At 41.8% G+C, this 202,714-nt stretch overlaps 1 protein-coding gene and 1 long non-coding RNA gene across 4 annotated transcripts in view; one reads left to right on the top strand and one right to left on the bottom strand.

Annotated features, from left to right (window-relative positions):
* LOC307226912 overlaps nt 1-18,809 on the bottom strand; it is a 22,203-nt gene extending 3,394 nt beyond the window's left edge. For both annotated transcript variants that reach the window (XR_013843688.1, XR_013843689.1), the window contains exon 1: nt 18,534-18,809. This is a non-coding gene — a long non-coding RNA (uncharacterized lncRNA). The remainder of the gene's footprint in view (nt 1-18,533) is intronic.
* A 43,067-nt stretch (nt 18,810-61,876) lies between these two features.
* On the top strand, nt 61,877-180,825 carry MEGF10 (multiple EGF like domains 10). 2 transcript variants are annotated; one of them, XM_079995344.1, is made up of 25 exons: nt 61,877-62,383; nt 92,223-92,356; nt 95,075-95,176; nt 96,429-96,529; nt 103,103-103,195; nt 127,429-127,675; nt 129,693-129,813; nt 131,244-131,380; nt 137,183-137,395; nt 143,289-143,463; nt 145,407-145,527; nt 147,220-147,383; nt 149,081-149,183; nt 157,929-158,075; nt 162,673-162,807; nt 163,543-163,671; nt 166,562-166,690; nt 170,372-170,500; nt 172,508-172,636; nt 175,114-175,350; nt 176,214-176,341; nt 176,898-177,021; nt 177,399-177,443; nt 177,819-178,025; nt 178,489-180,825. In XM_079995344.1, the coding sequence occupies exons 2-25, from the start codon at nt 92,241-92,243 to the stop codon at nt 178,647-178,649; spliced, it is 3,393 nt and encodes a 1,130-aa protein (XP_079851470.1). In that variant the 5' UTR covers nt 61,877-62,383; nt 92,223-92,240; the 3' UTR covers nt 178,650-180,825. The 2 variants fall into 2 exon arrangements, with proteins under 2 accessions (XP_079851470.1, XP_079851469.1); XM_079995343.1 differs by lacking the exon at nt 61,877-62,383 and adding an exon at nt 85,796-85,834.
* The last annotated feature ends 21,889 nt before the right edge of the window (nt 180,826-202,714 follow it).

Below are 202,714 nucleotides of genomic sequence, written 5' to 3'. Positions count from 1 at the left end.
TTTAAATTCATTATAACTAATTGTCTGTTATCCAGAGTATAATCAGTGCTCCCCCCCCAAAAAAAAGAATGTTTAGGGGTACTCTCATTTCGACTTAAGAAAATCACCATTTTATTATTATTTTTTCAAAATAATATTTATTACTTTTAAAAAGAAAAAAGACAGAAGAGAAAAAACAAAAGAGAAAAAGAAAAAAAAGACAATACAATACAATATATAAACAATACTAAACACAACCTAAACCCATTAAACTAAACACATTAAACTAAACTAAACCAAACCCACTCCCTAACCCTAACCCTAAATAAAACAAAACAAAAACTATTAAAAATAAAATAAAATAATAATACATCCCCCCCTTTTCGATACTCTTTCTTTCATTCCCTTGTTTCCTCGACCTCCTCTCACCTCCCTTTTTGTATTCCACTTCTACTAGTTATTTCAGCAAATCCTTTCCATCTTTCTCTATTCTCTATCATATTATAAATAACATATTTTTTTAAACCTTAAAAAGGTAAAGGTACCCCTGCCCGTACGGGCCAGTCTTGACAGACTCTGGGGTTGTGCGCCCATCTCACTTAAGAGGCCAGGGGCCAGCGCTGTCCGGAGACACTTCCGGGTCACGTGGCCAGCGTGACATCGCTGCTCTGGCGAGCAAGAGCCGCACACGGAAACGCCGTTTACCTTCCCGCTGGTAAGCGGTCCCTATTTATCTACTTGCACCCGGAGGTGCTTTCGAACTGCTAGGTTGGCAGGCGCTGGGACCGAGCAATGGGAGCGCACCCCGCCGCAGGGATTCGAACCGCCGACCTTTCGACCTTTTAACCTTATTTTAACATTAAAACTAAAATACCTATATATGCTTAGCTCCTTATAACATTTCTGCTAAATCCATAAAATATTAATCCACCATTTTTCTATCACTCATTAATTTTGTGATATTTCTATATATAAACTTTAAATTTTCCAATCTTCTTCCATCAACTCCTCTCCCTGGTTTCGGATTCTGCCAGTCCTTTCCGTCAATTCCATATTGTCCATCAACCTAGAGATCTTATGTCCGAGGCTCTTAACTCTTTTCCAGGTCCCTTCTGCAGATCTTCTTCATATTCTTTAATGCTAGAGAGCAAATCTCGAGAGAACTCCATCCTAACAATACTTTTATTCCTTCTGGACAGTTCAGCCAAATTTCCATAGTTGACTCTAGGGTCTATACAGTGTTTCAGGACGTATTTCGAGATTCCTCCAAATCCAAAGGCCCCCAAAACTTCAATCTCCTCCAAATCCAAGTCCATGTCCCAAAAGTCAATTAATCCCTGGATAGAGGGATCTTTCCAACTTTCCTTCTTCAGTCCAAGCCGGGATCCAATCCTCAAAATCTGGCTTTTTCTAGATTCAATCATAAAAGGCCTCAGTTTATAGTCCTCAATTTGCTTCTGTAAAACTAAGGATCCCGCTTGTGTTATTTTAGGTTCAAAAACAATGACTTTCTCCTTTTCTTCCACCATTTGTTCTGCCATAGTAGGTTCCTGTGCCAGGAGCTGAATTATTTCTGTGTTGGTGCTCGCTTTTTGTCTCAAATTAGTCACTTTCTGTTCCAAATTATCAATTTTAAAAGTAATGTCATCCGTCTTTTTATGAAGCTCTTCCAGCAAATAGTTTATCTTACATAATGCAGTCACAATAACTTCTCCTATCAACATTTTGAATGGTCCAAGGTCAATCTCTGGTTCTCAGAATCCTTATCTTGCAGCTGGAGACCTCCCAGTTACACTCCTATAACAATTTCAAAGGCTTCCTCTAGAGGGAAACAGTCTCCACTTGTATCAGTTCTTTCAAGCACAACTCAAGCAATAAACATAGTTTCGATTTTCAGTTACTTTTTGCTCCATTTTAAATGCAGAAGAGGACAATGGAAACAGTATCTTACTCTTATTTTAGCTAGCTGTCAAATCCGTTCTGTCAATAAACTTTCCCCAAACGTCATCTGGCAGCCCATTCCCAGGTTCGGAGCTGTGGTAATTTGATTTTCCCCTCACTCCTGCAGGCTTACTAAGTTCAAAATTTCCCCCCTCTTCACCTGCTTCCAAGGGGGGTTTTGTATTTTTAACCGATGGAGATTTAATCCTTTGTCAAAAGCTTTCAAAGACTTTAGCTTGTAACGTCTTTGCTTCAGTCTATTTACAAAAGCAGAAGGCGGACTTCCTGTTTATGACCTTCCCGCTTCAGCGCCAAATTAAGGTATTTAAAGATCCAATTTTCCGTTCTACTCACAGGTAGTTGTTTAAAATCCAATTATGCACAGGAAAAAGTCAGCGCTCTCCAGCAACAGCAAAGTGGCTTCACTCCGTGAAAGAAGCAGTCAATTCAAAGCACCGCGCCACTCACCCCACGTCGCTCCGGATCCCCAAAACAGGGTTTCCCCGCGAGTAGGGGAGGCACAAAAGGTGCCAGCCGAATCCCAGGTTCACAAACTTCTCCCACTTGTGATTTCAATGGGTCTCCGCCTTCGCCGTGGCGGTCAGACCCTGTTTTTCACAGAATAAGTTCCTCCCGATCGGAGGAGCTCAGCCATTGCCGGAGGCGCCAACCCGGAAGTCTCGAAAATCACCATCTTATAGTTCATATCAGGAAAAATAAATGCAATAAATGGACAAAAGTACAAAAATTCACAAAATGTTTAGGGGCGTGAGTACCCCTGCATCCCCCCCCCAGAAAAAAGCACTGAGTATAATTAAGTTTGATACAACTCCATAGATACAGTGCAACAGGTAGGCACACTTATAGTATAATCCTATGCATATTTTCTCAAAAGTAAGTAATGTTTATGAAAGCACACCAAAAAGTGCAAGTAGATTAATAGGTACTGCTCCAGCGGGAAGGTAAACGGCGTTTCTGTGCGCTGCTCTGGTTTCGGTGTTCTGTGGCGCCAGAAACGGCTTAGTCATACTGGCCACATTACCCAGGAAAACTGTCTGCGGATAAACGCCGGCTCCCTCAGCCTGTAAAGCGAGATGAGCGCCGCAACCTCTGAGTCATTCGCAACTGGACTTGATGGTCAGGGGTCCTTTACCTTTATAGGACCCCTGTATGGTGAAGTCCAATCAAATTCAACTATGAGGTGTGGTGCTCATCTCGCTTTCAGGCTGAGGGAGCCGGCGTTTGTCCACAGACAGCTTTCCGGGTCATGAGGCCAGCAGGACTAAACTGCTTCTGGCACAACGGAACACCGTGACAGAAACCAGAATGCCTGGAAACGCTGTTTACCCTCCCGCCACAGTGGTACCTCTTTTATCTACTTGCACTGGTGTGCTTTCGACTGCTAGATTAGCAGCAGCTGGGACAGTGCAACAGGAATTCACCTTGTTGTGCAGATTTGAACCACCAACCTTCCGATCGGCAAGCTCAAGAGACTCAGTGGTTTAGACCACAGCGCCACCTGTGTCCCATGTCTCCTTATATAACTAACACTCAGGAGTTGTAGTCTTATTATCGTGATTGGTACAGTCACACGCTGCTCCTTCCCTTTGCACCATATCTTGATTTGGTGTTGTTATTTAATTTATATGCCGCTTTAAAGGAAAAAGCAGAGTACAGTCGGATAAACCCAAAAGAGTCAAAACAGGTTAAAAGTATATCATCAATCTCAATTAGAACATATACTGATACAGTGGTACGTCGGGTTAAGTACTTAATTCGTTCCGGAGGTCCATTCTTAACCTGAAACTGTTCTTAACCTGAAGCACCACTTTAGCTAATGGGGCCTCCTGCTGCTGCCGGGCCGCCGAAGCAAGATTTCTGTTCTTATCCTGAAGCAAAGTTCTTAACATGAAGCACTATTTCTGGGTTAGTGGAGTATGTAACCTGAAGCATATGTAACCCGAGGTACCACTCTATATAACACCAGAATCAGAGTGTTGCTACCCTCATCTTTCTATGAAGAAAGGTTCGAAAACAACAGCAAAATCACAACTTTTCTTTCTAAAAAACTGGGCTATGTGAACAGCCTGTATTTTTCATTATTATGATATTATTTGGATCAGGAAAATTGCATGGTAAAACATTGCTCTCTGGATCACATTTGGCCCAATGCACTTTGTCCCAGTGATTGAGGAGCTATAGTGGACTGGTTATGTGACATTATTAAAAATGGCATTAAGAGCAAATTAATTTTCGCTTATTTAACACGATGCATGGAAGTAAAATTATAATGAGACATCATTACGGGCTAGAAGGAAATAAAAATATACTGCAGCATAATTCTTGTTCGTGTTGTCGGCACACTAAATGTGACACTTTGACTGCCAGTTATTTAGCCAGAGAACTTTCAACAAAGTTGAATGCTCCACTGCTCAAACACTTTGAGAGATATTTAGAAGTGGAGAAGAGAGCAGACGCCATAGTGGTTGTGTTTTCACATAATGCTAAGCTTTGTTTTAAACCATGGTTGGTGGAACAAACCAAGCAACAGTTTTATACACAAGGAAAGTGACCATACCTTGTTTTGCCTAATGTGGATCTTGTCTTTTAAGCATTCCCATGTTCTATACCCAGGTGAGACAGGGCACAAAAATAAGATTAGCTCCTTCAGTAGCCCATAAGACTTTTAATCTCAGGCTCATGGAATCGAGCCCCACCTTGGGTGAAAAATTTCTGCACTACGTGGTCCTTTTCAACTCTACAATTCTATGAAACTAAGATTAAGCCAGGATAGCGTGTTGGCATGTGACATGACATTGCGGTTAACACAAGTCAAGATTCATAAGCTGCCTTCAAACCATGGTTTCATAGTCTAGTTTGTTGGTCACAAGCAAACCACAGACCATTTCCAGAGGCGGATTTGGAAAGACAAACCAATCAAAGTGGAGCCAGTCAATGACTAGCAGGGTTCAAGATTAAATATCAGTAATCATCTTTACAAACCTGTATCCCACAAATATACTACATTAGGCCTCATTCAAGTGCCATGAACTATACAACCACTAGGCCATTCTGTGACCATTGGAGATTTTTGCAAGATGGGCATGTGACATTGGCAGAACTATATTCAATTGTGGCCTCAGTGGCCCAGAGTACCTTCCATCAGCTTCGACTGGTGGCCCAGCTACGTCCCTATTTGAACAGGGATAGCCTAACTACTGTTGTCTATGCTCTGGTAACTTCAAGGTTAGATTGCTGCAATGTGTTATACGCCTCTGAAGACAGTTGGAAACTTCAGCTAGTGCAGAATTCAGTGGCCATGTTGCTCACCGGAGCAAGACGGTTTGAGCATATTACACTGATCCTGATCCGACAGCACTGGCTACCAATTAATTTCCAGGCCCAATTGAAAGTGCTGGTTTTGACCTATAAAGCCTTAAATGGCTCAGGACCACAATACCTCAAGGACCGCCTCTTTCCATATGAATGTACCCGGACCCTGAGATCATCATCTTAGGCCCTCCTTCGTGTGCCTCCTCCTTGAGAGGTCCACAGGGTGGCAACATGAGAAGAGGCCTTCTCTGCATTGGCCCCCCGTCTGTCGAATGCTTTCCCCAGGGAAGTTTGCCTGGCGCCTTCACTATACACCTTTAGGCACCAGGCAAAAATGTTCCTTTTTAACCAATCCTTTGATTGATCTGATTGACATCCTATACCCTTTTAAAATGTGGCTCTTTTTGTGTGGGGGGGTTGTTATTGGGTTATTATTCTTATTTTGATTTTATATATTGTGATCTTTTCTGTGAACAGCCCTGAGACCTCCTGGTATAGGGCGGTATCTAATTAAAATAAAATAAAACAAAAAAACCAGTGTGGAAGTAGAGTAGAGGAAGCCAATGTGATGTTCTCCAGAAGTCTCAGCCAGCATGGTCAATGGCCAGGATGATGGGAGTTGTACTCCAAAGCACATGGAGGGCACCATGTTGGCTACTCAAGGAGCAGAGGAATACTGCAGTTGTGTGCTGGGATGCAATATAAACTCAATGAAAGATGTGTGGTCCACATTTATTGTACGAATAATCCAACTGTGTGAAATAGACCTTACTGGCTGAGGACAAGTAAGCATTATTTAGTGGGATTTTTTTTTTTAATATTTTTATTAAGTTTTGCATAACTATATTTCACAGACATACAACAGACAAAAGTAAATGAAATAAACATAAAAAGAAAAGAAAAAAAAGAAAAGAAAAAGAACATAAAATACGTACAACATAAACAACACAACTTTAACAACACAACATTAATTTTACAACAACATTGATCGACTTCCCTTTATCTCGATTTCGGATAATGTTATCTTAATTATCTTTCTGCTGTATCTATTCCAAAATAAAATTTATAACGTAGTAAGCGTTATCTCATGCCTACTGTGATTTTTTTTAAAAAAAATACATCTATATTTCTGATTAACATTTTGATTTTCCCCTTGTCTCTATTTCCATATATATTCTAATCCATATATATTCTTAGTGGGATTTAAATAAACAATAGCTTTACTTTTCTTTATAAGGTTGTTGGCCACTCTTAGCCTAGGTGGTTAAAACATGTTATAAATCTAAAATGTAATGACATAAAACCTCCTAGAGCTCCGGACACTCCTCTCTCCTTCACCATTTTGCAAAATAACTATAATAATCACACAGAATGCCCAAACTTGGCCAGTGATATGTTCCAGGAAGCAGAGCAGAGCAATAAATCCTCAGCTACACTATAAATAAGCCCCAGCATTAGAACCAAGTATAATTTAGACCAATTAATTGCTTGTGCGTAAAACTAAGAGATAAATATGTCTCACTTTTCAGTTGCCCGTTTTTAATAACGGCAATTTCTTAAATAATCCCAGAGTGTCAAGCTAATGGCTGCTATAACCATGGGATATCAAATGATAGGTTATTAAACACACTTATGAGTATCTGGAATCAGCTGTTAAGATCTATTTTCTGCCTCATGATCTCTTTATCTGCCTAATCACATGTGCGTTGTTAAAAGCCAAAGGCTTGCCTGACAGAGCAACTATGAACCGATAGAAAAACAGAAATGTATTTTGTATTTTATACTAGCTGGCCAGGAAACCAGAAATAATATATTCCCTGTGGTACAACCATAATTTCTGTTATGATATTTTAGCTTCTTAAATCACCCGATATATTTACTACCCAGGGCTTTCTTCCAAATTGCCCATTCCATAGTCATCCAGTGGCATCACAAAAGGCACCAATAAACTCATGAGAATTACATTCCCCCGTCAGAATGGAAAGGCAAAAAGTCAAAGGGTTTCCGTTGACTGAAAGTTGCCACATTGGCTTTGGCCAACAGAACAAGGCTCAACTCTGGTAGTCCAAAGATGCACACCAAAGAATCCAAAATGGAGAAACTTGCAATGATCCCTTTAGTAACGTGGTAGGCGAACTTATGCCAGTGTACTGGAAGAAGAAAAGATCACCAATGTCGAAGCAGTGATTCTTCAACATCAACTTCGTTGGACTGGTCATGTTGTGTGGATGCCTGATTATCGTCATCCAGAGCAACTACTCTATTCCGAACTTAAAAATGGAAAGCGTAATGCTGGTGGTCAACGAAAGAGGTTTAAAGACTCTCTCAAGGCAAATCTTAAAAAACAATTGTGGGATAAACACCAACAATTGTGAAACACTGGCCTGTGAGAGCCAGTGTGGTGTAGTGGTTAAGAGCAGTAGTCTCGTAATCTTGGGAACCGGGTTCGCTTCCCCGCTCCTCCACATGCAGCTGCTGGGTGACCTTGGGCCAGTCACACTTCTCTGTAGTCTCTCAGCCCCACTCAACTCACAGAGTGTTTGTTGTGGGGGAGGAAGGAAAAGGAGAATGTTAGCCGCTTTGAGACTCCTTCGGGTAGTGATAAAGCAGGATATCAAATCCAAACTCTTCTTCTTCTTCTTTTTCTCCAATTGGAGAACGGCCTAGACCAAAGGTATCATGGGCTTTGAAGACACTCGAACTCAGGACAAGAAACGTGCTAAGAGGAAGGCACACTTGACAAACCCTCACCACGATCAACACCCACCCGGAAACCTATGTCCCCACTGTGGAAGGACGTGTGGATCCAGAATTGGCCTCCACAGTCACTTATGAACTCACTGTTAAGACCATGTTCATGGAAGACAATCTTACTCGGCTACGAGTGATTGAAGAAGAAGAAGAAGAAGAAGGCTTTAGACATAGTTTTAAAATACACATTCATTTTTTAAAAAACTGAATTAAAATTTGGAAACATTTCCATGCTTAGATTGCAGGTTTGGTGCATACACTATGACTGTAATATGACGGTCCTGGTTTTTTAAAAAGGCCTCCGGTGAAGAACATTGCACAAACCACTGCATGCACTTGGCTCCTCCATGCATTAAGCTACTGCATGAAACGGCCACCTGTGTTTTGAAAGCTGTCATAAATTAAAGTAGCATCCAAATGATTGCTCTGACACATGCCTCAATATTGGCTGCAAATCCTGGAAGACTTGTTACCTTCCTTGTGGGCCTTTTCCTACCTGGCCTGGCGATGTGGGGCCTTGACTGACTCCAGCTACAAAAGCTGAGGCTGCTGAACAGACTCTTGAGTGGGAATATTGGGATTGGGGGGGGGGGGGCGTGAGAGATGTTGGTTTTTTGTATCTTTATTTTACATTTTGTTGTGATTTATGTGGGAATTGTTCAGTTTGGCTTTGTATTTGTTAATGTCTGATTTATGGTTTATGACTGCTTTTGTTATGCTGTAGGTATGTGTTTTTCCCCCAATAATGTTTATTAGGTTTCTTACAAATATAACACATACTAAAAAACCAATAAAGAAAGAATAGGAAAAAAATAAAACAAATAAAGCAAATAACAACAAAAGATATAACAAGTACACAAACACAATACAAATTAATAATTGATTAAACTTCCAGCCTCATAAACCTATTACTTGACTTACTCCAGTCCCTCCCATCTGAATTTCCTTGTAACTAAATGTAGCAGTTTTCCAATATCATTATTCAAAAACAATATTCCAATTATAGTCAAGTTTCTTAACTTTTCTTAACCTTCTAAATCTCATTTAATAATTAAATCCTAATTTAATCCTAGTCCTAATTGATACTTTCAGGTAACTTCTAATTTTCAATGTTGCAATCTCTATTCAAATAGTCTTTAAATTTCTTCCAGTCTTCTTGATATTCCTCTTCTTTCTGGTCGCGGATGTTATGCTGTAGTTATGTATTCGTTTCATGTCATAAGATGCCTTGAGCATGGTTTGACCTGCGCAAAGGTGGCATACCAATAAAATTATGTTTTTTATATACGTATATATTAGATTCCCTCCAAGTGTAAGCCACAAATGAGGTTGTGGGCAAAGGTGTTACTGAGAAGCTTGATTCCATTGGAACTCTGCACATGGCCCAAAACCATGTGCGTAACTTGGATTCCCTTTGAGCTCTGGAAACAGAAGTGGATCCTTCCATTCTCCAATTTGTGGTCATGCCAAAGGGGAGGGGAATGAGAAACGCAATGCTAAACTGTGGTTTAGTGTCATGTCTGAACCAGGTCTAGAAAAAGTTGGCTTGAAAGTAGTGCTTTGGTTCGGGTGGCATTTTCTAAAAGAACAGTTATTTTGATCCTCCCCTCTCTTGCACTGAAGTGGAAGCATTTGAACCATCTCAGTACTGTCTATTTGTTTTCTACAAATTGTGACATAGGTGATCCCAGAAAATAAGGCATCACACACAGCTAATCAGAATCGGCTATGTGACAAAATGAGAACTGCCCTCACTCTACCTGGCGGGAAAAACACTTTCCCACGCTTTTTTAATTTTAAAAATTCAATTTTACAACATACATTTGTATTCAAACAATAAGCATAATCATCAACATTTAGGATTGCCTGAATCCTTAGACTTCTCTGTCCCCCCCCCCATGGTTTCCATTATCACACTTTTTCTGCTGCTTCATATAGTTTCTCCATTTTTCTTAAAATAGTCTATTTTCACCCTTTTAGAATCATAGAATCATAGAATCATAGAGTTGGAAGAGACCACAAGGGCCATTGAGTCCAACCCCCTGCCAAGCAGGAAACACCATCAGAGCACTCCTGACATATGGTTGTCAAGCCTCCAAAGAAGGAGACTCCACCACACTCCTTAGCAGCAAATTCCACTGTCGAACAGCTCTTACTGTCAGGAAGTTCTTCCTAATGTTTAGGTGGAATCTTCTTTCTTGTAGTTTGGAACCATTGCTCAGTGTCCGCTTCTCTGGAGCAGCAGAAAACAACCTTTCTCCCTCCTCTATGTGACATCCTTTTATATATTTGAACATGGCTATCATATCACCCCTTAACCTCCTCTTCTCCAGGCTAAACATGCCCAGCTCCCTTAGCCGTTCTTCATAAGGCATTGTTTCCAGGCCTTTGACCATTTTGGTTGCCCTCCTCTGGACACGTTCCAGTTTGTCAGTGTCCTTCTTGAACTGTGGTGCCCAGAACTGGACACAGTACTCCAGGTGAGGTCTGACCAGAGCAGAATACAGTGGCACTATTACTTCCCTTGATCTAGATGCTATACTCCTATTGATGCAGCCCAGAATTGCATTGGCTTTTTTAGCTGCCGCGTCACACTGTTGGCTCATGTCAAACTTGTAGTCAACCAAGACTCCTAGATCCTTTTCACATGTACTGCTCTCAAGCCAGGTGTCACCCATCTTGTATTTGTGCCTCTCATTTTTTTTGCCCAAGTGCAATACTTTACATTTCTCCCTGTTAAAATTCATCTTGTTTGTTTTGGCCCAGTTCTCTAATCTGTCAAGGTCATTTTGAAGTGTGATCCTGTCCTCTGGGGTGTTAGCCACCCCTCCCAGTTTGGTCTCATCTGCAAATTTGATCAGGATGCCCTTGAGTCCATCATCCAAGTCATTGATAAAGATGTTGAATAAGACCGGGCCCAAGACAGAACCCTGTGGCACCCCACTAGTCACTCTTCTCCAGGATGAAGAGGAACCATTGATGAGCACCCTTTGGGTTCGGTCAGTCAGCCAGTTACAAATCCACTGAGTGGTAGCATAGTCAAGACCGCATTTTACCAGCTTCTTTACAAGAATATCATGGGGCACCTTGTCAAATGCCTTGCTGAAATCAAGGTAGGCTACATCCACTGCGTTCCCTTCATCTACCAGGGTTGTAATTCTGTCAAAAAACGAGATCAGGTTAGTCTGACATGACTTATTTTTCAGAAATCCATGCTGACTATTGGTGATCACAGCATTCCTTTCTAGGTGCTCACAGACTGTTTGCTTAATGATCTGCTCCAGAATCTTCCCTGGTATTGATGTCAGACTGACTGGGCGGTAATTATTTGGGTCCTCTCTTTTCCCCTTTTTGAAAATGGGGACAACATTTGCCCTCCTCCAGTCTGCCGGGACTTCGCCTGTTCTCCAGGAATTCTCAAAGATGACTGCCAGTGGTTCTGAGATCACATCTGCCAGTTCTTTTAATACTCTTGGATGCAGTTCATCTGGCCTTGGAGACTTGAATACATCTAAACTAGCCAAGTATTCTTGTACTATCTCCTTAGTTATTCTGGGCTGTGTTTCCTCTGCTGAATCATTTGCTCCAAATTCTTCAGGTCGGGCATTGTTTTTTGTTTTTTTTTCCGGAGAAGACTGAGACAAAGAAGGCATTGAGGAGTTCAGCCCTTTTTGTGTCCCCTGTTTGCATTTCACCATCTTCTCCTCTGAGTGACCCCACTGTTTCTTTGTTCTTCCTTTTGCTACAAACATACCCATAAAAGCCTTTTTTGTTGCTTTTAACCTCTCTAGCAAGCCTGAGTTCATTCTGTGCTTTAGCATTTCTGACTTTGTGTCTACACGTGCTGGCTATTTGTTTGAATTCCTCTTTGGTGGTTTCCCCCCTTTTCCATTTTTTGTACACATCCTTTTTTAATCTTAACTCAGTTAAAAGTTCTTTAGATAGCCAGCCTGGCTTCTTTAGGTGCCTTCCATGTTTCCGTCTCATTGGTATTGCCTGAAGTTGTGCTTTTACTATCTCTCTCTTAACAAACTCCCAGCCATCATGAACTCCCTTTCCTTTTAGTATTACTGTCCATGGGATCTCACCCAGCACTTCCCTAAGTTTTATGAAGTTGGCTTTCTTAAAGTCAAGAAACTGAGTCCTAGTATGCTTGGCTGCTCCTTTCCGCTGTATAGTAAACTTCAGAAGAGCATGATCACTCGCGCCTAATGATCCTTCCACTTCTACCCCACTAACCAGGTCATCAACATTGGTTAGGGCCAGATCTAAAATGGCTGTTCCTCTTGTTGCTTCTCCCACTTTCTGGACAATGAAGTTGTCTGCAAGGCCAGTGAGGAATCTGTTTGACCTTATGCTCTTGGCTGAGTTTGACATCCAACAAATATCCAGGTAATTGAAGTCCCCCATTACAGGTGGCGCTGTGGGTTAAAGCCTCAGCGCCTAGGACTTGCCGATCGAAAGGTCGGCGGTTCGAATCCCTGCGGCGGGGTGCGCTCCCGCTGCTCGGTCCCAGCGCCTGCCAACCTAGCAGTTCGAAAGCACCTCCGGGTGCAAGTAGATAAATAGGGACCGCTTACCAGCGGGAAGGTAAACGGCGTTTCCGTGTGCGACTCTGGCTCGCCAGAGCAGCGATGTCACGCTGGCCACGTGACCCGGAAGTGTCTCCGGACAGCGCTGGCCCCTGGCCTCTTAAGTGAGATGGGCGCACAACCCCAGAGTCTGTCAAGACTGGCCCGTATGGGCAGGGGTACCTTTACCTTTACCTTTATTACTACTATCTCCCTTCCTTTTGCATGCTTGGCCATCTGTTCCAGGAAGGCATCATCTATGCCCTCCGTTTGGCTTGGGGATCTATAGTAAACTCCCACAATGAGGTCACTGTTATTCTTCTCTCCCTTAATTTTGACCCAAATGCTCTCACTTTGGCTTTGAGGTTCTAAATCTTGGATCTCTTCACAGGTATACACATCCCTGACATATAACACCACTCCTCCTCCTTTCTTGTCTGGTCTGTTTCTCTGAAATAGATTGTATCCCTCCATTATTACATTCCAGTCGTGGGACTTATCCCACCAGGTTTCAGTGATGCCTATGATGTCATATTTAGTTTGCTGTACCAAGACCTCAAGCTCATCTTGTTTATTTCCCATGCTTTGCGCATTAGTGTACAGACATTGAAGTCCATTAATCATTCCCCCGTGTCTCTTATTTAAGGATTTTTTCCTCCCACCACTAGGTCTGCGTGCTGTTTGCTCCACTTGATCTATGACATTTGGATGATCATCTTCATCAATTGATAGACTCCTACCTTCAGGAGCACTGTCTCCCTCCCCCATATTAGTCAGTTTAAAGCCCTCCTGATGAGGTTTCTGAGATTTTTGGCAAAAACATTCCTCCCAACCGTTGTGAGGCGCAGCTCATCGCTTGCCAGAAGTCCATCTTCAAGAAACTGCAGTCCGTGATCTAAGAATCCAAACCGTTCCTGTTTACACCATTTGCGAAGCCAGCTGTTCACTTCCACTATTTTTCCCTCTCTCCCTGGGCCACGTCGTTCAACTGGGAGGACAGATGAGATGACAATTTGTGCATTTAATTGCTTCAATTTCCTGCCCAGAGCCTCGTAGTCTCTTTTGATCTTCTGGAGGCTATTGCTTGCAGTGTCATCGGTTCCCACATGAACCAAGAGGAAGGGGTATTTGTCAGTGGGTTTTATGATTCCTTGCAGTCGTTCAGTTACATCTTGGATCTTAGCCCCGGGGAGACAGCACACTTCCCGAGACATCTTGTCAGGCCCACAGATCACTGCTTCTGTTCCCCTCAGTAGGGAATCCCCTATCACCACTACACACCTCCTCTTAGGTTTGGTCGGGGTTCTTCCATGAGCTGTCCGTTCCAAGGTCGCCTGCACATTCCCTGAGGACTGACTTTGCTGCTCATCTTCATATACCTGATCGACTGTAATGAGGGAGAGATCCTCAAATGGAGTCTGCTCTTCGTCTTCCATGCTAGGGGAGAGGGCCTCAAAGCGATTGTGTATTTCTAAACAATCAGAGCGAACCCTGGGCCTCCTACATCATTGAGTCACGTTTCTCCATATATCTGGCTCCTGTGTTGGTGAACTAGCCTCCTTCTCAGGGGAGTCCCCTGTCTCCTCCTTGGTGGAGATGGTGTGCTCTGTTGCTTCCAAGAAGAGCTCCAGCTCTCTAATTCTTTGGAGCGTAGCTACACGTTCCTCCAGTTGCTGGACTTTGTCTTCTAAGAGGTCAATCAACATGCAATTGCTGCAGGTAAAGCTGCCTGCAACCTTTGGCAAGATGGCAAACATTGCGCAGGAACCGCAGGTGACTGCAGCTGTTCCCTCACCCTCCATCTTGAGAACGTGTCGTTGGGGGTGGCTACAGCGGTCCTCCATCATAAAAAGCGTGAAGACAGGACAAATAACTCCCCCCCCAAAAAAACCTAGGTCTCCCCCAACAAACGTTTGAGACTAGCTCCCCTAAATCTAAAAGATGGATCAAACGTTGCTGCCCTGCAAGCTCTGATAAGCTCCTCCCACAGCTAATCACCTGCCTCAACAGAAACCCTGCCCCCTCTGACCTTTGCACAGGGAGAGCAGCTAATCAGCCACAAAGAAACACACACACAAGAAAACCCTTTTTGCTCCTTCTTCAGCTGCTGCCCTGCAAGCTCTGAAAAGCTCCTCTCACAGCTAATCACCTGCCTCAACAGTTTTAATACATTACAAGTGTTACTCAAATCCTGGCAAAGTTTTTAGTTGTTTACAGTGTTCTTTTAGATAACATGAATTTTTCCGATTCCTTATTAAAGTTTCCATCTTCTTGGTTTCTGATTTTCCCAGACATTTTCACCATTTCGGCGTAGTCCATCAACTTTAACAACCATTCATCTCTGGTCGGGACTTTATCTTCTTTCCATCTCTGGGCCGGTAATATCTGTGCTGCCGTCATCCCATAAATAAACAATCTTTTCTGCTCCTTTGGTATTTCTGCATCTAAATTTCCTAGTAAAAAGCTTCTGGTTTTTTCATAAATGTTATTTTAAACTCCCCCCCCCCCAACTTATTATATATCATTTCCCAGAATGCCTTTGTTATTTTGCATGTTCACCACATATAGCAGAACGTGCCTTCCTTTTCCTTACACTTCCAACATACATTTGAAGCAGTGCTATACATTTTTGCTAATTTTATAGGTGTTAAATACCAAAGATACATTATTTTCATATAGCTTTTCTTCAACGCACAGCATGCTGTAAATTTTAAATCCTCCCTCCATAACTTTTCCCAAGATGAAAACTGAATATTATTGCCCAGTATATTTTGCCCATTGTCTCATCACTGATTTAACTTCTTCATCTTTAGTATGCCGTCCTAGCAACAACTTATACATTTTGGAAAGTATGCTTCACATTGTTTCCCAACTGGGGAAAAAGAAAAACACTTTCACCCTCTTTTCAATCAATACATTTGTACCAATAAATAAATGAATTGTGGAGGGCGCTCCTGTTTGCATTGCTAAGCATCACCAGGAAAAGTGACCCCAACCTTATGACTTCCACTTGCAATGCAATGCAATTATACGAGACAGTCAGTCTCCCGGCTTCACGTTTCGGACATCAGCAGAAGACAGGTGTGCCAATGAACAGGCTGCACCCGCAACATTTCTTTATATTTTTAAAAAAAGATTATTGCAGGCTGTCAGAAGCAATTGTAATAAAATCAAATATAATAAGCTATTTTAAAAGGATTGAAACATCTTCATTAGGGCAACCAAAGGAAGCAGTTACGGTGCAGTAGCTAATCAATCACTCTTTATTTCACAGAGCATGAAAACTGCTTTATCATACAGGGGACAGTGATTTACTCCAGTTCAAAGGGCAAAATCATCATCATCATCATCATCAAACCTTTATTGGCATCACATGGCAAAGTCTCAAGTGCTCAAGGAATTCAAGAATTTACCCAATTTGAGGGTTAGCTACATACCCCTATTTCTGCCTGCCGTTTCCTCTTTCCTGGGTAATAATAATAATAATTTTATTATTTATATGGTGCTCATCTGACTGGGTGGCCACAGCCACCCTGGGCAGCTCCCAACAAAATATAAGGTGTGACTGGAAAGTAGGGTGAATCACCGCTGTATGTGATAATGGGAACTGCCGGATTCGCAGAGACACGAGGGAGGCGTTCGTCCATATCTTAGCTAATATATGTGCATGTGTCTTGGCATTTGTTGACAGGCCTACGTTCATGCGATAGCATTTAGTAGCTGTTAATAGTGCTGTGTGTTGTGATTGAAAATGGAGCAGAGAGTCAATATGAAATTCTGTTTCAAACTGGGTAAATCGGCATCGGAAACCCACAAAATGCTGACAGTTGTGTACAGAGATGAAGCTGTAACTTGAAAGACAGCGCATGAGCGGTTTGAGTGTTTCTATGACGGGCGGCAAACCATTGAAGATGACCCTCAGTCTGGCAGACCATCAATGAGCAGAACAGCGGCAAATGTCAACAGAGATCATGAGTTATTGATGTGGGATTGGCGTTTGTCCATCTGAACGGTGGTGGAAGAATTGCACATTCCACGTGAAATCATTACTGAGGTTACTGAGTTGTCCCACTGTGCTGGTCCCGGGGGGTTACCGTGCGGCGTGGTCTGAGTCCAGTCCGAGGTCAAGGGTGTGGTATGGAGGCGAGCACTCATCCTGCAAGAACTTACTTCCCTCCACCTCTCTGCCCTGAGCCTCTGAAGCTCAGAAGAGGCTGGAGGGTTACCGGACCCAGAAGCAACCTCCTCTTCCCCTGACGGGGCTGAGAGTGGAGCACCTGCAGGCAATGGGTCCTCCATCACCTTCCGAGCCAGAGCAGACTCAGCTGATGTCTGCTCTTGAGGATCCGGCACAGGTGAGGACCCTTCAGGTTCAAGCCCCAGGTCCGGCTCAGCTGGTCCTGGAGGCGGGGACTCCTGGGCAGGCTGGGATTCCTCAGGTTCAGCCTCTGAATCCGATTCCCAAGCCATCACACCCACCCTCCATATTCTCCCGATCCAGACCCACCGGATTTCTCCCCCCCAAAACTGAAATCTGCAGTGAAAGGGCACAGATTTTCCAACATTTCACACATCCAAGCTGCTGTGATGAGGGAACTGAAAGCAGTATGCGAAGACGACTTATCCAGAAGTTTCCAACAGTTCTACAAACGTTGTCAACGGTGCATTGTATCCAAGGGGGCCTACTTTGAAGGCCTGTAAGGTATGTATGTTCAAATATTTCTCACTGTCCGATTTCTGTGACCATTCATCGAGCTTTCCGGTCATACCTTGTATTAAAAGCACAATGAAAAACAAAACTGCCATTAAAAACTTCCCTGAACAGGACTGCCTTCCAATACAATATTCAACAGCAGTGAAGATCTTGATTGCTCATTGCTGGCAAGATTAGCTGCCTTGGATGTTTTATGCTCACAGGCAGGATTTAAAAATGTTCCACATCAATAAATAAAGATATGGAAGAAAATGATAATTCCTTAACAGAAATATTTCAGCAAATTTCCAAACAAGAGCTTTTCATAGCTGAATAACGATTCCTGCTGATTCCAGTGTCTTAACTTCACCCCATCAAAACAACAGAATCATAGAAGCAATCCTTTTTTTCTGGGGGAACGCATGGGTATGCACACCCCTAAACATTTTGTGAATCTTTGTACTTTGGTCCATTTACTGTATTTATTTCCCCTGTTTTGAACTATAAAATTGTGATTTTCTTGAGTCAAAAGGAGAGTACCCCTATTTTATTTTATTTTATTTTATTTTATTTTATTTTATTTTATTTTATTTTATTTTTAGAAGGGAAAAAAATGTCCCTACCTAGAGATGATAGGGAATAAACCTGGGACCTCCTGCTTGTAAAGCAAATTGCCTAATGCTGTGTTATCAAAATGCATTTCATACTGTATTTAAAAGGAGGGGTGGTTCTCTTAAAAATCAGGATAATCTGAAATGGAGATATGAATATGAACCAAGTGTAGGGGCAATTTATCCAGAAGAAAATTGTATTTCAAGGAGATAAGTGATCTGACATGGTCTTCTCTTGCTGCTTCTGTTTACTTCCCCACTATCTGTTGTTCTACTCTTTGATAGCTGAGAGCAACCTTTAATGTATAATCTGGTGGAAGGAAGAAGCGATAATGCAGGGTACCTTCTGACCTTCTTTGATGTTAGACATTGTTTGGAGGAACGTGCGGTATTGGAAGACGGGGCTAGCTAATGAATAATCTGCATATAGGCAGTTGGGCAAGCCATACAGGCTAGATATCAATAATCTATAAATTAGATGATTTTGAGGCATACCTCAGATGCGCGTGTACAAACTCATGGTCAGGGGGTCATACAACCTGGGGGGTCACTTCACCACTTCTTGAGGGCTTCCCAGTGGCAGATCGAAGTGCTTGCTTGGTAATGTATATAATGCTTGCTGTTTAGAATAAAATCTTTAATTTTTTCAGTCACTTGTGTTTGTATTGCTTCTGAATCTCATAAAAAGAACCACCTCGCATTTGGCAAGACATAGAGGTGTTTCAACAAGATGTTTCAGACAGACTATCAGGTGCCTCAAAGTTCTGAAGAACTTTGAAGGCTGAGGAGCAATGCCCAGGTAGGTGGGTTGTCAAGGTAACAGTGACCTGCCCTCCTTTGTGACATCTTTTTGAATTCTGGCTTAAAAGTCACAAACCAGAGGTGTCCAAGTCCAGGAGTCAGGAGTGGTAGGAGCAGTGTAAGAGTGTGTTCGTGCGTGTGTGAGAAAGGAGAAGAGGATTTATATTTTGTTTTTGCTATTTACACATTTTCATTCATCTTTTTATTTGATGCTTCCCGTAGCCTTGTATATTTTTAGATTGATATTTAGGGGTAGGGGTTGGAGTAGCTGAAGTGGGCTTTAGGGAGGTAGAAAAGATAGGTTTTGGTTGTGTGTGTTAAATTACCTTTCTACAGAGAAACTTCATAATGTTAAAAATGTAAGTAGGATTTCTTCTGCAGCTAACTCAAAACTTGGCGTGAGAGGACTGGGATCACCCACATTGCCTCGGCTCTCTTGAAGGTCACCAGTTTCTCCCCTGTGATGCTGAGTCCAGACTTCATTTAATGCAGAGTTTTCCAAACTGTGTGTTGAGACACCTGTATAGGTGTGTCGTGCAAACACTCACTTGCTCCTTCCAGGGCTGGAAATGGGTTAGTTGAACCTCCAGTTTGCTAGTAAATCTGAATTACTGTGGCACTAAATAATGTATATCTCGAAAGAAATGAAACATCAAAAGTTTGGAAAGTTCTGATTTAATGATTCACACAAGGCCTGTCTTCACCCCATACTGAGCTACAGAGACCAGTAGAATTACAATGATACCATGGTTCTCAAATGCCTTCATACTCAAACAACGTGGAACACAAACACTGCAAGCCCAGAAGTAAGTGTTCTGGTTTAAGAACATTTTTCGGAAGCCGAACATGCTCCGTTTTGAGTGTTACACTTCCAATTTGAGTGCCACACTTCCGTTTTGAGTGTTTGGCTGAGGTCTGTCTGTTTTTGCTATTTTGCCTTTTTGCTTTTGCGGTTCTGTGTGTGTGTGTGTGTGTGTGTGTGTTTGTGTGTGTGTGACTGTGTGGAACCCAGTTCAGCCACTGATGGACTGATTGTGTGACTGCAGTACGTTGTTTATTGCTTTCATTTTATGGATCAGTGGTCTCATTAGATAGTAAAATTCATGTTAAATTGCTGTTTTAGGGGTTATTTTTAAAAGTCAGGAACGGAATAATCCATTTTGCATTACTTTCTATGGGAAAGCGCACCTTGGTTTTGGAACGCTTTGGTTTTGGAACGGACTTCCCGAACTGGCAGGCTGCTGGCTTAGGTAATCAGCTCTCAGTAGTTGTATTTACAAGAAGATTTATAATACACATTAATTAACCTCAGACTCGCTTATACTAGCGGTTGTATTATCACGATGAAGTTGAGGCATCTGAGCTCAAATTACGCCACCAACAGGAAACACAAAATCCCCCCTTCTTCTTTGATTGACACCTTTTCTTAACCTTTGTTTGTCTGCATGCCCTCGGACTCATGGGGTCAACTCCGACCTCTTCCTCTGACAAAGCGTTTTCCCTCCCCATAAGGTGACTAACAGTTGCTCCTCAGAGAATTGACCTCTGTCCAGTCCGCTCTTGCTGTACTGATAAAGTACAGTCTCTCCTCCTCCTGAAAGGGTTGGGTTTTTTTTAGCCCACTGCCTTCAGCTCACTGAAAAAGAGGCAAGTCTATTTCTTCCTCTTCTGACTGCCTGCCCCCTCACTCATCCTGTTCATCTTGAATGTGGGAAGTGTTGGGGTTCAGAACTTACTGGGTTAATTTTGTTCTGAGTGTGCCTCCCATTCTGACGTGATTGGAAGGAGGGAGGAGCTCTACTTGTTGTTCTCTCTGTGTCTCTGAGAGAGAAGGACGCCATGAATGCTAGCAGTCCAGGAGAATCTGAGAAATGCTGAGCTGTAAATATTTGCTGCAATAAAGAACTGATGAATTTGTGACACACAGTGCTTGGTGTGTTTGGATCTGAAGCAGACTGCAACGGTTTTGATCCGCTGTGTTTTTACTCTGCAAGGCGAAACCGAAGAAGAAGGTCTGCGCAGCTTGGCTGGGAAGCGTGCCGGACCACTGGGGCTAATTGGGGCCATAAAGCAATTAGCTGGCCAGTGCAATTAAGATCTTATCAGATTTCGTCACAGGTTATGGGGGACCTAATTACCGCTAATAAAACTGTTGCTGAGAGTCTGCCGGTGAGCTTTGAAGTTTGAAGTCAGCTTGGCAATAGCTGGAAGACGCTACTGAAGCGGAGCAGAGGTCTGCGTTCTGTGTTTTGCCTGCTTCTAAGAGGCAAGAGCTGCTGAGAGGCAGAGAGCTGGGAAAGCAGCTGAGAAATCGGGTGCCGGAGAGCTGGTGAAACGTGAGTAGCAGCTTGGGCCCCGGGAAAGAGGAGAAAATGGCAGACAGCCAGGTCCTTGAGGACGTTCCGCTTGAGAAGCTCACTTTAAGAAGTTGGGCAACCTGGTCCAGAAGAGTAAGGGGTTGGTTTCTGGTTACTGGGCTTTGGGATGTAAGCCAGAAAGAGCCACTTCCCCTGAATCCAGGTCCTGAAGGGACTGACGTTACAGGCTTTGAGGCTGCGTTGCCTGAAGAAAGCCAGCAGAGAATGCAAAGAGAGCTTGCTATGCTAAAAGCATGCGTACATGCATCACTTTTGCCCAGTTTGGAGGGCGTAAAGTCAGCAAGGGCTGCCTGGGAGGTGCTGAGAAGTTTGTGTGAAACTTCAGCAGGAGGCCAGGGCCCTGTCATGGAGAGCCTGGAAATGGCTGAAGCCCTAGTCCCTGAGGTGCAAGTCGGGGGGGCTGAGAATTCCAAAGGCAAGTTTCAAAAGTTTTCCACTGTGAGTGCTGAAGTGAAACGCAGTTTCAGCGAGGGCAGGGCTGGCACAGAGTGCTCTTCCGGAAGAAGGGGGGCCAGGCCAGCTGAAAGGAGCCCTGGGCAGTATTTTTCCACTGGGGATCATCGTATTCAGCCTAAGGCTGGAAAGCGGCGGAGAGCTAGACGTTTCAAGGTCGGCCACCTGGACAAAGTGAAGATAAGGCCTAAAGAGTCGCGTGGGAACGCAGAGGCCAGGCCGGTCTCCAAGGCAACGGAGGAGGCTACTTCTACGGAAGCTGCCAAGGTCCTGAGCAAGGGGGAGTTGGTTGCCAAGACAACCAGACAGAACTGCTGCAGAAGCCCAAAGAGAGGGGGCAGCGGGACATTTGTTGCCAGTATGGCTTTGTTTGAGGACAGCTCTGAGAGACACACTAATTTTCGTTTTTTAATCGACTCAGGAGCTAACTGCAACCTGATCTCAGAGACCCCTGCAGTCGAGATGTGGAATTGCAAGGCAATTCCGGCTGGGAAAACTTCAGTTTGCAAGTGGGGAAAAGAAAAATGTGAATAACATTGCAAATGTCTTTTTTTCTGTTTTGCAGGAGCAGATGGAAGTTTGCATTGTGCCAGGAGTGCAACACTGTATTTTATCTGTGCCTTATTTGTTGAAAAAGGGGTTTAAGGTTTGCTTTGAACACGATGTTTGTACAATCTCCAAAGGAGGGAAGCAACTGGTCAGAGTTGCAAAGGGGCAGAATGATCTCTTCATTCTTAAAACGTCTCTGGAGGGTGAGGGGAAGGTTGAGAAAGCACAAGCCCTGCGTGCTACAGTTCCCACTCATGTTTCATGTTCTTGTGCGTGGCATAAGAAGACAGCTCATGCTTGTCTTGAAGAACTACAGGTGCTACCTGAGGTTTCCAAAGGCTGTAGAATTGAGGAATGTGCAAGAGTCCTAGATTGTCAGGCTTGCAGACAGGCAAAGGTAAGAGGGTGCAGTTACCCCAGGGTGGAGAGGGTAACCACAAAACCTTTTGATCTTGTGCACATAGATCTGTTGGGTCCCATGAAGGAACCAAGTTTGGGAGGGGCCAGGTTTCTGCTGACACTGCAGGATGATTTTTCGCAGAACACCTGGACACATGGTCTCAAATCCAAGGAAGATGCAGCACAGCTGATTAGACGTTGGATTGAGGAGGTGGAACTAAGGTTCTCCACCAGAGTCAGGGAAATTGCTAGTGACAGATACGCACAGTTTACTGGGTCTGCTTTGCAGAAGTTCTTTCACAAGAAAGGGATAAGTCACACAGTGACTTCTCCTCAACAGAGGGGGGTGGCAGAGCTAAGAAGTGAGGCTCTGGTTAAGGCTGCACAGGTGATGCTGTCAGATTCTGGGTTACCTCCAAAGTTTTGGATGGAGGCAGTTAAATATGTGAGCTTCACCTGGAATCGGTCCTACAATTCAGTGGTAGGAGACACACCGTTTTTCATGCTTCACGGGAGGAAACCGCAGGTACACTTCCTCCGTGAGTTCGGATCAACGGCCTTGCTGCCGGTGCCTGAAGCTTTGCGAGGGCCAGGTGAACCCAAGTTCCAGAAAATGATCTTCTGTGGGTATGAGCCAACGGCTCGTGCATGGAGGTTCGCGTACCCGTCAGGTGATCAGAGTAAGCTGCTGATCAGTAAACACGCTGAGTTCTGTAAGCAGGAGGAAAGGTCAAAGACCCCTGCCAGACGCGATATTCTTTCAGAATGTCTTTCTGATTCAGAGCAGGAAGGTTCTGATGAGGAGGAAGGAGAGCCAGGGGCTGAGTCTGCTGATGACGATCAGCTCACTGACCAAAGTCAGGAGCAGGATGGGGCATCTCCGCAAGTTGTAAAAAGGGAGCCCAAGAGTGAGCCTAGTTCTCCTGTGAGGGTAATTCCAAGGGTTCGAAGACGCGTTAAGTCAGAGGGGGAATCCCAGGATGCAGAGGACACACCTGCTGACCACAGTGAGTCAGAGGCAGTGCCTGAGTTTGTGCCCAGGAGGTCCAGTCGCACAACGAAGGGAATTCCACCTGAAAGGTATCAGGCCACAGGTGCGTGGGTAAGTTTCGCACAGTGCGAATCTGAGAGTTGTGAGGATGTTCCACAGATGCCTGACAGGAACGCCAGGAGAGGGCGCAAGGCATTGGGGAAGGAATTGATCTCACAGAGGTTTGCTAAGGTACATCCACAGGTCTTGTCAGAATGCTCGACAAGAGGGGGTGTTGGGGTTCAGAACTTACTGGGTTAATTTTGTTCTGAGTGTGCCTCCCATTCTGACGTGATTGGAAGGAGGGAGGAGCTCTACTTGTTGTTCTCTCTGTGTCTCTGAGAGAGAAGGACGCCATGAATGCTAGCAGTCCAGGAGAATCTGAGAAATGCTGAGCTGTAAATATTTGCTGCAATAAAGAACTGATGAATTTGTGACACACAGTGCTTGGTGTGTTTGGATCTGAAGCAGACTGCAACGGTTTTGATCCGCTGTGTTTTTACTCTGCAAGGCGAAACCGAAGAAGAAGGTCTGCGCAGCTTGGCTGGGAAGCGTGCCGGACCACTGGGGCTAATTGGGGCCATAAAGCAATTAGCTGGCCAGTGCAATTAAGATCTTATCAGATTTCGTCACAGGAAGCCATGTCCATGACAGGAACGGATTAAGTTTGAGAACCAAGGTACCGCTATATCTCACTATCTTTTTATTTGAGGTGTAGACAAGACATGTGGTGCCGAAATCCCAATGGAGCAGAAAATATTATGTATGTGACCACAGCTGTGCAGATGTTATTGGCCCAGAGATGGAAAGAAGATGAAGTCCCTACCAGAGAAGAATGGCAGATCACGTGGATGGATTATGCCAAAATGGCAAAACTGACTGGAAGAATCAGAAACCAGGAAGACCAAAACTTAAATAAGGAATGGGGAAAATTTATAATTTATCTTAAAAATAATTGTAAGCAGTTAGAATCATTAGCAGGATTGGAGTAACACTTATAGTTTAATGGTGAATTTTGGATATAATGGAGATGTAAAAGATTTGGATTATTATAAAAGATGCAGGAGGAAATGAGCAACAATAGGACCCACAAAGGGGAGGAGGGAAGTCCAAGAGATTCTTTGGAGTCTTGTTTTTATGATGTATGTTGGGTATGTGATTGTAAAACTTTAATTTGAAAAACCAAATAATTTTCTTAAAAAAATTGATGATGGTCAGGGAAGAAAAAATTTAATTGCAGCTGTTTCAAGAAGACCCCTGTCAGAACCTCATAGTCTGAGATTAGCTTCACCACTGGTGTCAGCACTTTCCCAAAAATTAGTGGACCCCCCCCCCAGCAACAAGCACAGGGCATGAGCCTCTTAATCTGAGTTGTGGGTTCGATCCCCACATTGGGCAAAATATCTCTGTATTGCAAGGGGTGAGACCGGATGGCCTTCAGGGTCCCTTTCAACTCTACAGTTCTCTGATTCTGTGAAAACTTCATTGGGACTTGATGGGCCATTGGCTTGACCCAACAGGTGCTTCTTAACCTGTTTATGTTCTGTGTATCCCTAAGGACTATAGCAATACACCTGCTGTTACTTTTAGCTGAAATGGACAGTGTATATTTTCCCATGAAGCATAGTGCCAAAAGAACTAAGATTCTTCCTGTTTCAGGCAACTCCTTTGTCTTGCTTGAACAAATTTTGCTTGGATTGTTCCAGCTTTTCCCGTGATAAATCTTGATGTGATATCCATGATATCCAAATAACATAACTAACAGGAGCCGAGGGAATGGAAACGATGATTGCTTCCTTCCTGCTGCAAGAGAGGAAAGTACTAATTGCTGCTCATGGGATACAAATGGTTCCCTGCTCAAAGATGTTATTTAGGATATTGTACAGTTGTTGCACTTCTTCAGTGGCGAAATCGCAGCCAACCTCCCCACCCAGAACCCACTCCCAGCATTGTTTAGTATCTAGCCTGGTGAAGAATTCTGGAGCACCTGAAAGTTTGCATGCTATTTTGTGACATTTTTCTTGCCTGAAAAACATGTTGCCTCACCATGGATTGATGGATAAACATGGCTACCTTCTGAATTTGAAAGGAAAGACTTGATAGTGAGACAGCTATGAGCACAAAGCTTTCTACCAGAATGTCAGAGGACTTCTGGTGGCACTAATGAGCAGAAGTTTTCAGATACCTGACTGCAAAAAGAAGATGCAGCAGAATTTTTCATAGATGCTCCAGAGGGCAGGACTAAAGCCAAGGTGTGGATATGGTGGGAAAGCAGATAATAGTAGAAAAAAGACAGTCACGGAACCGAAAATTACACAAAACAAATGAAATATTGTGAAAATCCCTGAAACGATAAGTAATCAACTAAAAATTATCTTATAGAATTAAACTAAATAACAAAAATCGCAAAGTTTAAGGAAAAAATTAGAAAAACCTAGAATTACTTCTTGTTTCAGGGATTTTCACAGTATTTCATTTGTTTTAGAAAGCAGATAATGGCTAAGGATTAGGAGGCACTTCATAACAGCAAGAGTGTTTGGAGTGGAAGTGATGAGTTCTCCTCGATGGGATCAGAGGCTTGTCAACCATCTATCCTGAATTTTTCAGGAATATCTGGATGACCTTCCAGGTCTCTTCTATCATTAGTGTTATCCTGGCCACAAAGCTCTAGCTCCATCTGCAAAGCAACACCTATGCTACTCACAGGGGATATTAAGTAATTGCTACCAAGGACACTTCTTGGGCTTGCTGATTGGGAAGTCGGTGGTTCGAATCCCCGTGACAGAGTGAGCTCCCGTTGCTCTGTCTCAGCTCCTGCCAACCTAGCAGTTCGAAAGCATGCCAGTGCAAGTAGATAAATAAGTACCACTGTGGTGGGGAAGGTAAACGGTGTTTCCATGTGCTCTGGTTTCTGTCACAGTGTCCTGTTGTGTCAGAAGCAGTTTAGTCCTGCTGGCCACATGATCCGGAAAGCTGTTTGCAGACAAATGCCAGCTCCCTCGGCCTGAAAGCGAGATTAGCGCCGCAACCCCATAGTCGCCTTGACTGAACTGTCTAGGGGACCTTTACCTTTACCTAAGTAATTGCTCCTTTAATCTCCCCTTTTTGGGGTAACATGTTTTGAGTGAACATCCAGGATTCAAATCTTTCCCCTTTCCAAACAAAACTTGTGACCGTTCCATGTCGCGTGAAGAATTGCCTCATGGACTTGAGCACAACAGAATTTAATTAAAATGCCTCTACGTAAATTCAGCCTTTTTTTGCCCTCGCTCATTTCTGCCTGCTCAGTCTCTGCGGCACAACCGTCACGAAGGCCCATGAAGATTTTAATTTTTCTTCTAAGAATATATTCACGCCATCATTATGATCTCCCTCTGGCAAGTTCCTTAGCTTACCATGGTTTCTTCTAATTTTCCAACCTCTTTCTTTTGCATCTCTTCCTTCCTTTCTTGTTTGCTTACTCACTTGAATTTATTGTATTGCTACAGAATGTGTTTTCTTTCTTTAAATCTAGGATGCTTTAGATAAAGGTCAACCCTCCCTTAATTTGCCACTCTATCTAGAGACCCATTTCATGAATTGTATTCCCTTTCCTTGCTAGAGTTCTTTCTCATAGTTGAACTTGAGGCTCAACCTTTTACTGATCTTTAAGGCTTCTTCCATTTTTCTCCCTTAAACAGAATTGTAGAATTGGAAGGGACCCCAAGGGTCATTGAGTCCAACCCTCTGCTATGCAAAAATCTCAGCTAAAGCATCCCTGACAGATGACCACACAACCTTTGCTTAAAAACCTCCAAGGAAGGAAAGTCTACCACCTCAAGAAGGCATCTGTTCCACTGTTGAACAGCTCTTACTGTCAGAAAGTATTTCCTGATGTTTAGTTGGAATCTCCTTTCTTGTAATTTGAATCAATCGGTTCAGATCTGAGCCGCCATGCCCATCCTTCATGTGACAGCTCCTTAGATATTTGAAGATGGCTATCATATCTCCTCTCAGTCTCCTCTCCTCCAGGCAAAACATACCCAGCTCCTTCAGCCGTTCCTCATAAGGCTTAGTTTCCAGACCCTTGATCATCTTGGTTGCCCTCCTCTGCACACATTCCAGGTTGTCAACATACTTCTTAAATGGTGGTGCCCAGAATTGGACACAATATTCCCAGTGTGGTCTGACCAAGGCAGAATAGAGTGGTACTAATACTTCCCTTGATCTGGACCCTAGACTTCTGTTGATGAAGCCTAGAACAGCATTAGCTTTTTTGGTTCAGCATCAGACTGTTGAGGCATGTCAAGCTCATGGTCTACTAAGACCCCTAGATCCTTTTCACAAGTACTACTGGCAATTCAGATACCCCCCATCTTATATCTGTGCAACTGGTTCTTCCTGCCTAAGTGTAGACTCTTACATTTGTCCCTATTACAAATTCATTTTGTAAGTTTTTGACTAATGTTGGATAGCACCCACTATGTGCTTTTTCACAATCTGATCATTATTTCCCCCAAAAAGGGTCTTCTGAAACTTGCTTGCTGCAAATTTTAAAATATTTGTTCCCATCAACTGCCTCCCCGAGGCATCCCAAATACCATGTCTGGTCTTGCAGTGAAAGCAGTATTTTCTGCCTAAGATAATGAATGAAAAACCACTAGGAATATAAATGACCTACGATTCATGAAACATGAGCTCTTTGCATGGTTTGGGGTTGACATCAGCATAGAGCAGAATTCTGGTGCCCTTAATGGCTATTAGTTTTTGTAGAATGTTTTTATATATAAAAAGAAATGAATTTACTTTAACCCCTATAGATTATCTGCTTCTCTGGTATAGCATTTCCTTGATTAATCACTCTTTCCTCCTGATCTCTTTCTTTGCATATTTCCTGTCTAGAATTCTGCCTTCCTCTGTGTTTAGCATTCCTTATCTGGAAGCATGAGGAGTACAGGCTCCGAATCAGCTCTCGCTACTCATCTCCACCAAGAAGCAACGCAGTAAGACAGACCCCGAAGGAACAAGTTCTGATCCTGCCTCCATAGCAAGCAAAATTAATCACCGAGCAAAGCACCACGTCTACAATCGAGTCTGAAACCTGCTGGCTCCCTTGGACTCATTTGTAACTGCTCTGTTAAACTGGGCTTTTTGAACATAGGATCTAATGCAGGCGTTTGAACAGCGCTGTCTGGCCAGGTGACAAACCAAGCTCCCGAGACCCTAATTTCATCAGCTGGGATGTTTCAAATTATGAAGGGTTTGCAATACATATTCAGTAAACAGAGCACTCGTCTTGTCACGATGATGCAGTGCTCTGCATTGTTTGTCTAAGTGGCTTGGCTATGGCTTCCATATAAGAGGGCTGCTGTCAGTTGTGTTCGGCTGAAAAATGAGAATGCAAGGGTCAAATATGACATGATGGAACAGCAGCTAGGAGTATTCATTCCCATGACTGCTCTATTCACACAAGGGGGGGGGTAGTATTCTTTATGTGACAGAGAGCAAAATCTCTCCCTTCCCAACATTACCTCACCCTACTTGGAGCAGTTTCCTCACAGTATTTAATGGCTGGTGTTTTACTGTGTTTTTAATATTTTGTTGGGAGCCTCCTAGAGTGGCTGGGGCAACCCAGTCAGATGTACATATTAAAATTGTTACTACTACTACTACTGCTATTACATACCCGCCAACATTTCTCCAATGAAAAAAGGGACATCCTATTACAGTGGTACCTTACTTCTCAAATGCCTTGGTTCCCAAACACCGAAAACCCGGAGCTAAGTGTTCTAGTTTTCGAACTTTTTTCAGAAGCTGAACGTCCGATGAGGCAATTGAATATTGTTTCTGGGGCGCCTGCACCAATCAGAAGCCATGCCTTGATTTTCAAACATTTCAGAAGTCAAACAGACTTCCGGAATGGATTAAGCTTGGCACTTTTGTTTTTGCTATTTATTTTGCATTTTTGTTTTTGAGGCTTTTTCAGTTAATTTGTTTTTGTGACTGTGTGGAACTCAGTTCAGCTACTGATTGATTGATTGATTGTGTGACTGTGGAAATGGATAAAAGCCCCCCATCCAAACAATAACTATCATCAGTGCAGGTAAGAAAAAATAAATAAATTTTAATTTTTCTCATCTACAATACTGTCTTATTTATTTTATAGTACAAGTACATTTATGACTGCTTTCATTTTATGGATCAATGGTCTTGTTAGATAGTAAAATTCATGTTAAATTGCTGTTTTAGGGGTTGTTTTTAAAAGTCTGGAACGGATTCATCCATTTTGCATTACTTTCTGTGGGAAAACGTATCTTGGTTTCGGAATGCTTTGGTTTTGCAACGGACTTCCGGAACGGATTAAGTTTGAGAACCAAGGTACCACTGTATTTGACCTGCAGCCTTAGGAATTCATATATACTCCCCCTCAAAATAATGAGTAACCCACTAGGGAAGCAAGTATCGTATCCATTTCAACAACTTGTGTCTAGCAACTAATCAACAACAAACCCTGCCTCATTTTTGAAACACCATCTGGTCTTCCCTGCACCACTGAGATTTGGTTGGATGCCAAATGCTACTTTGTTCTAGTGTAAGTGTATGTGATTTTCAGTGGCGTAGCGTGGGGGGTGCATGGAGGGCCGGCCGCACCGGGCGCAACATCTGGGGGTTAGGGTTAGGGGGCGCAAATCCACGGGTTAGGGGGCGCAAATTACTTGCCTTGCCCCGGGTGCTGACAACCCACGCTACACCACTGGTGATTTTCCTCCAGCAGGGATTCTCATAGTGAAGAGCAATATGGTGGCAGCAGCCTCCTCACAGCCTTATCAATATCTTCTGTTTATGTCATTGCATAGGACTGTTTTGTTCCATCTGCCTGCTCTCATATTTATGGCTTCGAAAGCAAAGTCAGAACGCTGTGGAGATATGGAGGCATGACTTGAGTAGGCAGGAAGAATGTGGTCAATGTTGTGGGACTGGAACTCAATCCCAGCCTAACCTCCTCACTTGCTCTTGTCACCGTCTTTGTTCTTCAAGATAAGATAGCTGGTATGTCCAATTATTGCTGATCTGGAGCTCTTGTGCAATGCATCCAGTCTATCCAAAGACTGGTGTTTTTGCGAAGAGAAAAGTGATGACGGAAAGCATGGAATGACGTCTGCTTTGATGTAACATTGTCTAGCATCCCTGCAAACAAATCAGAGTGAAGGCTCATAGTCTGCAGAGGGTCCACCCTCCCCCCGCCCCGGACGAATCAGGATGAATACTCAATAAACAGGTTATCTGGAAGTTGCCATAAGTGCCATAGTGTGGTGGTGGAGGCCATAGGGGTGGTTGCCCCAGACGCAAAATTGTTAGGGAGAACAAAATTACCTCAATAGGTAAAGGTAAAGGGACCCCTGACTATTAAGGTCCAGTCGTGGCTGACTCTGGGGTTGCGGCACTCATCTCGTTTTATTGGCTGAGGGAGCCAGCGTACAGCTTCCGGGTCATGTGGCCAGCATGACTAAGCCGCTTCTGGCAAACCAGAGCAGCGCACGGAAACGCCGTTTACCTTCCCGCTAGAGTGGTACCTATTTATCTACTTGCACTTTGACGTGCTTTCAAATGGCTAAGTGGGCAGGAGCAGGGACCGAGCAACGGGAGCTCACCCTGTCGCGGGGATTCGAACCGCCGACCTTCTGATCAGCAAGTCCTAGGCTCTGTAGTTTAACCCACAGCGCCACCAGCATCCCTCAATACAGCTGTGCAATTCTGTTGCTGGGCTCCATTGAAACAGCCTTTCCATGCAAACCAGGAAGTGACCTCTCCAGACAACGGAACAACTCTCCTTTCTCATCTCTCCGTCGGTGATTTGGGTGATGTGGATGCCATTAGGCAGTTGCATTTGTGCTCCATCCATTTCCCTCCCACCCACCCCTATCTGAGCAGCCCCGGGCAAAGGCAACCCATGCTACGCCACTGGTTCCCAGTGTCAGACGTGATTTACTGTCCTGACTAAAGAGTCAGGGGCTAGATGAGAGGGCAAGTGGAGCCACTTCCGATATTAAGACTCTTTACTAGTTATACAAAGACTGAATGAAAAGGAGAGACGTAGCGCTTGACTTCTGGCACACAAAATAGAGGAAGCTGCCTTTATGCAGAGTCAGAGCATAGATCTCTCTAACTCATCTTGTCTACACTGATAGGCAAGAGTTTCAGAATCTTTCCCACCCCTCCTTAGAGCTGCTGGAGATTGAAAATGGGACCTTATTCATGCAATGCAGTTTCTCCATCACTAGTAACAGGTGCTTGGCTCTTGATGTCAACAGATTTCTTTGTGATGTCCTGGGTGTATCTGTGCTGCAATGGAGCGAACGGCAGTCACAGAAGAGCACATAACACGCCAGGCCAATCCGTAGACTGGAAAGGAAATGTTGGCAAACACCAGGCTCTTCGGAATAATGTGAAGCACAGCTGGAATGTGACTACAAATTGCGAAGCCTTCTGAATAATACAGCAGGGACTTGGCAACCAATTCTTTAGGACACATGCAGACATTCCTTACTGCATATTACAACTGTAAAGCACAATCTCGGCTGGGTGATTTTTATATTTCGGAGAGAGACATTTATGGACAAATAATGACTAAATAAATAAAGGGCACATTTAATTAAACAAAAAGTATAAGAGCACGACTGCAAATGAAGTTTCATCTGCATCAAACCTGCCCGCTCCCGTCAGTAATTACATCTGACTCTATAGAGTGGCATTCACGTCTACACTGGCTTATTACAACCTGCCTGCCTCTGCATGGATTGGTGAAGGTTCCTTCTTTCCTTGCAATGTTTGTCAGGAAGAAACAGCTTGCCTAGTGCCCACCTAATCTTCTGCAAGCACACAGTTGAAGGATGCTTCTCGACGACCTGTTCACTGAGTGTTCATCTCAATCTGTTTGCAGGAAGACTAGATGACATTAAATGCACTACTCTCAGAGACCAGGCTGAGGAGTACTGCTCTGATGAGGAATGGTGGGAGCCTCCCCCTCCCCCTGCTCCTGACCAGGATCCTGAAGCTGCCCAGGAGCAGTGGAGCAGTATAGATCTGGAACAGTGGTTTGCAGAGGGACATCGTACAGAAGGCAGAAGCTGGGAAGAACTGGAAAAGAGAGAGCTAAGAGACTCTGTCTCGCTGGAGATAACTGAAAAGAGACAGCCCAGCTGGGGCTAGCCACGTGGCCTTACGGCCCTCTGCATGTTGACATGCTGAACACAGAATAGATGCCTAGATTAGGGTGTGTAGGTCTTCAGAGCTGCAGAAGCGACTGCGTTATCTTTGACAATAGAGAGTTAACTCTCTGCTGTGTGCATTCCTTGGCTGGGAAGCATCCTTGATGGAAGGTCTTCCAATGATAATAAGACTGCATAAATATTATAAACTATTTCAAATATTAATAATTGTAATGTCTGAACTTAAGAACCTAATGTGGTTTTTCTTCAACTAGATGCAACATGGCCACGGACTTCAAGGTGATGTGAAATGTTATCTCAAGGCAATTTTGCTATCTTTGCATGGCTGTCAGAAAGGATAAATATTGCCCTTTGGAGACCTCTTCTATTTGAAAGTTTGGCATGCCGCCGGACTGTATGTCTGTTTACTCAGAAGTAAGCTCCACTTCCTTCAGCGGGATTTCTTCCCAGCTAAACATGCATGGGATTGAAACTTTGACATACTGTGACCAACGAAAGATGCAAAGATGTGGCAATCACATTTTTTCCGGCTTAATATTTCATTTTAATTAAGGGAGGATGGGTCTTAATGAGCCATGGAATACGTGCCAACATTTGCATGCTCTTCTCAGAGATGTATAACTTTTAAAGTGCACTGACTATTAATAGTGGGCTTAATTAAAGCTTGCTTACATAGATAAGAAATTGCATCAGCTTCGCATGAATTGTGTCTTGTTTTAAGTTATTGCAGACGGAATATAAAGGTTTGGGTGATGGAGCAATATTTTATTTCTTTTTTAATTAGGATTTTCAGGTTTCAGTATTTTTTTTAAAAAAATAAGTTCCTTTTTTTAAAAAAAAAATCATTGACATCCCAAGGCTAAGACAAGCATGAAGAAAAGCTGTAGAACACCCCACCCTGGACTATAAAGTATAATATAGAGTGTCAAACTAGGACCTGCGAGACTTAAGCCAGGAAAGGTGTGATATAAATGTAATACTTTATAAAGGAAGGGAGAGATTTATGGCCAGTATATTATGTCAACAATAATAAAAACAATAACAAATTATTATTTTTTTCCTCAGCCCCTCTGGGCTGCTTCCAACAGCATATTAAAAACACGATAAAACATCAAACATTAAAAACTTCCCTAAACAAGGCTGCCTTCTGGTGTCTTCTAAAAGTCAGATAGTTGTTTATTTCCTTGAAATCTGATGGGAGGGCGTTCCACAGGGTGGGTGCCACTACCAAAAGGCCCCCTGCCTGGTTCCCTGTAACCTTACTTCTCACAGGGAGGGAACCACCAGAAGGCCCTCAGAGCTGGACCTCAGTGTCTGGGCTGAATTATGGGGGTGGAGATGCTCCCTCAAGGGTACTCAGAAATGACTAAAAGTTGTATATACCCCTCCACCACTCCCACCAGGTGTAAGGAAACCCTATTCAGATATATCGTTTCTGAACAGCCATTTCACAACTTTTCTCCATAATAACTGCTTTTTTAATGCTGTACTTTAAGCCGAAGGCAACAGATTTTGTGCTTGATAGTGAGCATGCAAATATATGCAGTCCTGCTCCTCCGGGAAATGGCTTCCTGTTGCAGCTCACACTTTGCACTACCTCCAGATAGGTTGGGCATACAGCAATAGGTTAGACTCTATAGAGTTAGCTTGGTATTTCCCACAGCGGAATCCAGCATGGGCTCCCCGAAACTAGGTTTTACAGTGACAGAGCAGGATCCGCTCGATCCTAGGCCAGGCCAGTTCCCATAGAGGGATTCCAACCTGGAGCTCATGTAGTCAAAAATGACAATGCACACCAACTTCCTCCGTTGCCAGTGCCAGCTTGCAGGTCTTTAGATGTCAGAATTGATCCTCTGCTCTGCTCTGCCCCACTGCTCCCAGCCAGGGTTTAAGATTGTTCTATAAAGTTGCAAGCCTATATAGGTAAAAAGATAAAGGACCCCTAGACAGTTAAGTCCAGTCAAAGGCGACTATGGAGTTGTGGCACTCATCTCGCTTTCAGGCCGAGGGAGCCGGCGTTTGTCCGCAGACAGGTTTCCGGGTCAGGTGGCCAGCAGGACTAAACCGCTTCTGGCGCAATGGGACACCATGATGGAAGCAAGAGTGCATGGAAACGCCAGTTACCTTCCTGCCGCAGCAGTACCTATTTATCTACTTGCACTGGTGTGCTTTCGAACTGCTAGGCTGGCAGGAACTGGGACAGAGCAACAGGAGCTCACCCTGTTGCGGGGATTCGAACCGCTGACCTTCTGATTGGCAAGTCCAAGAGGCTCAGGTGTTTAGACAACAGCACCACCCGCATCCCTATATATCAGGCATAGGCAAACTCGGCCCTCCAGATGTTTTGGGACTACAGCTCCCATCATCCCTAGCTAACACGACCAGTGGTCAGGGATGATGGGAGTTGTAGCCCCAAAACATCTGGAGGGCCAAGTTTGCCTATGCCTGCTACATACCTTACCCACCGGGTATATACATTACCTGTAAATAAGTCTCACCAAACTCCATGGGGCTTACTTATGAGTAGACACGAACAAGGTTGATTTTTAAAGGAAGTTTTTGATTTTGCCAAATTTTCATTGACACACGCCCCTTACAATGGTGATTGGTTAATCAGTGGATCTTCAGGTGTTGTTGGACTACAACTCCCATCATCCCTGACTGTTCACCCTGTGGGCTGGAACTGATGGGAGCTTGAGTCCGCATTTGGAAGGCCACAACAGGATAGTCACCCTTGCCTTGCAACCTGCCTGATTTCAGAAGTCATGGTTATAAAGAAGGCAGAATTCAGCATGAGGTTAAGTTATATATTTTTAAACCCATGCTTTCTAAAATGTCAGAGGTAGAGCATGTGGCCTATAAAGATTTGCCCTTATAAATCCAAGCAATAAAATCAGTTTACTGAATGTTGTGGCACATGATCCAAGCTCTAGCATTCAAATCCTAAGAACAAATTGACCAAGGGTTGTACCCAATGATGTGGGAGCAGAGTTCCGCTAACGTAATTTCCCCTACCTCTTCCCACATGCTCCGAGAAGTTGCCTCTACAGCAGATTTTGAGGGTGCTCAGACGGCTGCAGGTAAGAGGAGGGGAAATCTCCTTTGCACAAGTTGAAGTCTGCTGTGCTAGTGGAACTGCAGTATTTGGTACAATCAGGCTTGACCCAAGCATGAGACATGAGAATCCACAAGGACAGCAGATTCAGACTCCAGGGAATGCACAGCAATAGCTGTGGCATGCTCCTTGGAAGTCAGATCTGCCTCTTCCTTGGCAGTCCCCTGTTAAATAATGCAGTGAATGGGTTAGTTTTCAATGTGCAGAAATTGCACATGCCCTACAAGGCACCTACAGGCATTTGTTATCTATGTTATTGGACAGATTTGGCAAGTAACTGCATAAAAGGGCTCAGGTTACAGCATACCTTGTGGGTCCTGGTAGGGGATTGCAGGAACTGTGGAAGGCTACATGTTGGAATGGAACTGTGGATTCGAGTGAAGACTTTTTGAAGAGATACCGTCTGAGGAAGAAGTTGGAAAACAGCCGAACTTCAGAACTCAGAGAATTCTGTCAGTTGCAGGACTTTGCAAGCAACTGAATTAAGGACTTGGCTGCGGACTTCAGCACAGCAAGGAATTTGATGCAAATAACCCTCTCTGGGCTCAGAGAGAGAAGACTACTTGTAACATCTGTAAAAAGTGTGTATATGTTGGTGTTGACCTAACAGAGGCAGCACTGCTAAATGGCTGTTTGCTGTGGTGAGCTTAACCTCTTCACTGAGCACATACATCTGTCACGGGCCAGGAGTCAGCTTCACCAGCTGAGCAGCAGCCTGAAGGAGCAGAAGGCAAAGTGACTCCACTTGCTGCTGATCAGCCTTCTTGCTCGTGATGTGAACCAGCTGGCTCCAGGTTTCTCAAGCAGGGTTTCCAGCCTCAGTCGGTCGCTGGAAACAACATTTGTTGTTCCTGGCCAGACCTTGCTGCTTCTTGCTTCTCGTGACCTTGGACCCTTGGCTTACTTGACCCCCGGATTGTCTATGTGAACTGAGATACTCCTAACCTTAGGACTGGACTGAACCTTGCATGTGGACTCTGCTTCCAGGCAAGTACTCCTCTGAGACTCGGCTGGTTGGCTGACTTCTCCCTCCACTGAGCTCTGCCATAGCTGGCAGGATGGGACTACTGTTGGATCAATCTTTCAACCTCTGATGGATGATTTAGAAGGATTGGGTAACTTTCGCTGAGCTTGTATGCCAGTATCCATACTCAGCAGAGTTGCATCTCAACGCAGCTCCTTCCTTGGAAGCATCTTCGGGGTTGAAGGTACACACATTCAGCAATAAACAGTCATGGATGCTATAAAGATTCAGTCAAGTGTAGAGGCGTAAAAGCATATTGGTAGCAAATATATACAGACATTCACCATGGCCGTGGTCAAGAAGAAGAAGAAGAAGAAGAAGAAGAAGAAGAAGAAGAAGAGATTGGATTTGATATCCTGCTTTATCACTACCCTAAGGAGTCTCAAAGCGACTAACAATCTCCTTTCCCTTCTTCCCCCACAACAAACACTCTGTGAGGTGAGTGGGGCTGAGAGACTTCAAAGAAGTGTGACTGGCCCAAGGTCACCCAGAAGCTGCATCTGGAGGAGCGCAGACGCAAACCCAGTTCACCAGATTACGAGTCCACTGCTCTTAACCACCACACCATGCTGGTCACGGCATGCTTAGAGTTCAACAAGGCTCCAAGGCTCTCGCTCACCACAAGACGCAAGCAAGAGACTCACAACAAGTTACAACAAGTTACACAGAACCCTTGTTACCAGTACTTCCTGTCACACTGCACATGTCCAAAGAACAGTTCCCACAGAAAACGTCCTTGCATAGACAAAACAACCTCAGCCTTCTGCTGCTTCTTGAAACTTCTCTGTTCTTCTTTGTTTCTGGAACAAATGATTCTAACGCACACAGAGAGAATATCCAACAACTACAACAACATCCAAATCACAGGATGTGTGCATGGGGCAACGGCCCCTGCTGCCCCCCTCTGCACAGGTAATATATATCTATCCCCGCCCCAATGCCATACACAGTCTGTTTAAGGTAAAGACATCTCAAACCTGCTGTGTACACAAACAGAAATGAATCTGCCACTAATGAAACTGTGCTGATGTGAACAGCTAGAGGGGAACGAAGCCAAAAAAAACCCACAACTTTGCCATGCTCTAGGTTGGTAATGTGAACACACTTAATGCTGCAAAAGGGTCATTTGTACAGTGGTACCTTGGGTTACAGGGACACAGGTGGCGCTGAAGGTTAAACCACAGAGCCTAGGACTTGCCAATCAGAAGGTCGGCAGTTCGAATCCCCGCGACGGGGTGAGCTCCCGTTGCTCGGCCCCTGCTCCTGCCAACCTAGCCGTTCAAAAGCACATCAAAGTGCAAGTAGATAAATAGGTACCACTCTGGCGGGAAGGTAAACAGCGTTTCCGTGCGCTGCTCTGGTTCGCCAGAAGCGGCTTCGTCATGCTGGCCACATGACCCAGAAGCTGTACGCCGGCTCCCTCGGCCAATAAAGCGAGATGAGCGCCACAACCCCAGAGTCGGTCATGACTGGACCTAATGGTCAGGGGTCCCTTTACCTTTTACTTTACCTTGGGTTACAGACGCTTCAGGTTACAGACTCCGCTAACCCAGAAATAGTACCTCGGGTTAAGAACTTTGCTTCAGGATGAGAACAGAAATCGTGTGGCAGTGGCGTGGCAGCAGCGGGAGGCCCCATTAGCTAAAGTGGTACCTCAGGTTAAGAACAGTTTCAGGTTAAGAACAGACCCCCAGAACGAATTAAGTTCTTAACCCGAGGTACCACTGTATATCACAACCAGGTTGTTGGCAACAGTGGGGCTTTTTAAATAAACGTATTGAACTTCCCCACATACTGTAAAGGGTAAATTTGGATTAAGGGGGGGGGGGATATGGACTGAAATTTTGATGACGTTGTTTGGACTCTGAAAAACTTGCACATGTAAGCAGAACACATCCCACAATAAACACCAGTCTGGAAGCATCCAGGAAAAGCACAGAATCTCCCAACAAAGAATCTCTCTATTTGAACTAGAGAGGCAATATTAAGGAGTAATTGGGAGCATTGGTGTCAAACATCAGTCATAAACCTTGCCCACAAAGCAACAGTTCTATTTCACCTGCTCAATTGCAGAAGACTATGAATGAACTAGGGATGCAGGTGGCGCTGTAGAGACGCGGGTTGTGCTGTGGCTCCTTCAGCCAATAAAGCGAGATGAGTGCTGCAACCCAAGAGTCGGCCACTTTACCTTTACCTTTATGAATGAACTACCGCAGGTATTGAGGCATCTAATCATAGCCTGCATTTTTATTAAGGCTTGATCAGGGCCTGTATTTTAAAATGAGCTTAAAGATTTTCAAATGTTCATGCCAGGCAGAAGACCAGCTGCCTAAGAACCTTGGCAAGATGTTTATTCTCCTGGACAAGCGGGCCCCCTGATTTATAGCAGAAAACAATTCTCAAAGTCAAAGGGAATTACAGGCTGACAGCCAAGGTTACACTGACCCTACATATTACAGAAGATAAAAAAAGAGATAAACATAATTAAGAGTTGATAAATAGTAAAATAAAACCATGTGCCTCCCATTAAATTTGAGCCATATTTTCCTAAGGTTGAAAGGTCAAGAGCAGTGAAAAAGGCAACTGGCTTGGCTGGAGAAGAGAAGTTTTCTTTCTATCTTATTTTGAGGCTGGAAACTGTTCCTTCCTTTTTTACTTTGAAAAGGTTTATTCTTCTAAAAAGCTATCTATGTTATGTATTAAATATATTGGCTTAAATGTAATTATGCAAAGGAATTAGAAGCTAAGAAATGTTAAATCCTTATGCTAGATTCTTATTTCATATAGTTGGAAGAGATCACAGGGGCCATCAGCCACCAGCCCAGCCCCCCTGCCAAGCAGGAAACATCATTAGAGCACACATATGGTTATCTGTTTAAAGACCTTCAAGAGAAGGAGATCTTTCAATGATGATGTGAATGCAAGATCCCTGACATCTGTTTAAGATAAAAATTTAAGATTAAACCATTTGTTTTGGAGGGCAATAGGGCGAGGTGAGCTGGTAATTAAGGTTCCTTGTTGAGACACATGTAAGATATATTACTACTTATTTGTCATTTATAGATAGAAGAATATATATCTTTTTGTTTCCCATAAAAGGACAAGAGGAAATGGGTGTATCTTTTGTGATTGGTTCTAGCAAACAGCCAATAGGAATTTCAACCAGGCTGATTGGACAGAGGCAGCCACAGGAGGAGCAAGGGGGCTGGATTAAGGAAATATAAGTGCTGGCCAGAATGGCAAGAGGCCAGGCCAGAGCTTGGTAACCATATACCACTGTGCCTCATATTTATTTGTCTGACAAATAAATTATTATTTTAATTTCTCTATTGCTGCGTTGAATATTTCATTCCAGCTAAGCGTTAACCACAAGCAGGGTGCTACAGTATATTTTCACAGGTACACTACACGGTGCCTTAACTGTTCAGAAACAATATGTGAGCCTGGATGATAAAAATGGAAAGCAAATATGCGCCAATCTCTCAAAAGACAATTGTGCAGACGTGCCAGGATGTCGACAAGGAAGCTTTATGTAAATACAGAAGCCAACAGCTACAGAAGCATCTGTCTTGAGTTTGTTTTGCAGAAGAAATTTTTAACACAAGATTTAAATAACATCTTCAGTGACCATAATGAGCCATCTGGCTTTGAGTGTAAATAGCCTGGTGGTAATAAATAATTTCACATAATTAGAGAATCCCTACAAGCTCACACAGAGAGGAATGTAGCAGCAATTTACACATTATTTTTCTTACCCAAGCTGGACACAAATCTCTGACCACTCCAGATCTCTAATATTACAAGAGTATGAAGCAGTGGCGTAGCGTGGGTTGTCAGCACCCGGGGCAAGGCAAGTAATTCGCACCCCCTAACCCTGGATTTGCGCCCCCTAACCCTATTCCTAACCCTAACCCCCAGATGTTGCGCCTGGTGCGGCCGGCCCCCCCTGCACCCCCCACGCTACGCCACTGGTATGAAGTAGCATATCTAATGTGCCTTTGTTTTAAATAATTTTCTTCTTCTTCTGAGAAGGAGGATTAATTGCATGGATGGTTGAAGTTTACAGTTCAAATAGAACAATCCTAAACCACACTTTCCTTTAAAAATAAGTACGTAATGAAAAAGGTACCAGATCTTTAAACTGGATTAATTAAATCCTCTAGACTGTTTAAATAGTGGAGTACCTGTTTCTATTTAATCTCAGGGCTGTACATTTGAGAATTTATTGCTAACTCCTTAATACAAGTAGGTCAGCTTTCTTGCCAATTCCTCTTTAGTATCTCAGCTGGGTTCAGCAGAGCTAGAGTAGTGATAAGACATCAATTTTTTGCTTGTGCATCGTGTTACAAAAGTTGTGTGTCTCTGTTTCTCTCTGCTAAGCGGTGGCCCAGGTGTTTTGCAGCACTAAAACTGTATATTCTGTTTTGTTTTGTTTTTATAATATTTATTAAATTTTAATTTAACAATAAAATACATAGATAATAACACAATCCTTTCCAATATCCACATTTCATACTCATCTTTGGACTTCCTCACAACCCTTGTTCCTGCTTTCTAAACTCATAAATTTTACCAGCAAATTATTAACTTGGTTTAGTTCATATAATATAATTTTCCAATATTAATATCTCAAATTTTGGAATTTAACATACTCTTATTGAAACTAAATCATAAAATGTTACTTATCCAAAATTTATCTTTTCGTCTTCCAATTAAATTTAAATTTATATTCTTTATTACTAGTTTGTTGAGGCCATGTTTTTACTAATCTTACATCTTTCTTAACATTCATACAATTTACAATATTTTTGTAGATAGTCCTTAAATTTCTTCCAGTCTTCCTCCACCAGTTCTTCTCCCAGGTCTCGGATTCTGCCAGTCATCTCCGCCAGTTCCATATAGTCTGTCAGTTGCATCTGCCATTCTTCCAGTGTGGGTAATTCTTGAGTTTTCCAGCTTTTAGCGATGAGTATCCTTGCTGCTGTTGTAGCATAGCATACATAAAAAAAATTCGATCCTTCTTTTGCACGCTCTGACCAACAATGCCCAAAAGGAAGGCCTCTGGTTTCTTAGGAAAGGTATACTTAAATACCTTTTTCAACTCATTATATATCATTTCCCAGAAAACCTTCACTCTAGGGCAAGCCCACCAGAGGTGAAAGAATGTTCCTTCAGCTTCTTTACATTTCCAACACTTATTGTCTGACAGGTGATATATTTTTGCTAGCTTGCCTGGGGTCATGTACCACCTGTATATCATTTTCATAATGTTTTCTTTCAAGGCATTACATGCCGTAAACTTCATACCGGTGGTCCATAACTTTTCCCAGTCAGCAAACATGATGTTATAGCCAATGTCCTGTGCCCACTTTATCATAGCTGATTTAACCGTTTCATCCTGTGTATTCCATTTTAACAGCAAGTTATACATTCTTGAAAGTATCTTAGAGCTGGGTTCTAACAGTTCTGTTTCTAACTTTGATTTTTCCACCTGGAATCCTATCTTTTTGTCTAACTTAAAAACTTCTTTAATCTGAGCATAATGCAGCCAATCTCGCACTTTATCTTTTATTTTCTCCATACTCTGCAACCTCCAGTTATCTCCATCTTTTTCTATTATTTCCCAATATTTCAGCCATTTGGCCTCCATATTGAGTTTTTTCAGGGCCTTAGCCTCCATTGGTGATAACCACCTTGGGGTCTTGTTTTCCAATAAGTCTTTATATTTCAACCAGACATTAAATACTGCTTTTCTGACAACATGGTTCTTGAAAGTCTTATGTATTTTAGCCTTGTCATACCACAGATATGCATGCCAACCAAACGCATTGTTGAATCCTTCCAAATCTAAAACATCAGTGTTCTCAAGAAGTAGCCAGTCTTTCAACCAGCAGAAAGCTGCTGATTCATAATACAATAATACATAATACATAATACAACTTTAGGTCTGGCAGGGCAAAGCCCCCTCTTTCTTTAGCATCAGTTAATATCTTAAACTTAATTCTGGGCTTTTTGCCCTGCCAGACAAATTTTGAAATATCTCTCTGCCACCTCCCAAAACACTCCATTTTGTCCACAATCTGCAAAGTTTGAAACAAAAACAACATTTTTGGCAATAAAACTGTATATTCTGATCTCTTTTCTAAACACAGTATAAAGAATGTATGTGTTTCCTATTTGCCGATGAGGTTCAGGGCCAGAGCATGACAAGATGTTTTTGTTAGGCTGGTGGGGCGTTGGAGAAGAGAGCACTGTAGACTTTATGGTGCTTTTAAATATTTCCTGCTTTTTTCAGATAAACTAACAAAACCAATCTTGACCAGAAGAAAAGCAAAAAAGCACACCAATAGTTTTGGAGGTATTTGTAGTGTCTCAATGAGATTTCCAATGAGTGTTGGGGGAGATTTCAGGTGCTGGGGGAGAGGTGGTACCAGAGGAAATGGGCTTGACGAAACCAAAATACCTAGAGCCATAATATAATTAATCTAGAATATAATACTGCCTCTGCATACTGAGTGAATGGCACATCTACGCATGCATGGTGGCTGTCTCAAATGTACAAAGGGATGAACTGAGTATGGCTTATGTTTTCAAGTTTTTTTAAAATGTTTTTTATTAGGTTTACATTGCAGATTTAGATTCAAACATTAAACATCAGTATCATCATTTAGGATCCTCTGAATCCTTTGACTCCCCTCCGCCCTTCCATGGTTAGCATTATCAATCTTTTTTCAATTGCTTCACTTATTCTATTTTTAAAAATAATAATCCATTTTTACCAGTTTTTCGTACATTATAAGTATTACTCAAATCCTTCCAAAATTTTTAGTTGTTTACAGTGTTCTCTTGAATACATTGTAATTTCCCCCCATTCCTTCTTAAAGTTCTTCTCTTCCTGGTTTCTGATTTCCCCGGCCAATTTAGCCATTTCAACGAAGTTCATCATCTTCATCAGCCATTTGTCTCTGGTCGGGACTTTATCTTCTTTCCATCTCTGGGCCAGTAGTATCCACGCTGCTGTCGTTGCATACATAAATAATAATTTCTGCTCCTTTGGTATCTCTTACATTTTCTAGTTGGATTGAATCTGATTTGATGGAGGGAAACGTATTTATCCATGAACTACAAGATCAATATGGATTGTGACTAATGTTGTGTGAGTTTGGCTTCTAAAACCAGCAGTGGGAGCGCACTGGATAGGCAATAAGCAGTGATGTGAGCAATCCCTTAGTTCAGCCATATGAAAGAGGACTTTTAGTTAAAGGTTGACTTGGGAAAAAATTGACAAAATTCTCTTAAGAAATGGTGCCACTCTTTTCAAATGTGAGAAGACGGCGATATAGTAAGTGCGGGTTGACATTTCAATAAAGCAACACATTTATCTTCATCAGCCATAGCAAACAGTTTTTTTCTATTTTTGTTCTTGAAGAAATGTTCAGATGATTTTTAAATATCACAGATAGTCTGTTATCTCTGGCGCCGAGACTTACACCTTCTTTCAGATTAATTTTATTTTGATGGGATGCTCTCCTACAACAGGTAGCTCTTGCTGTGCATGAGAATACCAAGCAGTTTTACCTTAGCAACTGCAGGTATTGTTTTTTTGCCCAGTGATGTTGCTTAATATTACTCGAAAGCATCCCCGTTAATTCGCTGAATGTCATTTTCAAAGCAAAACACAGCACGTCTTTTGTGGAAACAAGCAAGCAAGCAAAAGCTAGAATACTAGCAGAGGTGGTTCAACCCAATTCATTGCTGCTGTGCCACCTCTGCCAGCACTGCCGCGATGCCACCTTGCTCCTCTGCCACTGCTGGCCGCCCTGCCTCTTCTGCCACTGGGAAAAAAGCTGGGAGACACACACAGCTAAAACAGGCTACAGAGACAGAGTGATTTTTGCAACTACGTAATGTTAAAATAATTTTGAATTATGGTGCTGGAGGAGACTCTTGAGAGTCCCATGGACTGCAAGAAGATCAAACCTATCCATTCTGAAGGAAATCAGCCCTGAGTGCTCAATGGAAGGACAGATCGTGAAGCTGAGGCTCCAATACCTTGGCCACCTCATGAGAAGAGAAGACTCCCTGGGAAAGACCCTGATGTTGGGAAAGATGGAGGGCACAAGAAGAAGGGGACGACAGAGGACAAGATGGTTGGATAGTGTTCTCGAAGCTACCAGCATGAGTCTGACCAAACTGCGGGAGGAGTGGAAGACAGGAGTGCCTGGCGTGCTCTGGTCCATGGGGTCACAAAGAGTCGGACACGACTAAACAACAACAATGTTAAAATCGTATTGTTGGAATAACGTCGGGATATTCGCTCTGCTCAAGGCATGACGACTTTCAGCAAAATCCAGGGGGGGAAAGAGACTGATAAGGACAAGAAGAGATCTCAAGAACAGAATAAATCTCCACACAGGAAGAATAACGATACAGTATATCTTCACTTGTAGTGTTTATAAATTACTTAATGTGCTAACAGAAATAGAAGTCAAAAATATTGCAGCTGGTGTACAGTGGTACCTTGGTTTACAACCATAATCCGTTCCAGAGGTCCAGTTGTAAACCAAAACAGGTTGTAACCCAAGGCGTGCTTTCGCCAATGGGGCCTCCAAAAAAAGGGGTTGCAATCCAATAAAAAAAGGGTTGTAATCCAAAAAAAGGGACACGCACTTCCTGGTTTGATGTGGATGTAATCCAGAACGGTTGTAATCCAAAATGGTTGCAAACCAAGGTACCACTATGTAAGGGATTAATATTATGACGGGAAGGTGCAGTGGTACCTTGGGTTAAGAACTTAATTCGTTCTGGAGGCCCATTCTTAACCTGAAACTGTTCTTAACCTGAGGTACCAGTTTAGCTAAAGGGCCCTCCCGCCGCTGCCACACGATTTGTTCTCATCCTGAAGCAAAGTTCTTAACCCGAGGTACTGTTTCTGGGTTAGTGGAGTCTGTAACCTGAAGCGTCTGTAACCTGAGGTACTACTGTAATTGAAATTACTAAGATTTTGGAACACATCGTCAAACCAGCAGTCCCAGCATGCGGAGGGCCATCTAAATTATATACTGTAATTTGGTATTGGAATGATTTGTATTTGTATTTTAATTGGCATTGTTATAAGGAGGCTTTTACTGGATATTGTAACTGAAAACTAATAAAAAATATTATCCAAAGAGAGAGAGAAAAAAACGATACTGATTTTGGGTGAGATTTTGCGAGATTTTTCCAAAACCTATTGAGCCCTCTTCAATTCCCTGAGATCTTGCGAGACTTTGGTGAGACTTTGTGAGATCTCACAGGAAATTGGTGTCAATCTGTCACCCTCAGAGGCGAAGGGGTGTGTGGACCCCCCAGGAGTTTCTGCCGCCTGAGGCTTCACCCTGCGTCCTGGGTGGGCCAGCCCTGAATGTGTTGTGTGTTGGCATCCATTTGTCTCAGGAGACAATGGAATAATTCGCATTCTGGGGTAAAGTGCAATTCAAGAGGAGGTTGCACTCATACCACCTTCGTTCTGATAAACAGATTTTTTCAAGCTTTCTATTGCTTCAAAAACTTTAGGTCTTGTTTTGCACTGCTGTTGTTCATATTTTATTTGATGATTGCAACTATTGTTTTATTGTATGGGACGCAGGTGGCGCTGTGGGTTAAAGCCTCAGCGCCTAGGACTTGCCTATCGAAAGGTCGGCAGTTCAAATCCCTGCGGCGGGGTGCGCTCCCGCTGCTCGGTCCCAGCGCCTGCCAACCTAGCAGTTCGAAAGCACCTCCGGGTGCAAGTAGATAAATAGGGACCGCTTACCAGCGGGAAGGTAAACGGCGTTTCCGTGTGCGGCTCTGGCTCTGGCTCTGGCTCTGGCCAGAGCAGCGATGTCACGCTGGCCACGTGACCCGGAAGTGTCTCTGGACAGCGCTGGCCCCTGGCCTCTTAAGTGAGATGGGCGCACAACCCCAGAGTCTGTCAAGACTGGCCCGTACGGGCAGGGGTACCTTTACCTTTACCTTTTTATTGTTTTATTGTACTTTTATATGTTGCTATTTGTTGCTTTGAAGACTTTGGGGGATTATAAGCAGCAAAAAGAAACCGGAAAGTCAAACCCTTTAAAAAAGAGATATGTTTAAGAAGAAACAGCAGTTGGCTTGGGACCCTAAATCCAGAAGTGCATCTCCCAAAACTGTCCTGCAAGTGCTTTGAGATTTACCAAGGAGGTCCTGTTAGAAGTCCAGTTGATTGGCACCTGAAGTAGCAGCTTCTTAGTAAAAAAAAAGGGGGGAGGTAAAGGTAAAGGACCCTTGGATGGTTAAATCCAGTCAAAGGCGACTACAGGGTTGCGGTGCTCATCTTTCAGGCCAAGGGAGCTGGCATTTGTCCACAGACAGCTTTCCAGGTCATGTGGCTGGCAGGACTAAACCACTTCTGGCACAATGGAACACTGTGACAGAAACCAGAGCATGCAGAAATGCCATTTACCTTCCTGCCGGAGAGTACCTATTTATCTACTTGCCCTGGTGTGCTTTCGAACTGCTAGGTTGGCAGGAGCTGGGACAGACCAATGGGAGCTCACTCCATCACAGGAATTTGAACCGCCAACCTTTCGATTGGCAAGCCCAAGAGGCTCAGTGGTTTAGATCACAGCACCACCCACATCCCTAGCTTCTTAGTAGTGACACCTTGGCTTCTGAATGCTCTCCCTCCTGAAATTATATAGGCACAATATAGTTACAATGGCAGATATAGATGTGTCTTTTTCAATGGGCCTTGGATCAGCAGAAATGATTTATGAATATCTAAATAAAATGAGTTGTTTTCCTTGATTTTAAACTGTGGTTTATTCTTACCAGTATTTTCTGTAGTTTTGTATTTTTTGCTTTGAACTTCAACTCATTCTATGATCATTGGGTTGAGCGTTGAATATGAATAAAAGAAACAAAAGAAATATATGCGGGGATCCTAGGAAATGAAGGATCTTTTATATCACTTTCAATGGGCTTGCATGCAAGAAATTCAGTTGATTTGGTTGTTCCGTTTGTTTTCATCTTTAAAACATTGGTCATTTTGTTATTCATTTGTTGATATCCCATTATTTTCTATAATTTCATTCATTTCTGCTATTCCCATTTCTTTCCTTTTCTAGGGTTGCCATATTCCCCAAAGTAAAAATCTGAAGTTGCACAAAGTTGTTGAGCTTTAGGGGGAAACATCTCCCCCCCCCCAAAATGAAGTTTGGGGGGCTTTGGGGGAATGTTTTTAAGCGCTTTGCTTGCTGGGTTCTCCTCAACATTTTGCCAATTCAGCAAAATTCCACCCAGACATCATTTAGTAGCCTGATTCCCGGATGTGTCTGGGACAACCCAGACGTACGGCAGCCCTAGCTTTTCTGCTGCTTTCAGCAGGATTCCCAAATGCTCTTCTGCTGCTTATAATATTTGTGTTTTCCATCCAACTTCCATGAGACTTCCAGGCATTTTCCTACTGCTCCAAGGCATCATCCGAATCTACTCTCCCTTTTTTCTCAGCTTCCAGAAGTACTATTAAAAGGCTAATAGCGTCCCTCTTTTTCCATTATTGTAGGGAATAATGTAAGGAAAATACAATGAAGTCATCGCTTTAAAAGATTATTGTTGGTTCATAGGCAGTGTTCGAAACTCCCATTGTTCTAGGCGCATTTTGCGACAGGGGATTTCATCAGTGCGAGCCGTTTCTGAGCTCTGGGCGCAGTACTGCGCCTAAGATTTCAGATCAAAACTGCAAAGCGGAAGGAAAGGAGGACCTTTTTCTGCCTCCCCACTTCCAGCTACTCTCTGAAGACTGGAGAAGAGACTCTCTTAAAAATATTAAAGGGTGGACAGGGGAAGGACCAGACCATGTGAAAAACGAACATAATATTTTAGCTGCAGTCATTTTCAGCTTTGTATTCTTGTTATTATATTTTTTAAGGCACCTAGACGGTCCATTGTTGTGCCCATAACCTTGGTTTAAGGTGCCATTTAGCTCCTAGCTTTCATATCTCTGTTTCTAACACTGTTCATAGTTATTCACTGCAAGGGTCAAAGTGACTTAGAAATTCATAACCATACAGCTACATCAGAAAAGAGTATGACATCTGCCTTCATAAAAGGCTCTGGGCAGTTGAAAAAGCTTCTGCATCGGCAGCGTTCTCAGTTATGATAGGAAATGCCTGGAGCTCCCCAGGAAGCTATGGAGATTATACTGTTAATACTTGTAGGGTGTGTGACTGCTTATAAGGGGATTACAGATGTCCTAAAGACTTTTAGGAATGTGAAAAGGAAATGGTCAATGAAAGCATTGTGCACTCTGTGAAGCACAGGAAGTGGTCAGTGAAGGCATTGTACACTATACAAAACAGAAGAAGTGGTCAGCAAAGGGGGGTTATTAGGTTGTTGTTTATATTTTGATTATATATATTGTGGTTTTATACAGCGGTACCTCAATTTTCAAACGTCTCCAGTAATGAAGTTGAATAGCTTCTGCTGAATGTATATGTTATTTTTCTCTATTAAATTTGTAGGCCACCCTTTGCGCCTCAGTTTTCAAATGTTTCAGAACTTGAACGGTCATCCAGAACGGATTTCGTTGAAAACCGAGGTACCACTGTAATGTGTAGAACTGGCACCCCCAACCTGCGGCCCTCCAGATGTTTTAGCCTACAACTCCCATGATCCCTAGCTAACAGGACCAGTGGTCAGGGATGGTGGGAATTGTAGTCCAAAACATCTGGAGGGCCAAAGGTTGGGGATGCCTGGTGTAGAAGAATTCTCCTCATGTTCTGCCATCTTTACACTGTGCATTTCCTTCATTCCTGCTGTCTCTCCTTGGCAGTTCCTGATAGGGGCGAGAATAAGAGCAGTAAAATTATTTGAAGAAAGACATGAGCTAAGTTATAATACAGATTGCAGAGAGTGTGGGATGTCAGAACTATAAATGTTTTTGCCAGGTACACGTTTCTTCTCTCTCTCTGTCATTTAAGCGGATCCATTCTACACAAGTTGACAATGTAAGGTTATTCTGCAAAAATGTACCATAATGTATTTTTCTTTCTTTGCAATAAGAAAAAATGAGACTGATATTCTCTCTTGCTGCCTTGTATTTTTGATTATATATAGTTCTATCATGAGCTGCGCCACGAAAGACATAAGAATAGAAATGAAATACAATGAATGAGATGCAAAGTATCAGAACATGCCACTGATATTTCTTGAAGCATTTGCAGACAGTGTTGAGATGGTCATTATATTCAGTCTACAGAAACGGACCCTTTCCAGTCCGTTTTAAAATCAATGGCTTAGTGACATCTTCATTTATGTCAATTAAGCCTGCAAACTTTTCCTTACGGCAGTTTTCATTTGCTATTCTGTCACCTCTGAAGACTTTGAATGCTATGAGAAACATATGGAAGACAATCAAACCAGGCGAAATTGCAGGCAGTGATCCTTGAAATCATGTTTTGCCTGAAAGCACTTTCTGTTATGAGTTATAAATTTGCACATCCAAAGCTTATGGTATTTCCCTTTCTCCAACCTTACTTAAATAGAAAAGACCAGTAGATGCTAATCGGTTCCAATAAGTTAAGGAAAAATCTCCGAGGTTGGTCATATCTATTTACATGAATACCTATGGCAGCAAACAAACAAAAAAACTCGGCGTCAACAACAATGTTCAGAATTAGCATGCAATTATTTTCTCCTCAGCAGCAATAGACGTCTGCAAAACATTTTCCATTTGTCACCTATGGAGGGGGCCGCTTCCTGACTACAATGAAGCTCTAACCAATCCACATCCAGTTTTGGTAAACATTCCCAGTACTTGACATTCTTCCTTGAGCTTGACAATGCTTCGTGATAAGACTTCACTAGATAGAGATAAACCACAGAAAACTAGGGGAGGAGGGAGAGAATTACAGTTTTCAATGGGAATATTCATTTTGAACTGAGCCACTAGCTGTTAATGCATTGCGACGCATGGGTACCATTCATAGCTGGCTGCGCCAACACTGCAACTCTCAAATGACTAGTATGAATCTCCAATATTTCTTCTGTTTTCATACTGTACAGTGGTACCTCGGGTTAAGAACTTAATTCGTTCTGGAGGTCTGTTCTTAACCTGAAACTGTTCTTAACCTGAAGCACCACTTTAACTAATGGGGCCTCCTGCTGCCACTGTGCTGCCGCTGCACAATTTCTGTTCTCATCCTGAAGCAAAGTTCTTAACCTGAGGTAATATGCCTGGGTTAGCGGATCCTGTAACGTGAAACGTCAGTAACCTGAAGCGTCTGTAACCCGAGGTATCACTGTATTCACTTTTAAGGGGCCCAGGACACGGCTGGCGCTGTGGTCACCAGACGTCCCCGTTTCTGGGGACAGTCCTCAGATTTACAAATAATTCCCCTGACAAAATCTATCTATTTAGTAGGAAGTTGAAAAGTGTCCCCGGATTCATTGAAAAAAATCTGGTAACCTTAGTCTAAACCACTGAGTCTCTTGGGCTTCCCAATCAGAATGTTGGCGGTTCAAATCCCCGCGACGGAGTGAGCTCCCGTTGCTCTGTCCCAGCTCCTGCCAACCTAGCAGTTCGAAAGCACACCAGTGCAAGTAGATAAATAGGTACCGCTGTGGCGGGAAGGTAAACGGTGTTTCCGTGCACTTTGGCTTCCGTCACAGTGTCCCGTTGCGCCAGAAGCGGTATAGTCATGCTGGCCACATGACCTGGAAAGATGTCTGCAGACAAACACCGGTGCCCTCGGCCTGAAAGCGAGATGAGCGCCATACCCCATAGTCGCCTTTGACTGGACTTAACCGTCCAGGGGTCCTTTGCCTTTTACCTGCCATTTTACCTGCGCCAACACTGCAACCTTCAAATGACTGGTATCAATCTCCAATATGTCTTCTGTTTTCATACTGTATTCACTTTTAGGTATACGATGGTTCTGAATCCTGCGTCATGTACATTCCATCAGTACATTCCATTTTGGCCTCTTTTTATATCATTCAACTAGTGCTTTTTTTCCTGGGGTACACATACTCCTAAACATTTGGTGAATCTTTGTACTTTTGTCCATTTACTGTATTTATTTCCCTCGACTCGAACTATAAAATGGTGGTTTTCTCGAATCAAAATGAGAGTACCCCTAAACATTTTTTTTTTATAGAAAAAAGCACTGCATTCATCACTTGTCCTACTCAAAGCAAACCCATTGAGGTTAATGGACCAACTTCCTTAGTTTCTATGGGTTTACTACGAGTGAAATTTAGTTGAGTACCACCCAGTGGTCCAGATTCAGCTAATCAGTCCTGCTAGTAGAAGCTCACAAAATGACTTTCGCTAGTCAACAAAAGGACTTGCAAAAAATTGGCTGGGTGTTTGAGAGAACCCCGGAGAAATGTGTGGGAGGAGGAGGAGAGGCAATTGTTCCATCAGGAAAGCAGAAATGGTTTTGCTTGTGAAACGATCTCCTCAGCACTTTGGTGAATTATGCCCATATTGCACCACCAACATTTGTTCCTGCACTTGTTCTCCAGTTATATTTGTGTGGGTTTTTTTTAATTATAATTTTTATTAATTTTCAATTATAATCCAATAATAGCCTCAGTACACCAATTCATAATACAATCAATAATATCAGTCATTCAAATACCCAGTTATATAATTTAGATGAGGTGGGCCCCACATGTACTAGAATTGATGATTTTCTTTATTTCTGCGTTCCAAAATCTTATTGATTTCAATTACATTCCAGTCATAATAATAATCCCTTATACAACAGCTGCAATATTTATAACTTCTATTCATGTTGACCCATTAAATGATTTATAAAACTACAGGTGAGTAGTTTTGTTGTATAAAAGGTAAAGGGACCCCTGAGTGTTAGGTCCAGTCGCTGATGACTCTGGGGTTGTGGCGCAAATCTCACTTTACTGGCCGAGGGAGCCGACGTTTGTCCGCAGACAGTTTTTCCGGGTCATGTGGCCAGCATGACTGAGCCTCTTCTGGCACAATGGAACAACGAAACCAGAGCAGCACATGGAAATGCCGTTTACATTCCCGCCAGAAGAAGGTACCTGTTTATCTACTTGATGTGCTTTCGAACTGCTAGGTTGGCAGGAGCAGGGGCCAAGCAACGGGAACTCAGCCCGTTACAGGGATTCGAACCACTGACCTTCTGATTGGCAAGCCCAAGCGGCTCAGTGGTTTAGACAACAGTGCCACCCGTGTCCCATTTGTTGTATAGCTATTAGGATTTGTCACTTTCCTCTTCTGGACTTTCCAACGTAACTCTGCCTCTGATGTTGCCCTTGAGGTTTTCGGAATTGCTATGCTATAGTTAAATGCACAATGTTTTGCTGCCGTTCTTAATTTCATTTATTTTATCATTTCATTTTATGATGCATTTTGTGGTTTTTATATTGTACTTTTAGGTCGTGAATAGCCCTGAGATCTATGGATGAAGGGCAGCATACAAATTTACATAATAATAATAATAATAATAATAATAATAACAACAACAACAACAATATGAATAAATATTTATTGCATGGTGATGATAATAATTATTGTTTTATTTTTTGTACCCCACCTTTCTGACAAGGTTGCCACAGCCACAATGAAATGATGTCACATTTATTATCTTTTCAAATAAACATTTCATTATTTTTTAATTGCAATTTTGTCTCATTTTAGGAAATCATTAATTTTCCTGTCCGATTTAAAGCAAATATCTTCTGCTTCAGACAATGCCACTATCAGGTGTTCTTTCCATTGTTTCAACACTGAACTGACATAACACATTATTGTAGTACTAGTTTTTTTAGGATGTCATCACTGTAGAAAGTCCAATCACAATTTTAATCATCACATTTAAAAATTATAAGTGGGGAGGGAGGGCCAATCTGGCAAACAAAGTTATGTTAGGCTGCCCTCTGCTGGAAATATTCCAGGTTTGACACATGAAAGAAATGTATTTATCAAACCAGCAAAATACAATTTGTTTTCATTTGTAGGCAATTAGATACAAATCCAGAATATCAGTAATGGCCAGAAAGGCTATAAAATACTTTCTTTAGAGGGCTACAATTTAATAAAATTTAATCTGTTGCAAAAGTATGAACAAGTATATCATGAACTACAGTGGTACCTTGGTTCTCAAACTTAAACCGTTGCAGAAGTCTGTTCCAAAACCAAAGTGTTCCAAAACCAGGGTGCTCTTTCCCATAGAAAGTAATGCAAAATGGATTAATCCATTCCAGACTTTTTTAAAAAAACCCTAAAACAGCAATTTAACATGAATTTTACTATCTAACAAGACCATTGATCCATAAAATGAAAGCAATAATCAATGTACTGTACTATAAAATAAATAAGACAGTATTGTAGATGGTAAAAAATATATATATTATATTTTCTTACCTGCACTGATGATTGTTTGGATGGGGGGCTTTTATCCATTTCTGCAGTCACACAGTCAGTCAATCAGTAGCTGAACTGAGTTCCACACAGTCACAAAAACAAAACAAAAAGAACCTCAAAATCAAAAACACAAAATAAATAGCAAAGACTGACAGACCTCAGCATAACACTCAAAACGGAAGTGTGGCACTCAAAATGGAGCACATTTGGCTTCTGAAAAATGTTTGTAAACTGGAACACTTACTTCTGGGTTCGCAGTGTTTGGGTTCCATGTTGTTTGAGTACCAAGGCATTTGAGAACCACGGTACCATTGTAATTCTACTGGTCTCTGTAGCTCAGTACGTGGTGAAGACAGGCCTCTTGTGAATCATAAAATCAGAGCTTTCCAAACTTTTCATGTTGGTGACACATGAAGATTAAGTGACACATGACACATTAAGATATACATCATTTGGTGACACAGTAATTCAGATTCACAAGCAAACTGGAGGTTAACCAACCCATTTCCAGCCCCGGGAGGAGCAAGCAAGCATTTGCACGACACACCTATACACACTGCAGGTGTCACAACACACAGTTTGGAAAGCTCTGCATTAAATGAAGTCTGGACTCAGCATCACAGGGGAGCGACTGGTGACCTTCAAGAAAGCCAAGGCTACATGGGTGACCCCAGTTCCCTCACACCAAGTTTTGAGTTAGCAGCAGAAGAAATCCTACTTGAGAGCCAGTGTGGTGTAGTGGTTAAGAGCGGTAGTCTCGTAATCTGGGGAACCGGGTTCGCGTCTCCGCTCCTCCACATGCAGCTGCTGGGTGACCTTGGGCCAGTCACACTTCTCTGAAGTCTCTCAGCCCCACTCACCTCACAGAGTGTTTGTTGTGGGGGACGAAGGGAAAGGAGATTGTTAGTCACTTTGAGACTCCTTAAGGGGAATAAAAGGTGGGATATCAAGTCCAAACTCTTCTTCTTCTTCTACATTTTTAACATTATGAAGTTTTGTTGAAACATCTTTGTGGCCTGCCAAATGCGAGGTGGTTCTTTTTATGAGATTCAGAAGCAATACAAACAGAGGTGAGAGAGAAGATTAAAGATTCTATTCCAAACAGCAAGCATTAAATACATTACCAAGCAAGCACTTTGATCTGCCATTGGGAAGCCCTCAAGAAGTAGCAAACTGAAAAAGTCTCAAAAACATAAACACAAAATAAATAGCAAAAACAAAAGTGCCAAAGTCCATTTGACTTCCAAAATGTTCGAAAACCAAGGCGCAGCTTCTGATCGGTGCAGGCGCCCCGGAAACAATAGCCGACAACTGCACTGGATGTTCGTACTTACCTCTGGTTGTACTTACTTCTGGGTTTTCAGAGTTTGGGAACCAAGGTGTTTGAGTACCAAGGCATTTGAGAACCAAGGTACCACTGTAAAATAAAATTAAGATAATCTCTCACCTCTAAATTCAGCATTGTTTAATTTTACTCAGGTTAAAAAAAAATAGAAAAGTAGTAAACCATATAAGTAAAATATACTTTGGCGGGCAGCAGGGGGTAGCTTTGGTGGGCGGTGGGGGCCTTGGCAGCAACAGGGGGCATCATTTTCTGTTTTGGCTGCTCCCGATGGTGGGATAGATAGATGGCTATTAGCACTAAATCTGAAATGTGTTATAAAGCACGAAACTAACCACTGGTATAACCACTGGTAGGATGTCTCAGATCAAATTTAAAGAAAGTTCAGATATGGTGTTCTCTATTACATAAGTTAAAGCAGTGCTTTTTCTGGGGGGTGGGAAGGCACAGGGGTACGCATACCCCTAAACATTTTGTGAATCTTTGTACTTTGGTCCATTTACTGAATTTATTTCCCCCAATTTGAACAAAAAATTGTGATTTTCTTGAGTCAAAATGAGAGTACATATTTTAATATAAAAAAGCACTGTCCCTACCTGGAGATGTTAGGGATTGTACCTGGGACCTGCTGCTTGTGAAACAGATTGCCTAATGCTGTGTATTATGCATTTCATATTGTATTTAAAAGGAGATTAGGGTGGTTCTCTTAGAAATCAAGATAATCTGAAATGGAGATATGAATATGAACAGAGATGTTTCAACAAGATGTTTCAGACTATCAGGTGCCTCAAAGTTCTGAAGAACTTTGAAGATTCAGGAGCAGTGCCCAGGTAGGTGGGTTGTCAAGGTAACAGTGACCTGCCCTCCTTTGTGACATCTTTTTCAATTCTGGCTTAAAGGTCACAAAGCAGAGGTGTCCAGTCCAGGAGTCAGGAGTGGTAGGAGCAGTGTGAGAATGTGTCCATGGGCGTGTGAGAGAGGAGAAGAGGATTTATATTTTGTTTTGATATTTACACATTTTCATCCATCTTTTTATTTAATGCAGTTCGAAAGCACCTCCGGGTGCAAGTAGATAAATAGGGACCGCTTACCAGCGGGAAGGTAAACGGCGTTCCCGTGTGCGGCTCTGGCTTGCCAGAGCAGCGATGTCATGCTGGCCACGTGACCCGGAAGTGTCTCCGGACAGCGCTGGCCCCTGGCCTCTTAAGTGAGATGGGCGCACAACCCCAGAGTCTGTCAAGACTGGCCCGTACGGGCAGGGGTACTTTTACCTTTTACTTTATTTAATGCTTCCCATAGCCTTGTGTGTTTTTAGACTGATATTTAGGGGTGGGGTTGTGGTAGCTTTGTTGGGATTTAGGGAGGTAGAAAACATAGGTTTTGGTTGTGTGTTATATTACCTTTCTACAGAGAAACGTCATAACGTTAAAAATGTAAGTAGGATTTCACTGGGTTAAAGACTTCACTTGAAAGCTTGCCATGTATTACATTATATAAATAAAAGCATTGCATTCGTTCCTCGACATGCAAGCAAAGCTGGATGGCAAAGTTGGATGAAGACTATTGCAGACAGCAGATGGCCCTGTTTTCAAATACATTTCTGCAGGCGTTTAACAAAACACAGTTATTTCTCTTCGGCTGATTTTTCATAGTAATGACTTTACCATTTGGCTTTCGATTAATTTTTTGCAAAAAAAAAAAAAAAGTGTCCTCATTTGCAAAGCTGTTTGCATTCTAATTATGTGAATACTCTAGATTGATGCTACTGATATATAGAGAAGCCAGTCCCCTGAAACAGCCCATGGTGGTCTTGCCCTTGTAGAAGGGTTGTGGGTGAGTCAGAAAGTTGGCTGAAGTTCTCCTGTGCAGATAAACAAGCTTCCAGTTCCAAAGAGGTGGAATGTGCCCGCGTGTATTCCCTGTGAATATTGGGTAAATACTGTGTTCCGTCTACATTCCTGTGCTCTTCTCTTCTTCTTCTCTTTGGCGATCACTCGTAGCCGAGTAAGATTCTCTTCAATGAACACGGTCTTAACAGTGAATCAATAAGTGACTGTGGAGGCCAATTTTGGATCCACATGTCCTTCCACAGTGGGGGCATAGGTTTCCGGGCTGGAGTTGATCATGCCAAGCATGCCTTCTTCTTAGCATGTTTCTCCCTTTCATCCTGAGTTTGAGCTTCTTCAAAGCCCGTGACACCTTTGGTAAAAGGCTGTTTCCCAATTGGAGCGCTTGGAGGCCAGTGTTTCCCAATTGTTGGTGTTTATACTACATCTTTTTTAAAAAAACTGCCTTGAGAGAGTCTTTGAACCTCTTTGTTGACCACCAGCATTTCACTTTCCATTTTTAAGTTCGGAATAGAGTAGTTGCTTTGGAAGATGATAATCAGGTATCCAAACAACTTGACCAGTCCAGCGAAGTTGATGTTGAAGAATCATTGCTTTGACACTGGTGATATTTGCTTCTTCCAGTACAGTGGCATTAGTTTGCCTGTCTTTCCAAGTGATGTGTAAAATTTTTCTGAGACACCGTTGATGGAATCTTTCAAGGAGTTGCAGATGGCATTTAGAAGTGGTCCATGTTTTGCAAGTGGGACGCGGGTGACGCTGTGGGTAAAACCTCAGCGCCTAGGACTTGCCGATCGCATGGTCGGTGGTTCGAATCCCCACGGTGGGGTGCGCTCCTGTTGCTCGGTCCCAGCACCTGCCAACCTAGCAGTTCAAAAGCACCCCGGGGTGCAAGTAGATAAATAGGGACCGCTTACTAGCGGGAAGGTAAACGGCGTTTCCGTGTGCTGCTCTGGTGCTGGTTTGCCAGAGCAGGTTCGTCACGCTGGCCACGTGACCCGGAAGTGTCTGCGGACAGTGCTGGCTCCCAGCCTCTAGAGTGAGATGAGCGCACAACCCTAGAGTCTGTCAAGACTGGACCGTATGGGCAGGGGTACCTTTACCTTTACTATGTTTTGCAAGCGTACAGTAAGGTTGGTAGTACATTAGCTTTGTAAACAAGCATTTTGGTTTCCCTGAAAATGTCCTCAAACACTCTGCACTTCAGTTGGGAGAAAGCTGCACTCGCCGAGCTCAGGCGATGCTGGATTTCGGCATCAATGTTCACCCTTGTGGAAAGATAACTATCCAGGTAGGAGAAGTTTATTTATGCATATTTTCCTGGGAGCAAGTCCCATTGTATTGCCAAAAAAATAGAGTCAGAAAAGAACAGTAGTGGAACAAAATGATGCAGAAATAATTAGGTGGTAGAGTATAAAGTATAAGACATTCCTACACAATGGTGTTGAATGTATTAGTTGTAAGCAGTGCTTTAATCTGCTGCCTGACCTCCTTTGACAATCCTTCTAGCTTCTGTAGATGTAATTTGGCTAAAATTGGTGGCCAGGAGTCCGTTGGTGTAAACTTATGTAAGGGCTCCCTCCATTTCCCCCATAATTTGAGCAATGCCTGTTGGAATGACTGTTCAGTTAGGCAGCTACAGTAGTTTTGATCAGAATAACTTTATAAAATATAACAAGCCTATATTTCAGTATGGTATCCCATTGGCATGAAATCTACCGTGCCAAATCTTATGGATTCAATCTGGCCAAACAGAAAATTCTTATTCTTATTGAGAGCCAGTGTGGTGTAGTGGTTAAGAGCGGTAGTCTCGTAATCTGGGGAACCGGGTTCGTGTCTCCGCTCCTCCACATGCAGTTGCTGGGTGACCTTGGGCCAGTCACACTTCTTTGAAGTCTCTCAGCCCCACTCACCTCACAGAGTGTTTGTTGTGGGGGAGGAAGGGAAAGGAGAATGTTAGCCGCTTTGAGACTCCTGAAGGGGAGTGAAAGGCGGGATATCAAATCCAAACTCTTCTTATGAAGGATGACTGAGTTATAGCAGTTCAAAACCTTTGCTTTTGTGTTGTTGTTTTTGTGTGTGTGCCCATCTGTGGGGAACCATCCCAAGGGCTGCATTCCCTCATGGGCAGCTTTCTGAGGAACCCATGCCAGTAGTGGTCTGGGCAAGGGACAAAAGTGAGTGAAGCAATGGAAGTGATTTTTTAATTTTGCCCACTCCTGCCATGCAAAACCCAGGTGTTTCTGCATTCTCACATCCATCCATCCATCCATCCATTCTCCACCAGGTAAGCAAGAGGCATTATCATAGTTCAAGGACACTGGCAGATGCACTTGAGGAAGGTGTAATGAGGTTCCTCACCTCTGGTGTAAATTATGTTTAAAACAGAAGAATGTGAGTCTTATTTTTGCTGGTTTAGTGTAAATCTGTTGTGTAATCCTAAAGTTTCATGGTATCCATTTTAATCGGTGATTAACCTCAGTGCAGCTTATTCAGCTATGCACATGTGTTTCCCTGACGAAGAGTGATCTAGATGCGTTTGTGAAATAATAATAAAATAATAATTTATTATTTATACCACGCCCATCTGGCTGGGTTTCCTCAGCCTCTCTGGGCGGCTCCCAAAAGAAGACAATATGTGCTGCTTCTATATACGCTTGCTTGTAATTTGCTGCAGCGTGCTGCTTTTGATGTGCATTGTGCTCATATTTTCAGAGTCTACTTCTGCCTGTCCTTGTCCATCATTTTTGCTGCTACTGGTGTTGGTTTGTGTACTACAGCTGCTCATATTAGTTTGTTAAGTGGTCTTCCTGTCTTTTCCGTTACGTGGCATTTTCATGATGTGCTACTGCATGTTTGCTCATGTGCCTGGTTGTGAGCAACAAGCTGCTGCCTGGCAGTATATTCATTCACTCATGATGTGCACTTACCTCTGTTTGCCTGTGTATGGCCATGATGTTGTGCTTCCTGTGTTTGGCCTGACACACATTGCTGCCCATGTTTTCTTGTGGTGTGCTAATGCCTATCTTTGCCTATGACATTCTGATACCTTACTATTATTATTATTAGTCTCTGTTGACCCATGATGTGCTGCTATCAATGTACGAAAGCCCATGTTTGCTTTTGTGTAGTGTTTGCCCAAGATGTATTGCTGTCCATGTTTTCTCATCAAAAGATCTACCCAAGTTTTCTTGTGATGCCCATTTGCCCTCTTTTGCCTGTGACATCTTGCTAACAACATTCAGACCTGTTGCCCATGTTTGTCTGTGTCATGTTGCTGCTTATTATGTGCTATTGATTCTCATGTATGTCTAGGATATGCTGCTTCCAATGCTTGCCCAAGATGTGCTTTTTCCCATGTGGGGCTGACTTTGTGTGTTCTTGCAAGAAAATTCACCTCTTGTTGCTGAATTTCCATTGCAAGAGAGTTTTATTAGTAGTCTGCTTTCACTGTTAGTATTGACGGTATTTTAGCAATTTTGGGTGGGCTGCCTATTTCATCAGTTGCTGGTCTCCCCATTTTATGAGCATTTTTATTGAATGGTATTTCTGTATTTTATGGTAAGCTGCCTTAAAAGAGCTTCCTCTCAAAGGAGGCATAGAAACATTTGAACTATTTTTGTGTGTGCCCAGGGCCCTGTTGTCTACATGTGCTGCTGTCTGGGATATGATCTTGCCCCTGTTTATCCAAGTTTGGGAGTGACATAGTACTGCCCATGGTTAGTCTGTGGTCTCTTGAGCTTGCCGATCAGAAGGTCGGTGGTTCGAATCCCCGGCGGTGGGTGAGCTCCCATTGAAATGTCAAAATGATTGTAAAATGAGTGAAATGTATAAACGACAAGTATAAACAAAAAAACTAAAAAACTTGACAAGTATAAAGTATATCAGGAAGAGTGGATTAAATTTAATGATTACTTAGTTAAATATGTTAAGTTAAATTAACTGAAAACAGCTTGCAGATACTTAATTGGCCTTAACGTTAAGGTATGAATTAATATGTTTAATTTCATAATAATGTGAAGATTTAAGGATGTTAATGTTTAAGTTAAATTTTATAAGATCTGTGATTTGGAAAACCGTTAAAAGGATATGCAATGAAATTCAACCAAGGGGAAGAGAGGGAAGTCACTTAACAATGTTAATAAGTGTAATTTTTAATAAGGCTATGATTTATGTTTGTCTTATGTGTTTGTTTGTTTATAATGTTGTGAAAACCAATAAAAAATTTTTTTGAAAGAAAAGACAGGTATAAACAAAAAACAAACAAAAAAACCTGGACAAGTATAAATAAAAAAATAAAAAGGGGGGGGTGGACTTCTTCGTTTCCCGCCATCGACCTGAGGGAACTTGAGGCAGGAGGGCGTCTCCCCCCCACTCCGCCCCGCGCATGCGCAAAGTTGGCCGCGCGTGCTAACAGGCTCTGCCGCGACGGGGCGGGCCGAGAGATTTCGCCTTCGCCTCACGACCTCAGGCGGCGACACCTGTTCCTCAGGCTAAGCGAAGCGCGGCGGCGACATTGGCATTGGTCGTCCCCGCGCTTCTCACTGCTGCGCCCGGGACGGAACTTCCTCGGCCGCCTCAAGTTGGCTGCGGGGGAGCCTCCGCCGCCGGCCACCTGCGCTCAGCCTCGGCCAGGGAGGAGAGCCGGGAGAGGCGCGAGTCCCCCCCCCCCCCCCGAGGCGCCGGTCGCCGGCTTGGCTCGTTTGTCCCCTCCGGGGCCCCGTCGGTTCTCGCAGCCACCTCAAGAGTCGCTTCACCTCAAGCCGGGCAAAGTTGGGGCTCCGGAGCGGGAGTTGTCGTCGCTCGGACCGGGCTCGGGAGGAAGCGCCATCGCGCCTCTGGCGAACGGCCTGTAGGGGGGAGCTGGGCTTTTTGGGGGAAAGGAAAGAAGTCCGTCCGTCGCGGAGGAGCCTGAGGAGACGAGCCCGCCCGGCGCGCCGGCAGGTGAGGGACTGGCGAAGGCGGGAAAAGCGCAGGTGCCACCGCCGCTCGCTTCGCGGGAATCGCGCGTTGCGAGAAGACCCCAATGAAAAGGGGAATCCTCAACCCCACCCCGCACACGGGGCCCCAGCACCACCCGATCGTCTGAACATAGCCACTGACCGATGCGTGGACGCCACGCACATACACGCATCAGTCCAGGGCTCTGTTCAGACGATCGTTTGGGGGCTTAGGTGGGACTGCTGCTGCTGCCGCCGTTCATGCGCATGAGAGCTGTCCGTTGAAGGTCAGGCGACGGGGCGTGCACGGGTATCGCGTGCGTAACTTGAAGACGGCGGGCGCGCGCGTGTGGCGTCCACGCGTCCGTCCGGGGCTCCGTTCAGACGATCGGGTGGCGGGGGGGATGTGTTGGGAGTGCTGCGGCCGTTCACGCGCACGGGAGCTGTCCGTTGAAGGTCAGGCGACGGGGCGGAATTGGGGTGGGGGGGCTAAGGTTCGGGCTAAAACTATGCCGGCCTCCCCTGGCGGTTGGTTGTCTGAATGAGGCTCGTTTCGACCCGTCGGGAGAAACGCGGTAGGGGAGGTAGCGCTGCTTTGCGCAGGGGCGGACATCGGGGTGTCAAAATTCGGGGCAACCTCGCCCCTCCTCCCATAACCATGGATGCAAATCTCATTACAAATTTGAGTGTCAAAATTCGGTGCCACACACCCCACATGGTGGGGGGAGGGAGCAGGGGGCAACTTCCTCCCCCCCCCTCCAAACAAAGGAAATAAATAAAAACGCCTAACTGAAAGTAGAAATTGTAGAAGGGCTTTGACAGGTGTTTTTTCTGAGCGCTTAGGGTGGGAAGGAAGTAATTTAAAACTGTTGCTTCATGGCTGAGTTGGGATTTGGACCCAGATCTCCCAGGTCACAGTCCAACCCTCTTGTAGCCAATATACTGCACTGGCTCTCCCCAGAGACTCTGAGAAATTGTGCATGCATGTTCCTCTGCTGAAAAATTGGGTGTTTGTATTTAAAGTTCTATGACAAAGTAATAAATGTAATAATTGTAAGCACAGTAAAATAATAATAATAATAATAATAATAATAATAATAATAATAATAATAATAGAATTGCTGCTGAGCCATTTCATGCTGGATCCCCCAGGCAGTGCCAGACAGAGGATGGTGACAGGTGTTTTGTCTTGCCTCCCTTAAATAAATCTTGGCTGTGCCAATGTCCCTCCCCCCGCCTCTCTTGCTCTGTTCTGAATAATAGTTGTGGGGTCCACCATGGTGCTCAAGTTGTGGTAGGGGTTGCAGGGCCATGTGGACAAGCCTCGTCCCTTGATGTCCATGTGTCCAAACTCTTTTGGAAGTGGTTATTTTGGTGTGCACCTGTGGAGCTGCTCCACGGGAGAAGGGGCCGCGGTGCGATAAAGGTCTCTCCCTGCTTGGAGGGACTCTGTGCACAGACCTTAGTGTGCAAATAGAATTCCTCCTGGTGTGTTTTGAACACTGAGGAATGTGATTGCGGGGCATAGTGGCGACAGGATGTGAAGCTTGCCTGCTGGTCCCAGGACCCTCTCCACATGTTTGGATACATGGAGGAGGTCATTTGAACCCCGCCTAGTCAACTGTCGAAAGAGACATGTATGCCGTTGGCACACACAACTTTCACACTAAATGGGACATCCCTGTAGGAACATCATTGTGGGCAAAATAGTCTTGTGAAATGAACTCTTTTTGGTAAACAAATGGAGCACAGCAGCCTACGTATCTCTTCAAGTAAATCTGATAAATAATAGTTTTGCCTATAAAAGCTAATTTTCTACATTTCCAAGGCGGCACACTTTCTACTGCTGTCGGTGTACTGGGTGTGCTTTGCCCATTTGTCTTTGTTGTTCCACTTTCTCCCGTATCCATTGCGACTTTTCCCTCTATTTAAATGAGCTCCTTCTAACAAAAGGCTTGTTTTGAGAAAGAAAACTCCTTGTCCCCATCTCCTCACCCCTACCTTCCTAAGTTCGTGCAGGAATGTCTTCTACTCAGCATGCACTTTGCATTTCTTGAGGGGTGGGCTGTCGGTCTGGGTTGTTTTGCTGATAGTTCAGCATTGGGTTTTAAATGCCTGGCTAGCTCAACATCCTATACAGCTGCTGCTTTGCTCTAGAGCTGGAGAGAGAAAACTTTTGACCGTAGCTGTAAAACTTGTTTGTTTTTGTTTCATGTGATCCATATATTTCTTGCTGAGAATGGCCTAAAAGGAATACTTTAATTTGTGGAAGCGTTGGTTTCGTTCCAAACTTTGTTGGCAATGCTTGTGAAATAATTAAAAAGAAGAATTCTCAGAACAAGTGCAGAATACCTTTTCCTGACCTAATTAAGTTCCAGGATGGAAAACAGGGATATCTAACTACTTTAAGCCCCAGAACCCCTCTCTTTCTATTTTTTAAATTAAACTGTCTATGTATGTTGTAGTCTGGCTCCCTGCATCAAAACGTATCTCTGTCTTTTAACTGAAAGGTGTTACTGTAAATGCTGCTGCTGGGTTTTGGTTGTTTTATCTAAATTACAGTACTGAGTTTGGTTGTATTTGAAAATATTTTTCCTGGAGCTAGCTTACTTTAAACTGGTTGTCTTATTGTACTTATGCCGCTATTTTGCATAGATGCTAACAACCCACTGGTGTAGTTTATTTGATTTTACAAGTAATGTAGACTTGATCAAACACTATAAAAGCTATCTGAGTTGTCAATGCCATCTATGGTGCATTGAGAATTACAACTCTATCCTTTAGTCCAATAGCGAGCAGCTGATTTCCCAGTGTTGATCCTTATGTAAACCAAAGTGCCAACATCCACACATGAGGGAAATATCAGCAGTCTTGGGGGAACCTCAGACTTTTCAGAAGTACAACAAATATAGGGAAAGCCCACTGGTGGCAGTGGGGAAACCACCCCAAACTGCCCATTGAGGACTGTGTATGCTCAGTGAGCAAGGACTGCTAATTGACTGCAAGGGGCAAGTGCAGAAACTCAGGGAGAGCTAATGGAGTATTCTGTAAAAAGTACATGGTTGGCTGCCTTGAACCCTGAACAGAACACTCCATACTGCAACATTTTGTTGCAGGCTTCATTCTAATAGCAGTGTGTTACAAAGTCAGAAGGATTTAATTGCCCCAAGCACCACTCCATTGGCAGTATTAACCTTTGTATATGTGGCATGGTGTAGAGTTAGTGCTTAAAAACTATGAGTAATCATATACAAAACCAGGAATTAATGGAATGCTTCCACTGTTTCCATGGCCATTTATAATTGATGCATAATCAATCACATGAGCCAGCGGACTGCATAAAATACAGAGCAGGATGTGTCTTTCTTTCCTAGAGGTCAGGGTGGGAAAATGTCAGTGCCTTTCCCCTCATGGGACTGCTATATTGGAACTCTTGCACATCAAGCAAGAAAGAAGAGTTTGGATTTGATATCCTGCTTTATCACTACCCTAAGGAGTCTCAAAGCGGCTAACATTCTCCTTTCCCTTCCTCCCCCACAACAAACACTCTGTGAGGTGAGTGGGGCTGAGAGACTTCAGAGAAGTGTGACTGCCCCAAGGTCACCCAGCAGCTGCATGTGGAGGAGTAGAGACGCAAACCTGGTTCCCCAGATTGCAAGACTACCACTCTTAACCACTACACCACACTGGCTCTCTGTAATGTTTTTCCATTCTATGCTGTTTTTTGGGGGTGGGTGGGGGTTGTTGTCTCCTGAAGATTGATGAATAACAGAAAAACATGTTTCATAGTCAAGATCTATTCACATGGAGGATTTGCAGCAGGGAATAGATATTTCCTTGTTACTCAGACACTTGCTGGGGACAAATGCGGCGGTGGGGGCAGCTGTAGTGAGAAAGCTAAGGTCATTTCTCTGTCCTACTACAAGCCTGCAACACCAACAAGCTTCTTTTGTGCCCCTTTCGCTGCCTGGGGCATGAGGCCTGGGCATCCTGATGGATGGCTGCACACAGTACTTCTAAAAGACTGAAAATGTGCTCCTTTTGTTCAATGGTAGATCTGGGTCAGGGGAAAAGGATCAGGGAGAGGTGTCATACTGTCTGTTTCAGTCTTCCTCTCTGAAGACCAGAAGCCCGTTTCATCCAGTATCTTGTTCTCAAAGTGGCCAAACAGAACACAGCCACTATAATTAGTTGCCACTGAGTACCGTTAGGGAAAAAGGTGGGGTATGTATGAATTATCAATCCATGAATTTTCCCAGCCTGCTTTTAATAAAACTATCCAAGTTGGTGGCTATCATTTCATCCCGTGGCAGTGAATTCCACAGTTTAATGATACAGTATGTGAACAACTGCCTTCTCTTGTTTGTTCTGAATCTTCTAATATTTAGCTGCATTGGATGACCCTGGGTTGTAGTGTTAGGAGAAAGAGAGTAAAATATCTGTCTACCCACTTTCTCTGCATCACACATACCTTCATCATGTCATCACCTCCCCCCCCCCTTTTTGGAAACCAATGGATGGTGATGATGGGAGCCAAGAAGACATTGATCTACCTGGCCTCCCTCTTGCAAGTGCTTTGGTAGGAAATGCAGAGACATTAGCCCTGGTAGGGTGTGATGGTGGAGCTCTTCTCCAGCCACAAGCATGTGTGTCCTATGAAGAATAGGAAGGATTCCGGAGGGTGGGGAGAGTGCTCGCCAACTGATAATTATTGAGGATAAAAGAGGCACAGCAGTCTGAACTTTTATTGAACAAGGTTGGTTGTTAAGCGAAGACCTGTGCAGGTGTTTCACACAATTAGAATTGTGTGAGGAGAGAGCAGAGTATGCTAGCTACCCAGGTGCCCCACCACCTTCTATGCATTGGAGGGCAAATGCCTGCAGTGAGGTGCCTGCTGTGCTAGCTGAGGCTTCTGGCATGATTTAGATCTCTCAATTATGCACCTGCAACATGTGGAGAGTGCTGGCATTGGGGTTATGATGCATAGGATGGCTAATGTGTTCTTGCTCTCTCCCTGATCACATGAGGAGGAGAATGCCTTCATAGGAGTGAGTTCTGAGAGTATCAAAGAGACAAACAGGTGCCAACATTTTTGTTCATTGAAAGCCTCCATTATGGCTGGCTTTGGGCTGTTATGTTGGGCTCCCCATTGATTTTGGTGGGAGCATTTTAATAGATGCCACTTTTGTTGTTGGCGTGTGAAGTTTGCATAATTTGGGCTAGGACTACTACTGACTGAGAATAGGATCCCGATCAATTCCCCTGCCATGTCCCTTCATCCCTCTTCTTCTCTTTGCACTAGCACAATAGTCTTAAACCTTTTCAGAGCCAGGTCCCACTTTCAACCCAAACACTCATTTGGTGACCCATTTCTTAACCTTCTATACATGGTGGCAGTGCTCCTGTTGCGATCCAACTTGGATGAAGCTGTGACCCACTAGTGGGCCCTGACCCACTAGTTAAAGACCAGTGCCCTAGCAGACTCCTGACAGTGCAAGGTTCAAGCCAGTCATTGCTTCTCCTCTGTCCAGTGGCATGCATCTTTCCACTGATATAGCATTGTGCTCTGTTGGAATAAGGGTTTTATGAGCAATCCTATCCTGCCTGGTGGCTTTCAGATAGGACATTCAGTTACAACTGCCTTCACCAACTAGGTGCCCTCCAGATGTTTTGACTGCAACTCCCATCAGTTCCAGTCATCACAAACTCTAGGCCCCTCTGTCTGGCCCTCAGGACTCTCTCCAAGCCATGCTTCCTCCTCAGCCACACCCTTTTCCCCCTAGCCATGTTGGTCTGCCGTAGTCGAAACAAAATACAAAAATTCCTTCCAGTACACAAAAGCTCATACCAATAACAAACTTAGTTGGTCTCTAAGGTGCTACTGGAAGGAATTTTTTTCTTTCTTTTCCCCTGGTCACATCTAGACTTCATTGCTTGATAGAGTGGAATGTGTCCTTGGTTGGCTGGATAGAGGATAGCAAGAGCTATGAGAGCAGCCTGCTTTACAAAGGCTTTATCAGTGACTGCTCCCAGACTTTGGCACTCTCTCTGTAGGGAAGCTAGACAGACTCCCTCCTAGCTGTCCTTCCACAGGTAGGTGAAGAATTTCTTGTTCCAACAGGCTTTTTGGAATTGGACTGCTTTTCATTAAAGGGAGGATCCCACACAGTTTTTACTGTAATGATCTGTACGTTTTAAACAGATTTTATATGTGCATATAATTTAAATTCTATCACTGTTTAATTGTGTTTTAATGTTTGTTTGTTTTCTATACTTTTGGTGTTTCTTGCCAGGGTGTAAACAAATATAATAATAAAAAAGTTTACATGTGTTGTTTTGCCCTTTTTTGCCTCTAGCAAAACAATAACAGTTTTCCCTCAAGGGCCAAGGCACTACTCTAGCCTTGTATCCAGTCTAGCCGACCTTGCTGAGCATAGCTAAGAAACTTAGCAATTTTGATAAAACCAGACTGAGTTTGCATATTATGTGAGCTGAAATGCTCGTAGAAAATGATCTGAAATCCTGTGTCCCACTAAACTTAAGATTTATTTGGGGAAGTTGGCTTTGGGAAAGTTGTTCAGATGATGATGTGGTCTTTGGTCTGAAAAAAGTTCCCCACCCTGGAATAGACTTACTGGGTTGTATTCATCATAACACTAAGGAAATTGCTCCACCCGCTGATGGAACAACCTCTCCCGCCTCCTTTATGAGTAGATTTGTGGAGGGTGCAGGGAGAAGAGTCCCATTGTGAGAGTGGGCATCATTGTGCTGGTTTCCACTTGTTCAGTGATTTAGTTGCATATGACCCACTGAAATCAATGAGCAAGTATACTGTATTAAGTTTCATAGATCCACTCTGTGTATTACTTAGGTCAATAGCACCCTATATTCTGGTGACACTCATGGGGAAGCTTACATTTGGCTCCATCAGGAGCAGGACCTTTTTTGTAACAGCACTTATGCGCTGTGTTTTCTTCTGGAAGAGTCCATACAGCTTCCACCATGCTCTTTATGAAGATGCGTGCGAAACCCTTGCTTTTTTAGGTAGCAGCCGAGAATTGTTGATGAACACTGCTATGCCCCATTAACTTAGTACAGTCGTACCTTGGATCCCGAACGCCTTGGCTCCCGAACAAATTGGCTCCTGAATGATCGAAACCCGGAAGTGGCTTCCACGGCTTCCGGTTGTCTGCAGGAGCTTCCTGCAGACAACTAGAAGTCGTGCTTTGATTTCTGAACATCTTGAAAGTCGAACGGATTCTGTTTGACTTCCAAGATACGACTATCAATGTTTTGTTATGTCATCACTTCTGTTTAATTGTTGACTGGGCTCATGTATTTCATTATTTTATGGTTGATTTTTGTTGTGTGTTTTTTTTGAGAAACAGTTGTAGAGAAGTATTAAAAAATAAAATAAATACTGGTTGAGTGCAAATAAATCTAGTTAAGTTTAGTGGGACACAGGATTTCAGGTAATTTTCTACGAGCATTTCAGCTCACATAATATGCAAACTCAGTCTGGTTTTATCAAAATTCTTAGCTGTGCTCAGCAAGGTCAGCTAGATTGGATACAAGGCTAGAGTAGTGCCTTGAGGGAAAACTGTTATTGTTCAGCAACTTGGGATGGTTAATGACAAGTCTGGAGAAGTGAAAGTGCTCTGCTTTCGCACTGGATAAGCCACTTTGTTTTGTTTAAAAGAAATGTGTCCATTGACTGAGCTCTATATTTAATGCAAGACTGAAACTGAAAGCTGGCTTCACTCTTCATTTTTCCTTGTAAATACCCCTGAATGCCCAGTAACACAATTCAGGAAAAGAGCACACTTAATTAGCTATGTCTGATCTTCCTGATGTGCATGCACTATGGGATGCAACTGCTGTAACTGGATTTAGGAAAATAGTAAACTGAGTCGCCAGCATATATGTTCTCTTATGCTGCTGAATAACTTGTTTACATCTTTCAGGCTCAAGTTAGGAATGTCAGTTGATTGGCTATGCTGTAAACCTTTTTATCTGAGTATGCAACATACCATGGACCATATTTTCTCATGGTGCAGATTATAACAATCTGTACTCTTCAGCATGTGTTCTAGATTGCCAGTGGAAATTAATAGTTGATTCCATGTTTTTATTACATCCTAAATAGTATTACTTTGTATACTTTAATAAAATTATGACCTGTATTAAAACAATTTGGCTAACAATATTTCATTATTGGATAATTTTGTAAAACTGGCAAGTTTGGCTTTTAATTTCATCTTGAGCATAGTGGTTTACGTCTGTATTTGCCCATCACGTCCAAAATGAGCAGCTGCTAGTTATTCCCGGTTCTGTATAATATGACTAATTTGTCTCAAGCTTGTTCCCACCAAAGAAGCTTCTACATCATGTGACAGGAACTAATTTTGGTGTTATTTGCTTCAACACAGTAAATAAAAGAGAGAACATGGATACTCTTCTTTGTAGGGTGGAAATGGTAGTACTGTAGAACACAGAGTAAAACCAACAATCGTAGCTCATTACAATTTTCTGTGCCTGTTTCTATAGTTCTACAGTTGGATCAGGGTCCTTTTTTTGTTGAGCAACAGCTGTTGTAAATAGCATGGGGTGACCCCACATTCTCAGGTTAGGGGAGAGAAAGGAAGACCTCTATCCATTTTATTCACTTCATGCTTAATTTTGTAAACCTCTGTCGTGTCCTCTCTTGCTGATATTGTACACAATAGTCTGCATCTTATTAACATTTACAATGTTCAGGTTTTCTAATAGTGGAATGCAGTTTAAGTACCTGCCTTAGCTATTGTTCCTGTTCAATAATGTGATGCACTATTAGTGGCTGACAATTAGCCTTATTCCAGTGGTTTTACCACTTCATCATTTATCTCCTTCGGCTTTTCTTATATCATTGAAACATGAATTGTTTGTAAGTCCCCTTATCTGAAAGGCAGAATATAAGCTTTTCTTTGGCAAACTGTATAGTATGTTAGGCATTTTGCTGAAGTCTGTAGGTTGTCTGGGTGAGCTTCTTTGCAGTTGTTTCTATATGGTGTCACATAAAGCCATAAGGCTGTGAAAAGTCAGTTTGTAATATTTATTATTTGTTTGATTTTATATGAATTGAGAGTTGCTGTTACACAGCAGACTCTTGATTTCCTTGCAGAAATCAAGCTGGGGTAATTCAGTCAGTAGAGCAGGAGACTCTTAAACTCAGGGTCATGGGTTTGAGCCCCATGTTGGGCAAAAGATTCCTGCATTGCAGAGGCTTGGGCTAGATGACCCTCATGGTGCCTTCTAACTCTATGATATTCTATTTTTTCGTTTGTTTTTGTTTTGGAGCTACTTGTTCTCTCTCTCCTTGAGAAAATGTTATTTTAGCTTTTCAAGCAAAACTAAGACCCTCTCAACCTTTTTGGAGTAATTTGGACCATTCTTGTTTCAAAAGGATATGATTGCAGGGGTGGTCAACCTTTTTATACCTTTGTTGTTGTTGTTTAGTCGTTTAGTCGTGTCCGACTCTTCGTGACCCCATGGACCAGAGAACGCCAGGCACTCCTATCCTCCACTGCACCCCGCAGCTTGGTCAGACTCATGCTGGTAACCTTGAAAACACTATCCAACCATCTCATCCTCTGTCGCCCCCTTCTCCTTGTGCCCTCCATCTTTCCCAACATCAGGGTCTTCTCCAGGGAGTCTTCTCTTCTCATGAGGTGGCCAAAGTACTGGAGCCTCAGCTTCACAATCTGTCCTTCCAGTGAGCACTCAGGGCTGATTTCCTTCAGAATGGAGAGGTTTGATCTTCTTGCAGTCCATGGGACTCTCAAGAGTCTCCTCCAGCACCATAATTCAAAAGCATCAATTCTTCAGCGATTAGCCTTCTTTATGGTCCAGCTCTCACTTCCATACATCACTACTGGGAAAACCATAGCTTTAACTATACGGACCTTTGTTGGCAAGGTGATGTCTCTACTTCTCAAGATGCTGTCTAGGCCTGTCATTGCCCTTCTCCCAAGAAGCAGGCGTCTTTTAATTTCGTGGCTACCGCCCACTAATGCATCTTTATACCTACCGCCCACTAATGCATCTTTCTTCATGGTAAACTTTCCTTACTTCCCACCAGTGCTCGATGGAAGGAGGATTCAGCTTGTGCCATAGAACCCTCTACCGCCCACCTAGAATCCTGAAACGCCCACTACTGGGCGGTAGGGACTAGGTTAAGAACCCCTGGCCTACAGCATCAGACAGCGTCTACTTCATAAATCAATTTAAGCATTTCTTAAATGGACATTTAACAGAGCTCGCTCAGTCAGTGATCTCCAGTCAGAGAAAGTGGGTGTAACCTTTAATTATTTCCTGGTACCTCTCAAGAAGCAAAACCCACTTGTGCTGTATTGAGCCTCTTTTTCACAGTGTTACATGGTTGTTGTTTTTTTAACGGATATAAATCTGTATGTATACAAACGTATACACTATTAATATTTAACTTTTTCAAACTTAGGAGCTACTTTTAACTAAACTCTGGAACTTAAAACCTGCTTTTCAATTTTTAAACTTTCAAGTCAGTGTTTCTGACTTTCAGACGGGGGTCAACAACATTTCTGGGGCAGAAGGCACTTTACAAACTGGAGAAACTGTTTTGAGCACCACATGCACACACCACACCTTTTAAACACTCCTTTCTGTTTGCCTGTTAAAAGTGCAGGTGGCCTTCCTTCCTTGACAACTGTAGGCTGGGTTACAATCTGCTGCTTGAAGAACAGTGGTCAATCCTGTAGATACATAGGAAGCTTAGTCCCGTAGAAATATAGGAAGCTTCCTTACACTGAGTTAGACCAATGCTTCCAGCTAGCACAGTATTTTCTACACTGACTGACAATAGCTTTCCGGGATTCACACAGGGAACTCTCCCAGACCTACCTGGAGATATTAATGTTTGAATTTGGAACTATCTGCATGTAAAACAGACACCGTTCTTCTTAGCTATATCCTTTCCTTTGTACTTAATATTCCTAGTAACCAGAACCGACTTTCCCATAGGGCTTAGTGGTGTGTTGCGCCAGGGTGCTGGCCTCTCAGGGGCCCCCCAGTGAGTGGGGGACGTTTCCCTTTCCCTGCATGCCGACCTGCGCCCCACCAACTGTATGGCTGGCAGGCATGCAGCTTCCTTCCCAAGCCTCTGTGGGGATTGCTCTCCTGCAGCAGCATGGGGGAGAGTTGCGCCCCCCCCCCATGTCTGGCAGTGCACAGCTTCGCCCCCCCCATTGTATGTGTTAATTTGGGGGTGCTGGGCAGATATTTGCACCACAGCGCTGCGTCTGCTAAGGATGACCCTGCTAGTAACAGACACATATATTTTTGGAAAGTTGAGATACCATAAGCGTTTAAGACCACCTGAATCATAATACATAATCAAAGGGTGAAGAAGTCAGCTGTAGTTCTGAAATTCTTGTTTCTTCCACTCGATTGTATAATGCTTGTACACAGCATGTTGCTTCCTTAACACTTGAAATTTTGGGTCTCAGGTACAAAAACACAAGCCTTTTTATTTTGAGTCATTATAATCATGTTAGAAACTCCCTGAATTTATCAGAACCGTTTTTATCACAGTTCTCCAGAGCTGCATTAATCTCCTAAACTGATTAACTATGAAAGGAGTACAACAGTATTAATTATGAAACACAGAAGTAGGTGGTCTGTTGGAAAGCATGCTTTCCATTTTAAGCCTGGAGTAACAATCATAGTAACACAACGCTGCTCATGTGACAGCTAGACAAAGAAGCCATTATGCATGGCTAGCTGGAGATGCAGCCTGCTCAAACCTATATTCAGGCAAAACTTGGCAGATCCAACCTTAGAAAGTCTACTTTGTTAACACTCTTCCTTCTTCCAGGCAGTTCTTCCAGAACTCCTGGGTTTCTTTTCCTTGAGTTGACAAAAAAATGGGAGACTTACAGTATCCTTGTAATATTTGCTTTATGCAATATATGACATACAAATAAAGACAATTGAGATTTAGAATCAAGCAGAGCTCTAAAAGCTAGCAGATTTTCAGAGAGCAACTTGTGTGGCCACCCCCAATGTTGCATCCTTTGTTCCAGCTAATTCCAGCTAGAAGCTTTTAGCTTTCTCTCATCTTCTGCCTCTGTCTCAGTTTCAAACTCCAAAGTTAATTATTTCTTGCAAACTGTTTTAAGACTACCATAGATAGTCATTAAGAAATATTAATGTTCTTTTGTCAGTACTCAGATCAACAGTGATCAAGGCAGCTAAACTCATAACAATATTATGGGATCAGTCACAGATTAAACCAAAGAAGTCCAGATTTGCTTTAATTATCCTGCTCATAGTGAGATAACAGGTGCAGGTCATATGCAGTAAGTTAGCCAATGAGTTACATTTTGATGTTCCATGTTCCATTTTTACCCTTTAATTTGATACTGTCTTCATTGGCTGGCAGTCTCATAGATCAGGCAATGAAGGGATTATCAAATGAAAGGTTAAATTGGAAGCTGTAACATTAAAATGTAAGGCATTATTGAACTTTTGCTTTGCTCCAGTTTAGCCTTCCCCAACCTGTTGGCTTCCAGATGTTATTCCTGATCATTCCATCATTCCTGATCATTGGCCATGCAGGCTGGGGCTAGGAATATAAGAAAGCAATGTCTGTTTTACTTCCTTTATGTTCAGCACATGCATCATTTTTTTCCATTCCACTGCAATTCAGCTTCTGAGAAAAACTGTGTTATTCGTCTTGCTGTCTGTTGTGGTGGAATTTTATGTGCTTAATTACAGTTAATCATGCTACCTGACCCTGGTCCACCGCATTACAAATGGGGGTGGATCATCATTTATGTATTGTTTTGTGGACTGAAAGCGACAGCAGTGAATACCGATAGTATTTGTTCCAGAAGTAAAAAATAAAAATCAACAAACACTGGCAATTTCCACTCCTGTTTCTGTTTCCTTTGGAATTATCCAACATCCCTAGCTGCAGTTGATGGGAACTGCCCTCAAAACATACCATGTTGAAGATAGCTGCTCTTTTTTTATCCCAGTAATGAATCTCAGGGTAGTGCTATTTAACTTATCCTGCCATTTCTAGCATTTGTATTTTTGACTGTGTGTAAAACAGGCGTTATATGTGTCCTTGCATTCATGCAGTACAGTATATATTGAATCACCACCTAACAATGATTCCAAAATATAATTGGCTGGCCCATCTACGGGCATATATATTTGAAAGCAAGCTTTCATATGCATATCCCTAGCTCATTTATGTGCATTTGATATTTGAACCTGAAAAGCATGCAGTGAAGGCTACTATGTGATGATATCATAGCAATAACACAAGAAGTGGAGAGAAAAATTCATTCATCCTGGATCCCCTGGAAAGATGACCAGCACCGTCTTCAGTGATGATCTAACTAGGGTCACATATAGGCAGCAGTTTACTGTTGTGCACATATACTGTTGGATTGGAGCCATTGAGTCCTTCCTTGCTTGTTGATTCTGACTTCTAGCCTCTCTCATGATTCCTGGCTCCTGGCTCACCTCACACTGTTGTCCTCAGTCCAGTTCTGACAGACACCATAGAAGACAGAATCAATACTCAAAATGATAGTCTGGAACTCTGAACTGAAACCAGGAAGATGAAACACTCTGGAGATGAATGCCATGCCTTGCATTTAGGAACAAATAAATGAAAAGCCCTACTATAGGATGAAGGACACTGAGCTTGTGGCAGTGCACACAATCTAGGTGACTTAGTGGAATACAAGCTGAACATGAGCCAGTGGTGTAGTGCAGCTGTTAGAAAAGCTATTGCAATATTTGTCTGTATCAACAGAAACACAATGTCTAAATTACAGGAAGTAACAGTCCCCCCCCCTTTTTTTTGCATACATATGAAATACTTTATCAAGTTCTGGGTGCCACATTTTTGGAAGAATCTGGATAAACCAGAGCATGTCCAAAGAGTGGTCTGGTAACCCATGAAAAAAAAAGGCTTGTAGAAGAGTTGAAAAAGCTGGGTATGTTTTGCCTGCAGAAGAGAAGATTAAGAAGTGAGAGTCTTAAAATATCTGAGTGGTTTGTGGACATTTTGTACTTCATTCAATTAGCCTCCATTCTCTTTCATTCACTTTCCAATAGGTCTTTGCTGAATTTTCAGAGGAAAGAATGTGGTTCCACAAGTTGTGGAAAAAGGAGGTCCAGTCTATAGTTCCTCATTTAAATCTTTGGCAGTTCAAAAGAGAAAAGATCTCAATCTTTAAACCCCACCATCCCATCTAGTCATAGAACTACTGTAGACTAGTTATGTTTTAATACTTGAATCAAATCTGATCCTATACATTTGCAGAAATGTTTTCTTTTATTTAGTGTCACAATATCCAAGATGTAGTCAGAAATATTATTCTACTTTGTTCATAAGTTTTCATCTGGGGATTTGTTGTTTAGCTTTCTGGCATGGGAGAAGATAGGTTGAAAAACTTTGCTAAGCCTCAGCAACTTGATAGCTTAAATCAGAAGCCTTTCTGGGCTTGCTTGCAGGATTTGAATGAACTAGCAGCTCAGATTTAGCGAAGTTATCTTAATTAACCCTGACTTACACTACATTAATTGAATAATTGATGTTATAACTCACAAGGGTGTTTGCAGTGGTAAAAGGAAAACAAAAGCAGTTTCTTTGTCATTGCCAGTGGAATTGTGTTAAATAATTTATCTTGTTTATTCAGTTAGCTGTCACTAATCTATTAAAAAAACTTTATTTATTTATATACATTTGGAAAAAGGTGTCAACAAAATTTGCTTCCAGGAGGATCATATAATCCACTGAGAAATCTGAAACTGTGTTTTGCTGTTTAGTTGTGTTACAATTTATAAGAGAGGGTGATAGCCAGGTAAGGCATATTCAGAGTAGATCAATTGAAATCAATTTATATCAATTAAACTACTCAGTTATTTGGTGATATCAAACTAAGAGTAGTTTCATTTAAAGATTCTACTTTTTATATCATGAGCATTATTAAGAACAGAAATATGAGTTCTTACTGTTATAATCACTACTTCCTATATTATACAGACAACACATAATTTATCACACTCTCCTAGATTTACCATTTTGGCTAACCTCACTTTTACTTATAATGACTGTAAAATATGATTAAAGTAATGCATGTTGAAATATGCAAATTTCCCAAAAAGCCTTACAATTTGGAGCTACTAACACACTTGAATCAAGTCAGTGCAAGTCTCTAATGATTCCTGAGAATTGCCATCGATGATTTCTAACTAGGGAAGCAATCATGGTAAAACATGTTCAGTAAATTTGTGATCATTGTCAGTGGTAAAGGAAAAAATCGAGGAGAATGTTGACACACCACCAGGCCTGAACCCAGAAACGGAGCCTGTCTAGGCTATCTGCTTCAGACATTCTTTCCATTGACTAGATCCAGCCTCCTAGGAAAAGTGATCACTGTGACAACACAGCTGAATGGGTTAGAGTTGTTAGATGAATAAAGGCTTCACAAGTGTAGGGCTGAGCTAGACAGCCTGTTTCTATTCTGTAAAAGGCAACTTTGAAGAGAAAGAGCTTTATTTAACCATTTTATTTTTTAAAAAAACACACCCTTGTTTCTGAGTCATTCAGACATGGCGGGTGGGGTGAGTAAAAGGCATTGTGTTCTATTAGAGAAGTACTTTGAAAGTGATGCCTGGGAGCTTTTCATGAACTATTGTTAAAGGGTGTTCTTGGGCTGCAGAGCATCATTAATGACTTTAGTGGATTTTAATTATTGAATTTTTTTCTGCAGATAAGTCACCTTCATTAAAATAATCACTTTTTAAAAAATGACAGTCACATAAAACTGGCTTTTTAATGTTTGTAAGATAGTATGGGAGAGCTGAGCAATTATTTTTGAAAATTACTCAATATAGTTGTTTTCTAGTTTCACCATTGCTCTATTTTTATAGAACAGTACTTAATAGTTTTGGGTGGAATCCAGTGTTCTGCAAGCAGATTTCTGCTCAGGAGACAGGCTTTCATCTTCTCCCTCCTGCAGCCTTTGTGTGGCTGTAAAATCTGTTCCAGAGGGTCCCCCAGCCCTCTGGAGCAAATTTTGAAGGCCCACAGGGGGTGCAGTGGGGAGAATAGAAAGATGCATGTGTGGAATTACATTCTGCATGGGCAGCAATAGATAAACCCACGCCATTTAGACATGTAATGGCTATTATAGGAGCATAAAATCCAGCCATATTTATATTTATGGCGTATAGTTGCAGAGATTGTTGGTGCATACAGATAAAACAAAGCAGTTGGCACAGTTTTTCTTCCCATAGAGCGAGACTGGAGTATTCCCACTTTCCCACTGCATTTACTTCCTAGGAAGTATGTTAGGGATTCCTGTCCAAAGCAGAATAATGAAAATACAGCATAACATATTAATAGTGCAATCCTTTGCGTGTTGTCTCAGAATTAAGATGCATTCGGTTCAATGAAACTAACTTTCAGATAAGTAGGACTACAGTCTATGAAAGATTCCTTAACATTTACACACATTTACACACTCAAATGTGAGTGTCGCCATGCTGCAGTTTGCTTGGTCACAGAAAACTATTGACTGATGGAAGCTTCCGGGTTAGCGCGATCGGATTAATGGCGGATTCCCTCCGAGCTCCGGAGGGAATCGGCTCTGCTGAGGACGGGTCTTACCGCGCCGGCGACGCGGGGACCCTTAGAAACCGCAGGCGCGGAAGCCTGCGGACTTGGTGACTCGGCGGGCACCTTTAAGCGCCTTCCCCGACCCACGAAGAGCCTTTTTAAAGGCTACGGAGAGGGTACGGGGAGCGGCGTGGTGCTGTGAGTAGACCGCTACTTCAGTGGAGCGTAGCCGCGAGCCATGGCCGGAGAGCGCTGACTTTTTTCCCAAAATTCGGACTGGAAAATAAACAACCCGTGAGTAGATTGGAATCTGGACTTTAAAATTTATACCTTTGAATTCGGTACAATCGGGGGACGTGCTAAAGGGAAGTCCGCACCCCCCCCCACCTACAAACGATCTAAAGCAAGGATTGGAGAACTAAGGTGGAGAGTATTGTTTTTGGTGTCAGATAAAAGATACTTCAATGAATTTGACAGAAGAAGTCTTTGTGCTGGAGAGAAAGTGAGGAATTTTGGAAGCTTTTGTGTAAACCCCCCCCCCCCGAACCTGGGAGTGTCCTGTGCGTAAGCCGGAGGAAAAAGAATAAGGAGTTTGACAGCTGTCAAAGGAGCTGTCAAACGGGCGGTTAAAGTTAAGAACTTTGTTACTTAATAACTCTCTGAATTAAAAGTGTTGCATTTGAACTGAGGTGGTTGGAAACAACGTAGCTATAAACAATAAGTAACGGACTATTGGAAAAGGACTATCAAGTAATTGGAATCCCCCTAGGGGGAACTAGAGACATTACAATGGCTGCAGAGGGAAAATTACTGGCAGAGATAGAAAAAATTTTTTTCTCGTGGGAATCCTGCAAGAGCAGAGTACGGCTATGAACAAAGAACTTATGACCTTGAATTCTAAAACAAACAACTCTGCTGAATGCATAAAGGATTTGACTAATAAGAAATCTGCAGCTGAACCAGAAGAGACATTTTTGGAACAGGTGGAGAGGAAAGAAGGAGCGGAAAAGGAAAATACCAATCAGAAGCCTATATTGTCAGGAAATAAAGAAGAAGATCTTCGGATTACAAATCTGCGAAAGATGAGAAAGATGAAGGCGGAAGTCCCTGGAGTACCTGGAATACTGGAATTTAAAAGAATAAAGAAATATGATTGGGACTTCCTCTTTGAGTATGGGAGAGCAGCTGACCTTTTGCAGCACCTGCTTTTAAGTATTTTGGATGGAAGAAAACTTGGTGTGACTGCGACTGAACTCCTTCGAGACCTGAGGACCAACAAAAAGGGTTACCAACAAAATCGGCGGAGAGAGACTGACAGAGACTTGAAGGCCTCGGATGTGAGGAATCCGGGCTAGGAACTGTTTCTGTGGACATAAGGGATGGAAACCGGGGTAGGGAGGGAGGGGAGAACAGAATTTTAAAATTTTATGATTTTTGTATTTGGCCATTATGACATATAATTAATTAAAATATAAAGGGAGAAATTCGTTGGAGAGAAATTAGGTCGACCTTAGAAAAAAGATTTAATGTTTATAAGAGAATTGGATAAGTTAAATGTGGATAAGTAAAAAGAGTTAAGTTTTAAAAATAATAATAATATGTTAAAGATGAGAGATAAGAACTTGCAGAATTAATTATTGGAATTGGGATGTATGAAGAGGGGGTGGGGGGAAGTCAAGGAAAGAGGGTAAAGAAAGTAAGAGTATGAAATTATATATGTTTTGTTTTTGTTTTTGTTGTGTGTGTGTGTATAAAATGTGAAAACCTAATAAAAATTTTATAAAAAAAAGAAAAAAAGAAAACTATTGACTGATGACAACCTTCAGAGAGCTGCCAGGCCTTCGCAGTAGCATTGGAGGGCAGTGCTGGTGGCAGGAAGCCCAGGCAATCTGCAGAGGAACAGTCACAACAGTCCTCTGCAATTGTTCTGCTGCCACCACTGTCCACTTTATGGATGCCACCAATTGATCCTTCACTCCCAAGTAGGACTCCATGGTTGCCTGGGCAACCTGCTGCCACCTCTTTCCTCTACTTGGGAGGAAGTCTATAGCGGGTTCCTCCATAGACCACCTGGACTGCCCCTACCTCACTCGTGAGAGAAGGTCTAAAGGGAGGGGGGTTCCTCTCCGTGGCTCATCTGGGCAGCTGCCAACTTCTTCCTTTTAACAGGAGGATGTCTAAAGGGCAAATTGCTTAATTGGCTCCCTCTCATAGATACTTTGGTATTCTAGATTAGACTATGATAAGGATATGAACTCCACTCATTGAACTGTTACTGCAGTACATACATACGCAGAAAACCGTGAGAAAAAATAACTGTGTTGAAGCACATCATGAATGATATGCCAATCTCTTATGACGAATGTCTGCTACTCCAATGTTGTAATCAAACATGGTAGCCATAGGTGACAAATGAGTAAGCTGGTGGAGGAGGGACAGAGTACTCTATTCTACTATGCAGCTAGCATAGAAACCAAGCTTGCCACCGGAGAAGGGACACACACTTTCCCCATTTTCAGCATAAAAATGCATCGGGTTGTCTCAAAAAGGATGGAGCTCTTTGTTTCTCTATCAGTTCCCAGCAGGCTAGCAATACTTTGGTGGGCTAATTTGAAAGGTGTACCAAATGGAAGAAATGTGTGTTCACTAAGTTCATAGTATGGAGGCGTGCTTCACCTATTTAACAAAGATATTCTTTTAAAATATGAACCTCAGCATTTGAATTTTCCTTTAAACTCAAAGCACATTTTCACAGCTGTATGTCATAAATTTGCACATCTCTCCTGTCATACACATCTCCTTCTCACAGTGCTGAAATAAAAAAGCTTCCAAGGCCCAGTACACACTAGCAAAGCTTTGACAAATGCAAAAAAAGTAATCTTGCTAGCCAGATTGGTACTTTACTTGTTTAAGCTTTAGTAGTTTTAAGGGACAATTCATTGATGACAGAGGCCTGTGTGTAAATTGAAGATACCATTGAAAGGTACATTTGGAAGGTAGTACTTCTCAAAACATTTTTTCTCCCACATAACATTACATTTATCTTGAACTTTCCTATGCATTATTTATATTCAGCCTGAGAGTACACAGGATTAATCACAGATTTTGGACTGTTTTCAATTGTACTTAAAAGAGACCTTTCTCTGTGTGCAAGATACGGAAACCCCTCTGAAGAGAGTGTCAGATGACAGAATTTACCAGTGTCACAGGAGTTTGGTGTATAAATTCACTGTTTAGCCTACTTTTATAATAGAGCTTTATTGCTACTTTAATCCACACCACATGCAGATGACCTGAGCAAACCCCACGGAAAGACAGAAGTCTTGTTGTGTGTATGTGAAACAGTTGCTCAAAATCTGATGCACCAGCTGTGGCTCGACTAGTTTGGAAGTCAAGGGAAACTTGATCTCTTAATCTTTTTTTTTCTTCACCAGACAGATATTGTAAATAACAACTGTTTCCTAACTGTATTCTGTCAGTTAGGCAGAATACAAGGTTTGAATACAAGGCTTTAAAGAATCATGCTCAATGTGGTCAAAAAGTTATATAGGAAAAGGGCATTAAGAGAAAAGAAATTTATCCCCCCACCCCAGCAATATTTTTGTCTGGGTTTATTTGTCTTGTTCTGTAGCAGCGGCTGAATATTATGAATGCAGTCCAAAATACAGTGGTATCTTGGTTCTCAAACTTAATCCATTCCAGAAGTCTGTTCCAAAACCAAAGCGTTCCAAAACCAAGGCACACTTTCCCATAGAAAGTAATGCAAAATGGATTAATCTGTTTCAAACTCTTGAAAACAACCCCTAAAACAGCAATTTAACATGAACTTTACTGAATAATGAGACCATTGATCCATAAACTGAAGCAATAATCAATGTACTGTACTATAAAATAAATGACAGTATTGTAGATGATTAAAATTAAAATTATTTTTTTTTCTTACTTGCACTGATGATAGTCATTGTTTGGATGGGGGGCTTTTATCCATTTCCACAGTCACACAATCAGTCAATCAGTCAGTAGCTGAACTGGGTTCCACCCAGTCACAAAAACAAATTAACCGAAAAAGCCTCAAAATCAAAAATGAAAAATAAATAGCAAAAACAAAAGTGCCGAACTTAATCCATTCTGGAAGTCTGTTTGACTTCCGAAATGTTCAAAAACCAAGGCACAGCTTCTGATTGCTGCAGGTGCCCCGGAAGCAATAGCCGACAGCCGCATCGGATGTTCGGCTTCAGAAAAACACTTCCGGGTTTTGGGTGTTTGAGAACCAAGGTGTTTGAGAACCAAGGTACCACTGTATTAAGTGTGCTTGTGCTCCAGTTGAAATCAATGCAACATTGCCGGGTGATTATATTCTCAAATCCCACAGATGTATCTGGCTCCTACCCTATATATATTTTAACTTTAATGTACTTTGATGTAATAGGGACCATTAATGATGGTTTCTGAAGGTAGTAAATTAGGGTAATCGGCAACAAAAAGCTACCCAGCAATCAGTGTCTTTTAAGTCTTTCATGACAGAATCCATGCATAATATCTGGTTAGCTTTCAATGACTAACAGTATATAATGTAAAAGAAACCATTAATACCAGTTGGGATGTAAAGTCTGCTCATGTAGTATGTAAGCCTTTTTTTGGCACAGAGTTTGACACACACACACACACACACACACACACACACAATTCACACCCTCTCTCTCCAGTCAATCACTGTAAAGTGCTTCATAACACATGTTGCAATTAAGCTGTAGAACTTTCTCCCCCCCCCCTTTTCTCTTAATTTTTACTATAGAGAATAACTTTAACAAAGTGCCTCATTAAGTCCATAGCCGCAGATTTTATTTTAGGAGAAATGGAATTGAAATAGCTGTAAAACTTGGATTATTGAATGCAGTATAACTCCTAGGTGCTTCCTTAGACAATGGTACCAATGACAATCCATTTTTGTAATGACAGATAAGCACCCTTTATCAGTACTATCCAGTTTCAAAAGGGGGTGCAGTCAGATTTAAATAATTCAATAAGTACTCTATAAGGAACATGGTTAAAGGACTGAAATCTTTTTTTTGCTTATGTTAATAAAAATACACTCATCATTCATTTCCCTTCAAATTACTGCTCACAGCAAGGAATTAGCTTCCAAATTCACTTTCAGAAGGTTTCAGATAACCTGAAACCAGAGCCAATTTACATATTTTAATAGGATGATTTATCTTGAAAAAAATATTAATTACAACAAAAAGTCTTTGATTGTTAGGGTTTCTAAGGCAATGCCTTTGTTGGATCCTTTTAATGATGAAGCAGGCTGTCTCTAAAGCAGATTCTGTTCACATTAAAGGAAATGAATGTGAGAGTTTAATGACATGGGGCATCTTTTTTCTTTTTTTTAAGTAGCATTAAGAAAAGTTAGATTGATATGAATAACAATTGAGAACTTTGATATCAAATTGGTATGAAATTATCAAAGTGTTTTCTGTGCATAATGTATAGGTTTGTTTACCACTATTAAATTAGTGTATATAGCATTATTTTCTATTTCAAATGCCAAATATCAGATGCTTTTTAAAAAGTAATTTCATTCATTCACTGGTTCCTCATTGTGCCCTAGAGTTCCAGTCATGTAAGTTGCCTTCTTGCAAATATCCAAGGGTATGTACAGCAGGGCAGAGCATGCTGCAGTGATGACATATCCTCATTCTGTATACTTCTATTGTATTTGTAGGCTCTGGATCATGAAATGTGTCCGGTGGGCCACTTTTTTCCATGGCTTTCTGTAGTAGATCATGCAAGAAAAAAATGGTCTGGCTATGCCCTTTGAGAATATGTGCAGTCTATTTTGAATTTTTAAAAATAAAAGCACAAGGTATGCTATCTCTGAGGAGGATGAACTCTGTTCTGTTAAAAGAACTGTTTGGGAAAATCCCTAGGTCAAAGCTTTCCAAACATTGTGTGTGACACATTAGTCAGTGTGTTGTGTGAATGCTCCCCACGCTCCTCCCAAAGCTGGAAAAGGGTTAGTTTAACTCCCAGTTTGCTAGTAAAACTAAATTACTGTGTCGTGAAATGATGCAAGTTTAAAAAGTGTGTCACCAACATAAAAGATTTGGAAAGCTCTATCCTAGGTGAATTCATCAACTAATTTTAATGTGAAACTGTTGTAAAACATAATCCAAATAAATATTCTGAAAAGCTTAAACTTTTATATTGATAGGTTTGTTTTGTTTCTGCAAGCAGTAATTAACTTATAGCTTTTTCATAAAATGTTTATTGCAGGTCTCTAATGTTATGTATATCCTAAATTTCCTAAAGTTGCTAATACTTTTAACATAACTTCTTTTGGAATGCCTAGAAACAGAAGGACTAGTCTTTGCTTCTTTTCTGATATAGTACTTGTTTTTGTTTATGTGCACCACAGTTTTCTATTATTTGTGGCCAGCATTTTTTTAAAAAACAAAATGCTATTGCATTTATAAAGAATATTACTCTACGGCTCTTCAAGTATACTGTTATTTTAAAAATATTTTTTGAGCTCTCTTTTCTATATATTCATAGATACGTTAGCTTGCATTTTTTTCAAAATACAGTTTTGACATTTGATGCCTTAGCCTTCATTCTATGCCCTTAAAATACTCTTCATTATATTAACATTAGCAAATGCTTAAGGTATATTTTCCTTTATTTGAGATCGTCAGTGAAGACCTAATGCTGGTTATGGCAGCCCTCCATACCAAATGAGTTAACAATTTGCCTTGCAAATTTATATTCTACTTTATGTGCCATGAGCCAGATTATAAGGTATGTGACAGAATGCAAAAATATATACATGTGTGAAAATGATTTCCTAGTGCACTGCTCCTACTGCATTTAATGCCTGTTATCTATTAACACTGCAAGCAGAATCGATAAAAGCAATCAAGTTTATTCATAGCCACAAGTTAGCATGAGACTAATCACTGCTGACAAGATTGGGTCAGATACAAGTTTTGATAAGGTCAGCATTGGTTGCTTTAATTAATGTTTATGTCTGTCAACAAAAGATAACATTTTTGTTTTTATGTCCAAAGTCCCACATTGCTGCCTTGTGTTCGTTGTTTATTGTCTAAGAATACATTATGAGCAGAGATTGTGTGCTGCAAAAGCCATACTGAGGTTTTAATACCTGTGGGACCAGAATGTATGAAAGAGTTAGCAATAATCATTGGACTGGTCCTGTCCTATGGACGCTGAGCATTTAGTGACCTCACTGCCTACTGCTGCAAGTTCTGAACCAGTCTGTAGTACATTTGCACATGCTTAGAGCTCCTGCCATGGGGTTGAGAATGCTGTTTGATGGGGCGTAGATGTACAATAATGTGGCGTGCTGGTTGTGCCTTTGGATGCTTATGCATGTCCTAGGGATGCTGGTGGCGCTGTGGTCTAAACCACTTAGCTTCTTGGGATTGCCAGTCAGAAGGTTGGTGGTTCGAATCCCCATGACAGGGAGAGCTCTCATTGCTCTGTTCCAGCTCCTGCCAACCTAGCAGTTCAAAAGCACACCAGTGCAAGTAGATAAATAGGTACCACTGCTGCGGGAAGGTAAACAGCATTTCCGTGTTCTCTGGTTTCCATCATGGTGCCCCGTTGCACTAGAAGTGATTTAGTCCTGCTGGCCACATGACCCGGAAACCTGTCTGTGGACGAACGCTGGCTCCCTCGGCCTGAAAGCAGGATGAGTGTTGCAACTGCATAGTCGCCTTTGATTGGACCTAACCATCCAGGGGTCCTTTACCTTTTTTTACCTTTACCTGCGTGTCCTAGGCATGTTCCCTGTCTTTGCATTTTTTACCTTAGTTGGAAGGATACGTGTGCAAGTACAGGTGTATGCACATAGAGTTCTCTACATCAAGTGTGGGCAACATTTTTCAGCCCCAAAGGCAACATTCTCTGGAGAGTAACATTCCAAGGGCCACTTTCCAGTGGGGAATGTTGGCGAGGCAGAAGCAAAGGTGGGAAAAGAAATGGATGTGACTCCTGCATTTGTACAGTATTGCAGCTATACAAAAGCCAGAGGGGTTTATAGACATGCTTTGACATGCATCCCTCCCATTTAGGCAAGCAGGTTGGAGTGATTATCACAGTTCAAGGACTCATTCCAGCTACGCAAAAGGACCCATGAAGGGTTTGGCCTGGGGAGAGGGTGCATAAACTGGAGGGCCAGAGGGAGAACCCTGGAAGGCCGTTTTTGGCTTATGGGCTCGAGATTCCCCACCATGAGGGTGAGAACACTGACCGGGATCTTAATCCCCGTGGAGGGAGCCCTGTGTGTGCATATATCTGTGTTTGGGTAGTCTTGCTTTGAACTTGCATAGCCACCCTTCTTTGGGAATGATGCTGAGCATTCTACACTGGCTCCCAGTACATTTCCGAGCACAATTCAAAGTATTGCTGCTGACCTTTAAAGCCCTAAACAGCTTCAGCACTGTACCTGAAGGAACGCCTCCACCTCCATCGTTCAGCCCAGACACTTAGGTCCAGCTCTGTAGGCCTTCTGGTGGTTCCCTCACTGCAAGAAGTAAAGTTACAGGGAACCAGGCAGAGGGTCTTCTCCGTAGTGGCACCCTCCCTGTGGAACACCCTCCTTTCCGATGTCAAGGAGATAAATAACTACACAACTTTTAGAAGAAATCTGAAGGCAGCCTTGTATCAGGAAGTTTTTTTATGTTTGATGTCTCACTGTGTTTTTATATTTTGTTGCTAAGTCACCCAGAGTGGCTAGGGCAACCCAGTCAGATGGGTGGGCTGTTATTATTATTATTATTATTATTATTATTATTATTATTATTATTATTCAGAGAACATGATGCCAGCTTGTGTGTGGCACAAAGAGAGCAGGGCTAGTCCACATATTCTTGCTTTCCCTTTCTTGTATTTAGTACCTGTGGTTGCTGCATAGCAAGCAGCCAAATATTCTGATGTAAAAGTTGTTTACTATTCCACTACCCTTATTGCACAAAAAGAAAGCTGTATGAAGAACAGCTTATGCCATTTCATACAGTTCTAGCTGTGAGGTGGCTTGCATATATTGTGGGGCTACAACCTGCATCAGCCTTAGCCAGCCTGGCCAAAAGCCAGAGATGATGGATGTTGTAGTACAACAACACCTGGAGGGTGCCAGGTTGACTACCTCTGTTCTAGTGGGTCTGTAATAGCCCAAACCCATTGTTGTTGTTTTCCAAACCAGTTTAGTGCCGTTCATTTTGTGGGCTGCTCTGTGAGTAGAATAATCACCATTCTAAGTGGATGAAAACTTTAAACCTGCTATTCTTGCAGCTGTCATATGATGTGCAGCTGTTTAGATGATAGCTGGGCTCTGCGGATCATGGAAACACACTCCCATTTATAAAGTCCTTTAGCACACTACTGGGATTTCAGCTTCTCCAAAGTGCTTTTGAGAACAGAGCACCATTTCAATATATGATTAGCAAAGAAAATATTAAAATTGCGCTAAAAAAGGTATATATGTGATCACAAAGGTAGACTGGTATGTGAATAAATTGTCATTGCTAATTACTTTTTTCTTTGGGGGGGGATTCTTATTTTGAAAGAGATCTGGAGTGGTCAGCCCAAAGAAGTTTTTACTGTCCTATAATTTCCTTTCCTAATGGAAATATGTGGTGTCTCTTTAACTGTACGGTTTATTTTCCAGGGATACTAATGGAAAATCTAAACCAGTAATTTCTTTGCTTTTCTGATATTGGGTGGATCCAGATAGCTGCCACATGCCACACTACGACGCCCTCAGGTGTCTGCCAAATCCCATGGGTTCCTGTCCACAGTTAGGAGAATGGTAGACTTTAACTAGTGTTTACAAATCCACTTCACGTTCTTGATTGCACTTTTGTTTGAAGCTGACCATGGTTAATATTAACAATGGTGCGAATGCAATGCTTTTCAAAAAAACGAATTTCAAAAAATGCAAACTCACCTTTAAGAGGGAGGCAAAGAGTGTGAAAGCCCACAGTTCACTCACAATATCTCAATCCTGCTTATGGGACTGGATATGTTATATCTGCACTAGGTTTCATTCAAATCCAAGAAAACTAAGAAATCCCTCAGTGAAAGAGATTAGTGAGAGTGTGCCAAGCTAGTATCCTTGAATAAAAACCACCCCCCACCCATTACCTTTTTGTTGATTATTATGCAAGAGTGTGCCATCTCATTTCAGATCCTGTCCTCTTTTATGCAACTATCTACCACTGCCAGATTTGTTAAAGAATTTTTTTTTTTTTTACTACTGCAACTATTTCTCATAATCTCAAACAATGCTATCTTTCCACCAGTTATAGTGGGATAGTCAGTAGTTTGTCTCTAACTAAGTTTTACTCATAGTAGATTCATTGAAATTAATGGACCCAGGTGACACATCTATTAATTTTCAATAGGTCTACTCTGAGTAGAACTAACATTGGATTCTACCCAATACCTTTTATAAGGTGAAGGACCCCTGAATGGTTAAGTCCAGATGAATTCGACTATGGGGTGTGGCGCTCATCTCCTCTTTCAGGCTGAGGGAGCTGGCGTTTGTCCGCAGACTTTTCCAGGTCATGTGGCCCGCATGACTAAACCACTTCTGGCGCAATTAAACACTGATGGAAGGTAGAGCACACAGAAACGCCATTTTCCTTTCCACTGCATCAATACCTATTTATCTATTTGTGCTGGTATGCTTTCTAATTGTTAGGTTGGCAGGAGCTCAGAGCTCCCAATAAGTATCAGCATTTACCTTGACATGTCATTTCTACTGTGACACTCACTTATGTAATCTTCCATCTGGGGGCCTTGAAAAGTGGTCACTGGGTATCTTTTTAAAAATGTTCTTTATAAACAATATAACTGACATATGAAACTTTCAACCCCTTTATAGTTTGTGTTGTCAGTGTTGTTCATCCAGTTATGAGGAATCCTTGAGACCTTTATATTAATTTATCATTTAGAAATGTATTTCTGCATACTGTAGATAGAGTTAAATCTTCTACATTTTTTTTTGCTAATATAAACACTTTAGCAATGCTAATCAGTTGTACTGATTTTCTGTTTTGATTTTCCTTAATAATTAAGCAAAAGAACTAGGATGCAATCAAGTTGTACACTAGGGGGTTCATGCAAATAGTTGAGTCTTCTTTTTTACATTAATCTTTTTTGTTAGAGGCATTCAGTAGGAAATTTATTGACATTTTAAGAAAAGGAAATACAATTTACCTGCATAATCTGCTTTGATAAGGGAAATCACTGCTTCATTGGAAATTAAACTGCAACTGCACAACTTTTCATTCCTGGTTAATATAGCTCATTGACTACCACAGTATTAATGCTACTTAAGGAGCTTTCAAATCTTGACATGCATAGAACAAAGGGCTTGTGTAGCTGAGAAGTGCAGAAACCCATGAATGCAATTTAGCTCAGCCCAGTCTTATGCTGGTTTTTCCTCTGATAATGGAAGCAAATCTAGAATGGATATTGCTGCTTACAGGATATTTGCAGCTCGACAGCAGAATGTTTGCTTTGAATGCAGAAGATCCCCATTTCAGTACCTGGCATCTCTAGATAGGAATTTTGTCTGTCTAAAATCCCAGAGAGCTGCTGTTAGTCAGTGTTGACAGTACTGAGCTAGATGGACCAGTGGTGTGGCTTGTTTTAAGGTGGCTTTCTATGTTCCTAGGCAGCAGTCTTGCTTGCTGTGCCTACACTGGTGTCTTGTGCAATAAACACAAACTTTTAAGAGCAGAGTCACATCCCATGCACAAGCAAATATTTACCAGTGATCTATGGCTTGTTGGAAACAAATGCGTCTTAAAGGCCATTCACTGTCATTGTTTTAGTACCTCTCCCCCTACTCTTCGAGTTCTGTTGATTATGTCCCTAGAAGCAGAATTAGAGCAGTGAAGGAAACCCATTTATAAATAGTCAGTGGAAAGTTGATTGAGGCTGCAGCCCTGTATTTACAAACCCTCCAAGCGTCCCTATTTTCCAGGGATGTCCCTGAATTTAGAGAAGCTGTCCCGGTTTCTGATTTGACCCTTTTCCTCAGGATGTCCCTAATTTCATTGGAGAAATGTTGAGGGTATGGTAGGATGTCCCTATTTTCATCAGAGAAATGTTTCAGGATATGGAATTATCCGACCCTTGAGCCATCTAAAAGCAGCCCTGTATAGGGAAGTTTTTTAATGTTTAATGTTTTATTATGTTTTTCTATATATTGGAAGCCTCCCAGAGTGGCTGGTGCAACCCAGTCAGATGGGCCGGATATAAATAGTAAAATTATTATTATGGAATAGGACGTACCTATTTTTTTCAGATAAATGTTGGAGGGTATGTACACAGCTCAGGACTGCAATACCTCAAGGACCGCCTTTCTCCATATGAACCTACCTGGACCCTGAGAACATCTTCTGAGGCCCTTCTTTGTGTGCCTCTCCATGATAAGTCCAGAGGGTGGCAATGTATCTTTTCTTCAGTGGTTCTCCATTTGTGGAATGCTCTCCCCAGGGAGAATCTGCTGGCATCTTCATTATACACCTTTAGGTGCCAAGCGAAAACGTTCCTCTTTAACCAGGCCTTTGGCTGATTGACATCCAATGCCCTTTTAAAATGTGTTGTGGAAGGGGGGATAATTGGGTTGTTTTTGTTTTTGTTTTTGTTATGTATTTTGTGTTTTTATAGTGTGATTTTATGTTGTGAACAGCCCTGAGACCTGTGGGTATAGGGCAGTATACAAATTAAATTAATTATTAATAGTAATTATGCTCACTAGCTGGAAGTAAGCGCCACTTAACTCAGTGGGACCTACTTTTGAGTAGGCGTGCTATGACTGCACTGCATATTAAATAAACAAAAGTGACCTGTGTGATCTAGTCTGTTGCATCCGAGAACTGCATCCCCTACCTTGCTGAAGAAGATATTAAAATGCAATTCTCAACTCCTTCATGTCACTGGAAGTATGAGTTCTTCTCCACTTATACAATGATACACCTGTGCCAAGTTTATTGTGCTTTCCACCATTCAGACACCAGTTCTTATTTTCATATATCCACTCCTATAGTCCCATCTGAAACAGGTTGCTTCATCCTCCATCAATGCAAAGTTGGACTTGGTTGTAACAAGTTCCTAACAGTAATACTAGCAATTGTTTTCTTTTTTCACACAGGGCTATTCTGTGAAAAAGATGGTTCTTTATTTGGACTGGTTTGTTCACTTCCCTCTCATACTTTTGTACCACTGGGTGACCACAACTTTATCCCTAAATCTTGAGGATCCAAATGTCTGTAGCCATTGGGAGAGGTAACATTTAAGAGCTATTTTGCTTGTAGTTTATGTCCATGTTTATGTTTATTTAAAGTGCATACTGCATGTATGAAAACGGATCTGTGCTCTATATCCCAAAGCAGCTATATAGAAAAAATGCATCACTGAGCCACACACACACACACACACACACACACACACATTCTACTTTAAAATATATCCATGCCTGGAATGGGAAATAAAAACCATAACAGTGGTACCTTGGATTACAAACACTTTGGGTTACAAATTCCACTAACCCGGAAGTAGTACCTTGGGTTGAAAACTTTGCCCCAGGGTGAGAATGGAAATCACACACTGGCAACGCTGTGGCAGCAGGAGGCCCCATTAGCGAAAGCATGCCTCAGGTTAAGAACGGTTTCGGGTTAAGAACGGACCTCCGGAACGAATTAAGTTCGTAACCCAAGGTACCACTGTATAAATACCAGACACACTATAAATGGATACCTTTAATCCAATTAACTCTGTGGGAGAATGTGCATATTCAAATTAGCCCTATTGGAAGCCATCCAGGTGTAATTATGAAGCTTTTAAAATCTACCTTAAAACTTGTTGGTTTAATTATTTTCACATGGGAGGAAAATACAGCTATAATTTCAGTGCAGTGTGTCTTCCACCGGCAGCTCTGTGCATGCTAAGGGATGTGTTCACAGATCTGTCTCCTTTGCTTAAATGAATGAAGGAATTACATATACAGGAGGAGCATATCCACTGGAGTTCTCATGCATACAAAGAGTTGAAGGGCTGTGGGTGCACATTTAGCACCATACCAAGCTTGCAAAAGCAAATTCAGATGCTGTTTTTACTCATTTTGTAGCCTTTAATTTTTTGTGTCTTTTCATGTAAACATCTGAAGCATTGATTGCATGTTGTTGGATCCAGTGTTAGTTGTGCTTAGAGTAGACCTACTGAAATCAATGGGATTTACCGTAGGTTTGCCTAAACTTAAGTCTCATAGATTTCAAAAGGTCTTCTCTAAGCATAACAAAGTCTGAATCTTGCCCCTAAAACTAGTAGAAACCATCATTTGTTTGACTGGTGATTATTTCTAAATATAGTATTCTTTCATTCTTCTTCCAATATTCAGGGGTGTGGCAAGAGGGAAGAACATATAAACCACTATCTGGAAAGTTACCATACCACTAGCAGTTGCACTGGGATAGATGGTAGTCAACAAATTACTTGTTGCTGCTTGAATCTTTGGCAATCCTATAGGATAATTCCAACTAAATTGTGAATGTAGGGGAAAGGAATGAGATACTAGCCTCTAAGTGAATTAAGAATGAGCAGAACACCAGGCTTACGCAGCACACCGGTGTGTACAGTCCTATGAAACTCACTGGGACTTATTTTATAGTAGGTTAGCATAGGAGCATGAGACACCTTAGTGAAATTACACTTTTTTCTTTGGAAGTGATAAACAGAAACAGCTGGCCTGTGTAATTCATGTAGGTGTTCACCAAGGAACCTTTATACTGTATTTATACGGTTTACCTTTATACCTATATACCTTTAGGGACGCAGGTGGCGCTGTGGGTTAAAGCCTCAGCGCCTAGGGCTTGCCGATCGAAAGGTCGGCGGTTCAAATCCCTGCGGCGGGGTGCGCTCCCGCTGCTCGGTCCCAGCGCCTGCCAACCTAGCAGTTCGAAAGCACCTCCGGGTGCAAGTAGATAAATAGGGACCGCTTACCAGCGGGAAGGTAAACGGCGTTTCCGTGTGCGGCTCTGGCTCGCCAGAGCAGCGATGTCACGCTGGCCACGTGACCCGGAAGTGTCTCCGGACAGCGCTGGCCCCTGGCCTCTTAAGTGAGATGGGCGCACAACCCCAGAGTCTGTCAAGACTGGCCCGTACGGGCAGGGGTACCTTTACCTTTACCTTTACTTACCTTTATACTGTTACTGTATTTAGACTTTTCATATATATTTTTGAGGGGTATTCATTCACTTACTTTTTAAAAAACAAAACAAGTTTATTCACATGAGCTCCACATACTGAATCTGCTATAGATTTGGAATTAAGGAAGCAGGATTTCAATTCTCACGTATTCAAATCTAAGTGTCGAGATTGCTTTTCTAGGTGCAAATCACATTTCCCCACATTTTGTGGTCATCATTTTCACAGTAAGAATATTTGTATGGATCATCCAACTGTAGCACCACATCTGCTATATTAATGGAAATTTTATTAAAATGTTAACTATCAACAATAGTGCAGAAAAGCATTCTGGTTCACAATCCATTTCTAATGTTTGCTGTGTTGCCCTCCTTTATCTGTGGGACACCTCTGAACACAAATGGTAGAAGGTGGAAGAAAACATTGCCTTAAAAAGTGGAAAACTCCTTTAGTAGATGCTGGCTGAAAACAGGCACTTACTTTCTGGGCTGCGACAAAACATTAGATGAATATATGCATTCAGGTCTGCACCAAAGAAAAAAGTTTGCCGCTCATCATAGTTTACAATACTTTTCTGCGATCAAAGATGTAACTATAGTAAGCAGATAGTATTTGATGTAGAACAACTTAAAGACTAATTGATTTGTTTTGTCTGAAACATGGTGAGTGTTCACTTGCACAGATAATATCTCTGAAATGTTAGTAAACCTATATATTTGTTTCCTTCATAATTATACTTTATTTCACAACAATTGTTCTAGTAGTGTACATACTTAATATTTTTGTTTTGTTTCTGTGCAGCTATTCTGTTACAGTCCAAGAATCCTATCCACACCCTTTCGATCAAATTTACTATACCAGCTGCACAGACATTCTGAACTGGTTTAAATGCACACGACACAGGTGATTCGCTTATAAACAATAAACTATGTTCTTATATTGCTTTGCTAGAATAATCCTTTGTAGGTGATTAATGATTGTTTCACGTTAAAAAGAGTCTAGAATAATTTATATCAAGCACAAATGAGATCGTATGAGTGCAACCATAGTTTGCATGCCGGCATGTGTGTGCTTCTGGGTATAAGTTATCCATAGTAAGACTATGAGGTGGATAATCCTCTCAAGTGATCACTGTATGTTACAAAGGATTATTGGGCTGTGGAAGATTGTGTGAGGCACTAGTGTGAAAATATGTTCCCTTTCTTTAGAGAATTACAGAGAGACTTGTAATGTTGATGCAGTGACTTACTCAGTTTTTACTATCTGAAAATAGGAATTGATCAAGCAGTTCTGTAGCACGCCTGCCATATATTTTGATGGATCTTGTTATACGGGATATAACCATAGAAGGTGGTCATTTTCAATGCTTCTTGAACAGTAGAGAAATGAGGCCACTTCAGATTTTATGCTTGTACTGATGGTGCCATGAGCCACTGCAATAACGTATGCTGTGACTCTGGCATGTGTTTTTCTCATGGTGGCCCCAGTTCCCTGGAATTCTCACTTCATTTTCTGCTAAGCCTCCCCAAATTACTGTATTTTATATCTGTTCTTAATAATGATAGGATTAATGGTTTTTCTTTCTTTCTCTACACCACTCAGGTATTCCTTGAATGTAGAGCAGTCACTAAATTCTGAAATAAATAAATTCCTCTTTGAGTTCAGCTTCATTAAATCAGTGGGTATAAGTACACAAATTCTGCTGTTTTAACCCTGTGCTGGACACTCAAATCTATCCCCCTAAGGGGTAGCGAATGTGGTATTCTCCAGATGATGTTGGATTGCAGCTTTCATCATCCTAAACCTTTGGCCATGATGATGGAGTCTTGTGGGAGATGGAGTCCAACAACATATGGAGGGTATTGACTACCTCTGGGATAGATTGGCTATGTCTGATCAATCCAGTTTCCCACATATGAAGTATGCATTGCAGGCTTGAGTTCTAATAATTATTCAGCTTGTTTATGTTTGTATCTGAAAGTCTTAGGATATTTTTTGAAATAGTTGAAGAGTCCAATATAGAATTAGTGGAAGGAATACTTAATTAACAAAGGAAAAGGAGGGTTGATTTATAGGTCAGCAATATCCCTAATTATCCATAGTTGGTTATATTCAAGTACTTGTTAACAAATTTTGCTTTCATGTGTTTTAATAGAATCAGTTACCGTACTGCCTATAGGCATGGAGAAAAAACTATGTACAGGCGGAAATCTCAGTGTTGCCCTGGATTTTATGAAAGCAGAGAAATGTGTATCCGTAAGTAAACAGATTTTTGCTACTATCACATTAGAATTTGCTTAAGTAATCAAGATTTCAGTTCTATGTGTGCAACTCTTGGAGAAGTGTATTAGTGTTTCCCGTGACTATCTGATCTCTGAGAACAGGAGTCCAGAGGCTCTTAGTTTGTTTCCAAGCCCAATTCAATACACTCACATTAGTGTTCAAAGTCATTAAACGACTTATGCCCCAAATATCTGGGGGGGAACACCACCTTCCCTACATATACTCTCAGGGTACACATCAGCAGAGGGAGGTAAAAAAGGTAAAGGACCCCTGGACGGTTAGGTCCAGTCAAAGGCAACTATGGGGTGCGGCGCTTCTCTCGCTTTCAGGCTGAGGGAGCCGGCGTTGGTCCACAGACAGCTTTCTGGGTCATGTGGCCAGCATGACTGAACTGCTTCTGGAGCAATGGGACACCGTGACAGAAACCAGAGCGCATGAAAACGCTGTTTCCCTTCCCACCGCAGCAGTACCTATTTATCTACTTGCACTGGCATGCATTCGAACTGCTAGGTTGGCAGGAGCTGAGACACAGCAACGGGAGCTCACCCCGTTGCGGGAATTCCAACTGCCGACCTGCTGATCGGCAAGCCCAAGAGGCTCAGTTGTTTAGACTACAGTGCCACCTGTGTCCCATCTTGAGGGAGCCATCTTGGTAGCTCCACTGCTCTAATAAGTTCAGTGTTTGTGTGGTTTGGGAGAGGGCATTTTCTGTGGCAGCTACTAGATGGCGGAATTCCCTTCCCACATAGCTATGCCTGGCATCTTCATTGTAAAATTTCCATTGTATTTTAAAGCTGTACCACTTTGCCCTGGCATTCGATACCTGAGATATACTTCTTCAGGACCCACCCTATTACTATGATTATAATTTGTTTTAAACTGTTTTTAAAATTTGATTTCAAATTGTTGAACCTGCCTTGCGACTGTAAGATAAAGGGCAGGTAAGAAATAGAATAGATAGTAGTTGCAGTACTGATATTTGTGTGGTTCTGCTAAATGCCCTCAGCCTCCATCATTGCTTTCCAATTGTTTCTTGTAAATGACAATCTTTACCCTTCTCACTTTACTGCCCCACAAGGTCAGCTGGCAATTCCAAATATTTATTTTTCAAATGATTCCAGTAATGGCCAGATAATAAGAAGTTGGCTTTCAGTAGTTGCACATTAACATCTGGTAAGCAGGTTGACCTCTGTCTTAGCAGAATAGTCTATATCTTTCACACAGATAACCTCTTCAGACAGACTTTTCCATGTCTGAGAGCACCAGTGCACACAAAGTAATGTGATTTGCATGTTTGGAGTTGCCTCTAACATGTAAGAGAAAATGAAGCTCATGTGTGAACCCTGATGGAGCTTTGGAAAGAGAAGCGTTTTGTTGTCAAAAAATTTTATTTTTCATGTCCAATATCTTCTTTGGTTTAAGGGCTAATGTAGTGTATCATTGCAGTACAGGCACTAATATCTGAAAAGAATAATAACTTTGCAGAGCTGAAAAGTATGTGTTAATTAGGGATTCAATTACAACTGCTAATACCTAATAGAATTCAGATAAAATGTATTGTTTGGATTATATACTGGATGACAGCAGTTGTTTGAACTCAGGTAGCAAAGGAAGTATCACAGAGCACTTAATCGTCAGTGCTTCCCATCTTTGAAAGTAATTCTAGAATACATTTAGTTTGGTATACTTTTTTTAAAGCTAGTAGTCATATAAATGTTCAGTTCTAAAGAGGCTTGCTACAATTAAGTCTTTATTATAGGATTGTAGCCAACATTTTTTTAAAAAAAGATTCTCAGCACATAGTTGAGATTCTTAAGTGAAAACAGAAAAGGAGACAGAAAAACAGGTCTAACATTATTGTGTTGGAGTTATCATTATGCTTTCATATAGCTGTAGGGTCATTTCTTTATGGAGCCCAAAAAGCATTGTGCCTGATGGAGTGACACCAATTGGTTACTGCTACATTAATCCAAACTTCAGTCCATAGTAGACCTTCCTGTGCAGGTGTCTTAGGGGCTTGCACGTCTGTTTGTCTTGACTTCAACAAGAAGATTTGATAGTAATTGAAAAGGCTGTATTTTAATTCACCCTCTGAATTCCTTTTCGTTGTAAGTGCCAATGCTGATGGATGCATAACTCTTCGACCGACAGCTCCAGTTGGCAGTTGTAAGTTCCTGTCTAGCATCTCTGGTGCCAGGATTAGAAGAGCCACTGATTATTTCTTCAGCTGTCAGTCAGCCAGGAAGATCCTTGTGTGCAAGATTAAAAGTGGAAAGTGGCTTTCTCAGGCAAAAGGGAACAAAAATGTGGTCTCTTCCTGCAGAGGAAGGGATGGAGATGAATGTCTGAGATTCCATGAACATTGGCCTTGAGAGTGACATGACAATAAAGGGATTATTCTCAAGGTCCATCCTCCCTGATGCTTCCATCAGCTTGCCATTTCAAAAAATAAAACAAAACTCACTTTATTTCCTGGGTGTACATGGAACTTTTGTTGCTGGCCTCTGGCTTGTCTTTCTGTCCTGCTCCCTGGGATGGACTGAGATGACTCCAAATGTTGTCATCTCACTGCACATACTTGATTTGGATAATGAGCTTCCCTGGGGAATAAACTTTCTCCAGCTGTATGTGCCCATGTGCACTGATAGTAGCAAAAGAAGCAGAAAACATCTAGAATGAACACATAGATAATAACATTTATTATTTGTTTCCTTTTTTCTAGTGCCAACTTTTCATGTTGGTCTTGTAAATAAAAAAAGAGTGGTTTATTTTGTTTTCACTGGCAATAGTTGGTATTGAAGAAAATTGCAACTTCTTGTGGATGTTTCAAATGATTATATTTGGCTCAAATATCCTTTCAACTAGAAACTAACCAAAGGGTGACTAGTTGAAGCCACTGCCCGACTACTGCTGCCTTTTATTCTTCTTATACAGTGGTACCTTGGTTCTCATACTTAATCCGTTCCAGAAGTCTGTTCCAAAACCAAAGCGTTCCAAAACCAAGGCGTGCATTCCCAAAGAAAGTAATGCAAAATGGATTAATCCGTTCCAGATTTTTAAAAACAACCCCTAAAATAGCAATTTAACATGAACTTTACTATCTAACGAGACCATTGATCCATAAAATGAAAGCAAGAATAATTGTAAAGGTAAAGGTACCCCTGACTGTTAGGTCCAGTCACGGATGACTCGGGTTGTGTGGTCATCTCGCTCTATAGGCCGAGGGAGCTGGCGTTTGTCCGCAGACAGCTTCCGGGTCATGTGGCCAGCATGACTAAGCTGCTTCTGGCGAACCAGAGCAGTGCATGGAAATGCCGTGTACTGTACTATAAAATAAATAAGACAGTATTGTAGATGATAAAAATTAAAAATATTTTTTTCTTACCTGCACTGATGATAGTCATGGTTTGGATGGGGGGCTTTTATCAATTTCCTCAGTCACATAGTCAATCAGTAGCTGAACTGGGTTCCACACAGTCACAAAAACAAATTAACTGAAAAAGCCTCAAAAACAAAAAAACCCAACAAAATAAATAGCAAAAACAAAAGCGCCAAACTTAATCCGTTCCGGAAGTCTGTTTGACTTCTGAAATGTTCGAAAACCAAGGCGCAGCTTCTGATTGGTGCAGGCACCCCGGAAACAATAGCCAACAACCGCATCGGATCTTCAACTTCTGAAAAACATTTGAAAACTGGAACACTTCAGGGTTTTCGGAGTTTGGGAACCAAGGCGTTTGAGAACCAAGGCATTTGAGAACCAAGGTACCACTGTAATTCACTCAGTATTCTATAGGAGATACCAGTTCCACACTTTCCGCCTCTCATATAGGCTCCCTTAAGTAGGTATTAGGATTTTGGTTTTCTGTTCAAATGACAAACTAACCAGCATAACCCAGTAGTATCAGCAAAACAGAAACATTCTGTCTATACAAATGTAAGTCTAAAGCCATTGTTACCTGCAGAAGAAAATATAATTTGCAAATAAATTAATTTATGCACACTTTTAGCATTAAGGAATTGATATTATTGACATGTTCTCCTTTGAGAAGGGAATACTTTGTAACATCTGTATCTGACAGATGTTTATAGGTGGACGGGCTTTAGAGCACCATACTAACGGTCTCAGGTTCTATCCCCAATGCCTTCAAGAAATTGCAGAATGCACAAAAAATATACATTTCCTACAAAAGAGACACAAAACTTTTTATTCCATTCCTATTCTAAAGCTACCCAATAGCAGCAATAGAAAGAAACCTCTTCCCGAGTTCCTGAAGACACAACACTTGCCCAACACTAGATATTTTTCTATAGATTTACAAAAATGATCGGACGCAGAAAAAAGCAGATTCTGGTTTCCGGTCAAGAGTTGCAATAATAATGTTTATAACATTGTTCTGTGTCTAGCAGTAATTTTCCAGTCTCTTTGAGAAAACCACTTTATTATGTTATTACAGGCAGTTAGATAATGCAGGTCAGGCTAGCCTCCTGATGCTGCAGCTCCTTGTATTCCTAATAGAAAACTGGACTTTAAGGCTGCAGTCCTCTAACCACACACCTGGGAGTAAGCCCCACTGAATGTATTAAGATTTACCTTTGGGTAATTGTGTAGTATTGCATTGTAAGGTACTTTGTACTTCAACATTTTCCTGCATCTGCTCTTAAAATTTCTTGGCAAGCCATGATACAAACACATCCCCTTATACCTTCCTAAAACTCTGCAAGTCTTTGAACTCAGTCCAAACGTAAATATTCTTACAGCTGCTTCTAGTGTGTGACATATCTCCCTAGCAGCTGTGCTATTATTTTTTTAATGTTTCCTAGCATATGAAGACCAAAATTTAATCTTGTTTTAATCAAAACTCTTCAAAATGCCATGGCCTTAGAAGCATGCTTAATATGCAGATTGGCACCATTTTACAAAAAATGTCATGGAATGCTATGGTAGGAAGCAAGAGGGAAAGGACAACAGAGAAGACAACACGAAGAGGGGATAATGACCCAGGGAAAAGGGAGGGTTGTATCTGCTGTTTCTCACATATTTTGTCCAAAGTTCATGTCAGTTTTTAGGTACTTCAGTGGATCGGGACGCGGGTGGTGCTGTGGGTTAAATCACAGAGCCTAGGACTTGCCGATCAGAAGGTCGCCGGTTCAAATCCCTGCGACAGGGTGAGCTCCCGTTGCTCGGTCCCAGCTCCTGCCAACCTAGCAGTTCGAAAGCACTCCGGCGGGAAGGTAAACAGCGTTTCCATGCGCTGTTCTGGTTTGCCACATGATCCGGAAGCTGTATGCTGGCTCCCTCGGCTAATAAAGCAACATGAGTGCCGCAACCCCAGAGTCAGTCACCTAATGGTCAGGGGTCCCTTTACCTTTACCTTTATTTGGTGGATAATTGCCCTTTTAACACCTTATACAGGGTAAAGTGTTGAGAGTAGGGACTGCCACATTATCTGCAATGCTGATTGTGACTTTAGAACCAGGGATTAATTGTAGAGACCCATAGTAAGGATGTTCAACAGTTAGGGAAAATGTTGAATGCACCTGCCCTGTAGGAAAATCTGATAGCAGTCAATGCCACCCTTTTCATTCTTTACACCACTGGAATTTTTGTTTTCAATGTTGTAAGAGAAGCTGGTGTTTGTGTGTGTGTGTGTGTGTGTGTGTGTGTGTATATATATATATATATATATATATATATAGTATATATATTTTCTCTTCTCTTGCGTTTACCTCTGAATGCAGTAGCCACAGACTATCATATTCACTGATGATCATGACTGCAAAAATATGAGACTTACTGGTATATCAAAATTAAGAAAAGACCAATAAATGGTTGCCAAATAAATGGTGTATATCAGTTGCGTATGTGACACACAAAAGAGAGATAAAACAAGAGAGCAGGAACAGAAGGGGAAGGTAATTATGATGCAGCTTAATCACCTCTCCACTGGAGAAGATGAATGCCTCTAGAGATGGCAGGGGGGCTCTCCTGTGGCAGAGGCCTGAATGGATAAAAGCCCAGAAATAGGGCATTGTGGGAGTAAGGGGCCAGAGGCTATGAATCTGTGGAATTTAGAAGCCATGTGGATCACCCAATGGAGCTGGCACAGCAAAGATGGACAAAAAACCCTGTCCTTATTTTTCATCCATACCAGCAGAAGTCAGATGTGGGTGTGACTCCCCAATTCTCCTCCTCCCTGACCTGGTTATGATTGCTCTATCAAGCACCTTTCCTGCACACAGTTGCTAATGTAGAGTCACTAAAGGACAAGAGCTGCTTTTTCCTATCTGGATAGATATATAAAGTTGAAGCAGCCATGGTGAAATTCCTTCCAAAATACTGAAACTAGAGAGGACAATCCAAGGATATTAAACACCCAGCAAATGTGGGGAAGTTATTAAAAACTTTAAATATGCTAAATAAGTCTTTGTTTTTCAGGAGAAACCAGAGACAGTATAAAACAGCTGGATTATGGAAAGTAGGTGGTTAAAAAAAAATCAACATTTTTAGTCCTTCTTTCTTTGATGATTTCCCTCTTTCTCTGACAGCTCACTGTGCTGATAAATGTATCCATGGTCGCTGTATCGCTCCAAACACCTGTCAGTGCGAGCCTGGCTGGGGTGGACCCAACTGTTCCAGTGGTAAGTCTACATCTGCTACTGTCTGTCTGGGGCTCTGTCTGTTCTGTTACCCTTCTTTGCAGGGAGATTTTAAAATCTTGTGCCAGGAATCCCCAGTTCCTGTTTGAAAAGTTAGCTCTGATTTACAGGAAGGTATAGGATCTCTCTGCGTATGATTGTTTCTCTGTTTTCTCTTTATTAAATTAGGAAGTGCCAAATGTCAGCAGATAAAACCCTACATTAATTTGTTTCCTGGCACACAGGACGTCGCTTTTAGCACTTGAACAGATGATATGGAAAGCTGCTATTTCAACAAAATAGCTTGAACAACCATACCTTTTCAAAAATCTAATAATTCAGGAGAATATGGTTTCATATTTAGAAGCCAAAAGAAAAAAAGGGGGGAAATTAACCACAGTTCAAATATTTTCAAAATCATTGTGTGTAGTATTTTATTACAACTGATGGACAAATCAGAGATATTACAGAGTTTGGGACGTTAAGAATAAAAACATATTTTGGGGGAAATCCATCAATTATTAAAAATGACAGTCAAAGACTACATGGTAAAATGGGCCCAAAATATTGGAGAAAATATTAAGTTGATGTGTGGGGAAAGCCTTCATTAAATGCATGTACGGTAAGTTCTTCTTGAATATGGGCATAAAAGAGAACTGCTTTAAATTCTTGTCCAGATGGCATATCACCCCTGAAAAATACATAGAATAAATAAAAACTATCTATACATATGTTGGAAATATAGAAAAGAAGGGTGTCCTTGGGTGAAATGGCAACCAATTTCTCATGTTTCAGATCTAATTTATCGATGAATTTTTTTGCACTTTTGTTTGTTAAACTCACTGTGTAAAATGCTACAACCTTGTATACTGAAACTACTAAGTAACATAGATAAATATAGCAAGGACACAGATTTAGTTTTGTTATGGTGATTCAAGAAAAAAAAAGAGTAAACACAGCTATTTCACTTTAACTTGAGTATCGCTAGGTGAATTCACATGTTGTTATTTACATAAATCCTTGTGATTCATACTTGACAGCCTAAAGACCAAAAACTGGCATTAACTGGTCATCATGCTTATTATCTTATCACTTAACCCGTGAGTGTGATGAGCTTGTTGCCTTACTACTTTAACTCAATGTGCTTGCTCCAAGCAGGACAATAACAGGCCAATTATGGCACTAAATTGTATTTAAGTTTTATGTGAAGTGGGACCGTTGAAATTAATGAGCCTACATTTGCCATGCCGATTAATTTTAATGGGTCTCCTCTGAGTATGACTAGTGTTGGATGCAACTCAACCACTCTAGCAACAGTCAGTATATAGAAACTATTCCCAAACAAGGCACAATCGACTAGTGGGTCAATCCTAAAATATGCTCTCAGGAAGGTATTTAGAATGTGGGGAGATCTGTGTTATTCTAGTAACAGGGTAGCAGTTTGTCTGTTCTGGCTCCCTGGAAGTCTAGAGGAAAACGCAAGTGTGGGTTCTCATGTGCATTTCTTTCATGCTGTTTTCTTGGAGGCATTTTTACTGTTCCTCCAAATATTATTAAAACTGCAGGTGAAACTCAGCAGAATATGCCTATGTATACCTGCAAAATGGGGCTTTCGTTCTTTTTCCTTTGCTTTTCTAATACAGAAGAAAGCACAGCAATTTAACCAAATTCAATTATCCACTGATTTCATTTTGAGGAACGAAGTCTTGTTGCTATGTTCTCCATAACTATTTTCTTCTTCCTTTCATTTGTGCTGGTGCTAAAGCTCTTTCTTCTGTCCCTGCTTTCTCTCTGTTCTTTTGCCACTTGCTGCTAATGTCATCGGGTTCAACAGTGCAGATACTGTGTTCTTGTCTCTGTGCAACAGAAGTCATGTGAAAGAGCCCTTGTTGCCGAGCCTGTACCTTGAATTGAGAGATCCCCTGGGTTGTTAGTGATCCCCTGTAAAAAGTTTTTGCATACGAATTGCAACTAACTTGGTGCTTTTTTAAAAAAAAAAAACCTTCAGAAAAATTATACTTCAAGGACAGATTAGGAAAGAAAAAGGCATTTTGTTCACATGCAGTTGAGGCAGGGTTTGGGGAGAAGCAGCCTGGGCTTTCTGGCATGCCTCCATGTTCCCCTAGCAGACAAAAGAAGAATGAGATGCTGCTTTTATTGGATTGCCCTGCTGCAAATCAAATTGGCCATAGTCAAAACGAAGCAACGCTTTTAGCTTGCATAATTTGAGCTATGCTGTTTGTTATTATCTGAGCTGTAAGGCATGTGTGATTTCCTCATCTGTGTTGACAAATAGAGCTTTTCATTGTGAAGTGGTAGTAGGATTCTCACCAAATAAACAAATGAGTGATCCTGGGAGAAAGTGTGTGGACATCTACTCTGTCCATCTGTAATTGGTTCAGTGCATACATAGCATAATAAAACTTCCTTTAAGATTTTTTAAAAAAATAACTAGGCGATGTGTTCTGTCAAGCAAGACTGAACATTATTATCCTAATACTTGTTCCAATACATGGCAAATATAATCCTTTTTTCATCAAACTTATTTTCTTATCATCACAGTGTATAAAAATATGTTGCTTTGTTTATAAATTCAATTGTATATTGTGCTTTAAGCCATTCAGAAATTGTTGGAGCAGCTGCTTTCACGTATACTCTTTTAAGTCAAACATATTTTTGGTGGGTAAATAAAAGACCTGCTATTTATACAAGAATAGCTACAACTTTTTTTTTCAGACATATTAACAATGTGATTTTAAACATGTCTAATCTGTTGGAACCCTATAACTATCATAGGTATTCCTAATATCTGTTTCCATGATATGTAGCTATAATCCAACTAATCATCACAACTTTTTGACATGTCGGAAAGCAAATTTGATTTTAAATGATTTTAAACACACACTCTTTTACTTATTTCTTTACATCTAGTTTGTATTTTGTTGTTTATCGGTCTTGTAGATGATCATTTTCTCAATTACTGGATGTGAAGTCACATCAGTTTTGAGTTCAGCAGATTTCTCTTTAAAAGTACCAGGAGTTAGGGCCAAACTATTCATATACTGTGGTCAGTTCATGATAATATTTCCCAACAAGCACCCTCCCACATTCAACTAATTGGCAGTCCCAGCCCTGCAGCTGTATTTTGGTTTTTGAAAACGTACATAGATCAGGAATTCCAATTACAGATCTCTCACATAATCTGTAGTATGGTCCTTAATACCCGTTTCGGTTTAGTAAAAATAGTGCACTGCTTCCTTAGGCTGCAGTTCTGGTGCAGCAAAACTGGACAGAGTGGCGGAGCCTCACCAGATCCACAGCTCTCTAGTTATGCTGGCCAGGATGGAAGATGGTGGTAGTAAAAATTGCTGATGTTTGCTGCACCAGCTCTAGGCTTCTCCAAATGGAAGTCCCAGATTAGGTTTAGGCTAATCTCCATGTTTCAGGATTGATGCTGGCTATTGCTTTCACCCACCTGCACTTTTGGTAGATGCAGAGAGAATCCTCTGCCACTTCGTCACAGAGGATTGGGGTTAGGATTGCTCTGTTACTGAAATCTTTATTTACTTTGCAGCTGACATGCAACATGTCTGAAACTCTTATTGTAGACCTTCTGATTTTGCAGCTAAGGAAATGATACAGCTTTCTTCTTCTTTTTGCTCTGGCACTTTCTTGTGAAAACCCGCTTTATAATGCTGAATCGGAATGAATGGCGATCCGAGTTTTCCATGGGTTGCTGCTTGCTCCGATTAACTGGCAAAAGGCATGGTTTTGTGGGGCCAAAATAAAGTGCTCGGACACAGTGCTTTAAAGCTTGGACCTTTGCTTAGGAATGCAGCACCAAAGGGAGTCTGGATGAGCCCTAACTGATAGCATGAAGCGTAATTAAAGCGGAGTTCTTACTTAGGTCAAGGTAAAATAAAACTCACTACTGCCTTCCACCAACCCCCCCCCCTCCCCCATGGAAAACACTTCCTTGTGTTGAAGTGGAGTAAGGTAAAAAAAAATGCTTGTTGTGACTCTGATAGATAACATGAGGTAGCTTACAATAATGAATGAAGCAACATGCAACAAAATTGCTGCTTTCTCATTGAGGCTCCCTCCAGACGTCATTTTTATTGTGCAATTATGATTTGTGCTCCCAATAGTATCAGGCTGGTAATATATGATTCCGCTTTCAATACTGTTTGGACCTGCAAAAGTTTCAGAGAGAACATACTGCTTCATTCCCAGTCAGTGAATGTCCTGTAGCTTCCGGCTAAAATTATGTGACATGTCATATCACATACTGCAAAATTTTGTAGTGCAAAATTGCCCCTCCAACAACAATATAGTAAGCAAAATAACCACCAAACAACTAATAATGTTGATTGATGTGTGGACAGCCCAGTATAAACACACTCTAGCGCACTATTTTTGCAAGATGCATCTGCCGGGGATGTTCACCTCTTTTCACTGCAGCACCAGAGTCTTGTATTTCATTAGTCCTACCAGAGCCACCTGATGCATTTTGCTTTCCTAGTCTCTCATTATAAAATGATTTCTAATCTCTTATCTGTTACGCCTGCATCCCTGCTTTACACATTATGTGTTTTTTCTTAGGTCAGCAAACATCTCGCTATACAATGACCTTCCTGCTGCTTCCAAACACTGCCCCTCTTACACCCTTCACAATTTCCCCTAAGCAACTCCAAGCACACAATTTTCTCCTTTGCCTTTGTTTTGAAATGGCAATTGTAGTAGTTTCATATTCACAAAGTATGAGATATCCACTCTGAGTCAAAGATTTAGCAGAGACGTCAGAATATGACATGCCATAGCATCCTCCAAAAATTATCATAGATGAAAAGTGATACTTTAGGCTTTTTTGTTTTTGTTTCTATCTGATCTTTCCTTGGCAAACGTGTTACCATAATAGCGAATGTTTGTATTGCCTGAAGTGTATTTTGATGAAAATGGATGAAGGGATGGAAAAGACACGTTACATTATGTAATGGGATATACACATACAAAATATGCTCTTTTCAGCAAAAGACTTGACATTCATTGGAACTAAATTAAAGAATTATTGAGTGAATACTGTAGACAGATCGATGTCATTTGAACTGGACACAAAACAAGTTGAAGCTGTCCCTTGCAGCTACAGAATCAGCACACCACACTGTCAGAGTCACGTCGGGGAAAATTGTTCACGAAGCTGTAATAGTATTGATTGATCTGTTTGTTTCCAAATAATATGAAGGGAAGGGAGATAGAACTGCAGTGGAAGCAGTTCTGTGGATCTCAGTCTTAATAAAACTGACTTAGGAAACACTTTGTTTCTCAAAGCATTCAGATCATGTGAGGGGATTATTATTATATGGTGAAAAATCAATGGCTACTCCCCAGCTCAGACTTTAACATTCTAAAACATAATAATAATAATAATAATAATAATAATAATGATAATGATACAGTGGTACCTCGGGTTAAGTACTTAATTCGTTCCAGAGGTCTGCACTTAACCTGAAACTGTTCTTAACCTGAAGCACCACTTTAGCTAATGGGGCCTCCTGCTGCTGCCGTGCCACCGGAGCAGGATTTCTGTTCTCATCCTGAAGCAAAGTTCTTAACCTGAAGCACTATTTCTGGGTTAGCGGAGTCTGTAGCCTGAAGCGTATGTAACCTGAAGCGTATGTAACCCGAGGTACCACTGTAATATATTTATACCCTGCACATCTGGCTGGGTTTCCCCAGCCACTCTGGGCAGCTCCCAACAGAATATTAAAAGCACATTATAACATCAAACTTTAAAAACTTCCCTAAACAGGGCTTCCTTAAGATGTCTTCTAAAAGTCAGATAGTTGTTTATTTCCTTGATACCTGATGGGAGGGCGTTCCACAGGGTGGGCGCCACTACTGAGAAGGCCCTCTGCCTGGTTCCCTGTAACCTCACTTCTTGCAGTGAGGGAACCGCCAGAAGGCCCTCGGAGCTGGATCTCAGTGTCCGGGCTGAACAATGGGGGTGGAGATGCTCCTTAAGGTGCCCTTGGTTATACCGCTTCTGCAGCACCAACCTGGGCCTCCACTGCTCTCATCACCCCCAAGGGCTCCTGTAGTGGGTCCCCTCCTGTACCCAGGCCTGAATGCTCCTCCCTAGTGGGTGGCAGCAGCATAGCCCAGCATTCACCTGTGATTCATTGTCACTACGCAACACCTTTACGCTTCTCAAAATGAAACGTTCCACACAGTCACAAAAACAAAACAAAAAAGCCGCAAAAACAAAAAGGCAAAATAAATAGCAAAAACACACAGACCTCAGTGTAACACTCAAAACGGAAGTGTGGCACTCAAATTGGAAGCGTAACACTCAAAACGGAGCACGTTCGGCTTCCAAAAAAAGTTCGCAAACCAGAACACTTACTTCCAGGTTTGCAGTGTTTGGATTCCAAGTTGTTTGAGTACCAAGGGGTTTGAGAACCAAGGTACCGCTGTACTTTGCTCCCCTGATTTAGTGAGAGTGTTTGGCCAAGAAGAGGGGGGGGGGAAGGAAAGACATTTTTTAAACTTGATATTTCATGTTGACAAAACAGACATGACAGATCAAAAGCAAAAAAAAACCAAACCCTCCACATCTTTTTACTTCTGAATTGTGCACGTTTATTATGGAACTTTACAGACACAATCATCTTGCTTCCCTGCGGTGCCATTTCCCATCAGGAATGTCTGTAAAGTTTGCAAGTTCCATACTCACAGTTATGTTTCTCACAGGACCTGGCAGACGCAGAAGAGAGGAGAAACAGGATCCCTTGGCACGATCTCTGTGGGATATGCACTTGAGATGCAAACACTGCCAGATTCTCAGAGAAGCATTTAGTTTTTAATCAGCCCCTGAAAGTCTGAAGTGAATTGACATCCCAAACCCAGGGAATGCACTCAGCTAACTCAGTAGGAGAATAACCAGGGAATCAAACCAAATCTGAACTTGAACTCAAAGCTGAATCTTGTTTTTAACTGAACCAGAACTGAACCAGAGCCATTATTGGAAATGTCTGTTGAGTAAGAAGTGGAGCAGATCCTTAAAAAAAATGGTTCTAGGACAGAAAGAGTTACAATTACAGTTGTAATACTTGTCTAATGAGAATTAATCACATGCCCTTGAACCAAATATTTCAGTGTTTTATTAAAAATTGTATACTGCCCTATACCTACAGATCTCAGGGCGGTTTGTCCATATCTGTATGCTGCTGTTCTTCTGGACTTGGCAGCAGGAGACTAGATGGGAGTCCGATGCGACAGGGCAAATAAGTATTTTGATGTACGAATGGAAAGATGGCTACATTTATATTCATTATAAAAAGAATGCACTAACTATAGAGCACCTCGGCCATGAGGTAATGTTCAACCCATTTCTCTAACTTAAGGTCATTGCAACCCTTTCTATCTAATCCTTGATCTGAAGCTCAAAATGCTGTATAGTTTTATGTAAACTGGTTACAATTTTATGTAGATCTTGTAATATATCTATATCTATATCTATATCTATATCTATATCTATATCTATATCTATATCTATATCTATATCTATATCATCTATATCATCTATATCATCTATATATATCCTGGACCTAATCTGAGTTCCTCAGGACTCACAATTTTTAGATTCACATTTTGAATACCCAGTATTCAAACTTCAAGGGTTTTTACCCAAGGCTAGCTTTTACCCAGCGTAGATTTATTGAAATTAATTGACCTTATTCTTTATATTGGGTTTTATAAACAAGAATAATGTTATACAGACAAATTTTCTCATGTCATTTGTATATTACAAAAATAGCATAATAAATGTGGAAAAATATCTACAACATTTGTTTCATTATTAGTGGTCAATTAATTGACCTTTCTTAGTCAGGTTTATTAATTTCAGTGGGTCTACTCTGAGTAAACTTAGTTGAATATCACGTCAAGATAGGAAATCTTCAGCTGACTTGAAGGAGAGAATCCAGCATTCAGAGGATAGGTGGAATAATCGGAGTAAGGAGTTTAATCTCTCTCTCTCCCCCCCCCCCCCCCCCGTTTAAACATGGCAAGCTCAGGACCTGCAAGAAAATCTGCTAGAGGGTAGAAAATAATGTTACAAGGAAAAAACCCGTTTGTATAAAAAGAGACAAAGAGACATATTTTATAACATAATATATTATAAAGCATAGTATGTTATAAAAACATACACCATCCTTTTGCATCAAGTTCAAGTTTACAGATCTTCAAGTTCTGAAAACAAATTCTGTGTTTGATTCCATTCAACTGGAAGGACGACTTTAAAAAATACAAGAAAGCCCAATATACCTAAATTTGAGATACAGTGGTACCTCGGGTTAAGTACTTAATTCGTTCCGGAGGTCTGTTAACCTGAAACTGTTCTTAACCTGAAGACCACTTTAGCTAATGGGGCCTCCTGCTGCTGCTGTGCCGCCGGAACATGATTTCTGTTCTCATCCTGAAGCAAAGTTCTTAACCCGAGGTAATATTTCTGGGTTAGCAGAGTCTGTAACCTGAAGCGTATGTAACATGAAGCGTATTTAACCTGAGGTACCACTGTATAGCATTTATGTTTCCAATGAAATCATTTTCCTTCAATTTTCCTTCAAAACAACTATTTGTTTTGTTTGGTGCATATTCATATTACATGCAAGTCATTATCCCCAGTTCATTTATATCAGAATGTAAACCAATTAATCAGTTACATATTGTTTCATCATACACAATAAGTATGGAAGTGTATTTTCATATTCTAAAAATGGTGGTGGGGTTCAGGCCACTCACTGTCATCCATACCAGCCTTGTGAGCAGCACGAAAAGTAATTCAGGTAGCCTTCATGGGTTTCACTGTTTCCTTGATATTGTGTGTGTGTGTACATCATCAACAATCCTTAACTTCCATTAAAATAAAGAACTGTGAGATAATAAGAAACTTATTTTTTTTAAAAAAGAATTTTATTAAGTTTTCCAATAATTGTATAAAAGCAAAATAAAACAATAATAAAACACAAAGAAAAACAAACCAAAAAAGAACAGGTATAATTTCATTCCCTTTTTTTCTTATACCTTACTTTCCCGACTTCCCCATACCTCCCCTCTCTGTATTCCAATTTCTATTATGTTAATCCAGCAAATCCTTCCCCTTAATTTCATTTAAATTTTTAACCCTTCTTTTCTTGTTACTTATCCAATTCAGCTGGAAACCACACAATTTCTAAGCCAACGCCATTCTAACACTCATTAATTTTACAGTATTTCTTAAGATAGTCCTTAAATTTCTTCCAATCTTCTTCCGCTGTCTCTCTCCCCTGGTCTCGGATTCTGCCCGTCATATCTGCCAGTCCCATATAGTCTATCACCTTCATCTGTCATTCTTCCAAGGTGGGTAGATCTTGTGTCTTCCAATACTTTGCGATGAGTATCCTTGCTGCTGTTGTAGCATACATAAAAAATGTTCTATCCTTCTTTGACACCGTTTGGCCGACAATACCCAAGAGAAAGGCCTCTGGTTTCTTTAGAAAGGTATATTTAAATACCTTTTTCAATTCAATTATATATCATTTCCCAGAACGCCTTAATCTTAGGGCACGTCCACCAAAGGTGAAAAAAGGTACCTTCATTTTCTTTACATTTCCAACATTTATTATCAGGTAAGTGGTAAATTTTTGCAAGCTTGACTGGGGTCATGTACCATCTATAAATCATTTTCATAATATTTTCTCTTAAGGCATTACATGCCGTAAATTTCATACCGGTGGTCCACAACTTTTCCCAGTCAGCAAACATAATGTTATGACCAATGTCTTGTGCCCACGTAATCATAGCTGATTTCACTGTTTCATCCTGCGTATTCCATTTCAACAGCAAATTATACATTTCTGACAAATTTTTAGTATTGGATTCTAACAATTCTGTTTCCAATTTTGATTTTTCCATCTGGAAGCCAATTTTCCTGTCCAGAGATAATAAGAAACTTAAGCAGGGGAAAACTCGCCACAGATTGTATCTTGGTGATGAACCACATTCATATTTGTGGTTTTAAGTTTCCTGTCATCATAATTATTCTCCAGTGTATCCTGTTTTTCAGTATATGAATAACAAAAAGAACTATCCGAACTTGCTTTAAACAATTCTTCAGTTCCATGTATTATATTCCAAAATGCCTTAAAGTGTCTTGTGAAATATATAGCGTCTGAAAGAAATACAATTGAAGTGTTTTTATACCTCTGGGCATTACATTTTCTCTTTTCTTCTACTTCATTGGTCAAAAAGCTTTTACAAAAGAAAAGAAAGAAACAGGGGAGGGGGAAGCTTAGATTCCTGAATACAAATTATTTCTTTATATACAGCAGTAATAGGGAAATGACAGATACACCAGAAGGTCGAAAGCCAACAGTGTAACATATGAAAGTGAATAGAAGGGGAACTTTACAAAATATGCTATTAGTTCTGGAACAACAATAATTTTATTTTTTTTAATTTATTATTCATAGGCAAAGGCTGCTGACTAAATAAATAAATAAATCATTGCAAGCAATGTATCACTTTCCAGTTATATAGTATCAGACTTCCTTGCTTCTCAGTTTGCCAAGCACTGCAAGTTTAGGAAAGTGTAAGACTGGATCTTAAGTAGTGTACATTAGAGTTGGATTAGAATGTGAAATGCATCTTCAGATGTGCAAAAGTCCGAAGCATGATGTCTGTTACATTACAGCTAAGTTTTTTTTTCTGGAGGAAAGTTTTGGTAACTTGGGATTGTTTCTGTGTATAAAGTTTTCATTTGTCATTGAGCTTCAGAGAGCATTTATAATTTGCCTTTGTTGCTGTTGATGGTAAACTGGCATTGGCTTAGAGTACTGTGCATTTTAATTGTGTTTATATAATGCAATATTCTTAGTCCCAAAGGCATCTTTTTCACTTGAGATGTTGTTGTAAGTGAAATGTTCTATATTTTGCATGATCTGCTGAATATGTACTACAGAGGACTAAAGCAATATTGCTCCCAAATGATCTGAATGTTTAAGGGGAGAAAGCGAACAAAAGTTTAATCAAATGTTTTTATTTGCTTATAATATACTATATTATTTAAGAACAGTGTCTCTAAGGGGCTGTACTTGAGGTGCAGAATGCAACATTCCTGTAATACCTCAAAATCCTATTTTCCTTGAGCATTAAGCGGGAAGCACTTCATTGTACTTAAATAGGAGGAGAACATATAAGTTGTTGCCATGTGCCAAAAGAATGGGTTGTTCTAGGAAACAAAGGACAGAAAATAAAACTTGATATACAAAGGGCCTGTTCAGATGGATGTATTTTCAGGAGGACTCTCACACTGGGCTCAGCTAGGCTGATAAAGAAAAAGTGATTTATATGTGTTGTATGTGTGATATAATATTGTGCCATCAGATGACAATGTGGAGTCCCATTTTTCTCAACTTGTTTTCCCTGTTTAAATTTACATAGCTTTAAACTGAAACGCTTCTTTGCCGTGTCTGGATCCAGCCACTGTCATTCTTTTTGAGACTTTGTAAATATCCTTCTCCTTCTTAGGTTGGATGGACTGGACTATACCACATTTAGTTGAACATGGCTTTAACTAAAGTAACGGTAAAGGGACCCCTGACCATTAGGTCCAGTCGTGGCCAACTCTGGGGTTGCGGTGCTCATCTTGCTTTATTGGCCGAGGGAGCCGGCGTACAGCTTCCAGGTCATGTGGCCAGCATGACCAAGCCGCTTCTGGCACACCAGAGCAGCGCACGGAAATGCCGTTTACATTCCCACTGAAGCAGTATCTATTTATCTACTTGCACTATGACATGCTTTCAAACTGCTAGGTGGGCAGGAGCAGGGACCGAGCAACAGGAGCTCACCCCGTCGTGGGGATTCAAACCTCCGACATTCTGACCGGCAAGTCCTAGGCTCTGTGGTTTAACCCACAGCACCACCCGTGTCCTGACTTTAATTAGGGCCACTTTATTAAGAACTTAGGAACTGCATTGGGGAAATGAAACCAGTTGTGGGAAATGCTCAAATCTCTTTTTAGGCTCCTATTTTTAAAAAATAGTATTTTGCGTACTTCAGCATTACAGTGGTACCTTGGAAGTCAAATGGAATCGGTTCCGGAAGTCTGTTCGAAGCCATTTGGAAGCCAAGGCGCTGCTTCCGATTGGCTGCAGGAAGCTCCTGCAGCCAATCAGAAGCCGTGGAAGTCACATTGGACGTTCAGGTTCCAAATAATGTTCGAAAACCAGAACAATCACTTCCAGTTTTTGATTGTCTGGAAGCCAAAACGTTCGACACCCAAGGCATTTGAAAGTCAAGGTACAACTGTATTTTGCTCACATCTGAAAAACATGTCAGGTTTTTGAATTTTTTCAGTGAATACAATGAGGTATCAAAGCAGCTAAAGTTAATAAGGAACATTGACAGTTTTCCTTAAGGCGGCTTATGGTTTCTTTAGGAAACATTGTCATAATCATGATACCTAGAAACTGGCTTCCACTGCCAATTTTAGTCTGTTTCCTCACATTTCTTGACCCCATACAACTGCCCATGGGAGCACTGGGGGCAGGCAGTAGGATTGGGTCCACATGGAGATGCTGGTTGGGGTGGTTGGACAGGCGATGGAGGGCTCACATAAAGCCACTACAATTTACATGATATTGGTACACAAACTGCAGCAGCATTGCACCCACTCTGCATGTGAAGGCACTCCACTGTTTCTGTGAAATCCTGGCTAGATCAAAGAGCTCCTTCAAGGCCTTGCCAGTGCACAATCTCAGCCCTGTGATTCTCAGGATTCTAACAATATTCTAACAATATCTTCTGCTATAGAAAAGTGCTATGAGATCTGTGCACCACCTGCAATCATATAAATGTATCTACGTGGGTTTTTTTTTTAGTCATCAGCATTAGCAGTTCCACATTGTTCATTTTTGAGAGGCATGTTCTCATGGGTATTTTGGAAAAGCATAATGGGTTAATTTATAGGCTGTGATAATTCAGAGTATTTGTTCTTATAGCACCATGTTTTGTTCATTGAAAATAGATGCCCGGAAGGCAGCCCAAATTAATATTTGATCTGAACTATCCCTTCCCAGTTGAGGCAAAAATATAATTCAATTAGATTGAACACGTTAGTTCACAAATTCTTCCTGGGGAACAGATTGGGTGTAGGGCCCAAGCTAGTCGACCTTCTTTCAATTCAGGGGGAAAAGAATAAGGACATCATATCAGTGGCTGTCAAAATGTGGTGTTTATTGGGAGGAGGGAGAAGCAGAAGAAGGAGCATTTAAATCCAAGGCCTATTCTGAAAATTTGCCTGTGAAGAAATTCTGAAGCCAAAGTATAATATGGACTTCTTTTTTGTTTTCATTTAGGTCTGAATAAGAATAAGAATAAGAATTTTATTATTTATACCCCACCCATCTGGCTGGATTTCCCCAACCACTCTGGGTGGCTCCTAACAGAACACTAAAAATAGAATAAAATATCAAACATTAAAAACTTCCCTAAACAGGGCTGCCTTCAGGTGTCTTCTAAAAGTCAGATAGATGTTTATTTCCTTGATATCTGACGGGAGGGCGTTCCACAGGATGGGCGCCACCACTGAGAAGGCCCTCTGCCTGGTTCCCTGTAGCCTCATTTCTTGCAGTGAGGGAACTGCAAGAAGGCCCTCGGAGCTGGACCTCATTGTCCGGGCAGAACGATGGGGGTGGAGATGCCCCTACAGGTATACTGGGCCAAGGCCATTTAGGGCTTTAAAGATCAGCGCCAACACTTTGAATTGTGCTCGGAAATGTACTGGGAGCCAATGTAGGTCTTTAACAACCGGTGTAATAGTGTCTCGGCAGCCACTCCCAGCCACCAGTTTGGCTGCCGCATTCTGAAATCTTTCCCATGAGGTTTTAAAAATCATTATAGTGATATAATTTGTAGAAGTTACTTTAAGTGGTGCTTCTCCCCCACCCCGCCCAGTGACAAAGTTGCATTTACAGTGTGCTCCTTCTTGACCTCCTTTAAGCTTGACTTGTAATTTGCTACCCTTATCTTAATAGAAGTTAGGTTTTGTCTCATCTGCCTCCTCTGTCTCTTACCTTGGAACAGCAATGAGTCACTATGGTACATATGCTGATTAACCCCCTGCCCAACAGTCTGTAACCTGAGGATAGTCATTAATTTGAAGGCAGCCTGTTTTCAGCAGATTAACAGCCGTGCTGCTTCCATATGTTTTTTAATGTTTTAAATGTTACAAGATGAAGTAATGAGATAAAGCAGTGTTTTATTCATGGAGGTTTTTTTAGCACACGTACTAAATAATAGCTTTCCACTGCAATTTTGCTCATATTTCTGTAATTTCAAGTAACTATTCTTGACAGATCTCTTCAACTTGTCATCTGAGAGCTTTTAAATGTGATTCCTGTATTGCAGAGACTTAAACTAGATGACCTATAGTGTCCCTTCAAACTCTACAATTCTCTGAGTCTGTGAAGTCGGTCAGTATTAGGCAAGAAACAACGTGACTTACTTGTCCTGTACAATAATATTATTTGTTCCTAGCAATGATGCAGGCTTTTTTGTACATTAGTCATGATACTTGGGTAGATAACGTTTCTTGGCTTTTTGACTCCACAGGCCAGATCCGTATCAGAATCCTGACAGGTAGATAGAAAGGCAACCTGGTATGTATGGTTGCAACCAGGCTAGAACAAAGAGGTGGGACAACACAAGTGATAGGTTGAAATAGGGCCGTATTTTTTAAAAATAATATACTGTATGCAGGTGAAATGAGAAGTATGGGAAGATATCCTAAACCTCAGCTTTGGACAAGCTGAACCCCTACACCTTCCAAGCAGCATGACAAAGCATAGCCCCAATGTCCACACACCGGGAGGCCTTCCTGCCCCACCCTCTTGTGCGCCCCCACAACTCCAGGGAGGTGCAGCAGGTGAACCTCAAGCATATTCCATATCCAGGCTAAGGGACTCACAACCCAGGAAGAGCTGACCTCCAAGAACGTCCTTCACCTTCAAAGGCGCCGAAGGATGCTTATCTGCTCCCTTAGTTGACCTTAACCTTTCCTACACTTCCCTGCTAAGAATGTGATCTAATTCACCACACCATCAAATTAACTTATTTAAATGCACCCACACACTGACACCCCCCCCCCCAATTCACTGCAGTAGAGGCAAAAACACCTAGTCCAGCTTGGCCAATTTGCAGGTGGACATGGTCAACCACAACAATGCTCCAAAAAGCAGTTTTGCGCAGCTGAGAGGGGTGGACATGCTTTCAACTTGAACGTTGCTAATTGTCCTCATTAGAAATGTTCTGAAACTACTGAATGTCCAATGATAGATTCATATAAATTGACAGAAGGCTGCAATTCTGTACATACTAACTTGGGACTGTACATACTAACTTGGGAGTAAGTTACATTGAATTCACTGGGGTTGAGCTCATACCCGTCTACTGCCCCAGAAAAACCGGGACAACTGTCCCCCCCCCCCCCCGCCCATGAAAGTACAACGGCCATTTTGGGCCCCTTGCTCTTGTGCGATTTCAGTCCGAGATTGCTTTTTCAGGTCTTTGATATTGTGTGGGTCATGTGAAATTCGTACCCAGAAGATGGTGTCTCAGATTTGGGCTGCATCGTGTTGGAAGGTATGGCTGAGCTCTGAGTACACATGCACAGGACTGCGCTGATAATCCTGTTGATTTCAAAGATATTAAGATATCAAAGATATTAAGATAGTTAAAAAGAGAGAATGCTCCGTTTCTTAAACGCATTGCAAAAATAGGTATCCGTATGTAGATAAGATACCTAGACAACATGTAGAACAGCTCCACATTTGACATTTGTTAACATGATTCTGAAGGGGTGGGGTGTTGAGTAAACTATTGCTTGTAAAGGTGCCATGATAATTTCTCTGCATGTACATAATTGTAATGAGAGTTGGCATACTGTATTGTAGCCGCTAATACTGTATTGTAGGCAGAATAATCCCTCTCAACCTTAGGCCCCCATATGCAATATGAACATACAGTGGTACCTTGGTTCTCAAACTTAATCCATCCCGGAATTCCGTTCCAAAACCAAAGCATTCCAAAACCAAGGCACACTTTCCCATAGAAAGTAATGCAAAACGGACTTCCGGTCGGCGCCAGCGTTTAATGGCGGTCCGAGCCTCGAGCTCCGAGGCAGGACTGCTTCGCTAGTTCGGGTCTTACCCGCTACGGCAAGCGGGGGACCCCTAAAATCACAGGCGCGGAGCCTGTGAACAAAGGAGATTCGGTGGGCACCTTTTGCGCCCCCCGGCACTGTGAAGGAGCCTTTTTAAAGGCTTCTGAGCGGCATCGGGGTAAGCGCGGTGCTGAGAGTCGTCACCCAGCTAGCGGAGTGAAGCCGCGTCGCCATGAACGGAGAGCGCCGATTCCTTCCTGTAACTGGAAATTGACTACAACACCCGTGAGTAAGATTGGAAATTGACGGGACACTAAAAAGAAATTTGGCTGAAAACGGGGAAGGCATAAATTAAGGAAGTCTGCCTCCCCGGAGCTGCAGGAGAAACAAAGCAACGAAAAATCAAGCTGCATTTGAAGGGAACTTTTCTTTTTTTTAAGCTGTCAAACTGACATCGGACTAAATCTTCCCCCCGACAGGCAGGAGAAGGGGGGAAGGGATTGGGACATTGTTAACCTGCCGGAAAATTAATGGGAAAATAAGATCTTCCACTGTCGAACCCCCCCAGGACGGGCTGCCCAAATAAGACACCGGGATATGAACTGTCAAACTCTTTAAAGTGGGGGCTTGTTAGTAACAAAGTTACTGGACCTTAGATTTACCCTGTTGCATTTTGGCTACATAGAAGACAGAGACTTTGTGGTTTGGACATTGGAAATTAATGGCTACTGTTATACTTTCCTGCTTCTTTGTTTTTTCCCTGCCATTTGGATACAATTGAATGCTCCCTCTAGAGGGTCTTAAGTAAAACTGTTGCATTAGGAGAAGTAACAGTGGGATTTTCCACTTGGAAACTAACTCTGTGAAAACGACCTTGAGGATATGAGTGGCCCTACAGAAGAGATAGTAACAAGGCTTAAAGCAAAACAATCCCACAAGAAAAGGGGCTCCATATCAGGAACTGCACCAGCTGCACAGGAAAAAACAGCAGCTTCTATGGATCCTATGACACAGGCACTCCTTAAAATAAATCAATCTCTGGAAGCATTGACAAAGCTATCGACAGAGAACTCCAAAAAATTAACAGAAATGACAACAAGACTAGATGTTAATACAGCCAGTGTAAAGTCTAACACAGATTCTATAAATAGATTAATCCAGGAGAGCTCTGAAACACGAAAGATTGCAGAAAGTGCAAAAACTACGGCTGAGGAGACAAGGGAAAAGTTTGGGCCTATTATTAAAAAAGTGAATGAGCATGATGCAGCCCTCTCCTTATTGGAACTTCAGAGGAAAGAGAAGAATTTAAAACTTAGACTGGTTCCTGAAGGGGAAGGGGAAAACCTTGTGGAATTCCTTACAGAGAACTTTGCAGTTTTTTGGCAAGAGGAATGGGCGGAAGATGATGAATTTGAGATAACAACAGCCTTCCGGCTGGGCAGGAGACAGGACAAGAAACCAAGGGATTGTCTAATTACACTGAGATCAAAAGAAGAAAGAGATAAAATACTGAACTTGCATTATCAAAAGGCACTGGTGATCCAAAACTGTCAAATACAGATTTTTAAGGACATTCCCAAATATATTTTAGAGGTGAGAACCTACTATAAAAGCCTAGCAGACCTGTTGAAGAAAAATACCATACCATTCAGATGGGAGTTCCCACAAGGACTATCCTTTAACTTTAAAGGAAGAAAGATCAAAATAAAAACAATTCAGGACAAAGAACAATTTCTGGAGAGATACCTGGAGGATTTGCAGAAAGGAACTGCAGAGGAGAAAGAACCACCTGATATAGCAAATCTATCATTTGGACTTTTACCACCACCATCGGAGGAAGAACAGAAGCTTGGAGCAGTTGGAGGAACAGCTACTTAAACACAAAATGTCTCTGCAACTTCTTAGTTGGAACTGTAATGGCTTGAACCTTCCTCGGAAAAGACGACAAGTTTTTCACATTTTGAAGAGAGAACAATTAGACATAATATGTTTGCAAGAAACCCATATTGCCAGGATACACAGGAAATTATTGACAAATAAGAGACTTGGTCAAGAATTTATCTCATCAGACAAAGTGAAGAAAAGAGGTGTGGTGATCTATGCAAAGGAAAAATTGGCTCCAAAATTGATATTTAAAGATGAACAAGGAAGATACCTGGCAATTGAAATACAAATTCAAGGAGAAAAAATTTTGATTGTTGGAGTATATGCCCCAAATGAGGGGAAGGCCGAATTCTTTAAGAAGTTGCATGAGACACTAGTTGATTTCATAGACTATAAAATCGTAATGATGGGGGATATGAATGGAGTTGTCTCAACAAACATGGATAAAGCACAGAGACAAGTGATCTCAAAAGAAGGGAGACTACCAAAGATCTTTTTTGAAATGACTGAAACTATGGACTTGATTGATATTTGGAGAACAAGGAATCCTCTAGAGAGAGAGGGAACTTTCTTCTCCGAGGCAAAAATGACATGGACAAGAATAGATCAAATTTGGATTTCTAGCAGTCTGGCGTCAAGAACAAAAAAAGTAGAAATATGGAAGATAAAGCAAATGAGACAAAGAACTTTCGAATCAGCGGACAAATGTGGGAAACTTCTGTCATGGCAATTGAAAAAAAGGCAGAAAATGAACACTGTAACCAGTCTAGAAATGGATGGAAAAATTATCCACAAACCTAATGAGATAAACAATTGCTTTCAAAGCTTTTTTAAGAAATTGTATGCACAAGGGCCAATTAATGAACAAGAAATAGAAGAATTCATCAGAAAATACGGCTTACCAAAAATTCCAGAACAAAGTAAAAGGACTCTAAATGAGGAAATAACAGAACAAGAAATAGAGGGTGCCATCCAAAATATGAAATTGGGAAAATCACCAGGACCAGACGGCCTGACGGCTAAATACTACAAAATGCTGAAAGAATGCTTGATACAACCATTGAAGGAAGTTTGCAATGAAATTCTGAAGGGGAAAAAGGCACCTGAATCGTGGAAAGAGGCTTTCATCTCACTTATACCGAAGACAGAAACTGAGAAGAACCAGGTTAGAAACTACCGCCCTATATCTTTACTCAATGTGGATTACAAAATTTTTGCAGACATTTTGGCAAAAAGATTGAAAAGAGTGTTGACAGACGAGATTCATAAGGACCAAACAGGCTTTCTCCCAGGGAGATATATGTCAGACAATGTGAGGAACATTATAGACATTTTGGAGTTGTTAGATGTTGACATTAACAGGAAAGCAGTTCTGATTTTTGTAGACGCGGAGAAAGCCTTTGACAATATCTGTTGGACTTTTATGAAAAAGAATCTCCAAGGGATGGGGGTAGGTCAAGGTTTTGAAAACGGTATAGGTGCAATATATTCCCAACAAAAGGCCAAGTTAATTGTAAACAATGTGGTAACAGAAGAAATACCCATAGAAAAAGGTACACGGCAGGGATGCCCAATATCCCCTTTGCTTTTTATATCAGTCCTGGAGGTTTTGTTAAACATGATTAGAAAGGACCAGTTGGTTAAAGGAGTTCAGGTCGGAGTTAGACATTACAAGTTAAGAGCATTTGCAGATGATCTAGTATTGACCTTGCAACAGCCAGACACTAGTACTAAAAGAGTATTAGAACTAATTGAAATATTTGGTCGAGTAGCAGGTTTTAAATTGAACAAACAAAAAACGAAAGTGTTGGAAAAAAATTTAACAATGGAAGAAAGAGAGAGTTTTCAGAATGAAACAGGCCTGGAAATAACAAAAAGGGTAAAATACCTGGGGTTAAACTTAACAACCAAGAATGTGAACCTATTTAAGGATAATTATGAAAAAAGTTGGGCAGAGGTAAAGAAGGATCTGGAAACATGGTCAAGGTTGAAACTTTCCTTGTTAGGCCGAATTGCTACTATTAAGATGAATGTATTGCCTAGAATGCTGTTTTTATTCCAGACGTTGCAGATTTTGGACAAGATGGACTGTTTCAAGAAGTGGCAGAAAGATATATCAAAATTTGTCTGGCAGGGCAAAAAGCCCAGAATTAAATTCAAGATCTTAACTGATGCAAAGGATAGAGGGGGGTTTGCCCTGCCGGACTTAAGACTTTATTATGAATCGGCAGCTTTCTGCTGGTTGAAACACTGGCTACTTCTTGAGAACACTGGCATTTTGGACCTGGAAGGGTACGACAATAACTTTGGTTGGCATGCATACTTATGGTATGACAAGGTAAAGGTGTATAAAAGTTTTAAAAACCATATTGTAAGGAAAGCATTGTATAATGTTTGGATTAGATATAAAGATCTGCTGGAAAGTAGAAAGTAATGCAAAACGGATTAATCCGTTTCAGACTTTTAAAAACAACCCCTAAAACAGCAATTTAACATGAATTTTACTATCTAATGAGACCATTGATCCAAAAAATGAAAGCAATAATCAATGTACTGTACTATAAAATAAATAAGACAGTATTGTAGATGATAAAAATTAAAATTATTTTCTTTTCTTACCTGCACTGATGATAGTCTTTGTTTGGATGGAGGGCTTTTATCCATTTCCACAGTTGCACAATCAATCAATCAATCAGTAGCTGAACTGGGTTCCACATAGTCACAAAAAGCAAAAACAAAAGCTCCAAACTTAATCCATTCCAGAAGTCCGTTTGACTTCCAAAATGTTCGAAAACCAAGGCACAGCTTCTGATTGGTGCAGGCGCCCTGGAAACAATAGCCGACAGCCACATCAGATGTCGTTTTCTGGGTTTTCAGCATTTGGGAACCGAGGTACCACTGTAATAATATCATTACAGGTTTGTTGTTCTGTAAAATTTACAAGATTAGGTGTGTGAAGTTCGTTGAACCTTCAAAGTGTGATATAAATGTTAAGTTTAAGTATTATGAATGAGTGTAGCACCTTTCTGACTTATGTACTTAATGGGAAAATGAAATTCATGCTGTATCTCTCAATTCAAGTGATACTAAGCATGTATTTCCTCCCTTACACTGAAATGATATTGGTGTTGGGGAAAATTCATATGAGTAGCAGCCCTGATTCATTGATGACTTATAGCTAGAATGTTCACGGACCTGGAAAACTTGCCAGCAGACACCTGCTTTATCTTTTAAAGGCCTCTGCAGTCACAATGAGCTGTGCGCATCCAGGAAACCAATAAATTACATTCCTTTATTCAGAAAGATGATCTTACAGCTGAAATAGTTTAAATTTAGACATACAGCCAGTCACAGTATACAACTCAACTCAACAACAGTGGTAAAGAGACAGGAACATGGTTTGGCATTTTGAAAAATGTCACGGGCTCAAGACCTACAGTTTATGTAAACCAGCCTGTGTTCTGTCTGGTCTGCCTTAATACCATAGCAAATGTGGAGTGATATAAACTTGTTGTGGTAACTTTCAGAATGATTAAGCTGTCTCTCTAAACATCTGCATGACCATTGGTGGGTTGCATCAAATATCTTGCTTCCAACAGTCAGTAAAACAATATGAGATGGGCTTTATGAGCCAAAAGAATTGTTTCCCTTTGCTGAAGTATGCTGAATATAAAGATACTGGGCCAAGTTCATACCTAGTACAAATCTACCCCAGGGATGAAAATGGTCCATTTTATTCCATGTCTGATGGTCACTTTTAAATTCTTCAATTCTCTATGGTGGTTTGTTCAGACATTCCAAGACATTGGAGTTCATTTTTAAATCTCTCTTGGGAGACTGGCTGAAACAGTCTTGTTCCACTTGAAGGGGGACTGTAATCTGAATACACTAGGAGGTGTAAAACAAAATTAGTCTGGTGGTCTTTCTAAGGTCTTTGGGGAACGTAAGTCTGTCTAATAAACGCAATGCAAGCATACATATGTCTCAGAGCATTTTGCTTTCTGAGATGTAAGGACTGCATAAGTGTAAACATAGCATTTTCTTGTCTGCCCAGACCCATTCAAAGGGCTTTATTTATTTATCTTATTTAAAGATACTAATCTTAAATTTCCAAGCCATAAAACTTTTCACAGTTTTTGAGAGCAATGTAATATCTAATTGTAGTGTGTGTGCATACAGTGTAGAATACAGAAATGAATTTGAAATTTGGCCAGCCTAGGAAGGAAGCATTTCAAAGTCTTTATGAATGCTATAAGACCTTATCTAATGTAAGGAACTATCTGCCATAGGGGATGTATACCCAATTATTTCCATTGCACATTACAAATTATAAATGCCATTGGAGGAGAATCTTGTTCAATAAGAAATGGTCACATCAAGGTAATCTGTGATCTTATGATATATCTAGGTTACCAATCACATACGGGAAATGATCCTTAAAAGCGCCTGTTCTTTTTTATTTGCATGGTCTGAATGGTTAAACCTTATGCTAGAGTAGTTTTCACCCTGAGGAGATGTCTTGAGTTCTTTGTGTCTCCTTTAAGAAAGTAGGTCTGTTCTCTGCCTGATTGCTCTGCCTCAGGAGAAGGCAATGAGAACAATAGCTGTCAGTCACTAAGCAGGCTGAGTGTGTATGATCATAAAGTAGTTGCTCTGGAATTTTGCTACGATACTATTGTTATCAGAACAACATGAAAATAAAAAGCAGATGCTCTGAGCGCATGTTTAGCAAAATCTTGGTGAACTCCATATGACCTTTTTATGGGTTACTTCTAGTGCTTCCATTTTTATTTTTATTTCTTTATTAAAAAAACCTTTTATATTTTCTAGTGAAAGGGAGCAAATAGGAGATCTTAGGAGGTACTTACTATTCACATGTCAGCTTTCTGTGAAATAATGGATTTGATATAATACACATTGACAGTTCACATTGACATATTATCTATCACCTTAGGGCATAATGGAGCCATGTCACTGGATGGAATAACTGCTTTTGGATGTTTTTAATTATAATTGTTTTTAGAATGTTTTAAAGAGTGTGTTTTTGTTTTTGATTGTGGATTTGTTTGCTGCCCTGGTCTCATTCTGGAGGAAGAGCAGGAAATTTAATAAATGCAATAAATGATAATAATATTTAAGAAGTTTTGAATAAGTTCACAAAAATAATTTCAAATATGCTGTCCTGTATTGATAAATACAGCCAAATAACTAAAGCAGTAATCAAGATAAAATTTTCACCTATGGGAAAATTTATCAAAGTTGTTATTTGGTAGGGAATGATGAAACTCATCATTCCCCATGTCATGTGAGCTGCTACCTTTTATAGGATTCAGAACATTTTGAAATGAACAATAAATGAAAATGGAATGATGCATATAGAACATCACAATACATCAAAAAGTTGAGGGTTTATTTTAGTCTCAAAGACTCCAGGGCCCATGCTTAAATCTCTCATTTAAACCAGTGAGACTGAAAGCCCCCAACTTTGAATAATTTTTACCAGTGTTAGCAATAAAATCTCTAGCGGGGGAGTCAACAAGAAAATACAAAGAAACTAGATTTAAACTTGTACACAGACATGGGTTCTTATTTCAGTTTTCTTGAATATTTCTCTACATTTGCTTTAAAACGATCATCTTCATTGGGTTAATATTTCCTGCAATAAAGCATGGATTCTCTCTACATGTTCTTCCAGAGAGGTGTTTATTGTGGGATTGATAATCCTCATGCATGCAAATTTTTTGTTGTGTCCACATGGCATTGCTGCCATCAAAATGTGAGCCCCTATTTCCTCTACCCCTTTAGTTTGGATTTCTGGGGAGAATCCAATAAATTTAAAAATCCTGTTAACGGTATGTCAATAACCGGTTTGCAATAATGAACTGGATAAATATTGCAACCCCTCCAACCTTCTTTTTTATACAAGCACCTATACTCGAGGAAAAGTAATGCACAACTCAAAAGCTTACGTTTCCAACTTGGGAACATTTATCAGTCCAATGAAAAACCACATGGCTTTTTTAAAAAAGAAAAAGCAAGCAAATCACTTTTGTGCTGCTAATTTCAAATTGCTGAGTCGTAATAATTTAAGTATTGGGGAATAAGTGGTTAAGGAAGCCGTTGTCACCCTTGCTTTCTGCTTTCCATTCAGCATGTGACAGTTACCACTGGGGACCGCACTGCAGTAGTCGCTGCCAATGCAAAAACGGAGCCTTGTGCAATCCCATCACTGGAGCCTGCCACTGTGCTGCTGGATTCAAGGGATGGCGCTGCGAAGAACACTGTGACCAAGGGACCTATGGAAACGATTGCCACCAGAAATGCCAGTGTCAGAATGGAGCCACTTGTGATCATGTGACTGGAGAATGCAGATGCCCTCCTGGATACACCGGAGCCTTGTATGCAACAGTTGTATTTGTTATGTGTGTGGAATAGCAGCAGATTTCACGATACATGTCATTTATTGGCGTGGGTGACAAGACGATCCATACTGCATCAGTGAGGGTTAAACAACTTGCTCTGTGCTTATGGTTGGGTTGGGAGTTGAATTTGCCTCTCAGTTCCAGGTCCAGCTTGCTAAAACATAAGATAAAAATTAAGTACAGTTGTACTTTGGAAGTTGAACAGAATCTGTTCCGGAAGTTTGTTTGACTTCCAAAATGTTCGAAAACCAAAGTGCGGCTTCTGATGGGCCGCATGAAGCTCCTGCGGCCCATCAGAAGCAGCAGAAGCCCCATTGGACATTCGGCTTCCAAAAATCATTCAAAAACCGGAACACTCACTTCCGGGTTTCGATAGTTTGGGAGCCAAGGCATTCAAGATCCAAGGTACGACTGTAATAGAAATATGGCAAAAACAACAAATCTTAAAGACTGTTGTAAAGCTTTCACGATCCGCTGCTTGTAGTGTTGGACTGGGACCAGGGAAACATGGGTTCAGCTCTTTGCTCAGTGATGACTTTCATTTAATTATATTAAGGCAACCACAATCTTTCTCAGTCTAACCCAGTGGTTCCCAACCTTCTTTTGACCATGCCCCACCTAAGCATCTCTAAAATCCTGACCCCCCCCCAATGTATAATTCGTATTATTCAAAAAACGAACTCATATTCACGTGGAGAAAGCCTAAAAGGCCATTAACTTGGTCTAACTCATTGTCGGAATTGCTCCCCTTAAAAATCAAATTGTCCCCCTATGTATGTGGTGGGGGGTGCCCCACGTTGGGAACCACGGGTCTAACATATCATACAGGATTACAGTGGTGCCTCGCAAGACGAAATTAATCCGTTCCGTGAGGCTCTTCGTATAGCGGTTTTTTCGTCTTGCGAAGCAAGCCCATTGACAGCTTAGCGGATTAGCGCTATTAGCGGTTTAGCGGCTTTTATCGGATCAGATGATAAGCGGCTTAGGAAAAGGGGGGGAAAGGAGGAAAAAACCCGCAGGAACTCTCAAGACATTTCGTCTTGCGAAGCAAGCCCAGAGGGAAATTCGTTTTGCGAAGCGCCTCCAAAACGGAAAACCCTTTCTTCTAGTGGGTTTTCCGTCTTGCGAGGCGTTGGTCTTGCGGGGCACCACTGTATAGTGAGTGGGGGAAGATGTTCTTAGTTCCTTAGAGAACAGTAGTGAATTTTTCTGTGGGTAGCCGCTATGGATGGCACTTTTTTGTTTTGAAGCTTGTACTGTACTTGTGGATTCCAGAGCAGAAGATATTCAAAATGGGTAAGATGCCCTTTGCTGAAACAATCTAAAGAATGATAACTCTGGCCACAGTATTAGCAAAGTATCCTCAGAAGACAAAAAATAGACAGATACCAAATAATAGGGAATTTGGATTGTCCATGGTAAATAAGGATACTTGGAGCATGTGCTGATTTAGTACATACCTTCAGGGGAACCCAGGCTGATAAATAAAAAAAGCTGATTGCCCCAGGCACAAATCCCCCCCCCCCTTCCTCAATGCACATACTAAAAGAAAAAAGGTAAGGTACTGAAAAGCTAGCTTCTCCTGGGGCACAGATAGAAGCACTGTACAATTTCTACACCAGCCTTAATATTTTTCATACAATAGGGCTAAAATCCTGCAAACATTACCACAATTAGATAAAGGGGCATTGCAATCCAACTAATACAATTAATGCCGGCTAGAATTTTAACGTCCTGTCCCCCCCAGTGCAACTCAATTATAAATTGGACCAGAGAAGAAAAATTTGTAAGGAAGTAGACCTATTTCTGCAGTTCTTTAATTGCTAACATAGGGACAATTTACCAAGAATTACATCTGCGTTCTCCATTGTGTAAGCTGGGTAGTTGTACTGCTTATGCAGCAAAACTCTTGGTGCAATGCTCCCTTTGTTTTTACGGATTAGTTTTGCATTCTTTAGCTGAAATATTTAATATGCTTTTCTTTCTTTTTTAGTTGTGAGGATCTCTGCCCTCCTGGTAAACATGGGCCACAGTGTGAAGAAAGATGCCCATGTCAGAATGGTGGAGTATGTCATCATGTAACTGGGGAATGTGCCTGTCCTCCTGGATGGATGGTAAATATACTTTTATAAAAGAGTATAAGCTTCTGTTACTGCGGGCCTCTGGAGAAAAATGTAATTGGAACCACGGCCTAACATCAGGCAAGAAAAGAGGAAATGTGTCAGCACACAATACTATCATAAGGGATCAGAACCAAACCATTACAAAAACATATGGTAATCGGCATCTACCAATTCGCATGAGCCTAGACAGGAAGAGAAAATGTATTCTTTCTGTCCCACACAAGATGAATCACTTAAAGCTCTACCAAGTCAGTGACTTGTATTTATCTAAATTTCTGTCCTTCTATAGTTGTATCGGAATTCATGCATGCATTTATATTCTGTTGCTCTATCCCTAAGGCTATGACTACTTATACAAATATTTACAGCTTTACATTTTGTACAGAAGACGAGGACCTAAAGATAATTCCCCTATATACTCCACGAATATCCTCCAAACACTTCGTTGCAATTACAAAAAGCACCTGGCTTTTGGCTTTTTTCTCTTTTGGTAGACCTCCACATGGAGGAAGTTTTTCCAAAGTTTGGAAGCATCTTCCAAGAATGTGTCTCTTTTTCTCTTTTTGCCTTCCGTTTTGTTTTTTATGTTTGAAAAGCATAGTCAGAAGACAGTCAGAGAGAGAGAGAGAGAGAGAGAGAGAGAGAGAAGTGCCTCAAGAATTCCTTGCCCTCTCAGAGATGAAGGCAGCCCTGTTTAGGGAAGTTTTTAATGTTTGATGTTTTATCACTCTAATAAAATCATCATCATCATCATCATCATCATCATCTGTTGGGAGCCAGATGGGTGGGGTATAAATAATAAATTATTATTAGTAGTAGTATTCATCTTCTCCTCTCTGAGTCAGCATGTGGTTTGTTGTCCCACTGTTGTTCAAGCTTTATAGCTGCCATTCCATGAAGCCAACATACTTTTAAGAAAACGTTGATTAGACAAAGAATCTTACATATGCCAGGGGTCTGAGCAAAATCTGTGCAGCAGGTTTTTCAAAAAACAAAAATAAAAATAAACTTTGACTTTAAAATTTACAGTTGAAAAACAAATTTAAAATAAAAAGATTGATGTAACAAGTTATCTTTCCCTTTGAAGCATTTTAACTCTAAGGTATCTCCTTGTATTACAATGTATGCATGAACACAGAAGAGCTATATTTAAAATATCTAAATGTTTACTGTTGCTTAGAAATTAAATCTAGGATTAGATTTATTTTACAGAATGAACATTCCAACAAATTAGCACCCTAACACTTGAGGCAAACGTTTGTTGTGTTGCAAGCTAAAACGGTATCTGGCATTTTTAAGATGTGCACAAGCTGTCTGGTATACGAACATGTTAATCTCCTTGCTTCCTTCAGATCCCCCCTCGTCTTTCCCTCTCGCAGCTGCACTCCCAGGCATAAAACCGAGATTCTGTTTCCAAACAGGGCACAGTCTGTGGTCAGCCTTGTCCTGAAGGGCGTTATGGAAAGAACTGCTCTCAAGAATGCCAGTGTCACAATGGGGGGACATGTGACTCAGCTACAGGGCAGTGTCACTGCAGCCCTGGTTACACAGGCGAACGGTAAGCAGATATAACTTCGCTACTTTGTACCGTGGCTACTGAGCAGAAGGGAGAATTCCAATACAGTGGTACCTTGGTTCCTGAATGGCTTAGTAGTCGAACAAATCGGCTCCTGAATGCCGCAAACCCAGAAGCAAAGTGTTCCAGTTTGTGAACGTTTTTCGGAAGCTGAACATCTGATACGGCTTCCGCTTGAGTGCAGGAAGCTCCAGCAGCCAGTCAGAAGCTGAGCCTTGGTTTTCAAACGGTTTTGGGAGTCAAACAGACTCCTGGAACAGATTAAGTTCAGGAACCAAGGTACCACTATACAGTGGTCCAGATTCAGTGGGGATGCTCAGTGGAGATTCCCCCTAAATTCCAAGATTCAGTGTGTCCTCAAGAGTTATTCAGTAAACACCTGTTGACTGAATTCCTGTAGTGGATGGGGGGGGGGCTGATACCAATTATCTGACCTCCTGACTGCAGAGTTGTTGCTTACCAGGAAGGGAGAGTATGATGGCCAAGGGTGTTGGGAGGTTGGCTCTCTGCAGGTGGAGCGGCAGGAGTGGCATATTGGGATGCACGTGATGCTGAGCCTCTTGGGCTTGCCGATTGGAAGGTTGGTGGATTGAATCCCCGTGACGGAATGAGCTCCCATTGCTTTGTCCCAGCTCCCGCCAACCTAGCAGTTCGAAAGCACACCAGTGCAAGTAGATAAATAGGTACCGCTGTGGCGGGAAGGTAAACAGCGTTTCCATGCGCTCTGGTTTCTGTCACGGTGTTCCGTTGCGCCAGAAGCAGTTCAGTCATGCTGGCCACATGACTCAGAAAGCTGGCTGTGGACAAATGTCGGCTCCCTCAGCCTGAAAGTGAGATGAGCGCTGCAAACCCATAGTTGCCTTTGACTGGACTTAACCACCTAGGGGTTCTTTATCTTTATCTATTGGCTCCCACTGTTGCTCCTGCTAAACAGCAGTGACTCCGCTGCTGGGAGCTCAGGAGAGTGCAGCCATCGCACTATTGAAGAAAAAATATATACTCTAGCTACTGTAGATTTCTTTTTATAAAGTATTTTAAAATTGTTGTCCTGGAGAAAGACTGATTACACACTGGCTAATTATGACACACTGCTCTGCTCCCCCTGCTGGTTCTGAGAAAGCTTGCAGCTCTGCAATTACAATGTCACTTACCGTATTTTTCGCTCTATAAGACGCACTTTCCCCCTCCTAAAAAGTAAGGGGAAATGTGTATGCGTCTTGTGGAGCAAATGCAAGCTGCACAGCTATGCCAGAAGCCGGAACAGGAAGAGGAATCGCTGCACAGTGACGGGCTGCCCTTCTCCCTCCTCGGGGAAAAGCCTGCAAGCGCTGCACACACGCTCCATGCGGCTCATGAAAGGGAGCGCTGAGCAGAGCCTGGGATGCATGCAGGCTCTGCTCAGTGCTCCCTTTAAAGAATATTTTTTTCTTGCATTCCCCCTCTAAAAACTAGGTGCGTCTTATGGTCAGGTGTGTCATATGGATTGAAAAATACGGTATTTTCTGTTTTTATGGCTCATGTCAGGACCCCAAATCCTGGTTAGCAAGTTGAAGTTTTTTAGAAGGAAGGAAGGGGGGACCTGTTTTCCCCCCAGCTACTGAACTGGAACTCAGCGTGTGTTTCCTTCCTTTTGTGATCAATATGCTGTTGCATTTTGCAGGCCACAAAAATATCGACTTGCAACGTTAGGCCTTTTGAGAATTAGAACCTTGCAGTACTTATTTGGATGGGAGATGGAAGCACTCTCTCTTTCCTGACAACTAACATTTAAAATTCAGCAACGTTTTAGAATTCAAAGCTGACTTCTTGAATTTACAGAGTCTGCTTTTGAAATCTGGTGCTGAACGTATTAAGCTGCTTTAGGTGAATCTGAAGCATTTGGTCCTACATCTGCCTACTCTGACTGGCAGAGGCTCAGCAGGTATTCCCCTTGTACCAGAGATCTTTTAACTGAAGATGTTGTCAGTAAAATCTAGCAAAAGCTAACTGGGAAGAGCCCCAAAGAGATGAGCAAGATGCCATATTAAAAAACCAAAAAAACTAAAGGGGGAGAAAGGGATGCTGGAGGGGGCCCTGAATGATGGATAGCAGAAAGCAGGGAACCCCATCCAGGACATGAGATTCCAGGTTCTGCATGAAATAAGAGGTGACGGAAAATGTGTGGTCTGATGTGTTGCTTGTCTTTCCCATTGCAAGGGGGAACTCATGAGATGGAGACCAAATAAGCATAATGGGAGGCTTGTCTATGAACTGTGGAAAGATAGTGGTGAGGGCTTGATTGAAGCTCTTTTTTTCCTAGCCAGCACACATTTTTAGGCCCCCTCATTTTTGGGCACTTCAGTTGTGGCTCAAAAGAAGTATGTAAGAAAAGCCCTGCTAGATTAGACCAAGGAAACAGCTAGTCTTGCATCCTGTTTCCTACATTGGCCAACCAGATGCCAATGGGAAGCCCACAAAAGCAGGAATTGAGCACAAAAACAGCAGCCTCTCCACATCTGTTCCCAAGCAACTGGCATTATATGCTTCCCCAAGGTTAACAAAACATGACTAACAAAACCAATATGAAACGTCTGGATAAAGAAATGTCCCCAAACTGATGAATGCAACAACAGAAATCTACTAAAGTGGTACCTCAGCTTACATACGCTTCAGGTTACATATGCTTCAGGTTACACACTCCGCTAACCCAGAAATAGTGCTTCAGGTTAAGAACTTTGCTTCAGGATAAGAACAGAAATCGTGCTCAGGTGGCGTGGCAGCAGCAGGAGGCCCCATTAGCTAAAGTGGTGCTTCAGGTTAAGAACAGTTTCAGGTTAAGAACAGACCTCCGGAACGAATTAAATACTTAACCTGAGGTACCACTGTAGAAATATTCAAAACCCTTTTAGAAATATAAATAAACATGAAAAAGTAAAACTAACTTATTTTCCCCCAGCAAACAACCTTGTCAGATGCATGAAACTTAAGGTTATGTATACTCCCCTACCCCAGATACTGGAAGTGAACTTGTCAGGTTGCATCTCAGAGAAAGGTTTATTTTCACAGCCCCATTTGTGAAGGAGGATCTGGAAGCATCGTCCCTTAGCCTCTCTCAGCTAACAGAGTTTTGGTCTTCTGTGTTCCCTGCTTTCTGTGTGACATACCATCAGGAATCACTGTCAGAACTGGAGGGGAGGAAAAATTCTGACAACTTCCCCAAGTGGGTTTATTTGCATCCTTGCCAAAGAAGGAACTTTGGCTCTGCTCCTTTTCATGTCAGTAGAACTTGTGCAAGAGACCTTCCCAATGGATTATTCCCTTTGCTACTATGTACTAAGAACTCCCTGTGCTCCCCATTTATGTTTCATCAAATCTTGCATACTGTCTGTGGTGTTTGAAAAGAATGTGTAGCAGCTGGCCTTAACCCTGGCCTCTTTTCCTAACCGTCAATTATCTCTGCATAACCATTTTTGTGTGTGTTGGAAGGAGCACAGAACATTGGTAGAAGCTTTCTTTCTTAGTTCTTGCTCCAACTGCCACAGGAAATAACACACTATTCAGGTTTATTCATTGTGGATTTGACCCTGAAGTGAAGTGAAGGCACTTGTGTTTCGAGGGTAAAATGACTTCTCGTATGATGGATCCTGTTGGGTTCTGTGTGGAAGAAAAATTTGGTTTAAAGTTATGTCTTATATTTCACATGTCAGAATTGTGGTAGAATTTTGGGTTCTAAGAAACAAGCATCTAAAGAAAATTCCCCCTTTCCTCTGAGGTATTAGAAGCGCTGCATCGAGGGAGATAACATAATGGGGTGAACTCTCTCCCTCTGCGGTAGCTGGAAATAATTGGCTTAGAGCAGGTCAGACTACTTGGCCATCTAGCTAAGTATTAACTATGACTAGCAGTAACTATCCAAGGTCTTAAGCAGAGGTCTTCTCCATTATATGCATCCTCATCCTTTTAAATGGAGATACCAGGTTTGAAACTGAGACTTTATGCTTGCCAGGTGGTATGTACTACCATAGATTCCGGCGTATAAGACGACTTTTTAACCCCAGAAAATCCTCAAAAAAGCCAGGGGTCATTTTATACGCCAGGTATGGGTTTGCTGGGCAGTGGGCTCCGTGCCGCGAGGAAGCCGCCCAGCGAAGCCGGCTTAGCATCGCTGGGCGGCTTCTCCGGGCAGCTTCCTCCCGGTGCGGAGCCTGCTGCCCTCTGCTGCTGACCAGCGAAGCTGCTGTGTATAAGACTGGGTGTATGTCGACCCCCCCCAAATGGCAATTTGGGGGGGGGGCGTCTTATACGCCCAGTGGCCTAATACGCCGGAATCTATGGTATATCACTGATGTGCGGTCCTTTTCCAGGAGCTTCCTGCAGCCAATGGTTTTTGAAATGTTTTGGAAGTTGAACGGACTTCCAGAACGGATTCTGTTTGACTTCCAAGGTATGACCGTACTCATTTCCATGTTATTTGCTTCCAGCAAAAAAATCCATTTGCAAATAATATGGAAATGAGTGCTAAACTTGAGCTATATTCTACTGTATTTCTGGAAGTGGTTTTTACATTTTGTGAAAGCTCAAACATCATGTGGAGACCAACAGGGGAATGTCCTGAAAATGTAATAAACTGCAGTGTGAATGCTGCGCTATTCTCTCTAGGTTGCACACGTGTTTCTGGTCTGAATGATCTATGGTAGCGATAGTGTTGCCTTGCAACAAATGGATCTGAGTTTATATTCTTCTAGCCCTAACCTGTATGAAATAATCTGATTGGGAAGAACAGAGGTGGAATACTGATAAGACTTAAATAGTATCAAAAAGTGACCACATGGGGCTTCATGTGTGGCTATGCATCCCAATCTCTTTGAGAAACACACAGACACACAACCTGTTAAGGTCTTGGAACTGACCTGTTTGGGCAGTTTTTCATATAAACCAGGCGAGTCCTCATCTCTTCATAGCCTTGCGTGGGTGGGAGAAATCAACTAGAAGAAAACATATACAATGTTCTAGCCAGTACATAGTCATTCTAAAGAAAAAGAAGCTGACTGTTATTTGAGTGCAGAGATCTGACAAAAGTGGGATCGCTTCATACAAATGGGCTTTAAAAGATTAACCGTTGATTTAAATAGAAACAACAATCTCTTAGCATTTATCCTAGTCTATTATTAAGCAGTCCTTTAGCAGAGATTTGCTTTCTTCCTCTTGACTGTTTATATCTGGTAAAGAACAGTTGTTTTTTTCTCTGTTGGTATACTAAGGATTCCACTTCCATCCTTTGTGTTCATGTTATATCATCGAACCATTGACCTGAATCATTTTAAAGGTGTTTGCAGAGGGACCTGCTTCACTCCCTCCTCATTCACATAGAAGTTTTGTACACTAAAGAACCCATCTGGTATTTCTTCAGCAATTATTATTTCATGTTGTGCATGTTTATATCCTCGTCCCTTTGCACCCAAATTTACTGTGTAAGTGAAAGCTTAGCTTGAAATTTTCTTCCTTTTATTTTTTAGAGTTGTGCATTCCTTTCACAGCCTCCTACATGCTATACCTTTAAAGCCCCCCCCCCCAAATAATTGCAGTTTGTTAAGGGTTGCTGTGAATGGTAACTCCGTGGAAGGTAAACTAGAATGCCCAGAATTCTTTGAGGTACAGAATTTACTTTGAATGTGCTTTAAAGGTACAGTGTGGATGCAGCTATTGCCATTGTGGAAGGTATTAGGAATGGAGATTCCAAATAGAACTTCAAAATATTTTAATAGAAAGTAAAGAACATGTCTCTCTCCCCGACTTTCTCAACAGATGCCAAGATGAATGTCCAGTGGGAACCTTTGGAGTACAATGTGCAGAGACATGCCAATGCATGAATGGTGGAAAATGCTATCACATTAGTGGTGCATGCCTTTGTGAGCCAGGATACACAGGAGAACGCTGCGAAACAAGACTGTGCTCCGAAGGTGTCTATGGTCTCAAATGTGACAAGAAATGCCCCTGTTATTTGCCAAATACTCACAGGTAAGCTTCTAGAACTTTTGGCAGACATTCTTGTTCTATGCTGGTCCGGGCAACTTCAATTGGCCAAATATAGAGGGAGCTAGACTAAGGTCTTATAAGACTATAAGGAGGTTCTGTTGCTTCTCTGCAGTATTGAGATGGCATTCTTGGTAGCTACTAACCACAGGTCTGAAGCTCCTTGGTTTCTAGTCCAATGTGCCAGTACCTGAAAGGATGGTTAGTTTTCACATTTATTTCTCAGAAAAGAATAGTTAAGATTGCTTGTAAATAGGAAGTCTTGACTGCCTCTTCTAAGTATCAGTCATCTTGTGCTGCAGTTTTACCAGTTGTGGGTGATAGGTAGAATTAGTTAAGTGGTTGAATCAGGTTGAAACTGGGAATAAATGAAAACACTTTTGTGAGAGAGCAGAAGACAGCTGCTGTTTCAAAAAGGGGAAGGGAACACAACTATGCACACAAGCCTGGGCATGCATGCAGTGGGGCTTGCTGCATTTAATCCAGTATTTAAGATGTATATACATTTTTAAGCAAGATTGCTGTGGCAAGCAGTCAGAGAGCTAATCCTTACATGGTGGAATCCATGGTTTTATCAGAGTTTATGGTTCAACTGTTGCACCAAGTGGCAGAGAAGCTTTAAAAGAAATGTTTTCACTGTTATGTGGCGTCATGATCAGCAAGGATTATATATTTAAACATTGTGGTTGCTTGATGTGTTCAGTAATTGATGTGGGAGCTGGTTACATTCCTTTCTCATTTTCATTAACATGACTTTTCACTGGTGTGCTTCCTGTTTTCCCATGTGCCATTTCCCCATGGGCAATAGGTAATGTAGTAACTACCAGGTTGAGCCAGTTAAATGAAGAAAGTTTTACCAAACCAATGCACCTTGCTTCTGTTAAAATCTGTATGTAGGAGCTACAATTAAGCTTTTAGAAGATTAACTAAAGTCTGCTATAAACATTTTACATTGACAAGAATGTATGGCACAGCACTGTGTAGCATTTCTGATATTTCAAGGTTAATGCTTGATTCATGTTCAACACAGCTGTTCCTTCATTTATACCACTGGAAAGACAGCTTTTGTCAAGTCAAACTGCAGATGTTCAGATGTAAACAGAAGCATGTGACTATTTTTGAACATGTTTTTGACATTTCCTCTTTTCTGTGACAAATGGAATGGACTTAGAAATAATGTAGGCGTGGGAGCATCTGTTTGCTAATTCTACAGTTTACTTCAAAAGAGCAAACGGTTTAAGTTGGCAGTATAGGATGAAAGCAAAACATTTCTGTTATGCCTGAACATATCCAAAATATATTCACATGTCTCTTTAAAAAGTGTGTGTATTATTCAATAGCATAAAAACATTGGATTTCGCCATGGGATAGTCATACGTGGGTGGCGCTGTGGTCTGAACCACTGAGCCTCTTGGGCTTGCCAATCAGAAGGTTGGTGGTTCGAATCCCCACGACAGGGTGAGCTCCCATTGTTCTGTCCCAGCTCCTGCCAACCTAGCAGTTTGAAAGCACACCAGTGCAAGTAGATAAATAGGTATTGCTGCGGCAGGAAGGTAAACGCCATTTCCGTATGCTCAGGCTTCCATCACAGTGTCCCGTTGCACCAGTAGCAGTTTAGTCATGCTGGCTACATCACCCAGAAAGCTGTCTGGACAAACACCGGCTCCCTTGGCCTGAAAGTGAGATGAGTGCCGCAACCCCATAGCTGCCTTTGACTGGACTTAACCGTCTAGGGGTCCTTTACCATTTCCCCCCTCAGCAATAGGCTCTACTTTGCCTCTTCCCAAAGAACTGGGGCATGGAGGCAAGTTTCTTCCTTTCAATGTACTGTATTGCCGACCTTTGCCATTCAAAGCTTTGACTTTCAAAACAGTAGTCACCATGAAAGTGCAGCCGTGCCCTCATACCCTGTTTGTCTCAAAGGCATCTGGTTGGTCACTGGAAAGCAGGATGCTGGACCAGCTAAGCCTTTGGTCTGATCTGGCCATACCCGCAAAATGATAAGCACCATACCTAAGAGTATAGGCACAATGTATCTGGCATCTCTGCATAATTTGTCGCAGGCAGTAAAATATTTGATTAATTGCAGATTTAGATACTAATTTGATGTCCTGCATGCTAGCAGATTCCCTAAGATGTGAACTTAAGAGATAAGTAGGTGCCGCATTTCTTAACATCTGTGTGCGCTGTGCATTGCCAATTAAACTAACTAAACACGAGCCATCAAAAGCTTCCAAAGTGTTTCTGCTTCCTATATTTTAATTACAAATTATGGAATACTAATTTTGGTGTCAATCAATATGTGCGCAGCTATGGCTTCCTAGCACACTGTGGCTGGGGAACAGGGCTACAGAATATCAATGTCACAGTTTGACTTCTACTTAAAGAAAAAGAGAGAAAATGAACGAAGAGGGATTTCTTATTCCCCAAAGACTTAAAGAAGAACAAATGGAGCTGTGCTTATTCAGTGGGGCTTTCCTGGCTTCTACTGATGCACCTGATGCATCTGCTCCTGAGAGTCAAGGGGCCCCCTGGAAAACTGTGGGATGAATCTCAAGGAATGTAGCGGGACTTGGGAATTTGCAGAATGCTATTGAGGCCTTTGTTGTGCAAGAAGAAGTGATAGGGGAAGCAGCCATAGTTCAGTAGTCAAGATTGGTGTCATCTACACGGACAGACAGCAGCCCTTCAAGATTTCAGACTGGGGTCTCACCCAGCTCTACCTAGAGATGCCAAAGATTAAACCTGACACTTTCTGCATACAGAGCTGATAATGTACAACTGGGCTACAGTCTTTCCCCTTTAGATAATTAGACTGCTAGCCTCACTTAGAATCGCTTTTACTGAGTTGCGATTCAAGCTATGCCCTCCGCCATCCTGGACAGACAATATAGTAAGGTACCATACAAAGACAGACTATGTATATGTGGGCAACCGCGCGGAATACATCTTGCACTATTTACTATTTTGCCCACTATACACTGGACCCTGGAGGTGATTTCTCGCCCTACTGTCCATACAGGAAAGATGCCTCTCCCTGTCAGAGAGGTCCTATGGCTTCTTAGCGATGTAAACTCTTCAGTGACTCATAAAGTTGCCCACTTTTTGCTTTGGTGACCAAAAAGATCAGAAAGAAGACCCTGGACAATATAGGTGTGAACTGTAAGGGAGACATAGATATCTAAATAGAGACCTTTATTTGTGGCGTAACACCCCTTTTGCTTATATTTCTTTTTAATTCAGATTTGTTGTGGCCAATGGCTAGTGCGATAAAGTTATTTAGATTGGTTCCTTATATGGAAACAGCCATCTCTCACCCCTGAGACAATGTCCATGGGAGGGAAAACATGTCATCATCTCCCATCACTCCCAGGAGTATTCGTCACCCCCAGGATCATTTGAAATGTGCACACCAGAAGTTGCAATTTCTCACTACGTGGAACGGCTATTAGCTCTTTTCAAGAAGGTTTTGTTTATTTTTTTTAAGCAGCATTGGGATATTGGGGATAGGAGTGCTCTTAAAGTTGGAGTACTCCTTGGAAATGGAGCTGCCATCTTGGGTTTTGAAAACAGGCTACATGCAGCACGCCTGTGTAGGCGAGCACTTCGTATATGCCTCTTCTCATAAGGAGAACTGAGCACCATTGCAGCAAGCCCACTACCCATATCATTTTCTCTGACCTCAAATGGATAATAATAATAATAATAATAATAATAATAATAATAATAATAAAAATTATTGTTTGTGCCCTGCCCATCTTACTGGGCTGCCCCAGCCACTCTGGGCAGCTTCCAGCATATATAAATACATAGTAAAAGATCAAACATTGAAAACTTCCCTAAACAGGGCTGCCTTCAGATGTCTTCTAAAAGTCAGATAGTTGTTTATTTCCTTGACATCTGATGGGAGGGTATTCCACAGGGTGGGTGCCACTACCGAGGAGGCCCTCTGCCTCATTCCCTGTAGCTTCACTTCTCTCAGTAAGGGAACCACCAGAAAGCCCTTGGAGCTGGCCCTCAGTGTCTGGGCTGAACGATAGGGGTGGAGACGCTCCTTCAGGTATCCTGGGCCGAGGCCGTTTAGAGCTTTAAAGGTCAGCACCAGCACTTTGAATTGTGCTCAGAAACGTACTGGGAGCAAATGTAGATCTTTCAGGACCAGTGTTATATGGTCTCAGCGGCTGCTCCCAGTCACCCGTCTAGCCGCCACACTCTGGATTAATTGTGAACTGCCTTGAAAACCAAAGATTGAAAATTAGGATCAAATATTTCAGATAATCAAATAGTAATGAATAATCTCAGTCCGCTATGTTTCCCAAAGATTTCAGAAACATGTAACACATAATATATCAGCTAGAAAAAAATGTGCACTTCCTGCTTTCTGCAGATTGGAGTTGAATGGAAAACTTACTTTATACTTGTGTGTGTGCTTTTATGCTTTTTGTTTTACTCTCATAAGAAAGCCAGTGTCTTTTAGTGGTCACAGCATTTAGTAAGAGTGATAAAGAATATCGAGCATTAAGGAAGTTATATTAAATGAGCAAGGAGTCTTACAGTGAGCATTTCCCCCGCAAATCACTGAAGGAAGGCCATCTCCAGCCATAATTCATTTGATGTGTCTGGATTTTGGTACATCCTCCCCCTTCAGGATGCCTTGGGGAATATTACTTCAATCAGTGATCAGAGTCCATCTTTAAACAAGCTGTCTATTGTAAACATAATTGATCTGGATATTAAGGCTTCCCTTTGGTGAGCGTTAAGCTGAGTGCTTTGTCTGCCAGAGAACCACAGAGCACCCCTTTGTGTCCACTTTCCCGGAACATATATCTTAGCGCAGCTGATGGTGTCCATTTGTTACAAGTCAACAGCTGTGTGGCTGTTACTGAATGAAGCTGCTATTGAATGGAGCTGCTGTTTTCAGGTAAAGACAGCTGGTCTTTCACCAGGTATGGAAACCACAGGCTATCCATATTCTCCAAGGTTGTAAAAGTGCCCCGACCTTTCTTCTGTAAAAGTGATTTGGCGTCATTTCAAGGAAGGAAATCTGTTGCAGGCTAGCACACCACTTTAAGCGAGGGGAAGCATATATAGGTTTCTTACTCAGGGCCAAACTACACATGAGTTAAATGCATATTTGCACAGGATTTATTTATTTTTTAAAATTCAAATTCACAGCATCAGCTCTGAGGCAGGTATTATGGCAAGTACAGCAGACATGGAAGAAATTTAACCCTTTCTTCCACTGCTGTTGGAATCCCTGCTCTGAAGCTTGTATTTGCTTTGGGATGAAATTCCACATTGCACGTTAAATGCAATAATGCTTTTTAATGCCATATCTTTAGTTTTTACTCACAAAGAAGCCCATGGATGTATCATAAAGGAGCACTAAGTTTCAATATAGTCTTCATAATAAAGCAGAACGCAAATTATGAGCATGAGTTTAGTGGTAGTCAGTTTGTGGGAGTAGGTGAGTGAGTTGCACCCTAAAGAGCCATCAGTGAAACACAGAGGTTTTTACACTTCATTTGAAAGGATATTATGGTTGTTTATTCGGATTACTTTTGTCACAGCCCACCCCAGAAATTAATTCTAACCATACCCATGTAACAGGAAATTTTCCACAATACGAAATGAATGTTTTTAATTATTTAAGATACGAAATAAATAGAAGTCTGATTTACTATTACATAGGTAATATAATATTACAGTGTGTGTTCCTGTATCCCCACCCACTCCAATGCATGCATTTTCATTTTATTTTTAAAGCCCTCTGTGTGAAATCCTTTTATAATGTGTCTGTAAGAGTATTTTGCTGCATTGGATTCTTGGTGTCATATTTAACTCCAAATGTTTTATTCCTTTCATGCCTTGGTCACAGCTGTCATCCTATGTCTGGAGAATGTTCCTGCAAGCCAGGCCAGTCTGGACTCTACTGTAATGAGACATGTTCCCCGGGATTCTATGGAGAATCTTGTCAACAGATTTGCAGTTGCCAAAATGGTGCTGACTGTGACAGTGTGACTGGAAAATGCATCTGTGCCCCAGGATTTAAGGTACACAATTTCGATTGTCATTGACTATTCCTCATTGGCTATCTCAGCAGCTATTAGTCCTTTGGACACAGTGACTGCATTTTCCTGATGCTTCCTACTTGATAATTTTTATGTATTATGTGATCTGTCAAATGTCATAAAGGCCACTTCTGAGAATCTACTGGAAGTCTAACGTCCATTTCCACATTAATTGCCTGTAGAAAAAAAATAAAATCTGTTTACAACCTCATTAACACGGAAAATGGTTGGATGAAAGAAATTTGGGGTACAGGTTTTTCTTGCCATTTTCATGTGTGAATCAAGGGGGAACAGAAGCACATAGAGGGTGCCTGCGTGTCACACCACACTCATCGGTGTGAATGAAATTTAGTGTGCCATGGTTCTATATTTATTTTAAAAAGCAACAGTTCAGTAGTGCAACAGTGGAAAGGGAATGTTAGAAATCAAGACAGAAGCAGTAGCATTGTAACCAGGAAAACTAACACAATATCTGCCACTTCTGAATGTGTCCACTGAGTTGCTTGTAGCGATAACTGATAAAATGTAGATGAACCAGTCGCCTTAAAAAAGTAAATAAACTGAATTAAAAAATGTATGTCGGGAGGGGGATAGATCACACCTACAGGTTATGGAATTCAGTAAAGCAATCTGTTAGAATCTCCTCACCCATATTTGAGAATAAGAAAAATGGAAAGCTGCTAATCCGTTTGCCCTCCTTGGGTGGGTGGTTTTGCGGGCGGGCACCAGGTCTCCCCTGTGAACTGACCTATTGCCAGCCGGATTGTACTCCTGCCTCCAAATTGGCCAATGGTGGCAGGACTCTAGGGGCGTTCACCTGGGTGCGGTGCCAACTGACCAGTATCAACACTTGGCCCCACGCCCAGGAGAAGGATAAATACCTGCTGGCAGGGCCTGTGGAAAAGAAGCAGGGGGAACTATGGGAAGTTCTGATCCAGGGATTTAAGTGAGTGTGTAATTCTCATTATAAATTGAATTATTGGTGTAAACCTGACATCTAATGTAGCAACCAATCACCTGTATTTATATAAAAATGTAATGCTCATAATACAATCTTAAAAGCAATGATACTTTTTCTTCTGTTCTTCTTTTCCACCTATTTCTACTTACATTGTATGCCTTTAGTTGCCTCTGCTTACAGTAGAAGTAACAGGAATAAGGGTGAAATTGTGAAATGATGCATTATCTTTCATGCCAACTAATATGAAATTAGTATCTTTTATTAAGGATGATGTGGCAGTCTAGCAGGTTTGGCTTCCGCTATTAAATTTGCTTTGTGTCAAAAAGAAATAGCAGCAACTGGATGTATAAGCCAAGCCCCTTAGCTAACTTGCCAGAGCTTAAGTAGGGGGACATAACACTCAGATGTGCATATGAATTTCCATGAAATTGAAAGCAGTAGACACCATGTGCACTTGGGTGCACATTATTCTGTGCATCAGATTTTCACCTGCAGTTCCTAAGAGCTAGGGCATCTGAGACACTCTGCAGAGTTTCTCTATATCATGACAGAAAAGAGGAAAACACTGTGGAAATGCAAATTTTACACATTCTTATTTATTATAGATTACGCACTTCCTAATATTTGCACAATTTCAGAGTGAGCAAATGGATATCTAGAATGCACTAAGAGACTTTCATATATTATATTTTTCCTGCCTGGGGATAATCTCAGTAAGAAAATATGTTTATGTTGCATGTTTGTTTGTTTGCTGTGAATATGCTATGTGCAAGCAGTCAGTAGGTGCAGATTATCTCTTGCACAGAGATGTAGGACAATGCATATGAAGGTATATGCTCTGCTTTAAAATTCAATAATGGCAATTATTCATTCAGAGACTGCTTGTGTAGTCATTGAAATCAAAAGGCCAACAACTTTCCTTTCAATAGCAATATGGCTTTTCTTTTTGTCAACCATGTTTTAGGGTTCTGATTGCTCTATTCCTTGCCTTCTTGGAACATATGGAGTAAAATGTTCCTCAACATGCAACTGCAAAAATGAGGCCATCTGTTCCCCTGTGGATGGTTCTTGTACCTGCAAAGCAGGTACGATAAATAATGTACTACTTGTAATACGGGAGTCATATGAAACATTAATTTATTTTTTTAAGGCAAGAAGTGGGAGATGGATCACTTACTAACTTACTAACTGGATGTTAAGGCAAAGGGCTGCTGAGACCTTCTAATGTTACCAGAGGTGTTAAATATAAGCAAAACTGCAAAATGAAAAAGTAAGAATGGAATCCCCCTCCCCTCTTCTGTGGTTTCTAAGCACTGCTCATGCAACCAAGCTCTTCTCAAAATCTCAACAAATTTGATCCTACTATTCTGCAGTCCTGAGGAGTTGAGACAATCAAACGGAGCACAAATACATGATTTTCAAATAATGTTTGGGGATGCTAGCATCATCTCAGAAAGGACCTAAATGTCCAACATAACAAATAAGCAAATGGAAAAGAGCTATAAGATAACAATTGTAACCAGCCCTTGACTATAGGAAATGCATTTTTATTTATTGTGTTAAGTGCACAGTGGCCTGCGTCAACAAAATGCCTTTCCTAAACATCTAATTATGCAGCTAGGGACTCTGGTCATGAGACAAATTCATCGCAGAACATGTGTTTTGAACAACATATTGATTAGATTCAGCACAGAGTTATTTTTCTTCCCCTTGCTGTAAGTGAAGTATAAAATTAGGAATCCTGTTTGTGTCACTATTGATTACACAGAATTGCATTTATTTTTAATTTTAACTAGAAGGGACATCTCCACCACATTTCCTATGATTTTATGGACCAAAATGTTCACAAGTATCAGCTTAAAACTAATTGTTCTTGGACAGCTCGGATCTTTTTTAAGGAAGGCTCATTTCCCTTCAGCTCTTACATATTTGTATCTTACTCTCACATACAGTATTTAGAGAAAGGTAGTGACAATCCCTACTGGATAATTTCTAACATCTATCCCAAGACAAATGGTGTTGTTGTTGTTGTTTTAAAAAAGCTGTGTGTTATTGCTAAAATTCTCAGTCAAAACTGTATCTTCACATCAGAAGTCTATCTGGCCCTCAGGACTCTCCCTAAACCGGCCTGAACCTGCCATGTTACTGCATAGTGACCTTGCCAGCAGTTCACTTTTGATAGTAGCAAAGCTCAGCTCCTATCCATGTCCATTTGGCATCTTAATGTTCCTAAAATGTAAGCCAGCCCTCCCCCCCGGGCTGGATAGGTGTGTAGGTGTCTGATTTTGCATGACTAGAAAGTAACCTATTGTACAAAGTCACATTTATTGCTCTGCCTGCTTTTGCCTCTCAGACCTGCAGTCCCCAGACATGTAGTTCCCAGAAAGATGTCCATAAGGGAATTTGGCCCTCCCTTATCTATAGGCCAGAACATTGCATTACAGGTAAATTAAAATGGTGGGAGACCACCATGGATAGGCGTTCAGCTTGGCTCTGATTCAGTTATGGCACTGCTGCCCACCATCCACTAAAATCCCACCCAGGAAGTCTGCAGGCAGGGTGGTGAGTGGCACTGTTGGTGCCACTGCAAAGACAGCAGAATATAAGAAGAAGGGAGAAAAGACAGTTGTGGCCATCTTTCAGAAAGGGAGCCCATTGACTGCATGGTACTAAGCATCCCCTGAAATCTGACATTGATTGTTGGAAGAAATAGGCAGGAAGAATTTGAAAATTAGAACTCTCTACTGAAAAGAGCTGTTTTGTTTACATTGTGGTAGGTTGGCATGGAGTTGACTGTTCTATAAACTGCCCTAGTGGGACGTGGGGTCTTGGCTGCAATTTAACATGCCAGTGCCTTAACGGAGGGGCATGCAATACTCTGGATGGAACTTGCACCTGTGCTCCAGGATGGAGAGGAGAAAAATGTGAATACCCTTGCCAGGTAATTAAACACATTCCACTAAAAGGTGGGGTTTGTGAGTTTCAATATTCATAGAAATGTTTAAACTGTCCTGCTAAATCTAAGATGTTACACTGTTTAAAGGGGTGTGTGGAGTGCTAGGGGAGGGGTAATACCTCTGGTGGGAGACATATTGTCTTCCTTCTGGGGTAGTTTTGTCCACCTTTGGTCCCCATCCTGCACTCCGCTATCACCTGTGGTTCCTAAAAGCTGTCAGCATGCAACAGAGGCCGCACCCTGGGAAACAGCTTTGACTGGCCAGCTAAACCAGGTGAGAGTAGCCAATGGGTCTTAAACCTTCAGTGAATTAAGGATTTTCCCTGCATGCAAAGACAGGCTCCAGCAGATTGAGGTCAAGTGGTCAAGAAGGTGGTATCTGCTTGTCCTGTAGAGGGAAGTGATGGGCAGATGGGGCTCATCAACCTGGAAAGGTAGCCCATCTAGGAGAAGGAAAAGTCTGATCCTGAACCTAAAACTGCCTTGTAGGGTATCTTCAGGTAAACAAAAGGTTAAGGAGTAAACTCTACACAAATCTGGAGTGGAGTCCCTAAAATGGTCAAATGGCGGCTTGTATGCTCCCTTCTGGCTCCTCCTGCAGCAACCTCCTGGTGACAAACGTATTGCTCTGTTTTCCTTTAGACCACATCAGTAAGGCCAAGAGTGGTTGTCTTGACAGCCGAGGACTTCTATACACACTCCATCTAGTGTGGGCAAACTGGTTGCACTCCCCTAAGTCTGCCTCTGAATTATAGCTGTACTTAACGACAGTTAATCTTTGGTGGCAAAGATAAACTTGTAGCTAGATAATCCAGTCAACATCTTAAAGGTAAAGGGACCCCTGATCATTAGGTCCAGTCGTGACCGACTCTGGGGTTGCGGCACTCATCTCGCTTTATTGGCCGAGGGAGCCGGCATACAGCTTCCGGGTCATGTGGCCAGCATGACTAAACCGCTTCTGGCGAACCAGAGCAGCGCACGGAAATGCCGTTTACCTTCCCGCTGGAGCAGTACCTATTTATCTACTTGCACTTTGATGTGCTTTCAAACTGCTAGGTTGGCAGGAGCAGGGACCGAGCAACAGGAGCTCACCCTGTCGTGGGGATTCGAACCGCCAACCTTCTGATCGGCAGGTCCTAGGCTCTGTGGTTTAACCCACAGCACCACCTGTGTCCCAGTCAACATCTTACACCTCTTTTAATTTCTTTTAAATCTAGCCATGGTGTTAGTGTGCGTTTATATGAATGAGAGAGTGATTGGATCAGGACCCCATGCTGTTTCCCCTGATCAAAATCCCCCCTTCCGAGCTGCTTTAAGGCCCGTTAGAGAAAAACATAAGAACATAGGAAGCTCTCTTATGCTGAGGCAGACCATTGCTCCATCTAGCTCGGTAATGTCAGTGCTGACTAGCACCATCTCTCCGTGGTTTCATACAGCGGACATTCCCAACCCCACCTGGAGAGTCTGAGGGTTGAGCCTTAGATTTTCTGCATCCAAAGCAATTGCTCTGCCACTGAGTGATGTCCTTTCCCTGTACAAATATATGGAAAGCAGCCAGGAATTGCTTTTTATCCCATCAATTGGAGCCCAGAAATTTGAAGCTCTAAACCACTTGCATACCAATGCCATCTAAAATTTACTGTTTACATTCAGCATTATTTTGTCTTCTTTTTTTCTGACAGGATGGCACATACGGGTTGGACTGTTCAGAGCGCTGTGACTGCAGCCATGCAGATGGCTGTCACCCCACTACTGGCTATTGTCGCTGCCTCCCAGGATGGTCAGGTACATTTGAAATGAGTGGGGCAATAGTACAGCAGCATCCAAAGTATGGTAGGGTTTTACCATTTTTCTCCAAATCAGGGGTGGGGAACCTTTGGCTTTCCAGGTGTTGCTGAATGGCATCTCCCAGCATCCCTGTCCATTGACCATGTTTGCTGGGGCTGATGGGAGTTGTAGTCTAGAGCATCTGGAGGACCAAAGGTTACCTAACCGTGCTGTAAATGGATAAGATCTAGATCAGTTTATTCATTGGACAACAACTATTGCTTGTACATAACAAGTATAAGAACCAAATGACACAAAATGTTGGAAATGGTTTGAAACCAGCATACTTAACCAGGACAGTTATATTTGCGGGGGAAATAGAGTCATGGGTCTCTGATCCAAAATAGGTTTCCCATCTTGATCAGGGGCTCACGCCAGTTTTTAAAATGAAAAATTGCCACCTCCCTGTTTGCCCCAAAAGTAAAACAGTATCTTAGGGGGCAAAATGAAACCAGGAGGGAGTGACTTTCAGTACAAAAGGGGTACTTTCTCTCTCCTTTGCCTCTTTCAAGTAAGGTAGCTGTAGGACAGACTGCATCTGCTGAGGACCTGGATAGGCGATCACCTGGGGATTCTATGTATGCCACTATTGAGTTACATGATATAAATGTACTAAATATACATAAATAATCCTGTTCATGGAGCACAAAGATTCTACTCTTTTTCTGTAATGGCAGATAATCTCATGGTTATTCCAGGAACTGAATGTTACGGGAAGATCACTTCCTGGTGAGTTGGTGGCTGGCACTAACTGTTTCCCTCTACAGCAGTGGTGGGGCTATTATAATGTCCACTCTTAGAGGCTGATAGAATCTGATGGGAGTCTCTGAGACCCGTCAATGTGTTTTCCCTTGGCATGGTTCCTGTCAATGAGTTTTCCCTTGGCATGGTTCCTGTCAGGAGCCATGAGACAGTATAGTAGTGAGAACTGATGAGCAAGGCAGGACCAAAGAACAAGTCAGGAATCAGGACCAAAGAACAGCTGGGAATACTGGAAGACACCATTGCTCAGGAAGACCTACTTACCTTAGCAAGACTCAGCTAGAAAAGGAAGTCCTTTATACTCCTTCCTGCCCACTGCCCAGAAAGATCCACTTTGGATGGGCATAGTTAGCCCAGAAGGGTTTTCACTGAGAAGACGGCTGGCTGCAGTTCACTGGCTCTTGACATGGAGCATCCATTCAGCTCCCTGGTTTACCAAGAACTTAAGGGCAATTAAGCAGATAGGGATATGGCTTGAATGCAAGTAATAGAAAATGTGGTGTGAACCTACCCGGACCCTGAGATTATCCTCTGAAGCCCTTCTTTGTGTTCACGAGAGGTCCAGAGGGTGGCAACATGAGAATGGGCCTTCTCTGCAGTGGCTCCCCATCTGTGGCATGCTCTCCCCAGGGAAGTTCACCTGGTGCCTTCATTATACACCTTTAGGTGCTAGGCAGAAATCTTCCTCTTTAACCAGGCCTTTAGCTAATTGATATCCGATGCCCTTCTATATGTGTTGTGGGAAGGAGGATTATTAGGTTGCTTCTGTTTTTATTTTTATGATGCATTTTGTGTTTTTTATATTGTAATTTTATCCTGTGAACCACTCTTAGATTTACGGGTATAGGGCGGTATGCAAATTTTAATAATATCTCATCTTTGAAAATCTCTGGTCCTAGTCATATGCTCTAAATTGGATGAGGAACATGTGGCTCTCCAGATGTCACACTACAGCTTCCATAATCCCTTATCACTGTTGGCTGGGACTATGGTAAAGGAAGTCCAACAACAATTGGCAAGCCACAAGTTCCCCATCTCTCTTCTGACGGCGTACACCAGACTTGGCTCTCAGCAAGCTGGTGTGGATTTGAGGGTTGGGATTTTATGTCCTCACTGAACAATTTCACCTCTTCCAAAAGCAGCCACGTTGATGTCGTGCTTCAAAGTATGCCTGTAAGATCAGCAAATCTGGACTCTGTTTGACAAGGATTTTCCATTAAACCGTTATGAAAAGCACAGGTTTTTGTGGAAAGAGTTGAAGCATTTTACAGGTCATGGCACATTATTTTTTGCTGTGCTGTGACATTTTGTGGAAAATGTCAGGGCTTGCTGATAACTTTGGTGCAAGAGCACTTAAAAACTCATGTTAGGTCTCCAGTTATGAAGTTTTACTAGTGTACTATGAGGCATTATAAACACTGGTAGCATAGCAGACTGTAATACTGATTTATGGATTAGTCCTGTCTGTTTTAAGGCAGCAAATTGGACTGTGGACTCTGTGTTTGTCTACTGTAAGATTTTTGTTTTTGTTTATCACATCACTGTTTTGCATCCTGATTGAGAGACCTGATAAAAGCATGTGCCCTTACCACTAGTGCTGAAGTAGATACACAGCAGCAAGCTGCTGGACCACCAATCCAATACTTAGCCCCCCCTTTCCAATTCATGTGCAAGCAGTGCACCTTTTTTCATGTTGTTTGTGTACAAGGTTGCTCTTCAACCCATTGCAACCCATTGCAAATTGAAGCAAAGGAATTGCAGTTTGCATTAATACAACCTCTGAAATGATACAGGTTCTAAAATTAGCAACACGTGGACCTCTGACACACACTTTTTGTGTGAGTTTGTGCCTTTGTTTTGTTTTCAGTCGACACCATTCTTTCACCAGCGCTATTTAGGCCTCTCCCTCCGTACCATTCCATGCTCTCCTTGTGGCAGTTCCACTGAGTTTCTCTTACTTTTAAATTATCCTTTCCAGCTGCCTCAGCTCCTTGCTTAAGTACACACTCACACTGCACTCTGGTTTTTGTTTTGTTTTTTTATGTGCCTGCGTTGTTCTGCTTGAGAATACTCTCCTGAAGTTTTTCTCTGAAGGATGCACCTGTGTTCCCTTGAGTGCCTGCCCTTACTTTAATAGGAAAATAGCTTTAAGGAGTTAGAAGAGGTGTTGAAACTTTTTGTAAAAGATTTTCTGAGACCTCAAACCAAGCATATTGACCTCAATAACTGTTTTATCAGGAAAATCAAGAGTTCTGTAGCACCTCAAAACTAATGGATTTATTATGCCAGAAGACTTATGAAGTTGATTTCAACACATGCATTTATATATTTTCTTAGTCTTTATATTCTGCCTTTCTTCCATCATGAAGCCTAAGGCAATATACATATGTTTCCTCGGCATTTGCCCAAACCTAGACAGGCTTAGCTCCATCAAGGGGGATGGCCTCAGACCGTGCACTGAGTTCTGCAGGTCTTTTCTATCTATCATCTATCTATCTATCTATCTATCTATCTATCATCTATCTATCTATCTATCTATCTATCTATCTATCTATCTATATCCATCTATCTCTGCAGCAGATGAACATGGCTACACCTTCGGATGTGTTAATGAGGAGTTAGAGCACTATGAAACAGTTCCTGTGAGCATATAGCAGAAAATACCAAATATCGCTCACAATAAAAACATTCTGGGGATAAATTAATGGGGGTAACTATAGTTTTCAGTGTAGGGCTTTCTTTGCTTTGCTGTATTAGCATCTTCATACATAGTGTTGCTTGAAAATTTTAAAAAACAAAAAAGTGTGAAAATCAGTGGTTAAAATCAGTGCAGTTTTGAAATGTTCAGTCCACAGTTTTGATTCAAAATAGCATCCAGTTGTATCCAAACATAGATGAAAAACCTGCTCCTTGATCCCAAGAACTACCATGCAAAATTTGGTTATGGAATCATAAGAACTGTCAAAATGCATAGTGAACAAACAGCGTTTCAAAATATGTAGTGGTAATCAGGGGTGCCAACTTGAATGGAATATTGGGGGTTAGGTAAGATAATCAATCACAGGACACGGCGCATGCACACCATTTGAATGGCAATGCCCATCAACTTTTGGAGGGGCAGCCCCCTCAAATATTTTATTGGGGGAGTTAGCCCCTAGGGACCTCAGCCCCTAGGAGCTGGCCCCTATGGTGGAAATGTTGGTTTTGAAGAGACCTTTATTGTGGCTTTTCAATATGAGAAATTTCTCCTGATATTCAATCCACTAGCTGTCGGTGTGAACTAGTTACTGGGTCTGCAACAGCAATGGAGGTGTGGAGAGTTGAGTCCCAGTGTTGGGATAGGTTCTCCTTTGGGGTCAGTGTCGTTGGCCTGGATGTTATGTTCCACAGCCTCAGTGCAGTACATCCCACTGTTGCATTACTAAAAGTATTTCACAACACGATCCTATATTTACCAGCTTATAAGTCAACCCCACTGAGTTCAATGACACTTCCTTCCTTGTAGGTGTGTGTATAATTAAAGTCTTAATATATATAACATTATAACAACATAGATGTTACCACTCAAAGGATTATTTACTTCTTTCACACAATTACAGATGCTGCAGGAATGCTAATTTAGATGTGAAACACTTGGCATAGTCCTTTGAGCATTAAATGCATGAGGATTTCTTCAGAGCTGCTTAGCTGAAGTTTATCATGACCATTTAGCTATTGCCTAGCAACTTGCAAAGGCCGTCAAAGAGTTCTTTGTCCATTATCCTGGCAAAAACTTTTCCTTACCAATCTGCTTATCAAGAATGAAATTTGCGTACCAACTTATTCATAATTCTTTTGTTTCATAGGGCACATTTTAAACGTTCAGAGCTTCCTGGATACATTATTCATATTGATTTTAGTTAAAATTGTGTCGGAAGACTTGCATGCAAATTACCCACACAGCTCTGTTGTCTGCAGTCTTAAATCATTCAAAAAAATAAGGCAGAGCAGAGCTGTTTGCTGACATTTGTTATTCAAAATCTGAGCATGCACACGTCTGCTGCAGATACAAATTCTCTTAGAAATTTTCTGTGTGAGCTATACAGAGATAAAATAAATATAATAGATTAATGTTTATGGACAAGAACCTAAACTCATGAGAAAAATCAGGTTAGCTGTATATGTGCATATACATACACAGGTTTTCTCTCAGTCGGACTGATAAGCTGTGACAGCCAACACCTACACTATACATTTAAAACACATTTCTACCCCTTTCACAGTCATGGCTTTCGTCAAAGAATCCTGAGAACTGTAGTTCAACCCTCATAGAGCTACAGTTCCCAGCACCCTTAAAAGACTTAAATTCCCAGGATTCTTTGGGGAAAGTGATGTGGTTCAAATGTGCTTTAAGTGTATTGTGTGAATGTAAGTGAGTCTTAGACTCTTATATGTGTGGCCACAAGGAGTTAATAAGCTTTCATTTCTGTCTGTAACTAACCACAGCTTGTTGTAATGTCTGAACTTGTCTTAAGTTGGCTTACCAAAGCACAACAACTTCCATTGGTAATTTATGAAGCTTGCTTGTTTATATATTTCTTTAATGGCAACACAAAAATAACAATAAAATACTTTGTTATATACAGTGGAACCACAGTTTTCGAGTTTCTCGGAAGCTTAATGATTCAGAACCTGAACGCCGAAAACCCGGAAGTGAATGCTTCCGTTTTCAAGCGTGCCTTGGAAGTCGAACGGCTTCTGAGGTGCTTTTCTCCATTGAAATTGCCTACCACCTATTGCGCCTCGGTTGTCGAACATTTCAGAAGTCAAACTGTCTTCCGGAACGGATTATGTTCGACAACTGAGGTTCCACTGTACTCCGATCACAGAGTATGTACATTGCTTCAACTGGTCTTTCAATATTGCATTTTCTGTATATTTATATATGACTTCTGTAATCTTTGAGCATCCAAACTTAGCTTAGATAAGCCCTCCAAAATTAATTCTGAGAATTAAGGGGCTTTAGCTCCCCAGGGTTAGAATTACTAAAAGAAAGAAAAGACAGCCACTCTTCATGAAAAGTATCCTGGTACATAAGGATAAAATCATTCATTTCCTAATAGTGGCTTGTGTGGAAATTTCATATTACTGTAAGAATAAGGATTTTGCACTAAGATGATGGCAGTTAGCACTGGCTGATGAACTCACACAGTACTGTAGGCTTATTATGGCAGGGGCACTTTTAAGCTTACTTGCTTCTGCAAACAGTAGTTAAAATAAACCACAGTTTAGGGTTTGGATGTAACACAAAACCGTGATTAATAAAAATGGAAGCATAGATGTCCATACTTCTCATGGTTGTGCCAGAAGGGAAAGAGGGGGGTGTAAAAGCTGCTCGGAATCGCATGCAAATGCAGCCATGAACTTAAACCAGATGAAATTGGGCTGAGCATGTATGTCTTATAATATGTTGAAACATATGCCCTTTGAACCATTTTTACTTAAAATTCATTAAAATATGCCACATTGACCACCCAGAACTCTTTCAGTTCACCTTACTAATGTGCAACTTAACACATGGCCATTGGGGAAGTCAGGTGGAAACCAGTAAAAAGGCAAGTGAGGGCTATATACTAGTTTTTCTTTACTGGATTCTACTGGACCCATATTTTTTGCTCAGCCGTTTTCACTTGTCTCCTCCAAGCATATGCACATGAATTCCTACACCTGAGCCTGTATTTTAGAACTTTGCAGCATGTTCATGTTGTTTTTTCAGGTGCTGCGTTCATGCAGCTTTCAGTGGCATATAAGGGTCCTCAGTATCTTTCACTTAGGAATCTCATTCAGATGCAAATCTAGGTGCCTCTGTTTAGGTTACAAGTTGAAAAAGGTTGTTCTAAGCTGTTGAAAAATAAGGTACTTTGTGTCTTGATTCAGAAAACTCCCGTTAGCTAGGCAGACAAAAATCAGCTTGTAAAATGCTGATAGCATAACGAGTCTTCTGTGTCTTGGCAATCAGTTCAAATTCCATTCAAATTTGCGCATTCACTCAGGAAAAGTAGTCCCTTTATGGTTGTTCAGCATCCTGTGCAAAATTAGTTGTTGAGTTCTTGTCAAATTTCAGTGTGACGCATTTTCCACTACAGTTGCCTCTGTGGCAGCTTCTCTGACAGCCTTAAGTCAGCGTCAGGGTCAAAGTTGCAAAGGTTTTGACCTTCATTCACCTTTCTTCCATCGAACAGGAAACATTTCTCAGACAGGACACATCCCCTATAGAGCAGGTGGGTGGGACTGCTTATTGTACAGGCAGCCACAGTAATGAATTGTCTTGCAGTCTTTCCCAGTTCTTCAGCAAACTGTGCAAAATAATTACTCTGGGGTGATTTAAATAAAGCTTCCTGTGCAAAAACCGGGGGGAGGGGGGGAGTCTGTTTTCCTGAGTTGCTCGTTTAAGAAGTCTAATAGCAAGTGGAGCTGAAGCACATTTTTCATGAAATACTTACAAAGCTAGTCATTCTTCTGGATTTAGTCCCCTTTTTCTTTAGCCGAATGATTCATTCAGTAGCTGTACGCTAATAATAAGTCAATTGATAATAGAAAGCACTGTAGACACAATAAGGTCTGAGAGCTGCAGTGGATTCCGACTGGCATTTGACATGAAAGGAGACTTCTGAGAAGTAATAAAAAACAAAGAAATCAAGGGAGTTAGTTTTACTAACTGTAAAAGAGGGGTGAAAAAGACCTATGGTTCGTATGAGCCATTGTTGTGTTACTGTGGATCCAGAACTGGCCTCCATAGTCACTTACGGACTCACTGCTCAGACCGTGTTCGTGGAAGACAATCTTACTCGGCTACGAGTGGTCACCAAAGAAGAAGAATATGTGCTGGAGTTCTGCCCATGTTGTATAAACTTTTGCAAAAAGCAATGAGGCGAAACATTGAATGACCAAGGTCCTTAGCATTGCTAGCATTTTGAATCAGTCTTGTACTGCACTTATTTCAGTTGGGCAGGAAACCTAGCAGTAATCAGATTACCAGTGCTTTTTTCTGGGGGTACACGGGTATGCCTAAACATTTTGTGAATCTTTGTACTTTTGTCCATTTACTGTTTTTATTTTCCCCGTTTTGAACTATAAAATGGTGATTTTCTTGAGTCAAAATGAGAGTTCCCCTAAACCTTTGTTTTTAGAAAAAAGCACTGAATTTAGTACATATGTGGGTTTCTTCAGTAGCTGTTGCCTTCAGATTTTCCTCATTCAAAACAGAAAAAGAATAATCTGAAACTAAACTCGGTTCCCCTCCCCCAATGGAATGACAGGGCCGGAAAAAGATAGGAAGAAAATGTCCTTCTAGCTCAGTATCTGTTCCCATTCAGGATGGGGAATATCGGTCAATTTCCAGTCTGTGCCATTCCTGCATTAATTGCAGTTAATAATAATCCATGTGAAAATTCATATTTAAATATATACTTAAATACACAAAATATCTGTTTAAATGCTTATCTTACCATAATGTATGTATTTCTAAATATATCAGGTTGTATCCAACACAGTGCGAGCGGCGTTCCACTAATGCAATGACACTTCCTCCCCTCTCCCCTCATATAGTCCAAATCAGCTCTAGAGGATCCCCCCAACCTTTCAGAGCAGCTTTGGGGGTACACAAGGGACTTCAGGAGAGAGAAGAGGAAAGTTCCATTGTATGAGTGGAAGTCTGTTGCACGAGTGGAATGGCGGAATTGCGTACAACACATACTATCTTAAAAACACACTATTTGAATGCATTCTGATAGGTTGCATAAGGCACTGCAGAATAAACAACGCCTTTGCATGCTTCTTCCTTGCATCATTTTCCTTCTGATAGCTGTGCAGTGTTAACATCCTTTTGCTTGTGATACCTTTGATTTGAGAGTTTTCCTCCAGTGCGGTTCGTGACAGCTCTGTCTGCTTGTACACTTGTAGGCATGCATTGTGACAGTGTATGTACTGAAGGACACTGGGGTCCAAACTGTTCACTGTCCTGTTACTGCAAAAATGGAGCATCATGTTCACCAGACGAAGGGATCTGTGAATGCGCACCTGGCTACAGAGGCACCACTTGCCAAAGAAGTAAGCTTCTAAGTCTCTTGTTCTTCTATTTACTATGGCTGTGCTATAACGCTGAATGGTAGTATTTTAAACTACTAGTAGTATTGTAAGCTACTGAGGGACGGGGGTGGCGCTGTGGTCTAAACCACTGAGCCTCTTGGTCTTGCCAATCGGAAGGTTGCCAGTTCGAATCTGCACAATGGGGTGAGCTCCCGTTGCTCTGTCCCAGCCAACCTAGCAGTTTGAAATCATACCAGCACAAGTTCATAAATAGGTACCGCTGTTGCGGGAGGATAAACAGTGTTTCCGTGCACTCTGGCTTCCACCATAGTGTTTCATTGCGCCAGAAGCGGTTTAGTCATGTTGGCCACATGACGCGGAAAGCTGTCTGCAGACAAATGCCATCTCCTTCAGCCTGAAAAGCGAGATGAGCGCGACACCCCATAGCCGCCTTTGACTGAACTTAACTGTCCAGGGGTCCTTTACCTCTTTTTTACCTTATTGTAAATTGAACCCAGTGCTAAGTACTACAATTTTCTGTAATTAGCACAATATGCACTTCCACTGTTACTAATAAAAATTTGCTTTGACAGTAATCTTGTTACAATTGTTTAATTTGTAATTTTGTATATTATCTATCCAACTACCCAACATCCAACAAGACTGGTGTCTGACGCTGTGGAAAATGCATATGGTCGCAGAAACTATTGCCAACCGCCTTTGTAAAACGGAGGGGGAGGGGGAATAAAAAAGTTAGGATTGTTCCAAACATTGTACCACCCACATAAAAGCTACTGGGAGAGAAACCTCTCTTTGATAGCAACCCCATGCTGGGGCTATAAACATTTCTAAGCTGTTTGCCATATGGTTCAACCATAGTTCTAGGTGGAATGCTCCTGGCAGCTGCTGGAACTAGCACAGCGACTTCCTGTACAATTTGGCTGATTCATGAGGAAGTGGTTTTTGGCATCCTTAGCGCAGATCCATAATATTTGGCTTTGTTTTAGTTGGAAGACAAGTAGGACAGATTCAGACACATTGAGAGAACGGTTATTTCTGGAAAAAAATGTGGAAGAGGGCTAGGGGAAAAACACACCAAAAATACAACAAATTACATATACAAATCTTGATTTTTGCCAAGATAATTTACAACAGTGAAGGGAACCTTTGGCCTACCCGTCAAATCTCCACATTTGGCCTGCAAGACCATTTTGGCAAAGCCATACCCACCTGTCCTACTCCTGATGATAAGGGACACAGGTGGCACTGTGGTCTAAACCACTGAGCCTCTTGGGCTTGCTGATCAGAAGGTCAGCGGTTTGAATCCCCATAATGGGGTGTGCTCCTGTTGCGCTGTCCCAGCTCCTGCCAACCTAGCAGTTCAAAGCACACCAGTGCAAGTAGATAAATAGGTACCACTGCAGCGGGAAGGTAAACGGCATTTCCATGTGCTCTGGTTTCCGTCATGATGTTCTGTTGTGCCAGAAGCGGTTTAGTCATGTTGGCCACATGACCCAGAAAGCTGCCCTTGGAAAAACACCCGTTCCCTCGGCCTGAAAGCGAGATGAGCGCCTCAGCCCAATAGTCGCCTTTGACTGGACTTAACCATCCAGGGGTCCTTTACCTTTCCTCCTGGTGATGTTAGGTATAGAGAAGGTGAAGACACTGCTTGGGCAAAAGTGGTTTTTCAGGCACCACCAGTCAGCTGATTGTCACCACATGCGAAGTTCTGTGCAAACAGCTATGCAAAGCACTCGGCTGGCATGGGCATGGGCTTACAAAGCTCTGTGCACATTGTTCTGCAAAAACGATTCACTTGATGTCATTGTGATGTCATGTGATTGACCCCCCTGCCCCAAATGTGACCTGTGGTGGGTGGGGCAGATAAGGATGCCCAACCCCTGATTTATATCTTGTCTCCTAATGCTGCGAAAAGTAATGGATGTAAGAATTTCATCAGGCAGGGGGCCTTCTTGGTAGTGGTACCTGCCCTGTGGAACGCCCTCCCATCAGATGTCAAGGAAATAAACAACTATCTGACTTTTAGAAGACACTGTTTAGGGAAGTTTTTAATGGTTGATGTTTTATCGTGTTTTAAATTGTTAAATATTCTGTTAAAGCTACAGACATCCTTGATGGATTGTTTCCATGGCTAGCAGCAGTTCTCACCATCTATAATGGCTCTAAAGTTAATTGTTTAGCTAATATAAAGACACTGGTGTAGTGATGTTGTATCATCACCATAATAATGCAAAGCAGTGACTCCCCCCATTACATTACCGAAAAGAATATTTAAAAGAATCAGGCTTTTCAAGACCGCCTAGGCATCTTAAGTTGCGCAAATCCAGTTTGGACTATAAGGAGAAGAAGGAAAATAATAGGACTGGCTCACTACTTTATTGAAAAGACATGAGGGTCTCTGGACTCCCTTTTTGATCAGGCAACCTGTTTCAAGCATGCCCTCAGGCGGGCATGCTGACTTCTAAATGACTTCAAATTATTTAAAGGCAAAAGTTAGCTTTGTAAATGTTAATTGCTGCTTAACAACAGGCACTTAACTTGAAGCATTGCTTAATATACTAATTTGCCAGTGAAAGAAATTCCAGGAGAAGCTGAAGGAGTAAAGAGAGAAATTCTCCCCAACAGCTTCTTTCTTCCTCTGGCAATCCAAATGGTGATGTATCTCCGAAGAAGAAGAAGGAGCTAGTGTATTTGGCATAAAAATGAATTGAACTGCTTTGTTTTTTAAAGTCCTGAGTTGAATAAAAGCAAGCAGCAGTGTATAGTTGTCTGCACTTTGATTGCCCTTGAGTTGGAAACAGAACTTTAAACTTGTGTTCCGTCAGGAACTGCCAGGTTACAATGATTCAGCCCTGTGCAACTGGAGAGGAAAAATATTACACAAATGATAATCATAACAAATAATAGCATAAAGATTCAGTATTCTATAATGGTGTTGTTGAAGTTGTTGTTTGCATGTGCCATATTCATCATAATCATTAACAATTGTCTGCCTCCCCACCAGAAAAAAGACATGAGGCAATTAAAGAGATGCCATGGCTTTATTATTAACAAATCTGCAATGAGTTAATAATAATAATAATACCAGTGTGGTGTAGTGGTTAAGAGCAGTAGACTCGTAATCTGGGGAACCGGGTTCGCGTCTCCGCTCCTCCACATGCAGCTGCTGGGTGACCTTGGGCCAGTCACACTTCTCTGAAGTCTCTCAGCCCCACTCACCTCACAGAGTGTTTGTTGTGGGGGAGGAAGGGAAAGGAGAATGTTAGCCGCTTTGAGACTCCTCAGGGTAGTGATAAAGCGGGATATCAAATCCAAACTAATAATAATAATAATAATAATAATAATAATAATAATAATAATAATTTATTATTTATACCCCGCCCATCTGGCTGGATTTCCCCAGCCACTTTGGGCACTGGCATGCTTTCAAACTGCTAGGTTGGCAGGAGCTGGGACAGAGCAACAGGAGCTCACCCCATTGCAGGGATTCAAACCGCTAACCTTCCGATTGGCAAGCCCCAGAGGCTCAGTGGTTTAGACCACAGCACCACCCCCGTCCCCCATGACCAATACAGTTTTGCCAGACACGTAGACTACAAGTCAGGGAGTGATGGTATAATCATTACATTGAAATATTAATAGCAGCAGCAGTTGTTGTTAATAATAATAATAATAATAATAATAATAATTTATTATTTGTACCCCGCCCATCTGGCTGGGTTTCCCCAGCCACTCTGGGCGGCTTCCAACAAGGATGAAAAATACACTAAAATGTCACATATTAAAAACTTCCCTGAACAGGGCTGCCTTCAGATGTCTTCTGAATGTCAGGTAGTTGTTTATCGCTTTGACATCTGATGGGAGGGCATTCCACAGGGTGGGCGCCACTACCGAGAAGGCCCTCTGCCTGGTTCCCTGTAACTTGACCTCCCGCAGTGAGGGAACCGCCAGAAGGCCCTCGGAGCTGGACCTCAGTTTCCGGGCAGAATGATGGGGGAGGAGACGCTCCTTCAGATATACTGGACCGAGGCCATTTAGGGCTTTAAAGGTCAGCACCAACACTTTGAATTGTGCTCGGAAACGTACTGGGAGCCAATGTAGGTCTTTCAAGACCGGTGTTATATGGTCTCGGCGGCCGCTCCCAGTCACCAGTCTAGCTGCCGCATTCTGGATTAGTTGTAGTTTCCGGGTCACTTTCAAAGGTAGCCCCACGTAGAGCGCATTGCAGTAGTCCAAGCGGGAGATAACCAGAGCATGTACCACTCTGGCGAGACAGTCTGCAGGCAGATAGGGTTTCAGCCTACGTACCAGATGGAGCTGATAAACAGACATATGTCATTATTCATCAGCATCAACAGCAATAATTGTTTTAGATTAACCGCAATGCATACTAAGTTGTTCTTCTAAACTGTTATTAAAGTATTAGATTTGTTAACGTGCCACTAGGGCGATTGCCTTTGTGAAGCAGCTGACCTGCATAAATCAGATTTCTCAAATGTTTTCAAGACTTCAGCAGTGAACTGAAAGCACCTGTATTAGATTTGGCTTTGTTATGTACCAATGTAAGGTGAATATGATAATATATTTCTGCTTTCAGTTTGCTCTCCCGGATTTTATGGCCATCGCTGTAGCCAGGCCTGCCCCCAGTGTGTTCACAGCAGTGGCCCATGTCACCATGTGACTGGTTTGTGTGACTGTCTTCCTGGTTTCACAGGAGCTCTCTGCAATGAAGGTACAAATCACAATTATTTTCGTAAACTGCTTTGAGATGCTTTTACAATCAAGTGGTACATGATTTCCCAGAAATAAATAAATACACTGTAGTGTAATACCACACTGTTATGGGATTAGGGGGCTACTCGTGCGTAAGCGTTTAAAGCCTCAAGGCTCTGCAATCAGTTTCTAAACTCTCCCTGTCCGCGGAGCCATGGGTGCATGGCTACCTCAATCGCTGGCAGAATCCGTCAGTGGGCGCTTCCGGAATTTACGCCAACATAAGAGTTCCTTAACGGAAACTCTCCTTCTGGATTCTCTGCGTGACAGTTTCCTGCACGGAGTAGGCGTCCCCAGCGGAGGTCCTGAGACCTCCCCCCTGTGCTCACTGGAAGTATCTTGGAGCCATTCCTCCGACTGAGTTTCTGCAGGAACTCTCCCTCTCCCCCTGCTGGTTCCTTCCTCAGCATCCGAGGGTCTCCTAGCCTCCTTGAGCCCTTCCACCACCTGACTCTCCGATGGCAGTTCCCTGACACACACCGAGTACAATAATGTTTTCTCCTTTTTGCCAGTTTACAGTCAAAGTTATATTTTTCAGACAGTCGCTTTGTATTTTTTTAAAAAAAAATCTTACTGTGTATAGAGCCCATTCTGAAGCTAAATAAAATATTGGAAAATAAAATTTGATTATCATTGGTCTAAATGAACTGCAGGAGTGCAGAATATTCATGAGTTCTATGGTTTCTTTTTACAGTCTGCCCCAGCGGCAGATTTGGGAAGAATTGTGCAGGAATTTGCACATGCACCAACAATGGAACCTGCAATCCAATTGACAGATCTTGCCAATGTTATCCTGGCTGGATTGGTAGTGACTGTTCTCAGCGTAAGTACAAGTATTTTATTTATTTTAAGGTTTTTGTCAGGAATTAATATAACTTTTAGTTTTGTTTATCCCCCCTCTCAAAATTGCTGTGTGTAAACCGCTAATAGATCTCAACCTTTTGTACTTCAAAGTACATCAGTTTTGCATGGCAGTGTCACTTTTTTGGGGGAAATTAGATTCTACCAAGAGCATATTGAATGTCCCCCCCCCCAAGCATTAATGGCATTTTATGTATAGAACAAAAATACTGCGTGACAAATATATATTGTAGCATATGCTTTTCAGGAATTGAATCCACTTCATCTGGTGCACCAACTGTTATCATCAATTGTCATATTTCTCTATATGCATATGTATTGGGGTGGGGGAGAGTATAGAAGTGCCCATGAAATGAAAATGGTTCAGTCGGTGATATTTCTTTGTAAATGTTAAATGCATACAACGGAAATAGGGTGACCGTTCTAAACAGCTCAGCAATAGGCAATCTTCATAACTTCCTTGTGCTATTTTATGAACTGGAATGAAAGAAGAAACCACCAGCTTGACTTGAGGCTAGCAGAGGCTAGCAAGGCTGTTCCCAAGCCAGAACAGCGAGACGGAGGCTTTGGGTGAATGCACCTTGTTTTAGAGGGGGAGAACAAGAAAAAAAAAATTTTCCCTCTGTTCTCCCCCTCCTATGGGCGTCCTATGGGCCAGTGCGTCCTATAGAGCGAAAAAAATGGTATATTTGCCGTAAATAACCCTACTCTGCATTAGTCCTTAGATCTGTACAAATCAAATCTGAATGTGCATAATGGTTCTTTATTAACTTGTTTACTGCCCTCTCATGAAATATCAGGGTGGTGTTGTACAGCTATGTAGCAACTCATTAACAACAGTACAGTTGTCTTGATTGTTCTATAAATAAAAAGCTATGACATGGAAAGACTTATTGATTGGGGAACTGATGAAAACAAAAATTAGTCCCCAGGCAAAGAACTGTGATCCTAACCTCATTAGTGGCTTCCAATGAAGGCTGTTATTCACATTGATAATGTGTTTTGCTGGTGTGGTTCAGTGGATCTAAGGGTTCAGATGACAAGTCCCTTCCCTTTATGGTATATTGTTCATAATTAATATTGCCTGGTCACAAACAGGTAACTTTAAATAACAATTTAACAGTACCCAGCCAATAACAGTAATACTCAGCCAATAAAATGGGGTGCAGAGGGGAGAAAGAGAGAGAGGTTGGCATCAAACTGGTACCTAGGAATAATTAACAGTGTGACAACACAAGAAGAAAAATTGCCAGATTACCAGTTGTCACATACTGCTCCCAACTGAAACCATTCCAATGTATTATCCCAAAGCCTGTCTTGGGTGGCGCTGTGGTCTAAACTACTGAGCCTCTTGGGCTTGCTTATCAGAAGGTCGGCGGTTCAAATCCCGTTTCTCTGTCCCCGCTCCTGCTAGCCTAGCAGTTCGAAAGCATACCAGTGCAAGTAGATAAATAGGTACCGCTGTTGCAGGAAGGTAAACAGCATTTCCGTGCGCTCTGGATTCCGTCATGGTGTCCCGCTGCACCAGAAGCAGTTTAGTCATGCTGGCCACATGACCTGGAAAGCTATCTGTGGACAAACCCCGGCTCTCTCAGCCTTAAAGCAAGATGAGCACCACAACCCCATAGTCACCTTTGACTGGACTTAACTGTCTAGGGGTCTTTTTCCTTTATCTTTTACCTTGGGTAATAATACTTCTTGATTACAAGACAGAAGGGCTGTTATTGCTTGCAGACATAGCCCAATTTAAAACAGTGGCTACTTAATAAAGATACAGACCTAGAGATCTGGATGCCAATTCTGTATTCATATCTGCTTAGGCAGAATAATCACAGGAACTAGTAAATGTCTTGCCATTTTGTCAGGAGCTTCATTTTCCAATATGGCATATAGAGATGACATGTGTATGTGTGTTTTTATATATATGAGAGAGAGAGTTTATGTATATAAAAACTATAACTGCAACCCTTGCAGGAAAACCATGGTATCTATCCATTTGAAGTTTGGCAGGATCCTACCCTTAGAAGGAATGGCCTTGCATGCACATTTCATCCAATTGTGCCCCAAAATTAAGAAGTTATTGATGTTTCCTTTTCTAGAAAAACTTTAAAATGTGTTTGTTCATCTCCAGAAAGGCTTGGGACCCATTTGCCTGTAATTTAGCAGGTTTTATTCACTGTGCAGTAGTTCACATGCCTGCAAATATTACCCGCTTCTGTCAGAAGGAAAAATAGTTACAGCCGTTTTTGAATTTCCCAGTAGTGAAAGGGCAAAAGAAGCAGTCTCTAATGGATCCCAAATGGAAGCAGGCAGTCTACAAACCAGCTTGGACTGAAGTGGGCTTTTTTCAGCAGCATCAGACGAGGGCCCAAACAAAATCTTGTGCTTGTTGCACACCTTAGTGTATAAAGCTGAAGCAGTTGTAGTTTATTCACTATGACATTTTGGGGCTTAAACAGAAAAAAGGGGGGATGTTTCTGCTTTTGACTTGTTTCCCCTGCTCCATAATTTGTACACACGGAATTAGATAAATACAATTTTGTAGACAAGAAAATTAGCCTTACACTGCAGCAGGGTTAAATATAGCCACTATTTAAACGTATACATTGTGCGGCTGTAAATACCAAAGTCCACATAAGGAGCTGGTGGGTAAACATTGTAAAACTATAATAAAAATCCGAGTTCAACTGAGAAATCACATTTGTAAATTATGTTCTGATTTGAAATTATAAGATGAATAATATTCACAAACACCTGTAGTGACCTGGGCTAAGCAGCAACGTCCTATAGAGCCGTGTTATTGTTTTGCCAAATAAGTCTAACTGGGTAGGTGTTTTTTTTAATTGTTTCAGCTTGTCCTCCTTCCCATTGGGGCCCAAATTGTATCCATACCTGCAACTGCCATAATGGAGCTCGCTGCAGTGCCTATGATGGGGAGTGTAAATGTACACCGGGATGGACTGGTCTCTACTGTACCCAAAGTGAGTTTCCTAATATTTATCTCCATAGCGGCGTGTTAAAAAGAGTTTGTTAGTAGTGCGGAAAGTATAATCCAGGGACTCAGGTGAGAGCCAGAAGAACATGCATGTACCTCTGGGTAATTTCAAATAGGGGTGATGCATTCAGGAGCTGTTTGCAGGCAAGATAGCAAGTAATGGCATTTATACACTCAAACAAGGTACACAGTATTTCATTCTGTCAGCAAGCACAGATTGCCTTTGGACCATTTGCTGTTCCTGTTGATACCAGCCAGGCATCTTCGGTGTTTTCCTTTTGACCTGCTGATTGTTGTTGTTTAGTCGTTTAGACGTATCCGACTCTTCGTGACCCCATGGACCAGAGCACACCAGGCACTCCTGTCTTCCACTGCCTCCCGTAGTTTGGTCAAACTCATGCTTCTAGCTTCGAGAACACTGTCCAACCATCTCGTCCTCTGTCGTCCCCTTCTCCTTGTGCCTTCCATCTTTCCCAACATCAGGGTCTTTTCCAGGGAGTCTTCTCTTCTCATGAGGTGGCCAAAGTATTGGAGCCTCAGCTTCACGATCTGTCCTTCCAGTGAGCACTCAGGGCTGATTTCCTTCAGAATGGAGAGGTTTGATCTTCTCACAGTCCATGGGACTCTCAAGAGTCTCCTCCAGCACCATAATTCAAAAGCATCAATTATTCGGCGATCAGCCTTCTTTATGGTCCAGCTTTCACTTCCATACAGTGGTGCCCCGCAAGATGAATGCCTCGCAAGACGGAAAACCCGCTAGGCGAAAGGGTTTTCCGTTTTGGAGGCGCCTCGCAAAACGAATTTCCCTATGGGCTTGCTTCGCAAGACGAAAATGTCTTGCGAGTTCCTGCGGGGTTTTTTCCCTCCCCCCCCCCCTTTTCCTAAGCCCTAAGCCGCTTAATCAGCTGATCCACTGATAAGCCGCTTATCAGCTGATCCGCTAAAAGCCGCTAAACCGCTAATAGCGCTAATCCGCTAAGCTGTCAATGGGCTTGCTTTGCAAGACGAAAAAACCGCTATACGAAGAGCCTCACGGAACGGATTAATTTCGTCTTGCGAGGCACCACTGTACATCACTACTGGGAAAACCATAGCTTTAACTGTACAGACCTTTGTTTTCAAGGTGATGTCTCTGCTTTTTAAGATGCTGTCTTAAACTCCAAGGACAAAGACCTGCTGGAGACATTTTTATATAGACAAGCCTGCCCAGATGTTTAGAAAGCTTGTAGGAGTTTTCATTTATTTTAGTCTATTTTATTGCAGTTTTAACCTTCTTTATGTTTTTATTTTATTTATTTTTGAAATCAATTTTATTTTGTTTTACGAATACAAAATTTTACACAAAGAATCAAAAATCATATCCATAAAAAGAGATTCCTCTGAATCTCAGGACTTCCTCCCACCCCCTCCATGGAATCCCGTTTTAAACATTTTATTATTGCATATTCTTCCATACTCCAATTTTTATATCAAACCATATTATCCATGGTAATTGTTAAAATACAAGTGAGATCAAAATCTTGCTAATGTTTCCATCCGCTTACAGTGGTCTCCTAAATAACTTATAAATTTTCCCCATTCTTATACAATGTTATTTTTCTCTTGATTTCTGAGTTTTCCAGTCAGTTTTTACATCTCTGCATAGTCCATCAGCTTGATTTGCCACTCCTCTCTGGTAGGGACTTTGTCTTCTTCCTATCTCTGGGCTAGGAACATCCAGGCTGCTGTTGTTCCATACATAAAGAGTCTTTTCTGTTCCTTTCGGATGTCGGTACCTGTAATTCCTAATAGAAAAGCTTCTGGCTTCTTAACAAAGGTTATTTTAAGCATTTCCCCCCATTTCATTATATATCATCTCTCAGAAAGCTTTTGTTACCCTACAAGTCCACCACATATGATAAAAGGTACCTTCTTTTTCTTTACATTTTCAGCAGGTATTTGTACTTGCCTATACATATTTTCCAACTTGGTAGGAGTCAAATACCATCAGTACATCACCCTTCTTTATGTTTTAAATTACAGTTGTGATTTTTAAAGTAGTAATTCTACTGCTCTGTCTTTTTCGTCAACTGCTTTGAAGCCTTTTCCTGCAATTAAGCAGTATATAAATTTAAATAAATGGAAGTCCCCTCACACCATTGAGAATGAAGATTGTTTTGCATGTCAGCATATTTTTCCAAAAGATCTTGGCCACTGAGTGCCCTTCACCCACGCTTATAATAATGGCATGGCTTCACTTTTTGAAGCACACAAACTCAATAATGCTGGGAAGAAGCCCATGTATTTATTGCAGAGCCATATGGTTGCTCTGTGCTGCTTGATCAGTGCTCAGGATTTTTTTGCTTGCTGTTTTTGAATGATGATCTCTTTATGTGTAATTAGGGATGGGGGGGGGGAATTCACTTGGGCAACAATTTGAAGCAAACTGACCTAATTTGCCTAATTGTATGCGGACAGGAATGTCGCTGTCAGTCAGATTGTGCACTTCTCCAAATTTTGCAATGCAGTTTCAGTTCTAAAGAAATGAACATAAATATGCTATTTAGCAGATAAATATGTACAAAAATGTATATTTTAGGAGACACACAAAGTGCATATTTTAGGAAAAGATGAGTATAATCTAAATGCTATTCTTTGTGCATTTCTGTACTTTTTAAAAGTCCACCAAGTAACAAAAGTGGGACAGAACAAACTGGCGCAAAATAGAAATTGGCTGAGCCTAGCATCTCTGAATAATAAGTCTTCAGACTGAAATGGAATATTTGTGTGGGATCCCCTCCTCAGTCTTGTGCACCGGAATTCTCTGTAAGATATGCAGTGGTACCTCAGGTTAAGAACTTAATTCGTTCTGGAGGTCCGTTCTTAACCTGAAACTGTTCTTAACCTGAGATACCACTTTAGCTAATGGAGCCTCCCGCTGCTGCCACACCACCGCCTCGCAATTTCTGTTCTCATCCTGAAGCAAAGTTCTTAACCCGAGGTACTATTTCTGGGTTAGCGGAGTCTGTAACCTGAAGTGTCTGTAACCCAAGGTACTACTGTATGTCCAAAGAATGGCATTACAGTGGTACCTCGGTTTAAGAACAGTCCTGTTTATGAACAATTCGGTTTACGAACTCTGGAAAACCAGAAGTAATGTCCCAGTTTGCGAACTTTACCTCGGTCTAAGAACAGAATCCGAACAGTGGAAAGGCACCGAAGGTGGGAGGCCTCATTAGGGAAAGCATGCCTCGGTTTAAGAATGGTTTCAGTTTAAGAACGGACTTCCGGAACAGATCAAGTTGATAAACTGAGGTACCACTGTACTGAAAAGTCGTCCCTTTCTCTTCTTACTTGAAATCCCACTGGCATTACATTGAAAGTCTAAGGAAGTAGTAAGAATCACAGCACTGTATTATGTATGCTTACCTGGGGCTAAGCATCTTTAAACTCAGTAGGTCTTGCTTCCCACTAAATTTACACTGTAAATCCCGCTACTTTCTAAGTAATGTGACTAGTATTATTCACATAATCACTTTCAGGCTTCATATCTTGTTTGGCAAATGAATTGGTGAGTATAAATTCTGTGTGTCAGTTATGGTAACATTCAATATATTATTAAAAAGCCACAAAGCTAGTTTTAAGTATAGGGTGTTTTATTTTCTCTCTCTTTTCCTTTCTCCTACAGGATGTCCTTTGGGGTTTTATGGAAAGGACTGTGCATTAATCTGCCAGTGTCAGAATGGAGCCGACTGTGATCACATCTCAGGGCAGTGTACATGTCGCACAGGATTCATGGGAAAACACTGTGAACAGAGTATGTTGGCAACAAGCTCCTTGCACATAGTGAAAGGAAAATTAATAAATGGATTAGATCTTACAAAGCTGTTTTTCATACTCAAGACAAAGCCAAGACTGTGAAAATTCCATATTGACAGCTAGTGGACGTTTTCTGTAAGACACTTCCATAGTATAGGCTTGCAACCCGGTGTTACACATATTGAGTCAAGTGAAACTGAATGCATAGTAAGTGTTTGAGTCAAGACTTTGCCTTGCGAGGCTTCTTCAGTTCACAGATTTGGTGGAGGGCCTTGGTGACTTTGCTTATTCCCCCCATCTCCCTTGAAATCAATGAAACTAAAAGTAGATAGGTCCAGAGGGTGGCAACACGAGAACGGGGCCTTCTCTGCAGTGGCTCCCCATCTGTGGAATGCTCTCCCCAGGGAAGTTCACTTGGTGCCTTCATTATGCACCTTTAGGCGCCAGGCTAAAACGTTCCTTTTTAACCAGGCCTTTAGTTGATTGGATTGGGTTGTGTGTGTTTTTGTGATACTGTATTTTGTGGGTTTATATTTTGATTTTGTTCTGTGAACCGCCCTGAGACCTCTGGGTATAGGGTGGTATATAAATTCAATCAATCAATCAATCAATCAATCAATCAATCAAAATAGATAGTGAAATGCTTGAGGCTGCAACCCTCACCAGAGTCACAGGGAAGTAAATACCATCAAAGCAAATAGAGCTTACATGTATAAGATTGGGCTGGAGGCTTCTTCTACTCCAGTGGAACCCAGTCTATCTGCACACCATACATTTAAATCAGATAATACATTTAAAGCACACAAAAATCCTGGCAACTGTAGTTTACCCCTCACAGAGCTACCATTTCTAGCCCCCTTGAGAAACTGCAGATCCTGAGACTCTTTGGGAGGGAAGTCATGTGCTTTAAATATATGGCCTGTATGTAGGGCTCCTTGCAGCAGTGTCTTAGTAGATTGTGTTCTGGATTTTAAGAACTTCTAGAAGACCACTGGTGACTGTTAACATCCTTTTTCAAAGAGTTACTTTTGTTTCATTGTTCTGAGAATAATTATTTTTTGACACACTGCAAAGAGGAAGCAAATCGCTATAATTATGCTATTTTTTTTCTTTTAAAATGTGCATTTCGGGGGTACAAAATGTTTACAGTTCATAGCCAGGAGACTGAACTTCAATCTGAATAAAACATATCTACCTAGGCATAACTTGTAAAATAGGTGGCACCACAAGAAAAACTGAAGAAGTTGTTTTTGTTCTGTGAGCTTGCCATCTGTCTGGTTTCTTAGCCGCCTAACACTCTGGATTTGAGTGGTGCTTTCTAAGAAGCACAGTGTCAGCTTCCCTCTGTTACTGAATAAATGGAACCTCTTTAAGCCTATATGCTTCAATCATACTTGATATGCATTTGTGAACATATTTTAAACACATCGATTGGGGGTGATTTTTTTTTGAACTTGCACAATGAAACACTGCCACCTAGGGATAGCCTGTGAAATCTACAATATTTCTTGCAGTGAACTATAAAAAGTACAGTAGGTGGTTTGAAAATGGCAAATTGTAGAGTTTTTAATTCTACACAAGCCAGACTTTCAGAAGAGCAACAATGGAAAATTAATTCTAGTGTTATATAAGATGATGGCCGCATTCTAATTTGGGAACATCTAAAAGTTTCATTAATAAAATAAGATAAAAACAATTTATTCCATAAGCATAGTACATTAAATCATAATACATTTAATGCCTTATTCATTGCCCTTTCTCTAGAAAACTGCAGAACACCTGGAGATAAAATGGTTTGATATGTTGCAGCAATGCTCTTTAATCGTATGGTGTGCTGCCTCCTCATTTTCCATTGCTAACCGATTAAAGATCTCAGTTACACACAGTTCTGATTTACTCAATCATGGTTACCGTCACTGAGAGATTTCAGCTGAGCACAAACTGGAATAGGCTAAAAGGGGTGGGTGGGAAGTTTCAGTTCATACTTTGTTATTCTTTTTTACAGAATGCCCCTCAGGTACCTATGGTTATGGCTGCCGGCAAATTTGTGACTGTTTGAACAACTCAACTTGTGACCACATCACAGGAACCTGCTACTGCAGCCCTGGGTGGAAAGGAGCGAGATGTGACCAAGGTAATATTTTCCTATAATGCCAAAATAAAAACGAGCTTTGAAATGCTGATATTTATGCAAGAAGAATTGCAAAATGATGACAAAAATGCCACGCCTAACTTCCCCGTCCCCACCAAAAAGAAATAAAAATCTGAGAAGGGAAAAATAGGGTATTTCTTCTACTGGAGTACCCTAATTAGACAAGTGGTCAGTGTTAGAAACTGAGATATGAAAGCTAGGAGCTAAATGGCAGCTTAAACCTAGGTTATGGGCGCAACAATGGAATGTCTAGGTGCACTTTTTAAATAGCAAGAATACAAAGCTGAAAATGAATGAACTGCAGCTAAAATCTTAGATTCATTTTTCATACTGTTTAGTCCTTCCCCTGCCCACCCCCCTAATATCCTTAAGAGGGTCTCTTCTCCAGTCTTCAGATAGTAGCTGGAAGTGGGGAGGCAGAAAAAGGTCCTCCTTTGTGCAGTTTTAATCTGAAATCTTACATGCAGTACTGCTCTCAGAGCTCAGAAACGGCCCGCACCAAATAAATTTCCTGTCGCAAAATGCGTCTGGAACAATGGGAGTTTCGAACACTGCAAGTGGCCATGCTGCAACATGCCATTATAGGGCAATCCTTTGCATATTTATGCAGACACAAAACCCGCTGCTTAATTGCAAGTATGATCAGAACTTCAGCCTAACAGTGCAATTGGATGCATATTTAGTCAGAAGCAAGTCCCACTGTTCTAACAGGGCTTACCTATAACTAAGGCCGCAATTCTGTACCCAGTTACTGGGGAGTAAGTCCCACTGAACTCAGCGGGCTTGCCGATCAGAAGGTCAGCGGTTCAAATCCATGCAACAGTGTGAGCTCCTGTTGCTCTGTCCCAGCTCCTGCCAACCTAGCAGTTCGAAAGCACACCAGTGCAAGTAGAAAAATAGGTACCACTGCGGCAGAAAGGTAAACGCCGTTTCTGTGCACTCAGGCTTCCGTCATGGTGTTCCGTTGCGCCAAAAGCCGTTTAGTCGTACTGGCCACATGACCCGGAAGCCTGTCTGTGGACAAATGCCGGCTCCCTTGGCTTGAAAGTGAGATGAGTGCAGCAACCCCATAGTCATCTTTGACTGGACTTAACCGTCCAGGGGTCCTTTACCTTTTTACCTTACCTTTATCCATAGTAAATCCACTGGAATTAATGGGCCTAATTTAGCAATGTACATTAATTTCAGTGCTCCAAGTAAACCTTAATGGAATGCAGTCCAGAGAAACTTAATTTCTGTGTAGGCATGTATAGGATTGAGTTGTGGGCAGTTGTGGTCAAGGACATAGCATTGTTCACCTGACTTCCCAATGTTGAGTGCCACTGCTGGTTACCAAGAATACAGCATGGCAGTAGAGCTAATCCAAAAATCCTGCTGGCGTGCCCCTTCTAGCGTACCTGTGCCCTGCCATCTCACCTTTCTCTCTCTCAGTAACTCACAGTGCCAGTGACACTTGGCTTTGGGAAGACAGGTGAGGAACACCATCACCCCCTTCACTACCCTGCTGATTGCTGCTGGTTATAATTAATAATAATAATAATAATAATAATAATAATAATAATAATAATAATACAAATTTTTAAATTTATATCCTGCCCATCTTGCTGGGTTTCCCCAGCCACTTTAGGCGGCTTATAACATATATAAGAACAAAGCATCAAATGTTAAAAAACAAAATATCCTCTACAAGAAACAAACAAATAAACCAATAAATCCATAGAAACCAACAACAGTAACAATAATAAACAGTTTACAGTTATACCCAAATTAAATTAATTGCCCACCCGAACTAAACTTTTAACCAACACCAACCCAGAAAAACAAAACAGAGGAACCAAAATTAGAGATGTTTGAAACATTTTAGCCAGTTGCCCCAACCCAAGAGTGCAAGCATGAGAAAGTAATGTGAGGGGTTTCTAGATCTGAATAACAAATGACCTGACTTCTAGCTTTGATGATGTTGCATCCTGATGGCACATGCTTTGGCGATCCTCTGATACATACTTAGTGCATATATCTTTCCCCCACTATAATATGTGTCTCCGATGTTATTTCCTTCCTCTTTGCAAACATTACAAGTAGCGACAGAACGTATCAGTGCTGGTTAATGCACAAATGGTTGTAGGTATGTTTCGACTTGCAGTCTTAGGTACATCCTTCCTACCTGCTCTTAGGAATGTACAGTATTCTAGGCTGCCTGACAAAGTGGACTGGTAATTTGGCTCCCAAACTTCATGTTTCTGCGTGGATCATTTTGCTCGATCTTCTCTGTGGCGCTTGCACTTCATCAAATTGTGTGGAAATTGTCTGCATTTTATTTAACGAGTGTTCACATTTTGCTTAGAGGATGTGGCACTACATTTAGTGTATTAATATGGAGTAAGCCCCATTGAACATACTGAGTAGGCACTGAAGTTAAAACTACGTCTTACATGCATCTTGTCTTTCTTCTTTCCCAGCTGGAGTAATTATAGTGGGAAATTTGAACAGCTTAAGCCGCACTAGCGCTGCCATCCCTGCTGATTCTTACCAGATTGGAGCCATCGCTGGCATAATTATTCTTGTCCTTGTCGTCCTCTTCCTGCTAGCTCTATTCATCATTTATAGGCAAAAGCAGAAGGGGAAGGAAACAAATATGCCTGCAGTTACCTATACTCCTGCCATGAGGGTCATCAATACAGACTACAGTATTTCAGGTAGGAACACAGTGATACAAAGCTTAATCCTGTCTATGCTGAGTGCATACTTTAGCAAACGGCAGGTTTTCTCTGACTTTCAGAACTGTTTATCCTCTTTTAGCTTTATCAAGTTCATATGCTGTGTATTTTCATGCACTTACAAGTGTTTAGCAACACTTTACTATGTCAGCAATTTCTGTAGTGACACAGTGCCTATAGCAAAGACTCTACAAGCAGCACCTCTTGTCTGTTTATTTTTATTTTATTTTATTATTAAATTTGTATACCGCTCTATACCCATACATCTCAGGGCAGTTCACAACATAAATACTTTTGTTTATTAAACTATTTACCGTATATGCCGCCTTTCAGCGCAAGTCTCTCCAAGGGTTAGGTTGCTCAGTAGAACACGAGGCTCTTAATCCCAGGGTTTTGGGTTCAAAACCTACGACTGGCAGAGGATTCCTGCATTGAAGGGGTTGGACTTAGATGATCCTTTCAATTCTATGATTCTAAAAAATGTTTTCGCCAAGTTTGCCCATGGTTTTTGGCTACAATAGATGCTGTCAAATATGGCTAGCCAAGGACTGTACCCATCAAGATGCTTATCAGAGAATCACTCTGGAGGAGAAAGAGAGAAGATATAACATGTAAGGACACAAGAAAGACAGGAGATTCCTATCAGTCAAAATCTGAAAGGCAGTGGGATTGTATCATATAGAGGAAGATGCATTTTAGGAACAGAAAAACAATCTGTATTGGTCATATAAATCCATATTGTATTTTAATTCTAGGCGAACTGTTGGCTTGTTCTTCAGCATAGTTGCGTAAGGCCAAGGATGAGCAATGACACAGCACTCACTTTTTCATTCCTTTCACAGAGACGATGCCTCACAGTAATAGTGGCAATGCTAACAGCCATTACTTCTCCAACCCAAGCTATCACACTCTAACGCAGTGTTCAAACCAAGTGAATGCCAACAACGTGGACAGGATGACTTTGGCAAAGGTAAAAATATACATTAGCTACATACTTAGGGAATGTTGTTCCTGGTATGTTACATGTATAAAAGGTTAGGGGACGTGGGTGGTGCTGAGGTTTAAGTCACTGAGCCTCTTGGACTTGCCAATCAGAAGGTCGGCGGTTCGAATCCCCGTGATGGGGTGAGCTCCTGTTGCTCTGTCCCAGCTCCTGCCAACCTAGCAGTTCGAAAGCACACCAGTGCAAGTAGATAAATAGGTATCGGTGCGGTGGGAAAGTAAATTGCATTTCCATGCGCTCTGGTTTCCAACACGGTGTCCTGTTGCGCCAGAAGCGGTTTAGTCATGCTGGCCACATGACCCATGCTGGCCACATGGACAAACGTCGGCTCCCTCAACCTGAAAGCGAGATGAGCGCTGCAACCCCATAGTCGCCTTTAACTGGACTTAATCATCCTTTGCCTTACCTTTACATGTATAAAACACCATATCTTTTTATTTGCGCTACAGTTGCTCTCTCTATGACAAATGTTGCCGAGCAGTTGCCATTTTCATTCTCTGCCTTCTGTCTTTATTTGAAACAGTCAAACAACAACCAACTGTTTGTGAATCTTAAAAATGTGGATTCTGGAAAGCGAGGCCCTGTTGTGGACTACACAGGAACCCTACCTGCTGACTGGAAGCATGGAGGCTACCTCAATGAGCTTGGTACAGAAATAAATAAATAAAATAAATAAATAAATAATAATAATGCCAGTTTTGTGCATCACAATTTGTGTTTTATGGGGGGAAGACAACATGCGTCATTTCCATCTCTCTTTGCAAAGAGAATATGGTGATGTTTTCCAGCTATCTCCCCAAGAGTATGGCTTCTGGGAATTTAACTATGATATATAGGCAGATTAATGCAGGCTCTTAATATATGCAGTTATACAGACCTTAGGGTGGCAACAATGTCCGACAAACCTGTGCATTAAAAATGAAAAGACTAAATTGCAGTAGATTTTTAAAATGACTGTTTTGGGAATTTAAGGCTGCTGTTTTTATCCCAATTTAATGCCATCATGCCTCTCAATATTTTACAGGAGCTTTTGGAATCGATAGAGGCTGTACAGGGAAATCTCTGAAAGGTGAGTTTTCTTACAGATCTAAATATATTGGGGCTCAGAGAATGGTCTTGGGGCATCTTATGTTGCAGCCTTGTTGAAGCTAAGCAGGCCGTGGGCCTGATCAGTCCTGCATGTGAGCTCACCTGGAGCTCCACAATAGACTGGGTTAGAGTCTAACTCTAACTCACTTGAAAAGGAGCGTTGTGGATATCATTTTGTTCATTAGTTTGTTTCACTGTGTTAAAATATGAAATCCGAAAATGTCAAAGGAGACTTGCCAAAAAGCAAAAAGATCGTTTAATTTTTAAAGATCATATGCGTTTTGCTTAATTTTGTCATTAAAATATATTATTCTTTGAAGAGAACAATTAAAACATTTTTTTCCTGTTTTCTCAGATCTAGTAAAGAATTCTGAATACAATTTAAGTAACTGCTCATTAAGCAGTTCTGAAAATCCTTATGCCACTATTAAAGACCCGCCAGCACTGACACCAAAACATACAGAATGTGGATATGTTGAAATGAAGTCTCCAGCACGAAGGGATTCTGCCTATGCAGAAATTAGTAACTCTGCTTCCACCAACAAGAATGTCTATGAAGTTGGTGAGTCCTGACAGAGTGTTTTGCCATCATTGTACACACAAATGCACATCCTGGAAGCGTTTCTCAAGTTAAAAATAATACGTATTTTACAAAGTGTGGCTGAACTGAAAACCAGGCATAAGCTCACAATGTGTAATAGATGAACATATGAAAAACAGTATTTCATTCATGTCTTTATTTAGTAAAAATAATTCTAGCCCCTTGCCCTTCATCCATATACGGTACATACTAGGATATGTTTAATTTTGTAGTTAACTTGCATTTCCATGAATATACTGAGTTACAGTTATTTCACAGTCTTCTTTAATATGACTGAAGATTGTTTGATGCTGTATCAGAAATACTGAAGGCTTTTAAAGTACAGAAAACCACAATGGGACTACTACGTTAATTTTCATTAAACATTGTGATTGTTCATCCAATATCGGAGCACCAATGTGTTTGTATGTTTTTATTATTGCAGAACCTACAGTCAGCGTTATCCAGGGAACGTTTAATAACAAGGGACCTTTCAGCCAAGATCTTTACGATCTGCCAAAAAACAGCCACATCCCCTCTCATTATGACCTGCTGCCTGTTCGTGATAGTCCTGCATCTTCAGAGAAAGACGAAAGCAGCGAATGACACCGGAGGCACATTCTGGAGCATAGCAGAGCTCTTACGGAGAACTAGGATCTAGTGATCCCTTTTCTTCTACTTCACCATCTGCATTCAGTAAACATTTTGCTGTACATTAAACCAGGAGAAACAAACTATGGTTTGTATACACTCATGGCAGACGGATAGATGCCAGGCTTGGAAGACCCTGTCAGTTTTTCCATTGCAATTAATGTTTAGAGAATGAAATGCCAAACCTGTACTGGCTCAAAGGTACAAGCTTGAGAACGATTCTTGTGCCAGCTGTGTTGTTGTTCCTACAATGGACGGCAATTTTCTTTTCACTAGCTCAGCTTGCATAGTTGACATGCAGCCAAGACTGTACAACCTACCAAATACTCACTTAGCCACATCATCTGAGTTACTAGTTACTCTGGAAAAGAAAAGAAACCAATGTGTTGCTGGTTTTTCTTTCCACGTGTAAGGAGAGATGCGGTCTTAGAGCATATCCGATTACAGTGCTGGATTGACTTGTGAAAGCCAAGGCAAAATACTCCATTGCTGGTAATGGAAGTATAATACAGGAGTTGTTTGGAATGTCTGGGAATTCCTGGATAAATATGTCTAAAGGTTATGTGCCACAAAATGTGATTTTGGGCACCGGCACTTGCCAAACAATGGGCACGATTGAGACTCACGGTTAGCAATTCCGAGTCAAGTTTCTGCTCTATGCAAGTAATAATGCATAACATATCAGCAATTGTTCCATAAACATGTGCGTTAGATGGTTTATTTTTGTCAAAATGGATTGAGTGAGTGGGTAAGAGAAAAGGCAAAACGTAGTGTATGCTGTACATTTTAAATGCAAGAGAAGGTTTCAGTTTTATAAACAAGTAGCACTTGTAACATGGAATAAGAACAACGTTTGATCAATCTTTGTGCGTACTTGTTAAACAGGCACCTTTCTTTTTGTAATTGATTTAGGGAAAATATGCTTAAGCTGGTCTTTTGCATTGCTAATAACTTGGCACATATACCCCACATTTCATTAAGTTGTATCTCTATTTTAAAATAATGTAGTTATGTTTTCTAGTGCTTTAGAATAACAGTGCAGAAATATAATATTTTTGACCCTTGTAGTTTTGTCAATGCCCCCCATTATGTCTGCTTTAGAAGCACTGTTTTTTATGAAGAAAAATATTTAGATAATGTCAGTTTCTCCACCAGAGATAGGCTAGAAAAGTAATCTTAAACTAGTGTGTAAACTGTTGAAATTTTTCAGATTTTTTTTTTAAAAAACCTGATTTAATGTTAATGCAAGGGATAATGTTCATAACAAGAAACAGTATTAAAAAGAAATAAATCACATTATTTCCCATCAACAGTTTCAACTATTGTTTTCACCCTAGAAGTGTCATCTTTCTGTTCCAAAGGAACATTTTGTGTGAGCCAATTTATAGTTGAAGTGTCATTGAAAGATAAAAATGGCAAAGAAATCTTTCTTTCTCTTTCCCCTGCCCCCTCTCCATGTAGACAATTTAACTTTCCATTGCTAGATTATTTCTAGCCATAATGGGGACAGAGAAAGATGTATTAAGTCTAATCGTTTATGTTTTGTTTAGTTTGCAACATCTCATTTCATCTCCATGGTACATCTGAAACCTAAAGCTGATAAGTAATAAGTTAGGTCTTTTAAGTTACCACTGCTGAGCATGTTAGTAAAATGTTCTGCGATTGGTTCTCAACCTTTGTACAATATGCTGGGTTCCCAGTACTAGATCTGTTAAATTCAAAGAACTATTGTGACTATGATCCAACAAATGGAACTGAAAACAACTACTGATGTAAAAGCTTTTCTTTTTCGCCACTATGTATTCCTGGGGCACTGAAATTGAAATATGCCCTACTTTGTTTTACTCAATGTTATTTAAGATACTCTCCATCAAAAGGCATTTCCATAGCTTGTTTCAGCCCTTGGCATCCTGCGTCTTTACACGTACTAAAGGTGTGTAATCTTTGTCGGACCATGCAAATATAAAAGACAAAAATTGAATTGGGGTTGTGGGGTGTGGTTTTTTTGGAATTTGAGCAACACAAATACCTTGCTGTAGAATAGGTTTGGTATGGTGTTGGAATAGCTCTACAATCTTTTTGTATTGTGTTACAGAAACTCACAAATAAAGCCTATCTTTCTTTTCTTTTCTTTTCTTTTGACGTCGTGATTACAGTTTTATTTCTAGCCATTCCAAAGCCGCAAGAAATTTGTATGGCGGATTTTTATTATTTATTTATTTATTTAATTTATATACTGCCCTATACCCGGGGGTCTCAGGGTGGTTCACAGAATAAAATCGAGATAGAAAACCACGAAATACATAATAAAAACAAAAACAACCCCCTTTGCCCTTGAATCCCACTTACCGTTGAAGTGTCATGAATCTCCAAAGTCAGATGTCGACTGCTCACTCCAATCCCCAAAGAGCTACTGATGCAGAACATCAAGAAAAGGGAATGTGTAAAAATAGGGGCTGCTCATATTGCTTGCCAACTCTGCTTAGATCCTGGCAGCCCCTATTCCTCCCCTTAGAGCTCACCCCAAATCCAGCCCTCCATCCTTAGAGCAGTGGCTCAAATCTTTTCAGGCTGGCAGTCGAGATCTTTATTTCCCACCTGTAAAAGGCCAGAGAAGACAGGTGCATGGGGCTATCCACCGATCAATTACCTTATATTGTTTGAAGCCCTGATTGCCAGGAATATTGTAGCAAAATACAGAGCTTTCAAAGTGCCCCTTTGTGAAGAACCCCTTGCAGGGGTGATGACAGAAGGCTTTCAATCCTCGCTGGGGTTTGAAGGAGATGGAGCCGGGCACTGAAGGAGACAGACAGGTGGGAACATGCCTTCCGATTCAGCCCCCCACACTTGCATGGCAAGGCCCCGGGCCCCATAGTTACATTATGTAATAAACAGACACGGATGATTCAGGTTAATGGGCAAAAAACAGGCCACAACGTTATTGGTTACAGATGTGAGCAGTTTGGCTTAGGCACTGGGTGAAACCAGACTATATCCCGACTCCTGCGCGTCTGCAGGGAGTCACACTAAGGGTAAACCAACAGTTGGGGGAGCCCTATAACGTATAACATACATAACATGCAGCTATCATCGCCTTTCAGACATTTCCCGTTCAAAATAGTCTTCCCCAAGCTGCTTTTTTAACCATGGCAGAAATGATACGGATTGCCTGTTTAGAACGGCTTTTCATCCCGTGAGAATCTTGATCGCCCTGTGTAGCCCATATGGAAGTTGGGTAAATGGTAGCCCAAATCCATCTGTTAATGGAGCTGCCATTAACTGAATAATATCAGAATGTGAGATGGGAGTTGCATCTGTATCATGCTAGCCAGCCTTCCTGAAACTGCTAAAATGCCCACAAATTTAAGTACAGTGGTACCTTGGTTCTCAAACTGAATCCATTCCGGAAGTGTTCCAAAACCAAGGCGTGCTTTCCCACAGAAAGTAAAGTAATGCAAAACAGATTAATCCGTTCCAGACTTTCAAATACCACCCCTAAAACAGCAATTTAACATGAATTTTACTGTCTAATGAGACCACTGAGCCGTAAAATGAAAGCAATAATCAATGTACTGTACTATAAAATAAATAAGACAGTATTGTAGATGATAAAAAAATTAACTTTTTTTCCTTTTACGTGCACTGATGATAGTCAATGTTTAGATGAGGAGCTTTTATCCATTTCTGCAGTCACACAATCAATAGCTGAAATGGGTTCCACACAGTCACAAAAACAAATTAACCGAAAAAGCCTCAAAAACAAAAACACAAAATAAATAGCAAAAACAAAAGTGCCAAACTTAATCCGTGCCAGACGTCTGTTTGAAATGTTCGAAAACCAAGGCATGGCTTCTGATTGGTGCAGGCGCCCCAGAAACAATAGCCGGCAGCCACATCAGATGTTCGGCTTCCAAAAAACGTTCGAAAACCGGAACACTTCTGGGTTTTCAGGGTTTTAGAACCAAGGTGTTTGAGAACCAAGGTACCACTGTACTGGGGCACAAGCTTCCATGAGCTCTCAAAAGAGAATGACGCAATGAATGACGGAATGAATGACAGAAGTGGACCAATGGAGCTTTCTCATGTCAATACCATTTGGCATGTTCCCCTGCCCCTGCTCAAATTCATATGTTTGAAAGCTTGATGTTTCGTTTTCCAAAGAGTTCTCTGATATCATCACCTCTGATTAACATCTTTTGGCATATGCCGTTGACGATATTTGACTTTGAAGTTTCAAGAGGAAGTTAAGAGCTGCAGGGCTTCAGGTGTGAGACAGCAGCATCGCTCTTTCTGTTCCTGGGGAAATCTCTCTGCTTTTTTCCCTGGCAAAAAGCACTGTCTTGTGCTTTGCTTCCCTCCAGTATTGAGTCCCAAAGAGCTTTTAATACAGGAGCCTCTTTTCACTGCAAAGCTAGCGTTCCATCTTTGACATTTTCTCTTTCTCTGCAACAGCTGTGTTGGTGCGTGAGCATCTTTTTTGGGTTTCAATTTCTTTCTGCAGCAGAGTTTCGTTTACAGAAAAGTTTTCCTGCATCTTTTACCATATTTTTCGCTCTATAGGACGCACTTTTTCCCCTCCAAAAATTAAGGGGAAATGTGTGTGCGTCCTATGGAGCGAATGCAGGCTCCTTGCACTGAACTCCAAAGCCTTTGCTCTCTTGGCTTCAGCTAAAGGAACCCGAAGCCTTTGGAGTGCAGTGCGAGGTCCCGATGCACTCCAAAGGCTTCATCCACGTACCTGCCTGGAAGCCGGAAGAGGAACAGAAGGGTCTCCTTCTGTTCCTTCTCCAGCTTCGCTTGAAGGGGCGCTGCACTGTTCTCCCTCTCTGTGCAGCGCCTCTCCTTTGCAGGAGAGGTGACGCGCAGAGAGGGAGAATTGTGCAGTGCCCCTTCAGCCACGCGCCTGCCTGGAAGCCGAAGGAGGAACAGAAGGGACTCCTCTTCTCCGCTCGCTGTCTTGGCTTGTGCCATGGCCGCGCACAACCCCTCCAGCAGGGAGAGGTTGTGCGCAGCCTGTACGCTGCTCTTTGGGGCTGGGGGGAAAAAAGATTTTTTTTTCTTGATTTCCCCCTCTAAAAACTAGGTGCGCCCTATGGTCCGGTGAGCCCTATGGAGTGAAAAATACGGTAATTCTTTACAGCAGCAGCATTCCAGCTATCTCTTAGTGAAATTTCCATTACAGGGATAAACACCATTTGGTTCTCTTTCTCAGAGTCTTTACTATTTACAAAACTTTACACTGGTCATTAATAAATAAACAAACAAACAAACAAATAAAGCAACATAATCTTTTCTTATTTTTGTCATCTGGCCAGAAACCTATTGCTGACTCATTCACACGCTCATTTACACTGACCCAGACTTAGTCAATCACATGACCTATAAGGACACCTGTTGCTGGGGAAATTTTCTGTTGCCTAGCAACTTGTTCAAGACCATTTTCAAGTTTCTTCTAGACTCCAACACAATTTTGGGGGCCGACTTGGAAACGTGGTGTTTGCAGCGCCCAATTTGCAGGTGTTTGGCACCATTTTCGGGGGAATCAAAATATGTTGGAATTTTGGTGAAAACCAAAATTGAGGGCTCATTTTTTAATCTTTCGTTAAACGTGGGGTTTGCACTGCCAAACGTTGCAGGGGGCATTTTGCAGGTGTAAGACATCGTTTTCGAATGAAAACAATTTCCCCCTCTCATTGGCTTCCTTCATCTTATCTACAGTCATATTTGCTTTAGATGAGAATGTCGCAAGTTGTCAGAGCAATACGGATCCACGAGGTGCCATCGACTCCTACTCCCTTGAAAATGTTCTCAGTGCAAAATCGGTACAATTGAAAACATATGAGATATGCTCTTGACTGTATTTGGGTTATTATGATTGTAAAACCCGATGTTAAGACTGTATAAAATTAATAATAATCATAAAGGGGGGGGAGGGGGGAAAAGAAAACGTTCTCAGCAGAGCCAGCCTTTTTCATATATATATATACACAACTTTGCAGAAACCCGAGAACTTCTCTCAAGGGGTTTTTTCTCTTTCCAGTGCCTTGCGCACACCTGCATATACAGTGTATTAATAAATGAGATACAAAGATTCCAATGCCAACGTCTTTGTCATCTTCCCTTTGATCCAGAAGAGGGCAGTAGTAGTACAGTGTATTATGGATAAAGAAAACAAAACAAAACATGAACTGCACAAGTGATCCTAATTTTGAATATTTTCTACTGTTTTAATATGGGTCTTTATATAAACAGTTATCAATTAATTACGAAATCAATTTGCTATTTGTTTTGTCGCTGCTTTTGTTGTAAACAAAAATTGCCCTTTTCCCTTATGGGGTATCCAAGAGCCCATATAGAGTCCTTACATAGGTTCCCTATTGGTAGGAGAGAATAACAGAGGCCAGCCAGAGAATATTGAGAAGCAAAGCAGCTAGTAAGCCTGATCTTTATTGATCTGTTGCAACAGGGTGCTCCCCTCACCCGCGGGAGAGAGGAGGGACCCAGAAAAATGGCGTGCAAGGTCTTATAAAGACTTTTGAAATTGCCACCCTGTAGATCAAGACCACCCCCAGAAACATCATACATACATCCACCCCTCAGACCACCCCTCAGATACATCACACCTACATCACAGAAAAGGCGGTCTAAAACAGAAATTTGAATATTGTTTTTCTCCTGTTGTTGTTTATCTCCTGTCTGGCAGGTTACTTGATTGGATTGCCTGGGGAGCCCAGCCATTCTTTTGTAGTGAAAAATACTTAGTTCCTGGGCCAGGTCACAGGCTCACACCCTATTCATATCTTAAATGTGCCCTTAAGACAGGATTTGTGAGGAAAGAGACAATGGGGAGGTTCCCACTTTGAGCTTGCAGAGAAAACATTTGGTCAGTTTAGGAATCAAAATGGTTCCAGGTTGGTCTTCCTGTGCATTTCTGGTTAGTACATTTATGAACATTTCCATATATCTAAGACCTCAAAATTCCTATCACACTTTCAAACCTGCCGCCTGAAGAAAACAAAAGCGATGCTAACGATTTTGGGAATCCTGAGCATCCCCTGCATATGTATCTTGTCACATGCTTTTATTTGTTTTGCGGATAGTAGGAAACCTCTCGATTCAGGAGCTTGAATCACACCAGAAAGTGATTTGCGGTTAAGGAGATAAGTTGGGGGTACTCTGCCTATCCTACTGCCTACCAATTTCCTGGACTGAACTGGCCAAAATGTCTCTCTTGTGGTTTTGGAGGAACCCAGGACTCTTGTCCCAAGCAACTTCAATTTCCATGCCTCAGATGCCTCGGGTTCTGCTCAGGATTTTGTAATAATAAGGTCTTATATATAAAACAAATGTTCATAAATGTACCAACCAAGCATGTACATAGATCATCACAGGAAGACTGACCTGAAACCATTTTGACTCCCAAACTGACCAAATGTTTTCCCTGCGAGGCGGGAGGGGGTCAGGGAGCCTTCCCATTGTCTCAGGAATTGGGAAATCACCAAAGGGTGACAGACTACCAGGAAAGGCAGTCAGATAAAGCATTATGAGATAACTTGGCAGACAGGAAAAACAACAACATTCAAATTTCTGTTGCAGGCCATCTTTTCTGTGATGTAGGTATGATGTTTGTGGGGGGTGGTCTTGGGTTACACCCCTTCTGTGATGTATGTATGATGTATAGAGGGGTGGTCTTGAGCTCCAGGGCAGAGAATTTAAAATGTCTATATAATAAGGGCAGGCAGACCTTTGTTCGGGGTCCTCCTCCTTTCCTGCATGTGAGGGGAAACACCCTGTTGCAACAGATCAGTAAAGATCAGGCTTACTAGCTGCTTTGCTTCTCAATATTCTCTGGTTGGCCTCTGTTGACAGCTATGGTCTGTATTTCAGGATCTAGAAAGGTAGACATTAGGAAAAGGGAAGTGTGAGGCCTGCTCAGTATTGTAACCTAGACTGAGACCAGGAAATTAATAAAGGCGAGAGAAGGAGACTCGGCTATACACAAATTATCTCAAATGCTGAGGTGCCTACAGGTTTTGTGAATATGCAGCCTGAATTATAATGAGAAGAGGTGAATGATCAACGTTCCGCAATTTCACTTTTTCTTGGTGCAGCCCACAATTTCGGAGTCATAAAGTCATCCCAGCAGCCTCTGGGAAGAACTGACTCAGAATCATAGATTTCGTTAAGATGTATTCATTAGTCCCTGTTTCGTAGCAGCTTTTTATTTTAGCAAGGTGATATCACAGGGATATCGGTCGGGGGCTAAGAGCTGTTATCAAGTTTGATTGTTGCAAAAATGCTGCATATATAGAACAAGGTGCTGTGATTAGTGTGATCATTAGGGATGTTATCATTGAGGATTCAGGGAAGTGAGAATTTTGCCACCACAGGATTAGCAGAGACCCTCAAAACTCGGGAGGTGTCAAGACAATCACATTTAGCTGTCCTCAGTGGCTAACAGAGAAATATCAGACTTCAGTAATTAGCTGCAGAGAGTGCCACTGAGCTGGCTTTAAAAGACCCTGATGGCTTCCATTTGTTTTGCTTCTTTTTGCAGCCTTTTCCAACTCTCTAATATCAAAACAAAACAGAACATGATTTAAATCACTATTGAGCAAAAAGACTTGAGACTGTCCCTTCTTCTCCACCTTGCCCTGCTTCGTCCAAAAGTGCTGTGGACTTTTCCACTAAAAGGGAAGAATTTGTTTACTGCATGCTGTTCGTTGAAATGATGTATCGTTAGTATCCAACACTGAGTAAAATTGCTAAAATGTACAAAACAAGTTCAAAACTGTGTTGGAAATGAGAATGAGGGTACTTTCTACCACATGTGGTGGACATGCACATTGGTAAAGGCTTTCTGGGAAATGATATATGATGAATTAAAGAAAATGTTTAAAAATACATCAGTTATAAAACCTTTTTACTAGGTATAATAGGTGAAATTTTGTCTGAATCCCCCAAAACGGAACTTTCCTCCCTAAAAAAAGCTCAACAATCGCCCTCCTCAAAAGGGGTACATCACCGCTAGTTGTTTTTTTCTGTGAGTAGATTGCAGTCTCTTGGGAGTTGGACGTCTCTGCTGTAGGGCATTGTTTTCAACATGGTAGCATCCTGTCTTGTTGCATGTCCTGATGCTGCCAGGGTCTGATTCTGAATCTGTGAGAGTCAGGGGAAGAGGCTGTGGGTTTTACACAGCAGTGTTAGCTAGCATGGTGATTCTGTTACTGGATCTTTCTGTCCATATGTATCTATACTTCAAAGACCAGATATATATATAGTAGACTAAATTGTATAGAAATTTATTTATGCATGCTGCTACAGCAGCAAGAATGCTACTTGCCCCAAAGTAGAAAGAAGCAGAAGTCCCAGTAAAGGAAGAATGGATACAAAAACTCACAGAATATGCAGAAATGGTGAAACTTACAGGAAGAATAAGAAATCAAGATAAAAAACTTTTTTTATATAAAATAAAAGAATGGAAATGGTTTATTGAATATTTACAGATAAATTGTAAACAGATAAAAACATTAGTTGCATTATTGCAATAACCTGCAGTTCCACAGGAGTATATATTTAAAGTAGGTAATTAAAGGAGCAAATTTAATGAACTTCGATATGCAGAACATATTAAAAAATAAATTTAAGGAACCGCAGAAAGAGGGGGAAGGAAGTCAAATTTTGAAATGTTAAATTGATTGTAAGACTAATCAAATGTATAAACTTGAAAAGTATAAATAAAAACTTTTTTAAAAAAGAATATAGTAGATAGTAGTAGATTGTCTTGTGTCTGAAAATGAAAATCACTTTATTACTTTGAACTGTGCAGAAGAGGAGTTTTTCTGTTAACCAGGGACTCTGGAAGAAGCTGTCTGCTAGGAACAGGAAATCTCTGAAATATCTGCTGGGGTTTTGCATCTTCTGCTGTTATATCACACTGGTTGAGGTGTGGTGAACTACCAACTGACTTCCACAAGTCACTAACACCAGTCAAACAGCTGTTAAAGGCACAAGGCATTGTTTGCTTTGTTCCTTTGCCTGTACTTCTTGCTGCCAGCTGCTCCTGTTAGAACAGAGCAAATCTCTTTGGCGAGAAAGACACGGAAAATGCCTCACACTCCTTCCTTCTGATTGCTTAGCAGCAGTGATTAAGTGACTAGCAGCAGCAGCAACTTTGCATCTGCCGAATAAGCCTTAGATCGTTGCCTCCACATTTTGCTTTCTAACTTTCTTATATATGGCCTTTTTTTTACATGAAAGCTGTGAGCCCCCCGCCTCTCTGTGTGTGAATATGAAGATGAACTTGAAATCATTCAAACTGCTACCCCAAAATGAACACAATTCACCTTTGGTTTACCCTGCAATTAGGAGAATTACTCTCAGATGTACTTCAGAGATTTTTTAACTACAGTGGTACCTCGGGTTACATACGCTTCAGGTTACATACACTTCAGGTTACAGACTCTGCTAACCCAGAAATATTGCTTCAGGTTAAGAACTTTGCTTCAGGATGAGAACAGAAATCGTGCTCCTGCGGCGCAGCAGCTGCAGGAGGCTCCATTAGCTAAAGTAGTGCTTCAGGTTAAGAACAGTTTCAGGTTAAGTACGGACCTCCGGAACAAATTAAGTACTTAACCCGAGGTACCACTGTAGTTCAGTTCATTCAACTGCACTACATCATTGCTAGCAATGATCAAATCACTCTCCTCCCGAAGTTCTAGGGAGGGGCCAGGGGCCATCTCCCATCTCCTGCCCATCACTGCTGCCTGGCACCCAGCGCTCACCACTGCTGGATGCTAACCACTTCTGGGTGCTTGCCACCTCCTGTTCCTCGACCCCAGTGGCATCACACTCATGGATGACATGCCCCATCTACTTGCCCCAGGGCTTCCTCAAAGAGGGTGGGCAAGAGGAAGAAAGCAAAGTGGCCGTGAGGTGAGGATGGGCTTAAAATCTAAACAATTAAATTTTTGAAAGAGGTGTCACGCCTATATCAGAACAAGAAATATTGGGTAGAGCAGCACTTCCCAGTCTTTTTGCTATCTGAGTAGACGTGGTTTCATTAGTAACACGACTCTATTTTTCTCTCCAATATTTTTGAGAGAAGGATAATTATGTTTGTCTAAAAGGGAGCAATTGTATGTGCATTAGTTTTCAGAAGCTCTGCACAGGAAGGCAGGCTGTACCTGATTACTGTGATTGACATGTTGTTCTGTCTCCCAATGCGTCTGCCATATAAAACCACAAAAAAACTGTATAAAAACACTAAAGCCTTTCAAGGTAACAAAAATGGGATAAACTCGAATGAATGGAAAACCCACAAATCATTTCAATGGTACTGGATTGTACCTATTGTGAGCTACTGCGCAGTTCAAGTATCAAATTGGCAATTTTAGTTTGCAAAATATAAAATAATAATAGGAATAGTAATAATATGAGACAGAAAGCAGCAACAGTCATCTATTATCATGGCAACCAGATTCAATTTATGTGTTTGAATGCCTAGCCTGGACCATCTCAAAGGCTTGGAATTAAAAATCATTTTAAAAAGCATTATCCATTGTCTGCTTGCTGTTAGTGAAAGACTCTGACACCATTCAGCCAATCTGTATTAACATCTATCACAAGGGTGCCTGTTGCATAAATACAATACTGAGGCTGCAAACCTAAGGACGCTTAAAGGTAAAGGTAAAGGGACCCCTGACCATAGGTCCAGTCATGGCCAACTCTGGGGTTGCGGCGCTCATCTCGCTTTATAGGCCGAGGGAGCCGGCGTACAGCCAGCATGACTAAGCAGCTTCTGGCAAACCAGAGCAGCGCATGGAAACACCGTTTACCTTCCCGCTGGAGCGGTACCTATTTATCTACTTGCACTTGACATGCTTTTGAACTGCTAGGTTGGCAGGAGCAGGGACCGAGCAACGGGAGCTCACCCCGTTGGGGGGATTCGAACCGCCGACCTTCTGATCGGCAAGTCCTAGGCTCTGTTGTTTAACCCACAGTGCAACCCATGTCCCTAAGGACACTTCCTTGAGAGTAATTCCTATTGGAATCAATGGCACATACTTCAGAGCAGACATGCATAGTATTGTACTCTTACTTTAGCTGAATTTAAGCATTTGTTGGAACATATTATCAGTAAAACCAGATACAGTAGTACCTCAGGTTACATATGCTTACATATGCTTCAGGTTACATATGCTTCAGGTTACAGACTCCGCTAACCCAGAAATAGTGCTTCAGGTTAAGAACTTTGCTTCAGGATGAGAACAGAAATCAGGCTCCGGTGGCACGGCAGCAGCAGGAGGCCCCATTAGCTAAAGTGGTGCTTCAGGTTAAGAACAGTTTCCGGTTAAGTATGGACTTCAGGAATGAATTAAGTACTTGATCAAGGTGTCTCCCCTGCCAGGTAAGTATAAGTAAGTACTTAACCTGAGGTACCACTGTATAGGGACATGGATACAAACACAAGCCGTGATCCCAACATCTCCAGGAGCAGGGGCTGCCCTTCAAAATGCCAGATGTTTCGCACTAAGTTTCTAAGAAGGTTTACTTTTAGCTTGTCACTGTTAATTATTCCTGATGTGAAACATATCAGTAAGGTTTCCATAGCTGATACACAAATATAAAAACAGTGATTTCCCAACAAAGTATTAATCTAATCAGTATTAGAGTTAAAATTTTACTGACCTCATATTTCTGAAGGAGTCTAGTGCTACTAGGAAAATAATGATAATTTGTTCCTGATATGAAGCCATTTTACTTGCTATATTCCATTATTCAATAATTTTCTCTCTCAAATAAAAACTTTTGCACTCATCTGTACAGTGTTTCCTTTCCCTTTTAGGAAGCATTTACTAAGTGCCAAACTATAGCAGATATACAGTATTTTGGTCTGATGCTGAATTGCTGAACTCGGGCGAACATGACTACCGGTAATAGTTTTTGCTGCTATAGTTAGATATATTATTCCCAATATATAGAAACTGGATTAAGATCCAAATCGTACCATAATGAAAGGGTACTGGAAGAAGCAAAGATCACCAGTGTCAAAGCAATGATTCTTCAACATCAAATTCGTTGGACTGGTCATGTTGTGTGAATGCCTGTTTATCATCTTCCAAAGCAACTACTCTGTTCCAAACTTAAAAATGGAAAGCGTAATGCTGGTGGTCAACAAAAGAGGTTTAAAGACTCTTTCAAGGCAAATCTTTAAAAAATGTAGTATAAACACCGACAATTGGGAAACACAGGTCTGCGAGCGCTCCAATTGGAAAAAGCCTTGACCAAAGGTGTCATGGGTTTCGAAGATGCTCAAACTCAGGACAAGAAACGTGCTAGAGGAAGGCACGCTTGGCAAACCCTCACCATGATCAACTCCCACCCGGAAACCTATGTCCCCGATGTGGAAGGATATGTGGATCCAGAATTGGCCTCCACAGTCACTTACAGACTCACTGTAAAAACCGTGTTTATGGAAGACAATCTTACTCTGCTACAAGTGATCGCAAAAGAAGAGGAAGACTATGCTGACTGGCAATGGCTCTCAAGGATTTCAAAGAGGGGTCTCTCCCAACCCTACCCATCAAGATCATGGTATCTTTTGCCTTCAAATCATGACCTGGAAGGGGACTAATATTAGAAGTTAGCTTGCAAAAGCAATGAAATGTATGGTTTGAATGGGTCCAAAGAGTGTTTTGCGGTATGGTGTGGAAGAAAGAGGTGGCTTCTGCAGGCCTTGCTGAAGTTGCTGAGACTGTCCTGCCTTGGAAAGTTTGCCTGATAATAATAATAAAAAAATCCTTCCAATAGCACCTTGGAGACCAACTAAGTTTGTTATTGGTATGAGCTTTCGTGTGCATGCACACTGCTTCAGATTCATACTTCTTCAGATTGGTATCTGAAGACGTGCGCAAGCACACAAAAGCTCATATCAATAACAAACTTAGTTGGTCTCTAAGGTGCTACTGGAAGGAATTTTTTTGTTCTGTTTTGGTTTGGTTTCGACTACAGCAGACCAACACGGCTACCTACCTGTAACTAGAACTATGGAAGGCACCACACTGAGCCGCATGAAATGGAAGTCCATCAACCTCACCAAGAAACTTGCACAGGTACAGACTGACATCTTCTTTCTGACTAAACGCAAGAACCTGGACATTATACCTAAGGGTCTGAGAATTAAGAACCCTCTACAATCCAATTATCCAACTGAATATGCAAGGAAACTATGCCACACTTTCTCCAAGAAGCTGCTCAAACATCTGATCGGTGTTCTGTACTCTAAAGAGAAGCTAATAAAGGAGGAACTCTCTGTACTGGACAACTCTACGGTGGTACCTCAGGTTAAGTACTTAATTTGTTCCAGAGGTCCGTATTTAACCTGAAACTGTTCTTAACCTGAAGCACCACTTTAGCTAATGGGGCCTCTTGCTGCCACCACGCCGCCAGAGCACGATTTCTGTTCTCATCCTGAAGCATAGTTCTTAACCTGAAACACTATTTCTGGGTTAGTGGAATCTGTAACCTGAAGTGTATGTAACCTGAAGCGTATGTAACCTGAGGTACCACTGTATTAGGAATCATCTAGCTTGGCAAGAGTTCCACAAGGAAAAACAAACCATTTACCACTCTCAACTGGAGTTACTGGTATCTGAAGAAGTGTGCATGCACACAAAAGCGCATACCAATAACAAACCTAGTTGGTCTCTAAGGTGCTACTGGAAAGATTTGTTGTTGTTGTTGTTGTTGTTTCGACTAGGGCAGGCCAACGCTTCTACCTACCTGCCTGATAAAAGTTTGCCTGGTAAAAAGAATGCCAGCTAGTTTCTCAGATTCCTAAAAATCCTTCCCCCAAAGCTTCCCTGAGGGGGCTTGTAGACATTCCATGGCAGCCAATCCTAACAGCCAGCTGATTTGCGAAACACCTTGTCTCCCTGCCCACTTTGGACGGGCAGAAGCAGCCCTTCCACCTTTGTCGAGGACTTCTTGCCCCTAGCTGGGTCATTGCTGCTTCCAGCTTCTGATTAGCAGAAGAAAGCTTTCTATAAAAGAACGTGGTGTCAATGTTAAAATACTATGTTGACAGATTCCTTAGTATGGTTGTTTTTTCTTGTTATTCCTTCCCACAAAAAGAGGGTGGTTTTTCTGGCAGAGAATACGCAAGCGAAGAGTGAGAGAACGGAGTGGAGGTTGCCCATACTGCCATGGTTGCCAAGAAGAATAGGAAGCCAAGGGCATTCAGTGGGCGGGAGCCCTGATGTAGCAGCACAATGAATGAGACATTGGGTTTCTAGCTGAGGAGGCAGCGTGTAAGACCCTAATAGGCTCGCTATAAACAAAAAGAAGCGGTGAAACATAGTGAAGAAGTGCCCACATCACAATGCCTAGCTATTGTGGGAAGGTTACAAATGCCTTTCTTTTCTCATATAATTGTAGACTTGGAAGTGACCCCAAAAATCATCTTACCCAAACTTGTGCGATGGAGGAATCTCAGCCAAAGCATCCAAGACTGTTGGCCATCCAACCTCCACTTAAAAACATCCAATGAAGGAGAGTCTGCAACCTCCCGAAGGAGACTGTTCCACTGTTGAACAGTTTAGTCCTTATAGTCTATTGCATACCAGTATTTTTGTATTGATAAAAGGCCCTTCCATTTTTCTCATTGCCATTCAGCTCAAGGCATCTCTCATCCTACTCATTTCAGTGGGACTGGCATAGGAGGGGTTTCTGAGGCAGCGGTAGCAAAATTTTCAAGGCGATATTTGCTTAAATCACAACAATATGCCACATATTATGACTGCATGCACAAGGCATTTTCTTTACTGAGGATACATGATGTGCTCAGAGAGAAAGAATCGGCCGTGCTATGCGACTGGGAAATTCAGCAGTTGCTAGAAATTTGATTTTTGCATTTTTTACAATGTACATTTAAGCAAAGGCATCCAAGTATTGCTGCATTTCAATGAAGGCAGAGATATCTCCATCCATCATGTTGAAGAGATTTTATTTTTTGCATTATAAAACCCAGACATCAATAGAAGCAGTGCCTAAGTATTCAAGCAGCCAGGATATTGTTTTCTGAATTTCTTCCTAGGCCAGAGAAAGAGACCCTGCTAAAAGTGGCCTTCTCCGTCTATCCTGAATTTGAATGTAAAAACGCATCATTTGTAACATCAAAAAATTCAGTTTCACATAAAGTAACCAATGCATCAAGGTGAGTAATGCAATGAAGTTTGACGTCTGCGCAGCGCTCTCTGCCTTAACAGGATTACGGTTGCTTATGTTGGGCAGAAAGAAATGGGAAACCTTTAGCCATAGATAACAAAGTCTGAAGCGATTGTTTGTATCTGTCTCTTCTCATACCAAAGTGAATTGTTCCAGCAGGCCTACTCCAACGTTAGAAAAGCGAATTGCTCAAGTGGCTGTCTGGGAGAAAGTTAGGAGCAACAGTTTGGAAAGGCACCATGGTGTACTTTTTCAGTAGGATCAGGGGGAGCAAATGGATGTTGAAGATACAGGCAACACACAAGGAATCTTTGCAGCTGGGGTGCTTTTGGCCCCAAAGATGATCACCCATTCACTGTACAGTCGTACCTCGGAAGTCAAACAGAATCTGTTCTGGAAGTCCGACTTCCAAAACGTTCAGAAATCAAGGTGCGGCTTCTGATTGGCTGCAGGAAGCTCCTGCAGCCAATCGGAAGCCACGGCAGCCGCGCCAGACGTTTGGGTTCCAAAGAACGTTTGCAAACCAGAACACTCACTTCCGGGTTTGCAGCGTTCGGGAGCCAAAACGTTCAACTGGCAAGGCGTTCAGCTTCCAAGGTACAACAGTACACAAATATTGCTAATGTAATCAGATACGAAATAGGCACATACATAACAGCATAAGCCTTTGGATCAAATTGTATCCATGTTGCCTAATGATAGAAGGCATATGCTTCTAAATTTTACTCTTTGACATTTTCCTGTAAAATGGCATTACTAATAATGATCACACATTATCTTCACAACTCCAGCATGCGATATTTCCTCTCCAAGCCCACAAGTTGCATTATATTTCTCATGCCAGGATTCATACTGGTTCTGTACCAAACTTGACTGTTGAGATAAAGAACATCAAGATTTTATTGTGAGGACTTCTGCTTGACGCAGACAACAGATTAGAAGGCCATTCTCTACTGCTACAACCGACTTTGGGTTACGCCTGCAATTGTCTGAACTATTGATCCAATTTAAAGCACTGGATCATGAATTGGCCCTCACAGGGACTGGTTCTTTTGCTGGGCCGTGAAGCGAAAGTCCTTGAAATAATGAGAGCTTTTGTCAAGCTAACGGAAGAAATCATGTTATGCCCAATTGGAACCTCTCCTGGATGAGTTCTTTTGAAAGGGGTGCAACTCAACCATTTCAGGGTCAGTTATACTTTCTTGATCCAGAGTCAACCTTTAGGTTCATTTTAATATTTTGCCATGAGATTTGCGGGTCAAGTTACAGGGAACCAGGCAGAGGGCCTTCTTGGTAGTGGCACCCGCCCTGTGGAACGCCCTCCCACCAGATGTCAACTACCAAACTTTTAGAAGACATCTAAAGGCAGCCCTGTTTAGGGAAGCTTTTAATGTTTAATAGGTTAATGTATTTTAGTGTTTTGTTGGAAGCCGCCCAGAGTGGCTGGGGAAACCCAGCCAGATGGGCAGGGTATAAATAAATAATAATAATAATAATAATAAATTTATTATTATTATTATTATTATTATTATTATTATTATTATTATTAACTAGAGTCATACCTTGGATCTCAAACACCATGGCTCTCGAACAAATCGGCTCCCAAACAATCAAAACCTGGAAATGAGTGTTCCGGTTTTTGAACAATTTTGGGAAGCTGAATGTCTGGCTTTGGTTTTCAAACAGTCCGTTTGACTCCCGGAATGCATTCTTTTCGAGAGCCAAGGTATGATTGTATTTGAAATAGGGGTGAACCAAGATCACTGGTTGTTCAAAACTGGATGGGCATTTCAGCAGGCGGAAGCAATTTCGGGGTGCCATATCTCAAAGAGCAAAGAAGGAGACAGCCTGAGCTGTTGCCAGCCCAAGCCTGGGGGGAAGAGGCATGTGGGTGCGGGTGCACAGGGCTGCTGCCTCTGTGCCCGCATGCCTCTTTCCCTGACTTGGGTTGGCAGTGGCTGTGATGTGCAGAGCAGCCCGAGCCTGAGCCCCTCCCCCCAAACCCGGACATATCCTTTAAAATGTAAATATCCGCTGGGATGGGTATGCTGGCCTCGTATGGGACTGCTTCTCCTGGTATGCCCTGCAAAGGACCTTAAGGTCCATGAATAATCATAGTTTAGAGGTCCCGGGCCCTAAGGAAGTCAGATTATCCTCCACCAGGGCCAGGGCCTTCTCAGTGACGGCTCCGATCTGGTGGAATGCTCTGTCCCATGAGACCAGGGCCCTGCAGGATTTAACTTCCTTCCGCAGGGCCTGTAAGACAGAGCCTGGCTTTCAATTTGAACTTAGCTTCATCTTTTATTCCCCTTCCTTCCCTCCCCCTCCCTTTTTTATGAAGATTACCCGCTCTGGGATCCCACAGCGAATTCTCCCCTGGTCTCCTCGCTGGCCCAAATAGGACTAATTTAGCCAGCTGGCCCTGGTGATCATCTAATGTTTATTGGATGGATTTCCCCCCTAAATTGACTTTTGAATTCTGAACTTATTATTCATGTTTTATACTGTATTTTATGCTGTTTTTTGTTGCATCAATTTTTGGATTTGTTGTTAGCTGCCCTGAGCCCAGTTTTCTGAACCGGGAAGGGTGGAGTATAAATAGAATATTATTATTATTATTATTATTATTATTATTATTATTATTATTATTAAAAAAGAGGACATGTCCGAGTTTTCCCGGACATATGGCAACCCTAAAGCAATTACCATGGCAGGGGGCTATAGCATAGTGGAAACTTTCATGTTCCAGAAACTCTGCTCAACAAATCTGATGTAGACTGAAAGTGCATCTATAGGAGTCTGCCCATTGCTGTTCTGAGGGGTTCCCATTGACAAAAGGGGTGTAAGCATTGCTTATTTTGTCTGTAATTCAGCTGTAATAAACATCTGCTATCCTGCACTCATTGTTTTGGCCAAAGCGTTTGGATCCAGTAAAAGAACTGTTGCTGTTGGCAACACAGGAGATAAAGCATTCGAGCTGTTTCTCAGCTCTTGCTTTCTGCAAATCGAAGAAAAGAAACATGCTTTATTATTTCTTGATCTTGTTGTGCCATCTCTGGGGCATGGCAGAGATAGATGTCAAGGAAGGTAGAACTTGAATTCTCTGAAACTGATGGAGCCAAAGAAGGCCAGTCAAATGGCTCAAAATAGAAATGTTTATGAAACAAACTGTTTCATGCCGGAGGTTCGGTGTGATGACAGCTATAAATATTTAGGTGCAGTTGTGTTAATGATGGATGGTTTATTTTGAATCTCAAAGGCTGAGTCACAAAGATCTCGAGAGCTCACTTTATTTGAATGGTCATATGAAATCAGCTGAGAAGTTTCATATTCCTGCTTTTTCAGTATGGTACAGTGTTGCTGTTTAAAAAAGCAGGGATGGTGAACCTGTGCCCCCTTGGATTTTTCTTAAAAAATATTTATTTAATAAATGCTGAAGCTCTACAGGTCTAGTCATGCCTGGATACAAACTAAGGTAAAGGTACCCCTGACCATTAAGTCCAGTCGTGGACGACTCTGGGGTTGCGCACTCATCTCGCTCTATAGGCCGAGGGAGCCGGCGTTTGTCTGCAGACAGCTTCTGGGGCATGTGGCCAGCATGACTAAGCTGCTTCTGGTGAACCAGAGCAGCGCATGGAAACGCTGTTTACCTTCCTGCCGGAGTGGTACCTATTTTTCTACTTGCACTTGATGTGCTTTCGAACTGCTAGGTGGGCAGGAGCTGGGACAGAGCAACGGGAGCTCACACCTTTGCGGGGATTCGAACCGCTGACCTTCTGATCGGCAAGCCCTAGGCTCTGTGGTTTAGACCACAGCGCCATCCGCATCCCAGGATACAAACTACTGAAAGGTAAAGGTAAAGGACCCCTGGACGGGTGGCACTGTGGTCTAAACCACAGAGCCTCTTGGGTTTGCCAATCGGAAGGTGGGTGGTTCGAATCCCCATGACAGGGTGAGCTTCCATAGCTCTGTCCCAGCTCCTGCCAACCTAGCAGTTCGAAAGCACACCAACGCGAGTAGAAAAATAGGTACCGCTGCAGCAGGAAGGTGAGCAGTGTTTTCATGTGCAAACTACTGTGGCCCACCTTGCATTCCACAACAGAAGAAAGAAAGGCGTGATATAAATGTAAGTAAGTAAGTAAGTAAGTAAGTAAGTAAATAAATAAATAAATAAATCTAAATATTCAAGGGATTATGTCACACAAGTTGGCTCACCCCTTTTAGTGTGGTGGTGTTGCAGGACAGCAGAGGCTCCCTGGGGCCCCAATGAAGGATCATGGCCTAGTTCCCCTTCCTTAATCCTGCACTGCCTATCAGGAGCTGGGTCCTGGCCTGCATCCCACTTTGGCAAATGGGGATGCTGGCTTGGACACGGGCTGTGCAAGGGCAGAGCCGACAAAGCCATTTAAGCAGCCCTCACCTGGGGCCTGTTGTCTTTGTCCATGGAGTTTTCTTGGCAGGGATACTGGAGTGGCTTGCCAGTTCCTGCTCCAGGTGGATCTCCACTATGACCTGTCCATCTTGGGTGCCCTGCATGGCACAGCTCATAGCTTCTCTGAGTTATTCAAGCCCCTTTGCCACGGCAAGGCAGTGATCCATGAAGGGGAAGAATTGATGCTTTTGAATTATGGTGCTGGAGGAGACTCTTGAGAGTCCCATGGACTGCAAGAAGATCAAACCTCTCCATTCTGAAGCAAATCACTCCTGAGTGCTCACTGGAAGGACAGATCGTGAAGCTGAGGCTCCAGTACTTTGGCCACCTCATGAGAATAGAAGACTTCCTGAAAAAGATTGTTGGGAAATATTGAGGGCACAAGGAGAAGCGGATGACACTGCGGGAGGCAGTGGAAGACAGGAGTGCCTGGCGTGCTCTGGTCCATGGGGTCACGAAGAGTCGGACACGACTGAACAACTAAACAACTACAACAACAACACCTGGGGCCACACAACCTCCACACATTAAACTTAGAGGAAATTAGTGCTGAGAAAATGTGGTAAGACTCACACTTCAATTTTCTTTGCTGGCTTGATTGTGTTATTTAAATTACAATGACCTGGATCCAAAGGCGTTTTGCACAAGTGGAAAGGAGCTTCCACTCACGGGTAAGGCTGAAATTCTCCATTCCGCTACAATCTCCATGCACAGCGTCACATCATCCTGAGCACTGCGTGACTTTGGGGAAATGAGTTGCAGGGACCTATAGTAGAGAAAGAAATCTGGGAAGCCTCATTGTACAATTGGAGTTCTGCTCATTCTTCCCTGGGTGCAATCCAGTTGCCATTATTCCCTTCGATTCTACTGCCCGCTCAACACCGCCCTGATAAATAGCATGGGATTTTGCTTCTTTAAAATTCAAAACGTGTATGAATTTAACCAATTTTTATTTATTCATTTATCTCTGTTGATTAACTCTGCTAATTGTTTTCCTGTTTGGAAACTCTCACTTTGCAGATTTTTATCAATTAGTGATTAAACAAACAACAAGCCGAGAAGTTTCTTAAATCTCCTATAATATCTCAAACAATTCTTTCAGCAGTTTATGTTATGAAAGCACTGTGTGGGTTTTTTCCTTTTTCTTTGACTGTTTCAATTACAACAGGAAGAAAAGGGCGAGGCAGACATCTGAGGTTAACCTGAACAGATCCTTGAAAATTAAAAGGCATCTGTGGGTTGCCTTGTTTTTAGCATTTGGTGAGTGTCAGTCAGTTGACTCTGAGCCTCACTTCATTCCTCATGAACTCACTGTAAATATTAATGTTCTGAGGCGAAGGAGAGAGACCTGCCTCCTTTCAGCTTCTATCAAGTGGAAACTTGCAGTTGGTTTGTGTGCCAGATTTTTAGCAGGGTGAAATTTGAAGTGGCATCTGGGTGCCCACACTGGATGTTTCATTAGAAGCAGGGATTTAAATGCACACAGGACTTGCCTGTCAAAAACCCGTTAACACCTGAAACTCAGTTTGGCAAACATTCAGAAGGGCCAAAGCTAAGTGCTGGAGCGTTCAGGTAGTTCCAGGTCCCTGTGGCAGACTTTCGGCTCTCAAATTTGGTGTCCCCACCTCTACAACGTTGTTTTTGCATCCCCTGTCAGGTGGCACCCAGTAAAAGGGTAAAGGACCCCGGAACAGTTAAGTCCAGTCAAAGGCAACTATGGGGTTGCTGCACTCATCTCACTCTGAGGGAGCTGGCTTTTGTTCACAGACAGCTTTTCGGGTGATGTGGCCAGCATGACTAAACCACTTCTGGTGCAATGGGACACCATGACAGAAACCAGAGCACATGGAAACACTGTTTACCTTCCCACCACAGCTGTACCTATTTATCTACTTGCGCTGGCAGGCTTTCAAACTTGTGCTACTCTAAAACCGCATCTGTAAATTTAATCCTGGTGTCTCCAGAAATTGCTAGGACTGATCCCTGTCTGAAACCCTTGACAGCTGCTACCAGTCAATGTACACGGGCTCCTCGAGGTAGCCTGGTCCTCCGGATATATGCATTGCGCATCATGGAATTCCTTTTCTTTCTGGACTGGGTTGTTATGGCTTGCCTAGCGCAGCCTTCAATTCCCATTGTGGACCTTTAGTCCAAATCAGGGGTCAGTGAACTTTTTCAGCAGAGGGCCGGTCCACTGTCCCTCAGACCTTGTGGGGGGCCAGTTTATATTGGGGGGGGGGATGGTGCGAGAGCACCATGAGCCCTGGTGGATGCTTACCTGTGCCTTGCGAGCAGCAGGGGCTGGTGATGGTGGTGGTGGAGGGACAATGAGCGGCGAGCGAAAGGGTTCCAGAGAGGGGCTGCTTAAAATGGTGGCCGCTCAAGCGCTGCTGCTGCTGCTGGCATCAACAAAGACCAGCCCCTTCCTCCTCTAGGCAGGGCAGGGAGAAGCCAGGAGGGAGGGAGGGAGGTGGCGCCGCCGCTGTGTGAGGGAGAGGGATGGAGAGAGAAAGAATGTGTGCACTGGCGATCCATGCGGTGATTCCCGGACCATTCATGGGCCAGATCCAGAAGGGAATTGGGCCTGATCTGGCCCACAGGCCTTAGTTTGCCTACCTATGGTCGAAAGTCTCTGGAGAGCACCAGGATGGCGATGGATGGACTCAATCTGCACGAATGACTACCACAACCTGCACGAATAAGTTGCTGTCAAAATTATCTTAAGAAATTTGCATAAGTAACTAGGGGTTGGAGGGGGAGGAGGATTTTGTGATGTTCATCCTCTATAATCCTTGATCCTTCCTCCCCATCCACCCGCCCACAGCAGATGTCACCTGTTTTGCAATCTTGTCATCTTCTTTAACACATCCTTTATAGGCTACGGTGAAAGTGAGGAACGAAGGAGGAAATGAAAAGGGGGTTGTGACAGTTTGAAATGTTTGTTTTGACAAAAAATTATGAATTATTAAAAGGGCATTGCCTGGTTCTCCCTACTTTGCTACCATTACAGAATAAACAAACGTTGCCAAACAAGCCCAATGCAAATTAATTGGTAAGGGCATTGTAATATGCAGCCACAATCTCTAAAATAATATTTTTTAAAATGCAGCACTCCAGTGAACTCTAAATGTTCTCTGCCTGCATGCCTGTACAGGTAACCTATTTTGATCATTTCCAGTCCCATATCTATTTGTTTCCCATTCACGCATTCTATATGGATTCAGTGCAGTGAGGGCATATACAAATCTATTCCAGACAGTCCATAGTACTGAGTAGGCATTGCATGCTTCTTTGAGAGCTACCTGGCAATCCATTTCAGTACCAGATCTACAACCTTTGTGTGCTGGGCCCGGGGGTTAAC

This window comes from Podarcis cretensis (genome assembly GCF_951804945.1).
Source record: "Podarcis cretensis genome assembly, chromosome: 11".
Taxonomy (NCBI): Eukaryota; Metazoa; Chordata; class Lepidosauria; order Squamata; family Lacertidae; genus Podarcis; species Podarcis cretensis.
Note: the sequence above shows the minus strand (reverse complement) of the source record. Positions and strands in the feature narration are given on the sequence as shown.

What these genes read in the sequence shown, in the direction of transcription:
- MEGF10 (XM_079995343.1), top strand. Translation starts at nt 85,811, where the DNA reads ATGTGCCATGAGCCAGATTATAAG. An exon ending in GTCTGTAGCCATTGGGAGAG is followed by an intron (nt 92,357 to 95,074) that starts GTAACATTTAAG and finishes GTTTCTGTGCAG; the next exon opens with CTATTCTGTTACAGTCCAAG. An exon ending in TTTAAATGCACACGACACAG is followed by an intron (nt 95,177 to 96,428) that starts GTGATTCGCTTA and finishes GTGTTTTAATAG; the next exon opens with AATCAGTTACCGTACTGCCT.